This window comes from Lissotriton vulgaris, chromosome 3_1, assembly GCF_964263255.1.
Source record: "Lissotriton vulgaris chromosome 3_1, aLisVul1.2, whole genome shotgun sequence".
NCBI classification, from domain to species: domain Eukaryota; kingdom Metazoa; phylum Chordata; class Amphibia; order Caudata; family Salamandridae; genus Lissotriton; species Lissotriton vulgaris.
The window spans coordinates 1,567,168,264-1,567,456,621 of record NC_141689.1 but is presented as its reverse complement, the minus strand read 5'-3'; the positions used below and the strand labels follow the sequence as shown (position 1 = coordinate 1,567,456,621).

The 288,358-nt window shown below is 45.8% G+C and overlaps 1 protein-coding gene and 1 pseudogene across 1 annotated transcript; one reads left to right on the top strand and one right to left on the bottom strand.

Annotated features, from left to right (window-relative positions):
- Positions 1-68,450: 68,450 nt before the first annotated feature.
- HSDL2 (hydroxysteroid dehydrogenase like 2) lies at positions 68,451-275,027 on the top strand. The gene is made up of 11 exons (XM_086962057.1): positions 68,451-68,607; positions 84,912-85,075; positions 102,950-103,048; positions 109,822-109,936; positions 159,464-159,567; positions 159,904-160,002; positions 184,361-184,555; positions 200,013-200,084; positions 226,641-226,784; positions 231,026-231,148; positions 274,033-275,027. The coding sequence occupies exons 1-11, from the start codon at positions 68,591-68,593 to the stop codon at positions 274,143-274,145; spliced, it is 1,245 nt and encodes a 414-aa protein (XP_086818183.1). The 5' UTR covers positions 68,451-68,590; the 3' UTR covers positions 274,146-275,027.
- On the bottom strand, positions 107,931-108,294 carry LOC147728196 (U7 snRNA-associated Sm-like protein LSm10; annotated as a pseudogene).
- Positions 275,028-288,358: the final 13,331 nt, after the last annotated feature.

Sequence of the window (288,358 nt, the reverse complement as noted above, 5' to 3'; positions counted from 1 at the left end):
GGTTGTCCATGATTATAGTCGACTGTGGTCTTAAAGAGGTTATATGACTTCGGCAGGATCCCCCATTAGAAATGCTAAATTTGTGAAAATGTTAATTGATGCCATTCAATTACCAGACAAGATAGCTGTCGTGAAATGTGTAGCTCATAAAAAAGGAGATGATTACATCACACGCGGTAATAAATATGTAGATTTAATTGAAAAATACTGTGCCAAAAATCTTGCATCCATAAATCGGAATTGGCAAACTGAACATGTTTCAAGTCCTTTGATGCTAACCACGGTAGTTGAGACATGGCAAGAGGTAAAACAAATGCAGGAAGAAGCTAGTGAAGAAGAAAAAGATAATTGGTTAAAAGCAGGATGTAGACAAAGAGAAGAAGATTAAATTTGGGTTTACAAAGATGAAAGACCAGTAATGCCTGATAACATGATCTCAAATATGGCCCGACTGTGTCATGGTCAAGCACACATTGGAAGAGACGCTATGATCAGGATGTTTAGACAGACATGGTATAATCCTAAATTTAGGATGATTGTCGAGAGTCTCTGTCAGAGGTGTCTCGTGTACCAGCGATTGAACCCAAGAAGGAAAACTGTTGTGAGTTTGGGAACCAGAGGACGGGAGGGAGGTCCATTTACAAGAATGCAGTTGGATTTTATTGAATTACCACCATGTAACAGACTTAAGTATGTACTTGTGATCATTTGTCTATTTTCACGATGGGTTGAAGCATTCCCCACTAGGGGGAATGATGGAGTGACTGTTGCCAAACTCCTGTTATGTGAGATAATACCACGCAATGGTTTCCCAGTAACAATTGAAACAGATCGTGGAACTCATTTCCATAATGAACTAATGCAAATGATTTGTGAAGCAATGGACATTCGTCAAAAGTTACACTGTGCTTATAGACCAGAAGCATCAGGGGTGGTTAAACAAGTAAATGGAACAATAAAAAATAGAATTGCAAAAATGTGTTTGGCCACAGGACTAAAATGGCCTGATGCACTGCCACTTGTTCTAATGACCCTGAGGAGTACTCCTGACAAAAGAACAGGATTAAGTCCCCATGAGATTTTGATGGGAAGAGTAATCAGACAAGCATTTGTACCAGTTGATAAACTGTTGAGTATAAATGATGATATCACACTGGATTACTGCAAAAATCTGCCTGACGTAGTAACTTCTGTGTTCCATCAGGTGGGAACTGAGGCACAAACGAAAGAGAAACATCCAGCTCATGATCTAGTCCCTGGAGATTGGGTTCGGAAAAAGGTTCACAGGAGAAGAAATTGTCTACTGCCTCGCTGGCAAAAACCTTGACAAGTTATTCTGGTTAGTACCACTGCAGGTAATGTGTTGGAGTCAAAATGTGGGTGCACGGCAGCCACACTATTTGTGTGCCTGAGCCTGAAAATCTGCAAGAGGAAAGTGAAAGCACCTCTGACTCAGACTCTGAGGGTGAACCAGAAAAAGATTCAGATACTGAAGCTCGACCTGTTCGTCGACATCTGGAGATATCAGATAATAGCTCTGCATCAGAAGGAGAAAATTAAATTGTTGAAATACCAAATTTTGAAGATCGGCCTGTAAGTCGAGATTTGGTAGAGACTGTGTAACCTTCTAGGGTTAAAAAGGAGGGAAAGAGCCTAAGACCACGTGATGAGTTTGCCAAAAGGTTTATTTCTTCTTCAGTGGATCTCAGTTATTCAGTTCATAACCGTTACAGTCTTGTCGGGTTGGGTCTCTCCGCTCTCTTCTTAGTCTTCCTCTTCCTTGGTCCCTCGGAACAGGTTTTTGGGTCACCGTTTTCAGCCATAGAGAAACAAAGGAGAGTAGTATTCAGGTTACTGTTGTGACTTATGAGCGCTATGGGGCAGGGGGTGAGGGTAACGTTTGTGGGGACAGAAAACTATCACCAATTGACCAAACAAAAAGAAGAACACTTAATGCAGTGTTACAGACTACACCGACATGTGCAGTGACATGGTACAGGGATTGCACTTTAGTGTTCTACCCGGTGCTGGCAGACGCTCCCTCCCTCCGTTACCCGGCCCCTCCCTTTAAGAAAGAAGAAGACGGAACCGACTCCGTACCTTGTTTAGCCACGCGTCTCCGGTTGCGTGGCGGGGCGAAGCGTGTTGTCGGTGGCGTCCTGGCTTCTCCTCCGGCTGCGGACTCGGTTTCTCCTCTGGCTGCAGACTCGGCTTCTCCTCTGGCTGCAGACTCGGCTTCTCCTCCCGCTGTGGACTCGGCTTCTCCTCCCGCTGTGGACTCGGCTTCTCCTCCCGTAGTAGAACTCCTTCTGCTCCTTCTGTTCGTCTTGTCTCCGTCCGGCTTCCTCTTCTCTCCGCGACGAGGCGTCCTACTTTCCACCCCAGCTCTTCCTGGTCCGCCTTTTCTTCGGGATCAGTCGTCAGCGATAGGCCCACGAAGTCCGACGTCACAGGGGTAGGCGTCAATCTGGGGAAGCCCTCGCTTTCTTTAAAGGGCCCGGCCCAGTCCTGTAAATGAGACTGACAATCAGTCACGGGGGATAATACGGGTGATCCCGTGACCCCGTGACAGACTGATACCAGTAAGGACACTGAGCTAAGTGAAGATAAAACAGGCAATCAAGGAGATATTGAAGGACAGTCTGAAAGCTCTGAAAGCAGGAACCAAAATCTCGAAACTGGTGATAGGGAAATAACTCACGATGAGGATGAGCTTCCAAGTACCAGCTATGGAGAAATTCCTAACAGAGTGAAAGAACTGACGAAAGAGAAAATAAGCTCAGAAAAATTTGTTATAAATGAAACTATGGAAAGATCTGAAACAGAGACGGATGACAGTGATGATGACACTCAATTAAGGAGAAGTTCACGAAAAAGAACTTCGAGAGTGGAGCGAAACACTACTGAACCTGAAATTAAAAGAGTTCGAAAAGGAGATAATTGGCCTAAAGAAACTGATGGACTGAAAATTAAACTAACAAAGCAAAAGTACAAGAAGCTCAAGTGAAAGAAATAACCAGTCAAAAGGAGGTGTTGGGAAAGAAAATAGAGGTTGTGCAAAGGCCAAATAGAGTGAGAAGACCAAATCAAAAATATAAATCACCTGAGTGGACCTACAGGTTGCTGCCTCTAGTAAGTGAAGTAAACAGCAGCCAGGAAAACTTGCCGTTGTCCAGGTGTTGAAAAAGAAAGTGAGTAAATCGTGACACAAAGAAAGAAAAAGGATTCTCAAGAGGTTTGGAGTAACCGTGAAAAGAAAGGATATATATATATATTGTAAGTGAAAACAAGGTTAAAAAGAGAACTTAAAGGAGAAAAGATTGTGAAAATTGCTGTGTAAAAAAAAAAAAAATGGCTACTAATGAAGTCTTCTATTTTTAGAAAATGGTGTAGAATGTGGTTACTTTACACTGGAATATTAATGTTAGTATGGTTAATTCTTGCTATTATCATTCCTTTTAGACCTGATTTTGAAAAATTTAAAGCAAATGAGAGTTTGAAAGATAAGAATGATGATTTGAAAAATGAAAAATTACATGTATATAGGCCTGAAATTCATCAAGATAAGTCACTTAGGGCCCGATGTAGGTGGCCCAATACCGATCGGTAACGGCCGAAAATACCGATTTTCGGCCCTTACCGAGCGGTATCCAGCCATCGGGATGTAGGAGCCTGAAATCCGTCCGAATCGGTATTTATACCGAATCGGGCCATGTACCGAATCGGTAGATATACCGAATCGGTAAATAGTTTGAATCGGACCATCTACCGAATCGGTAGAGTTACCGAATCGGTAAATTACCGAATCGGACAGGCCAAAACTCTGATAGAGATGTAGGGAAGCACAGAAATACTGATTTTGCCTCAAAATCGGTATTTCAAAATCGGTATTTACCATGGATTTGAATCAGGTGGTAACCAACTGCAAACTATAAAATGAGACCCAAAATGCAATGCAACTTGCAGGATGGCGGTATTTTATGTCATTGCAAGGCGGCTACGGCTACAGCAGGAAGGAGAGAGGGAATAGCAAAGAATAGCAAAGAGAGGAACAGGTCTACAGACAGAGAATCACCCTGTTCATGCTCACAGAGGCAGAGATCCTACAGAGGTACAGGCTGGACTCAGACACCATTCTGGAGCTCATCAGGGACCTAAAACCACTGTTGGACTACCCCACCCCAAGGGCATACGCCATCCCAACGCACGTGCAGGTGCTATGCAGCCTACATCTGCTTGCGTCTGGCAGCTATCAAAGTGCAGTTGATGCGGTAGGAGGGGTGACCCAGAGCAGCCTGTCAAGGTTTTTCAACAAATTCCTTGACGCCATGATACAGAGGATGAAGCAATACATTTCTTTCCCTGCAACCTATGCGGAACTGGTACAAACAAAAGCAGACTTTTACCAGATGGCACGATTCCCCCACATCATCGGCTGCATTGATGGCACGCACATTCCGATTTGCCCCCCTGCTGACACAGAATACATATACCGCAATAGGAAGTCTACACACACCATCAATGTGCAGGTGATTTGCAATGCTAAGTGCACCATCACAGACCTGGTTGCAAAATTCCCAGGGAGTACCCACGACTCCTACATTTTCCAAAACAGCGGCATCTATGCACGGCTGACGGCTGGGGAATTTGGTGAAGGATACCTCCTAGGTGAGAGACATCATCAGACCCCCATAACAAAATGTAGCACTGTGAAGTACATGTATGCATGTGAGTAATGTTACCCCTTTTCCTTCTAGGCGACAGTGCATATGCCCTCCGCTCATTCATACTCACCCCCTACCTCAACCCCTCTACACCCAGCCAAAGGAGGTATAACCGGGCCCACAAAAGCACAAGGAATATAGTAGAACGGATCTTTGGCATCTGGAAAAGCAGGTTTAGATGCTTGCACAAGAGTGGAGGTGCAAGGCAGTATACCCCCATCACCTGCTGCAAGATCATAGCTGTCTGTGCAATGTTGCACAACCTTGCGGTGAAGAAGGGCACTGAGGTAGAGTTGTCAGACTACGAGGACCATGACGACGACGTTGCTGTGCCACAAACACAACCTGCTGGGGTGTCTACACCAAGTGATGGCAGATACAGACGTGAGGAGATAACAGAAAACTATTTCTGAGTGAGTACAGATGCACAGACAGGTTATGGATGTGAAAAAAATAAATTTTATTAATGTTGGCACAACGTTACAGCACTGATGTGCAACAAATTAAATAACTACAGAAAAGGTGGGGAATGGAAATGGGCCGGGTTGCCTCACCCACCCTGGCAGTCTCACTTCCTGCTGCGCTTTGCTGAACCATTGGGATGTGGCTCCCCCCCTTCTGCATGGCCGGCTGCCTCAGCGGAGCGCCTGGTGCTCCGGTGCAGCTCAGACACAGCGCTGGCCGGGCTGCTGCGGCTGCTGCTGTCCCCAGCCTCGGCCACGTCCAGGGCAGGATTCACCACCGTGTTGGAGATGATGAGGGCCTCCATGGCAGTGGTGATGCGGGCCGTGCCCCTGGTCACCTCTGCAGTGTTCTGAGTGAGGCAGTCTTCCATATTTGCCCCTCGGCGGCATAGCAGGGCGGTTGCTGCGGCAAGCCGGTTGATTGCCCGGTTTTGTACATGGGCATCCCTACACCTAGTGTGCTCATGCTCCTCCATCTTGGCACACAGCTGTGTTATGGCAGTTGTCATGCGACCCAGTCCTGTTGCTATTTCCCTGTTACTTGCCACGAAATTAACAAATCCCTTCGACATTTCCCCCATCTGCAGGTTGTGTTCCCGCAATTGGCGCTGGCAAGCCAGGATGGACTTGGCCTGCATCCGCTGGATCCGCACCATGCTGCCCTCAAGCCCTTGGAAGACGGTGCCCTCCCGTGCTGGTAAAGCACTGCTGGAAGTGCGTGGGCGGCGGCGATTGGTGCTGCCCTGCTGGGTGGCCTGCTGTGCCACAGGTGTCGCAGGTGTGGGTGCTGGTTCCTGACCCGCAGCTCCCTCCATGATGGTCAATGGGGCCACAATGATCCTCCTGGCAAGAGATGTGGCAGGTGCTGGCTGGGTCCGTGTGGGTGAGTTCTCTGGTGAGAACTGCAATGGGGGAGATAGTGACAGTAGGGGGGAGTGGGGAAAGAGAGGGCATGTCCTGGGTCATCCTCATTGGCCATGGCACTGCTGTCCTCCTCCTCCTCCTATGAAGGAACCATGCTGCTTGGCCCTGCCACCGCACTGTCCGCTGTTGCTGAAGCTGTCGCTTGTGGAGCTGCTGCTCCACTGCCTGATGGCGCCCCTAGGTATAAAGAAGCATTTGTGAACTGAGTGCAAATGTCTTACAGTCACTACAATAAAAGCATTGCACATGTCATTTTCATTACTCTGAATCTATTTTTAAGTGCATTGCAGTTTAATGTGCACTGACATTTGTTCCTACATTAGCTGACTACATTTACCATGATGCATTGCTCATGTATGTTGCTAGCAGTACTGGCTGGGGTTTGGCTGTACATTGAGGCTAAAGGGGAGGTGTCTGGTAGGGTGTGTCATGCTGCTCATGCTTCTTACCTTTTGATGTAGCTCTGGCTGAGCTGTCCAGGTCCCCAACTCCCACCACACTATCGGTCTCAATCGTTGTGGACACCAGTTCCTCCAGTTCAGTGAGGGGTGGCGCGGGGTTCCTGCCTCCACCGGTCAGACCTGCTTGCTTGTGCAGCTCCGCCAATTTCCTCTTGGTGAGGCTGCGTATATCATAAAACCTCTTCTTGAGGTCGTCCAGGCTCCTGGGGGTCACACCAACTGCATTGACCCTCTCACTGATGCCACTCCACAGTTTCCTCTTGGTGGACTCAGGGACTGTGAGGGACAGCCTCCCAAACAGCTGCCTGTGGACCCTCACCACCTCCTCCACCAATACTTGCAGCTCCATGCTGCTGAACTTGACCTTGCGCTTTCGCTCAGCCTACTGGCTCTCAGAGCTGCTTGCCATTTCCACTGTGATCAGGATTGTGCTACCACTCTCTCTGCTGCTCACTCTGAATGCTCAGCTCTGGCTGCCTCTCCAGAAAGTTCTAATGAGTTGCACCTGCCTGGGTAGCCACTCCCTGCTAGGGTGGGGGAGGGTGGTTCCACCTCATTGGCTGTTGTCATTAGTTTCACTTTTACTTGCTCGCCGATTCGGTATTTACCGATTCGGTATTTACCGATTCGGTAATTGTTGAATCGGTAAATACCGATTCGGTATTTACAATGCATTCCTCTGGGCCTTTTGGCCCATAGGGTTGTATTGCCATTACCGATTCGGTATTTACCGATTCTGTATTTACCGATTCGGTATCTACCGATTCAGTGAATACCGATTCGGTAAGTATCGAAACACGATACCGATTGTTTCCGAATCGGTATTTTACCGATTTTTTTTTTACTACATCTCATTTTCAGAATTCAAAATACCGATTCGGTAAAAATCGGTATTTTAAATTCGGTAAATGACTTTTACCTACATCGGGCCCTAAGTGACTTTTCTAAAAATACTTTGAGATTATTATCTGAATATGTAAGAACAAAGGGGCTGTGGCTTGCGTGGTGTAAGGGAATAGAAATAGGGCCACAGGATGGGGTTGGGGGGGGGGGGTTAAGAGGCAGCCTTTGGGGAGGCGCTGGGAGGTGGGGTGGTGGTATGGTGCACAAAAAATGAATTTGTGGATGTTTTCATTTATTAATATGTGGAATGTTAAGAATGCTGGGAATTTTGAACTGATGCATTGGAAGTTATATGTTGTTTATAAAAAAAAAAAGTTTAGTAAATTGTTCAGAGGGGGGACCCCTAAGGGCTCTGACATGTTTTGCTTGCAACCCTATGTGCTGATTGCTCTTCTAGTATGGGTCTAAACATTATCTCCTTCAATGTAAATGGATTAAATAATAGGAAAAAATGAGTGCAATAGAATTATGGGCCAAATCTGAACAACCAGACGTGATTCTGTTACAAGAGACCCATATCCAATTATCAAAAATTGAGGAGTTTTCTATGCTTAAAGCCTGGTCGTCTTATCGAGGATTTTCCTCATTTTCGGAGTCACAGAGGGGGGGTCACGCTTTTTGTTAGTAAGAAGTTAAATGTTCAGATTGCTCATACAGCGCAAGGGGGATCAGGTCGCTGGTGCTGGGCTACATGTGTTATTCCAAATAGAGTAAGCCCTGTTACTTTGGTTAGCTTTTATGCCCCAGTAGAGGATAGACCAGAGATCTATGAGGAATTGTTTCAATCTCTTTTAACGGTCAAAGGCGAGATTATTATAGGTGGGGATTTCAATATTACCATGAATGCAAAACTGGACTCAACTAGCTATTCGAAGAAACAATGCAAACCTAAATCCTTCAGATCAATTAATAATAATATGACTTTATTTGATCTCTGCGACCCCTGGCGTACTTAGAATCCATCCAAAAAAGAATACACCTGCTGGTCTGGCAGGTTTAAATCCTCTTCTCGGATCGATTTCTTTCTCATCTCACGTCAAATTAAGTTCTCTAAACAAACTATGCTCCACAATGGTTTCTCGGATCACGCGATGATAATTATTGAACTGGCATTAGTTGATAAGGTTAGAGCTCCAAAACGCTGGATATTTAATAAACAATATTTGAGTGACGATACATCGGTGGCAGGAGTTAAAACTGAGATCTCGGAGTTCATCACTCGTAATATGGGAACTGCTCCTTTTAACTGTGTATGGGACTCTCTTAAGGCCTATATTAGGGGGTTAGTGATCGGGAGAGATGCTGCAGACTCTTTAGCAGCCAAAAATAAGAATAAATCTCTGCAGCAAAAAATTCAGGCCTTGACTGTTCTTAGGCAACAAAACCCAGCTAGTATTGTTCAGGACCAATTAAATGAGGCAAAAAGAGAACCCTGTCAAAATTACTACACTCTTAGTGAAGAGATTTTTTTTAAGTGTTCGCAAAAGATTTACGAGGAGAGTAATTTCACCGGTAAACTCCTGGCGTGGCAGGCCAGAGAGCAAGCTGCTTCTAATCTTATTCACTCCTTAAAGTCTCCGGTTACCCTAACAGATACATCCGTTCCTGCAGAAATTGGAGAGATAATGGCTGCTCACTATAAGAAGATTTATAATACTCAATCCACTGTAGACCGGCAAAAGTTATTAAACTATCTAGCAAACATCTCCCTGCCTGTTCTTTCCCCTTTAGAACAATTTACAATGGTTAATTCATTTACAAGAGAAGAAGTAGAGCGGGTAGTGCAAGACCTCCCAATAGGTAAGGCTTGTGGGCCTGATGGGCTCCCAACAGAATTTTTCAAGACTTTTTTCAGTTCTTTTGCGGAACTTTTTGTGCAGTTATTAAACTTTATGTTGGACGGCGGCTCTGTCCCTGATTCATTCCGGGAAGGAACCGTAGTTAGTTTTCTAAAAAAGGGCAAGCCTTCTAATGATCCAAATTCATATAGACCTATCACATTATTGAACACGGATTACAAAATTATCACTAAATTATTATCTATTCGTTTCAATTCGTTTTCTTCAGATTTGATTCATACAGATCAAAACGGCTTTATTGCTGGCCGACAACTATTATCTAACACTCACTTTTTAATTGAGGCTTTAGATTATTTTGAATCACGACGGGTTCCTGCGCTAATCTTATTGTTTGATGCTGAAAAAGCTTTTGATTTGGTGGTTTGGGAAACACTTTTCATTATTTTAGATTACTTTGGGATCCCAGTGGCCATTATAATTCTGATTTAGAACCTTTACTCAAGGGCCCAAGCCAACATTATTATTAATGCAGAGTCTGTGGGCATAGTGTCGGTTAAACGCGGTACTAGGCAAGGATGTCCGCTCTCCCCCGTTTTATTTGCATTTTTTATTGAACCTTTAGCAACCGCAGTTAGGAAGTCTGCTTATATACTCCCCCCTATTAGTTTGATGCCAAAAATTTAATTATATGCAGATGATATAATTTTGTTAATTAAACCTGCAATGCAATGCCAAACCCATGCATTGCAAATATTTGAAGAGTCCGAGGCTCTCGGCGGATATCGGATCAACAAGAAGAAAACCGAAATTCTGGTTTGTGGTGGCCTCGATCCTGAACTCCACCCTGATTTAAGACCCTGCATTAATAATAAACCGAAAAGATATTTAGGGGTTCTTTTCTCCTCTTCTGTCTCAGACCTTTATAGACTAAATTTTGTGCCCCTTCTCCAGATAGTACGCTCAATGCTGGAAAGATGGAACCCTCTACCATTATCTATTTTAGGTCGGTAGCACTAATCAAAATGTCGATTCTCCCCTTATTTAATTTTTTGTTCTCAACCATTTCTTGTTTCTTACCTGGATCGTTTTTCACTAAAACAGAATCTTTGTTTTCATCTTTTATTTGGGCCAAAAAGACTCCACGAATAGCCTTAAACACATTATATGAGGATAAGGAGCCAGGAGGGCTTGCTCTCCCAAATCTGAAAGATTATTACAATGCGTATTTAGCTCAATTCCTAGCTAGATTTAAAGACCGTAACCAGAAACTTTTTATTAACTTTTTTTTTATTTAATTAGTCGCGAGACCCAGATTCCCTCTCCTCTTCAAATATTCAAATCACCCAAACTGGTTCGTTACAAGGTTTTAAGTTGGTTTTTAAGAGGCGTGCAGCGATGCTTAAAAGATATTCCCGGGGGGCGTGGCTACGCGAGCGGAGATGGCGGTCGCAGCTTGATAGCGCTCCCGCCGGCCCGCCATTAATCCGGCGATTTATCCTGGTCCCCGAGCCCACGAACCCGCAACCAGAACAGGGCAAATGTTACCGGAGGCGCCAGGGACCATCCGGTGTGCTCGGTGGTGATCCCGCGCTCCCGAACGGAGCTGGGCGGCGAAGTGCGAGGTGCGGCCTGGTGGACTGCGGGGCAGCCGGGGCCTCGATTTTGGCGGAGCTGTGGAGTGCGTTGTTTGGCCCGGTGACGGCCGCGGCGCCCGCTTGTCCTGAGGCCGAGAGACTGCTGGCGATTCTTCTCCCGGGGCCCGGCTGGGCTGGGAAGTGGTGCGGGCGCTGCGAACGGCCTGGAGTGGCAGAGGTGGCCTGGTGGCCCAGGCGCAGCTGGGACCTCGATTTTCACGGCCCCGTGTCTACCGGGGGCCGGCGGCCTCGGAGGGAGACGGACGTCCTGGCGATCCTGGCCAGCGGTGGATGGACCGAGGCTGCTCTGTGGACCGACTGGCAGCAACAGTGAGTAGTGGCCCTCCCCCTGCCCCCCCCCAGGCCCACAGACCAGAGGAGACACCGGCGCGGTGGCGCGGGACGCAGTGGATCCACACACCTTCTGGGAGAGCTACACTGGTCGCAAGGGGCCCTGTCCATTGGCGGCTGGGGGGGCAGCTTTTGGGGGCAGTGGCTGAAGTCCGCCCTGCTCTGTATCCGGCGCTGGGCCATCCCGGAGCGACTTTTCCGAGACTCCCCTCCCAGGGGCCGGCGACTGTCTGGTGGCCCTAATACCCTTGACAATCATGACCAGAGGAGATAGCGGTTCCACTAAGCAAGTAACGATCGACAAATTTACGGGACCCGGTGGGGGCCCTGGCCCATCGGGGGGTGGTCCATCTGGAGGGGGGCCGGACAATGCAGCCCTTATGGCGGCCATAACCCAGTCAAGAGACATGCTGGATGCCAAAATAGGGGCAGTTGGCGCAGATGTGACCCTGTTGCGCCAGGACTTAGGAAATGCCGTGGCGCGAATCACGGAAGCCGAGTCCAGGGTGTCGGTGGTGGAAGAGGACGTAAATACCCTTAAAAAGAAAATGGCGGCGATGGAAACTGCGCAGCGGACCACAGCGCTCCGTGTGGAAGATGCAGAAGGGCGGGCACGCCGCAACAACCTTCGCCTCCTTGGATTTCCGGAGCGCTGTGAAAAGGGCAGCATGGAACAATTCCTCACACAGTGGCTGGAGTCATGGATGCCCCCAGGGTCGCTATCTGCCTGCTTTATTATTGAAAGAGCACACCGCGCCTTGACGCAAAGGCCACCTGAGGGCGAGCGGCCCAGGGCGGTAATCGCTAGGCTGTTAAATTATCACGACAGGGACGCCATACTGAGGGAAGCTAGAACTAAGGAAACCCTCCTCTATGAAAACCAAAAGATCATGATCTTCCCTGACTATACCAAACTCGTACAGCAGCAGCACCATTCTTTCTTGGCCGCCAAGGCAAAGCTGAGAGGCCTCAAGCTACAATACTCCCTGTTGTACCCGGCGCGCCTGAGGGTGATCTTCCAATCACGGACACTGTTCTTTGATACGCCGGAGGACCTTTTCAGGTGGACGGATGAAACGGTGCAGGTCAGACCGAATTCTCAACCAGGGCTTAACCCGGGCACTCCCGAGAGTTCACCACAGGCACAGAGAGACCGGACGACAAAGAACAGACGCAACAAACGCTCCAGGTCACGCAAGCGCGCAGCCTCGGTCGATGGCACGCAGGACACTGGTAGAACCGAGGATTCAGATCAGTCTGGAACGGATCACTGAAGACTCCGGGGCCTAGGCCCCCTCTTCTGCTGTTAATGCTGTGAATCCTGGCTGAACACGCCTGGTCGCCTGGGACCCATTGAATCACTAGCTGTATTACAGCCTTGAGACAATACTGCTTCTGTCTCCTGATCGTCGATAGAGTTGTGGGGTGGGGGGTTCGGGGACTACATGACAGGGGCTACCACTCTCCCATTCATGAGAGAGACACTGAGGGAGGGGGAGTGAGCTCACTGTTCTTTTGTTGGGATGTTGGGATCCATTGGTATGGGTGGGCCCGGGCCCTCTGTTTTGGTCTCGAGACTACCCATGCCGCGACAGGTACTTCATAGTTCATTGAGGTATAGGGTGGGGGGAGGTAGGGGATGGGCGGCCGGGGATGTGGCGGCTGAGTTGGGGATGGGAACTGTTGGGGATTGTGAGACTGAGGGGTTGGTGGTTTTTCTTTTGGTAGATAGTAAAATGCATGTGTGTGTCGCAATAATGTTCCATGTGATGTGCGGTGGGTGGCGCTGGAATAAGGGGCTCGCATGGTGGATTCCAATGGACTATGGCTGAATCGACTCATAGACTCCCTGAAGACTCTATGCGGGTGATTACGTGGAATGTCAGGGGTTTACTAGACAAGATCAAATGCGGGCAGTGTTACGCTGGGGTAAAAAAGAAGCTGCGGATGTATTATTGCTTCAAGAAACTCACATGATGGGCACAAAGGCACTGGGCCTACAGAGGTTTGGTTATCAGCAAGTTTTTCATGCGGGGTTCTCCAGGGGATCCAGGGGAGTGGCCATATTGATACACCGCAGAGTGGCATACGTCCATGAGAAGCAATGGGTGGATCCTCAGGGTCGCTTCCTGTTTGTTAAGGGCATGGTGGGCACAGAACTGGTAGTGTTTGGGAGTGTATACGCCCCCCCCCCCTGCAGTGGGCCCTGGCCGAGAGGCTGTTCGCAGTGTGGGAAGACGTCTCCGGATCACTGGCAGTGATTGGGGGAGATTGGAATGACGTGATGGATGTATGTGTGGATCGCCGGAGGCGTCAGGAGGTGACCGAGACTCCCCCCCCTTCCCTTCCACCCACCAAATTACATGCAATGAGTGAGGGGCTGGGCTGGGTGGATGCTTGGCGACATATGTACCCTGCAACCCGTGAGTATACCTATGTGTCAGCTGTGCATGGCTCATTCTCGCGGCTGGATTGTGTGTTTGTACCTAGAGAATGCTTGTGTAGGATGAAGGGCGCTGACATATTGCCGAGAGGCCTATCCGACCACTCCCCAGTTTCAGTTAGAATGGACCTCCTTCGGAAACGGCAGCCGTTCAGATGGAGAATGTCCTCGTGGCATCTCCTGCAACCGGCATACACTAAACACTTGCGAGAATCCATTGACCACTATTGGCGGGAAAACCTGATAGAGGGTGTTGATGAAGGAGTGGTGTGGGAGGCTATGAAGCCTACCATACGGGGGATAGACATCGCATGGTGCTCGGCGGCCCGTCGGCAGCGTCGAGAACAGACTACGGAGGCGGCTGCGCGAGTGGCGACCCTGGAACGGGATCACCGCGAGGGAGGCGATGAGGTTGGGCTACGGCTGCTGCTGCAGGCACAGCAATCGTACGCGTCCCTGTTGATGGATGAAGCCAAACAGGCGTGGCTGGCCACAAGAAGTAGGGTGTACCAGTGGGGAGATAAGTCGTGCTCAATGCTCCATAGACTATGCCAACACAACTTCCAACCTCTCATGCTACCGGGTCTCACGAACGGCGATGGGGAGGTCCTGACCGACCCGAACGAATTGGCAGCGAGCTTCGCCACGTACTTTACAGCCCAGTACGCCCCATGTGACCAATTACTTGAGGGCGATCTAGACCGATATCTCGCAGAGTTGCCGCCCGTACCGGTGTCGGATGAGACCAAGATGGCCCTAGAAGCACCCCTCACAGCGGAGGAACTAGGAGACGCTCTGGGGCAACTCAATGCTGGTAAGGCCTCTGGCCCGAATGGCTACCCGTGTGAATTTAAAAAAAAATTTCATGTACAGCTGGGGCCACACTATCGCCGAGTGATTGAGGTGGCACGTGCACGGGGTATACTGCCCCCAGACTGGCGCCATGCTGAAATAGTGGTTTTTCAGAAGCCTGGTAGACCCCCAGATAGCCACGACTCGTATAGACCCATCTCCTTAATTAATATCGAGGCTAAGATATTGGCCAAGGCCCTGGCGAACCGCCTGGCTCCGCATATCACGGACTTGGTCCATTCGGACCAAGCAGGTTTTATGCCCCACAGGGCAACGCGACATAATATCCGACGCACACAGGCGGCGATCGACGCTGTTGGGGCCTTGGGGGACCAGGCGGCGTTGTTGCTGGCCGATATCAACAGAGCCTTCGACTCGGTTAGCTGGTCATACCTATTTACCTTACTGTCTCGGCTTAATCTGGGCCCTGTCTTCCTGTCATATGTCAAGCTCCTCTATACGGACATCACAGCCTCGGTGCGGGTCGCCGGGGCGGTGTCGGAGACATTCCGCATTGGCCGAGGGACCAGACAGGGATGCCCTCTTTCCCCCTATCTATTTTCACTGGCCATGGAGCCCCTGGCTGCCAGAGTGCGCAGTGATGCGCTGATACGGGGCTTTGTGTGGAATGCCACCCTGTCGGATAAGATTGCGTTATACGCAGACGATGTCCTCTTTTTCCTTACTGATTTGCAGCGCTCAGGCCCACGTGTCCTAGAATTCATGCAACTGTTTGGGGAGGCTTCAGGCTTATATCTGAACCTGCATAAATCCACCCTATGGGTACTAACCGGAGGTACGGTGACAGATCCCTGGGCTTCGAGACTGCGAGTGGCCACAGCTGGCCTGAAATATCTTGGGGTGTTTCTCTCAGACTCGGCGGACACTGCCTGGGAGCGTAACCTGCTGCCCGTCTGGGAGCGGGTCCAGACGGATGTTAAAACTTGGTCTCGTATGCCCCTGTCAATCTTTGGCCGATCTGCTATTTTCAAGATGGTTGCGCTCCCGCGCTTACTCTACCAGCTACAGAACCATCCGTATCCTATCCCACCCCAGTGGTTTAGACAGGTTAATTCAGTGCTGGGCCGCTTTCTTTGGGCCGGAGGTGCCGCCAGGGTAGCACTGCGCACGTGCTTTTTGTCCACCTACTGTGGGGGCTTGGCCACCTCGGATCTGCAGTCGTATTACCAAGCCGCTCATCTTCTCGTTCTAAGCGAATGGTGGTATGGTGACGGTGAAGATCCAGCCTATGCCCTTGAACGTACTTTGATGGGCGATAACTCGCTCCACACCATCTTATACTCACCCCGACTGCGTCGTTCGTTGCCGAGGGTTACTAAACTTGTCTTTGCTGTATGGCGAAAGGCCTTGCGTCGCATGGGCTGGTGGGGCAGACTGACCGCGGAAACGCCACTGTGGCGTAACGGTATCCTACCCGAACTGTCTAACTTATCAGGCTTCGATGGCTGGGACGCGATAGGTATCTCGCAGCTGGGTCATGTGATGTCCGGGACGACGCTCAAGTCCTTTCAGGCCCTCAGTACCGAATTCGATATGCCCCAATCTCAATTCTTTCGATACCTACAATTCCGGCATGCATTGACGCCCAGTATTACCAACCTTGACTCACTCCCTGAATTTAGCCCGATTGAGGCGAAGGTCTTCATGGGTGATCTTGGGGATAAAAAAGTATCACGTATTTACCAGACGATGGTCACCCACTGCTCCTCCACCCTTCTTCCACTAAAGACGACCTGGGAGACGGATATCGGTCCATTAGATGAGGATGATTGGCGGGAAGCCTTAGAATCCCCGAGGGGGGCGGCTATCGCAATACGGTTCCGACTCATACAATTCAAGATTCTTCATAGAGCCTACTATACCCGCGAGCGTCTGTGGAAGGCAGGCCTGATTGGGTCCCCAGAGTGTCTGCGATGTGGGGCGGAGGTGGGTACGTTGCTCCACACGGTATGGTCGTGCTCCAAACTGGTTGGCTTCTGGAGGGGTGTATGGGGCTGCCTGTCGGAGGTGCTGGGCTGGACCCTCCCCCGTACTCACCGTCTGGGTCTATTGCACATTTTGGAAGGGGTTGGTGGTAATATCTATAAGCGTCACCTGCTCCTCCTGGGGCTAGTGGTAGCCAAAAGAGACCTGGCCCGAGCATGGAAGGACGTGAGGCCCCCCCCGAGTGCATGGAAGGCTGGTATGGACTTCTGTATGGGTCTGGAGAGACCAATATTTGAAGCGCGGGGATGCCCCCGCAAACATTTTAAAGTATGGAAGAGATGGGCGGACTACAGGGGCTTGACGCTGGACCCCCCGGCGGAACAAGATGAAGACCTTTAGCCCCATATGGTCCGGCGACACCCATTCCCACGCACATGATAGCCACGTCAAGAGCTTACATCAGCGCAGTTCGTACACACATGCATGGGGTTAGGGCGGGTTCCAGGGAGGGTTCTGGGAGTTGGGTGGGTGGTTAACTGAAAAGATGAAGGTGGGGTAAATGTTTCCGTGTATCCTTGATTACATTGGTTCCTTGCTTGGACACTCAGTCCTATGTTACGATTGTACCAAAATGTCTGGTGGTAACATCCTGATTGTGGGGTGCCACTTTATTTCATATGCTCATCTTTATCAATAAAATTGTTGTGAAAAAAAAAAAAGATATTCCCTCCCCTTTCTTAATCTAGCTTCTTCTTTAAACAGCGCATTCTCTTTTTTAGGGATTGACATTAGTCTTGAAATCGTAGAAAAGTTGCATAGGACAGGGTTTACAATGTTAAACAATTTTATGAAAGATGGGGCCTGGATCACCCTTTCTGATATGGCTCCTCGGGTTCAAGGAAATTTTTTACTGTTGGGCTCGTAGAAACTGATTTACAGTGTACCGTGTCATCTGGATCCTACACTTCTTTCTCCTGCTGCCCAGCTATTTAGTGATCTGTTTATGTCTATACAGGAGAAGAAACCAGGGGAGTGGAAACGCTGTCTAACTTTGAACAGGTCCCCAGACCTATGTCTTAAAGCAATTTATAAATGGCAAGGACAAGAAAATCTAGCGTTAACTCCTACTGTATGGAAGAAAATTAACAGACTGAACTTTTCTGTATTAAGAGGCGCTAATTGGCGCAGAATGTTGTTCTTCAGTAAATGGCTCCTGTATTATACTCCGGCGATTGTATCTAAAATGTATTCCAATAGGTCATCCAACTGCTTCAGATGCCTGCAGTATAATCCTGCCAATTGGTCTCATATTATAGCTCTCTGTCCCAAAATAGCACCCTTTTGGGAGGATATCTTTGCATTCCTTCAAAACCAACAGAAAATTATGATCTCTCAGAATGTTAAGTTGATTTTGTTTGGTTTTGATTCGGAGCTGATGTTATCAGGGCAATTAGTTAAACTATTGTATATCGCTATGGCTGTGGCTAGATCGTTATTACTTCAGAACTGGCGCTCACAATATTGCCCTACTGTACAAGAATGGCGCTATAAAAAGGAAAAAGTCAGAAAATGTGAACAAAGTTATGCTCAAAGAAATGGGGCGGTTCGGAAGTTTGAGAAGATTTGGGAATCGTATTTTGATTAACGAATACTGGAAATGTATCGGGAATGCATTATTATTTTTATTTATGTATATTACTTTTTTTTTTAATTTGTCTGGTTCCGGATGTACTTTGATATGTTACAATATTTTCTTTGCTATGGTCTCTCCAAGACTTCAATAAAAAAAAAAAAAAGAACAATGGATGCCAGTGACTGTTATGTCTGTGTGAAATTACCAGCATCTGTTTCCAATGGTGTGACTTACCATCATTTACCATTAACATATGGAGTAACCTGTAGTGCAATAACAAGTTTATTTTATAGAAATGGAAAATTAGAATATTATTATTCTGATTCTGGTGGTGTATTTACAAAATGGAAAATTGTTGCTGAACTAAATCAGATTAAGCCTGCAAAATTTTTGGGAGAATATTTATTAGAAACACAAGAATTAACACATGATTATGCCTTTAAACATAATTTGACTTGTAAAATGAGAAATGAAGAGAACGTTTTTCTGAATATGGTTGAGGAAAGAAGACAGTAATATAGGCGATGGGAAAAAGTGAAACAGACTAAATCTACAAAGTGGGCATTTTCAGACGATAATATTGAGGGACATGAAGTAAATGTGGCTATAAATATAGATACACCATTATTAAGGAAATTATGTATTTGAATAGATAACATGTGTATGACAATTATTTTGTGGGTGCAAGTCAATGTGAAGATACTTATATTATCAAAGAGGGATGGGGATTTAAAAGTGGAAATGACCCAGTTTTTCCAGGAATATATTTTTTGTGTGGGAACAAGGCTTATTTTTTTTTTTTTGAAAAACTTTATTGTGCAAAAGATATCATTACAAGTATGGGCCTACAACCACAGGGGCCGGCCGCTAGAACATATGGAGCAATTGTATAGACTCACAAAGCAGCGACCGCTCTCTAGTGGTCCGGCATAGTACAGGATACCTTTTCGGCAACACAGGATGTAGGCAGGATATGGATGTTTTTAATTTTTAGAAACAAAACAGAAAGGAAAACAAGGGAACAAAACTCAAGGCGAAAGGCATGCTAGACAATGTCGAGCTCCGATGGGGGGACCTACAGTACTGGATAACGAATCAGGAGGGCAGGAAAGATGAACAGGGGGGGGCAGTGGGGAAGTCAGACCATTGGGAAAAGGAGTAAATCGTTTCAGGAACCTCAGGATCAGGGGGAAAGTGATATGTCCGGAGTGTTTTCGAAGGGGGGTGTACAGATGTTCCCTCGGTAGGCGTCCCATTGACCCCAAATTTTACTCCACGCTTTAGGCTTGCCCCTAGCCAGATATACCGTCTTCTCTCTAAACATGCACCAGTCCATATTCTCCTTCCATACCGACACGGTGGGAGGCCGTGTGGAACCCCACAACTGCGCTACATCTCTTTTTGCGATCATGTTCCCCAGTGCCGCCCACCGGGCCTGAGCAACGTTGTAATCATTCGGCTCCCACACATTCAGCAAACATCTACGAGCCTCAGGCAGCAGAGCGACCCCGGTGACACATTCCATGACCGCATGCACCCGCTGCCAATACGCCGCCACCTCCCGATAATTCCCAGAGGATGTGGAGAAAGGTGGCACTCATTCCACATCCGCGCTTACACAACCCATCCAAGGAAAACCCCATTGAAACCAAGCGAGGACCCGTAACATAAACACGATGAAGAATTTTGAGCTGGACGAGACGGAGACGGGCAGGAATGGCGACCTCTTTCGGGGAGGACAAGGCGGACTGCCAGTCCTCGTCATCCAGCTCCAACCCGTCTCTGGTCCAGACCTCTCTGAGACGCACAAGGAGATCTGCCCGATTGTTGATTAGTTTCTTATAGATCAAGGAGATCGTACTATCGGGCAGATGACCGTCAAGTATACGGTCCTCGAGTGGGGAAGATTCAGGAACCGTAACACCAGCTGTGAAGAAAGACAGTAAAGCGTGACGAACCTGCACATACCTGAAGAACTCCCGATCCCCCAACTCGTACTCACTTTGAAGCATCGCAAAGGTCTTCACCGCGCCTTTTACCCAGAGATCACCCACTCTGCTAATACCAATCATATCCCAGGGCTCAAAACATTTCGTCTTCCAGAGGCATCCCAATTGTTCAGAGGCATACAAAGGGGTCGCTCGTGTCAATCGATCATTCCATCCCATGGCCGCATTGGCATCCTTCCACACACGCACCGCAATCTTAGTGGGTCCCGTTAGGTTCCTCCCCGCCGTCCGAGAGTAGAGTGCTCTATTGAAGTTACCACCGGGCAACTGATATTTGTCCATCTCGAAGGCAGGAGTCGGACCGGCGGCATACGTTGCATGGTTGATGGCGGACAACTGGGAGGCCCAATAATACCTCCTGATGTCCAGGAGCGCAATGCCCCGTCATACCAGGGGAGAGTTAGTTTTGCAAGTTTTGCGTGCACGACCGTCCCAAACGAGCCTCCTCTACAAACCTTCCACCTCCCGAAAGTAGGCCGCCGGAATAACGTCAAAAGAATTTTGAAGTGCGTAGAGAAATCGGGGCAGAGACATCATTTTAAAAAGAGCCGCCCGATCGAGTGGCGACAGCTGCAATCTATGCCACCGAGCCACGTCCACCTTTAATCGTCGGAGAGGAGGAAGGAGATTATGCTTGTAGCGGGCAACTGAGTCTAACGATATATAGACTCCCAAGTACTTAAAGCCTGCTTGCGAGATTTGAATGGGAAACCTACTAGGCAAGGGGGGAAGGCCGCCCGAGATGACATGCAGACACGATTTGGACCAATTAATGATCAAACCGGAGTTCTTACCAAAAGAAGTGAGAACGTCGAACAGGACGTTAAGGGATTTACGAGGGGAGGTGAGGTACAGGAGCATGTCGTCGGCGTATATCGAAACACGATCTTCAAAATCGGGGGTCCACTGAATGCCCTTTATCGACGGCTCCCATCGGAGCCAGGCTGCGAGCGGTTCTAGAGCAAGAGCAAAGAGCAGGGGGGACAGCGGGCATCGCTGCCTAGTACCCCTCCCGAGAGCAAAGGGCTGGGATACTTTGCCGTTAACGACGACCTGAGCCAACGGATCCGTATATAAAAGTCGAACCCAACTGATAAATTCCACACCGAAACCAAACTTCGCCAGAGTGGCCCAAAGATATAGCAATTCAATCGTGTCAAAGGCCATTGTGGCGTCCAAGGAGGAACAAGGCTTATTACAAATTACCAGATCACTGGTACGGATCATGTTATGTTGGCTTGGTCTTTCCTACAATCTTTCATGTAGATAGAGGTACTAATGGAATTCATGAAATAGGTAAACCATTAAGTCGGAGGAGAAGAGAAAGTGTAATTGAAATAATAGGGGATGTTTTAGGAGCACTGATACCAGAAGTAGGCATATCATTTAATGCAAACTAATTAGAAAATTGTCAACAATAGTAGACCGATTGTCAATAGACACAGCAGGAGGATTTTTAATGGTTAACACGGAACGGTTTGCTATGAGAAGTATGGTAATGCAAAATCAACTTTTAAATATAATTTTGGCAAAAGAAGGAGGAGTTTGTGGAATTTTAAAGATGCAAACCTGTTGTACCTTCATTCCTGATAAAAGTCAGAACATCAAGAGATATATTACAAATATTACACAATTACATAAATAAACAGAACCACTGGAAGTTGAAGGTGTTCTTGAGAAACTTGGTAGAAGTTTATCAGCAGTTAAAAAGTGGTTTTATGAAATAAGTAGATCTATTATAGGGAAAATACTAATACCAGTGAGTGTAATAATAATAGTGATCTTAATTTTGAGATTAAGTTGTCAATATAAAAAGAGAAGAAATGTCAAAAGGTCTTTGAAGAAGGAGATTGAAGCAAAACAAGACAGGGAAAGGAAAAGGGTGATATTGAGATGGAACAGTTTAAAGAGAAATGTAATAAAGATAGAATGAAATTAGAAGAAACAGAAATATAACACGTACTAATTAAAAGATTTTGAAACATGTTGAGATAACAATTTCTAAATTTTGAGAGATATTTGGAGATAAAATCACCAAAGGGGGAAGTTGATGGAGCAAAGTGGAAACAAAAATGTTTGTATATCCCTTGTGAAGATAACTTTCCATAACAGTAATATGTACTAAACGTGTGGTTTTGAAATTAACCAACATAGAATAGAATGTACACACACACAAATACACGTGGGATATTAATTTGCATGTAATTGCCAAGCATAATTTACTAATTTGTTATGTATCACATCATAAAAGGTACGCATTTGTCGTACTCTAATCGGAAATTCCATGAATGTGCTTTTTGTCTGTTTATTTGTGGCATAAATCATGAAGATTGGTAAGTAAATTCACGCATATGTGTTGCTTAAAGCTAGGTAAATACTAACTGGGATATTATTAGAAGGGGGAGGTAAACAGAAGGGCTTTATTTAAAACATTTACATTCAATTGTGTTTGTTTCTATAATAGTTCCTAAATTGAGGCCTATGTGACCAAAAGAAAATGGAAGCTGACTGTGACTCCGTGGTGGTGGTCTAAGAACGCATGCGCCGACTGGAAGCGTGAGCTGCCTGTGCCTGTGCAATATGGGTCAAGGACAGCGTGTTCCTTCTTTCTGCCTTTCTTTTGTTTCTTTCTACTCCTCTCACTTCTTTCTGCACCCCTTTTGCCTCTTTCTTTACCTCTGGTGTTTATTTCTGCACTTCCTTTGTCTGTACTCTTCCTGCCTCTTTCACGCCCCTCTTCCCTATTTGTGCACCACATCTTGCATCTTTCTGTACCCCATTTGCCTCTTTTTGCACCCCTCTTGCCTCTTTCTGCACCTGTTCCTTCTTTCTGCACTTCTTTTGTTTCTTTCTGCAGTTCTCTTGCTTCTTTCTGCACTCCTTTCTCCACCCATCTTCTCTCTTTCTTCACCCCTGTTGCCTTTGTGCACCTCTGTTCCTTTTTTCTGCACTTCTTTTGTTTCTTGCTGCACATCTCCTGCTTCTTTCTGCACCCCTTATGCATCTTTCTGCACCCATCTTCCCTCTTTTTGCTTCCCTCTTGCCTCTTTCTGCACCTCTGTTGCTTTTATCTGCACTACTTTTGCTTCTTTCTGCATCTCTTTGCTTCTTTCTACACCACTTGTGCTTCTTTCTGTATCCCTCTTCCCTCTTTCCCCTGCCATCCCCACCCCCTTTTGTACCGCTTTTGGCCGCCATAAGTGTGGCAGGGTATGCTCAGACGTGAGTCCCTTGTTCACTTTGTCACTGGATTCAAGCAAGCCGGGCTGAAGACGGCTGGAATGCCAGAAACCGGTCCTCGGAAGCTTGTTTCCGGTCCAGGGAAGACATGGCTTGGCAGTTATGTTATGTTATGTTATGTTATATTAATTTATTATGCGCACAGCGACTCCAGCCAAGGAGCGTCCCGGCGCAGGTCGGGCTGGACTGTTCCCATGAGGCACAGGGTCAGACTGATTTGCATATAGCCATGTCTGAACTGGGGTGGCAGAGTGGGCTAAAGAACAGTGATGGATTAAACCCAGATCTTTTGAATGGGTGTGAGTGTTTGATTGATTCAGATGCTCCGTCCATCCCCACCCCCTTTTGTACCGCTTTTGGCCGCCATAAGTGTGGCAGGGTATGCTCAGACGTGAGTCCCTTGCTCACTTTGTCACTGGATTCAAGCAAGCCGGGCTGAAGACGGCTGGAATGCCAGAAACCGGTCCTCGGAAGCTTGTTTCCGGTCCAGGGAAGACATGGCTTGGCAGTTCGGGCTGGACTGTTCCCATGAGGCACAGGGTCAGACTGATTTGCATATAGCCATGTCTGAACTGGGGTGGCAGAGTGGGCTAAAGAACGGTGATGGATTAAACCCAGATCTTTTGACTGGGTGTGAGTGTTTGATTGATTCAGATGCTCCGTTCATCACCACCCCCTTTTGTACCGCTTTTGGCCGCCATAAGTGTGGCAGGGTATGCTCAGACGTGAGTCCCTTGCTCACTTTGTCACTGGATTCAAGCAAGTCGGGCTGAAGACGGCTGGAATGCCAGAAACCGGTCCTCGGAAGCTTGTTTCCGGTCCAGGGAAGACATGGCTTGGCAGTTCAGGCTAGACTGTTCCCATGAGGCACAGGGTCAGACTGATTTGCATATAGCCATGTCTGAACTGGGGTGGCAGAGTGGGCTAAAGAACGGTGATGGATTAAACCCAGATCTTTTGACTGGGTGTGAGTGTTTGATTGATTCAGATGCTCCGTCCATCACCACCCCCTTTTGTACCGCGTACGGCATGCAAGTGCCGACAGCCACCCGGCTTAGCGTCAGGAACATTCCACCATCTTGTGGTTGGATCTAGCCACACGCATCGAATTTGTATTGTGCGTATGAGGCACATGTCTCTGTTCAATTTCCAGTGTACACTGGTCTTCCTCCTCCGTGTGACAGTTTCTTTTTCAGGATGCGTGTTCCCCATTCTCACGGTTTACTGCTTTCCAGTGCTGATGGAGTGTTGTGTGAGGGATCATATTTGTGCTACTCTTTAAAGTAATACAACAGTGTCCTCTAGTGGGTATATAGCACCACTGCACCAGGACAAGGAAAGGAAAGCTGACTTGTTTTAGACACGGTGAGTATTTTCAATGCATTACTGACGCCTACAAATCAAATTATTTATATGGCAACAGTGCTGATTAAGAACTGTGGATAGCATTGCATGTTGAGTTGAATGATTGGGTTCAGTATCTTGTTTGGAATACCACACTGTCAGTTTTTTCCAAAGGGCCGCCCTGGGTACTCTATCAAATGCTGCCTTGAAATCGACAAAGCAGCAAAAGACCAACCTGCGTTTTAATAAAGCATTGTCGATGATAGTGGAAACTGCCAGTAAGTTTGTCGTGGTACCTGAATTGGCAACAAACCCTGTTTGATTCAGAGGAATCAGATCGTTATCCTTTGTCCATTGCCTTAAATCCTCCAGAATTAGCCCTGCAAAATGTTTCGCCTCTATGTCCAGTAGGGCGATTAATCTGTAGTTGTTCGGCATAGCTCGAGATCCAGCTTTGTGAATGGGGTGAATTATTGCGCCCCTCCATGAGTCCGGGATTGTCGATGTCCTCAGGGTGTAATTAAAGAGATTTAATAGGACCGTGGACCAGAAAGGGATGTCTGATTTATATAGCCTTTGTGGCAGGCCATTCGGGCCTGGTGCTCCGTCTTGTCTTCCTTTTGTCAATGCTTTGACCACTCGTTCCTCGGTTAGTACAAGTACAGGATTGGGGCATGGGGTTGTACTGAGGGCGGTGTTCAATGATACATCAGCTCCAGTCCTGCGTACCCTCGGTGGTTTGGTGCAGTCGTGATGGTATTGAGCCTGAAAGTGAGCTGTTAAGTATGTTACCCATTCTGCTTCCTGGATGTTGGCTGAGCCAGAGTTTGTTAGGTTCAGGTTGGTGTGGTTAACAAGGGACCAGAATTTCCTTGAGTTTTTTTGTTTGCTTTCCCACACCAATTTTGCCCAATATTGGTTTTTCTGAGCCTGATTCTCTTGGGAGACTGCCCTCCTAAATGCTTTTTGGGCATGATGATATGTGGCAAGGAAGGCACTGTTCCCTGGAAATTTTGAAGCCAACCTCAATGCATTGTTCCTTGATCTCTTTAGTGGTTTTAAGACAGCGGCAAATGCAACTCCTGCTGGTGGTGAACGATTTGATCTCTGCGTAGTCGCTGGATATGATTTGATCAAGTGAAGGCACAGCTGCGACCATTTCCATGTCGGGTTGGCATCTTTGTCGAGGCTGCCTATTGTGAAGTTCTTGCTTGTTTTTAAAACACTCTGGCTGTTGGATTCATTCCATTTGAGGCGCTTCAGATTTTCGGTGTGAATACCCATGTAGGTTATAGGTGCCACTTTGTGGAGATCCTGGTGTGTGGTGAGGGTGGTGACCTGCGGCCTATGATCACTTTCAGACCGTTGGTGGATGCAAAAACTGTTCAATTTAAACAGTAGTTCTGAATTACAGATGGTAAAATCTAGATAAGACTTTTTTCTTCCGTTCGACCAGGTCCAGTTTGGAGGTGAGTCACTTGTTGACCTGCCATTCACTACCAAGTAGCCTGCGTTGTAAAATCTCGTTACAGAGAACTCACCTAATATATTTGGGGTTTGCTTCAGGGGTTTAGATTGAGTCATGGCCTCGATGATATTAGTAGGGTCCGGCCCTTCCATGTCTGCAACATTCCCCTGAAAAAGATTTGTGTTGAAATCTCCCGTGATGATGCGATCCGAGTTGGGATATTCAGCGGCGATGTCATCCATGATCTCGCAGTCGGGCCAGATGGTCTTTTTTTATACAGGTGCTGGGATTGATGTACACATTGACGAGGAGGAGTGAGCGCTGCCTCCTCCATGGATTGATTTTGACCCCAAGTAGCCAATCTTCTTCAAAATGGAATTGATTGAATGCTCCTTTTAAGGTGTTTGAGATGTATATGGACAGTCCGCCTTTGGGGTGACCAAATCAGCTGTCCCTGAGTACTGGTTTTCGAAATTCAATGTATCCTTCTATGGGGTGTTCCGACGTTGCCCAGGTTTCCTGTAGAGCGATTGCTGCATGTTTACACAAGAAAGCCATGGTATCCTCATTTGAGGTTTTTTGGTGAAGTCCACTGATGTTCCATGAACACAGTGAAAATGGAAGCCGCCCTTGGTTGTTGTCTCTTTTGTGCTGTCTGTCCGCCGCTGGGAGAGGTATCTTAGAGGGATTGTGTGTTTCTGCAAGCATTTCACCGGCTGGCGGTCAGTTTGGGTGTTTTGATGACAGGATTGCTGGCAACCACCTCCAGCTATAGTTAGATTCTGCATTGTCTCCGCCTTGCTCGGGGCCTTTTGATTCAGTGTCGGACCCTGGGCCGTTTTTTAAGACCGATTAGGGTCTCATGCATCTTGTTTTGTTAGTTGTTGCCAGATAGCTGGTTGAAGTCGATCTTGTTAGCAGGAAGGTGGGATACCCAGGGGTGGAGTAGGGGTATTCTCTAATTCCCCAATTCCGCAGAATAAGTTTCTGTTCAAGAAAAGCTCCTACCCAACTGGCCGAGGAGAAAGTCGCCACCGTGACCTCGGAGGGTTGGTTTCCTCGAGGGGAGAGAAATTCGATGGATTCTATGTTGTTCGAGGTCAGGCCAGCTAGTCCCGGGATTCCTTCTGCTAGTTTTAACAAATTGGATCTGTTAAGAATGTCGTGCCGCCCTTTAGATTTATATTCGGGGGCCAGAAGAATCTGATGGCGCAGTGGGTCATTATTGATTGACTCCGGAACACTTGTGGGCTTAATGTTGGAATTTTCGGCTATCCTATCCGGTTTGGTTTCGTATAAATGTTGTGACAGTCGTTGCGAAGCCTTCTTCAAATGTAGACTGTGACTGATCTGAGCTACAGGGTCGTTGCAGATGGTTTTGGAATAATTAAGTCTTACCCTTGTGTTTTCTTTTCCCGGGGAAGTGAGAGCCATCGATGGCCTAGATTTTTCTGGTGTCATCTTGGGCCCGGTTGTACTTGTCGTCACTGGGCTCTCCCTGGTGATTTCTGTGGGGGCACTACCCTTGGTTGTTTCTGGGACCGTAGTTTGTTTGCTTTGGTCCTGTGGGCTCATCACCGATTCTTGGGTGAGTTTTTCCAAGGTAACTCCCTTGGGGATAGTCCTTTGCTCTACGGCATTGTTTTTGACGGGGGATTTTTTGTTTTCGGGTTTTTTGAAGATAGGATAGAGATCCTGATGGACCATATTGGAGTTTGCCCTAAGTTTGTTTCTGGCTTTGCGCTGACGCTTAAGCTCTCTCTTGCTGCGTGGTAGGACTGGCCCTGGGAGGGCACCCACTGTTGATTCGCTTTGAGAAACTGGACTGTTTGTTTGCACAGGCTCAAGTTGATCATGGCTAGTTGTTTGTCCGGTTGGTGACGAGGGGGGGCCGTTTTCAGCTGTCAGGTTTGATTGTGGTTGCGCACTCAGGGGGTGACCGTTCAGCTTCGTTGGGCCAGTAGTTGTTCCTGTGGTTGGCGCATCTCCTTCATTTGTCTTTATGTTCTGCTTGGCAGGGGCCTCAGTGGGTTTTAGATGTTCTTGTTGTGTAGAGGATGGCGGTTTGAAGAATACGTTTCCTCCCCTCGACAGCTTTACTTCCCTTATAACAGTGGTTAAGCATTCTGGGAGCAGAGAAAGGGAATCTATGATTGGGGAACAACAGCAGGGTGGTTGGGCAAGCTTCATAGACGCTTGCGCCCGTAAAATTAAGGAATTAAGTTTGTCTAGTTTGCTGTCGATCCCAGATGTAAATAGTGCCAGGGTATTTAATAAGTCAACCTGCACCTCCAGTTTTAACGAGTGGTAATTAAGTGCGTTAACTGTTTGTTGCAGGGTCTGTAGTAGTTGTGGCCAAGCATTGGTCCCTGGGTTTTCTTCAGTATTTTGTTTTTCGTTTGGGGTCGGGCTGGACCTTGGGGAACTTTGAGACGTCTTGAAAAAGAGGGACAGGTCCGTCATGAGCTGATCGTTCTGGGCAGGCAGTGTTGGCTGGCTTCGCAGTGTGGCCTTTGTGTGGCCAGTTGGCGAGAATAACATGTACGGGGGGCTGAAAGCAGGTGGTGCTGTTGGTAATGCTGTTGGTGGTGCTGTTGGTAATGCTGTTGTGGTGGTTATTGTTTGTGGGGTTGAAGATTGTTGACTGCTATTAGAGTGCTCGGGCTGGCTTGCCCGTGGATTTGTGCTGTCGTTGTTTGGTGAAAGGAGGCCACAGGAGGGTTGATCGAGGTCGCTACACAAGTTGCAGTGGGTTGGGGCGACATTAGTTGGACCTCTGTTGGAGATATAGTATTCTCCGGCTGGTTTTGAGGAGTTTGATAAGACCAGTGGTCCTCTGCTGGAGGCACTGGGGACTTATCCGATAAGAGGTGGACCGGTTGAGCGTTTTTATTGTTTTTATTGTTGTGATCGATGCCTGAGGATCCAAAAATATAGACCTCTGATGGCTCAATTGCCCTCGTGGTTACAGGTGCCCAATGCTGCGCCGAGGCCAGATTAAACGTGCCTAGTTGGACCAAGGGAGTGATAGTAGTTGTTGCCTCCGGAGATTGCACTTGTGGTTGTGGTGATTCCACGGGCTTTGATGACGTTTTTTTAAAGAAGTCCCGTATGCTTGGGGGTTTTTGCGTTTTTGCGCTCTGGTTGGCGTTGGCCGAGGCCTCTGCGGTGTCAGGTCGTGTAGCTGTCCTTCTTTTGGGCGCTGTATACTTCCTCACTTTTCCTGATTCATTATTTCCCGAAGGCCTGGGCACTTCTAGTTGCTCACGAGTCCAGCACCGCTGGAACTTTGTTTTGCAGCTCTTTTACAGCAGTGGGCTTTTCGGAATTTCTGAGTTCTGGAACTGTACGAACTGTACTGTACTGGACTGTGCGTAGGCTGTGCGTTGTGTGTCTGTCTTCAAGTGTGGCACCCCCTTGCTCGCCCCGTCCCTCCTGCACAAGGACCCCCTGCCCCACCACCACCCGCTGACACCACCACCTCTCCACCACCACTGGGGTCCGAGGCAGCTTGGGCAGTGAACTGGGTGAAAGCGGAGCCAGCAGGGTCCGGGCGGGACAGTCAGGGCCTGGGCTGGGTTCTGGGACGGGAGGCAAGGGGAGCAGGCCCAGAGCTGGTGGGTTCCCGTGACCGGCCAGATAGTGAGCAGCGAGTGAGGGGTGACTAGGGGGCGTGGGCGGTAGAAGGCTGGGGCGCCGGCCAGAACACCAGCGAGAACAACAGGGGCACCGCAAGCCGTGAGGCACGGAGGCTACCAGAGCAGGCAGAGTGATGAACTGGGGGAGGGACTCAGGAGCTTTAGGGCTTGAACTACAAGCACGAACGCCGAGCAAACGCCGGGCAGTCAGCGCGTCAGGGGGGGAAGGGGGGACCTGAGAGAAACAGGCTGCTCACCGGAGTGAACGGCGGTGATGGTGCGGGATGTTGCCTCTCTCTCTGTCAGACCCGTCTATCCTGCGCCCCCCCTCGCGTGCACTGGGTGTCTTACCTTGAGTCTCCTGTGGATTTTCTCCGGTCAGCCTCACTGCCTCTGCCTCACTGTGCCCCTCGCCTTTCGCCTTTCGCTGAAGCTGCAGCTCGTTCCCAGCTCCTCGCCGGCTCACAGCACGGCAACCCCCGCACACCGAGCCGCCGCCGCCGACAGCCTCTAACCTCGCTGCGTTGCCACGCCTACCCGACAAGCCTGGTAGCCACGCTAGTGGGACGCGGCCAATCTGCAATCCTTACGGCACAACACTCCACAGAATTCCTCCTAGCACGGACGTAGCTTCCGGTTAGAGGTTGTGTGTAACAGAGTCAAGAGGAGGAGTTCAAAAACCGCATATGGTGAGAAGCTGGCTGGCTGGCCACTCATTGGTTCGAGTTGTGTATGAGATGGCTGTGTTATGGTTAAGTCACTCATTATTTGATGTTGATTGATAGCATGTGAATAAGTCACTCATTGACGTAGAGCTTGAATTTTAACCACGACGGAGAGCCATGTCCCATAATTGAAATTGGGAAGGGACACAGGTCCCAGAATTTTGAAACACTTTTAATGTGGTGTATGAGGTGGTTGTTAACTGTTAAGCCACTCATCGGTTTGGGTCCTATATGAGATGGCTGTGTTCTGTTGAGTCACTCATTACTAGGTTTAGTTTATTGTATAATTGTGTGTGAATAAGACACCCATTGTCTTTGTGTTTGAATTTTGGGTGAGTGTTATTGGTCTGTGGTGGGCATGTAGTTTCCTGATATATATATATTGTTTTAAGGTTTGTTCCCTGTGTGTTGCTTGTTGTACCGGTCTGGCCAACTGGTGTGATCTGTGCATTTTGGGTTTTGGTGTATGATGTAGGATGGTGGTTTAATTCAGGAAGTGATGTGATGCTTTGTTCAGAATATAATGTGGTGTGAAATCTCTAGTACAGTTTTGTGCAAGTTGTAACATGTAGTATGGTGTGACAGGATATATCTTTTATGTTAGTTTGATGAGATGTAGTATGATGTGACTGGTTGTGATGTGAGATGTGTATTATTGTATTGCATTTTTTATTATTAGTGCATTGTATTCAATTTCTGGACTATATGTTATTTGCCATATTGTCATTATTTTAATTGATTCATCTAATCTATTTGACAATGCATTTGTTCCCCCTAAAGGAGGGAGATATTTTGTAACTTACGTTTACCTGCTGCTCAGCTACAATGTGTGTGGTGTGGAATTTTGGATGGATGGAATGTTGGATGTCAGTGAGTGTCAGTTGGGTAAGTGCTAAGTAGCAGAGCAGCTGCTCCTGGTGGGGTTTTCCTCCTAACATCTTGAAATAACTTAAATAAAGGAATCTATTTAATCTACGCCAGAGATCCGGACTTCCATTTGTTTACAACAGTTAATTTGCTGACAGCTGACTAGTACAGTGCCACTAGAGCACTGCCAGCGAGTCAGCCCAGGCTCCTCGCACTAAGAAACACCCGGTCCCCTTTCCTCACTCACCGTGTCCCCTTGCACTTGGTCAGATCATTTCCTCATCTCCTTCTCTCTCTGCCTCTGCTTGACCAAGCGGCCTACCCTCGCCAAAAACTCTTGGGCTCGCAATTGGGGCAAAGTTAACCTGTCGGACCTTACTTCCTCACTACTGGCCTCTTCTCCCACTCTATCGAACTTGGCGTCTGCCGCCCAAGCTAAGGCCATTGATTCCTGGCTTACGGATGGAAGTGACAGCATGGCTCCCCTTCGGCGTACCTCGATTAGGCGCCCTAAAGACGCAAACCGGTGGTTCAGTAAAGAACTAAAAGAGCAGAAACTCACGGTCCGACAGGCAGAACGTAGATGGAGACAGGACTACTGTCCCATCTCCAAGTCCCGCTATGTCCTCCTTTTAGGGGCTTACAAAAAAAGCATCGTAGAGACCAAGAAGGCTTATTTCTCCGCCAAAATTTTAGCAGCTGAGAACCAACCTAAGGAGATCTTTTCCATCACTCATGACCTGGCTTTCTCCGACAGGACTTCACTGAAACCTCTCCCTTCTCAAAATCTCTGTGATTCTTTGAACTCCTACTTTGTGGAAAAAATTGCTACCATTAAAACCAATATCCCTCCTCCGTCCCCCTTATTTGTTGATCCCCAGTTACCCCCTGTCTATGCTTCACTCACCTCTCTCCCTCCTCTCTCAGAGGAAATTTTCCTTTCCCTTCTCCCTAAAATCAAATCTGGTTCCCCAGCTGACATCTGCCCTGCACACATCCTACGCCAGATCTACTCAGCGTGCACCCTACCCCCTCTCATGTTTCTTAATAACTCCTTGGCCCAGGGTGTTGTGACCCCGTCACTGAAATCTGCCACCATTGTTCCCATTCTGAAAAAACCTGGAGCCGACCCCTCTGCCTTGGCTAACTACCGCCCCATCTCCTTGCTACCCTTTTTGGGTAAGGTGCTTGAGCGACACGTCACCTCTGTGCTCAGCTCCTATGTCGAGGAGAATGGGGTGCTGGCCCCCTGTCAGGCGGGGTTCCGGCCAAGGCACTCGACAGAGTCAGTGGTGGTGTCTGTGCTGGATACCCTCAGGGAGGGCATGGACAACGGTCAACCTCAGGCGCTGGTCCTCCTTGATTTATCCGCCGCTTTTGACACGGTGGATCACTCCATCCTACTCTCCCGTGTCAGGGCGGCGGGTATCGGAGGAACGGCCCTCATTTGGCTTTCATCCTTCCTGAGGGACCGGACCCAGGCGTTTCGTCTTGGGGAGTTTTCAGCTACCCCCTGCAAGGTCCAGTGCGGGGTGCCTCAGGGTTCTTCTGTCTCCCCTGTTATTCAATCTGTACATCTCTCCTCTCATCTTTGCTCTTCAGCGGCTGGAGGTCACGGTATATAACTATGCCGATGACCTCCAGCTCATCTTTAACCTTTCCTCTTCCCCTGACTCTATATCTAATTTCCAATCTACTCTGTCTTTCATCAGGGACTGGATGAACTTCAACCACCTGAAGCTCAACCCCGATAAGACGGAACTGGTGCTTACGGGTGGTTGCTCCAGTCCCTGGAACTCGTTATTTTGGCCCCCCTCTTTCGGCTCTCCCCCTACTCCTGTTTCCTCAGTTAAGACCTTAGGTATCAAACTCAATGATAAACTCACAATGAACTCCCAGATAGCCTCCGTGGTATCTTCTTGCTTTCTTACTCTCCGTACTATCCGCACTATCTCTCGTTTCTTTTCCTTTCCTGCACTCAAACTGATTATGTCCGCACTGGTCCTATCCCGCCTGGACTACGGGAATGCCCTATTCAACGGCATCCCACAGTACAGCTTGCGTAGGCTCCAACTTGTTCAGAACCAGGCGGCCCGTCTTGCATTTGGTCTCCCCAGATTCCACCATACCTCTCCTCTGTTGAAGACCCTTCACTGGCTTCCCATTCGGGAACGCGCCTTATTCAAACTAGGATGCTTGGCCTTTCAGGCCAGGTCTGGTCTGGCCCCCCTTTTCATATCTTCAGCCATTAAAACTTACGTTCCCTGCAGAGACCTCCGTTCCTCAGCTCAACATCTTCTAGTTACCCCACGATTCAGGAAAAAAAAACAGGGTGGCTCTAAATTTGCTACTCTCGCCCCTGTGTTTTGGAATTCCCTTCCTTTCCACCTCAGATCCCTTACCCAGTACTCCCTTTTCCGTAAATCTCTTAAAACCTTCCTGTTTGCCCAGGCCTTCTTGCCTTAACATCCCCCTTTTCAGTTTATGTTCTAGTGGTTAACTCTTCTCCCTCTGGTAGTTTGCTATCTTAGCGCCAAGAAACCGCTCGGTGTATGTCGCGCTCTAGAAATACTTTAAACTTAAACTTAATATGGACACTATGATACTGATGGAGTGAGGTGGCAAACACAAAATTTTGTGTACCCCTCATGAAATCAATGTCCCATAACTATAATGTTTACTAACTGCATGTGTTGTAAAAATAACCAACCATAGAATAAGATCCACACGTTATTTTTATTTTTGTTTTAAATTACACACGGGAAATACTAATTCTGCTTATATGTTGCAATAATACTAGCTAATATGTATTGTTGTTGTGTTGTGGACTAATGCATAGCTTTGATATAAACAAAATGCTATTTAAATGTGCTTTTTTATATGTTTTGTGAAAAGAGAGGGTCGATTATGTAAGTATAAAACGCATTTGTGTGGCATATTGCTAGGTAACTACTAATGAGAAACATTAGCATGGAGGGAGGTAAACAGAATGGGTTTCATTATTAAAATTAACATGGATTTCTGTTTGTTTCTACGATAGTTCCGAATGTGGCCTGTGAGGGCTAGTGAGAAAATGGCCGCTCTGAGCTACTGCGAGTGGGTATTGGTCTGCGCAGGCGCACCAAAGATTTCTGCCAGCGCAAGTGCGCTGACTGTGCTTGAGGAAGAAGTTCAAGGTTTCATTACCCGGAACCTAGGATGGGTGCCAAGCATGAATAAGAGCATATCCAAGCCATGGGAAAGAAGGGCAATGTTGCTAAAATGCAATGTGACTAGGCCACGGACTGCTTAAACAATGGACGTTTATTAAATTAGCTGAATCGTGTGAATAACAAATGCTGTAATGGTGAGGAAGTGCACATCCACCCGAATTTATCCAATCAGAACACAAGATGGTGATGTTAGTTACTTTTCTAGATAGATTAAGTTGAGAATTAGGGTATAAAACCCCTGGACTTGTAAGGTTGGGGTCGCTTTTTCCATTTCTATTGGAGATGCTGCCCGTTTGCTGACCGATTCCTGGATTTAAGAACTTTTACGATTTTCTTATTTGTTTGCTTTGCAGGACTGTTAGGATAAGATGAGGGTGATAGTCAGGGATGTTAGGAGAGATTAAATTTGGAACTATCTGCTCTTTGCTAAAACTTTACTGAATTCTATAATAAAGCGATTTTTCTGAGCTCTTAATAAAATGATCATGTTTTTTAAATAAAGTTTAAGAATTTTTGAATAAAGAATAAATAAATGCATAATGTCGGACATATTAAAAGTTTGCTTTGAATAAAAATTAGATAAATGAAGAATTAAAAGCTGGTCTTTGTTTCTTCCTACGCCTAATTTTTGTTCTAGCAGATCCATTGCCATTATGGTGGTGTGTCTGAATATGTGTTTAATATGAAACCATGGTAAACTGTTTTGAGCTTTTAGTGTAAATATTAAATAGGTTTTTAGACGCTCCACCAAATGTTACAGCATTTCTCCATTGCGATTCACCAGAAGCCTTGAAGCCAAGTGTAAGTGAACAGGGTAAATGCGCAGTGTTATGGGCCCCACTGGTGCATGTTTTGAGTGTTTAAAGGTTTCGGGGGAAATGGTGAGTAATGATTAGAAATAATTTCTGGAGCCACGCTGTAGCAGTATTAGTTTGTTAGCAGAGTAGTGGTTGCTAAGGAAATTAGCTAGGATTATGTATAAGGTGTGTTGGACAGGCCACCATGTTGGACAGGCCACATGACGGGCCGCTCTCCCCCGGCTCGACCAGGCCCGAGCCCAGTCACGCAAGCACCACACACCACCATTGCACGCCCTACGTCCCCTCAGGGACCCCTGCCCTCGAACATGATAACCTCGTGGGTCCGATCCACTGCCGGCCCATGCACCCAGCCCGGGCCGCCATCTTGGACGCCTCGCCACGAGGCCGCCTGGCCCCCGATCGACCTCAACCCTGGGCCTAGCCCAGCCTCAGACAATCCGGCACCACCCTCCACCCAGGAGGTGAGCGGGCTACTTGGCAAGTCAATGGGAGAGAGAGGTGCCGATGGCTCTCCCCCCGCCCAGTGCCGCTCGCCCATCGCCTCCCCGGGCGCTGGCTCCACCCCCCTGCTGGGTGTCTGGACTCCCTCATCCCGGACCTCCCGACCTCCAAGTGCGAGGGTCCGGACATCAAAGCACGCCAGCCCTATAACTGGGACAGCTCCAGAGCAGGAAGTCAGTTGTATCTTGGAGTCGAGAGACGTAAGAGGAACTCATCCTGGACGGACTACTGGCGCTGCCGTAGCTCTGTCCTGTGCACCATCGTCCTGCCTGTTGGCGCTGCCACAGCCGTCGTAACCTTCATTCTTCACCGTCGTCCGGATCTGCTGGCGAGGCCGCGGACCGTTGTAACCATCATCTTCATCGGGACCTGCTTGGCTTCTCCACGGCCCGTCGACCATCCTTCATCCATCTCGGGACCTGCTTGGCTCCTCCACGGCCCGATCAGCAACCACGCCGAGCTCGAGGATTGAGAGCTATTTAACTCATTGGTAACTAAGACTGTCCCGCTACCCTTTCTCCTCAACCAGAGATCAGAACCGAGGGGACCCCTGAGTCCAGACCTCCTTGTATCATAGCGACGTAACCTAAGAATTGCATATAAAGTCTCGTTAACCTTCAATCTTGTGTGGTGTCCGTCTGTGGGGGGGAAGTTACTTACCTGTACAGTCGTTGGAGACGGCTCTCCCTGGAGACCTCTCCCCGTAATCTCGGCCGACCCTCCCGGTCCGTCTAACATTGGTGGCAGCGGTGGGATCCGAATCACCGCATAACGTACAGAGAGTAGCTCACCCCACAACGAACAACAATGTCGACTAAAGAGAGCGGATCAACTGAGAAGTTCCAAATGGAAAAACTAGAGGAATACAGCCATCGTGAACTAAAGCAGTTCTGCATCGAACTAGGTATCGCTACCACCGGACTAAGTACCAAGGACGATTTTAAGCATGCCCTAGAATCTTGGGCAGAGACCGGGGATGTCGAAACCCCTGAGCAAAGCACCGCGAAAAATACCAACACGGCCCCTGAGGGGCAAAGAACCAGTCTCTCGCAAGACGAGATCCAAGAAAGAGAAAAAGCCCGACTACACGAACTCGAAATGGCCCGACTCAAGATGGACATAGAACTCAAATTGGCCGAGCAAAAAATAAACTTAGAGCACCTTCGCCTCCGAGAAGAAAGAGAGGAGAAACAGAGGCAAAGGGAGCTCGAGGAAAAAAGACTAACGTACGAGCACGAACGGAACCTAGCCGAGATCAACCTGCGCAAACAAAATAAAGAGTTAGGGGTGCCCGACAGACCGTCCACCCCAGGGACCGCGGAGAAAAAAGTGCACATCCCCAAGGATGTGGTCCGAGAATATTTTCGAGAAGACGACATCCAGCAATGGTTTAAGGCCTATGAAATCGCGATGACTGCGCACCGGATCGATAGAACCGACTGGGGAGCCGGCCTATGGGGCAAATTCCTCAATGAGGGCCGCGATACTCTGTTACAGCTCCCAGACCACCAGATGACCTCCTACGACCATATGAAAGCGGCCCTCCTCACCCGCTATGGCCTCACGCCCGAGATGTACCGTCAGAGGTTCCGAGACTGCACACGCATTCCAGGTACAACTTGGGTGGACTATGTAACGTACTTTAGCCGAGCCTTCGAAGGCTGGATCAGAGGGAACAACGTCACGACCTACGAGCAGCTGTTCAATCTGATGGTATGGGAGCATCTGTCCAACAATTGCTTCATTGAACTACGCCAACACCTCCTCGACAGCAAGTTAACCGATCCCCGGCAGCTCGCAGCCGAAGCTGACCGGTGGGAGATCACCAGAGTGGGCCGGAATGGGTCCTACGAGCAGAACAGGAACAACAATGGTCACTACCGACCCAGAGGAGGAGGAGGGGGCCAAGGACGAGGAAGAGACAATACTCCGGCCGCCCCCGCTACCAGCACCACCCCCCCGGCCAACCGGGGCAGCACCCCGGCGCGACCGGGATACAGAGCCAATGTTACATGTCACCGATGCCAACGAGTCGGCCACTATGCAAACGACCCAAGCTGCCCGCAGTATCAGAGTCCAAGACCCCGCCAGGTGGCCGCCGCGGCACTAGGGGAAGAACAGATCTCCGAGGAACAAGAAACAGGCGAGCAAGAGTATCAAGAGTGGGAGCCAGCCGCCATGACTCTCGCGTGCTTAGGGGGAAGAGACATGGTCCCGCGGGTCCCCCTACCCGCTAACACCCAGAAGTACAGCCAATGGGTGAGCATCAATGGACAACGGGCCGAAGCCCTTCGAGACACCGGGGCCAGTGTGACAGCCGTCCGCTGTCATCTGGTGACCCCAGAACAATATCTACCGAACGTTCTCTGCCCTGTGCGATCAGCCGACAACTCGGAAAGTCTGTGTCGGATGGCCTGCGTCCCCTTTGAGTGGGGAGGGGTCTCCGGCATGTTGAAGGTAACGGTCCGAGACGACGCCCCCGTGGACTGCCTCCTCGGAAATGACCTGGAAAGCTCCCCGTGGGCAGCCGTGGAGCGAAAAGAACACTTGGGGATGTTGGGCGTCCCAGACTGGGCGTGCGTCACCACCCGGTCCATGGCCGCCCGTGCCAACCATCACCCGGAAGAACCAGAATGGCCGGCGCCACCGCCTCCGGTCGCCCCCGCCGAGACCCCCGACCATGGCATCCCCCTCGAACTTGCTCAACCTTCCGACCTCGCTAATCTTGATCAGTGGGCTCAAGAAGGGGGACCCACACAAGAACAATTTCGTCAGGAACAGAAGACCTGTCCCTCCCTTGAGGGACTCCGACAACAAGCGCTCGCCCAAAGCGCCGGGGATACCTCCGGAACTCATTGGGTCTACTGGGACAATGATCTATTGTACAGCGAGCAACGAATCGCCGAGCTGGGGGCCAACCGAGTACTAGTGGTGCCCCTCCGCTTTAGAGACTTCCTGCTAAACCTGGCCCACGATGCCCCCCTGGCAGGGCACCTGGGACAGGATAAAACCTACAGCCGCCTAGTGACCCACTTCTTCTGGCCCAAAATGAGAAACGATGTGCACCAGCATTGCCGATCTTGCCCCACGTGCCAAGCCAGTGGGAAGAGCGGCCGCAAATTAAAGGCTCCCCTGCAACCCTTTCCAGTAGTCACAACCCCATTTGAGAGGGTCGGGATAGACATTGTGGGACCCCTGGACCCGCGTACAAGACAAGGCCATCGCTTCATCCTGGTACTAGTGGACCACGCCACCCGCTACCCTGAGGCTATTCCTCTCCGGACCGTGACAGCCCCAGTGGTCGGCCGGGCCCTGATGGGGATCTTCTCCCGTGTGGGGTTCCCCCGAGAAGTCGTCAGTGACAGAGGCACGAACTTTATTTCTAAATATATGAAGTCCCTCTGGCAACAGTGTGGGGTCACCTACCGCTTCACGACCCCCTATCACCCCCAAGGAAACGGACTTGTTGAGCGGTTCAATCGCACGCTAAAAGGGATGATCGGGGGATTGGAAGAGCCCCTCCGTCGCCAGTGGGACGTGCTGCTGCCGTGCCTCCTCTTCGCCTACCGGGAGGTCCCACAGAAGTCCCTAGGCTTCAGCCCCTTCGAGCTGCTCTATGGGCACCCAGTACGGGGGCCACTCAGCCTGATCAAAGAAGGCTGGGAGATGCCTCCGGCCAAGAGTCCTCCAGATGTCTTCCGGTACCTCCTCACCCTCCGCAACCAGTCCCGGCGGTTCAGAGACCTCGCAAAAGCCAACCTAGAGGCCAGTCAAGAGGACATGAAGAAATGGTATGACCAGAACGCCTCATCCATTGAATTCGAGCCGGGGCAACAGGTCTGGGTAATGTCCCCCACCGAACCGTGCGCTCTCCAAGACAAATGGACGGGACCCTTCAAGGTAATCGAGCGCAAGGGTCCTGCCACCTATCTGATCGATATGGAGTCCGCCCGGAATCCGCTCCGAGTCCTCCACACCAACAGACTGAAACCCCACTTTGCACGAACAGAACTCAGCCTCTTGATGGCCACAGACAATGGGGTTGAAGACGACTCCGAGCCTCTCCCTGACCTCTTGCGGACCCAGGAGCAAGACGGCTCCGTGGATGGGGTCCGACTCTCGGAGACCCTCACCAGAGAACAACGGCAAGAGTGCCAAGCCCTCCTATCACGGTTCGCCAGTCTGTTCTCCCTCACCCCGGGTGTCACTTCCTGGTGTGTGCACGATGTGGACACCGGAGACAGCCCTCCTATCCGCCACCGGGCCTACCGCGTACCTGATCGGGTACGGGCCTGCATCCAGGCGGAAGTAGCTAAGATGCTCACGCTCGGGGTCATCGAGCCCTCAGACAGTCCATGGGCCAGCCCGGTCGTACTGGTCCCCAAAGCAGCCGCCCCCGGGACCACACCAGAACTCCGGTTCTGTGTCGACTACCGGGGTCTGAATGAAGTCACCAGAACGGACGCACACCCCATCCCCCGAGCAGATGAACTGGTCGACCGAATGGGCGCTGCCCGCTACCTCAGCATCTTCGACCTGACGGCAGGTTATTGGCAGATCGGCCTCACACCCCGAGCACAAGAACGCTCTGCCTTCTCCACCCCCGATGGCCACTATCACTTTACGGTCATGCCCTTCGGCATGAAGAACGCCCCAGCGACGTTCCAACGGCTCGTCAATCAGGTCCTGGCGGGGCTCGAAGAGTTCAGCGCCGCCTACCTGGACGACATCGCTGTGTACAGCCACCATTGGACCGAGCACCTCCACCACCTCCAAGCAGTGCTGCAAGCCCTTCAGCGAGCTGGCCTCACGATCAAGGCCAGCAAATGCCAAATTGGACAAGGGTCGGTGACCTACCTCGGACACCAGGTGGGAAGCGGCCTAGTGGCCCCCCTACAGCTGAAAATTGCCGCCATCCAGAACTGGCAACCCCCTATCACTCAAACTGAGGTGCGAGCCTTCCTGGGCCTCACGGGCTACTACCGAAGGTTCGTGAAAGATTATGGTACCATCGTGGGGCCTCTCACCGAACTCACGTCAAAAAATCAGCCCAAGAAGGTGAACTGGACCCCAGAGTGTCAAGCGGCATTCGAACAGTTAAAGGCCGCCATGTGTTCCGCTCCTGTGCTCCAGGCCCCAGACTACAGCCGGGAGTTCGTCGTCCAGACGGACGCCTCCGACCAGGGCATTGGGGCGGTCCTGTCCCAAGTGAACACCGAAGGCCTCGATCAACCGGTGGCCTTCATCAGCCGGAGACTCCTACCCCGGGAACAACGCTGGAGCACCATAGAGAGGGAAGCCTTCGCTGTGGTATGGGCCCTCAAGAAGCTCCGGCCCTACCTTTTTGGCACCCACTTTCGGGTGCAGACTGACCACCGACCCCTGCAGTGGTTGATGCATATGCGGGGGGAAAACCCAAAATTGCTACGCTGGTCCATCTCCTTACAAGGTATGGACTTCACAGTCGAACACCGGCCTGGGTCCGACCACGCCAACGCCGATGGCCTGTCCCGGTTTTTCCGCCTCGACGAAGAGAGTCCCCAAGAGGATGGGTAACTCTCCCCGCCTTCAGCTGGGGGGGACGCATGTTGGACAGGCCACATGACGGGCCGCTCTCCCCCGGCTCGACCAGGCCCGAGCCCAGTCACGCAAGCACCACACACCACCATTGCACGCCCTACGTCCCCTCAGGGACCCCTGCCCTCGAACATGATAACCTCGTGGGTCCGATCCACTGCCGGCCCATGCACCCAGCCCGGGCCGCCATCTTGGACGCCTCGCCACGAGGCCGCCTGGCCCCCGATCGACCTCAACCCTGGGCCTAGCCCAGCCTCAGACAATCCGGCACCACCCTCCACCCAGGAGGTGAGCGGGCTACTTGGCAAGTCAATGGGAGAGAGAGGTGCCGATGGCTCTCCCCCCGCCCAGTGCCGCTCGCCCATCGCCTCCCCGGGCGCTGGCTCCACCCCCCTGCTGGGTGTCTGGACTCCCTCATCCCGGACCTCCCGACCTCCAAGTGCGAGGGTCCGGACATCAAAGCACGCCAGCCCTATAACTGGGACAGCTCCAGAGCAGGAAGTCAGTTGTATCTTGGAGTCGAGAGACGTAAGAGGAACTCATCCTGGACGGACTACTGGCGCTGCCGTAGCTCTGTCCTGTGCACCATCGTCCTGCCTGTTGGCGCTGCCACAGCCGTCGTAACCTTCATTCTTCACCGTCGTCCGGATCTGCTGGCGAGGCCGCGGACCGTTGTAACCATCATCTTCATCGGGACCTGCTTGGCTTCTCCACGGCCCGTCGACCATCCTTCATCCATCTCGGGACCTGCTTGGCTCCTCCACGGCCCGATCAGCAACCACGCCGAGCTCGAGGATTGAGAGCTATTTAACTCATTGGTAACTAAGACTGTCCCGCTACCCTTTCTCCTCAACCAGAGATCAGAACCGAGGGGACCCCTGAGTCCAGACCTCCTTGTATCATAGCGACGTAACCTAAGAATTGCATATAAAGTCTCGTTAACCTTCAATCTTGTGTGGTGTCCGTCTGTGGGGGGGAAGTTACTTACCTGTACAGTCGTTGGAGACGGCTCTCCCTGGAGACCTCTCCCCGTAATCTCGGCCGACCCTCCCGGTCCGTCTAACAAGGTGCTATACATATATAGTCTGATGTACAGAATTATGATTAATATCTGTTGAGTTTGTACTATGTTAAATGTGGTCTTGAATAGGCTTCATAGAGTAGGGTGAAGCCAGTGCCTCCGACTGCAGGTGGAGGAAGTGTGGCAAGGTTAAGTCACACAGTGCATTAGTCTGTTTTAAAAAAGTAGTATTGTCATATACTGCGGTGGTATCGGCGTATATCACAGTTTAGGGACTTTAGGTGTGAAAGGATAAATGTATAGTGAGGACAGGGTAAAGGGAGTAGCGTCTCTCTTTTGCTAACAATAGAGGAATTCTGTGGTGGGTTAGTGGACGCGCTGCCTACTGGTAACACAGAGTTCATGTATATATGAATAGGGTTTTCTGTGTGTAAATGTAATTGCAATAGGCGTTCAAGCGAAACTCTGGGACTGTTTCTAAGGAGGTGAAAAAGATCTCTGTATGTGTCGCACTGGGATTGGTCCGCGTGACCAAGTCAGAGTAGGAGCTGATAGGCTCATCACAGAAAGCAGCAGAAGCTATTGGTTAAGCACTATAGTGATGCATCGTATTCTTACTGGTGCATTAGTGTGAACCACGCTGTGATAGGTTGGTGTTACGGAGTCAGCAACAGAATAGTGCGCAATCTTTTGAGAGAAGGGAAAGTTTTCCGAAAATATCATATTATTATTATGACGATGACAAGAAGAAACCTTCATGGTTTAAAAGATTGAAAAATGTGTTTGTAAAAGAGAAGGAGGTAGTTACAAGAGAGGGAAAGATACTTCCTTCGCCGAAAACACCTGCTTCTTCCATGTTGTCGAAATATGGATATCATACGTGTGTTTGGTTGGATAATTGGATACAGTATACCAAGGATGTGGTGTATTAGCCTTTCCAGTGGGAGGATTGTTTGATGTGGCAATTTTGAGGAATTTGAGAGACAAAATGATGAAACTTGAACCGAGACCTAGACCAACTCAATTTGAAGCATTGGTTGAGTGGGAAGATGAGATGCATCAAATGGAAAGTGAGAGGTTGAGCAGGCACCTTAGACCGAGACGTAGAGGTAGAGATTTGTGGGGAGAGACTCATGAGACTAGGATGCGGAGATGGAGAGACAGTAATAAGTGCAATGGCATGTATCCGGTCAGAGTAGTAGAAGAATATGAAGGACGAAAAAGTGTAGAGAAAAGAAGGAATATTGATTCAGGGAATCACGGCTATGGTGATAGTGAATCAGAGGATGCTGTGTTAGAGGAAATATTAAATAGAAGACTGCCCCCATATTAACCAAGTTCGTTACAGACTACTCTGAATGCCCAAATGAAAGAAGAAAAAGTTAATGAAACACCAGAACAGCCATCAAATTTTAGAGATTTTCCTGAAAGAGTAGAAACGAGATATGTCCCGAGTACACCAATAGGAGAAGCTAGAATTACAGGTACACGTGCGAAGTAATGATTTACACAGGATTGTTCTGAGTCCAGAAAGACCAAATAATGAGCAGCCAAGTATGTCTGAATACGAACGATCTGCACACGAATTGGTTCAGAATTTAACTAGGAATATGGAAGCTGTAACTGTTCCAGTAACGATAGGACCTGTGATACCAGTATTTGATGATCAGAAAATAAGAGAACCGAGACTAACAATCCCATTACAACAAAGTTTGGAGAGAGCGAGAGAAAGTTATCCAGATTTATCAGAAATAAGACAGAATACAAGTGTAAATCCACCAGAATTAACTTTTAATAAAAATTTGACATGCGCATTCCCGACAGGAGCAGAATCTGACTCTGCAACTCCAGAGAGAAGTACAGACAAAATAGATTTAACACAAACGCCTAGAGATCCAACAGACAGAGAATTGAGTGAATGGATTAAAACTCTAAAATTAAAAGAGCAGGAATCAAAAGTGCTGGATGTGGCCAATCTAAAAGTAGATATGGAGGAATTAATAATTGGAACGATTGGGACAGATAGATTAAAGAATTACCAGGATGATGAGCTCATGTTTTAATGTAAAAGTATAACATGGAGAGCTAAAACAATGTATAATCAATTGGAAGAAGTGGCAAGTGAATGTGGAATAGAGTTTGCAAAAATAAAATCATTGCAGAAAACTTATAGAGTGGATTTTGCAGAAAGAGATATTGAGAACATGAATACTGCTGGAAGATTAATTCAAATAATAGATTTGATTGTGCTTTTGCGAAAATGGGGTGATGTAGGCAAATGGCGAGTCAAATGGGCAAAGAAGAAAGAGGAAAATAGTGATAAATCAACGTTAGCTTTTCCAGTTAGAGAAAAAGAAACAGAGGTAACTGAATTCCCTATGAGAGAAGTTCTTGGAGGAGGATATGTACATGTTCCTTGGAGCAGACAAGATATATTGTCATTTACATATGATTTCCCTAGATTAAGAGAAAAACCAGTAGAATGGTACCGACAAGTTGACAGATTTGTAAAAATGTCAAAGGTATTGTGGATTGATTTAGAAGGATTATTTGACATAGTGGTGCCAGCAGATTTGTGGACAGAATGTAAAATATCTGTGGAATGGCCAAGGGAAGAGTATCCTAGGGATCCAAAGACAGGAGCACCATCACCGGATGTGATGGGAAAATATGAACAAGTGATAGTGTGGTTGAAAAATAAAATACCTCCAAAAGAGACTGATTGGGTAAAGATAGATAGGACCACTCAGGAGCCGAAAGAAACTGTGCATTCTTTTTATGAAAGGTTGTTGTTGGTTTTCAAACAGTATAGTGGTTATGAGGAATTAAGCGAGAAAGATATGAGTCACTTTGTGTATAGATTTATATATGGATTGAGGCCAGAAATCTCAGATATGATTAGCCATAGCATGATGGATTGGCAATCGAGTTCTGTAGCCAAGGTATTGAGACAAGCAAAATATTGCAGTGAAGAGATTAAGGCAAAACAAAAGAAATTAAAAGAGAAAGCTATGTGGGCACAAGTGAAAGTAGCAGAACAACAAGTGGCGCAGATGGAGAACGAGAATGCAGGGGATCAGAGTGGGTTTAAAGGCAAACCTAAATTGGTGGGAAACATTGATGATATGAAAAAGAAAACACAATGTTTTAATTGCGGCAAGGTAGGGCATTGGAAACGAGAGTGTAAATGTCCGCCTAGAGTTAATGGGGAACATACATCATTGAATCCACAGGTGCAGTTTGAGGTAAATCAGCAGCAGTCACAGAAACAGCAGATAGCAAATCAGCAAAGTCAGGTGCCACAACCGCCACTGCCAAATAGTGGAAATCAGCAGAAGTACAGTGCAGAGACAGGATTCAGCGGAGGTGAGCAGGTAAAAAGACCGCAAAGAGTAAATGCGTATCCGCAATATTGGTTGCAAGAAGAGAATGGCAGTGAGCCGGATAAAAGTTTCTGACGGTGCCTGAGGTAGGAAGAATAGTGTATGCTTGGAGCCACTCTTGAGGTAGATCAGTCAGGTCCATTTGTGAGGGGAAAAGTGAATGATGTGGAAATAACTTTCCTAGTGGACACTGGTGCTACCCGTTCTACTGTTAGATCAGTGGAAGTTCAAAATCTTCCTCTCTCGGGTGAAAGGATCCAGGTTATAGGTGTAGCCAACAGACAAATAAATACTCCCTTGACAAAACCAGTTGAAATAGAGATTGGCACACACAAGGACATGCATCGGTTTGTGGTGTGCGACAGTAGTCCTGTTAATTTGCTAGGAAGAGATATATTGTGTAAGATGAACTGTGCCATATATTGTTCACCAGATGGCATAGAATTGCAGACTCCAGATGAAGATATTTTGTATAAATTGACAATGCTCATGATTGAGGCAGAACAGGATAAATTGTTTCCTGTGTTTGATTCCTCATGATGCAGAGTGGTACACAGTGATAGATCTGTGCAATGAGTTCTTTACTGTTCCATTGCATCCAGAAAGTCAGCCAATTTTGGCATTTCGATTTCAAAATCGTATTTTAGCATGGTGTAGAATTCCACAAGGGTACACTGAAAGTCCATCAATTTTTAATCAGCTGTTGAAGAAGTCATTAGAAACTTTGAGCATGCCTGGAGAGTCTGTGTTAGTGCAGTATATTGATGGCCTACTGGTCGCATCAAAAACAAAGGATGCCTGTGTAACTGATACAGTGGCATTGTTGAATCATTTGGCTGAAGAGGGACATAAAGTGTTTCCATCGAAATTACAGTTCTGTCAGAAAGAGGTACAATATTTAGGTCACAAGATTGCTAAAGGAATCAGACACGTTACCATTGAAAGAATTAAAATGATCCAAGGAATGCAACCACCAAAAACTCAAAGACAGGTAATAATGTTCCTGGGAATGTTAGGCTATTGCAGACAGTGGATAAGTGGATTTTCATTAATTCCAAAACCATTGCAGAGACTGACAAAGGCAGATATCAGAGACCCAATTGTTCTGACCAAGTCAGAGATGGAAGCATTTGAGCAAATAAAGAACAAACTGTGTGAGGCACCAGCATTAGGAATGCCTGATTATGAAAAAGAGTTTGATCTGTACTGCAGTGAGCGGGAAGGATGTGCTCTGTCAGTATTGATCCAAAGGCATGGGAGAATGAGAAAACCGATTGCGTATTTCTCAGCTGTTTTGGACCCTGTTGCAAAGGCTTTGCCAGGATGTCTGAAAGCAGTAGCAGCAACAAGTGTAAGTCTGGAACAAAGTGAAGGAATTGTGATGGGATTTCCTGTGAGGGTGTATGTACCTCATTCAGTAGAGATTCTCCTCACAAGAGCAAAAACACAGTACATGACTAACAGCAGATTGGCCGATTATGAGAAAGTAATTTTAGGAGCTGAAAATGTGACAATTGCAAGATGTGTGAATGTAAACCCATCTACATTGTTACCTGAAACCATTGAAGCAGAAGTGAAAGGTGAGCTTGATCACAAGTGTTTGGATGTTTTGGAATACTGTACCAAACCTCGCCCTGATATTAAGGATGAGCCTTTGATTGAATCAGATTTTGTAATGTTTGTGGATGGATCATGTTTAAGAACAGAGAGTGGTGTTCTAAGTGCTGCATATGCTGTTTGTACAGTAGCAGAAGTGTTGGAAGCATCTTGTCTGAAAGGAATTCATTCTGCTCAGATAGCAGAATTGATTGCTTTGATACGAGCATGTGAGTTGGGAAAAGAGGTGAGAGTACCCATAGTGACAGAGAGTCAATATGGTTATGGAGTTGTTCATGATTATGGACAGCTCTGGTCCCAAAGAGGTTATTTGACCTCTGCAGGAACACCTATACGGAATGCAGAAGTTGTGAAGACATTGATAGATGTGATTCAATTGCCTAAGAAACTGGCTGTGGTAAAATGTTCTGCTCATAAAAAAAGTGATGATTATATTTAGGGTTTTATGGTATTTATTTTTTTGCCATTTCCGTCTGTATTTATCCATATTTATTTTTTGGGCATTTTGTCAGTATTTATCCACATTTATTTTTGCGACAAGCAGAAGACAATGCTGCAGCTAGTATTTTTCCATATTTATTTAAATTGACAATGCACACATGCATTCGGTTGTTATTAATCAACACAATACATTCATTGGAAAACTTGGCCATTCGCAGAATGTCCCAAATACGCTTAAAAGTGCTATCACAAGCCATTTGTCTCAGAACCTTGCAGTTTCTGTCTTTGGCACAGAGTGTTACATCCTCTCCCCCACTGAACATCATCCTGCCCCACTGAGAGAAACTCACACTCCCTTCAGCTACAACCCAATTTTGCCCCGCTATGAACACCTAGAAGCAACTCAATTCAAACTATCCACTAATCAAGAGTAATTTTCTGCCTGAAAAAAGTAACAACATTCTAGCAAAATTAAACACTCATAGGGAATACAACTTGAAGCGTTTACACTCATTATTCAGAAAGCCAAGGACATGAAAAGAAAAATAGTGCTTGACTGGAAAACTCTGTAAGGGTGGCGCTAATGTGTTTGGGTGTGAATAAAACCATTCATTCCTGCCGCCGTCGTGAAGGCGCTGATTCCCGTCATCAACAAACTGCAGGATGTCTTTAACACAGTGGGGGCTGATGTCATCCAGCTGCCACAGATCGTGGTGGTGGGGACTCAGTTAAGCGCGCGCGACCCCATGGGCTGGGTGATGGTGGCCTGGTATGGACACACTGTTCAAAGAGACACAGTTTCCTCCACTGCCTGCTGCCCAAACACGGTGCCTCTGCAGAGCACAGGCGATGGGTGTGCAGGCTCTCTGACATTATCACGCCCAGGTGTCGAGTGGTGCGTGCGCAAAACAGAAGACCTGTGAAGTTATTTATCTGCGCTGTTGGTTTAAACCCTTTGAAGTCACCTCTCATCTTCGTGACACTGGCAAAATTAGTATCATTGAGTTGTATATTAGTAACACATTATTTTGAGTAATTGAAAGATGCACTTCTGTGTCAGCAATGGTGACATAGCACAATTAACAAAGCACCCCAAAATAATGTGTGAACAGCGTTCAGTATCAGTGGCGGCTCGTCCATTGGGGGCGTTGGGGCGTTGCCCCACTAGCCATGGACGACCGTCACTGCTGCTGTCAAGTGTCTCTGACAGACTGCAAAAAGTAAAAAAAGTAAAATTATGAGCGCACTTGATAGCCGACAGTCATCATAATTGAGGCCGGATCGGACCGGAGACACAAATCAGGACGTCATCGCGGAAGGTGTGGTGGGCGGGCCTGCGGCAGTGAGTGGCAGGCTGGCAGCGTGTGATTCACTGTTATCAGCTGGGCAGGCAGCAGTGTGTGTGCGCATTTAGGACACGTCATTTTTTTTGACTTGCCCACGCATGCGCACACACACAATAGCCCCTTCCCTCCTCCTCCTCCCCCAGCCGTGACACAGGCAGAGACCCGGGGAGCCGGGTCTCATTATGGGCAGTATTAGCCCTGCTCGGTAGCCAATCCTGGCGCAGTGGCGATGTTATGCTGCGCCAGGATTGGCTGAGTTAACGAGCAAGAGGATGGTTTTGCTGCCGTGCGTGCGTGCGTGGGTGGCTGACTGGGAGGCTGTCTGCCTGCCGCCTATCTGATGACGATTACAGCACTGAGGAATTCAAAACAGAGGACGGCGGGAGTCCGGAGTCCAAAAGCGGTACGGTAAAACTTTTATTTTTATATATTATATATTTTTCCCTTAAACCCCTCCCGCCTCCCCCCCTCCCCTCCGCCGTGCGACGAGTATTTACACCCCCTCCCCCCACCCGCCCGTAATGCCGGCCACGAGTACTGCAAATGAGAGCCCCTAATATATCCTGGCTTATAGAAATTAAATTACTCATTCATCACCAGTCACAAAAGAAGAAAGGGTACGGGCAACTTAATATACAAGGGAAGGGAGCGTTTAGTGCCGTAGGATTGCGCTGACCTCTCACAAAAATGCCTGTCCTCCCTCCTGCTCCCCCAAACCACAGACTTCCAATCCCCCTGAGGCATATTTCTTGGGGTCTACTCTGCACTCTGCAGGGGCATGATTGCGGAATAATTAAAGCTTCTGGTAGGGGCCTGGATTCCTGAGAAGGCGGGAAACTCTCTCTTGGTAGAAAACTGCGTTTGCATCGACAGAGTGGGGAGACGCACAAGTCAGGTCACAAAGGTTTGGCTTTCCTTCAGTGGGAGATAAGATGATTGTTTCCTTTATTATTGCTTTGATTCTGCGGGCCTTAGCCATCCCCCTCCTCCCTCGCAATGTCATAATTTCCATTTTTATTAACTGTGTACGGATACCCATTTATCAACCTCAGAAGGATGAGAGGCTCAGCTGTACTTGCTGGTAAAGTTGTGTCCTTTACACAGATACAGGAAGAAGGCAAAATACTGGCAGATACACCCCTGGATGCACATATGAATGCAGAGTTTTGTATAGCGCTTTAGTGGCATTATTACGGCCTTCACAGAGCTGTCTGTTTTGGGCACCCTGTGAAGTAATTTGCATAGTTGACAGAACCTAACGCCAACAGTACATTCAGTTCCTGTTTAAATAGTGTCTCGTGGTGTTGGTTTCAAACAAGGCATAACAAACCACGGTTCTATTTTGTTTTACTTTCATACACTTTTTTCTTACTTTTATTAGGACACATCGCTCCATTCCCTCGATCTGTAAGTAAGCACTGTGGACTGTGGAGAATTCTGCTGCAGGGCAGTGCGAGCCCGCAAAAACAGATACACAACATTCCCAGTGGTATGGGTGCCAGCGCCTGGCGCAGACTTCCAGGCACGCTAATTTAAATGTTTGTGAATTGTAAAAATGGGAGTAAAGCGCATCCAGAGAGAGATGAAATTCTCTGCTCGGACTTTAACACTTTGTGTGGTAATAGGACCCTGTGTCTTGACCCCACTGCATGGTCCCGTGTCTAAGGAAAACTGCCCGGTCTCCCACGCTGTCTCATTTTCCCTTAATGTACTTACCCACCTTACCCTCTATCTAATCCGGTCTCTCACTGGCGACATTAAATAAATATTGGCCTTCTGACTGTAGCTTGGAGCTGAAATAATGAAAAGCCAGAAACTAGAAGCAGATGGAGCGCCTGGCTGTCTGCGAGTCCTTCCCCAGAAATGTAATTTTACATCATGAAGCCGGTTTAAAAAAGAAAAAATGCTTGGAATTTTTATGTGTGTGTAGGTAGCAATTTGTATATGGCTTATCGGTTTTTCTAGCGCTACGATATTCCTCTATGTATGATTGTGCTTACTTGAGATGGGTTTATTTTAAGTGGAATGATGCCTTTGCCTTGACAAGGACCGATGCAGTGTTTCAGCTGCTCAGTTGTTTAGTGTGGAAGTGGTGTAACACCCTGAGCATCATATCATAAGGAGAATGCAGCCTGCAGGACATATGCCAACGGTAGCAAATGTAACACAACTTTAAAATGCAGGGGCAGGGCTTAGGTGACTGGAGCTTGAAGTGGCCTGTGGTGTAACCGAGGTGAACTTTAAAAGGGATCTGTTCATTGGTTACATTTTCTCCTTTAACCTTAGGGCTCTTGGGGTGCAGTGCTCACGGGGTGAGAGTTGTCGGTCTAGTTAACAACTGGACCCAGAGCCGTAGGTGCATCAACCCACTGATCTGTCTCCTTGTATTTGGAACCTCTGACCCATATGTTGTACACAACACAAATCTCTGCAGCAGGTGCATTTACCCACTAAGATGTCGACTGAGATTAGAACATGGGGCCTGCAGGCTACACACAGATCTGTGTAGGAGTATTTAGTATTTAAAGTCACTAAACTCTAAAGACTCGGAACAACAGAGCTGTTAATGAACTGTAGAGCTCCGCAATAGGCACATTAACCCAACCAGTCAACGAGTTACCTGATTCAATTTCTAACCTGCAGCCTACAAAGCCTATTCATTCACGTTTCAGCTACATGCCCTAACATTCTCGATATCTCCTTCTTTGACCCTCTTCTCAGGTTTGAGTTAATTTGTGTCTGCTGATTAGTAATGGGGTAGATCACTCTTGTCAAAAAAAACTGGGACAGGAGCACAGTTAAAGCACTTTCACTCTAAAACTGGCTGATAGTATTCTAGGCATTTCAAACATGGTAACAGTTTTTAATTTTTAAAGGTGTAGCCCTCAAACCTTTCAATCGCTTGCTGCCTTGGATAATTGGTAAGGTAGTTCAGTGGGCCTACTGCTGAGACTCATGGCTGATAAAAATTTCAGGGGGGGAGCGAAGTCTTCTACCATAGGCAGAGGCCTCCTTAACACATACATGGTCTTTTAAAGACCTGTGAAGTGTTAAGGTGCGGCTGGCAGTGGCAGCTCAAAAACTGTCTGCTCGGGAAGATGTCTCAGCCTGGGCTGACACACACAGGGGGGGGGCGTTGAGCACAATGGCCGTTGCACGCCTGGTGGGCACAGAGGAAGAACATGTGGGTAATGTGTGAAACTTGAGTGAATGAAACAGTAGAAGGTGACACCGAGCTTCTCACATTTAGCTAAAAATCAGAAGTGCGGACATTACACTAGCAGAAGGGGCCATCATGTTATCACCGAGTGCAACTGGGAAACAAAATGCTGCACGGCGCAGTGGGGGGGGGGGGCGGGGGTCGGGTTCGGGGGTTTGATGACTGGAGATTAAATTCATGCTCTGTACGTTCCTATTTAGTGAGATAAGGAATGCTGTCCTGGTTTTTCTGGCATAGGGTGCAGAATTTAGAAACAAAAAGTAAATATGTTGAATGGTGATAGTTTGTGACCTGTTTAGTTGGTTCTTTTGTTGTTTGCAGTTTAAATAAAAACAATCTGTGAGGTTCTCAGCATTGTATCTTGAAGTCTGTTATGAAGCTCTGTGGTTATACTGATAGGGTGACCAACCGTCCGTAAATTTCACGGACAGTCCGTAATTTGGACCTCACGTTCGTTGTCCGTGAGGAATACTTTTACGGACGCCTTTTGTCCGTAATTTTGGCCATCACAGGGAGCAGCACTGCTCCCCTGTGAGAGGCCTCACCTTCCTGATGGGGCGCCTCGCGCTCCTCCTTGAGCAAAAGAGCAGCCCCTCCCCGCCCATTGTCATTCTGTATGGGGCTGATTGCCACATACAGAATGTCAATGGGGCAGTCTGGGCTGGTAAATCATGTGGTGGCCTCCTCATGCCTCGGTGTACAGCAGGGTGTTCTGTAAAATAAAAGGCAAAACGCTAATGCTGCAACTTTAGCAACGTGAGAAAACAGTGTATATAAAGAAGCCTGTAAAATAAGTTAAAAAGAACGGGTTATCGTTCTTTCTCTTTCTCATCATTTTTTAACTGAAATATTTTCAATATTATATCCAACAAAGCCATGGTTGCTCCTTTTTTTATTTTAAGCAACTAAAAACCATTGACAAAGCCAATAGTCCTGGTTTTTGTTGGTGTAATGATACTTGCTGTACTATATATCTGGATGCAATGACAGAAACAACATAATATCAGTCGGTCGGAACACTACGCTAGCGCTGATTTTTAGCCTAGGTGTTTTAAACTACGCGCTTAATTACATCGAACACCCCCTTTGAAGAGACCCCCCCCCAGTTTTTTACACCACTTCAAGCCCTGGAAACAACACCATGTCACAGTCCCCTCACATCCTGGCACTGTGCATCATGTGTGACTCATGACTTCTGCGTTTTCAGACTGCCTATGTGCAGGGGCATAGTGAACTTTCCCCCACCCCACCCCACCCCTTGCTTTAGGAACTACAGTGAGGGTGAAGTTCTTCATGGGCCTCTTCTGTTTGCAACTCTGTAGACAAAGGCTCAGCTCATAATGTGAAAAGGTGGGTGAGTAAATAAGTGAAGGAATGTGTGAATGGCTGGATGGATGACTGAAAGGATGAATGGATGAATGAAAGGGTGAATGGATAGGTAAAAGAAAGGATGGATGAGTGAAAGTATGGATGAGGGAAAAGGTAAATAGATGGATGTATGGGTGGAAGGGTAGATGGATGGGTAAAAGGGTGGATGGGTGTAAGAAAGCATGGATGGATGAGTGAAAGCTTAGATAATGGGCGAGTGAATGGGTGGATAGATGAGTGAAAGGAAGGATTGACTGACTTGCTAAGTGAAATGGTGAATGTATGGATGGATGAGTGAAAGGGGTAGATGGACAAAAGGATGAATAGATGAGTGAAGAAGTGAAAGGGTGGATGGATGAGAGAATGGATGGATGAGTGAAAGGATGGATGAGTAATAGGATCAATGGATAGAATAAATTAATGGATGAGTAGATGGATGGGTGGATGATGGATGGATTGATGAGTGAAAGGGGGATGGAGAGAGAAAGGGGTAGATGAACAAAAGGATGAATAGATGAGTGAAGTGAAAGGGTGGATGGATGAGAGAACGGATGGATGGATGAGTGAAAGGATGGATGAGTAATAGGATCAATGGATGGAATAAATGAATAGATGAGTAGATGGGTGGGTGGATGATGGATGGATGGATAAGTGAAAGGGGGATGGAGAGATAAAGGGAGGATGAATGACTGAAAGGGTGAATGGGTGGAAGGATAAGTGACTGGGTGGATGGATGAGTAAGTGAATGAATGGCTGGATGGGTGAAAGGGTAAATGGCTGTATGAATGAGTGAATAGATGGATGGCTGAAAGAGTGGATGGATGACTGTACGGATGGATGACTGAAAGGGTGGATGGAGGGATGGATGAGTGTAATGATGGATGGAAGGATATATGGTGGATAGGTTTGCAAATGGTTGAATATGTTTGGATATAAATGGGCACATAGATGAAAGGACAGAATGAATGGTGAAAGACTGAATAATAGATAAAAGAATGATTACACCTTGTAGCACCCATTATCTTAAGTAGCATTTCCTATACATTGACTTTCACGTTAATATGATTCATTGTCTATATATAACGTGTGTGATGTAACGCACTCTGACACCCTGCCCTACATAATTGGGATGAGTAACACTATAAGAGAAATTAAATACACATGAGAGACGGTCTAAGTGAAGAGGAGGGGCACCATTGAAGGGTGATAGCAAGGCAGGACTGGCCGGACCGGGCATCTGGTGTTTCCCTGGGAGGCTGGAAAGGAGGGGGAGCGGTTTTGTTACTGGGGGCTGGCACTGCAAAGTTCTTTATATATCCAGTAGTTTTCAATCAACAATAAAAGCGGCTTCACTTATATTCAGGTGTGGTTCACCATTGCCTGGTGATTAATGTACCTGCTGGAGCGAGATGCGAATTTTGAATTGTCTAAGGCAGCAAGCTGTAGCCATACTGAAAAACCGTGAAGTGCACGATTGTAATATAAACCTATTTTGACTTGTACTTAGATGGTTGTCTATTTACTTACATATATACTATTGCAAGACCACCTCTGACGTATCTGTAAACGTACCTTTTGTCCTGAAGTTTTGTCCTGAATTTTGACCTTTTGTTCTGAATTTTTGTCCTGAATTTTTACACTCACCGTCCTGAATTTGCACCTATGCCAGTTGGTCACCCTATATACTGAATAAGCAGCTACCTATGTTATATGACAGCTCTTTAATAATGTAATACCTGCACTTTCACAATTGCTTTATTAACCTTCCTGCTTTCTCAAATTTGCTTGAAAATGCACCATTTTTCCACTATTTTTACAAAATTTTCTCGGGGGGAATTCCCCCCGAACCCTCCTTAGGGGGTTCGGGCTCGCTCGCTACGCTCGCTCGCTACGGTGCTGTATGATTATCAGTTTCCGCCCGACCACTTTAAAATGTCACCAGCCGCCACTGTTCAGTATTTTAGGTCTGTGCAACTAAGCCACAAAACTGCATTAAACCAAGAATGAATTCCTAAATTCTCCTACACTTTTATTTGTCCAAATCGCTGGTATGTTAGTGTTCATCCATTGTCAGACTTAATCCCACAAATTAATGTATCATTATCATGAATGAAAACCTAGCCTACTTAGTAAATGCCAGCCTACTCTTAATCCTTCTTTCTGAGACATGTATTTTCGTACTAAAGAAATGCGTAATCAAACATTAAGCTGCCCCTTCCATGACTCAAAGCTATTGTGATAGATTATTGTCTAAATAACCACAGGATGGTCTTTGAAACATTTGGAATAACGTGTTATTAAAATAGCCACGTTGTTCAGTTTTCTGTAGATGTAGTATATTCACTTATTGGGCTTTGTTGTTTAAATGTCTCTGTTTGCTTTCTTAAATGTCAATGTAGCGGTCTGTTAAGTTTAAACACATGTTCAGCACTCCAACCCATCGTTCCTTTGCTTGCCATGCTACATTAGTTTGCCAGTGCTTGTTTTTTTTGGATCCATTTCACTGGGGAATGAATGACAGAACGGAAAGAACAGTCACCGTTTTCTGCAAGTAAGGAGGAGCGCGACAAAGAAAGGGAGTAAGAGGAAAAAAGAGGGGGCAGCAGAATTGGGTTTCTTCTCTCCGCTGCCCACTCCCCCTGTCCACCCGAGGCATGTCTGTGAGAGTGAGATCCCAGCCCGAGGCAAGGGAAGGGAGGGGGGCTGAATGCGTTGTGTGTGAGCATGATTCACCTCGAGGTGGGGCGCTGGGAACAATGCAGGCCTCCTGGCGCTGGCAGCCGCAGATCATCTGGGAGCTCAAGGCACCTTGCCTCCTGCCACGACCCCCCATTGTGCAGGCACAATGAACAGGAGTAGCAGGCATTGCGATAGTGAAACGAGGGGGGCTGCACTCAACACAATCCGACGAGCTTCGGGACAAACAGCAGGGCCAGAGTGAATTATTTAGAAGTGGCTGAGATTACACTTGAATCTATGTGCCCCCAAACTGCATACGTCACTGACTCAAGCCCAAATCACCCGTACTTAACTTTCTTTTGAAATGGCTGGCCAGGCTAACTCGAGGGGCGGAGCGGAGCCCCAGACATGGCTGGGGCAGCGAACAAAAGGCAGACAGGAGCGCAAAAAGACCATGAATTGAAAGAAATCTCCAGCAAAACTAAAGCTGGTGTTTTGCTTTACTGGAGGCAGCCACATCCCTAGAATCGGCAAAAGGGTGTGGTGAGGCAACTCTGCTGGAGCGCAGTAGCGCTCAAAATGTGCTAGTATTTTCCCGTTTTTACATATAAATACAGACAAAGGAAAACATGTTTTCCGTCTGTATTTATATGTAAAAATCCGTTTAAACGGAAAACCGGGAGCCCTAATTATATTACCCGAGGAAACAACTATGCAGATGAAATTGCCAAGCACTGTGCTAGAAACCAAATTTCAATAAATCGGGGAAAAGCTGAAGAACATGTTCCAAGTCCTTTGATGCTAACCACTGTAGTTGAGACCTGGCAGAAAGTGAAACAGATGCAGGAAGAGGCAGGAACAGAGGAGAAAGATGTCTGGATAAAATCAGGATGTAGACAGAGGGAAGAAGATGAAATTTGGGTTTACAAAGATGAAAGACCAGTAATGCCCGATAGCATGATTTCAGATATGGCCCGAATGTACCATGGTCAGGCCCATATTGGAAGATGCCATGACCCGTCTTTTTAGACAGACTTGGTATAATCCCAAATTTAGAATGATTGCTGAAAGTTTGTGCCAAAGGTGTTTAGTATGCCAACAATTTAACCCAAACAGAAAAACTGTTGTAAGTGTGGGAACCATAGGACAGGAGGGTGGCCCATTCACAAGAGTTCAGATGGATTTTATTGAGCTACCTCCATGTAACAGACTCAGATATGTTCTTGTGATAATCTGTTTGTTTTCACAATGGATTGAAGCTTTCCCTACACGGAGAAATGATGGAATTACTGTTGCAAAACTGTTCTTACGTGAGATAATACCACGGTTCGGGTTTCCGGTCACAATTGAATCGGACAGAGGCCCGCATTTCCAGAATGAACTTCTGCAGATGATCTGCGAAGCTCTGGATATTCGCCAGAAGCTGCATTGTGCATATAGACCTGAGGCTTCAGGGGTAGTTGAGCAAGTGAATAGAACAGTTAAGAATAGAATTGCAAAAATGTGTTTAGCAACAGGAATGAAATGGCCAGATGGATTGCCGCTTGTTTTGATGACATTGAGGAGCATACCTGACAGGAAAACTGGATTAAGCCCTCATGAAATATTGATGGGGAGGGTGATGAGACAGGCTTATGTACCAGTTAATAAGCTGTTAGCATTAATGATGACATCATAATGGATTACTGCAAGAATCTATCTGATGTGGTAACTTCTGTGCTCCACCAGGTGGGAACTGAAGCGAATTCCAAAGAGAAAAATCCAGCTCATGACTTAGTCCCTGGGGACTGGGTAAGAGTGAAAGTTCACCGTAGGAGGAATTATTTGGTACCAAGGTGGCAAAGACCACGTCAAGTTATCTTGGTCAGTACTACTGCAGTCAAGTGTGCTGGACTGAAGATGTGGGTTCATGCGAGTCACACAATCCGTGTGCCAGAACCTGAATACCCATACAACGGTTAAAGTATAACTGACTCTGATTCTGAAGGTGAACCAGATAAGGATCCAGATACTGAAGATCGACAAGAACGTCGATATCTGGAAGTATCAGAAGCCAGTTCTGCGTCTGAAGGTGAAGGTGACAGGGAGATTGTTGAAATACCAGATTCAGAAGATCAACTTGAAGATCGAGAATCGGTAGAAGCAAGCACCAGTAAAGACGCAACAGAAAGTGAAAAGAAAGTTGCTAAAGAGAAGAAAACTGAACCGCAGACTGAAGACTCTGGAAGCAGGAACGGAAATCCTGAAACAGGGGAAGAGGAAGTAACTCATGATGAAAATGAGATTCCAAGTACCAGTTATGAAGGTGTTCACAACAGAGTAACAGTAGAGGAAACTAAATTTAATGAAGATCAAGACATTGTGAAAATCATAATTAATGATATAGTAGAAGACACTGAAAGTGAAACTGATGACAGTGCAGACGAGTCTCCATTAAGAAAAAGCACAAGAAAAAGAGCTTGGAGAGTGGAGCATAATATAACAGAGCCGAAGACTAAGAAAGTCTGCAAAGGAGACAACTGGCCTAAAGGAGTTGGAGGATTGAAATTCAAAATAGTGAATACAGCAAAAGAGCAAGAAGATCAAGTGAATGAGATTACCAGTCAAAATGAAACAATGGGAAAGAAAATAGAGACTATTCAAAGGCCAAAAAAGAGTGAGACGTCCAAATCAGAAGTACAAATCACCTGAATGGACATATATTGTCCTGCCACCAATTGTTGAAGTAAATAGTAGTCAAGAAAATCTGTACGACCCAAAGCCAATTGGGAAAAGTGAGTAAAAAGGTTGATTAAGAAATTAAATTTTAGGTGCTCAAAGTATATGATATTAAAGTAAAAAGCCTGAAGTCCTGTGAGACGGATTTGTAAATATAGAAAGGGTCAGAGTTGACACAAGGTCGAAGAAAACTTATTAGAAAACTTAAATATAACTTAGTTTAGAATAGAACTGACACAAGGTCGAAGAAAACTTGTTAGAGTGCTGAGTAGTGTGAAACTTATAGGTGACAAAAGGTCGAAGAAACGTTGTTAGGGAAAATGGCAATGAATAACCATCGTACGAAATGTTCTATTTTTAGAAAATGGTGTAGGTGTTTTACTATTTATATGAGTTTGTTAGTAGTAATATGGACAATATTAGCTATTGTGATTCCTTTTCAAACTAATTTGACAAAATTAAAACCGAATTCAAGCTCAAGTAAGCAAGTTGAGAAAGGAAAGGTACCTGAGACTCATGTATACAATCCAGAATTGCATCAAGATAGATCTATTAGTGATTATTGCAATTGCAATTACACCAATCGGTCAGCTCCCATACCCACGCTCAAGGCCACCTGTTGGATCCAGTTTTCAGCAACTGTCCTAACCTGAAAACTGGTTTACCACTCCCTCTCCCATGGACTGACCATCTACTGGTCCCCCTCTCTTGGTCTACTCCCAGACCCTTAGCCGTCATACCCACTGTAAGAATAGGCAGACCTTCGTCTCACCTGTCAACCGAGAAATGGACCACTAAATTGGCCAGCAACTTACCACCTCATAATGAGGACCCATGCCGCGCAAACCTGACATACGAAGAATGGATCACCCATTCACTTGACCACTCTCTACCTAAAAGGAAAACCACTACAAAACGTTCCCACAAATCTGCCCCCTGGTATTCAGAATCCCTTAGGACAAAGAAACGCCAGTGCAGGCAAGCTGAAAGGAAATGGAGTCTGGATCCCTCACCAGAATACAAAACTCAATACCGTAAGCTACTTAAGGAGTACAAAGAACAAATCAAGGCCAGCCAAACAGCATATTTCTCTAAAGAAATCATCTCAGCCAAATCTAAACCTAGAGAAATCTTTCACATTGTGAAAAGCCTCACCAAACTACCATCTAGCCTGTGTGAGACCAAGTCCACAGAACACTGCAATAAGATGGCAGAGTTCTTCCTTCAAAAAATAACTAACATCTATGAATCCTTCCCTTCCGTGCCCAGCACCTCCCCCCTCCCCCCCCCCACCCTGAGCAACTCTAACCCGACACCCCCTTCCTCTCAGCCTCTTCCCACACTGGACCACTTCACCCCCCTCAACCTTATGACTCCGGAGTCCATGGCACAGAAAGTCAAATCAGGGTCTCCTGACGACCCAGCCCCGCCAGACATCATTATGTCAGCTTCCGAAATCACCCTGCCCATCATAATGGACCTCCTTAATTCTTCCATCACTACCGGCATAGTCCCACCGGAATGGAAACAAGCCATGGTTGGAGCTTTATTAAAGAAACCGAGCCTAGATCCCTCAGACCTCAGTAACTATCGGCCAATCTCTCTACTACCCTGGCTGAGCAAAATCCTGGAGAGACATATCAACAGCCAGCTGGTCAACTACCTAGAAAACCATCACTTACTGGATCCCACTCAAACAGGCTTCAGACCAAAACATGGCACCGAAACCGCGCTCCTCATGGTCACCGAGGAATCTAGAACCATCCTGGATCAAGGAGGATCAGTGGCAGTGATCCTCCTTGATTTAAGCGCGGCTTTCGACACGGTCAGCCATGACATACTGCTGAACCGCATGTCGAACATCGGCATAAAAGACAAAGCATGGTCTTGGTTTGAATCCTTTCTGAAGGACAGATCCTTCCGGGTATTTGACGGAGAATCATCATCTACCAGCAGACCATTAAAATGTGGAGTACCACAGGGCTCCTCATTAAGCCCAGCACTCTTTAACATCTATATGAGGCCTCTGGCTGAGGTTGTTCGTCAGTTTGGAGTTAAAATCATCTCCTACGCTGACGACACTCAGCTGGTGGTCTCATTGGCGCAGGTAGCTAACCTGACTACTAGGGGAGGGCTCAAGAAATGCCTAGAGGAGGTTAAGAGCTGGATGTCCTCCTCCTCACTCAAAATGAACGGGGATAAAACAGAGCTAATGCTCCTGGGCCCTGCCAACCCTAACTCCTTCAGTACTCTATGGCCATCCTGCTTGGGTATTCCCCCAGCCCCCAAGGACAACATCAAGAGCCTTGGGGTATGGCTGGACAGATCTCTGTCTTTTGGCACCCAAGCCACCAAACTTGCAGCTACCTGTTTCGGCCTCCTTAGGATGTTAAGGTTCTCCATCTTCTACCTATGGAGGCAAAACAGGTAGCCATCCAGGGCCTTATCCAGTCCCGACTGGATTTTAACAACGCCCTTTACCTCGCTGCCCTAGAATATACGCTGCGGAGACTACAAACGGTGCAGAACTGCGCCGCCCGCACACTACTTCAGATCCCTCGGCGTCAATCTGTCAAAACCGGGCTGATTAAATTACATTGGCTACCTATCCGCCAAAGAATACAATTCAAAGCCTTATGCATCGCACACCAGGCCTTCTGGAAAACGGCCCCCCTCATCACCCTCAACCTAGTCTCGCACTACCAACCTACTAGGAATCTCCGATCAAACCAGACGTATATGGCCACAATACCCAGAATAAAGAAATCCAGAACCGGCGGTAGGACCTTCGCTCACAACGCTTCCAAGCTATGGAACACCCTGCCCCTTCATCTGAGAGCCAACCCCAATCTCTCCTCATTCAGGAAACAGCTTAAAACATTCCTCTTCAACTGCCCTCAGTAAATCCCCCGGTCACCCCTCTCGATCTGATGGTTCTTAGCGCTTGGACGACCCCGGGCAGCAATCGCGCTCTACAAATCAACATACAATACAATACAATACAATACAATTATAGTAAAAACAGTTTTTCGAAATTACTGCTTGAATATATTAAAACTGTGAATGTAGATGACTGCTATGTGTGCGTAAAATTACCAGCGTCAGTGTCAGAAGGGGTGACCTATCACCACCTTCCTCTTATATATGGAGTAACTTGTAGTGTAATTGCAAGTTTGTTTTATAAAACTGGAAAGCTGGAATATCAACATTCCAATGTGGATGAAATATTTGCAAAATTAAAGATTGACAATAAATTGAATAAGGGAATGCATGCAGAGGTGATGGGAGAATATTTCTTAGAAGTAGATGAATTAACACATGAACATGCTTTTGCTCATATTTTGACATGTAAAATGAGAGTTGAAGAGAAAACTTTTTTAGGCATGGTTGAGGAAAGAAGAATTGCTTATAAACGAAAAGAGAAAATGGAACATGAAAAATCAAAATATTATATGTTTGATGATGAGAATATTGAGGATAAAAATGTGAATGTAGCAATAAATATAGATGCGCCAATGAAAGGAAAATTTTGTATCAGAAGAGATAACACCATGTATGACAATTACTTTGTGGGTGCAAGTCAATGTGAAGATACCTATAGAATTTTAGGGGGTTGGGGATTTAAAGGAGGAAATGATCCTGTTTTTCCTGGAATTTATTTTATTTGTGGGAACAGAGCCTATTATAGGTTACCTAACCACTGGTATGGGACATGTTATGTGGGTTTGGTCTTTCTTTCCTAAAAATGTTCATGTAGATAGAGGTACTAATGGAAAGCATGAGATAGGTAAAGTTATAAGTCAGAAATGAAGAGAAACTGTATTAGAAATAATAGGTGATGTGTTTGGAGCACTGATACCAGCAGTGGGAATTTTGTTCAATGCAAATAGAATTAGAAAATTGTCCACAATTGTTGATCGATTATCAACAGACACTGTAGGAGGATTCCTGATGGTGAATACTGAAATGATTGCTATGAGAACTATGGTTTTGCAAAATAGACTTGCTCTTGATATAATTTTAGCAAAAGAGGGAGGAGTCTGTGGGATTTTGAAAGTGCAACATTGTTGTACTTATATCCCAGATAAAAGTCAGAATATTGAAAAATATATTATAAACATTACAGATTTGCATGGAGAAATTGAACCACTGGAGGATGAGGGTGTCCTCGAAAAGCTGGGTAAATGTTTAACAGCAATTAAAAATTGGTTTCAAGAGATAGGTAGTTCAATTATAGGTAAAATACTAATTTCAATAACAGTCATAGTAATAGTGATTTTTATGATAAGATTATGCTGTATATATAAAGGTAGACAAGATTTTAGAAGGTCACTAAAGGAAAGAAATGAAGCACAGCAGGCAAGAATGAGAGAAAAGAATGAAATAGAAATGGAAGAAATAAAGGAAAAGTTTTTCAAAGATTCAAAAGAGAAAGAGACAAAAGTATAGATGATATTAACAAGAAAGGGAACTGAAACGTGTTCAAGTAAATTTTACAAAATTTTGGGAGGTATTTGGTGATAAAATCACCAGATGAGGGAATTGATGGAGCAAGGTGGCAAACACAAAATTTTGTGTACCCCTCATGAAATCAATGTCCCATAACTATACTGTTTACTAACTGCATGTGTTGTAAAAGTAACCAACCATAGAATAAGATGCACACGTTAATTTTTATTTTTGTTTTAAATTACACACGGGAAATACTAATTCTGCTTATATGTTGCAATAATACTAGCTAATATGTATTGTTGTTGTGTTGTGGACTACTGCATAGCTTTGATATAAACAAAATGCTATTTAAATGTGCTTTTGTATATGTTTTGTGAAAAGAGAGGGTCGATTATGTAAGTATAAAACGCGTTTGTGTGGCATATTGCTAGGTAACGACTAATGGGAAACATTAGCATGGGGGGAGGTAAACAGAATGGGTTTCATTATTAAAATTAACATGGATTTCTGTTTGTTTCTACGATAGTTCCGAATGTGGCCTGTGAGGCCTAGTGAGAAAATGGCCGCTCTGAGCTACTGCAAGTGGGTATTGGTCTGCGCAGGCGCGTCAAAGATTTCTGCCAGCGCAAGTGAGCTGACTGTGCTTGAGGAAGAAGTTTAAGGTTTCATTACCTGGAACCTAGGATGGGTGCCAAGCATGAATAAGAGCATATCTAGGCTATGGGGAAAAAGGGCAATGTTGCTAAAATGCAATGTGACTAGGCCACGGACTGCTTAAACAATGGACGTTTATTAAATTAGCTGAATCATGTGAATAACAAAAGCTGTAATGGTGAGGAAGTGCACATCCACCCGAATTTATCCAATCAGAACACAAGATGGTGATGTTAGTTACTTTTCTAGATAGATTTAATAGAGCGCGCAGGTCACCCGACTCTTATTTTACCAAATATGCACACCTGGGCCCATAACATATTACCACTATATTTCATTGGTCAGGTAACCTACACACCGCTATCAGTAATCGTTGTTCCTTTCTATTTATTTCCGTGTACCTGACTTACCAATCCTCGGACAACAAGTACCTAAGATCACAATGGATCAGGAGCTAGCTGTAGAATTAAGTAGAAAACACAAATACCATATACATTGAAAACTGTTTGTACTTTTGTAATAACCACAAACGCAAGAGATTTTCAAAACCTTTATCTAATCATCATTTTCTTCATATGCCATGAGAATGAAATTTACACAGATCAAAACATCTATAACTAAAATCAAGAATATAGTGTAACTATGAATGAAAGTAAGAATCATCTATAACTCGGAAATAAAGGAAATGGGAAAATAAGGAACACGCTAATTTTGTCTAACAGATTTTCACGACGTTACTAAAGGTGGGTAAGGAAATGGGAACATACTAAGCAATGCTAATTTTCGAATATACTAATCGATTTAGAAGAAAACGATACTTTCCAAGATGTACTTATTTTCTATAGGGAGGGTAAGAGTGGAACATACTAGGTATGTAAACAGTTCAGTGTTTGACTAAAGGTAGGGAAAAAATATGGAACATGCTAGAAGAATACTTTACATGAGAGTCAAATGTCAGAGAAAATATACATAGGCAAGTTTGCTTTATTTAACCCTTTTGATGCTAATGACAGAACGGTTCCGTCATGAGCATCGGTCGAGTTGTGCTCATGACAGAACCGTTCCGTCATGACCACGGCCGTTTTCATCAGGGCCCAGCACCGGCGGTAAATCTGCACCGCACGGATGTGGTTAAGACGGGAGAGAGAAAGGATTTAGATAGACAAACACCCACACAGAGATTATATTTACCTAGGACAGTATGGAGACTAACCCTGGCCACGGGTCAGTTGGGAAAGGCGGGAAGGGACCCTCAAGGACTTAGGATGCCAGTAGGCGAGCAGGTACAGCTCATGGACAGTCAGGACAGGATCACCCCAGGATTTGGATCAGGACTGGGCTCACCAAAGGGTACGACCAACACCTGCAGCTTCGGATGCAATGCCTGCGCTACTCCCTCTCTGCAAGGAATCTGCCAATAACCCCGATTGGGTTCTCGAATCTCCCAGCAAAGTGCTTCGCCAGCACTTAAGGTTTCTCCACCCCAGACTGAGTTTGTGGAAATTACGGACAGAGTGCTCCGCAGCTCTCTGTATCAATCACCTATAGAGTTCGTAGGGTCTGTGACAGGTCAGCTATTCGGACAAGTCGGACAATTTCTCTAGCTAAACCTAGGCTAGTTATACTGTTTTCGGGTCAGTGTACCACCCACCAATGTTGCAAGTGAAAGGATCCCCAACTTCGGATTGGACAAGAGAGGTGATTAGGTCATGACACCACCTATAATTTTAACTTTCCCATACTAAATATTCAATTTTCTAACCCACCCCTTACATTCCAGTTCCCATGGCATAGAAATTCAGAATACAATAGAGCATACAGAAATTATCGCAAAAATGTATCGAGTGCAGGTACGAGTTGATGTCTTTTCGCTGAGCATGGGTCACTTTCCCAGGAGCATCTTAGCTTCAGCAGCCAGCTGGCTGATTTCCACTGCTGCATGACTCTCTTTTCCCTCATCACGTGATTAGTACCGCACGGGCTTCAAAGATGGAGTGGCACACCTCACCCAGGCCCACAAAGGTCGATACATGAAAAGTAAGCGAAAACAATTTAGAAACACAGAAAAAAATTAATACGCTGTATACCATGATTGGCTATACTACATCCCTTACTTTATAATAACTATAGCATTAGGAGTTAAGCAGAACGAAACGGCTTGAGCAAAAGCAGCAGTGCAAGCGAAGAGCATGTGAGAAACAAAGCGGCCATTTTAGTTGTACTGCGCATGAGCGACAAGTTCCCTCCAGAACTGCGAGTGCGTCACATCACATGGGTATGACCGACGCATGCGCAGACTAGAATCCCACATAGCAGCGACCATTTTAGGTGCAAGCGTAGTTAGGATTAGTAGACACATAGGCAAGCGTCACTGGGACACCCCCGTGTAGTGTAAAAGTGCAATATTAATAAGACAAAACGTGTTGGTTATGACGTTAACGTTATTTGAGGTTCATGAATACGAGCAAGTCGCGTAACGTGCGAATCCTTGCTCCATCAGATTAAGTTGAGAATTAGGGTATAAAAACCCCTGGACTTGTAAAGTTGGGGTCGCTTTTTCCATTTCTATCGGAGATGCCCGTTTGCGGACCGATTCCTGGATGTAAGAACTTTTACGATTTTCTTATTTGTTTGCTTTGCAGGACTGTTAGGATAAGATGAGGGTGATAGTCAGGGATGTTAGGAGAGATTGAATTTGGAACTATCTGTTCTTTGCTAAAACTTCACTGAATTCTATAATAAAGCGATTTTTCTGAGCTCCTAATAAAATGATCATGTTTTTGAAATAAAGTTTAAGAATTTTTGAATAAAGAATAAATAAATGCATAATGTCGGACATACTAAAAGTTTGCTTTGAATAAAAATTAGATAAATGAAGAATTAAAAGCTGGTCTTTGTTTCTTCCTACTCCTAATTTTCGTTCTAGCAGATCCATTGCCATTATGGTGGTGTGTCTGAATATAAGTGTTTAATATGAAACCATGGTAAACTGTTTTGAACTTTTAGTGTAAATATTAAATTGGTTTTTAGACGCTCCACCAAATGTTACAGCATTTCTCCATTGCGATTCACCAGAAGCCTTGAAGCCAAGTGTAAGTGAACAGGGTAAATGCGCAGTGTTATGGGCCCCACTAGTGCATGTTTTGAGTGTTTAAAGGTTTCGGGGGAAATGGCGAGTAATGATTAGAAATAATTTCTGGAGCCACGCTGTAGCAATACCAGGGGCAATTGCCCAATTTGCCCATCTCTTAAATCGGCTTATCTGCTGTACCTCTTCTCTGCGCTTGGAAAACTGTTGCATGTCAGTGTGGTACATCTTCTGTTTGCGAAGTTGGCACTGCTGGTGTCTGAAAATGTAACTGTTGTGTATGGAAACATTGAACCCTCACAGGCTGTGCCTCATGGTGTGAGGTTGCGCTGATCTACAACCTGTGTTGTGGAAGAGGGAATTAGCACTGCTGCTTTCCGAGCTGTACCAGTGTTGGGTGCCTTAACTGAACTTGAAACTCTGCACATCGATTGTCATTTCCAATTTGTAATAATACGGAGTGCAACATTCTGGTAAATTATTCGAGCACTCGAGCGATGTCCATGCTCATTGTCCTTCCTTCCGTTCTTTCTGTCCTTCCACAAAAATTCCACCACAATTTGCAGTGCCGTGTGAAATTTTCTAAATTGCAAAATTAAATTTTGCTAAAAAAAAGCACGCCTCCCTTGGGCTCTGCTGTGAACACATCAACTGCCGCCATGCTGGATCCTGCGTCGGAAATGAGCTCAGGAGAAGGGACGGACCGAAGAACACGTCGAGCTAAATCTACCGGCCATTTTGGATGTGTGGATTTCTGTTCTATTATGGAAATATTTGGCAACCATGCAGGTTGTCTATGCGCGTGAAGTAGTCTTTCCTCTATTACCTTGCTCTTGATCAAGACCTGAGCGGTAACTCGTGTGCGGTCTAGTTCACTACAGGATTGCTGTGTGGGCGGGACTTGCGCAGCATTTCTGTCACGCTTTGGCCCCATGTGACCTTCCTCCTCTTCTAGGCTGAGCCTTTTTTGCGCACAGAGGGCAGTAGAGCAAAGTGCAACTCTGACAGGTCAGCCACTTAGGTCAGACCGTTCCTTGCTGCTAGTACTGGACCTGTCTCTGCTGACATGATACCTAACACGGGGTGAGTGAGGTGTCACAGACCACTTACATTTAAAAAGTTAACGAGGACTCTTTCAGAGTTTGACTAACTGCCTTTTCGGTTGCATTGAACACAATTGCATGTTTTATCGGGCGACTCCCAAAAACATACAGTCTGGTGCATTTATATGGGATCGTCGAGGCATTCCCCGAGTTGTACATTTGCAATTTATTTCTGTTTATATCTCTGATGTAGCTCTTGTAATCCAAAGTTCTTATGTAACATAACTGTTTCTTTTGTAAAGTGCTCTGACACCTTCGGGTAATGTTCGCGCTATATAAACTCGCATAAAATAAAAGTGGGCATACAAAAAATGCCACTAGAGCTATTCGGATAACTGAGCCACTGGGTCCAAATCGGAACTGGAATGATTTGATCAGAAAATGTTTGTTGTAATCCTGGCTGAAACGTTCGTTCACTTCATACATTGATTCTGACGTATACAATTGCGTACTTATTCTGTGCTTTTAAAAGTACACACGAATAGGTTTGTCTATTTATCCTCGCAGTTCTGTTTTCAAAAAGTAAACAATCCGATTAACCACCGAGATCTTGCACTACCTGCATGCTTCCAGAGTCTCTCGTTAGCCGCGAGCCTCATGCTTTTCAAATAAGCCTCGCTTTTAACAAGTGGCAGTGACCCTTGGACATTGCTGAAGGCTTACGGTTGCCATGCTGTTTTATGTAACATGGTATAAAGCATTAGGGGACTAGACATTTAGTGCATTCTATCTTGATACTGTCAGCTGCTCTCTCAACAATCCTGAATTGAGGCGGGCAAGCTTCTGCTAATTCCACAAAGCGCTTACCACATAAACCTGTTGGGGACGTACACGTCTAGGTTAGTGGCCCTGCTATTGCTCAGACCCTGCGAAAACCTAACTTTGAAACGAGTCTCCGCCGAGCCCTATAGAAATATACTTTATAGGTAAAACATCTAATTGAATTAGCAACAATGATTCTAAAAACCCTTAAGGTAATCCATGCCAGCCAATCTGTCTCTGTGTAAGTTTCACGTGTACGTATTTTTTCCTTTCTTGAGTGTCTGCCTTTTTTGCCAGATCATGCGTTTATGTACCTTTTTTTTAAAAGTTTTGTATTCATGTGACTTTTGTATGTAGCATACTGTGTGCCCTCTAGACATCTGGTTCGATGTGCATGACTGGACACAGTTGAGAGAGAGAGAGAGGTTTGGATTTGATGATGAAGGCATTGCAAGTGTCTTAGTCCCTGTGAGTGGGCCATGAAGGTGTTTATACTACATGCTTATTATCCACATGCCATGGTAACTAACGTGCTGGTTGTATTTACCGTTGTATGTTAAAGTAAATGAAGGAGGCATACTACACAGCTGTTGAAATACTTACAGCACCAAAGAAAAAGAAAATACTGTGTTTGCAGGTGGGAAGAGAGCGAGCATGGTGAAGGGGAGGCAATGCAAGGAAGCAGTTGCTGAAGGACAGAGTGTACAGCACAATGAAGAAGAAGGAGTTTATTTGTGCGATGCAGATGGGGATTTCAGAAAGATATGGAAAGAAAAGAGTATAGGCACTTAGCAGAGTAAGAGATTGCAGAGGACCTTTGGGTGAAGGGAGAACAGCAATGATTGAGACCCGGTAGACCACTACCTGTTCCACAGACCATTGTAATACTTAATTGAAATTCTCATATTTTCAGAAATTAAACTTTTTCAATTTAAATTATTCACAACATTATTATTATTCTCTATCTGAGATAGTATTTTTTTTAGCAAAAACAGTAGTTTTTTTTTTGGGGGGGGAGTATGTGTTCGTTGTTGTGTGGTATGTATATAAAGTAACAGAAAACTCTCGAGAGGCTTCCAAAGTACAGGCAGGTGGCACACTGTGTGAAGCATGGAATTCTAATTCAAATTGTTTAAGCTCTACTGTTAATTATATGGGGTTTTCCCCTTGGAAAGAATTCCTAGAAATGCCATTTAGGCCAGCTGCTTTTAGAACTCCTGCTTCTCTTCTTTCATCTCATTTAAAGTTGCCAGGGCTTGTCCAGAGTAATCACCTCAGTAGTATAGGTTCAGAAAACTGAAATCCCATGCCAGCAGCGCAGGTTGTAGAGTGTCAGGGTCTGTAACTGAGCATTCTGAAGAAGGTTCGTTCCTCACATCTTGATGTTGCTTTCCTACCTCAAGCCTGAAGTGTCTCTGGTGATAATTTTGTGTAGACACAACAATCTAGGCTCTTCCAGAAAACATAGGGAATGGCCTTCCCCTGTAACCTTTTTAGGCAGATTGCTGTTAACATACAAAAATTAGGGGTAGGCACATGTAGCCATGAAATCTGATGCTGTGTGATACCAGATTAGGAAATGGGAGACAAAGGACGCACACTGTACTCCATAGAAAACAAGAGAAGTTGGCAGAGAAGACCAATCTGTCACTGTTACAAGGAGCCTAAAAACAAGCCTTCAGTGTTATTGAGGCTCTGTTAGAACCAAACACAGGGATTAAAGCTCCAGCCAAGAAGAGGCACCAACATCAGACTGAGAGTAACTTTACCGATATAGTTGTGGTGGTGGGCTGCAAGACCCAAACTCTGCTGCTAAGCACACTGCAAGGATGACAATGAAGCCCTTAGAGCAAATTCTCATCCTGCAAACCTATTAAATCCCCCCGTACATGGGCCATTAAAGAGAGTTTGAATCCTTCTGACCACTCATATGCACGATTTCAAGCAACTTTACGTTGTGGCCCGTAAAAGCTCTGACCGATGGTCGGAGCCTTCAGGGCCCCATTGTACGGGGCCCCTCAGTTACTTTCCAACTGCCTAATTCTGATCTAGACCTAACTGTGATCTAGGCGGCTGGAAAGAAAACCAGCCGGTCATTCCAGCTGGCTTCCGACAGGCTTTAAGAGCCCGACTCGGACGCTCCCTACGCTGCTCCCTGACTCACCTGCTTCCCTGCTGGGTATCGTTAAGCAGCTCCGCTGCTCGCTTTGGCTGCCATTACATTGCTGCCTGAATAATTTGCATCGCGCTAACTCCGCATACCTTCGCCGATTTAAAATCACCAATTTGCATTTTCTTTATTAATTTGCGCCGCTCCGCTGCTTGCCCTTGCCGCTGCTGCCTGCCTGGCACCACATCTCCCACTGCCGCTCTGCGCTGCGTGTTACTGTGTTCAAAGTGCAGCTGATCGACCCTACGAGGCCACCGGCCATTTTGTTGTTGTTGTTGTTGTTGGTCGCCCTGCCCTAGTCTCCACCCCGCTCCCGCCTTCCCAGCTGACCCGCCCTCCCACTAAGCTCTACCTACGCACTCTGACCCTAACGCGCTGTGACCGTTCTGCTTCCAGCGGACTCGGACGCTCCCTACGCTGCTCCCTGACTCACCTGCTTCCCTGCTGGGTATCGTTAAGCAGCTCCGCTGCTCGCTTTGGCTGCCATTACATTGCTGCCTGAATAATTTGCATCGCGCTAACTCCGCATACCTTCGCCGATTTAAAATCACCAATTTGCATTTTCTTTATTAATTTGCGCCGCTCCGCTGCTTGCCCTTGCCGCTGCTGCCTGCCTGGCACCACATCTCCCACTGCCGCTCTGCGCTGCGTGTTACTGTGTTCAAAGTGCAGCTGATCGACCCTACGAGGCCACCGGCCATTTTGTTGTTGTTGTTGTTGGTCGCCCTGCCCTAGTCTCCACCCCGCTCCCGCCTTCCCAGCTGACCCGCCCTCGCCCCTCCCCCCTCGCCACCATATATGACAGTAGTTCCCGCGCGCAGCGTTTACGCGCAGCGTTCGCGCCCAATCCGCGCCGAAGGTGCGCCAAAGGTAAGCCCGTCTACGCCCGTCCGCGCCTGGACCGCGCCTAGCGCTAGACCCCCTGGCCCTCGCGCAGCCCCGCTCCCCCGCGTTACCTACGATACCGCCACCCTTTCAGCCCTTAACCCCGGCCGCTCCCTCAACTGCTTCCAAGCCGCTCCTGGACACACCCATGGACCATTTTCCTGCTACTCCTGCAAATTCAGCTGCACCGACATCATCTCCGCTACGACCACACCACAGATTCCTGACCCCAACCACCTACAATGCATCCTGCTCAACACCCGCTCGATCCACAGACACGCCATCGACCTATGGAATCTATTAGACACCATCGCTCCAGACGTCGCCTTCCTAATGGAAACATGGATGAACGCTTCCTCCGCCCCAGACATAACCATCGCTATCCCTGATGACTATAAGATCACACGCAAGGACCGCACCGACCACACAGGAGGAGGAATCGCTATCGTCCATAAGAAATCCATCCGCATCTCTACCAGCTCTGACGCCAACCTCGCTAACTCAGAACACCTTCACTTCCAGATCCACATCGACCCCAAGACTACTCTCAGAGGCACCCTCCTCTACAGACCACCAGGACCCCGCGCAAAATTCAGTGAAGACATCACAGAATTCATCACCCCACACGCGCTCCCCTCCAAAGACTACATCCTTCTGGGAGACCTCAATTTTCACCTCGAAAAGATCAACGACCGCAACTCCGCAACCCTCTTAGACAACCTCGCCAACCTCGGACTTAAACAACTTGTCACTACCCCCACCCACATCGCAGGTCACACACTCGACCCCATCTTCACCTCCAGCAACCATGTCTCCTTCAGCCACACTACGGATCTCCTCTGGACTGACCACAGCTGCGTTCACTTCACCTACAACAAGCCGAAACCCATCATCCACCTCCAACCAACCCTACAGAGAAACTGGAACAAAATCACCACGGATCAGATCTCCGCATCACTCCTTCGAACCTCCCCAGCCCTCTCTTCTAACGCCAACGAAGCCGCCTCCAACCTCACCCTTTGGTTATCTAACACCGCCGACTCCTTAGCACCGCTTAAAAAACGTCAACACAAACTTGGAAACAAGAAGGCCTCATGGTTCAACGATGATCTCAAGAAGTCCAAGAAACTATGCCGCTCCCTTGAAAAGGCCTGGAAAAAAGACCCATCCACCAGCTACAAGGACGCCTTCAAAAGCGCCACCCGCACTCACCACCAACTGATCCGAAAAGCCAAGAAATCAGCATTCAAGGATCGACTTGACGACAACGCCCACAACAGCAAGGAACTTTTCAACATCGTCAAGGAATTCTCCAACCCATCGGCCAACTCCAACGACATCACCCCCTCTCAAACCCTCTGCGACTCCCTAGCTTCTTTTTTCCACAACAAGATTGCTGACATCCACAACAGCTTTGACAACCAACCCGGAAGTCATCCCACCCTACCATCTGCAGACCATCCTCCCCCCGTGAACACCCTTAACGCCTGGAACCCAGTCTCCACTGAGGACACCATCCGCCTGATGAATTCCATCCACTCTGGATCCCCCACAGACCCATGCCCCCACCACATCTTCAACAAAGCTGACTCCATCATAGCACCGCACCTCCGAGACGTCATCAACGGCTCCCTCAACTCCGCCACCTTCCCTGAAGACTGGAAACATGCTGAACTCACCGCCCTTCTGAAAAAACCAACAGCAGACCCCACCGAACTCAAAAACTACCGCCCCATCTCGCTTCTTCCATTCCCGGCCAAAGTCATCGAGAAAGCCGTCAACAACCAGCTCGCCGCCTTCCTCGAAACCAACAAATCCCTTGACCCATCACAATCTGGCTTCCGAGCCAAACACAGCACTGAGACCGCCCTCATCGCAGCAACAGACGACATTCGAACTCTACTGGACAATGGAGACACAGTCGCCCTCATCCTCCTTGACCTCTCTGCAGCATTCGACACAGTCTGCCACAACACCCTTCTACAACGCCTCAATAACATCGGAATCCAAGGAAAAGCACTTGAATGGATCACCTCGTTCCTCACCGGAAGAACCCAAAGAGTCCGCCTCCCACCATTCAAATCCGAGGCCTCTGAAGTCATCTGCGGCGTACCTCAAGGATCCTCACTCAGTCCCACCCTCTTCAACGTATACATGAGCCCCCTCGCAGCCATCGCCCGCCAACACAACCTCAACATCATCTCCTACGCGGACGACACTCAACTGATCCTTTCTCTCACCAAGGACCCCAGCACCGCCAAAACTAACCTACACGAAGGAATGAAAGAAGTCGCCGAATGGATGAAACAAAGCCGTCTGAAACTGAACTCAGACAAAACAGAAGTCCTCATCTTAGGTAAATCCCCCTCTGCATGGGACGACTCCTGGTGGCCGGAAGCCCTCGGAAAAGCACCCATCCCAACAGACCACGCACGGAACCTTGGCGTCATCCTAGATTCCTCACTCTCAATGAACAGACAAGTCAGCGCCGTATCCTCTTCCTGCTTTAACATTCTTCGCATGCTCAGAAAAACATTTCGCTGGATCCCCCCCGAAACAAGGAAAACAGTCACCCACGCTCTAGTCACGAGCCGACTGGACTACGGAAACACCCTCTACGCAGGTACCACCGCTAAACTCCAGAAGAAACTACAACGAATCCAAAATGCCTCAGCCAGGTTGATATTAGACATCCCACGCAACGAACACATCTCTGGTCACCTTAAAGACCTCCACTGGCTTCCCGTCAATAAGAGGATCACTTTCCGACTGCTTACCCACGCACACAAATCACTCTACGACATCGGACCAGATTGCCTCAACTCTCGACTGTCCTTCTACACCCCCCCCCGCCAACTTCGCTCTTCCAGCCTAGCCTTCGCCACTGTTCCTCGCATCAACAAGACCACCATGGGAGGCAGATCCTTTTCATACCTGGCTGCTAAAACATGGAACTCACTCCCCGCCTACCTTCGCCTCACCCAGAACCACCTAGCGTTCAGAAAGCAGCTTAAAACATGGATATTCGACAAATAATCCCCCTCCCCTTCCTAAGCGCCTTGAAACCCTCTGGGTATGTAGTGCGCTATACAAATTTTATGACTTGACTTGACTTGACTTGATGGCCAGTCGGAAGGCGGCCAATAATCTGAAGGGTCGCCTTTCCGCCCTTGAGATTACAGTGCACTGTCCAGCCTGTCCGACATGGAAATCATGTTGGAAAGCGTGTTTTGGGGCCCTAAGCAGGGCCCCCTTGAGTGCGCAGGCTCCGGTTGGGGGCATATGTGGTGCTCACCCTGTTGATTTGGGTGCAGGGATGAACCACATCTCCCATTGTGAAATGTAGGAATACGACTGAACAGTGTTCGCTTCCATCCTATTAGGCGGGCGGGATTGCCGACCGGTTGTCGGTCGGTTCCAGGACCAAGTCGGTGTTGGGTAGAAGGAATTCCGCCCGACTTCGAAATCGGCCCCAAGGTGTCAGTCTCTGTGTCAACACAGTGATTTATAAAATCAAAGCAGAGGACTTAAAATCTTGAGTTACTGCTTTGGGTTCTTCTTTCCTGAATTCATAGTAGTCAGTTGATAGAATAACTCTCAGAATGAACATACAGGTTAGTGCTGTTGCAGTGATATGCATGCTCTGCTTGATTTAATTTATACTAGGAAGCATGACCCCCCTGCACCACATGCTTAGCAAATCAGGCTAGGCTTTTTTAAAGGGGGTTCCACTAGTGTTTGGTCATCAAATTGTCCTTGTGATAACCTCCATCCACACATTAGAATAATGCCCTATAGACTCAAAGAAGTGTGCTTGCACACAGTCTGTGGAGTCACCACTACCCAGAAAGAAACTGAATCAACGATGTAGGCTTCAGACGTTTTGTCATACTACCCACCATTTACAAACTAGAGAGCAAAAGGCGACTCCCACTTCTTTCTGCATGGAAAACATCCTTGTCTGCCAGCCCATTGCCTTTTTGAAAATAAAAACTAGAATGTGTCCCAGCTTCTCTTTCGTCTCACAGCTTAGAAGTGTATTTAATCCTACTCCTTTGATGATAAATGTTTTGTCTGCCTTGATGATGAGGAATGACAGTGTTGATCTGAAAGGGTCCATTAGTGGGAGCACAACATTCCCCAACAAAGTCACTGATCTTTGCTGTGGTGAATATGAATATCGGGGGCCAGATGTACGACCACCCAATTTGATGAGACTACTGCCTGCCCTTAAAAAAAAAAATTCTGAGCCAGTCGCAAAGGGGAAGGGGTCCCCTGGGAATCCCTTCCCATTTGCGACTCCATTACCACCCTCTTGAAGAGGGTAGTAATTTGCGAGTATTTTGCAATTGCGGTTGCAAAACATTGGTACATGGGTTTCTGGTCGCTATTAGGAAGGGACCGCCCCTTCCTAATAGCGAGTCGCAAATAAATTGCGACTTGCTAAATAGGCTTTGTACATGGCCAATAAGTTTTTTGTTGCGCAAACGGGTTGCAAACCAGTTTGCGCCTGCAAAAAACGGGTCCTACATCTGGCCCCAGATTAATTATTTTCAGGTTCACAAAGTATGCTCTGGCCATGACCTTCAGTGATATACTATGTTGATGAGAGTGCACACTTTTGTACCCCTGTACCTCTGTACCACAACACTTGCTCATTATACAGGGCTTCTTCTGGACTAGCATGTGGTCCTTCTTAGCAGAACTCTGGCGGGCAAATCAGTGACAAAAGGTTCATTAGTCCTTCACATGCCAGAAAACTGGTTTAGCTTACCACACCTTAGATAAATAAGACCTATGCAGGGGCAGCTACATCACCTTGGGAGTACTAGAATTTTAAAAGTAGACACAGCCAATTTCTTAAGTGTTGCCATGCTGGTGAATTGTCTTTGGGCAAGTGGCACACACTTGCAGTATAGGCCCGTTTGCATCTCCGACTGATGTTCAGACATGGTGTCTGAGTAATTCCATCCCAATGCTGACTGCAGCGTTCAATCACAGCCACTTACGATGATTCCAGCCCACTGCCAACTGCCATGTCAATTGCCTAAGTCAACAAAAACCCCAATTTACGGTTGACCTTCTAGTCAAGTTTTGTGACAAACACTCTTGAATAATCATATATGTCACACAGTTCAGTACTCGTGCCAGGTGGATGTTGGCTAGATGGGACAAGACCATGGAAAGCATCCATTGCTCCCTCAATTCATCAAATCTGCGTGGCACACCTCTGTAAATATTTGAAAAAAATAATGTTAACTTCCATCTTGAAATATGTTATGAACATGTTCTTGGTAGCACTGCACTGACTCGCACTCTTAATTGGGATGTATTGACTTTGTCACATACCTGTCATCATGCTCCTTGTTGGAAGCTGAAGCTCACGCTTTGGAACCTGACTATTTGCTGCATCCTAATCCTTTTGTCACTTAGCACCAACCAGGAATCGAGATCACCCACTTGCCAAATGGTTTGTCCTGAAATTATTAGACAAAGGAATGATAACACGGCCATCGCCCTCTGAAGTTTCACTTTTCTGCTTGCACTCATTTCTCATCCTGTTTAATTGTTTGCAAAGCAACCTCCCACTCTGGGCGCATTGGCTTTTCATTGAGAACGGATGCCTTTGGTTATACACCTACAATGCACTTCCCCATCAGTGGAGGGTTTCATACTACCAAATGCAGGGAAACTTAGTTCCTTCAAATTATCCAACATTCCTAACCATAAGCTCTCACCCAGTTAAGTAGCTTGGCTCATAATAAACCAATTTCTCAGCATTTATAGATGACAGTAGTCTACGGGACACTGATCTTTATCCTTTAACTATGTTTAAACAATATAAATATTTGCAATTTGAAGAGGGGTAATTAAATCCAAAACTGCTGCCTAATGCATTACTGTAGTTGGTATGATAGCATATCATGCAAATAAATATATTTTTGAAACTATAATTCCCAGTGTTTTCAAACTCACAGATGAAACAGAACAAACCTTATCTTTCTTTTGTCAAGAACTGGAATGCTACTTACACCGGTAATTTTGCAATGTACAAGTGAATTTATTTTGGTAAAATAGATGGGCCAAAATGGATGGGAAACAACCTTTACAACGCACTACCATTAAAACGAAACTTTTACAACGCAACCATTACAACGCATGACGCTACATCGCATACCGCTACAACGCATACCGCTACAACACATGTCATTACAACGCATACCATTACAACGCATAGCATTACAACACATAGTACCCTTACACTATCCAACATTTACCCTACTAATGCACCCCCTGAAGTTAGAATAGTAATTTTTACCCCTACACTATCCAACTCTTACCCTACTGTTGCACCCCCCTGCAGTTAGAATAGTAATTTTTACACCTACACTACTTACCTTACATGCAATGTTATGCGTTGTAATGGTATGCGTTGTAAAGGTAGTATGCGATGTATTGGAATGCGTTGTAAAGCTTGTTTTTAAAAATTCGTTGTAATGGATGTTGCGTTGTAAAAAATGTGTTGTAAAGGTATGCGTTGTAACGTCATACATCCAAATGGATACTTGTGCTCTGTTGATCAGAAATACTTTTCGCGAAGGAATTCTTGACTATATAGCAAGGGACCAGAGGCTTGCTTAAGATTATGGCAGTGTTGCTAAGAACTTTGGATGTATAGCCAATTTTCTGATTTAACTTATTTGAGCAGGGATCAATTGTATACACAAATGTCACTCTTCCTTGAAATGTCACATGATGCGTCTTTTATTGAGGATTGCATTAGGAGTGTGTGATTGACATTGAGTATATGAGCCAGGAGAAGCAGCCTGCCGGAGTGTTGCATCTGGCAGCACCACACTTCTGCTCCTGTCTCCCATGGTGCAGTATACCAGCTGTTGAGGTCTAATCTACCTGATCCTGAAGAGGTGGGGTGATTCTGTGTGCCTTGGGGGAAGCCAATTTTCGTTACATTTTCCAATGTGAGTCTAGCCTTAAGGTAAGACTTTTTGTACCTGATGATTCCATATGAAATTGCATCAACCAAGAGGTTACCTTGAGCACAGTAGTAGTAGTACGAAATGCACCACTTCAAATCCTATGGTGAGTAATCCAGAGTGACGCACAATCGTTAATAACAATCCATGTCCATAAAAGGATACGCTCTTTATCATTGTTCACTCGCTTGCTGATAACAGACGGACTTCGATCTTGTTAATGAACTTTGCCAAAACCTCACAAAGTCACACATGGCAAAATACTTATGTCATCAGAGTGTGGATGTCTAGTTTCCTTTGTAAACTAGAAACCGGAATGAATCTCGCAGAGGAGGTGTTGCCGAGTGCACCTCTTGACCTCTGAGTATGCTGTTTGACTCCATTGTGGTCCTATTAATACTGGTACACTAAGGTCAAATACTTTCTTGTTATGAGGAGCAGTTGGTGGATTAAATAAGGTGCCTTGAAGTCCTCCTATAACTTTATCCTTTGTTTCCCAGCAGTTCCAAAAATGTCCTTGCTTTTTCTCTCCGATGTCATCACAAAATATTCCTCATCTAGTACACTAAATTCTTTCTCCCTCCATTTTTTTTTTTTTTTAGCAGAATGGCTTTTTTTGTTTTAACAGCCAACCCCCCCCCCCCCCCCCTTCAAAGATGTGCAATTCTGTCTCACCTAAAATTAGCTTTCTGTTCTCTGCTACACTGAATTTCATTTCTTTCTTTGGTCTTTCTGTATAGAGCTCAAAACTCCTTTGGCCATCACAATTGTTTTGTGTATTTCTATGCCGATTATATATATTTTTTAATATTCAAATTTTATTGATTTTGAACCCGTGAAACAAATTAGCAGGTACACAGAAATCATTAAATCAAATACAATCCTGTAGGCAATGCATCCCCCAATCATGAACCCTAAAGGACATACACAGACAAGATATGGAGTCAGGTTACTCGAAACCCTCAACATTACCCAACCACTTCCCCCACACTCTATGATACTTTTTGTCACACGCTTGGCCATGTACAGGGCTTTCTACTGGGTCGTGCACCAGTCCACCCCTGTATGCCATCTCCCCAGATCAAGTGGATAGCTATGTCCTGTTTGGCCACGATCATAGCTGTATTAAAAAATAACTTTTCATTTTTGGACCCATCCAGCCCGTCCGTGATCCCCAGTAGTGAGTGATATGGGTCATGGGGACCCTCCTAACCCAGTACTTCTGTAAGTTCTGCCTCCAGAGACCCCCAGAATTGCTCCAACCGGGGGCATGACCAAACAATGTGGAAAAAGTCAGCCGGGGTGGAAGCACATCTCGCACATGATGCGTCCGTGCATAAGCCTGCTTGGAAAAGGCGCAGGGGGTGAGATATGCAGCGTGCAGGTAGTAGAGCTGAATCAGCTTAAGTTTGGCGGAGACAGTGACTGTCCTGGGGGTCATGAGAGCATCGCGCCAGTCTGCTTCATCGAGGGGTCCCACCGCCAATCTTTAAACATCTCTGTAAAGTATGCAGTGTTTAATTAGAACTCAGCCTGTTTGAGTGATGCAATACCATCCTGTATTTATTGTTCCCAGGTATGTCACAAAATAGTTGCAAAGGACCACATATTTTGAAATGTATCCTGTCCTCGTTTGAGACCATTAGTTTACAGGTAGAAAGTAAGAACTGGGCTTACAAACATTCTGTCCTTTTGAAGTTCTGAAAGTGTTGCTGTGAAAGATTTATACATGTCTTACTGTTTTCCATCTTTATTTAATACACACTTCCAATCTAAAACGTTATAAAACCTGACCTCAATATGATTTTAGTATGTTCTGGTATACCAAAACTACATGATGTTTGTTGCATTTGAGTAATTCTCATATAAAGCGAAAAGCAAATTTGGACTGTAGGACCCTATATTGAGGCCAGTCATATCAACCTACAATTATTTGCATCCAGTACAACACATATCACTACATTATCCTGGGAAGGGTATCACTAATATTGGTCTGTACCTTTACATTGTTTAACTATCCTTATTAACTATAGTATTCAGCTAGTCTGCTTAACTATTCTTCAGTTTCGGTATAACGATGTAGCGGATGCGGTGGGATTGTCTTGGGGTAGAGTGTGAGCATTCCACAAATATGTACCTCCTTTAATTCTAGAAGAAAAATATTTTATCATTTAATTGCTGAAAAAGGAACCTTCCCTGTATAGTTAGGCTTGTGGGCTACAGTTCGGAACTAGAGACTGTGTATAATATGGTCTTTCCAAAGGCAGCAAAATTACCCAATGGGTTATTCACAGCAATTCCAAATTCAGTGTCCATATGTATGGTTCTGTCATGTTTGAAGAGAGCAATGTCCTCTGTCTCAGCATCTGTGAGAAGCTAGTTTGCTGGTAGCATATATTGCACCAGGAGTGCAAACTCAGTGGAAAGACAGGTGATTGTCTTGCAAACGTGGAAGCCCTTACACCTTTTTGGGGGAGTGTAGAGGGGCTGTTTTTAGAAGGACTTGTTTCCTACAGAGAAGGTCAGAGTTCTCATTCTTTCTGAGTCTCCTTAGAGTTTAACATTGCATTAGCTACTTATTGCCGATCCTACCAAACAAACCAATTAATAATGTACTTCTCTACTCTGACCTGTCTAAAAAAAAAAAGGATGCCAAAACTAATTATCTGCTGTCCCATGTCAAGAAGGAAGAGGCCCATAAGGTTGAGCAGTCTTTTGATCTACTGTTTTGCTGGGATTAGTTTGGAAGGAAACACCCTTGAATGGTTTAAATTTCTTTAACCAGAAGGGGTTAAAGCGGTATCTCTAATCAGCCTCTTCTCTGCAGTTCATTTGTGGATTCTTACAGTGATATCCCATCTCACCAGTTTTGTATAGTATCTATTTGGAACCATTAGGAACTTACACTCAAATGCTTTGGTTTTAAGAGCCTCTTCTTGCCAAGAAAATCCTGTAGACTGTCACTATGGTGACCAGTAACTTGTTAAAGTTAATCTTGAAAAGGCCGAAATGCTGGTTATTTGGGAAGACCACTGTGATGACCACTAGATCTCTTCTCCCATTTAATTGGCCCATTTAATGGGAAACACCCAAAGTCTGGTCCCCAAAGGTGTGAAATCTAGGATTTCTATTTGATCACAAAAAATACGCAACAAAATATATTTTTTAAACGAACAAAGCTATTTGAAGTACTAGGGAAGTAGGAGTAAATAGGGGGTTCTCGCCTGGACTTCATTAATGTTCTTCTACAATCTGAAATACACAGTGTGTGTCTTGAAACAGAAGGTAGCCTCAAAAACGTCTGTTTTTGTGGTAATTGGAATTTGAAACATTAATCTCAACGATCAGAACCTCTTCTCCATGTACTATGTCTTCTTTCAAAATCATCTTGTGGACTGTTGCAGCCATAGAGAAAACGACTCCACAATAAGGTGACTTTTAGATATCCTATCCTCTTGCAACATAATTTGCCTAATTGAAAACTGTGTTTAAAGAAGAAACTCTCACCTTGGATTCCTGACACTAGATGAATTTGAGGTGGACCTATGGTATAAAGGCCAACTATCACAGGCTCTCAGTATTTTTATTAAAGCAAAATAGAATTTAATATTGGAACCAATTGCATTTAAATCCGATTATATCCAAAGGAAAAACCCTCCATATGAAGGGAAGATGCATCCTGAAGTGGGTTCGCTTTAACTTTTGTATACCCCCCAGGGCATTTAGTTCAACAAACATTGTACAGAATTTAAACGTTAACTGAAGCAGATAATGGGATAAACTTAATAGTGACTGGACATTTCACTGAAAAAGTGGTAGGCTCTCAAACCAACTGTAAGGAAAATGTCCAGGTGGATTGCCTGTGGAACATAAAGGACATGAGGTCCTATTTTAACAGCATGCCCCACAATAATCAATAATAATACTTAAAATAATAATAATAATTTCTTCAGAAAAGTCTTGCCACACCCTGCTTATGATGTTTAAATGGAAGCTCCCCCCCCCCCCCCTCCACCCAGATGTACCGACCATTCCCACGTACCACAGGAGTACACATCGTTTGGTGATTTGTGGTTAACGTCTCTGAAACAAAAAATAGGTTTTGGTTCCAAATTTTTTTTTTTTGTATTTGAAGATTAGGGGCAGCTAAATTAGAACAGGCATATATGTATAGTTATCTGGGTGTGTATTTAAACAAGGGGTAGACTGTAATGCCCACTTGCAAGTGACAAAATGTAAGACCTGCTATTTACAGCTCACACTCAAAAATCTAAATATGAATGTATATAGCCCTACTGTGCACACCATCCTCTTCATAATAAAGGCCACATTGAATTGTATAGAAAGCGCTCTCCCTCTCCTAAATGCATTAAAAATAATAGTCAAGGGGAAAGTTAGTTAGCTTTCCTTGATGATTGACTTTAAAACATTTTGCGCGTTAAAACAGACAAACGTTTTGATGGCTACTAACATCTTGCCAACAAAGCAATCAAATGTTTTAGATAACTTGTAAAACCTGCATTAAGTTTTTAAGACTTAAACTTTATTTATTTCCCATTTTAGATTTTAGGGCATATTTAAGAAAAGCAACTTTGAGAAACTGCAGATGTTGCTACAAGTGCGGCACCCATTTGAAATCACCTTTACACCCTACGTGTACCTTCCCTGGTATAAAGGAACAGCATATAAAAATACTGAGACCATTCTTTCATTATAATTGTGCAAATAACACAATAGATGGAGTAAGCTTTTGTTTGAAGGGATTATGGGGAGATTTATCAAATTTATGTAAGTGACCTATCATGAATTTAAACAATAATCAAACTTCAACTCATAAGATGCTATGGAAACTTTGAGGCAGAACATTAGTTTTAGGAATATGAATGGATTGTAAGTTTTCCACTATGTTTGTAGTATCCTGTGTTGACGTTTAAAAGAAAATAATCTTTTTTTAAGAACCCACACAGTCTATTTATATTTTGAGCGGTGAAACTCACAAAGATTAGTTTTAAAACCTCATTATGGCTTTTACTCGTGTCATTTTTATGGTGATTTATTAAGCCATAAATAAGTACAATAATGCAGAACCCTTAGGTGTTTAAATAAAAAACAAGAAATATTTTAATCATTCCCACAAGTGCTGTGCCAAGAAATATATATATATATATATGGGATACATTTTCAAGGAGTGAGTGTCTTCATTGGTCTATTCGCTGTTCTTTTTTGCCTGTTATTTTGGGATTATAAATACCTAGCAGGTTCTTGGTACTTAATGTCTGTTAGGTAGTAAAAACCTTAGAGCTATAGTGTCTTTTTAATAAGAAACTGCCCTAAAAAAAAGTGGAGTGAGAGAAATAAAAAATAAAAAAATTGATGGTTTGGCTTGGGGCCACACTAGATCCCTATCTTATGGTAGAAACCACTAAGAAGCTGTTTCAGTTGGTGGGTAAATGTTTTTTTCTTCCTCTTAAGGAAACTTGCTGGTTGCACCCTCTTCATCACCGGGGCAAGCAGAGGGATCGGAAAAGCAATTGCACTGAAGGCAGCCAAGGATGGTGCCAACATTGTCATCGCTGCCAAGACGGCAGAGGCTCATCCCAAGCTTCCAGGCACAATCTACACTGCAGCTGAGGAAAGTAAGTCATCCGCATTGGAAAGCCGATAGGTGTGCTGGTTTGCTTCAGGGTGAGCAGAGCACCACAGTGATGTTTTTACACTAACTAGCGACGTTGGTGTAAACAAGTCCTTTATAAATGTGGAAAGCCGTATGCAGGATAAAACCATACAGTGCAATATAGAGTGAGGCAGTATGTCTGCTTACTTTGCGTGCTGTTGCTGTGCACTATTATATGTTCAAACCCTCTTTATGGTCAGTGAGTAGTTCAAGAGTTTTCAGAAACATTGAGTTACTTTAACAAGGAGGCAGGATCAGGTTCTTATCTTTTGTTAGGACTACTGGTTTATATAAAATAGAACCCTTATTGTTTTATAACATCTCTTTCGCGTTCAGTTTGAAAAATATAAGTCGGGTCCTTGTCCTAGCATCTTCTGCTTTGATTGCTGGTGAGGCCCAAAAGCACTAACCTCTTGCCTTTTCTCTGTCTGCATAATAAGTAAAGCTCTTACCTGGTTTCCATCTTTGCTATGATTTTGTTTCCCCATCTCTTGTATTAACATTAACTCTTCCTTGTAATACAGACTTTGTGGTATGACCTTATTTGGAACCTAATGGCCCCCTCTCACTGCTCTGCCAGCCCTACACTGAGATTCTCCACAATCTAATATCTTGCTGCCAGGATCCTCCTCAAACCTTCAGTTTCAATATTTGTTTTTAACGAAGCATCTAATTATGTACCATGAATAGTAATGGGATTTGGATAGGCGACACTAATATGGTAGCAATACAAATGTGTTGGCTTGACATTTTGTACCCTTTTGACTTAAGCTGTTCTTTCCCTTTGCTAGCAGCGGACACTGTTTAGTGCCCATATGTTCGTTTCTGTGAAAGTTCCTAATGGTTAAGTTTTTATGTTAAACATTTCTTTCAGATTATGATGATAGACCACACCCTCTGTTTTTCTGAATGCTCTTTTTGTATTGCTTCCAAAATCCACACATACTTTAAACAGCAACATTTCATCTGCTTCTGTTTTTGGCATATACGAGGGGTTGAAAGGTGTGATCACCAAAGTTGACATATGCCACCATTACCTTAACATTGAAAAGGTTGTTTCCATGAATTCGAACTAAGGGGGTAATTAGGATAGCGGACGGACCTGCGCCTGTTCGCCACCCCCGAGGTAGAGGGACCGTCCGCATGAGCAGCGGCGGTCCCTCCATGCAAATTAGGATGTGACCGCCACCCTGGCGGTCACATCCCATATCTTTAATCTTGCGGCGGGTGCTGCTTGAAGCAGCACCCGCCGCAAGGTTAAAAATGCATGTATTGCATTTACATGCACAAAGCGGCAGGCACTGCGCGGTGTCTGCCGCTTTGTTCATGTAAATGGAGGGGGGTACCATAGGTACCCCCATGTGCACCCCCCACCCCCTGACACCCTTGGGGCCCGCAACGGGCCCCCAAACTGAAAAGACCACATGCTTTTCCATGGCGGAAAAGCCACTGTGCAAAAGCATGTTTCCTGCCCCATACTAATATGGCTGGCTGTGTCTGATAGACACCGCCACCATATTAGATCTTCTCCGCCACGGTCGGAAGGCGACCGTGGCGGAAAAGCGGCGGACGGTTTTCCCGTCCTCCGATGACCCCCCCCCCCCCAGCCATCCTAATCTGGTGGGGGGGTCTTTGGAGGCACTGCTGTGGTGATTCCGCATCCTCCGGGCCGGCGGTGGCTTCCGCCGGCCCAGAGGATGCGGGATCACCACAATCCTAATCGGCCCCTATGTTGTGTTATTAGTGGTATGGGATAATTGTGCTGTCAGTCAGTAGAAGAATCTATTTTAAAGGCGTTTTATAGCCTGGGCTTGCTGTAGTTGCCCATATTGGCTTGACAAGGATATACAAACTTTAATTTTCAAACAAGTTTAAAATATGTCTGCTTGAAGGGCAAGAGCTGTTAACTAGAAGAAAGGGCTCTTGGTGTGCAAAAAGTTTGTTTGCAATCTCCTTTTTCTTCACCATTATTTTCAAAGAAACAGCACTGCAAATTTCCATATGGCAGATCATAGGGTACATATCGCCAAATAAAGTTTTCATATGGCAGCATTTACAAAGCTGTAAATGTGAGGTGTGTGTGTGTGTGTGTATATGTATATGTGTATGTATATATCTGTGTATTAGCATGAGTTCGTATTTGAAAGACACAGGGATTTGCTCAGAATTCTAACTGGAATAACCTGAATACCTTTTAGTCTCAATAGATGTCTCTTTATACACGTCAATTAGGCATGATATTAGACCAACAGCTTGTAAGTACTTTCTATACCCGCGAAACATCTCAGAACTTGGTCACACGGAAATGCTCATCAAAATGATGGAAATTTGTCTTACAAATAATATTTTTCTTTTCAACAAAGAGCTCCTCAAACGAGTGTGGAACAGCTATGGGCATTTAATTTTTCCCAAATTACGCGAACATCACTATGGGGTGGTGGGAAAGGATCATAGCATGGAGCACAGACAATCAGGATGATCTCTAGTGGATCATCTTATGGGTCCGCTATATAGATCTATTTCTCATTTGGAACAGAACAAGATTTTCAAAAGTACTATTCAAAACTCAGCTTAAATCAAATTGGTTTATCATTTACATGTACCACAAATAAAAGAGAAATTGACTTTCTAGACACCAAGATCTGTATAGAAAACGGACAAATACATTCAACACTTTTTAGGAAAAAGACTGCTACTAAAAGCATCCTACACGGGACAAGCTTCCACCCCAGACAATTAATAAACAGCATCCCCCATGGGGAATTTACGCATATGAAGAGAAATTGCTCAAAAGAAGAAGATGCAGAAAAGAGATTCAGGAGACTATAAATAGACTCAAATTGAGGGGATTAATGAAAGGACCCTAAGAAAATGTAAAAGACGAATTGAGAAAAAAACAAGAGAATAAACTTTGATTGAAAAACCAAAAGCTATTAAAAACAAAGAAAAAGGAGCTCCACGTTTTGTGACCACATGCAGTAAAGAGAGTGGTAGAATCGTGAACAAAAAGAGAACATTTTGGCATCTAATCTCGGCAGATCCAGACATAGGAAAATTGCTAGGCACAAAGCCGGTGGTTACTTACAGAAAAGCTCCATCTCTAAAGGACCTAATTGTGAAAAGCCATTTCCAGCACAGGCAGCAAACTAACTGGCTAACAGATCAACAACAATGGTTTCAGAAAATTTAACTCATGTAAAGCCTGCAAAATAGGAAAAAATGTGGCTACGATTTTGGAACCCAATGGCAACACAATCACCATTGATCAAAACATCACCTGCACTTCTAAGTTTGTAATCTACATTATAGAATGCAAATATGGGATGAAATATATCAGTAGTACAACGTGTACGCTCAAGAAACTTATCCTAGAGCACATCCTGCAGTGAAAAATTGTGATATGGCATATGCAACAGCGAAGCACATGAGTAAATGCCAGATAGGTGACTGGAGAGCTATGGCTTATTATGGCATCAAAATGATATTCCAAAGAGAACGAGGTGGAGACAAAGTCAAAATGCTACACCAAATGGAATCCTGCTTCATTATAAGACTCAGAACCAAGTGCCTCATAGGCATCAACAATGATGAAGAACTTTTTGTACATCTTGAGTAATAAGACTACTTATATTTAATCACTAACTGTCTTTCCCAAATGAACTGTATGATTTTAGATGCATTTCGTAAAGTGGGTACTATACCTGGTATACTAGATGAAAATGAGATGCTCATAGCTCTGTCACTCGAAGCAATAGAAAGCACTGATGCTATAACCATGCTGTGTCATGGAGGTTAAATTGTATAAAATCTAGAATGCATCTGTAGCAATGATTTAGGTACCATACCTAGTAATTGTGTCCAGAAGTGGAGAATGGCTAAAACGCACTAAGTGAATGTAATCAGCTTGAACATGCTTGCAAGGCGAGAAACATAAAATATGTGAAATCAATTAATTACTCATAACAATAGTAAATTTCTGACATGATGCGCAATGTAGTTCTTGTACTTGTGTATATAGTTTTTTATTATGTTAAAAACACTACAACTCCCATAATGCCCCTTTAAGGCAGCGATGGGCAGTATATAAGTGTAAATGAGGAAAAACTCACTAACCGTGAGGAAAGCGGAGTCAGGCTGAAACGTGTTGGTGGAGTGTAATACGGAAAAAAATTAAGCAAAATCCTGCTCAAGAGTGGCGCATCTTCGATCCAAGGATTCCACAGGGAAGGAATTCAGGCAAGCCCACAAAAGTTGCAGCAAGTAAGTTTTATTTTTGACAGAAAATACGACTCGTTTCGACAACGTCCGTGGTCTTGGTCACATGACCCACGTCTTCAAAGTGCAGGTATATATAGGTGCATTTACACACAGTCATGTTCATGGAAATAGAAAACATAGGCTTTCAGATCTGTTTGTCACAAGATGAAAGAGGTGCTTATTAAAGGTGTAGTACACATATTGTTTAACATTTGTGACTTTCTTTGTAAATATGTTACATCACATATTCATTAGATTGCATGACAGTTGGTGTGCATTTAAAACAAGGGGTACTGTTCTTGACATTTGTGTGTTTACAGGTTTTTAAAAATGTATAGTACATTGATAGTAGGTAGTTCAGAGTACAGGTTGGTACACGTGTAGTTCGGGAATAGCATGTCACAATACAGATTCTCCTGGAAAATATTACGTCATTGTGTCTTACAGCACATATGTCAGCGGAAGAGTGCCATCATATTCTTGAGGTTAATCCTCATAGTGCCGGTATAGTACCCGGGTGCGCTTAATTCTTGTAGGTGACTTAGAGTTTGGACTGGTGTCCATGACTCCGGTGCTCTTATCTTTGCCGTAGTGGTGACATAACGCAGCCTGTTGTGTGGTACTCTCCTGTAGGATATAAAATCAGAACGTTAGTGCTCAGAACACATTGTATCGAGTTATGCTGACCTACTGATTTTTTTTAATTATTATTTTTGGAGCTATACAGCCAGGAAAAACATATAACAAGCATGTCAGTATCGAGCAATATCCACCCATCCTCCCCCTCCCCATCTTTCCACCTCCCTCGTAGTTCAGGATCCACACCTCCTCATCCCATTGTTCAGCCATTACAGTCCTCTGATTCCATTTGGGTAGACTTTCTTGATCCTGCAGGCCCATCCCCTCCATGGCTATCTTACAGTCCAGTGTTCGCATCCTTTTAGAGCCCCCCATCCAGTCCATGGTACTGTTGCCATTTGCCCCACACCCTGCGAAACTTCTTAGGGCATCCTCTTGCTTTATAGGTGACCCTTTCGGCTGCCATGTATAGGTCCATCCCCCTCCTCCATTCCTCTAGTTGTGGTATGTCTGCCGCCCCCCATTTCCTGGCTACATCCCGTTTGGCCACTACCAGGGCCAGCCCTAGGAAAATAAGCAATGGGTGCGCCAAATCCACATCGTTGGTCATCCCCAAGAGTATTCGCTTCGGGTCCGAGAGGATGTCCGTCTGCAGGACCTCTCCCAGTTCAGCAAGGACTGCCCCCCAGTACTTTTGAATGTTAGGACAGGACCAAATTGTGTGGAAGAAATTCCCCCTATCGTGGCTGCAGCGTAAGCAGCTAGGGTCAGGTACCCGCCCCATTTTATGCAACCTCACTCTATCAAAGTAAGACCTATGTAAGATGTTGAATTGGATCAATCTGAGGCGTGATTTAATCGCAACCTCCCTATGGTGCATCAGTACCACCCCCCAGTCCACCTAATTCATCTCCCCAACTTCCTGTTCCCAAGCGGCTCTGAGGCCCTCTAATTTGTTCGGTCTATTATTCATGATGGTTTTATGTTAGGGAGACCGTCTTCCTGGGGATCTGTTCCTGTAGCAGACGGCCTTCCAGAGGAGCGTATTCAGGGAGTGCCACCATCTGCGCCCCTTCTGCCCTCCATGCATGTCTGAGCTGCATATATTGAAAGAATTGGGAGCGGTGGAGTCCGAATTCTCTTTGTAGTGACGGAAAGGATTGCAGCGCCCCTTTTTTTAATTAAGTCTCCTAATGTGGAGATGCCTATGGCATCCCATCCCTGAAACCCTTTCAGCTTACTAAGTTCCTTCAGCCAAGTGCAGTTCCATATCTGAGTTTGCTTTGTTGGTTTGTGTTCCCACTGAATTGCCTTTGTTGCCCTATTCCATGCTCCCAGTGTGATCTTAGTAGCCGGCAGTAATCTGGCGTGCCCCTTTCCTCCATAGATGTAGTATATGCATGTGTGAGTACCCATATTATGTCTTTCTAATGCATAGGTGGGGTGTGTGGCAGGTGCATGTATCCATTTGTTAATGGGTGCCAAGTGTTTCGCCCAGTAGTAGGCCTCCAGATCGGGTAATGAAATGCCCCCATCCTATTGGTGTCGCTGTAGGGTCGATAACGCTATTCTAGGTGGTTTACCCAGCCATAGGTAGGACCGCAATTCCTCATGAATATCCCGGAAGACCTTACATTTCAGTGGGAAGTATTCATTCTGAAATGCATATAAGAATCTTGGAAGTGAGACCATTTTAAACATGGCTGCCTGCCCAAGGATCGTCAGAGGAAGCGATTGCCATCTGCTTGTGTCTTCAGTAAAACTGGGTATGACGCGATGAATGTTGCGTTCGTATGAGAGATTGCCATCTGTTGGGACAAATATCCCTAGATACATAAATCCCTGTCGAGTTGTCCGAAGTCTCTCCGGCAGATTAGGCCACTCATCCCTTCCTTGGGGGTCATAGAGCGTTGATTTGTGCCAATTGATCTGGTATCCAGACTTGGCTCCGTATCTATCTAGTGTGGCAAACAGTGCCGGTATAGTACTGTTCGGCTGTGTAATATAAAGCAGGACATCATCCGCGTCTAGGGACAATTTTTCGTCGCTTTCATCCGCCTGCCCTATCCGAAATCCCGGAATCCCTACGTTCTGTCTAACCGCTCAAGCCATCGCCTCAATAGAGAGGGGGCAAACAAGAGGGGAGACAGGGGACAGCCCTGCCTGGTGCCCCGTTGTATAGGGAAGGCCTCCGATAGTGTTCCGTTAACCCTGACTCTAGCACTAGGGTCGGTGTACAGTAGACCAATTTTACGCCTGTATTTGGGCCCAAATCCCATGTGCTCCAACACTCCTTCCAGAAAAGACCAGTGGACAGCGTTGAACGCCTTTTCTGCGTCCAAAGATAAAAACCAATGCGGCTCCGTCCTGTGCTCCACCTCTTTGAGCCAGTTATGAGTCCGCCTCAGGTTGTATCTCGTTGCTCTTTCCGGGATGAACCCCGTTTGGTCCAAATGGACCAGCCCTGGTATGACCCGTCTCATGCGAAGAGCCAGTATTGCTGCGTATAATTTCGCCTCCACATTTAGCAGGGAGATGGGGCGGTAAAACGAACAGTCATCAGCCGGTTTCCCCTGCTTGTGGATTGGAATAATTGCGGCCTGTCTAAGGTCTAGTGGGAAATGTCCCTCCACTTTAGCGTCTAGGAAGAGGCCCAGCAAGTGACTGGTCAGGAGATCCGCCGTTTTCTTGAAAAATTCTGCCGGGAAGCCATTGGGACCTGGGGCCTTTCCCGGGAGGAGCCTGGCCAGAGCCATCCTAATTTCCTATTCTGTAATATCGGTTTCTAAGTCTGACCTACTGATTGTTGAATGGGCATGTCTAATTGTGAAAGAAAGCAGTACCCTAGAGTTAAAAGGTGGAATGTGCGGTGAGGGAGAGGTGAGGGGTGTGTAAGTTAAAAAAGGAGGAATCGGCATGTTTCAGCGATATTGCATCTAAGCACGAAGGGGAGCGGTGGGAGCCTGAAGTTGGTGTTCTCTGAACTTTGCCTCTGAAAGTGCGAGAATGCACTGAAACGCGTAAGGCACACTAAGTGGACAAAATAAACGGAGCTGTAACCCTGTTCCTTTGGAAAAATAAAGGTGATCCCTTCCAACTGGAGTGCGTCTTGAATGCAGGGGCATTTTTGTGTGATATATATATCTGTGGGATGGACGATGCCCTAGATACCAGTTTTATCTGGGTTTTTCAGGCACAGTTTTATATTGTTTCCTGGGGATTCATACGTTTTTACTCCATGAAAAGTTAGATGAATTTCAAGCTGCCTTAGAATTTTCTTTTCCGGCTTTGCAGTTACATGCCAAAAGAAGACTAAATAAAGCATCGAATTCAGGAGAAAGATTTATTGGCAAATGGTTGTCCAAGGATGTGGAATTTTTTTATTAATCTACTGGTCCAAAGGACAAAATGTAACACAAATATACATGTTCAGTAAATAGATCTTCCCTTGTCCCACCTAGTCCACACGTCAATTATATCGGCTGACAGAGAAAAATAATAGATTTCTGTCTTTAAAAAAAACTGACCAACTACAGCAATGCTTCGTAAAAAGGCTTTAAGCAAAATGAGATTTTTATTACTGAGAAAAGTGATATTAAACTTATTCACTCAGAATGTACTGAATGGCGGCAGTAAATGCCCCTGAATAACTGACTTCTGTTACTGCCATTTGGACATCATTGTCTACAAAGCAGGTCGCATCCCTTTAGCATTTCCATTCATTTTGCAGATCAGAAATCCAGTGCAGTTTGAGAGGTTCTGTCTGTCGTCAGATGCCTGCAGTATTGCTCAAATAGTGGTGGATACATACTGATATCAAGATGTTGCACATTATTCAAGGCTCAGTGTTTCATCCTATCAGACACTGCTTAAAAATCGCAACAGGAGCACTACCCAGATATTTCAAAGTACTATGCCAGCCTTCGTTTCCAATGATCATCTTGTAGTGCTATTGCTTCATGTTTGCCCATTTTCAAAAATACACCGCAATGCCAAATTCGCATATGCTGCAATTAATACATTGTCCAAAATGATGCAGAGAGGGGTTCCCAGCAGTGAAATACAGTGGTGCGCATGCATGTATTGAGATCAGTTACTTTGGTGCATTCAAATAATTTCCATAGCAATGAAGCTTTGAACAGGACCAAATATGAAACCAGTACTACAGGATGCGTACTGGGTGCATTGAAAACAAATTGATCTACAATTCAGCTACTTCCCTTACCTGATGGATGTTTTTCATAAATCATAATGCACACTGCTTTGATTTTGAGTCTGCAATTGGGCCCTTTGTGTCTACACTGATTTATTTTGTTTCCTGCACTGACAGTTTCCTCCTTCACCAGTAGTCTGTCCAACTGTATGCAGAAATTGTTCATTCTGATGTCTTCCTAACTCAGATCTCAAATTTCGCCATTCCTTCTTCCTTCCTAACTGTTTCTTCCGTTATTGTCTTATGGTCTGCACAAAAACTCAACTCACTGCACAGGCACACATCCCAGCACAGAAAAAAACTATTTCCCTGCTCAGTCATAGGAGCACGCCCTGCATAAATCCTAAGAACAGACAAACACACCCCTTATACAGACACACCCAATATAGTTCCTGCTCAGATGCACATCTCCTCTTGCACAGATATACACACACTGCACACTAACTTTGATCACACACCCTGCATATACACACTCCATGCACACATACATGTAGCCATGTCTGAACTGGGGTGGCAGAGTGAGCTAAAGAACGGTGATGGATTAAACCCAGATCTTTTGACTGGGTGTGAGTCTTTGATTGATTCAGATGCTCCGTCCATCACCACCCCCTTTTGTACCTTGCTCACTTTGCCACTGGATTCAAGCAAGCCGGGCTGAAGACGGCTGGAATGCCAAAAACCGGTCCTCTGAAGCTTGTTTCCGGTCCAGGGAAGACATGGGTTGGCAGTTCGAGCTGGACTGTTCCCATGAGGCACAGGGTCAGACTGATTTGCATATAGCCATGTCTGAACTGGGGTGGCAGAGGGGGCTAAAGAACGGTGATGGATTAAACCCAGATCTTTTGACTGGGTGTGAGTGTTTGATTGATTCAGATGCTCCGTCCATCACCACCCCCTTTTGTACCACATACATACAACTGCCTGCATAAACACACACACAGTTATTCAGTAGACAAACCTAGGGAGAGTACAGCAAAGAGACACCCACTTCCCTTTACAAAGTCATACTGTGTTGTCACACACACACACACACACACACACACCATTCACATACGATGACTCTCTCCTCCAATATACAGTATAGATTAACACAGTTGCCTCATAGATACCTATATACATCTCTTTTTTTAAGGTGGTTAGTGTTGTGGGGGACGTCACCCTGTCCACTCAACGCATTACAGTCTGCTGTTACATTGTCAGTTCCTGAAGAGATTTTAAACCGAAACAGTCGGCGATTGTTCGGATTGAGAAATGGCAAGATTTACTGTCTGGTTGGGACTCACAAGCTGTAACAATGGCAAAGTCCATTTCCATTCTTCTACTTTATTTCACATTATTTTTCAATGCATAAAAAGTAGAAATGCAAATACAAGTTAAAACCTTGTATCCAATAAAAAGATCTAAAACCATACATCATATAAAATCATTTCCGTAATTTCTTAATTCCCAAATAATGGCAACGTCATTCATGTGCCACGCAGACCCTAAGATGCACTGACTGTCTGACCCTGAAAGCTCTGCATAACATGTTGCTAACTTGGGAATAACTGGAGTAGAAGCAAAAGACTGTCAAGAAATCAAGAGATTGCCAAAAAGGCATGAAAGAAGCCACACATTGTGACTGTCCAGGAGAATCTGATTAGGAATGACTTTCACGTGTCTCTAGGGGAAATATATTTATCAGGTTACCTACATGATTAACCTTATCAACCATATGCTAAAAGCATTTGCTAGGAAATTATGATGGAGTTGTTTTAGTAAGCATAAGTGTCACGCTTGATGTTAATCCTAGGCTCTTGGCCCGTATTTGGATAGATATGTAGGACTTCTTACTTTGCTCTGGGTAACGTTTTGCTAAATTTTTTGATAAGCCATTGGCAGTAAGTTATTTTGATACGTGGGTGAATGATGCTCACAGAATACAATCCTAGGACAAGGACATCTTGGATTGAAATGTGAGAAGACCTATCTTTCTAGCTTGTTCCTCCACCCCCCCCCCCCCCCCGTTTTATTTCTTCTCAGTACTTGGTTTTTAGACTCCTGCTGTAACTCCAACCTGCTAACTAATCCCTTCCTCCTATGATCTGACAAAGGAATTGCGTTTTTCCAAATTGCCGTAGCTAACCCTCTTATAAGACAGCTGTCTTTGTACTGTTTACCAGTGACAACAATGGAGTTATGAATAGGTTTTACGAAGGATAGCTCTCCTGATACACTGGGAAATGTAACTGCAGGTTGGGAGCTCCATCTGTTCGACTGCTTTGCAACAGAAGAGGTATTCCCTAGAATTTACTTTTCATGTACTAGTGCTATTGCAACCAAATTTGCCAAGTGCATAAATCTTTGGCTGGAAAGACCAGCAGCGAAATCTGCTTTCGGTTACCACGTACGCAAGTTGCAGTTTTAAGAGTCATTATTATTTGTGTAAACCAATCCGTAGTTCATTCATCTAGGATGCACATTTCTTGCTATATACCCATGACTTCACACTTATTAAACCACAGAAGGCGAGGGAGGATTGAACTGGACCCAACAGAGAAACATTTGGTGCTGAATAGAAATACCACCAAATTATTTTCATAAGGCAGACCAAGAAAAACGTTTGATTACTCTTTTCTGTCAGAGACCAATGCAAACTGGTGCAAGCATTGGTCTTTGGAAACTTGGGTCCAGCTACTGATATCCCAAACAAACAGGTGCCATGGTGCTTAGGGAGGCCAAAGACTACAAATAAAAGTACTAGACATAAAGAAGAGCTGTAGACCAAAAGTTATTATGAATGTTGTAGGGATCATCTAGGTGTTTTTCCCCTTCGAAAGAGCACCTACCTTTTCCAGTCAAGAAGGACTGTGGCAGAAGAAAGAGCGATATTGAAGAGAAGATTGATATTAGGGCTAAACATGTCATGGACAAGTGAGAAGTTTGTCAGGGCAGGGCCCCAAGGCGGTCCCGATTTCATTAGGTGCCCTAAAGAAACAATGACTTCCTGTGTGACTGGATGGAAACTCTCCGTTCAACTTGAGAATCTATTCAGGAGACGATCATAGATTCCAACAAAGCAGGAGATGGAATCTTAGTTGAAGATGGTATTAATGTTATCAGTAAAGGTGATGGTAAGTGATTCACAAAGTGACTGAAAGAAACTGTAGTAGTCTCTGTGGCAGGCTCAGAGTTCTTTCACAGTTTGAAAACTCTTGCAGCAAGAGTCATTTTCCAAGTCCGTTTGAGAGGCTAGGTGACTTGATCAACAGTCATTTTTTTTCGTTTATATCTTTTTTTTGATAATTTCGATTTATGCATCAACCAGTAAGCCATGTAGAACGGGCATAAACAGCAGGGCACATAACAAAAACCCCAACACCCGCACCCCTCCCCCGGGTCCCACCCTAGATCCTCCCAACCCTTCTCTTATTTAAATCCCCTCCGGGCCGAGATGATGTAGTGTCAGTGGGTCAAGGCTGTGCCTTCAGGGCTCCAGAGGAAGTGTTTGAATGAATAAATGAATGAAGTGGAATTTATTCATGCGCAACTTAGCCCAATGGGCGTCAAGGCGGTTTGAAAGGTGTATATATCATTTTGGGTAGCACGGTTATTTTAAGCCTTATCCCTAGGTATAGTATTGATTTTGTCTCCCATTGAATTGGAGATGATTGTGTAAGGACCTCCCTAGTGGAAGACAGAAGGGAGACCCCAAGGGCCTGTGATTTGGAGACACTGACCTGGAAGCCTAAGGCCTCAGCGAAGTACTCCAGCTCAGTGAAAAATGCTGGGATGGAGGTCTGAAGTTTCTCCAGTGTGGCGACAACATAAGTCGTTTTTTTCCCATTACTTCAAACACTTAATCAAAACTGCCTCAAAGTGGAAAGCAATGAACACTGTGTAGGTTTTTTTTTTTATCAGTGTTCTGAAATCGGATTGTTTGCTGCCCCAGTCTGTCTCTGTAACTATCTTACAGTAATCTTAGCACAAGGTCTTTAAAACAGGCTTTGGTACCAAGGCTCTTGTTTAGCCCACGTAGATATGAATTATCAGCTTTTAACAGGTCCTTTGATTTCTAAAGTAATTCGAGAGAAGATGTAAAGATGTGTGTGGTCACCAGCGATCCTTTTCTGTCTCGAAAGTAACTTATAAATACTGCAAGATACCCGATTTCATGGCGTGCTACCTCTATCCTAAATAGCACTGTCTGGGCCTTAGTAATGGATGGAGTTGACAAGGTTTTACCCAAGATAGCCCCCAAGTCTTGCAAAACTTCAGGTCTCATAAGGCTGTGACTAAACAGCAAGATTTTGGTAAGGTTTGGAGCCTTTTCAAACAAACACTAATACTAGGCATATTTTAACCTTATGGCCACAACAGAGCCTTTGGTAAAAAGAAGACCCCACAGCCTGAAGGAGGCGGGGGGGGGGGGAGTAAATCTCTATGGGGTAAATGGTGCAGTCCTAGCTTTGCTGTGGTGGGGCACTTTGAAGGACGCTGTCTTGCCCTCATTAAATTGTCTTCGAGGGATCCTGACACCTTTTCCTGAAAAGTCTGCATGTGGGAGGAAAATACTCAGTGAAGTTTGTGTGCTGGGCACCAGTTATCATTTCCAGATTACTCTACACTGCAAAAGAGTTCTGATCAGTTCACTGCGTGATTCCATAAGTTTGGCTGCTCTTCGAAAATTATATTTTTTTAATTTGCTGCATGCAATGTATCTGTTGCTTTGGTGTTTTTAGGTCGAGCATTCGAGACCTCTTGTATATACTTTAGTATATAATTATATGTGTATGTACTTTGTGGGCTCTGAAAATCAGCCCTAGGACTTGTCTGCTTCTGCTTAGGGACTTTTTTTGTTTTCTTTTCAACTGCCTCTATTTAACTGTCTGAATAGAAAACGACCAGTAGAAGTCAGTAAAATAACAGAACTGCTTTCTGCTTGTTCAACTGCCTCTATTTAACTGTCTTGATAGAAAACGACCAGCAGGGGTCACTAAAATAACAGAATCACTTTAGCATTCTCTATAATGCAGTCCATAGAAATTGTCTTCCACGAGCACCCGAGGACAATATTTTTTTCAGATCTTGTTTTTTCGGTGATATGACCACCGAAGGATCTGATTTTATATTAAAACAGAGCTTTGGACTATATAATTTCCAGCTGAAAGGAAATATTTCTCTCCATGTGTTCCCATACCTGTCGAGTCACGCAGTTTGGTGCTTACTTTCCCTTCATGTTAATGAACAGTAGATGTTTCAGCACCCAGGCTAATGTGCTGCATAGCTAAATACACATAAGGTCCCAAAGGCGAGAACGATTGCATTACAAATGCTTGTTCTATCTAAGAACAGGGCTGCAAAGCAAGATTTTCTTCATTCCACTTCTATGTCATGTTCCAGTTGTTATATCGAAGTCCTTATAATCAGTCAACACATTTTTAATCAAGAGCATTTTCTGTATTCTATGCTTCTTTTAAAAACTTGCTTACTCTATATTGTGTTTATGAAATAACTTTGCCTGTTACTACAGGAATGTCTCCTGCATTGTAAATAGGTGTGTTCTATTGACACTAGTATCCCAACTAGATGTGAAATTGGTTTTCTTACTTTTTGTTTGGCCCTGGCACGCTGATCTAGCATGTTCACAGAGGCTTAGGCTTGCCTCTGGTGATGCAAGGTCCAGACTCCTGTCTGTGACCTGGAGGGAAGCACAAAGTGTGTCCTTACAGCTGGCATAGTACCACTGTCCATGCCCTGGGTAAGTCTGCTAAAGTGGTATTGGGAGGTACTGAGGGCCTGATTACGAGCTGGGAAGTCCTACAGCGGACAATGCAACGCACCGTCCACTGTAGGACCACCAAACCCATGGTGTGACCGCCCTCCAGATCAGGAGTTTATTGCTGGTTTGGCAGGCGGTCCTGCAGTCCTCTGACAACAGCAGTTTGGTAGGCTCATACAGGAGCCTACCATGCAGACGGCTGCTCTCAGAGCTCCCCCTACACCACCCTGCACACTGTGGCATACATGCCAGACTGTGCAGCTACTGGGGGATTCAAATCGAGGGGGGAATTACATGTGCCCCCCCACTTTCACCCCTAGGCCATGAGGCAGCAGGTCCCTTTATTTTCCTTGCCACCATCCTTTTCATCACTGTGAGACCACCACCCATTTAATGGCGTGCTCACCGCCATGAAAAGGGTGTTGGTGAGGCAATTCGAAATATGCTTGGCAATGCTGCTGCTGCTGCACCACCAACAAATTTCTACCTCTAACAGCTGTGCAAATGCATTGTGATCCTGGATCCCTGGCAGTCGCAGCAGTCCTGTGGTGGTCCAACCGCCGCATTCTCAATACTGCAGGTGGTCCCGCAGTGTGGTGGTGGTCGGACTGCTACCATGGGTTCGGCAGTCTTATTTACCACCAAACCCGTGATCCTTCGTTTTTGTGGATCATTATTGTGACGAGATCTTTTCTCTGCAAGAGTGCAGTCTATTGAGCCGTATCTTGTGTACAGTATACTTTTATGTGAGTCCCAAATCCTTGCACTGACATTTTCTTTGCATGTTAAGTGCATGTATGTACAGTGTATGTATTGTATTGGTAATAGGACTCTGTTGTGAGAATCTGAGTCAGAGGCATGGGCAGAGCAGCGAAGCTGCTGCCACGCCTCTCAGAGATATTGTTTCTAAAAAGTGTACTGTCAGCTCCACCCCCTTTTCCATTGGGTAGCGTCAGCATTCATGGTAAATGCTGGCTTCCCATTGGAAAAGAGGGGTTTTGGGTGCCACCCTGTCCGCTTTTCGCGCTGCCCCTCCGGACAATGTAGCCTGTTTTGTGGCAGACGTAAAAGAGTATTTTTATCTGCTTGTTTATTTAACAAGCAGATAAGCACATTCTTTCAGGCACGGAGAGCGGAGGCGCAGGGGGCACGGGGAGTGCAGCTCTACCCCCACCCACCCCGGCCGGGCTTTTCCTGTGCCAGTGATGTGTAAACAGCCTTGCCAGCTCGACCTCCCAAGTCGGATTCAGTTTCCTTTGTATGTGTCTAAATTTCATCCAGCTCCCCTAAAAGTTTCTACTTGAAGCATTAAACCCCAGGCTGCCCTGAAGTCGCATGCTACCTTCACTAAGTGTAGTACTGAAGTAAACGTGTGCTGTATGTAGTGATCTGAAGCGGACTCTGGCGAAGCTGTGAGTACTCCACCGTCCTCTGCCAGCATCTGCAGCCCGTGCCCTCTTGCGGCTGGCACAGCAGGGAATGTTCCTTTCAGTGATCTAAATCCGGGCACAGATGAGTTCAGAGCTGCTTATTCGAGATTGCAGTTCATCCTTGGCGCGTCTGCCCGGATTTAGCTCCCTTGTGGCACGCGTTTAGTATTTGCCGTGAGTTGGAATAAATAGTACATTTGGGCCACAGCAGCTATAGTTGTACTAAGATCGGTCAGAAGTTATGTCTGGGAAATGGCTCTTTGGATGCGAAGCTTTAGAAAACTGTTCAAACCCTTCTGCCCGGAACGAAGAAACTGTGCACAGAGCTGTGACTACAGTCAAACGCTTTTTTAATATCCTGTCTTTAGCACAGCTCGTCTGTACCACATGGACACTAGTAGGACCAGGGTCCAGCATGGTCAAGTGCATGGTGGCAGGCCCCCGCCAGGGGCCTTCACATGCCTATCCGACATATACTGGCGTGTTGATTCTTTCTAGGTCTCCAAACTCCTGCCAATTGCCCGGCTGCTGTGGCCTCTACAAAGGCTTGATGGCATTTCATTGGTGCGATCGACTCCCTTTGTGTCGGCCTGGTCCGCCTGCCGCACAGGCTGGCCTCGTGGTCTGTGCTTCAGCAGAGCCACGTGTGCATTCATATGGCACGTTTTTTCAGCGTTTACAGTTTAAACTAAACCCCCACTGCTCCAGTGTAATGAACGGATGGGCGTCCCTACAGCAGGGAGCCCCCCAAGGACCGGACTACAATAGCCAAGGGTCGCCTAAGGGAGTCTGGCAACTGTGGGTGCAAAGAAAGCCCCCCCCCCCCCTCCAAAAGAACACGATTGGCTCTTTGAGGCTCAGATTGCAATTTGGCATTCTAGAAGTAGAGTATAGGGTTGAGTGGTGATGTAGGCGTTGCGGGTTGAGTGGTGCTGTACGCGGTGGGGATTGAGTGGTGCTGTAGGCGTTGCGGGTTGAGTGGTGATGTAGGCATTGCGGGTTGAGTGGTGATGTAGGCGCTGCGTGATTAAAGTACTTTCTTTTAACTAAAATATGAGCATTGTGCAGGGCAATCTGTTACTGTCTTTTGATTGACTGTTGGAGTCTGAACTCTTGCCCCATACTATGCCTGAGACGCCTTTTCACTGCTTGCCTTTCCTTCTTTGACTCCGCAATTGAGGGACTGGAACATTCTGTTATTTACCTACCAGTCTTTAACTGCATGTTTGGTGGGAACTCAAAGTGGTAACAGACATGTGCATGGTTGGTGACTAGTTTGTAAATGGAATAATATATTAACAAGTACTTTCTTTGTTAATGAATTGTGAATTTGTTTTTCTTAACGACAGCCCTGTTTCACCTGGTCTACCATTGGAACTCTAGTTTGTTTGATACATATTGTTGTCCCTGGCTGAAATATCAATTGATTGTGTTGGAGAGGGCCTAGTATTAATTTTATTAGCCAGTCTCTCAAGTTGATCTTGCTGAATGATATTCTTTATCTTTTAGTATGTTTGCCTTTTCTTCTTAAAATCTTTTTAACAAACTTTGAATAATGTTATTTTTGTTTCCCTTGATTTTATTCGCAATGTTAAGTTATAGCAGCGGGAGGAAAAGCCTTAGCTTGCATTGTCGACGTGAGAGATGAGCAACAAGTCACAGATGCTGTTGACCAAGCTGTGAAGACTTTTGGAGGTAAAGTTGTTTATTTATTCCATGGGTATGTCTTTCAATCGAGAGCCTTTTATGTTTAATATTCCTTATTCTGCATACATTTTATTCATAGCAAGCAAGAGGAATCGTACCTTTTAATTATTTAATTGCTGTTTTTAAGTGCTTTATATTTTGGTTGTAGGCCTTTTATGCGAAGATGAATTATCATATTTTTCTGTCATGTTTAATCACCACCACTTAATAGACCGTTCCAGAACAACAGGTGTTCATTGCTGCAACTAGTAAGGATAAAAATTTATGAGCAGCCTTCTCATGTTTATCTTCCCTCGTGTTTCCTTTACGTGTCTGATCCCACAGTTCTTTTCTTCCTAGAACCAAAAATAGACCTGAGCCATGACATCAATCTGATATGCGTAGAATTATCATCCGTGCTTTTTGCCACAGATCTAAGAGTATGGTGCTGTATGCTGTAGAACCAGGTCGACAACTGCCCAGGTCTTCATCCATTTCCCAGTCTTGTAGTGAGCTGCTCTCTTAAGTTCACATGTTTCAAAAATCCAATGGGAGCAGAAAAATGTCTTACCACCCCCTCCACCTTTAGTTTGAGGTCTTCATTTTGGGGAAGAGTCAACAATAATGTGTGTTACATCCTACTTCGCTGTGGAAATCGTGTTGCTAGATGCAGCCTAAAAATAGAACCACATGCAATCTAACAGTATCCTAGACTAAAACAGTCTAAATTCAGAACTCAACACTGGCCCCTAACATTACTGGGACAACCTACAAAATGTAGCAGACAAAGGAACTTTCAATGTGACATTTCTCCTTGATCTCTTTTTCACCTTTGACATAGATCAGAACCTATTGCTACTTGTACACTCCCTACCGTCTGTTGCAAACGTAATCGATCAAGCATTTGGGTGGGTGAGAACAGTGCTGGAGCAGTGCAGCCAAAAATTCCACTTAGGCTACCTGCTGTTCCCCACGCAAGGCTTGTAAAGACATGCATGAATTCTGTACCCCCCTCCAACCGACAGGCCTGTTCAGTAGAAGTCCCTCTTGAATCTTCTCTGAGGCCACTGGATCTTCTTCAGGTTGTTTGTGGACTACACCCAATTATGGTCTAACGGCTAGAGCAGTTGACCTCGAAGCTGGGGAACCTGGTTCGAGTCTCTGCAGGGCCGCTCAACATCCTGTGATTCTGGGGAAATCACTTAATCTCCTCGTGCCTAACAAACTGAATGTGTCCGTCTGTAACGCAACTGGTGCTCAAGGAAAGCTCTCTGATACCTTCGGGTCGAGTTCGGGCTATATAGAACTCTGGACATTTTTTCTTTCTACGTCAGCAGAAAAGGAGGAAAAAAGACCAATTCCGTGTAGTCACAGAAGGCTTCATAGTTGTTGAAAACTGCATGAAGCAAAATTGCCTCAAGGCTAACAGATAAACAGATAGAAAACAAAAAAACATGGCCTGTGACCACCCCCACCTTCTGCATTAATCGGACTGACTGTCTACCCTTTTTAGCTAATGATAAGGTAGCCTTCAAATCCAAGGTCAGGAACTTCAGAGTCTTATGGTATCTTAACCTGAGCTTAAATGTTGAAATGAAGTTGGTAGTCAAGTATACCTTCTACCAGTTTAAACTTCTCTAAAATACTCATTCCAGCTGGGCAACACCTAATAGCAACAATTACTTTAGCCAACTCCCGCCTACACTATGAAAAACACTTTCTATCTATACATGCCTACCCACAGGCAAAACTTAAAGGTACCAGTAAGCGCAGTATCCATTGGCGCACACACATTTTCCGGCTGCCAAGGCAACAGTCAGTTATGCCATACCTCTGAACTATGCACTGGTTCCCAATTAGTGAAGTCTAAACTTAAAAACCTATTCTCACCTGTAAAAGCCTGGAAGACCTACTAGACAACCGCATGCTGTCATCCCAAAAACACCCACTTCTCTGACTTCCTAGCGGTCCTCTGGACCAAGAGCAAAATAAGAGGAGAGACGTGCTTCTCTGCCATGATTATGGAATGATCACCCCACCCTTCAGCGTCTGCAGTGACCTCAACCTCCTAGATTTCTTTACAACTGTTAAAAAACTTAACTCCTCTTAACAGTATCCTCCCTGGTCTCTTGAGGTGACCGGTGCATCAATGTTAAGAGTACCAGACAACATGGATTGAGTTCACATGACCCTCTTTGTAACCCCTGGCCTCCAAACACTATTATGCTGTAACATATTACAACATAGTGATTGCCATACCTCACAGATATTTAAAGAAGTATATATGAAACTAATGGGTGAAGATGTCCTCCATGTATTTTTGCACTTCTATTGGTTTAACTTTGGTGGAACAGATAACACGAGGCTTATGTGTAGGCTTTCCTGTTTTCAGTTTCTATTTTTGGTAAATTCTGGTGGTGTTTTTTCAGTGTTTTCCAGTGATTTCCATACCTCAAAAAAACAGTGCTTTTCAGTGTTTACTCATTTTCGCGCCATAAAAAACAACTGAAACAGTGTTTTGCCAGTGTTTATGGAACGCTTTGCCTTTATAATTGTTTTTTAAATTTTTCTTTAGAAATTGTATACTGCTCTACATTTCAGAAGCTTAATAAAGTCATGAAATACTTTCCATTGTCCTTTGATTCTGCAGCTCAGATTTAACAAGCATCTGCAATGCAATAGATCTCGCATTTATGCGAGTTTAAGCTATTGGCATTGTAAATGACAAAGCCTTTTATTTATGTTTTAAAAACGAAAACAAAAATAAAAGGCATCAGTATGATGGGGAGGAAGAGGCAGTGTATTACCATATTAGTTTACAGTTTATGCAGAGATGCATGCAGAACATGTAGATGTTTGTAGGATTTTGAACTGTGTGTAATTTCTCATAAATTGTTAATTCTACAGCAATACAATGAAAGCGGCTGGATTTTCAAAATTCTCGTGGAAATAGCTTTGGCACCTGCTGCCCATTTGTACACCCTCACCAATTTTGTGTATCTCCGCACACCTCTTTGCCCTAAGACTCGAAAGACCCGTTTTAGAGGGTGAGCACACTGAAATCATGGAGGATGGACTAATTTATGTAATGTGCGGAAGATTACCAGGTCAGGTGAGGTCAATGAAATTGATGAGCGTCATTTTGCTCGTTTTGGATGGCGAAGATGAATCCAAGAAGGGGGATTCCCTCCAAAAGAGGGTGGGAGTTGCTTAGTATTTTCTACAGTTCAGCATAGAAGTGTAATTCCCACAGAAATGCTGCGTCGCAGACTCTGAAAAGCTGCACAGCCACTACACAAATAAAAAACAGTTATCCAAGACCATAAACCCTAAAAACGGTCAAAGGTAAAACCAATTTTCTCCAAAGAAGCTTCTTTTCACATGCATTCTCCTAAAACAATATTAACCAAAAAGGACTATATGTGTGTGCACAAAACACACTGAATTGTCTTCTTGCCCTTTATAAATAACATTACTCGACGCAATAGTTAGGTTGGCCCTGCAGCAATACATACCTCTTTGTCACCACGTTTCTCTGGAAGCGGCGCTCAACCTGCTGAGGTGCTCAAGAATGCACCCGTTGTTCCTGTGAATTGGTATCAATAGTAAAGCTCTGAACTCTGACCCCGCGAGGTATCTCCCCATTAGTTTTAAAGGAAAGACGCTACAACCTAGTCCTCTATAACTGGCCTAAGGCTGTGCTCGCCTCGCCTTGTACTTTCTGTCCACAGTACAAGCCACACTCCCCTGCCCACAGGTCACTGTTTACACAGGGTTAGAGTGTGGCTCGTGAGACATTTGTATTTTTTCAGGGGGTTTGTGTAAATGTGTATGCCCGGAATGTACAGTGCAGGATGATGTCAGATAGCGGTTTATAGTAACCAAGCTGAACAGCCCAGGTATTGTTTCAACCACCAAGCTAGGAATGTGACTATTTATAGTGTACTGTTCACATAATTTAAACAAGCAAACGGTTTTATGACTCGGACAGCCTGTCAATGGGAGAAGAGAAATCAATTGCACTGAGGAAAAAAACGCTGTGATTACATAACTGCGGGGAATGTGTTGCATACATAGAGTGCCTCAAACAAATATATGCATATCAAAATCTCTTAAAAAGACCAAGGGAAATAGATTTTAAGAAAAGTTTACAAATAAGGCCGTTTTAATGATAGCGAAAAAAAATAACTTGCCATGACGTTTTAGATTTCAGCAACATATATACTACCCGTTTACTACTGCATAGCAGCAGCAGGCGCGCAACACCCATTGGGCTGACGGGCCCCCCCCCCCCCCCCCGACGTGTGTGTCAGCGGGGGGGGGGAGCTGACACAGCTTCGCGGGCTGGCAAGCATCAAATTGCAACCACACCCGAGCACTTAACAGGACTTTCAAAGACCATTTACTTGTAAATAAGGTTTCTTACAGCCACTCTGTCCGTGGTGTAAGAATCAGCCCCCCCCCCCCCCCGAAATATTTTCAAGCCCCCCCCCCCCCCCCCCCCCCCCCGAAATTTGGCTCTAGTTGCCAGCCTGAGCAGCAGTGCCGGTAGCAGGTAGAATTAAGAAGGAAGGGTCAGTAAACAAAGTTCATTGTTTCCTCGCACAAATCAGGCAATCGTTGTCAGTGCTTGCAGAACCCTAGAGTTTGGTCTTCATTTCTCCTAAGCACCTACGCATGTGCATCAGTTAACTGGCTGCTCAGATGCACCTTTGGTTGTGGTCTGAGCTGTAGCCTGTAAACCATTAAAAACGGAGCACAACTTATTGAAATGTGTAGAAATTGCTTTTGGAGGAGGTTCTCTCATTGTGGTGTACAAGAATAACTTAGATCCCTAAAAAAACAAAAAAAGGAAAAACACATTTCGATTCAATAGGAATTCACAACACCATTAATTCTTATTTCTAAGGAATTCCTTCTGCCCCCTTCTCGCCAAATCTGCGAACCCTGTAAATGGTCTCCAGCTGTTTCTCAATTGTTTTAATAATGTCCACCTCATCGGAAATGTGAACATAGCGGACGTTCTGGCCTCTCACAAACAGGTCATCCAGCTCGGAAACACGTTCCTTCGGGTCTGTGTAGGTCACCTCCGCGAGGTGGATGTTCATGAAGGCGTCCACATTGATGACGCTTCCCTTTGCGGTGCTCTCGTCCCATAGCTCCACAGTGGTAACAAGCCTGTGAATGCCTTGCAGCAGTATTATCAGGCTGTTCTCTGCAATAGTCCGTTCCTTGATGGAGTGAGTGACTTCCATTGTAGGGCAGCAAAGCTCACTCGCCCTGAGCTGGCGGTATCAGCCCTGGTGGGGTTTCAAGATCGCTCACCCGTCAGTCTCTCTTCTTCCTCCAAGGAATGAGCTTGCAGCATGGTCGTAAAAATATGCCGATCTGACTAACACTGCCAGATCCCAACTACTCAGAAAGAACAAATCCGTATCCCGCGCCACTATTATTTATAGGCAGAGTATGTCATTGAACCTCGAATTTGGAGATAATAGCAAACACACAGCACGTTTAAACAAGAAACATGGGTGCCACCTCTTTCTCCAGTGCCCACTCCTTTATTAACATCTTGTGACCTGTGAAGTACTCGGGTGCGGTCCTATAAAACAGACGGCAGACCACAACAGCCCCCCCCCCCCCCCCACGTGAGCCAAGCAGGGGGCCTGGTGTAGCACGATATATATGCATGTCATTATTTATTCCCAATCTGGGCAACACAGGATTACATTCTGAGACTGTCTGATTATTCTGTCATGTGCACTGGTCACATTAACTGACTGAGCAGAAATTCCAGATGTCATTTTTTTAAATTGCATGTACTTTTCATTTTCAGTATTTGTTTTAAATGTTTTACCTAGAAGTGAAAGGGTAACAAAATAGCTGTGGAATATTTTGTTGTCCTTTTCCGCTTGGATGCTGACGCTGACTTTGCACAGAAAATGTGTCATTTAACAGGTGCTGAGTTTTGTGTCTGATAATGTTTATGAAGCGCTGACTCGACCTAAAGGTATTGGAGTGCCAGCAGTTACATTGCACAAGGCCACACACATTTTTGTGGTTTTTAGGCACGGCGAAGTTAATTCATTTGCCAGGAATCACAGTATGTTGAGGTGGCGCCGAGATTCAAACCTGATTTCCTGCTACAAAGAATGAAGCTCTGGCAATTACACCACACATCCTCTCTCATTCCTGCTGTGGAACGCCGGTTGCTTTCTTCTAGTGAGGCTGCTCGTCCTCAGAGGGAATATCCGAATTTCAAAGTGGAATCTCTGCAATTTAGATAGACCTGCTCCTGCTTTGCCTTCATCGGATCGCTTTCTAAAGTGTCTCTGCTTACCACCTGGTGCTGCTCTCGCCTTTGGGCCATTCACACCTCGGCTCCCCGGGTGCAGAAGCAGTGAAGCAGTGTTTTCACCTGACACCTCCGTGCCAGGCGACCACAGGCAGGCCAATACTTGTAATGCTTTGGCGCCATCAAGTGGCCAACAACTAGGAAAATCAGTGACACTCGGTTTCAAACGAGTCAGCTGATTTTCCTCCGGTAGTGTACTGTCAGTTACAGTCGGTTTAAACCGAATTCCGGACAGCCTACTTATGTGCCATAGTTTGAGTAAGGCACTTTTTTACTCTTTGTGGGCAATATTTCTTCTGGTCTATGTAACTTGCTTGTGAAGTTTAATTTATAAGATGTGAACATGTTGTGCAGTTATGATGCGATTTCTTTGCTGCCATATGCATGAGAGATTGTTTAACGCAGAATGGTGTTGTCTTTCATTCAGGAATAGATGTTTTGGTGAATAATGCCAGTGCCATCAGCTTGACCAACACTTTGGAGACACCCATGAAGAAAGTGGACCTCATGATGGGCATCAACACGAGGGGAACCTATTTAGCGTAAGCACGATGAGCGCATGCTGATAATCCAAACTGTGTAACTCGATAAGAGGAGCAACGCTTTGTCTCTAATGGGAAGATATCTTTCTCATCCTTGCTTCTGATGATAATACATTTTAATGCCCTAAGAAGCAAAAATATCTTTGAAGCTGAATTCTTACTTTAATGATTTTGTTATATTTTTACGTGTATATTTTTGTTTTACCAATTGAACCATATTAAAAATCACTGGGCATCAAAATCTTTCCACACAACTTTAAAATCGGAACATAACTTTGGAATTCAGAGAGGATTTAAAATATATATGCATAGCCTCTCACTAGGATATACCTAACTAAGTGCTGTTGCTGCTTTATTTTGTATGTGTTATAAGTAGTTCGAGTATTTGAGTAGGTCCCTGTAGACTGCATTTCCATAGCCCAGTTTGGCCTTGTTTAATGATCTAGTGAGCTACAAACTTTTCTCTGTTTTGAGCTGTGGCTGAATGGTGCAATAACAATAGGAAATTGCATCTCTTCTTAATAACGTTTGTCAGCATGTGTCCCAGATATGAGTCAAAGATTACTCTGAGGTCCATCACAGATTGGGCTGAGGTCAGAGGTGTCAGCAAGGCTGGAGTTTGTCAGTGGGGTCATTTTTAGGTAGAGCCTAGTGCAGCACGGAAGCGCTGCTCTAGGAGATTACCTTTTGGAATCGGCTGCACTTTTCAGAAACTTGTACATGCCACAGCATCCACCGTACGGGAGCGAACAGCGGCGCATAGGGGCCATCTGTTTGTAATTAGTGGCCGCGCTTGTTGTTTCATTCTTACCGGTCCACTGTGTTTCTCTCTTGAGTGCGTGCTGCTTTTCCCCTATGCTCCATTCCCATGTTGCCCCCATCCCACCCGCTCCTCAGCAAACTACTTGCAGGCTTGTAGACATCTTTTATTATAATATTTACTTTTTTGTAGGGCCCTGCAGCCACTAATTGCAGCTAGGCTGTTATGCTGTGTAAAACATGCTTTTGCTCCACTAACGTGATATGTTTTAAATTTCCCAATCCAAATGATGTTTGCCACCTTAGTTATGTATATATAACAACAAAAATGCTACCCACTCCATTCCATCTGCCCACACAAGCAAGATCGCACATCATTGTGGCCTGTACTTATCTTTTCGCTTTAGAGATGTGAAGGTGTGATGCATGGAAGTTCTGGTGCAGGTTTCTTTGAGTTACATCTCTGCACATTCACCTCGTCTGACTTGCTCTGTTTTAATCTCTTTTCACTATTTACGTGAGGGACGCATGTGCCAGGCTGAGATCACTGTAGTGCAGTAACAATATGTGACATACTTTCCCCACCATTTTAAACCAGGAAGCACTTGGAAGCAGAGCATGTGCACCGGGGGAAACATTAGCAGTATGAAATGTCATATTCTTCGGGCTTTGCTCTTGAAAGCTCGGATTTCTCTCTTTGATATGCCAACAAACAACACACAATAAATAGCAGGACTTTTAGTAATAATCTGGAAGGCTTCAGAGCTGGATTTGGCACAGGTCCTTTTTTTCTGTTGCGTTCTGAGTAAACTCCTTCACGTAAAAAGGAGAACATGCGCAAGCAGAACAAGGCCTTGTCTCCTGATGGATGGTGTCCTTTGCGAGGTATAATTCTACTGACCAGTTCTAACCGATATGATGGGCATGTGAACGATCTGACTAATGCTCTTCACAGACACCTCCTAGCTGCTGACAAATGTCTTTAACTGCTGTGATGCATTGCTCATTCTCCCGCAGCTTTAGACTTAAAATGCTTTGCATTTTTGTGCAACCAGGTCTTTTAATTCTTTAGAAAAAAAACATTTTTGTTTTTTGTGTGCTGAATCGCAGGATCCATTGAAGCTTTAGACATCAATGATTTAAGCCAAAGTTTTTTAACTTGTTTTTTCTGGTTTTCTCTGTCTCACCAGCTGTTTAATAAACGTGTTACCTCGCTCTCTCTCTCTCTCTCTCTCTCTCGTTGTTTGGAAACCTCCACTTCAATGTAGGGAGGACGTAATACTCTGGGGTACAGCAGAGAGTTTTGCCTTGTGTTGGGAGGAATATCGCAGTCTGTGAAAGCGACCCTAAGTTATGATATGGAATTATATACTTGGATCTTTAAATCCCAAGAGGAGAACACTAAGTAGACTCCTCTCTATACCGCTGTATGCACCACTTCCTTTGGTTCGTGTGCATGTCACCCTGGGTCTACCCTCGTCACACTGTAATGATTCCCCCACTCTTTTGTCACCTCATGGAGCCCATGAATGCCTATTGCATTACTTCGTAACACACTACTGTCTTTGTGCGCTGTACGCAACCACTGTGCCAAGATTAATAACATCACTATGGAATGCCCTATAGGTTACACTTCCACACAAACCTCTATGTTAAGTTACACACAGATCCAGGAGGAGTAGTGCTGAGATGTTTTGGGGAAGGATGGGGATTATGGTTCAATTTGCCTTGTTTTGTGTCGTCCATGCGTTAAGAAAGTTAAATCCTCCACCTTTGTGGACATATCTACCAACAACTGATAAGAACACCATTGTTCCCACTACTGTGGTAAGCAATTTGTGAGGTTCCCCATGCACTGTTTAATGTACACTGTTCCTGCTGTGTTGATCGCTTACTAGGTAGGATATGTGACAATTTCAATATGTTGTGTATGTATTGATACAACAAAATGCAATAACGTTTGTTAAAAGAAAAATGTGAGTGTTAGTAGTAGTGTGACTGAGCATATGCTTGAGTTTGGGTATGTACCTGGGTTTCTGCAGACCTGAGGTTGTGTTTTCTTTGTAGTGTGCCCGGCTGCAAAAGGGGCGTTTGCAAATGAACTCCTTAGTATGGCACCCCACCATCTTGTCTGTGCTTATGTAAGAAGAAGTACTATTGGGGGTTGCTGGTTTCACAAACCAGAAGGTAGGCACATGGATTAATACAGATTAAATCCCTGTAGTATGCATACAACCAGGTCCACATAGTGTACTCTTCCAGTACAGGCAGTGCAAAAGCCAAAACTAGTCCCTACAAGGTGGAGTGACAACTAAGAAGTATACTGTGCTCTTAAAACAGAGATCTTCCAGTTTTGTACTACTAAGACTACCCCACCTCCTCCTTTTAAGAAAAACATGTTTTCTCGTCAGATCCCCACTCAACCCTGACAAGTGGGAGGGATAGGATAAAATAATGGGGGGGACACAGTTGGTATTGAGGGAGAGTAACTTTATTTCTTGCACAGTTGGAATTGTACTGCGGCGTGTTGAGCACAGGACTGCATCCTTCCTCCTGCCTCAATTTTGACTTTCCATAAAAGCGCCTCTTTTCATTGCTCCTTCTCTCTCCCTTGAAAGCCCCTCATTGACCCCTTCTCCCACCCAAACCTTCGTGTCATTGTATCATCTGACGTCATGGCGCATCTCTTCCGTTACTGCCCATGTCATTACCCAAATCTTGCAAACTACGCTCTATTAACATCTCCTGTAACTGACCACCTCCTCCTGTCAACGCTTTTCTCTCTCCCTTTTAGGTCCATCTCTCCTCTGCAAATACAGTTCCCGTTTCTTGTCACAGACTACCTCTACTGTCATTGCTTCCTTTGCCCATTACATTTCACCTATCTATATTCTCTGTCAACCCCTTCCAGTGTTTTAGTTATACTTTCCTTTCACTCACCGCATATCATACCTATCCTTCTGTTTTTTCCCTGTCACTGCTGGCTTCTTCTTCTTTCAAATCCCTTCAGCAATTACACTCCATCTCTCCAGTCACTATCTAATGTTATCTCATCCCTCTCATTGCCCACCTGTTGATAGTAATGTAGCCGATGTCAGTCTGATTTTTGTCCCGTTAGCCTTTCAGTATTCACATCCTTTCAGAGGCCCGATGATGGGCAATTATTCCTCAGGAAGCCCCTCTCTCCTTTGCTGTCTTTGCACTTACCCTACACTTTTTCGAGGTGCCATCCTGCTATATTCAGTTCCCACTTTCCTTTACTCAGTCCCTGACACAGGAATCTGCGTTGAAAACAGACTTTTTTCACTGCACAAGCACAATTGCCTATGAAAAGAAGCCTAAAACAAGTACAACCCAACAGTGATAGTGATATAGATATCGTCGTTAATATGTAGGTAATGCTTGTGTTGGGCTGTTTTTTCATACACTTATACTTTTGGAACAAACTGTGAAAGCTGGAAAAACGAGGCCAAAGTTTCTTAGTTGTCATACTCGGGACCCCTTGGAAAAAAAGCAAAAACCTGATTACAAATGCCCCAATCGGGAAAGTGATAGTAATCGCACCTAATACAATCCAATACCCCAGGTCACAGTATTTATCAGATGTGATAAGTTATTGCATATTACCTTATAGCCTTCAGAACTGGGCACAGCGTGTGGATTTTAATACTCCCCACAACAGAATCCATGTGGCATGTAATTTTCCCCTGGTAAATATAGGCAGATTTGACCTGCAAGGTCTCCTTGGGGTAAAGTGCAGAGGTGTGAACTTCATTGCATAATTACCAAGTGCAGTAAACTCTGCACAATATAAAGTTATATTCCCCTACAGGTGTTTGTGCAGGAGTCGAAATTTTACAGCCCAGTTGTAATTTAGGCATTAGTGGTCAGTTTGCTACTATATAAACACTTTTAGATGATCAAACTGCTCTTTATATAGACTGTCAAAGTGTGCATTCATAATGGAAGACCTCCTCTAACTCTTAGTCACAGTTATACTTTTATTTGTTTCAATACAAATTTTCTGTTGCTTATGTTCGGAGGGGGTGCTTTTTCCTCCATGTATGGTTGGCATTTTTTTTTTTTAGGGCTCGCCTGGCATTGGCAGCGAGCATGCGCTGCTCTCGCCATGTAAGTGTCTTTTGGAATCGAAACGGTTTGAGAAGGGGACTTTAAGCCACGCCCTTCTTTTTAATTGGCTTGCGTCAGTGTTTGTTAAGCGCTGGCACATGATTGGCAATCAGGCTTTCGGGTTGTCCACTTTTAGGACCGCCCATTTGGACAGCCCAATGCCATCTTGGTTTCCTTTAATGAGCGCCTGCGCTCTCGCTTCTGATAACGCAGCTTTTATTTCAGTGAGCCATGAGGTGCTTTGTGTACAACAGTCCCTTAAAGTACTGAGCAAACACATTCCACAAGACCGAGGAAAGATTCGGCCGCCACAAAACCGGCAGTCTTGCACCTGGTATTATAAGTTTATACTATAGAACGTTTAACAAACCAGACGCCAAATCGAAGAAAATGAGACTAAACAGACTCGCGTTGTCAGAAGGGAGCGCTGCGCAGAATATTTGTAACTTTTGTAAAAGGGCAGAAACCTCAGTAACACATCACCAACAAAAACCTTTGATAAGAGGACTTCAACACGTAAATGAAAGGGCAGGGCCAAGGGCAGTTGCTTTGTGTGTGCTGCCATGCACGTCCCTCCTCACTGCTGCTCTACCCAGCCAGGCCAATAAAGCACGCTGTAAGCATTGTATTGAAGGCAGTGTGTTCCCGATAAGGGACGAGAGCGGCAGTCAAGAGAACTCATCATCGCCTCCTGCGGAGGGGTCCGTGGGGCGGCCCCACCCATGGAGTCAGTCAGTCAAAATACTTTATTGCGATAACTTAATATCATATAAAGACAATGGCAAAGTGCAAATTATTTAAAATACATATACAATAAATACATACATTAAAACGGTTGAGATACAAAAAGGATAAAAATCATACAGCATATCACATATCATATCATATATAAAGTGCAAAGTGCGAGATACTAAAAGCCCCAGAATAAGACATATCTGTAACCAGATATGTCCCTGTTACAAGTCCTATTATAATTACAAAGTGCCTTTTATAATGCTCGGTTTATGCTACTAAAGGGGGTTACCATGTTTTTTTAATCTAATATTCCTGCTCCTAATAGCGCTCACTAGGAAACTAGCCACATGGAACATAATCCTAGGAGTCTGCAGAAGCTGTAAATAAATAAGAGCAGGTTTAACTTGAGTAAATCCAACCTCCTTAAGAATGGGCACAAGGAACTTCCTCCTTGCCTCTACGTAATGGCTACAGAACATCACTAGGTGCATAGTATTTTGTTCGGAGAAATGATCACAGGAACATGGTAACGCCTTTTCTGGAGTGAGTCACAAGCATCACCCTCAGCAGGGCAGCCAGCCTGCGGGGCATGCCAGAGGCCGCATCGCCGGCCCACAGCTGCCAGCCCTTGCCCCACGCAGCTGTCACTGGCACCTTCACAGAGGCTGCCCTGTCATTGGGACAGGAGGTAGCGACAGCTATGAAGCTAACGAGGTGCCCACGTTGTCAGTCTCACAAGCCCACTTGTGTCCCAATGGATGGACAGCTGGAAGCATGCCCCTCGCCGCCACCCCCGCTACGGTGCAGCGTGTCTTAGCACTTGAAAACTGATGCTAGTTGTGCCCGAGTTCTTTTCAACATTCAAAGAAGGGGAGAATAAACATAGGAGAGGAAGCATTTGAAAAGCTAAAGCCTACACAGACTTAAAAGCGATGCACAGTATTTAGCTTTAGGCACTACTGCTTCCTACTTTATGAAATAATGCTATCCACTTTGCGCACTATTTTTATCACATTTGCGAATTCTTTCAGATCGGAATGTTGAAAGGCAAAGACTTTTTTGTTGATGTTATTGCCAAGTTGTTTTATCAAAAGGAAGATAAGTACAGATGAGGAACACTTTAAAGAGAAAACACCCGCTCTAAGTTGTCTTTGGCAGCATGGAAATATTATGAATTCACACAGCAGCTCCCCCTGCGTTTACATTTGGAGAGTTTGCACACATTTACTTTTTTAGCGTTAAGTAGTGTTGCTGTTACCGCTAAATATAGAGAAGAGTAAGTACTATTCTGCTTGTTACAGTTTTTTTTTATAAAAAAAGACAGAAGAGCAGCTTTACAAAGGAGAATCTTCCCATACCGGTGCAAACACCCCGCAAAATGGGTATTTTTAATTTCAAATCCTCTTTTGCTTACACTCCCTTTAGCTGCAATATAAACGAGCACTGGCATAGCCAATAGGTCTCGCCTTTGGGACATTATAAGTATTTAGTTATGCAGTACAATATCCTTGGTGCAACAACAAACTGTTGTATGGCGAAACACTTCTAAGGTCCCAAAGGCGAGACCTATTGGCTATGCCAATGCTTGTTTTGCTGTGGCTTGTGTAATTCAGTTTTGGTGCGTTGCGACTATTGCCCACTACAACTCCCAGCAGAAGCCAATCACCTCCTTTTTTAAGTACAAACATGAAACAGCAAAGAGTCCTCCTCCTTCTAAAAGCTGATGGTTAATTGTATTGAACGCGGCTGAAAGATCCAAGAGGGTTAGGGCAGCAGGCACATCCGCACAGCAACGGAGCTCATCTAGTACAACTTTGAAATAAGTCCAGGTACTGTACCCTGAGTGAAAGCAAGCATGCACCTGGTGTAGTAAATTCTAATAGTTGATAAATGGAAAGAGCTGGTTGAATACTGCTCATTCAAGCATATTTGCCAAGGACTCTGTTTGTGATTGGTCTGTAATTGTCCACATTTTAAAGTCTGGGTTTTGACAGTGCAGCTGTAAAATGGGCCTACGGCTAACAATATACACAGTGAATTTTGTGTTTACCTCTTTCACTCATTGTTTTTTTTTTAATCAGCCTCTATCAGACAGTGGCTTAAAACGTTTGGTTTATCACTGGTACTGTAGGCAAACGACACTCAGATAATTTTGAAGACTGGCAGATCCTAGGAAGGGGGCAACTACCTTGCATGATTGTTTCCCAAGCGTGGAATATTGGTTGCCTAGAAAAACTGTTGAATCAAATTCAATGCAGGTCTAACTATGCATAATCAAATATATTCCATAGTTGCTTCATGCCTGTAGCAACTACACAAGCTAAACCGTATTCTACATTAATTTACATTCCCGCATACAGTCCAAATTATGAATGCTCTCTTAGCAGTCAGATGGGACTCTTGCAATGTTATCTATTTGGACTCATAGGACCCATTGTATATTTGTTCAACAGCCATTTTAAGTATTCTTGTATGCAGCATAACATCAGTGAGGCATTAAATGATATCCTATAAAGGATTATGAGCTCGTTGTAGTAGGTTATTTTGGAGTTTAGATGGGGGAAAGTGTTCACAAGACCTAGTAGGATCACTGTTCTGGAGCCACTTGACAGGAATTGGCAACAGTGGCAGATTGTTGCTCAATTCTGAACCTTCCAGAGTTTTATAAGAATTGAAGACTGACTTTGTGTTAACTGTAGCGTTCAAATGTTCTGCAAACTGATTGCTATTGATATGGGTGTACGGATATTGGTGACGGGCTGGAGTTCTCTCAACACTATATTTGTCACAAAGATAGCTTTGGTGTTCTTAGGAGGGGAAGAAATACAAGCTAATATAGGCTTAAAAAATGTTAATAGCCTTTTTATGATTATTGCAATTATCCAATAGCTGTTAGTTAAATGAGGATAATCAAGTCATTAGTCCTGTTTAAGCTGCCTAAGTTTGTTACATCTTTTGCAATCATCCATAAAGCATGTATTACGAGACTTGGTGTTATTAAATCGCGAGGCTTTAAAGGGAACTAAGTTTTCTAGAAGAGCTGCTATTTATTACAAGCATCCAGCAGAAGAGTAAAATCTATGACTGTAATCTATGTCATTGTTTTTGTTCAGGGGTTCTTAGCTTTGAGACGGAGGTTACTAAATCTAGTTTCAGGGTGCATAGAAAGTTTACATTTCACTTGCCTTAAGTCCGAGATAGCAGGATGATCCAAGCAGGGAGTAGCCACAAGCCTGCAAATTTTCCAATGAATATATCAAGTTGTCACTTACCCATTGATTTACTGCGTAGTATGATATACTAAGGTTAAAAACAGATAAAGGATCTTGAAAACAAACTGGATCTGGTAATGCCCAAATGACCATTACAATCCTCCATAATTGCCAGGTTGACTTTATCCTATGCAAGGTTTGTAAGAGAGGTGGATGGAAACTAGGCAGACTCTAAAATGGGCAATGATATAAAGGATTAATCCAATTTTTAGTGGGCGTTTGTCGGTGATAGGGAGTTAAAGCACCTCTCATAAGTGTATTCACAAAGGAACATTCAGTCAGTCAGTCAGTCAAATAGGCTTTATTTCGACATAAAAAAATATCTTAAAAAGCGTACATACATGATAAATTCATTTAAAACATTACTAGGTAAAAGACATAAAAAGCCCTTGATATACTAAGACTCAACATTTTTTCTGCAATATCTAAAGGGAAAATTATTTAAATTAGCTAAAAAAATAGGCCAGAAACAGACCATATATTAAAATCATAATTAAACAATTTGCCTAAGTCTTTTTGACCGTATTCGCCATGCCCAACCTAAGTACTTCGAGGTGGCGCATGCGAAGAATGAACGAGTGTCTGTGAGTAAAATTCGTAGTGCCACATTGCAATGTCTAGTGCCCAAGGTGAGGCACATTGGTTTTATCCATTTCATGCGGGGAACCTTATAGGCAGGGCACTCGAATAACAGATGGGGGACAGATTCACGACGCTGAGGGCAAAATGGGCACCATGGTGCAGTCTGGTATGGAATTTTCCAGTGGCATGTGAGCTCCATAACCGGGAGAAGACCTATTCTAAATTTAAAATACAGGGATCTATCCCATGGGGCAGTAACAATGTCCAGGTACAATTCTCTGATGGGGGCATCTTTAAACTCCACAAAATTTCTGGTGGATTTACAAATCGTTGAGGAAGAATTTCTTTTGCTTGCCACCCATGACCAATAGAGTTGTTTTAGCATGGATTTGGGCGGGGCTGACTGTTGGTGCCATGCTTCTTCCAGCCCCAGATTGGTAAGTAGAGCCTTAACGTCCCTTAGCCATTTTATTTTTGCCCAACCAGGGCAATTAATTATCTCCCGTAGGCCATCCGCATAGCTTGAGAGCTCTGGCACTCTCCAGATGCGGGCCCACAGTAGCAGGGGGCGTAATTTTGCTTGATCTTCAATCGCCCGGCAACCCATGTCCAGTTGCAAGGGTAGAATAGGGACAGAGGGACCAAGAGACATTAGGCTTCTCAGGAAGGCATTTTCAGCTCTGGTTAGCTCTTTCATGTTTGACATCCCCCAGAGCTCCGTCCCGTAAAGGGCTGCACTCACTCCTCTGGCGGAGTAAATGTCCATTACTGCCGCTATTGGTCTTGTAGATGCTGCTCTCTGCTCTTTCAACAGGGCCCCAGTCACTCTTTTTAAGCTCAGCAACATTTTGGTCAAATGGCAGTCCCATTTCATAGAATCCACCAAGCGAATGCCCAGATAGTCAAACATCTTAGTTCTTTCTAGTGCAACAGGCCCCAATGTTGGAGGGGGGCCGGACTTGTGTGGGGGGTTCAAAATGAGATACTTGGTTTTGTCTGTGTTAATACAAAGACCTCTCTGCTTGCAGAAGTTGTCAAATCCAGAAAGAAGCTGCTGGAGGCCCATTGGAGATTTTGACAAAAGTAAAGTATCGTCAGCAAAGAGCAAGGTAGGGATTAGGCGACCTGCCAGACGGGGCGCATCTGCTGGAATCTGGGTCAAGAAGTCCACCACCCCATTTACATATAAGGAGAACAGGGTTGGGGCAAGTACGCAACCTTGCCGTACACCTCTATTCACCTCTATTCTTGGGGTCTTTTGTCCATTTATCCCCCAACGTATTTGGGCGTAGTTATTTTCGTGGAACCTCATGATCAGATGGAGCAAGTAGGGTGGCATACCGAGGTCACACAACACCTTCCACAAATTGTTTCTAGGCACCAAATCGAAGGCCGTCCGGAGGTCGATGAAGGCCAGATATAAGGTACCCTTCCCAATCGTGACGACCTTCCAGTAAATCATGAGTAGCCTTAGCGATTGTTCTATTGTCCCTGTCCCGGATCTAAACCCAGCCTGAAAGTCCGAGAGTATCTTATTCTCGTCTGCCCACTGCTGGACCCTAGATAAGAGGACCTTGCCCGCCACTTTTTGGGAACAGTCTATTAAGCTAATCGGTCTATAATTAGCTGGGTCATCTCTTGAGCCTTTCTTGTGCAGGGGGACCACCTCAGCTGCCATCCAGGAAGCAGGGAGGGGGGCGCCTGCCATAGCTGCGTTCAGTAGCGAGGCAATCAGCGTACCCCATTCGCTTATGTCCATGCGGAGAAGGTCGCCAGGTAGGCCATCAGGTCCAGCTGCTTTGCGGGGTACCAGAGATTTTATGGCAGTTTCAGCCTCTTTCCTGGAAAATAAGCTCTCCTCATAGCTGTCAACACCTTGATGAATCTGAGGTAGTGGGAAGTCCATCACTTCTACAGCAGGTGCAGTATACAGCTTTGAGAAGTGTGAGTGCCACTGATCTTCGGTTATATTGCATGTAATGACGGTGTCCAAGGGTCTGTGTTTCTTTCTTAACAAGTCCCAAAAGCCTTTTGCATTTTTTTCTGCGCTTGCTGCACGGAGCTCCTGCCAGAAGGCATCTTCCCAGTCTCTCCTGGCTGTATTAATTACAGATTTGTAGGACTTGCGTTTAGCAGCTATTGCTAATGCATCACTGCTCTTTACTGCCATGATTAGAGCTCTTTTTCCAGCACGGCACGCCGATGAATACCAGCCTGATTTGCCCTGTCGCTTATCATGGTTTTTGTTTCCCTTGGAGTTTGGTTTAACCATGAACAAGTCCCCTATCGCTGTCGAAACCTCGCTAAACATAGCTGATGTCTTGTGCGGGCTAGGAGGGTGACTTTCCAGAATTTCAGAAGCTGCGGCGATAACGGCTCTGATGCAGGATAGTTTTTCTTCATCTATAGCCACTTTGTCCCATTTTAAACGTCTGAGGCAGTTAGAAGGGACCACACCCCCCCCAATGACCTCTGCTCAGATGCGGCAGGGGCTCTAAGTAATGAGCCACTGGCCCTCCACCAATGTATTAGAGATAATGAAAGTGCATTGTGATCACTTTCCAAGGAAGGCAAAACTATCATATCCTCCATGTGGGCCCACAAAGAAAAATTTAAAAGGATATAATCTATCCTAGATGAGTGACCCACCCTGTTATACGTGTGTGCCCCCTCTAGGTCTGACCGTGTTCTCCCGTTGGCTGCTCTCAAGCCAAACTCTAGTGTGAGGGAATTCAATTGGACGATTCTGGGTGTCCACCTTTTGACAATTGGAAGATCGAGGGACGGGACGCCTCTCCTCGAATCTTCGTCAAACAGGTCCAAGGATTCATCGGCCATCAAAGGCTCGAAATGTGCAGTTAAAGTCCCCCATCACCAAAATTAGTGAGTCGCCACGACACTCCCCCAAGACTGCTTCTAGAGCCAGGAGGGTTGGTGACGAGGCCCTCCCAGAAGCCCCTCGTGTGTAAATATTAAAAATCTCCAGCTGCTCAGCTTTATTTGGGCATTTTACAGTGAGCCACATCAAATCTGGTGATTTTTGGGGATGATGGTGCACTCGCCATCCTAATGATATGTCGACCCAGACTAAAAGACCACCAAATGGACGCCCTCTTCCTGATACTGGGATACCTGCCGGGACAAAGAAGGTAGCATATCCTACTCTGTGCCTTGGTTCCACACACCACGTTTCTTGGAAGGCACAGACGGCGTGGGGCTCTGTAAGCGCCACCCAATCCGGGGCGTCCAACTTGTTATTCAAGCCTGCCACATTCCAACTGATAGCCTTCAGGGTAGGACGAATCGGTGACCCAGCACATCCAGCAACCCTACTCGGGGCCCCCGAGTTTTCTACTCCTTCCATGGACTCAGTGAACTCAGTCCGACAGCCTGAGGGAGAGGAGGTGGGGGGGATGGGCGTGGGCTGGGACGCAGGGGGGGTAACTAATATCGAGGGAACCCTCTCAGCTGTGCACGACACATTAACCTTAGGTAGATGGGCATTTAATACAACTTGATCACCAAGTCACCAACCCCATCCCTGGGGTGGAGCCGCTTGGGTCGGCGTCCATGCCCTTACTCTAGCATCCAGGGTTGGATAGTGGGGATACCATGCACCTCTACCCCCATCCGGCAAAAACTTCTTAAACCCAGGTAATGGAAGAGTACGATAGAAGTACCCCAAGTCCCTAGTTTGTATGTCGCAGAAGTTGTGTGGCGACTGCTGACTGCAGATCATACCTGCTGCTCTGGGATCGCTGAAATTAATCAGCACGCAGTCCCCGGTTAAATCCTTGCGTCTATTGCCAATCCACCCCACACGACGGACATGGGCTATTCTGCCATCGATATGCCCTGGGAGAGGTCTATTTGATCTAAGCCAGGAAGAGGGTCTTGTGTTTAAGGTCAGAGTACAACTCACAAGAACCCTCTTCAAGCTCCGGGACCCCCGTGAGGATTACCACATACGGTTGACACCCAGGGGGGAGGCTAGCATTAGGTGTGCTTGTTTTTGCCCTGCCCAATGGTAATTTAGCTGGAGGTTTAGCTAGAGATTTAAGCGCAACCTGACTGCCGGAGATGGGAATAGGTGGAATTACATTTCCATTCGGCGTGGTTGGCGTATTTTCAGCTACTTTTGAGGTTGACGCTGTAGGCTCTGGATTGGGAGCAAAGTTAACCTTGGGGGCCTTCGGTGCTTGAGTGTTGGATTTTTTCCTTGGGGGGCCCAAACTGGGTCTAAGATTAGAGGTTTGTGGAGCGGGACTGATTCCTATATTAGGTTGTATTGTCTGTGGGGCCTTCCCAAGAACAGGCACTATATGACGAGACATTGGCTCCGAGGGTACTAGTGTTACTGCACCACTCCTTGACCCTCCATTGTCTTCTCCCTGCATCTTAGAGTAAAATTTAACCAATGACTTCACAGCATAGAAATTATCCAACATTGATTGCTCAAGGGTGGCTAATTTCCGTGTGAGACAATCGATCTTGTCTGCAAGGGGCATCACCACAGACCTAATTGGCCCTCCACGTCTAGGGGTGGAGGGACAGTATCAGTGTGCACAGCCTGAGGAACTGGGGTGGTGCTTGGAGACGCTGGCGGGCCTGATGTGCCTAGCGGGCAAACAGGGCCCTTGGGTAGTGTGACTCTAGTGTGAGTGTTAGTAGTTTTTGGGTGTAGAATGTGGTTTGAAGAGATACCCCCTTTGGTCACATTGTGCCTACTTAATTTGCTGTATGGTTTTAGAGAACCCCCCCTGCGAGGGCTAACAGGGCGCTTTCTTTTCCTGGGTGCAGCAAATCCTGATGCTGGTTTCCCAGATGGAGCAGTTACTAGAGCCGCTACTAGGAGGTGCTAGCTTCAATAGGTGCGGCTGTGGGGGGAAGGTGTAAAGCCTCGTTGGATGTAACAGAAGGACTTTGGACGTTGTTGATCTCAAGATCATGATTTTGGACCCCCAGCAAGGGATTAAGTGAATCAGGTGGGTTAGGGTGTATTGAATCATGAGCAATGTCCAGTGGAATGGTCGATACCCTTTCTAAGCTTGCCCTAATCCGACTCACCCTCTCGTCAATGTCCGGTGAGTCAACTACCACAAATGGTGTAGATGGTACATTTACTGGACTAGGGGCTAGAGCAAGGGCGCCCAGAGATGAGAGCTTATGTGACAGGCCCTTGGAGTCCCGGGATAGTCTTCGTTCAGCTAGGACTATCTCCTTTTCTACAATGGAGACAGCCCGAGTTATGAATTGATCCATTGTACCTGTGACTGTGTCTCCCGCAGCTTTCCTAGATTTACTAGCTCTAGTGCCTGTGGCCATGCTCCCGTTTTTCCCGTGCCCACTTAGCAGAGCCAAGAGATGTGGCCCGGCCCGGCCTCTTCTGGCCCCTGATGGCCAAAGATGGTCCCGCCCTTGTCCCGGGCTTCTCCCGCACAGCGGGGAAGGGGCGTCCCTTTATGGGGGCGTGAAGCGAGGGGTGGGAGGGGCAACAGGTCAGCAGGTGTGCCGGAAAGCAGGGACTCCTGGTTAGGTGAGTCCCTGCAGCGGCGCTGATGGTGCGAGCGTGATCCCTGCTCCCTCGAGTCCTTCCTGAAGGCTGTGAGCAAACGTGCTCCCAACAGCCACACAAGCCCAAAACTGCGACGCGGAACCCGCGGAGCGGGTGCGGCTAGTTGTAGGCGAAAGTAGCAACAGCAACCACAAGGAAACGCCGGTAAGCCCTCGGCGTGTGTGTATCCCAAAGGAACATTCAGCCTCTTTTGTCTTAAAAGCGAGCATGCATCCTAATGAATCCATTGCTGACACTTTACAAGACTTGTCAAACTGGAGGACTTGGTTGTATCTTGAAATTAAGGCTGCACCTGTATAGTACTTTTCAGTGCTGTCATGGCATCCGGCATATCCATATGTGTGCAAATAATACACCTTCATGTGCAAAGTTTGCATTTCGTTTTTTGTGGACATGTGACAAAAAATAAACACCATGTGAATTGCCCGAGAGTTAAAAGGAGGAGACTGTGCTTAGTCAGGGATAATATCCTGTATGCCTTAATTAGAAATGTCGGGGTCAAAGCAAAATCTAGAAAAGCATGTCTGAGAAAGTTGATGCTTTTGCCTCTCATGCTCCCTGGCTCTCCCAAAACATCACAAGTAGAAAGATTTACCTTTTTAGGATTGTGCTGTATTTCGAAAATAAATAAGAAACCTCTGTAAAATGCCTATAGCTGTGTAACCTCTGAGTTTCCTATAAGTTAAAAAGGTATGTTGACGCATGGATGCACTGCTGCCTGACCTCGGTTCACTAGAAGGGGACTTTAACTGGCTTTCTCTCTTAACCTGGTTTCCATACCAGGAGCTCATTACCATGTAACATATATACCATGTTTTTTGGTCTGAGTTTTGACAGTGCAGCTGTTGGAAGGATCTGATGCTAAAATACATAAAATAGACTTTGGGTCCGCCCCTTTCACGATTGGGTGTTTTTCGATCAGCCTCTATCAAACATTGGCTTGAGACTTTGTCAAACAAGTCTTGACTCAGTCTAGAGGGAGGTGTCTGGACTAAGGCCAATGGTACAGACGGCTATTCGCAGGGCTCTTGGCGAGGCTCTACCCTCCGGCACCATCCTGGCCCTATGGCATGTCCCTGCCCTCCTATGAATCAACAAGGGTTGAACTGGGTACAAGTCGCCAGCGTACCGTAACCACCATCCTCCGATGCCTCCTGCAGCTGGTAAACCGCATTTCTGCGCCACTGAGTGGATCATCCAAGATGGTGGCTTGCAGGCCCTAAAAAGAGCGTAGCACCGCGGCAGATCCCGACATCCAAGTGGGACCTTCATACTGCAACCTAACCTGCCTGAGGGTGGAGTAGCAGCCCCCCCCTTGCCGAGATATCCACCCTCCCTGTAAGGAAACCGGACCAGAGCTACGGGGGGCGGGTGTCTCAATCCACCAGAGGATCTCTCAGTGCACCCTAACCCGGCTATTCTGCTGCATACTGCTAGAGACCCTTGGGGCCATAAGACTGTCCCCTGACTTGGTGGTGTCTGGGGGTGGGGAAAGACTTGGCACATGGACCCTGAGAGTGGTGTCCCTGGGAGGTGCAAAATGATACCAGTGGTGCTTCTTCCCTGGCAGACCCAATAGCGTATCACTGAAAACGGTGCCTGCTGGCGCAGGACTAAACAACACAGGTGCTGAGCCTTGAGGGCAGAGGCGGCTGGAGGAGGTGGAGATCTCGGTGCATACTCCCTCCTGTGATTGGTACGAGACCTAGACGCTCACTGGACTTGGGGCTCTTAACTCCCTGCCCCCCGCCCCCGAAGAGTCCATGTTGGGGTTGCAACAACTCCCTTGACTATGGGGGGCATTGAGCCCTGGGCATATCAGTCTGAGCAACAACCCCTGGCTTGCACTACTGGCAAATTGACCACCTGTGGTGGCTGTGTTCCCTTCCCCATCATTGGGTGCCACTTAGGCTAGAAAGACACTGCAGCTGGAGCCCAGAGGGGTGCGGGGTGAGAAGATTCATCAGACAAAGACTCTGGGCTTCAGGGAGAACCTCCCTCTACTCAAACCGATTAAATATGATTCTGTACTACTGGCCAATGAAGACGTAAGGGATCCATTCAAACTTAAGTTGGACACCATAGTGGCAGACATAAGCTTACTCCGCAACGACAAGCACAAGTTAACTGATCTAATAACTAAAAATGAGCAGACGCTGAACAACTTTGTTTCAGCGACCGGGGAACTGAAAGGGGTGGATGGCGGCGATCATGTTGTTTACTTGGAGACCTGGCTCAGAGAGACTGTGACTCTGGAGGGCTTGTTCCTCTTCTTTGCCCTGGAGTGGGTTCATAGGGTTCCGGTGCACGCGCCCCACCTGAGACACCCCCCCCTCCTCCAGTTATGGCACAACTTCTCCATTTCAGGGACTGAGATTGCATATTGCGACGAGCCCGAGAACTAGGCAAATTTCATATTGAGCGAAATTCAGAGCAGAAGGGACCTGCCGAAGGGATAATATGGGTGACCTAAAGTAGGTCCAAAAATTGCATATCACTCTGAGCCCAGGGGGATATTTCACAGACACATAGTAAAGAGTTATATCAAAATATATTTTATTATACATTGACAATTCATTCTTTTTTTCTCATTTTCTTTAGACAGTTTAGAGTTATAAATACACAATAAAAGGATTTTTTAAATGGAATAGCATAAATACTAGACCAGGCCCATATTCTCGAGGTTACTCTCACCAACACTCACGCAAACATTCATAAACAATCATACTTCACTTCACGCAGTTGCCACCGATGTGTAAGATGGGCAAGAGACAAGATGGTATACAGTCACAAGGAGGTTTTTTTGTAGGTTCCAAGGATGGAACAAGCGCCGACGCGCGTTTCGGTGTGTCAGCAGGTCCTTTCTGCTCTGAATTTCGTTCTGTTCCCCGTCTACCTGCCGTGTATTGATGTGGGGTCCCCCCCTTCTTTTGAAATTTCATATTGAGAACTGCAGGATAATGATATTTCTGGATTTTACACTGGCAGTACAGGAACTGAGAATGTCATTCCTGGAGGCCAAGAAACGGAATCGCACATTGGGCATCAAATACGCAATGCTGCATCCTGCAAAGCTGCATGTAATTACCAGCCAAGGCACAGAGTTCTTTTATTCTCCATGGGACATAAAGGACTGGATTAAGGGGCAGTCTCAAACTGAGAACCCATGATGCATCCGACCACAAACTTGCCCCCGTCTCAAGTGCACCTCTGGAGGCTTCCAGTCAGCAGCCCAGGCACATCACGATCGACCGAGCCAGTGGAGAAACCACAGTGAAACTGACTACTTCTGATTGCAAAAAGACCCCAACCTTGACTGGGTGAACACCGGAGGACACCGAATCTGGCGCTGATATAGATTCCACTCTAGAATCAGGACCAAGCACCCCACATCACTCCACGGATGACAGACGACCTTTGCTGATACCTCTATTTCTCTTCATTGGTTGGAGGGGGGCAGGAGGGTGTGAGGATGTCTCCTACTCCATGCATATGAAGAGAATCCTCAATGGTCCTGATAGGGTCACGAGCAAGTGACAGACACACGAAATACACTTTTATGTCTGGAATGTAAGTAGCACAGCTGGGGCATTTCTGCCTTTCTACCTATCTCCGCCTCCTAAGTAAGTGGATACTGTTGCCTGCTGGACTTGTTCTTTTATTATGTTTGAATGGGGTGGGTGTTGCCTTTCTGTCCTGGGGATAGGGAGTTGGGATTTATTATGGTTGTCACTGCTCAATATATTGTGTAGAATTAGCAGGGAACAGGTGCCTGGGATGGCCGATATCCAGAATCCTGGACACACTGAGATAAACCCTTACCTAGATGGCGGTCTGGCTCACAACATATACAATATTATCCTGGAATGTCAGAAGACTAAATAACATGAATAAACAATAGAAGGTCCAGGCCTATGTTAAGCGGAAGGTGATTTACATAGCCGTACTGAAAGAAACTCACCTGAACAGACAAGATTGGGTAGCCCAGCAGAGGCACTGTTTGGAGTTGCACAACATTTACATAGTATTCTTCCTTTGCCAGAGGGATGCTGAACTGGGTGGAACCTAGAGTACACCTCCAGATCCTTGATGAAAAAGCTGATACAGAGAGGTGATGTACTATCCTTGGTGGCCGCTTGGCTAGCAGGGATATTATGATTGCAATATCTATGCCCCTAAAGCCACACAGGGTCTCTTCCTAAAACAAATTCACACCGTAAGCCCTTATATGCCCGATCTGTCCTCACTGGGGGAGATTTCATCTCCATAGCTAACACTGTCCTGGACTGCTCCCACCCCAGCCTGAAAGATTCTACTGCTACTTGTTTACCTAGGAGATCCCACGATTGGCTTGGCCACTGGGGGCTCACAGACGCTTGGAGGATGTCCCACCCAACACCGAGACTACTCATACTTCTCCTCCCAACATGAACCTCATGTCCAACTGACACATTCTTATGCTCCTTTGATATACTACAATCCGTACTAGGCACTGAATACCTGTCCATGATTATTTCGGACCCATCCCACTACTTATGACCCTGTCCTGGTACAAAGTGCTGACCTTCTTCCCGAGATGAAAATAGACACCCTAAATGACCCTACCTTTCGAGAGACCATAGGGTAAGGGGTCTGAAATAATTTCACTGACAGCTATGGCACTGCCTCTTTGGTGTCTCCGAGTGAAAGACATTCTAAGTGGTAATAACGGGGACAATGTATATCGGAATTGATAGGTGTCCGCCAATTGCTACTGGCAGAGATTGCCGCCCATGAGACGAAACTTAGAAATTTGGAACATGACCGGCCAGGGAACCCGGGGTGGAAACAAGAGTTGCTCGATGCCAAAGAGAAAGTGCGTAATGCATTTAATGCCTCTGCTGTTTCAACAGTAAGGAGTATATGACCCGAGCACATGTTGAAGAGGACAAGGTGGGAACTCTGTTGGCCCCTCCTGGGGTATAGGACAGCAACCAGGGCTCTCCCGCCATCTCTGTCCTGCATTTGTTTTTCAATCTGACTCAAGATGTAACCCATCTCCTTGCAGTCAGCCTCAAGGACTCAACGCCAGGTGTTTCTTGGATTTCCGATTTTCCTTTTTCCTTGACGATTTGAGGCGAGGGCTTTTCTGCTGGTGTTTTGATGCTGGCTTACGAAGGGTGTGACCTATCCAGCCCCAGCGTCTTTTCATGATTTCTTCATGAGCAAGGAGTTGGAAAGTCTGCTGCCAGAGGTGATAGTGGTTGTTGATGATGGTGTTTGGACAGCAGATTTGGAGGATTTTCTTCAGAAGGGTCTGGATTTTGCTGGTGGTGGACACTTGGTCTCCAAGTTTATGCTCCATACAAAAGGAGTAATTTTATGTTGGTGTTTAAAATGTCTCATTTTGGTTTGCAGTGTTATGTCCTTGGAGCTCCAGATCTTCTTTAGTGGAATGAAGGCAGACTTTGCTTTGCTGATTCTTGCCTTGATGCCAGTGTCTGTGCAGCCTTGTTTGTCAATGACACTGCCCAGGTAGGTCAAGGCCTCAAGCTCTTTAGTGCCTCACCTGCAAGAGTGATTGCTGTTGTGCTGGATGTTTTAGACTGTAGGATAGTGGTTTGTTTTTCTCCTGTCGATGTTGAGGCCAATTTGTGTTGATGTGGCTGCTGCTTTGTCGGTCTTCTCTAGCATCTGCAGATTGGTATCTGAGTGTAGGGCCAGGTTGTCTGCAAAACTTCTACCAAGAGCGGTTTGCAAATTTTAGAAATCGAAAGTGACCGAGTGTTGGGGTTTATAAACAGGAAGAGCTAAACCAGGCTTGGTCATATGTAATGCTGTGCTGTACTCCAGCAGTAGTAGAGATATGGTGGATCACACACATTTTCAGGGGATATGCCCCTCCACTGCCTCACACCTAAAGACGTAGATGAGCTGGAGGTGGTTATAATGGTGGGAGAGATCCGTGAAAAACTGAATAGGCTGGCCTGTAGAAAAGTGCTGGAACGGATGGCCTCCCGGTTGAGTTCTATGCGGCATACATTGAGACACTTGCCCCTGGCTGTCCGTTCTATTCTGGGAGACATGGAACATCCACTCCCTACTAAGTTTGATGGAACAAGCACTGATAACCCCCCCCTACTTAAACCAAGAACTTCGTCCCCCAGACGTGGCAGTGAATAGACCATGATCAATGTTAAACCATGTTATAAGATCCTTAGCAGTATCTTGGCCAGAAGACTTCATCCCTTCTATGCAGAGGCCCATTCATTCTTATCAATCAGAGTTTTTTCCGGGTCGTAATACGGCGTTGAATATACAGAGACTGTTGGCTATCCTAATGGATGACCCAGACATTACTTTAGAGGCTTTTTCAGGTTTGTGGATATTGAAAAGCTTTTGACAGCCTAGAGTCTGAATTTCTTTATGCAGTGAAGGCCCGAATGGGACTAGGTCACAGGTTCATTGGGTGGACTCAACTACTGTACTCCACTCCCACTGCAAGAGTTCGGACCGGCGGTTGATCTCTGGGCAGTACGCACTTGAAAGGGCCACCAGGAAGGGTTATCCCCTGTTCCCGTTGTTTGCTATAGCAGTTGAACCCCAGGCGTGTAGAGCTCGACTGAGCTCCCATTTCTCAGGGATACATACCAGAGTCATAGCACACTATAGCTCGCTGTACGCCAGTGATATATGAATAGACACAGAAGAGGCAGTTCAACTCCTCAATGTTTTTGAGAGATGCCTTTGGGTTGGGCATAAACTGGCTTAAAACAAGCATGTTGTCAGTCAGGGCCTCCCCCAGCGATGTCCTGGACACACACTGACGCTTCTTGTTCCCAGAAGCAGGTTTTAAGAACTGGCCACTATTCTTTTAGATTTGATATTGTGAGGTGGCAGTGCCGTGTCTGTCCACTCAAGCACAAACTCGAGAGGTGCAGGGCCTAAGCCCATGCTCTTCACCCACAATACATTTCATGATGACAACGAGCCTGGCTTACACCACCACATTCTCTCGGAGGCATGCAAGCAGGCTCAGAATCTCTGAAGCTTCGCTGACCACTGCAGTGATTGAGTGAACTTTTACATGACGAGCGACAATGGATAGTGAACATGTTTGTTTTTGCCTGTGGGCAAAATCTCTTGTCAATAAAAAAAAAAAAGTGAAGTAAAACAAAATCCCCAAAAATGCTATGATGCGACCAGCATTGACAGTGTCATTGAACTTTCTTTTTTTTCAGCCATGTTGCACCGCAGCCCGCATTGCTGTGTAGTGCCACATGTTTAAAAATAATTGACAAAGCCAATAGAATTAAATAGATGAAACTGTTGGCCGTGCCAATGCTTGTTAGTCCTGCGTTAGCCAATATAACTGGGTGTTACAGTGTGTCTTCTACTCCGCCACAGTGTATTTTGTGACCTGTGGGCGTAAATTACCTCACTCTGCCTCCCTTGCTCAGCATTGTCACTTTATCCTGATGTCTCAGGCAGAAATTGTCCGTCAGGCATTCCACAGTTCACTCAAACCTTTCTTTACCTCATGCCAAGGCAGAGTGGGAATCTGTAATGTAATACAACAAACTGTACTTTTTTAACATGTCTAATCCTTGCAGTTTTACCCAAACATGCAACCATAAATGCCACACCAGTCCTAAAAAATGTTAACTTGTGATCTTCATGAACTACACTAGGGCAACCAGTAAACCCCCAGGAAATTGGGTGTGAATATATGTATAGAAAATGAATCCCCTGAAGGAAGCAGTTCTTTACAAATAGCAGTAGCAACCTATATCTGCTGAACTTAAATACACACAATTTCTTAAACAATTAAGGTCTTTACAAATGCAAAGCACACTTCTATGTATATCACTGTTGCATACTGTTTACTATATCAAATGTAAATCAAAAACATACCGGGTCAGATGTATTACATTCAATTGCACATTGCTGGCGCGATACTTAAATATTAACTTTTCATAACCATGGGAATCCAATGTGCCGTGGAAAATACCCAACAATCTAGTCCTTTTTTTTTTTTTTTAATAGAAATACATTGTTTGAAGAAAAATAATTTTTTAAGAACTTATAATAATTGTGCTTAATCATTTCTGAAACCCGGGGAACCCCACTGAATTATTATCGGAATCCAGGAGGACCCTCACCAAGTCACTGGTAGAAGCTGAGACCCCAGCATAAAATAATAAAACCAGCATTCATTAAACAAATAATCAAATCATTACTTATTTAATTCACAAACAAATATAAAAAAAATCTACATTTTAAAGGGAATGATGGAACATTATAATTTCAATTCAGGTCAGCCATCATCCATACTTTATTCTTTCTGATGCATTTGCACTGCTCCCACATATTAATTTTAGGGTAATAACTACATTTTTAGTCTCGATTTCAAATTTCTTCACATTTACAGACTTTTCAAAATTTTCAGTTTTACGTTTTGCATGCTTATACTTTATTAGTCTGTTAATATTGTTATTTAATTTTCTGAACAGGCATAGCCCTCCTGAGTTGGCTTGGCGGGCTCCAGGGTTCCCCATATCACAGGTTAATCACTGGCGTATGTCAGATGTGCATTTTATTGCATAGGTAATTAAAACATATGCAAAAAACCGAAGCACACTATTTAAAACAAATTGCTCAATTCAGCTTTAAAATCTGCTACAATTGTGGGGTTCTAGAAGTCAGTATTTCACTAGTGAACAGAATTAGCTTAAAGCATGAAATTTTTCTTGCAGTGCCAACACTGTTAAGATCTAGAAGTGTACTTAAAGTGACAGAACTGTTTACAATGGAATGAATATGATCCTACCTTTTCGTTGGTAACTACTCGTGTAGTGGTGGGATTCTTCTTAACACTGTCTAGAGCTGAATCACTTGAGAGTTAAGCCTCATGCTAATCCCGTTGTAGCACTCTGACAGCTTGTCTACAACTGCGCACTCTTAGGGACTTGAAACGAGAACGCAACAAGTTTGCCTTCTGAAAGGCGTGCTGGACAAATGCAGATGACGTAAAGTACTGATTCTTATGCTTGGCCTCCTGGGCTGATAATCCTGAGTTGGAAGAGCACCCAGTCGCTGGATCATGAACTGAGTTATAATTTTTGAGTAGCAACTGTCCAGGTAGGACTTCCTGCTGAACTGTCTGTAGCTATTTATCGTGACCCATGCATGACACCACTTGGAGAAACTGTTTTTGTGGTCTGAGAAACATAACTGGTGTGTGCAGTTGTAGATTTGGTTTTTTGAACACTGCGAAACTGTTGTGCTTGAAGTGCTTTCAAACTACTTGTGAGGCAGTCTCTGAAAGTTGATTTACTATCTGGGTAGTTTATTTCTTGCTAGAGCTGGTGGTCCAGTGAGGTGGGGCTGGAGTGTTTTAGTTTAAAGCACACTTTTACAAATGCTCCTTGCCTAACGTGCTTTTGGTTTACCACACTGAACTCAAGTCAAATTTGGGCGGGAGAGGCGTTGGGAGGCAAACGGAAGACCTGTCTATAGTTCCTGAAATTGAGTGTCTCCAACATATTCGCCTCACTGTCACTCATCGGTTCGCACCCATAAGAAAGATAGGGCAAATGTTTGTTGTTTCAACATTCACCGCAGTGGAATATTTGACTTGCCTCCAATCCCCTTTGAATTCTAAAGGAAGCTGCCAATAAATAAGCCACATTAGTTTAAATTTCTGCTTTTAGGCAACGAAGGAGCATCTGGAATCAATAATTATGCTGAGGTACTTGTACGCACTAACATGAGAGAGCGTGACGCTCTAATGCCAAAGGCCAGCCTTTGTCGTGTTACTTGTGAAAATAACCACCTTTGTATTTTTAGGTCGGCTTCTTGGAGATTTTTTACTGTGTATTCGCCAAGGGTGTTCAGCTGCCTTTGTAGGCCAACGTTGGTCCTGCTCAGCAATACAATGTCTTCTGCGTGTTTGTATGACATTACAACGCATGCTTTTACTACGCATGCCTTTACATCGTAAGTTTTACAACGCATGCTGTTACAACGCATAGTGTTGAGGGGTGCTGGATAGTGAATAGTTTAATTTACTATTCCAACTCCAGTCCCCGTGGATAGTAGGGAAGGTGTTGGATAGTAAATGAAATCTATTCCCTATCCTAGAGCGCCCCCCAGTGCAATGCGTTGTAATGACATGCGTTGTAAAACTTGCGATGTAAAGGCATGCGTCGTAAAATTTGCGTTGAAAAGGATGTACCCCCTTCTGCGTAGAGCATGCTGGCTAGGAACTCCCCTCCCAGTGTCCACATTTACCTTATCTAATTCAGCGGGGAGATCAAACATGAATATATTAAACAAATTTAGGGGGGACACCCAGCCCTGTTTCAGACAAAAGTGCATGGTCACCTTCCTGGATAGGCTGCTACCATTTTTGAATTTGATCCTAATCCATGTGTTGGTATAAAGCAATTGAATTGCTGTCAGAAGCTTACTAACTTCCACAAGATCAGCGAACTTTCCACCCAGTTGAAAGCTGCCTTCAGGTGATGTAAGTATTAAACTTACACAGCGCGAACTAAGCCCAATGCATCAATGCGCTAAATGCAGCTAACTGAGGCAACAGAGTAGACAGCACGCTCATACTGAATTATGTGAGAAGAGCCAGGTTTTAAAGCTCCTGCGAAAGATGGAGTGTGAGGATTGACCAGAGAGCTTTTTCCCGGAGGGAGTTACACAGTCTTGCCGCAGTCAGCGAGAAGGCTCTGCCTCCCCACCTGGATTTTTTAAATTTAGGGAGCACTAACAGATTTTTATTAAGTTTAAGTTTATAAATTTGTATAGCGCACTACTCACCCAGAGGATCTCAAGGCGCTTGAGGGAGGGGGGGGGGGGTACTTTACTTATCGAATATCCAAGTTTTTAGTTGTTTTCTGAAGGAGAGGTGGTTCTGTGTAAGGCGGAGGTAGGTGGGGAGAGAATTCCTGGTCTTGGCCGCTAAGTAGGAGAAGGATCTTACCCCCATAGTGGATCTTTGGATTCGTGGGATTGCGGCGAGGGCTTGATTGGACGATCGTAGTTGGCAGGTGGGGATGTAAAAGGACCGGCGCGTATTGAGGTATTCGGGTCCTAGGTCGTAGAGGGCTTTGTGTGCGTGGGTGAGGAGACGGAACGTTATTCTCTTGTTGACGGGGAGCCAGTGGAGGTCTTTCAGGTGACCGGAAATGTGAGCTTGGCGGGGGATGTCTAGGATGAGTCTGGCTGAGGCGTTTTGGATGCGTTGGAGTTTTTTCTGTAGTTTGGCTGTGGTTCTGGCATAAAGGGTGTTTCCGTAGTCCAGTCGGCTTGTGACCAGTGCTTGGGTGAACGTCTTTCTTGTTTCAGTGAGTATCCAACGGAAGATTTTTTTGAGCATACGTAGGGTGTTGAAGCATGATGATGAGACAGCGGGTGTTGAAGCATGATGATGAGACGGCGTTGACTTGTCTGGTCATCGAGAGGGAGGAGTCCAGGATGCAGCCCAGGTTGCGTGCGTGGTCCGTTGGTATGAGTGCGTTTCCCAGGGCCGGTGGCCACCACGAGCCGTCCCAGGCGGAGGGGGTGATCCTAAGATGAGGACTTCCGTTTTGTCCGAGTTCAGTTTTAAACGGCTGTTCTTCATCCACTCGGCTACTTCTTTCATCCCTTCGTGTAGGTTGGTTTTGGCGGTGTTTGGGTCTTTGGTGAGGGAGAGGATCAGCTGGGTGTCGTCTGCGTAGGAGATGATGTTAAGGTTGTGTTGGCGTGCGATGGATGCGAGGGGACTCATGTATACGTTGAAGAGGGTGGGACTGAGTGATGATCCTTGTGGTACGCCGCAGATGACTTCGGTGGCCTCTGATCTAAAAGGGGGGAGGCGGACTCTCTGGGTTCTTCTGGCGAGGAACGAAATGATCCAGTCCAATGCTTTTCCTTGTATTCCGCCGTTGCTGAGGCGCTGTATAAGGGTGCTATGACAGACTGTGTCGAAGACTGCAGAGAGGTCAAGTAGGATGAGGGCGGCTGTTTCTTTGTTGTCCAGTAGAGTACGAATGTCGTCTGTTGCTGCGATGAGCGCGGTCTCTGTGCTGTGTTTGGCTCGGAAGCCGGACTGTGAAGGGTCGAGGGATTTGTTGGATTCGAGGAAGGTGACGAGCTGACTGTTGACGGCTTTCTCAATGACTTTGGCAGGGAATGGGAGGAGCGAGATGGGGCGGTAGTTCTTAAGTTCAGTGGGGTCTGCAGTGGGTTTCTTCAGGAGGGCGCTGAGTTTGGCATGTTTCCAGCTTTCCGGAAAGGTCGCGGAGTTGAGGGAGCAGTTGATGACGTCTCGGAGATGGTGTGCGATAATGGAGTCTGCTTTGTTGAAAATGTGGTGGGGACATGGGTCGGTTGGCGATCCTGAGTGGATGGAGTTCATCAGGCGGATGGTGTCTTCAGTGGGGATTGGGTTCCTGGCGCGGAGGTTGTTGGAGGGGAGTTTAAGTTCGGAGGTGGGTGGGGTGGACTGGTCTCCAAAGCTGTTGTGTATGTCAGCGATTTTGTTGTGGAAGAATGAGGCTAGAGAGTCGCAGAGGTCTTGGGAGGGAGTGATGTTGTTGGTGCCGGCGGTGGGGTTGGTAAACTCTTTGACGATGTTGAATAGTTCCTTGCTGTTGTGGGCGTTGTTGTCAAGTCGATCCTTGAATGCTGATTTCTTGGTGGATCGGATCAGTTGGTGGTGTTTGCGGGTGGCGTTCTTGAAGGTGGTCAGGTTGTCGGTGGTTGGGATTTTTCGCCAGGCTTTCTCGAGGGTGCAACAGATCTTCTTGGATTTCTTAAGGTCATCATTGAACCAGGGGGCTTTTTTGCTACCTTGCTTGATTTGATGGTTTTTCAAGGGTGCTAATTCGTCAGCGCTGTGGGTGATCCATTGTGTGAGGTTGGTGGCTGCTTGGTTTGGGTCCGATGAATTGGCAGGAGGGTTTTGGTGAAGCGATGTGAAGAGCTGGTCGGTGGTAATTTTGTTCCAGTTTCTGCGGGGGATTGGTTGTGGGTGGTTGTGGGTCCTAGTCTTTTTGTAGTTGAAGTGAACGCAGCTGTGGTCCGTCCAATGGAGAGCTGTGGTGTGATTGAAGGAGATGTGCTTGCTGGAGGTGAAGATTGGGTCGAGCGTGTGCCCGGCATAGTGGGTGGGGGTGTCAACAAGTTGTTTGAGTCCGAGATTGGCGAGGTTGTCCAGAAGGGTGGTGGTGTTGCTGTCGTTGTTCTTTTCCAGGTGGAAGTTGAGGTCTCCCAGTAGAATGTAGTCCTCGGAGGGGAGGGCGTGTGGGCTGATAAAGTCGGTGATGTCTTCGCTGAATTGTGTGGGGGGTCCTGGTGGCCTGTAGATGAGGGTTTCTCTGAGTGTGGTCTTGGGGTCGGTGTGGATCTGGAAGTGAAGGTGTCCGGTGGCTGCGAGGTTATCGTCGGAACTGGTCGTGATGCGGATGGTGTTCTTATGGACGATGGCTATGCCTCCTCCTGTTTGGTTGATGCGGTCCTTTCGGATGATCTTGTAGCCGTCCGTTATGGCTATGGCGATGTCGGGTGTTGAGGAGGCGTTCATCCATGTTTCTGTAAGAAAGGCGAAGTCCGGCGATGTGGTGTTGAGTAGTTTCCAAAGTTCAATGGCGTGTCTGTGGACCGAGCGGGTGTTGAGCAGGATGCACTTCAGGTGGTTAGTGTCGGAGCTCTGTTTGGAGTTTGTGGATTTGGTGTGGGTCCTGATGCAGTCGAACTTGCAGGAGTGGCAGGTGAAGGGTCCAAGGGTGTGTCCTGGGGCGGCTTGGTAGCAGTTTGGAAGTCGGCCGGGGTTAAGAGCTGAGAGGGTTGTGGCGTCGTACGTTATGCGGGTGGAGTGGATTTTACGGGGGGCAGGGGATCTGGCGCTGGGCGAGGTCCAGGCGTAGACGGGCTTACTTTTGGCGCACCTTCGGCGCGCATAGGGCGCGCCCGCAGCGCGTGACCGCTGCGCGCAATGCATCTGTCATAAATGGATCGTGGAGGGGGCGGAGCTAGGGAGGAGCAGCTGGGAGGCGGGAGCGGGGTGGAGAGCCGGGCTGGGAGGCACAACAACAAACAACAAAATGGCAGCAAGCCCAAAAGCGAAACAGGACGAGATTGGGGCACAACCTGAAATCGCTATTAAATGGGCAGTGGCACCGGCACAATCAGGCACAAATAATTAAAGCGAGCAGTGCACAGTTGAAAAATAAATGAAGAGCAGTCTAGCAGTATAGCGCTACGATGTCGATATAATCAGGCACAATTAATTACAGTAAGCAGTGCGAGCAGTGCGCAATTCAATTCAATGGCAATGAGCAGTCTGGCAGTAAGCGCTACAATACCAATTATTTCAGCAGGGAGCAGCGTGAGTAGCGACCGCTTCTGAGCTAGTCAGGACGGAGAGACCTACTAGGAACATATCGCTGAAACATCGACTTAATGCCATCAGGACCTAAGCCATAATAGGCCTTATGAGTCAGACAGAGGGACTTGAAAAGGATCATTTGATCTAAAGGCAACCAGTGCAGTGACCTAATTGCAGCTGTGACTGGATGAAATTTTGAAAAATTCATCACCAGTCTGGCTGCAGCCTTCTGCACCAAATACAGACGTTGCACAAGACCCTTGTTAATGTCCAAGTATAGGGCATTAAAGTAGTCCAAAATGGACGTTACCAGTGCAACCACAGCCTGTTTGCGTGCTTCAAAGGAAAGAAAGGGAGAGATTTTCCGAAGGACCCTAATAGTGCTAAAGCAGGTGGAGATGGTCTTACTAACCTGGCGCGCCATGGAAAGAGAATGACAACAATGACACCTACGTTTTATCCATGAGAGGCAGGACAAGGGCAGGCACCTCGACTAACAGGCCACCAGTCCGTAGACCGGATGTCCAGATTGCTACCAAAGACGAGTACTTCTGTCTTGTCTCCGTTTAGCTTCATGTAATTTTCCACCATCCAGGAGGAAACGGCCTGCATGCAAAGTTTGAAATTAAGGGCATAGTCCCTGATGTTATGGGACATAGAAACCAGGATTTGGGTGTCGTCCGCATAGGACAACACCTCAAGACCAAATGATCTTACGACCTTTGCCAGGGGTGCCACATAAATGTTAAAAAGAGTTGGGCTCAAGGAAGAGCCCTAAGGCACACCACAAGGGATTTAGAGGCAGAGTAGAAAGGGCCAAATTTCACAGTCTGAGCCCTCTCACTGAGAAAGGAAGAGAGCAACCTCAGAGCCAAATCTCCGATCCCAATCTCCATGAGGTGTTGAACCATCCTCTGGGGAGACCGGGTATCGAAGGCCGCGGTGAGGTCAAGAAGAACGAGCAAGGTAGTATGCCCTTCATCCACTTCAGTACGGATAGTATTAAAGACAGTAGTAAGTGCAGTTTCGGTACTGTGATGGCTTCTAAATCCGTGCTGAGAAACATCCAGCAAAGAGTGATCCTTCAGAAAGGTACTAAGATGGGCATTTAAATGAGTCTCCAACATCTTGGCAGGGACTGGCAGGAGAGAAATCGGTCGAAGGTTTCAGTTCTCCCACGTCTAAGGAGGACTTTTTTTCAGCAAAGGCTTTACTAACGCCGTCTTCCATATGGTGGGATACAGCCCTTCGGAAATGGCCAAATTAGGAACAGCCGTAAGGTGTGAAAGAATGACTCTGCGGGCAATATTTAGCACTTTAAGGGGGCAAGGATCTAATGGGGAGCCTGATTTAACTAAATCTAGGAGGCGATCCGCCTCCTTCGGCAGCAAACTAGGAAAAGTAAGGATCCTAGGAGAATCTTCTGACCGACAGACATTACAAGAATGAAGATCAGTCTGACCAGAAGGGCCAACCCCAGGGTTAGAGGCTTCCTGCAACGAATAAATGTCTGTGATCTTAGATAGGAAAAAGTCCGATAATTTATTGCAGAACTCTTGAGAGAATTCAGAGGGATCTGCCATATGAGGAGAGATACGAGAATTAATTATTTGAAACAGATCCCTGGACGAATTAAGTGACCCTGTGATCTTTGAGTAGAAGTTTCCTTTTTCCTCCACAATAGCAGCCTTCTATTCCTTAAGGCATTGTTTATGAAGCTTCCTGCCTGATGGCTCGAGGTTAGCATGCCAATGCCAAGTGTGCAAAGTTGATTTTCTTTTGTGGGCCTTGTTGGGCATCATGACTCGGGCTGCTTGTTAAGGTGCCCATGCCAGAACGGAAGCAGGTCTGATTGAATGGAATGATTTTCTGTTCAGTAGTGCAGGGGCACATATCTTGCAATAGGAGGCCTGCGTAATATTTTACCCTCCTTGTCCAGTAGCGCAATGAGCTAGTAGTTTGACAGATCGGATTAGAAGCCGCCTTTGAAGATAGGGTTCAGGATCGCCCCTCTCCACGACTTTGGTATTGTGTTTTGATCAATGATGATGTTGAACATTGGGATGAGGACAGCCATCCAGAAAGGTTGGTCCATCTTGAAGAGAAATTGCGGCAGCCCGTAAGGGCCCGGTGCTCCTTCGGGCTTGCTCTTTTAGATACATTTTTTTGAGTTGCAGATCAGTAAGTAAGGTTGTTTCCCCACTTGTTTGCCCTGGTGAGGGCCAGGTTGGGGAGGTTAGTGTTGATTTATTGTTCAGTCCACTGTTCCTGGAAGGTGGGTTCATGCACACCTCTGTCCCCCGAGCACGCATTGGCGTGTGTGAAGCGCGCACACAGCGGGGCTGTGGGGCAATTGTGTGCCTATGTTAAAGTTTGCATTTTAATTGCAACTCATGACGGGCGCTGAGATTAACTTGAAAACTAACAAATGAACACAATCACTACGCAGCTGCTCTCTATTAAGAAAACAAATGCAAGAAGTCTACAAACACAGCATGGTCTTTCAGGTGATTCTGAAAGCACACACCGTGTTTGTAGACTTGCTGCATTTCCTTTCTTAATAGAGTTGGGCTGCGGGGTGATTGTGTGCATTTGTTAATTTTCATGTTCATTGCAGTTCATGACGGATGTTGCGATTAACATGAACATTTTAACAAATGCAAACAATCACACCGCAGCCCAGCTCTATTAACCCCTTGCATGCTTATGACGACCCTCATGAATCACGGTGGCGTGTGCTCACTACGGCCCACTATGTAAATGACCCGCACAGCGCGAAAATTTGCTGTGCATGCACGGGGTTAAGAAAGGAAATGCATCAACATAGCTGCCAAGGTTTCAAATTGCTATGTGGGACGTTTTCCTAATTTCAGTGCAAGTATGAGCAGGGCTTTAAGTGGGATGACAAAACAGGGGGGGTATGTCTCTAACAGGGACGTGGCCAACAAAATTAGGGCGTAGCCTAAATTCTGCCTATCAAGGCATTTTTTTAGAGTGAAAAAATGCATGAAGTAATACATCGGCTTACCCTTTTAGAGCTCCCCTGCTGTACACCACTGGGGAGAGGACAAAACTAGTGAGTACTCTCTGGGTGGGTGCTGTTGGGGGCTCGGGGAGATGGGACAGTGTTCGATCTGACCTTGCAATTAATGCCTAAACGTCAGTATAATCGCAGATGGCATAAACAGCTCCCACGTGGTGCTACTAGCACCCTCTCAAAAGTAGGCCCGATGTTTCTCTGCATGGACAGTATGTTCCTGTGCCCCTGCACCTAGGCTTTGAGGTGACATTAAAAACGAAAACAGATGATTTTGCTTAAAGTGCTAATTCAGTATCAAAGTTTCAAAAGACCTTTATTCGAATTTCATAAAATTCATAAAAGTACCAGACAAAACATTTCATTTCATTTACATTACACATTATTACAGAATTGTTTAAAAATCTATATAATACAGTATAGTACAGTTCTGGTGGGGCAAATTTCAAGGATTTTCCATCATTTTGCGCACTCTTGTTAACAGTCTCAGTAAAGTGTTAGTGCGAAAAATTAGTTTGTCTGAGTCCAACGAAACCAACATTAAGTAAGACTTTTCCAGTGAAAGGGGTCGATGTTTCCTAAAATATGGGGTTAAAAGCCAATTAATATATTTTAAATAAAATTTACAGAAGAATAGGAAGTGTAAATCATTCTGTGTACTGATACCATCACACGGACATGGGTTAAAATCAGTGCTATGTCGATATCCCAGGGGAAAGGACAGCAAAAATTTCACTGAGCCCGCTCTTAAACGAAACAGAAGAGATCTCTCCCAATTGGTCATGGGTAGAGTAAGATAGAGCGGGAGTGGATATCTACACAGTTCATTTCCCATATATTTTGCGACAGTTGATTTTATTGATTCTCTTCCCATCCTTTCCGATTTAAAAAGTGCATACAGTGCATGTTTAACCTCTGCTTTATCCTTAAGCTCAATCTTGCAGGGGTCAGAGAAGAGATCACCTTTACCCACGGCACTTAGTGTTTTAAAAACTCCTAATAGCCATGGAATTTTCATGCCCCGATCACAATTTAAGCATTCTTTTATAATGTTTTGTGTGAGGGTGGCTGAGTTGTTCCTCCAGACCTTAACCCAGAATAATGCAGGTCTAGCTCTGATAAAATCACAAACATATGGGAGGTTTCATTCGTTATGGCAAATAAAATCAGATGATGAGATTGGGGCGCCTAATACTTTTCTACAGAAGCGACTTTCTTCCCGCTGAATGGGTGTGCTATCTCCCAAACCTCTGCTCCATAAGAGGCTACTGGTGAGCACTGTAATTTGAATATTTTTAAAATGGCTCTAGTAGCACCTATTTTATTCAGGCGGGGCAAGCTCAAAATAGAATTGGTGGCTTTCAAGAACTTGCTCGTGGCATGGGCCAAATGCCCACTCCACGAGCTGTTCGCAGCGAAAACCAACCCTAAATAAGGAAACATGGGGACAGATTCGAGTTTATCTGTCCCTATGTGTATGGTATTGAGCTTCCGCTTCCCGGGGCCACATGACATGATAAAAGACTTTTTTTAAAATTTACACGCAGATCCAATCCCTCCATATGTTTAACAAAACTTTGAACAAGCAGACGGAGGGCAATTTGGTGTGCGGGTCATAAGCACCGCGTCATCCGCGTATAATAAAACTGATAGAGGGTTCCCCAGAATTATTGGTACATCGCTGGTGACTTGTTTGAGGGTTCCAGATAAACCGTTAATATAGATAATAAATAACAGGGGTGCTAAAACGCACCCCTGTCTCACCCCCCCTACCTCACCCCCCCTACCTCACCCCCCTACCTCACCCCCCTACCTCACCCCCCTACCTATGTCAATGGCTCCAGAGACCTCTCCGCCCATCCCAATCCGGACCTGTGCTTTTAAATCAGTATGTAGATAGGCCAGGAAATTAACAAGGGTCTCATCTAGTCCATGATTCAATAAGATCATCCAGAGTTTTGATCTATTTACTAGATCAAACGCAGAGGAGAGATCCATAAAAGCAATGTAAATGGGGGAAGATTGGGCAATATTATACTTATCAATTATCAGTTTTAAATTCAAACATTGCTCAACTGTCCCCACCCCGCTCCTGAATCCCATCTGGCACAGGTCTAGTAACTCTGTATTTTCGGTCCATTCGAGCACCCTATTATAAATTACTCGTTCCAGGATTTTTAGAGTGTTGTCCAGAAGGGAGATCGGACGATAATTTACTGGGTCCGACCTATCTCCCTTTTTAAAAATCGGGACGATAGTGCTAGTTGCCCAGGTGGAGGGCATGGGTACTGTTGGGAGACTGTTAAAAACTTTGACTAGAATTGGTGCCCATAAGTCTGGACTGTACTTAATAATATCGATGGGCAGGCCATCAGAAGTGTGGCTCACGGTGTAGAGCAGGCAGACCCAGAAGCTGAGGTCAGACCCGGGACCAGGGTTCAATTCCCGACGCGGCAGGGTCTTGAGCTCAAATGTCCACGGACTCGATAATTCTCGCTTCGGTGCCTGCTCTAATCATGGGTTCTCACTCTGCAACTCTGGGCATTAAGCTTGCTTAATCTCCACAACGGCCCCCTGCGGCGGGATGCCTGGCTTTCACCTTGGGGATGCCCTGTAGGGGCTATCTCACAGGGAAAAGCCAGGACGGGTTCCCAAGGCAAGCGCCGGGAAACCTCCGGGTAGCTGTGCGCTCAATAAATGCAATAATAATAATAATAATAATCAGGGCCCGGGGCCTTATTTCCGAGACTTTCTTTTATGGCTGTTTCAACTTCATGAACGTTGATCAGTAGGCCATTTAGCTGTCCTGGGCTATGAGTCATTGCCTCCTTAGGTTGGGCAGCATACATTTTTGAAAAATGGGCCTCCCAGACACTGCTGGTTATATTACAACTAATTGGTGTTAACTTTTTACCCATTTCTCTAGTTTTCCTAACTGCGGACCAAAATGGCCCACTGCTCCCCAGATTAGCTCTAGTGACAAGTGAGTCCCACTGTTCTGAGAGCAGTGCGGCCTTTTTGCCCGTTATTGTGAGTTTATAATGTTTCCTAGCTAATTGGACAGCCGTAAGGCACCTAGGGTTAGTAGAAAGTGCCCTTCTTAGGTCCCTATTCGCCAGGGAACAGGCCGAGTCGAACCATCTAGGTTCTTTCTCTGCCTTGGGTAGTGGGACCGATAGAAGGGTTTTTATCACTGAACATAATTTGTCAAAGTCCGCAATCGTCCTATGGTGATTGCCGTCCATGGATAGACAGGAGTCGATCAGGTGCGGGTAGTTAACTTGTACAGTATTCAAAATTGCCCTGCTGTCATCCCCTCTCCATTTTAGTCTCAGGCCATCAGCCGAAGGTGTAATGTCTCTTGCACCATTTATATTTGAATAGACAGAACTAGGGGCTACATCTAGGGTAACTATTAATGGATTATGGTCCCCGGACGATATCTCCAGCACTGCAGATTTAACTACACAATCTAATAGATGGGGTGTCATAAAGATATAGTCAATGGTGGAGCTACAGTCCCTACCTCTGAACGTGGGAGCATGCGGGGCACCAGGGTTATAGCCCATTTCCATGACATCACCAAGATTAAACTCGGATAGAATATTCCCTAATTCAGTGCCCCTTCGTTCTGCTTGGTCTAGGTAAATCCTGTCCTTCATTCCAGAATTTATGGGTAGCTTTGCATTGAAGTCACCCCCAATCAGGATCCCTGTCCCATCAGCTAGTTGTAAACTAGATTCTAGATTATGTAAGATTTTTGAAAGAGCCTCAAAGTTTTTGTTTGGTACATAGTTAAAATCATTATTATAAAAATTAATTAAATAAATCCTGGTCTTTGTTTTATATTCCAAAATTTGGATATTCAAATTCCCTCCTGACAAATCTCTAATAGTGCCGCCCGCCAGTGTCTTAATTCCTATAAACAAACCGCCCACTGCTCGGCCGAAGCTGGGTTTAGGCGCTGTTACACTAAAGCAGTGGTATCCCTCGATATGAAGGTTTTCAACAGCCCAAGTCTCCTGAAACATAACCATGTCAATATCATCAATTGTCTTAATCCATTCCGGGTCTGAAAGCCTTGCTTCTAACCCAGTTACATTCCAGCTAAGAACCTTCAGACCACTGTGACCACAGTGTCTGGTGGGCTTAGACCCACGATTCCTCAATATATTCACATCCAGAACAGGGGATGGTGATATTCCCGAATCAGCAATGCTTGGTGATACAGATGAGCATTCCTCCTTGCTATTACCAACTGCTGTGTGGCCACTGTTAGCTTCCATAACACCAAGTAATTTACTCTGGGTTATAATAACTTCCTCTGTTAGGTCGCACCCTTTATGACCATTGCTTGTAGCTGTACTTCCAGTATTATCACCTGCCCCAGTAGCCAGTCAATCCAGGTCATCTAAATTTGAGAAGGCCTGTTCAAACCTGTTAAAGGTTGGAATATTAAATAGTGGCCTTACTTCATTTTGATATATGAATTGGATAGGGATGTTTGTGGGATAGAATCTATCCCTGTGGTTCTGCTGGGGCATTGTGGGAAGATGGGTGTGAAACGGTTGTTGTACTAACATTGGAACCTGGAGATGCAGTACAGGGCCCTGGTTCTGGCGAAAGGATGGAAGCCTATTCCCATCAAAATTTATGTTTGAGTCCCTGGGGGGCACAACAAAGTTATTTGCCATATTTAGCTTGGGGGGGAATCAAATGTCTGTAAAAATAGCCCAATGGGAGCAGAGTGGTATTAAATTCCCATGGTGAAGGTGGTGGTGCGCTAGCTAAGGTTTTTTCCGCCCATTGGGGATTTTTAAAATTTACAACAATACAATCCCCCCCCAAACTTTTTCCTCAGCGGGCCTACCCATCCCACTCTCTGAGTGTGAATGATCTCCCGTGCCCCTTCCACTGAGAAACTGCAATTTGCAATTCAGTATCATGTTTGACCATTGCACCAAATTACAATTTTTAACAAGTGGCCGTTATTTGTCTCTTGAAAAGATGTGATAATTTTGGGATAATTAATAGGTTTGTTGCAATCTGTGTAAAGCGCTTTAAGACTAAGGAGGGCATAGTCTGTGTTTTGTCATGGCAGCGACAGAAACAAATGACAATTAGGTTTGGTGCACAGAATTATTCCATCCATGACTGACTATATATTAATTAGGAATCCTTTCTTGGGGGTATTGTGTTACCACTTCATATCACTCATCCCACAAGCCTGGCCCACGGACAGGTCCTGAATTGTGAAGTAAACAGAACTAACATATAAGGAGTTTTACAAACCAGCTGCAGGCTTCAAGCAATTGAATGTGTATCTTTACCGAACCACAGCGCAGCAAAGGCACCGGCAATTCATGTCATGAAGTGTGTTTCTAAATTGCAAACCTGCCTTAGGGCCCTTAACGTGGCGTTGTATGTGTGGAAATGCACCGCCTTTTCACTTTTTTAAGCAAAAGTTCGGAGTGATATTTGGCGCTGCACCCACACAGGTGGTCTAGTTACTGGCACACATAGCCCGGCTTCAGGGCACATAGACCTTACACTGCCGCACACAGAGGAAAAAAATGAAAGGGAACATTGCTGTTCATCCGCTCCCAGTCACCCTGAAGTTCCCCTCAAAATGTGCCGTCCATACTTAAGCTCTGATGCTGGTGTAAAGGTCGATTCCCGGCGCGGCAGGTTTCTGGACCAGGGTCAGCGGACTCGATAATTCTCTCGCCTCGGTGCCCACTCTGATCAGCGATCACACTCGGCAACTCTGGGCATTAGCTTGCCTCACCTTCACTAACGGCCCCACCAGACCGCCGGGGATGCCTGGTCTCACCCTGGAGATACCCATTAAGGGACCATCTCTCAGGGAAGCCAGGAAGGGTTTTGCAGCGGTCGAAGCAGCTTGGAACCCTCCGGGTAAGTAGTGCGCTATATAAATGCCTATACATTTACATTTACAGTAAAAGCGCCCCTTTCCAAGCTGTTGACTATCTTCCAGAAGTCCTTGGAATTTTTTGCCCTGCTAGCATGGATCAACTTGACCCAGTGGTCATTATAAGCGTCACTCTTAGCGGTTCATATCTGCATCATATAATCATTCCTGATGGACAAACATTTTTAAAAATGTTTCTTCATGTAGCCAGTTTGTAGGATTTTTCCTCAAAGGTCTTTGGTGGCGTTTTTCTCTTTTTAGGGCACACACCTCGTGCTGGTCCCATCTCAGTAGGTGCCTGATTTTTGTTTTGTTTATTCATTTCTTTTTCATATGTATACCTTTTTTAGCACACAGAGTTGGGCTAGAGGTTTAATAGATTGCCAGCAAAGCACTCCCAAGCGGACACTGGATTAGTTGATACGTTTATGGCCTGCTCAAGTAGACGTTTGCGCTGATATTTTATCTCTGGTGTCAGGTGGCCTTTCAATTTTATTTCTTCACGTTTTTGGTGGGACCTGTTGTCAGCAGGGAACTTGCTTTCTGGTCAAGCTGTGTTTGAGTGCAAGGGCAGTGGTCACTTTTGGGGCCTAACTCTATTTTGAAGGAGTTTAATAACTTTGATAGTCCTAGATTGGTGAGGATGAATTCAGTAGTTGAGCTAGTGTTAGCTGTGATGTGGGTGTTTGTCGGCGGGCGTTCAGTGGCAAAGCAACCATTTAAGATCCTTAGACCGATGGCCACACACGGCATCAAATCCTGTTGCCTAGTTTGTTGGGGTTAGACGCTTTGGGGCCTCTTAAAGGAGACCTGCCATGTTGGGTATTGTGAGTCAAATTGATCACTATTCGCAGAAAGCCACGAGGTTTGTGTTGAAGTCCATAGAAAGAATGAATTTGGCGTGTTTATAACTGGCCTTGATGTTGTACAAGAGTGGTTGCAGCTCTTTTTCCCCCTATTTGCTGGGTTAATGTAGATGTTAAATAATAAGTGATTGATATTTAGCTGACCACTTATAAAGTTTCAGGCCCAGTATCCAAGGAAGCTTGGTTTGATGGCCTTAATATCAGTAGCAATGTAAAACGACAGACCACCCTTTGACCTATGTCATTAAGGGTGTTCTCTAAAACATGTAGAGTAAAATCATGTGATTTCTATATTGTGCTTCTGTGTGAGATTTCCATTATTGCATCTAGACATGTGACACCAAAACAGACATGTGCATTAAAAGAGACAAACCTTTTGCCTTTGCCAGTGGCTATTAGCTGTATATGATAAATGAGTAACAGTGAGTTTGTTGTGAATAATTAGAATTGAAAAGGTTTCTGTTTTGAAAATGAGACTGTGAATGAAATATTACTAAGATCTGTGAAGGGTGGTGGTCGTCAGAGTCTCAATTTCAGCCATAGAGAGGGTACCAACGCGAGAAGTAGTTTGTGGTTGTTATTCTCGCTACTTTTTGGTGCCCGAGAAGGAAGGAGGCCTTTGTCCTATCCTTGACCTGCACCCTCTCAATTCCTTCCTCAAGAAGGAGAAGCACAAAATACAACCTTGTAGCTCACCAGCTGTGCACACTCATACCATCTAGTGTTGATTGCAGACTTTGCAAGTTGTTTTTCTTTGACGTTTTAGTTTTGAGGTGACTCATGATCTTCCTTAAACCCACAATGTACTAGGGCACAGACTCTTCCTTAGATTGTTTTTTTTTTCAGCTATCTGTTTTTAATGTATGTTAGAGTGCCTAGGTACTGTCTCGATACAGAAGGTAAAAACTTTGATTCCAAGATACTTTAATGCCAACTTTCACCACTCTGGGACCGCATCCAGCCGTTGACTGTTCTGGAGCAGAGAAGACAGGGGCTAGTTTGGATGAGAACGGCTCCTGTGGACGTAGGGTGTGGTGACACATCCTTTAAATTCTCCCATATTGTAATTGGAAGTTCCTGTGGTCAGACAAGCAATAGGTTTGTAACCTCTGCCTCACAAGGAGCACGACGAGGCTGCCTGTTTGATATGTAAAGCCTTTTGGTGCAAAAAGACTACTTGGTACCGAGTATAGACAGTGGGCACATTACAGGATGAAGCACCAAGGCTCTGTCGAAACACTGTCCGAAGACTCTTAATAACCTTACTCAGACAGCAAAAGTGTGTGACACTCCAGTAGATCGGTGACCCACGAGGAGCGGAATTCAGAATGTGGCCTCCAATGACTATTTGGAGACAATGCTTCTTGGGGCCCTCAATAAAACCTACACCAATGTAAAAGACCATACCTAAGGTTTCACAAACACCTCACACTGAGGGTCTTCCCTTTTGGGTTCCCCCTTGAATGGAACCGCTGCTCAAGGGCAAGGAACAACTTCAAGAGTGTCATTCCTTGACTCCTAAACTGCCATTAAAAAGTGCTTGACTTTGTTCCTCAAGTCACTTTAAGCCGAAAAACGCCTTCAGCACCACTTTCCTAGAGCTCCAGTGGTCCAGCTATGACATCGACACCAAGAGCCTGCTATGCCCATCTCAGACCCAAGATTAACTCTCAAGTTCATCCCAAAGAGCAAGGTGAATAGCATGAGGTACAGCAGAGGAGAGCTTTCATTGACAGTCTCCAGTTGCATCCTCGCATGGCCTCCACCACCGTTCAACACCACAGCAAGAAATGGCACCTCACCTTTTGAAGAGGCAATTTCTGAGGAGCTTAGGGCTTACACTATATCACACAACGAAGACCAGAACTCGCAGCACCACCCGAGCCTTCACCCTCATGATCACTTACCCCTGCTGAGTCCATTCACAACCTACTCCCACCAGGACCCCTCTGAAGACCAAACAAAACCATATTACTATCCACTGCCTACCGATGACTGAGGTAACCCTTGGTGCAATTACAGTGTCAACTCTCCAGACGATTCCTCCTTGGAAGCATATCCTGTCGGAACCTCCCCTCTGAAAAATACAACCACCTACAACGCAGTCATACAAGGTGCAGCAGACCACCACAAAACTATACTGCATGTTTTAATAAAAACTTCCTGATTGAGATCCTCTGTAAAAAAAAAGGATTGGTGCAATTCCTACAGATCCTTGAAAGAGTACTCAAATGCTCTACTGACCTCTTCAAAGAACAAGTCAAATTACAAGCCTACTCTACAAGACCCCATCTTCATTTGGGGACGTATGCTACCCAATTCCCTTGTAATTCATGTGGCAAGTAATAGGGCATAGATGCAGAGAACCGGGGATACCCCTTCACCGGATGAAGAGAGTAAATAGATTGATGCTGTGGGCAAACTGATACCTGTAGGGGCTGCCGTGCCATGGCGAATAGACAACTCAGTTACTGTGCTTTCCAGGTCTACCCTGAAGTAGAACAGTGCCTCATTGAATTGCCCTTTAATGGTAAACCACTCTTCTGGCCACAAGTCTACTTTGTGTTGGAAATAATAACAAATGGGAGTGCTTCAAAACCAGCAACAGAATTCTAGGTTTTACTGCCAGTGGATGTGCACTGCCCCAAAATCAGCAGGTATCCCACAACGTCCATAGTGCCAGACGCAGCAGCCCTTTCTCAAAAGTCACTCCAATCAGTACACTGAAGGTCATTCCTATGGCAGCAGTTATGTTAAGGGCGGAAGCACCAAAACAGGATTACCTTTGTCCTCACATTCCTCCTGACCACTCAACCCCTATTGGAAGTCCCATCAGGATAAACAGTGCCTTTCGTACAGAAAGATAATAGTCTCAAGACAAGTGGGTGCTCTCCATCACTGTCCACAGATTATGCTTAGACTTCCATATCATGCTACCCTATGTACCACCCAGCTAGCTCATCATCCAAGACAACCTCTGGCTGCTGCTAGAAGTGCAGGTGTGTAACGACTGGATTCTCAGAACAGGCAGCTCACCAACCGTGGCTAACCCAGTCGTCACATAACGACACTCTTCTCAGGTCACTATTTACAAGATATCTAGAATGCTCACATGAGAAAGTGAAAAGAAGCTATTTACAAGCCTGTATAATCCAAGATACCACTAACATCTAATGGATTCCATATTTTATCCTAGAATTACCTCATCTTATATTCTTTAACGTCACCCGACGATGTCTTTAACGTCACCCGACGATATACACTGATGGGGATACTAATGGGGATTCACCTTTAAGAGTTATTTCCCAAATTAAGTTCACACTCCCCTCATCATCAGTTACCTTTGCAGATTGGCATATCCCATCCTTCTGTATGTCAGCACCTGGTTAAAAGGAAAGGTTAATCTCATTCATGAAAACAACATTCAAAGATATTTATCATTAAATCTTTATTCTACAATTAAGCATGCCAGAATGAGCAAAAGAAACATGAAATAAGTTAGTCGCTACCTATAACCTAAAAAGGGAATAAAAATGAATGGTTAGATATATTCTACACTAAGCTCAGAACGCCTCACCTTAGATGTGTGTCTTTCCATTTCAGCAGCGGAGCTGATCCCTCTCTCTCGCTTTGTCTTTACTCGGGACTCTGCTCTCCCTCTATGGCTCACGAATACACGTCTGCACCGCTACGCCCCCATCTATGCTGCCATGGTTCCGGAATACTCGAACCCTCTTCTGGACTTAGTCTCTGCCACTCCTGTATGATGTCCCTACAGGATTCTCAATCACTTTCCTTCTTCGTTTCAGGATTTCATTTAGCTGATGGTATCAGTCACTATGCACCAGCCTTTGGACCAACTTCTTCCGTCTACTCCACACGCTGCTCTCTCTCCTCGCTCCTTGATAATATAGAGCTCACTTTCTCTATGGAAAATTCCGGTATTAGGCCGACTCCCACCAAATTCCTGTACCAGTCCCCGGCTCCCTTCGCCTTCCACAGTGGCCACCTGCGTATTGCGTCTAGAGCCGGGGAGACAAACACATTCCTTTGATAAGGGCCAGTCTTGACCGGTTCCTCACTAGCGCATAACAGGATGAATTCTAAACACTACCTTTACCCTGCAAGCGCCTCGGACAGTTGAGGCAGAAATACAAAATGGCTTCCCTCTAGCTTTTGGGCCTGTAGGCCCAAGAAAACGGAAAAAGGCACTAAACTCTGTCAAAGCGCATAGTTAAGCCCTACAAATGAACACAAATGCAACTAGGACTGAGATGGTAGTGGATTATAGTCACCACCAGTCTGAAAATAGACTAAAATTACCCTGTCGCTACAAGGTGTTACTCCAAAAATGAGCAATGGTACCTCCCACCATGTAAGCAAGGATGAGGAGTATATTTCCTTTACTTTCTTATCCGCAAAAATGACTGGACTTTGGGGCTGATATTCGGCATCCAACTGCTCAATCCGTACATCACGTCAGAGCACTTCAAGGTGACCAGTCCCTGCTTTTACCTTATTTCGTTTGGGGGGCTCATTGGGGCATACCACTAGGTTACCAAGCACATTCTGTTTACCTATAATTCCACGATCTGTTGCTTTCTGTCAGGAACTTAGTAGTAGATTAGTCTGAAATAGTCTCCATCCTTAATGCCTTCGCCAGAGCGTCCAGCCTTCAAGTCAACTGGCAGAAATCATGTTGGTGACCCCGAACATTCAGGTACCTGGGTGTGGGAGCGCCGATCTAATATGCAGGCGAGGAGGCTGAATAAATTTTCGAACAGGTATCGGTTTATTTTGTACAAGGGTAGGATCAGGTGAAACAGATGTTCGGGCGTCACAGTAATCTTCCTCTTGAGAGTCCTCTTCGGATCCTGGCAATGGTCCTGGCTCGTCGTCTTCGGAATCGAAGGGTGTCCCCCGGAGGCTCATAAAAAGAGGAAAGATAGGGAGTCGTCAGAACACTAGTTTACCCTATAATGGGGAATCTAACCCGTCACCGCACCACAGTTGTGTTTAGGAAAATGGGTTGTGGTTTTAAACTAAGAAAGGGTGAGGCATAGGGTCTCATGAATAAAGAAAGCAAAAGTATAGTGAGGTTCCCTCACTTAAGAACAATAGTGTCCCTTCTTATGGAGTGATTAGTTTCTAAGACAGTTGTCTACGCAAATGCAATTCATACGACAATGTTTCAATAGGCAGGATTTTTCCTATGAGATTAACTTCAAATTACTTAAGCATATGAAATCACCTCTTCTCATTTAGCAGCAACAAGATTCACAAAACACCGTCTTTAACAGGTATGACGAACGGTTCAAGGATGAAAGCGGTTCTCTGTGCAGAATAGTACAAACGTTTACACTAACTGCCACCCGCCACTCTTACAGAAACCACCCGTTAACCTCACGTGTAATAAGTGAAAACCCTTAACTCACCGACTCCTGCCGCAAACTCTCCTGAGTCTGCGGCCGCTCTTCAGCATCCTCCGGTGGAATCCACCACTCCTCAGTCCAGGGCTCGTCTGCTTCCTCGTCCTGGGTTTCTCTCTCCTCGGTCTTCTCTTCGTAGTCCTCTCGGCTCCGGTATGGAGTTTCTCCTCGCGTCCTCTCGCCCGGCGTCCTCTTCCGGTCTTCTTCTTCTCCTCTAAACCCTCCTCTGTGTTCAGTTTTCATTGGTTCCCGTAGACCATTTCCGGGGTTACTGTCATCCACTTCCGGGCTAAGCTTTCCGTCTCTCTGTAATGAGAGGAAAAGACGGCATGGATCCGGATTGGGTGTTATCGATTGTGGAGTCCGTTGTATGTTATCGACCCACGGGATTACATCGGTGAGCATTTCCTCACACTGGGATTCGAATTTATCATGATGCCATAGACCTTCGACAGTAACAACACCTGAACGGTGGCGGCGATCTGAAACCAAGTTGCTTTCTTAAGAACTCCTCTGCTGTTGATAATGAGCAGAATCTCTCTTTTCAAAGGATCATACTCCCAAGACTATTATGCCACTTTTCCAATCTTCTAAATCCTGTACTGGTAACGTTTTTTTGCTCACTGAGGGCCCGATGTAGGTAAATCTATATTTACCACTTCATAAATACCGAATCATACCGATTCGGTATTTATGAAGTGGTAAATTAGAGGGGGGGAGATGTAGGTATTTCAGATTCTGTAAATACCGATTCGGTATCCCCCATTGATTCCTATGGGCCTTGAAGCCCATAGGAATCAATGGGCATTACCGATTCGGTATTTTACAGATTCTGTAAATTTACCGATTCGGTAAATATACCGAATAGGTAAATACTGGCCCCCTACATCTCAAAGTGCCAAATACCGGTCGGAAACGGCCGATTTCGGCCGTTTCCGACCGGAATTTGCCACCTACATCGGGCCCTGAATGTCTTGCTGGGAAATCTCATACTGAAAATGGATGTCAAAGAGTTGTGTTGCAGAAGCTTAGGTTGCCAGCTGTCAGAGGCGGTCTTGGGGCTCTCATCAGTGAACATTATTATCTGGTGGCTCAGTTACAATGGGTGAGTTGCTGGCTGGAAGAACACCATTTCGACAACCGTGGCTCTAGGTACTCCCTTGGTGACTGGAACATATTTTACAACTATCTCACTCTGCCCATTCCAGATCTCCTCCTTCTCCACGCCTGATGCGGGTGGCACATTTTTGCTTTCAAAGAAACCTGCACATTACAATCCTAACTATTACCCACGTCTGACTGTTTCTCAAGGCTGTCTGCATACTAAGGGCTCTGACACCCAATGACCTGCAAAGTTGGCACTCTGAGGCACTAACAGCTGTGGGGGACCTCTTTCAGGAAAGTAATGTGTTACCCATTGATGAACTAGCAGGGCACTTTAAAGTTAACAGGGTCAGTTCTAAACTTTTCACACACTGGCCCACACACTGAAAATCGGTTGGAACATTGTGATGACTGAGCCAGCTAACCATATTGTTGTGCACTATCGCCATACCATGGTCAGTAGTTGCAGGCTGATTAGCTTGTTGGCCAAGGTTATTGGTCCTGAGAGGGGTTTTCCTCTTTCTATGTGTGCTGTAGCACACATAGAAAGAGGAAAAACAAGGAGAAATGAAAACATTTCACCTTGTTACTCCTGCTGTGGGGAGGCGCAAGGTTTTTGCGCTGTCCCAAGTTTACATTGTTTTACAAATCTGGGGCAGCGTCAAAATCCATGGGTGTTGCGTGAGAACAACCACTGTAATGCCTATCTAACGCCTACTTGCCATAGTGTAAAGCAAAGCAGCGACTTGCGCTGCTTTGTCTTACTACATATCTATGAGTCCATGCAAAGTCACGCAGGGTGACTTTGCGTTGTCTCCTAGATATGATCGAGATGCTTGTGCCGCCAAAGCTTAAAAAAAAGTGGCCCTTCATAAATCCGCCCCAAAATATTTTGTTAGGTTTTTTTTTAGGTCTTTCGCCATCAGGTATCTTTATATAAAAATAATGGTTAGCTTTAATGAAAAATAAATGTTCTCAATGGGAAATGCACTGTAGTACATTATGAAACCTCTATTATTTAATGCACTGCAGAGGTCTATGTGTAACCAGATAGACACAGAATAAAATTTGGTTGGCGTAGTGGAGAATATTGCCTTCTGTGACAGAAAGCACAGTTAATGTGGAAGTTTTTTATAAAGACTACTACAAACTGTGCAAATAGTTTTAAAATAAAACGAAGCTTCCAAAATGTAGATTTGAGTAATATAAGACCATAATTAATGTGTTTTTGTTATACCTATCCCTTCAACACCTCCCCAGGGGTACTAAGTACTGTGTAAATGCAGTTATGGTTAAAAGCATGCATTTTCCCAGCCCAGTTGTTAACCCTTTGCACCACCATGCAAAAAAACAAAGACACATCTTTGGCATCACAATGCTTAGAGTTATTCAAGCAATTAAAGCCAGAACTACTCCCACGCATCCTTTACATTGGTAGATTAACTCCTAGCGCACTATTGCATATCATTCAGGCAAGGAGGCACCCTGGCATGAGCACTTACTTGAAGGATTGTTTTACCAGGCCTTTTCGTTTTACAGCACATGAGAGTCAATTAACTTCAGCTTAAGCATTTTAACGATCGGAATGAAAGGTCCTGGCCTTTGTACAAAAGGAAAAGCAAATTTTGCATTCCAGGCAGAAGTTAGTCCTGGAAATGCATGACCCCCTTCCCAGGACTCCACAGCCTCCCTGGGGGTCGCACCCCACAGATTGAAGACTGCGGGCATGGGTTCTTATAGGGGTTTTCAGCCGGGCTTCATCCATTAGTCTGTGATTTGTGATTCATATTTGTCTTCCACCCAATCCAGCATGCATCAAGTGGCAATGTTAGCCCACTTCAGCCATTGACTGACTTCACTGTGACATACTGTATCCTGCCCTTTCACAAGGAGCACATCCACACACAAGATAGTATCCTTCAGTGCTGGGTGCAGTGGTGTAATCTGTACATTTTTGAGACCAGAAAACACTTTTGCCTTTAGTGAATGTTAAAAATAAAAAAAAATGTAATGTCAGCTTCCCAAACGAAGTTTTACAAAAACCATGACAAAACACAAATTGCCAAAAGGACACGAATTGCCAAAAGGCTTGCGGCGAGTCCCCGACCTAATAGCTTTACCAGTTCTTGTCTAGGGTTTAGAATAATGTGTGAGTTATCTTTTAGTGTGGCTTATGCCAGAGGTCCACTTTGAGCCATGTTGGAAAAGCGAGCTGAGAAGCTGTTGCTTCTTCATCCATTGTGTGCACTATCCCATCATTCCCTATGCCCCCTGAGCAGATGATGGTCTGGCTAGAGACACTCTGTTTGCTTTTCCACAATCGAAAAGCTAAAAGCCCAAGCACTTCCCAGCTCCTACATGCTAGAAGGTGTGGGGAATGATGTGCTGATGCACGAGAGGGATGCAATGGAGATGGAAAGCAAATAATTAAACACCTGGGTAGATAGAGGATGCTGGCTGGAGGCATTCCTATTGAACCAGGGAGCACGGAGCAGGGTGGAGAAATAGAATGAGAGGAGGAGGAGTAAGATACAGGGTAAGAGAAGTAGCGGAGCACGGGGAGCGAGAGCAAAAGAAAGTTGAAAAAGGGTAGAAGAGCTAGAGAGCTAAAAGGAGAGATAAAGCAGTAGAAAGGGTGGGGGTGAAGGGAAAGTGGAGTTAGAAAGAGACGAGAGTGCGAGATAAGTAGGCAGAAGGCAAAACGGTGTGAGAGACGGCGGGAGTAGGATGAGGAAGATAGCAAGGTGGAGTAAGAATGAGAGAAACGGAGAGGGTATTCATGATTTTTTTTTTTGGTTTGATTTAGATTTAGATTTTAGAGCCGAGTCAGAATCCTGGCTGGGCTCAGACTTGATCCTACCCATAAATTCTCTGGCTTGGGTGCTTCCAAATAAGTGTGTTCCATGCCTGGGAGTGCTCTACTTTTGACAGTTGGATGGTCTAAGTGCTGGGGCTGGGGTTGATTAGATATGTAACTTTCTTTTGTTGTGTTAGAGTATATATATTTATATATATATTTGTTATACAAGCATGGTCGATTTGTCATCCTAAGAGTTGTCACTCCTAAAACTTGTCGCTGAAATCCATTGTACTCGAACATTAGTTTACTGATTTACCTATGACATCCCTTGGATTAGTCTCTAGAAAAGCATCCCCTCGGACTCTGATGCCTATTCTTCTGTGGGTAGATCTTTATTTAGTTGTCTCACTGCATGCGTTCCCACCAGAAATATCGATACATATGCTTGTAGGAAAAGCCTTTGAGATCAGGCTGTGTTAAAATGTTTTTAGGTTATTTAGCATTTGGATTTATGTAGTTTCTTTTGAGCACTTTGATTCTTAAGCATTTTTTTAAGTGCCACAGATCTTCCACTACTCAAATGTTGTGTTTGCATGGAGTTCCCTCATGTCATAGGGGCTTTGTGTGTTCCTCTTGTAAGCCATTTATCACATGAAAATTATGTTTCTCCCCACTTTGGTTTACATATTATCCATTTGTGTTTTTATGTTTTTTTTAATGCAAACGTGTCCTGTTGTTTTGACAAGTGCCACTTGGACAACAAACTTAATACTAAAACACAAGTCAGACTGTTAGATTGAATATCAATGAGAGGTGAACAACCTTATCTGTGACTTTCCACACACATTAAACAGAATCACTTGCACTGCCTTGTTTATTATTTGCTGGTAGGGTCAACCTGCATGTGATAGAGATCCTAAATTGCCTTTTCTATTGCCAGGTCGAAAGTATGCATCCCTTACTTAAAGAAAAGCAAGTTTGCTCACATCTTGAACCTCAGTCCACCACTGAATATGAACCCGATCTGGTTCAAGAATCACTGTGGTAAGTGTGTAACGAACACAATGTTGTGCGTACATTAATATTTTTATGCAAAATATTCTTCCATATTCTAGAGCAACATGGAACCTGTCTGGCAACAACATGTTTTACCCCTTCCTGTTTAGTATAAATTCTCCTTGTGCTACCCTCCCTTCTTAGTACTTGTCAAGGGTCTACCTTGAGTTAATTTTACCTGATTGTATGTAGCTGGAACAATTTTATCTCTCTTTCTCGTTCCATGTACTCCTTTGATGTTTTTTTGATTCGTTTAACTAAGTCAAGCTTAAAGGGGCAACACGACTAGTGGTTGTTGAATATTTTTTCTGATCTTTGTTTCAGCCTATACCATAGCTAAATATGGAATGTCGATGTGTGTTCTGGGTATGTCTGAAGAATACAGAGGGGAAATTGCAGTCAATGCATTGTGGCCAAGAACAGGTAAATATGTAATTCCACTTATACAGTACTTTCCCTTTCTTCCAAAGACGTCTTTATAAGGTTGTTTACTGTTGCCATTTTATTCTGGTTCCCAGAACTGTTATCCCCTTTCACTCACCCATTACTCTTCAAAATAATTCTTGCTGTAGGTTTCTGTGCAAGAAAGGGATTAAGATCCTTCTTTACCTTGCTAGTCCTCGCAAGTCACTCTTTAAAATGATGGCACTGCCGAGATTTCTATATGCCCTACAGAACTACCCTGACTTGGTGCCACAGTCATATTTTGCATCTCTTGAAGCTACGCTTAGGGAGCTACTGTGGGCCAGAGTGCCTCGTATCTCCCTCCAGAAGCTTACATTAGGCTGGTTCGATGGCGGTATAGCGCTCCCGGACATTCGTAAATCCTATTAGGCTGCACACCTTTCAGCTATCAATCAAGGCACGTACTGCGATGGTAATGACCCGGGTATGGAATGGACAGGTGGCTTCTACCGGGGGGGGGGGGGGGGGGGGGGACATTTCGAGGTGGCATTGTACTCTAGGCCTGGCAGGTACCCGCTCACCGGGCCCACCAAACACTCAGTACAAATCTGGCACATAGTGCAACGAAAATTTGGCTGGGCTGATACTCTGACTATAGCTACCCCGTTATGGGCTTCGAAAAGACTGGGTACCCTGAGCCACACCAAGGGGTTCCTAAACTAGGACTTGATCGGGATCTCCCACGTCAAAGACTTATGGGGTTCAAGGGGTGTAGTGTCCTTCGCCTCACTCCAACAGATATACGAGCTTGCACAAACAGAACACTACCGTTACCTGCAGGTACGGCACTCCCTCAAATTCAACATTCCCGCAGGGACACTTCCCCCAGCCTCTTCCCCCCTGGAGGACAGATTACTGGACGGCCACCTCCCCGAACATGCCATCTTCCTCACATATAAAAAGATCATTAACAACTCCCCAGATCTTTTGCAATCCCTGAAAACTAAGTGGGAGTCCGATGGGTTGGAAATAGAAGAGGAGGAGTGGAAAAGTGCACTAGCGTCCCTTAAGGAAGTGGCCATCTCAGCTAGACTTCGCTTGATTCAGCTCAAAATTCTCCACCGGGTCTATATTTCAGGGACTAGACTGCAATTGATGGGCCAAAGTGTGGATGGGCTTTGCCGGAGGGGATGTGGAGAGGTAGGGACATTCTTCCACATTATATGGGAGTGCCCAGTGCTCCAGGTTTATTGGCAACGGATACACCAGTGCATGCGGGAGGTATGGGAGGTGGAGCTGCGGGTTGAGGCAAAGAGGTGTCTATTAAATATATGGGAGCCCACTGATCTGTCGCCCCGTGGGAGGATCTGGGCCTCACTGGGCTTTGCAATCGCAAAAAGGAACATTGCTTGGCTGTGGGGGGCTGCAGGGCCTCCTAAACTTGGTCCCCAGGAAAACGGACATGGATTGGTGCATGCTCCTGGAGAAGACGGTTTATGTAGCCAGGGGATGCCCACAGAAATGGGTCGGTATCTGGTCCAACTGGAATGAGTACAGGGGTCACATTTGCGAACCCCCCCCAGATCACCCGGGTTGACGAACCTTTCGCACTGCTGAATGTATAATGATGAACTGTAAAGCGTAATGTCAAAGGTGCCCAACCCCTTTCTCTTGCTTGATTTCCTAAGGTACAATTGTATGTCTTGCACTGTATTATTGTGATGAACACCACTGTTCCTTGAAAAGTTAATAAAAACATTTATAAAAAAAGAATTAAAAAAAAATAAGGGATTAAGCCTGATCTGTCTAGATCTACAACACAAACAACTTCTAACTGGACCAGGTCTTTCGCTTTTTTGTTATCTATTGGAAAGCAGTTACCATCAAAAAAGTCAGTTTATATATGGCCTTCATAGATCTCAAAACAGCTTTTGACCTGGTCCCCCGGGCTAAATTGTTGGAGATCCTAGGAGGGATGGGATTCCCCAGTAGACTCCTGAGTTTAATCGTAAAGCTCCATGAAGGGAATTATGCGAGGGTCAGATGGGGTACCCAGGGCCAACTAACTGATAGGGTCCCTGTGAGGAGGGGAGTACGCCAGGGCTGTGTTATGGCCCGACTCTTTTTTCCCTATTTGTGAATGGAGTGGTGGACCATCTGAAAGGGGAAGAGTCGGATGCCCCATCCCTGGCGGGGGAAAGAATCCCCACTTTACTCTTCGCCGACGACACCTTATTAATCTCCAAATCCCCAGTGGGTCTCCAAAAACTCTTGAATCGATTTAGTTCCTTCTGCACTAATAGAGGCTTAATCATCAACACCTCGAAAACCAAACTGATGGCATTCTCCCCCTCTAAAAGATTTAAAAATAACTTTTTGCTAAATGGGGCTCCCCTGGAGATGGTCGACTCATTTGACTATCTTGGAGTTCGGATAAATAGTCGAATGACCTGGAAGGATCATCTGGCCAAAATGTTACTTAGCCACCAAAGAGTATCTGGGGTGACTCTGAGGGAGCTTCGTGAGTCAAGTAGCAAACCTCTCTCCCCGGCCATGGCGATTTATGGGGGCCAGATACTACCGGCGGCATTATATGGCTCAGAGGTCTGGGGTTCGAAAATGTTTCAGACCTCTCCATAGCGGAAAATAACTTTTTGAGGAAGGTGGTGGCCCTTCCCGCTTCCACCCCGTTGATCCCCCTGAGATTAGATTTGGGCAGAAGAGCCCTTAAGGACTTGGTGAGGCTACGCCCATTGCTTTTCTGGACCCGCTTAAGAAGGACTGAGGAGCATGCTAAATATGCTGAAGGGCTGGATGACCTTTTACTGCTCGACACCGGGAAAAAAATTGGATGGTTGAATAATGTGAGAGACCTAGTCCTCAAACTAGGTCGAAGAGATGTATGGGAGTCTCAAATGCAGCTGCCCAAGGAAGTGATTAAAAAGCTATACTGGGACTGGGTACAGAGCGTGGCACTGAGTGGTTTGGATGGGGTTTCACTCACGGATCGGTTCTTGGAATTTAAATGGGTGAAAAAACTGGAACCCTTCCTTGACCTGATAACCAAACCCTTAGATAGAGCGCTATATCTAAAACTGAGGTATGGGACGCTACCAGTGCATGATTTCACGATGAGGTGGTCCAAATCTGGTGCCCCCTTGCGTTTGTGCCCAGGTTGTGCAGCACCAAAGGAGACTGTGGCCCACCTATTCTTTGCCTGCCCTGCCTTCAAAGCGGCCCGGAAAATCTGTCTGAAACCTGTATGTAGGGAGCTGGGGCTGAGGCGTCATAGCCTGGCACTACGTGTACTTACCACCGATTCATCATCCACCGCCATGATATGCGGGGTGGCAAAATTTTTGAGTAGTGTTTGGCTGACGCGCTCCTGGCTACTGAAAATGCATTCTAGGCTACCAACGGACTGATGCATGTAACCGAAGCTATCCTTACTCCATTAATGACTGTGGAGCATTCCTTAGCCCAGGATACTTTTATGCTGTATTATATTTTATTGTTTTAGTGAGGGAATTGAATATTTATTATGTATATGTACTCTTTTATGGTGAACAAAATTGCCGAATAAAGATTATTACTACTACAACTTCTAACTGGGTGGGAGAAAAGATTAATGATTTCTGATTTGAGCCAGGTGCCCAACATCAATTAAACCATGACTTGATTCCATGGACTGGGAGAATGATGTTTACTAACATGCCAATTCCTTAATTTCTTAACAAAAATTGAAGTTGTAGAGATGAGGGGGCTTGTGATATGATTTGCCACTAGAGATTTTAATAGTTAAATATTTATACACTATGTCTATACTGTTAGAAGTGACCTAAGTAGTTGTGTTTACATGTACATATATATATTATATATATATATATATATATATATATATATATATATATATATATATATCTCTAGACGTGAAGTGGAAGGGAAATGCAACATGATAACTGTAGTGCTTCGCTCAGTATTGTAAAAAAGGTATCAAAAATGTAAATAAATATGTTTGAGATTTAGTTACTGATAAAGAAGGAAGGTTAAAGGTTGAGTAGCCGGATTTTTACATGTTACAGCAAATCTTCTACAGCTACTTACCAGGTGGACCTATCTGAGGCAAACGGAAGAATTCCTCTTGTTGTTCCGTTGCCTGGCCAAGCTTAAGACTTAAATGTAGTGATGTGCTGATGAAGTGAGGGGGAAGGATGCAACGGCTGAAAACAAAATATTCATTTTTTTTTTTTAATGCTGTTTTTATTGCAGACTTGTAATAATACTTATAAAAAACAAAATATTCATAAAGGGAAACGTGCCCTAACTACAAAAATAATTTGAAAGTATCTATAAAGGTAACATTTAACAGTTTAGTTGTCAATTGTGCCCACCTCTCACATGAACATCAGTGTAGACTGGAGTGGGAATGAGGCTAATCCCTGTCATAGCTGAGAGCTTCAGGGTTCAACAGGGTACACCAAAACCCACATCCGCAGTAATGAGGCGAGAGCATTACAGGGTACGGACCACATACGTGTGCATAGAAGAGTGGATAGAGGTTATCTCTATGATGACAGGTCTCAAGTGGTGATCCTGAAGATTTCAGATTGCGGAAGGGCAAGATTGGTGCTTTCACTTACTTGGGCATAATATTCGGCACAAGTTAAAACTGGAAGTGTAAAAGTGATTGACAATCTTAAATTAGCAAGGAAAATGTTCATTTGTAGCTATCACATCGAGTTATAGTATGCTATTCTTTGACAAAATATACAGTATCCAGAATATCCTGTCCATCTAATCAGTGGATTTACAATTCCTCTTTTAACTTTTTTACTATTTATATTGTTGTAGGTAGCGACACACATGCCATCGTCTGCAACCACCTGGCTTCAGAGGAAGCCGGTACAGCGTCCCCCAGTGCAAACCCACCCTCTTCCATCCTCTCTAGCACATTAGGAAGAAAAGAAGACCTGTAAGAAAAGGTCATACAGTTCTTCAGAGCAGTTACATTTAGGGCTTAGTTAGGCAAAGGGAACATCAGTTCGCAGGTCCAAGGGTATAGACAGCTGAGAGATTCCAGTAGGAATCCTACGTAGTCCCTTAAGATATCAGGGGTATGACTGTTCCCTCAGCTCTTTCTATAGGAAATTCAGAATAGGAGATCAATCTATGTCAAAATGTCTAAAGCTCAAGAGAGTAAGTTAGTTTCTATGCCCAGGGCGTCCCATGGGTTGAGTGTCCAGTCCCTCTTGTCCGAGCCTGACCGCTTCCTCCTTAAGCCAGTATAGACTGAATTGCTGTGAGAATGCCCAGGGACACTTGTTTGCCCTGCTTGGGCAGTATTCGCTGGCAAAAGAAAAGCCTGCAAAGTTCACCTTTGGGCCTCATGACATCTGGAGGTTGAACTTGGTGTTATCATCTTGAAGAATTTAATTCCAGCTTCTACCTATTTTCGGACAGTTCCACAGAATGGTGTTCCTAGAACTTGGGGGCCCGCGTATTCTCCAGCATGTTGCAGTTCTCTTTGAAATCCATGAGTGAATATTTTTGCATCTTGAAGTCTCATCTAGTTTCATATTAAAAGGGTAATTCTGCCTTCTAGTAGTTGGGTCTGCATATTTTGTAGTGTAAAAACGTTTTCTGTTTGGCTGCTGGCAGCTTAGGGTGGAATCAGAGGATTAAGTTCAGCGTGAGCCCTCAATGCCTCAGTACCTTACCACCATTTTGCATTCTATTTTTCTGCTGTTTGGATTGAAGTTGCACCACGGGAGCTCCCCCGAAGAAAATGCTGAAAGACTGTTGATGGATAGCAAGAATCTATTAAACTTTGAAATTCAGGATATTTATCGGAATTTCCAGGGGATACTTTGACTTAACTGGTATTGCAGTATGTGGCGTCCTTTACACCAATTTGGAGCTTTAGCTCAATTTTCAATTTCTGCTCAAACTGCCATAAACTGTTTTCCGAAAAGGATGAATATCAGTATGCATGCTCTGTCTGCCAAGATATCATAAGTCTCACAATTGCTACTCTTTTTTTTCTCTTTAAAGCCAAATACTCTGATTTATAGAGATAAGGTACTTCTTGCTCACTGAGGAGCAGCAGACATGGCTGGGCTACCAGAGCTTGAGGAGCAGAGGAAAAACATGCCGTTGATGAAGAAGATGGGTTTCTCTGAAGAAGTTGAGGGTGAGGAGGCACCAGGACACCTCCAGGTTATCTAGTAGGCGGTCAAAAAGTTCTCACCATAGAAAGGACCATAAGTCTACAGTACCATACTTCCCTAAAAAAAAAAAAACAACAAAGTTCAGGGTTGTCAAAAGACGAGGTGTCCAAATTGCCTGTGAAACCACCAACTCCTTAGTAATAGAGTATATAGAGCTGCAAAAAAAAACTCCATCTCTTGACACTGAAAAAACATGCAGTCGAAAGAACTTGTATCTTCCCTTCCTATGGGGTCTGAAGAGAGCCACTGATAGGGAGTTGACAAAAGGCATCAGCTTGACTTCTGAGAACAATCAAGCTCAAGGAGAAACGGGGATTCTTTAAGGACAAGTCCCATATGGATATGAAATACAGCTGCTGGTCAAAAAGAAGATGGACTTGGAGGAATCTATGCTGCAACCTAAGATCTTTGTGCCCATAGGCATATAAAACCAGAGACAGGAGACACACACTTAAAATTACAGAAATAATGTGGGAGGTAGAATCAGGTCCATAACTGGGGGACTGGGAATTAATGTCTGCAAACCATTAGTTAGAAGGAGCAGAACTTGAAGCCTATGGTGAGGAAGAGTCTGAGTCTCTATTCTGAGAGAAAGTAGACCCCTATACCTTGGGCCCTCTCTCCTCAGATGACCTTTCAGTTCCTGGGGTCATTAAGAGTTGTATGGGGACAAATAAAGGTGGAAATGATAGACCTTTTAAACGTGAGCCTTTTATATAGGAAGAATCAATTTCTACCTATGCTACCTAGCATCTAACAGCAAGAGACGAAGGTAAACCAGCATCTGTTGATTGTTTGTAGATTTATATAGAGCGACTTATCACCTGTGAGGGCATCCAGACGCTGTCAATGGGCATGGGTAGATTAAGTGCCCAGAATCATATGATGTTGCGCCAACGCTGAGACTCGAATCTGGATACCCAGCTCCTGGGTCTGCCTCTCCGGCCGCTGCGCCACTTCCTCTCCTATCTGTTAAAGTAATACCCCTAGGATAAAACCGGAAATTCAGGAGACACACTCAAGATCCTAAATACATACAGTTCCATGTCAGCCAGACTCCGATATGGTCTAATGCAAGAAAAAGAGCAACGCCCCAAAACCCATGGCCCCGCCACCAGACAAAGATAGCAAAAGACTAGAAGCTGTGGACAGCAAGACAGAGAGGGTAGCATCTACACAGTGGCAGATCGCCTTCTTGAATACACTCCTTTAGACCTATATAGTCACCAACAATGAAAAGACTTAATGACCTAGTGTTGCACCTATCTGAGGAATACTAAAAGAAGGCTAAGGCAGTGTTAGAGGAGGGAAAGAACAACACCAACTCCTGTCTGAAGTCTACACCTGACACTGAAAGTAGATAACTGACTACTGGGACTGTGATGAGATCTGCTTTGCTACACATTTCAGTATTGGAGCCTGAAGTTCAGGCAAACATAATCAGTAGCGGCTGCTACCCAACAGGGGTGGTGAGACGAGGGGGAATACAAAACGAAATAAACGTAATTCTGCCAGTTGCCGCCACCTACTCCATCCTCTCTGCAGCAGGAAGCGAAGCACACAGCCTCCCAGAATCCCCAGACCAATCACAACGCTGCCATACAGCAGCTTAGAGATTCTTCTGAGCACCGTGGTTTGGTGCTCAGACAGGAGCTGGCAGGCTGTGCATGTTCGCCAGTCAGCCTGTAATGCAGCCTGGGTGGAGAATATGCAAAGTGCGGATGATGGTTGGGCCGTCCCTAGACAGCTGGCCAAACCGTCATGCGCACTTTAGGTGCAGCCTCCACTCGTCCTTCCTGTGATGCATGAGCCCCGTCCGCTGCTTCAACTATAAGCTGAATACAAAACACAAAATGATAATAGAACAGAATTATCATTTTATTTTTTGTATTCAGCTTGCAGTTGGAGCAGTGTGGCGACGGTCCTCCGCCTGAACATAATTGACATGTCTCTCACAAAAAATCACCTCTTTTGATCAAAGTTAGTTAACAGCCTAAATTGCTAAGGCCATGGGGACCCTGCAAACGTTTAGTTATTTTCCTAGAAGAGGATCCTTTGCAGATAGAAAAGTAGAAGGAAGAGCTGCTTTCATCCATACATCACAAAACAAACTTTGACATGGACATACTTTTGTCGGACACAACAGTAGCAGCAACTGCGCAATTAAGGCATTTTTTGTGTGCCAGATGCATGTCCAGAGGCAGCAACTTTAGAGAAGCAGCTTCACAACCCACCAAATGACCTAGAGAGAGAGAGACTCTATCTCTCTCTTTCGCTCCCTCGCTCACTCCTATCCTCTTGAAGTCAATTACCACAGACAAATGGATGCAAATTTAATAAAACATGATTATTGAATGGAGTTCATACAGACACCTTCCACAATACCCCAAAACTGCTAAAGACATACAAAAAGAGCAAGACCAGGTAATGCAAAGAGAGGTGTAAGAACTATTGGAAAAGCAAGCAATGGAAGTTGTCCTCCAAGAGGAACAAAGCACTGGGTTGTGTTCAGTCTAGTTTCTTGTTTCAAAGCAAGATTGCGGCCAATAGTGGCCTGAGGTTTGTCACCAGATTTGTCAAAACAAACAACATTGCAGGAGGTGATCTCCTTGTTGGAAGAAAAGGACTATCTGGCAACTGTAGACCTAAAAGATGCCTACTTTTATGTTCTCATTCATGCCTCACACACAAAACACACCAGGTTTGTGTTATAAGAGCTGTTTTATAATATATTATATTTAAGAGACAAAAGATAAGAGTAAGTCCTCAGTTTTTCTTAGCACACAAAGTGGATAGTACAAATAATTGAGTTCTGCGATGCCTTGAGAAATAAGAAATTGCAGGCAAAGCCAAGAGCCTGTTCTAAGTAGAAGGAAGGAGCTAGCTTTGCATTCATAGCCAATTTATCTTTGTAAGATATCTACAAAGCGGCTACAAGGTTTTCAAACCTACTCAAACCACTGTGTTAATACCAACAATCGCTAAGAAAGTGTGGTCATGCAATGCACATCTCAAGATTTATTCTCATCTACCCCCTCTTGAAAAACCCACATCCACAGGGGGAATCTATGCACATCATGTGAATCTAGAAGAGACTTCACACTGCAAGAGAAACCAGTTTGTTATCTGTTATTATAGGGGTTTCTCAGCCTGAAGACCTTCTAGATTCGTATGCTACCCTCCTACCTCTCCCTTGAAGCGGGACAATTGAGAACAAGCAAAACAAAAACTATTTAAAATGAGGGTCACGTACTGGCACATTGTGGGCTTATGGTTGATGTCCTTCTCGAACTTCGCCATGGTGAACACCCACCAATATGAAGTAAGTTTTACACTGTAACACTTTTGGACTAACCTCTAGATGGTGAAATTCTATACAGCATGTAAATCTGGAAGATCTTATAGTTACAAAACCAGAATTACTGGTAAGTAACTGATTTCTTTTACAGGTTCGGGTACCAATATAATATTTTCTGTATGTTTCCCTCCCCGTAATATTTCCTGGCTTTTCGATAAGCTCTTTCCCTTCCTCATCTGTGACTTCTGTCAAGCTGCATCTCCCACCTTTTCTGTCCTGGTGTTTCAGGTAGTTGGACTCCTGTAGTGATGTATAAAGATGATCTATTTATCCTTGCTTCTTTCTTAGATTCATCATTCTAATTTAATGAGCTTTCTAGATTCCTTATTGGGCTGTTTCAGTACCTGGTGTCGTACTTAAAAATAGCAGTAACTTCGCATTACCTTTTCTATTCATAGTGCTAGAAAGGATTGGAGTGGGAAGAGCCTTTCCACTATGGATCCAATTAATATAGAACTTCCCCAAGGCCAGGGTAAAGGTCAGCGACCTGCTAACTCAGCCATTTGAGACCTGCAGGGGTATGAGGTAAGGGTGCCCTTTATCCCCACTCCTGTTTGTCATGGAGTCCTTGGCTTGATTCCTAAGAGAGTGACCCCATCATTTGGGGATTCGAATTGCCAAACATGATGTCCTGCTATTAATGTATGCGGATAACATTCACCTTCTGAGTTAAAAAAAAAAAAAAACGAGAAGAAAAAAAAACCTCACAACTTGCACTATATTATACAGGATGTGAAAGCCTTTTGGACGGTGGTCGGGTTTACTAATAAACTGGAACAAGTCCTTATTAGTTTCACTCACTGACTCCACAACATGACCGGAGCTTGAATACCCACTGTGCCGAAAATTTACGGGAACTGCATATCTTCGATCACTGACTCAGTGCAGAAGTGGATCAAGCTTCCCCTAACAGTAGGATCACCCTGATGAAATGGTGGTACTGCCTAAATTATTATATCTATTCCAAAACCTCTTGATTCCCCTTCCCAGAGCGTTCATCTCACAATTGAGATCCCTTATCATTAACCTGGCCTGAATCTGGAAATAACCACAAATCAGCTGATCTAAGTTACAGTAACCCTATGACAGTGGTGGATTTGGTGCTTCAAGCTGTTCGATCTAGTAATGCAGGCCCAATTTGCACACCATTGGATACATAACCTAAGATGAGCCCCTCACGTATATCTGGAGTGTGGCCTGGCTGGAGCTTGCACCCATTCAGATCAAACTATATTGTTGACCGTCTCGTTCGGACTGAGCAATACACATGGTATCATGCTTGAATTGTACACTAGAGCGATTGGAAGAGTTATGGGGTTATCAACTTAGATAAGCTGCAGAGCTAAAATTACCCTGAGTGCAGATTTCCTACACCTGGCATTGACTTGCCCAGAAGTAGCCACATTTTGATCACATGTAATAAAAGCATTGGACATAACGACAGATGCAGCGGTATTTATATACCCTGTTGTGACTATGCTGGGGTACTATTGGATGCCCCAAAATACTGCAAGAAACTTCTCACAGTGGTGGTTGCTGGGCCAGTGTTGTTGGCTCTGCCATGGGGAGGCAAAAGAACTCCCCAATTTAAAAGTTGGCTGAAAGACGTGTTGACGCTTAGTAAACTAGCAGAACTGTATGCAAACACTTTGCCCCTATACACTTTGACCTATAGATTTCTGGGGGCCTCTCTGCCACTATGTGGCTGGCTTGGACACAAACAAACAATCTGCATGAGTACAGACGCACTGGCCCATGCAGGGGGCAATATGTGGGGCCTCAGGCACAGTAAGGCCGCCTGCCTGATGGTGATTCAGTAACAACTGAAATGACCAACTTGTTTGTGTGATGGGTGGGTTGACTGATTATTGTACGAGGTGTAAAACAATCAAAATGTAATCTAGATGTGCTGTTGCATGCTGTTACCCAGTTTGACGAATGTCCGCAAGTGTTGTAAACGTGCAAAATCTAATGATAAAAAAAAGAACATAGCAGTACCTTTAAATGTCAGGGAGGTCACATTCTAGCTTGATGACTTCTAAACATTTAATTCTTTCACCATAGAACAAAGAACCCACCGTGAAGCATCCCCAGTCTCTTCATACATTGAAGATGTGCCTGCCACTACCCAGGGTGAAGTCAGGATGCCGCATATGAACTGAAGGGGAAATGAAGTGAACTCTTTCTTGATGCACAGTTAATTCGAAATATTTTGTGTTCTCCTCGTAACCGGAGAAGAGTATAGTCCTACCTTCTGTGACGTTTGACGACCATTGCACTGCCCCTGGCGATAATCCTACTATCAAGTGACGGATGAAGACCCCTGCTTTGTTGTTTTGTTGACTAGTATTGGTTCAACTCTGACACCAGGCCTGGGAAATAAGACCAATAGTTCAGATAGTTTTATTATGATATCATCTGCAAACATGCACAGTTTCAATGTGTCCTCTCCAGTTGGCACTCTCTTAATTTAATCTCTAGTCCAAATACAATTGGCTAAGGGCTCAAGAGTGAGGACAAATGAGACAAGGAAGGACAATCTTGTCCACCTCCTAGTAGCAATCTTCAAGGACATCAGACCATCGACACTGTGCGCAGCAGGGTTTCGGCAGGTTACAAATGCCATTCACAAAGGCGATGACCGAATCCTAGGAGTCAGACCAGCCGAGACATATAGTCAAAGCTTATCCTTTCAAACGTCTTGTCTGCATTCAGTGACAGATGAAACCATTTTTGTGGTTCATTGGATATTTTTTGTTGTGTATTATCTTTTTGGTAAAGTCTCCACATTGGTGACCTACTGAGCCGTGGTCCATCACTCTGGCATCACTGATCACATCAATGCCACCAGTAAGCCCTCAATGCCTGGCATTTAAGATCAACGGGGAGGTAAAACTGTAGGACCACATGGGGTTGGGTTGGGCTTTACTGTAAGCTCTGTGTCTAGCATAGAGTCTCTCGGTAATCCAGATTTCTCAAAGTAGTTGAACTGTGAAGTCGGTAGTGGGGCTACAATCTTCAGACTACCATGTAGAAAGAGGTTGTGAAGCCATCTGGGCCATGAGCCATGCCTAACTGTACCAAGTGTATGGCACCAATCCATTCCTCTACCGCGATTGGGCACTCCAACAACTCTGCCTGTTCTATATTAAGTTTTGTATCTAGATTTGTGTCCAATTAATCTTCAATTAGTTTTCCAGCCATTGGTTCATTGTTTTAAAAGATTTCAATACAATACTCAGTAGGAATTCTCTGTATAGATATAATTGTGTATACAGTGACCTTGATCGCTATCCTAAAATCGGCTGGCCGTGGAATTGCACTGTTGCAGAATACCTTTCCAGTGATCTAACTTCCCCTGATGAAGGGTTCGCCCAAAATGCATTGGATCAGGACAACATGACTCATCCACTTCCATGACGATGTGAAATCTCGCAGTAATTTAAATTCAATCACAAATATGATGTTGAATAAAATACATATGCAACTTTAAATCCTCATTCTCCCATCGATTAACTTTGGTTGAACCTCCCTTGGGAGCCGAACAGTGCGATTGTGGGATGTTTCCCATGGGGATAACGCATCTCACTCATATTTGAGTATTGTGCAAGTTATTGCACCAAAACTTCAATACAAAGAGATTTGAGGGAAAAAAAATCTACTCTAGTGTTTTAAAAAATGTGAACATTTAACTTACGGATCTGGTGTGCATATACCACTACCCTAAAGGATGTGTTGGTGACAGGCTGTTCTGTGCAACCAGCGCCTGAAATTCTATATCTCTTGCCACTCTTGGCTCTCTCTAGCCATGGGTACTGCCTCTGCAGCGTGGTGGCAGTATATCTCATTTTTAAAGGTCGTTGAATCCAGAGGGTGTGTCCTGCACAGTAGGTTTGTTACACAACACACATCAAATACTGTACTGTGACATAGTTGATAGATTAGATTTTGGTAGCCCCCAGTCAGAGCAGAAGATTCATAGGTGCAGCTGTGTTGGCTGTAGTGCACAAGACTGAAAGTCTGGCAGCTAAGGACCTTTGGCAACCTTCAAAGGCCCTCGTGGACAGGCATCAAACAAAATTGTAGACCTGGTCTAGATCACCACCTGTCTACCATTTTTTGGGGTACCCTTCTTCTGAGATGCTCCCGATGTAATTTCTCTGGACAGGAAGTTATTTTTTGAAGGTCATGCTTCCGGTTCCTTTGTATCATGCTAGACGGCCGCACTCACATGCTCCAACTTATTCACAGAATGCATACCCCTGTTGCAGCAGCTTGCTGGAGTCTGACTCACTGAGATGCTCCTCTGTCCAATTGAGGCAGGCATTATGCCACCTTCAGTAACCGCATAGCCCTGCAGACAATTCCTCACCTTGGGCCACATGTCCCAGCATCTTCCAAAAGCTGTATTCGAAGCCAGTGTCACCCTGTCAGCTGCTCCTCTTTTCATTACTGCATTTGAGAGGCTGTGCTGCCAAAGCTGGTATGTACTAACTTCTCTGTTGTTCCAGTGATCCCTAAAGGTTTACCTTTGGGTGTCTCCGGACTTGGGGAGTTTCAGATTGGTTTTGTCAGAAGAGTTAATACCACCTATTGCTTGTTTGCTTTGTACAGGAGCATGTTCTCCCATACCTTCTTTCTATATTTTTTTGTTGTCAAAGATATGTTTATTTTTGAAACCGAAACATGCGACAATCCCGCACATCTTCCCACGCAGGGGATATCAATTAAACCCAGGCCCAAATGCAACAGGTTGGAGCAAGACAGCACCCCAAGTAGGCAGAACCCCTATCTCACAAGAGAGCTCTCTGAAAGATACAGTTTCTGACAGAAACTGGGCACACCATGCAACCTGCCTAATGAAGAGGAGAAGTTGCGAAGGCTCTAGGTAGTCGTAGTCCGGGCGGCTCGTAGAGTGGCCTACAGTCCCAAGGCAAGAAACCAAGGCCGCCCGAGTTCGACATGTCCGTCTGGGCGCTTCCCCAAATAGTTCCCTTGTGGGCATTGTCTTAAAAGAAACGATAAGAAAAAACAAACACAGAAACAACAACGAAATACGGAACCCCAGTCCCTCCCAACTCCCTCCCCCCTCCCCAGTGGTGGTGGCTAACTTGAAAAAAACGGAGGTCAACTACGCATACTGTCAGGGATTCAAAGCTGGAAGAGGTGGAGGGCTCTAATACTAGCAGGACACACTGCGGACGGAAGACCCCTGGAAAGGAAAGCGACCAGGGGGCCCCAGCGGAATTCAAAGTTCTTGAAATCGTCCCTAAAGAGGTCAGCCATCCGCTCCAGACTCAGTAGCTTCCATAGGCGCGAATGCCAGAGGGAGGTGGCCGGCGCCTATCTCTTCTTCCACGCCGCCGCCAGGGTGAGCTAGGCCGCCCCTATGCACAACCACACAATCTTTTTATCTGCCTTAGTCTGATGTTCTAGACTTGGATCTCGGAGACCTAGTAGAGTAGTAGCCATTGATGTAGGGATAAGGTAACCCAACATTTCCTTAATATGGGCAAGAATTTCCTCCCAGAACGGACGGATACTGGGGCAATCCCACCAGATATGCTGAAAGTCCCCTAGTAACCCACATCCCCTCCAACACCTATCTGACGTACCAGGGAATATCTGCCTCAGTTTGGCTGGGTGTAAGTACCAATCCATCATGGTTTTCATGTGCGCTTCCCTAAGTTCCAAGGAGTGGTTAACCTTGCAATATCCGACCATAAATGCGTCCACTCCTCGTTGGTGATGTCTTGTCGAAGGACTCCCTCCCAAATAGACCTGTATCTAGATCTAGGAGAAATCACAGTGGAAAGTAAGAACCCGTATATGAAGGAGACTACACCCTTCATGGAGAAGGTCTTGGTGAGAAAGGCCTCAAATTTTGTGAGGGGCCGTGTAGCTGCGTCTAGCACTTGAGCGGATAGTGCCCAGTGTAGTAGTTGAGCGTGATGGTACCATTCAATGTCCCCAACCCCATAATTCCTCTTGCAATTGTCAAAGGTGAGTGGTTCGAAGTTATGGAAAAGATGTGTTAATGCAAGACAGCCCCTCCTTCCATGCCTCAAAGGGACCCTCTTCTAACGTTGGGGGGGGAAGCAGGGTTGAGGTGTAATGGTGTAAACTGGGAGGGAAAGGTAGTCCACCTATCGTCCTTGGAGACCGAATCCCACACCCTTTAGGCCTGTCGCACTTGGGCTTCCATACCCAATCCCAGATTGTCCTCCCTGCAACGCTCCGATCCATATGCAACCAGTGTTTTTCTGATTCCTGTTGTGTCCATTCAACCAACACCCAAAGTTGCGCCGCTTTGTAATACAATTGAATGTCAGGAAGCCCCACACCCACCTCCTTCCTCGGTCTGCGCAGAATGGAAAAGGAAAGGGCGCGCTTGGCCCCCCTGCCAAATGAAGCGTAATATCATGGATTTCACACGTCTGAAAAAGTCCCCGTCGAGCTCGATGGGAAGGGCTTGAAACAAATATAACAGTTTGGGAAGAAGGGACATTTTGACAGCATGAATCCTCCCTAGCCAAGATATAAACAATGGCTTCCAACAAGCGAGGTCGGCTTGGATCTTGGCCAGTATCGGGGGGAAATTGGCTGAATACAGTTTCCCTAGCGTGGAAGTCAGATGGACCCCCAGATATTGAATAGAGGAGCTGGCCCATGGGAGAGGTGTATGTGCCTTGAGACGAAGGACTTCAGATTGGGGGAGAGTGAGGTTAAGGACATAAGATTTGTCAAGATTGATTTTGAATCCCGCTACCGCTTCAAAACGCTCCAACTCCGCCTGCACAGAGGGAAGGGAGTGGGCCGGTTCGGAGAGGGAGAGAAGGATATCGTCCGCGAAGAGTGATCTTGTGTGTCTCCCCAGTGAAAGGCAGTCCCCGGATGTCAGAGTTGGCTCTCACGGCTAGCGCCAAGGGTTCAATGCTTAAGGCGAAAAGCAGAAGCGAGAGGGGACACCCCTGCCTGGTGCCCCGTGAGTGTTCAAAAAAGGAGGAGTGGCGCCCATTCACCGCTACTCTGGACCTGGGAGAAAGGTAGTTCGCCCGAATCATGGATAGAAATTTAGAGGAGAAGCCAAAGGCTGTCAGCGTCTGAAATAAAAAAACCCAGACCACCCTATCAAACGCCTTTTCGGCATCAAGCCCCACCAGGACCGCCGGTATTTTGAACTTATTGGCCTTTTCGATCAGATGTACTACCCGCCTAGTGTTGTCATGGGTCTGGCGTCCTTTAATGAAACCAGATTGGTCTGGATGAATGAGCGCTGGCATCAGGTCATTAAGCCGTTGCGCAATTTTGGAGGAGTATAGTTTTGCATCCAGATTCAGGAGGGCAATTGGTCTATAGGAGGCACACCTACTAGGGTCCTTCCCGGGTTTGGGTATGATGGATATCAGGGCTTCCGCCATTGTTCCCGAGGTCTCGCCATCTTCTGCCATACCATTAAATAAGCACACTAGGTACGGACTGAGTTCAGAGATGAAGGTCTTATAGAAAATGGCCGTGTACCCATCAGTCCCCGGTGCCTTATGGGGTTTCAAAGCTTTAATGGGAGCCACCACTTATTCTCTAGTGAAAGGAGCAGAAAACGTCTCATTCCACTCAGCCGATACCTGGGGCAGCGGTAAGTTCTGCAGATACTCTCGTTGCGCAGATGAATCAAGAGCGTCTCCAGAATACAGATTCTTGTAGAAGGCGCCGAAAAGCTCGGCCTTAAGCTCGTCCTTGTGTGTAATCTCCCCCTGAGGGTCCTGGATACCCCCAATATTTTCCCGCTCCCTCTTGTCCCGTAGTTGCCTGGCAAGATGTTTCCCTACCTTGTTACCCTGAGAGTAAGAAAGATGTCGTAATTTCAACAAGGTGTATTCCGCCTTGTTGTTGTAGAGCGCCCGAAGTTTACCTCTGACTGCCGTTAGGTTACGTTGCACTTGTTTGGTGGGGTTCGCCTTATGTGCTTTCTCTAGGGTGGATAGTTCCTCCTCTAAAAGCTCCCTCTCCCGACTACGCTTTTTGTTGAGAGCAGCAATCAGAGATAAACATTGCCCTCGAAAGAACGCTTTAAATGCGTCCCATGTGGTGAATACTGACGTGTCTCCCGGGTCATTAAGGGTGAAAAACTCATTGATAACCCTCCTCAGGGTGTCGCAGGAGGTTTTATCACGGACCAGGGATGCCGGGAAGTACCATCTAGGAGTAGCCTGACTCTTCACACCCCAATTGAGGCAGACCGAGAGCAGGCTATGGTCAGATACGAACAGCGGGAAAATCTTGGCCTCGCGAAGATCACCCCTGGGGGACTGACTAAGAAAGATGTAGTCAAGCAGGGAATAGGAGCAGTGGACGTGGGAGAAAAATGTGTAATCTCTGGATTGAGGGTACAGGGACTGCCAAGCATCAAAAAAGCCCAGATCTTGAATCTTCTGCTGCATGTCAAGGGAAAACGAGCCCATGTCCGATCGCTGTGTGTGAGTGCTATCCATATCTTTCTGCCACACCAAATTAAAGTCCCCCATGAGGATCAACGGCCCCTCAGCAAAGTCTGTAGTTTTCCCCAAGAGGACTTGGAGGAACCCACTCTGGCCAGTATTAGGAGCATACACTACGTTAAAGGTACAGAGTCTGCCCCGCAGTAGGCCCTTCACCATAACCCAGCGCCCCTCATTATCGCTCTGAACTCCCATAGGCTGAAAGTGCAAGGCCGATCGGAACATAAGGGCCACCCCTCTTTGCTTCGTGGAGGCAGAGGACCTATAAATGAGTGGGAACTGTTTGGGCTTGAAGTGCGTGTCTTCTGATTTAATTAGATGGGTCTCTTGGAGGCCAACTACATCTAATTGGTGGCCGATGACATATTTCCAAATCTTTTGGCGCTTCTGGGTAGAATTCAGCCCCTTAACATTCCACGTCCCTATAGTAAGCGGCATTGTGGAAATAAACAAGGATGATGCTCTTCATGGGATGCCCCCTTCTCGAGCTATGCACCCAGGATGAAGCGGCAGTCGCACCTTTCGCCGGGTCCCCAGACGCCTCCGGAGACTTATCCCCCCTCTCTTCTGAGGAGAGGCCCAAAAGATGCAAACCGTCCTGTAGGTCGGTGATGTGATGCCTTTTGTTGCGGTACTCGAAACTGAAACCAAAGAGATATGTCCACCTGTATGGATACCATCCTCCTGGAGCTTGGCAGTGATAGGCCTCATCGCCTGCTTACGCACCAACGTGGCCAGGGCGACGTCTTGAAAGATGGCGCAGGAGAAGTTCTAGAATGAGATAGTCTTTCGCCCTGGCCGCCTGCAGAACTGCCTCCTTGGTTTTATAAGAGTGGAACTTCGCCAGAACATCTCGGGGTCTCTTCCTATCACCCTTCTGCAGGTGGCCCACTCTATGTACTCTATCCAGCTTGATCTTGAGAACTTGGGGGCTCAAGATTTCGGCAAAGAGACCCTCCATAAAGGCTTCTAAGTCCGGCCCTTCTGCGGATTCCTCCAGTTCCCGGACGCGAATGTTCTTCCGACGTGCGCGGTTTTCAAGGTCCTCGGCCTTAAGCTGCGTTTGCTGGAGTTGGTCTTTGAGGGACTGGATGTTGTACCAGCAATCTCCTACCTTTTGCTTGAGATCCTGTTTCTGAGACTCCAGGTCTAGAACTCTGGTCCCCACAGAGTCGACATCCTGCTGAAGAGACGTCGGGCGCTCTGTTAGGTCTGTGCGTAATTGATTGATCGAGGATTTAATGTCCTGACCTAGCTCAGAGCGGAGTTCGGACTTTAAGTCCTTGAACGTGGACAGCAGGTCCGCTTTCGAGAGGGCCATAGTCGACTTGTCCGTGCCCCCCTTTGGCGCTGGCCGATTATCAGTAGTAGCGAAGAAGTCCGACACCTTGCTGGTCCCCTTGTTCGTGCCCTTCTTTGGCGGCATAGGGAGGTCCACTCCAAAGGGACTCAAGGGAGGCCCATGAGAGCGCCGATATTCAATGTCCTGTGCCTCTGTTGGAAGAAGCAATGTTCAAGCCGCTAACGTCTCTGGGACCCCCCCCCCCCCCCCCCCCCCCCTCGTTTAAGTGTTGTCCGGACCGGGGCCCCCCACCCCCCTCTGGCGCTGGAAAGTAGGGGGGGGAAGTAGAGAGCACCAGCCGTCCTGAACGTCGAGATCCAGCAGATCGTGAGGGGTCAGCAGGCAATCACTCAGGCTCCCTCCGTCCCCGCATCTATCTCATGTGGCCAAAATCGTTATTGGGGGCCCCTCTCACCCTCGCCCCGTTACCGGCCTCAGGGTGTATCATCGGACAGGGGCGAGCTTCTAGAGAACTCCAATGCCGCCGGGGACCTCCATGGCCGCCATCTTAGGGTCAGGCGAGGCGCTCCTCCGCCAGTGTAGCACAGGGATCCAAATCGCTGCATAAGGTCCGGGACTCACCCCCAGCTCCTCCGATGCCGCGGAGTCTCCGGCATGCCTCCTTCGCCGTCTCCGATCCATTGGGCGACACTGCTTCGTAGTCCGTCAAGACGGACTAACTGCCACCATGTTGTCCTCGGGGCTCCTGCCGCCCAGACAATCGTCGCGTAGAAAGCAACCAGGCCCCGGGATGCGCCGAAAAAGGCTGTCTGGTACATCGGCCGTCTGGGGCTGCGCCCTGCTGATAACTCCGATCAGGAATACCCGTAAAAAGCAATCGCCGTGTAGCGTGCGGACCGGGAGCCGAAGCAGTTCACGTTTGCTCGGCCATCTTGCCCGACCACACCCTTCTTTCTATATTTAGGTTGGTGTGTATCGATTCTGGTGGTGTTTGGGGCTAACAGTGCTTATGTCCTCCACATTTCCTGGTAGTTAACACCTATGGCAATAAAAAGAGAGGAAATCTGTGTAAGTTACTGAAAACATGCAAATAAAGAGAATGCTGAGCGTTACAAACTCAGTTTCAAACTAGGTAATCCATCATTAGCTGGTTGAGACATTTATGGTTGAGAAAATAAGGTGTGAACCTTTAGTTATGTGGCTCTCTGTATGCCTAATGCACATGGAACTTCTAACTAGGTTTGTACTTGGATCTTTTAGCTTTATCAGAAGTAAGTCTGTTCCATACTTTGCAAATATTATTTTGTCTATTGAACATTTTAGGGTATGCAGGCAAGGTAGAATCACTTTCAACTCTCGAAAAAAGTGCATAGAAACACCTAGTTGATAATTTGTGTCTGAAACTCTGAGAGAAGCAATTGAATCAGTGACACTCTCATTGAGGGCTTACAACCTTACTATAAATTCTTTGGAAGTGGAATCGGTGTTGGGATGGGTGTATTCTTCATGCAAGACTTAGGTTATGTTTGTTAATGAAAACTGTGAGTTTCCAAAAAAGTCGAGCTCAAGAGGTATATGCACCATGTTGCAAATAACCATGCATATTTGTTTGTCTTTTAATTTATGTCCTGGAACTCGTGTTTCCTTAAAGCAGTTCGTAAACAGTATGAAATGCTTGTATTAGTTTGATGAAATGAAACAACTTAATTGACGCTTAGTTTCTATACAAAGTGGTTATCTAGTTTCAAACATTTAATATTTTAATTAATTTAAACTAGATATATGCTTTACATTTGTTCATCGCAGTTAAATAGGAGATATATATATATATATATATATATATATATATATGTTCTATATTGCTGATAAGAGCAAATGTAAAGCTGCTCACATGATACCACTTTTGTATAATTAGAAACTAGAAATCGAGCTTATCTATTACTAAGGTGTAGAATATATTTGCACACGAAGGTAATATCAGATTGAGACTATTAGTTGTAGATCCCTTTACCTTAGAATTTCCCCCCAGGTGTCCGTCTGGATCCGGTTGAATTTTTCTTTCAGCAGTACCCGCTCCATCCCCCCGCATGGCATTAGGTGGAACCGGTCAGCTCCGCGGCCGGGATGACGTTGCGAAACCTACATAGATGCCGCCCATGCCCGCTGATGTCAGTTCTTTCTTTTTTCTGCGCCAGCCTAGCACAGATCCAGAGAGGTACCACTAGCTGCTTTTTGGCTAACTTTTTTCGACTTTTTGTTGTCTTTTTGGAGTCGTAGACTCCTGGTGCGCCGACGAGTCCCCTGCGAAGGACCGGCTTCAAGCCCTGCAGTTCCTGCCATCGAATGATGTCTGTGACAGATCCGCACCTGATGTGCGTCTGGTGTCTGGAGCGCGACCACGACCCAAAGTCGTGCTCTGAGTCCCCGGCCATGAACCCAAAGGCTTTGCAGGAGCTTTCCCGAAAGCTGCTGGAGGCTCAGCGCTCTGCACCGCGTCGCTCCCGTTCTCGTTAGAAGGGAAGGCCTCTAAGCACAAAAAGAGGTCTAAGAAGCACAGGCTTCTCCTTGTCAGACGGCTGACGCAACATGAGATCCTGAGCGTTAGGTGTTTTGCATCTAGCCCACCTGTAGGAACAAATAAATCCATATAATTGAATCCAAATGTATCCATGAGCCACTGTTGCAGGTTCTGCAGTCATAAGTCCACAAAAATCAATATTACAATAACAATGAAAAAGACAGTAGTGCAGTGTACAAAATAGTATCAGTGTGGATTCAATAACAACGAAAAACCAAAGGGGGTGATGGACGGAGCATTGACAATACAAACACTCACCCCCAGTCAACTGATCCGGGTTTAATCCTTCACCGTTCTTTAGCTCACTCCGCCACCCCAGTTCAGACATGGCCATATGCAAATCAGTCTGACCCTGTGCCTCATGGGAACAGTCCAGCCCAAACTGCCAAGCCATGTCTTCCCTGGACAGGAATCAAGCTTCCCAGGACCGGTTTCTGGCATTGCAGCCTTCTTCGGCCGGGCTTGCTTGAATCCAGTGGCAAAGTGAGCAAGGGACTCACGTCTGAGCATACCCTGCCAACTTAGGGCGAACAAAGAAAAACCAAAGGGGGTGATGGACGGAGCGTTGACAATACAAACACTCACCCCCAGTCAACTGATCTGGGTTTAATCCATCACCGTTCTTTAACACCTTCGATGCTGATGACGGCCCCCAGCCGTCATGCATCACGGTGGGCGGGTGCTGATAACGGCTGGGGGCCGTCATGAACCCGCCCACTTTGAAAAACGCCACACAGGCGCAGAATCGTGGCCGCGCACAAGGGGTTAATAACAACTACATGAAAAGGCCCCAGGTTGTGTCCGATCTGCAGGTCTCATCAGGACATATGCCAACTGTCTATAAGCCTGTAGAACAAGTAAACAAGCAGGTTTGTCTTTGAGTCCACTTAAAGTACTTTTGTATTCAAGATAAACTTGCATACTTGACAGTGTACTGTCTTATCATGGGGGTAGTCTTCAATATGCAGTGAGGCTCTGGGATTTAAAATTCTTCCTGTGAGCACGAAACTTCAAAATTCACCATACTTTTATTGCGTTTGATGGCTGACACATGGGAATGTTAATTGGATCTTTCAACAGGTACCAATGCCTTTTCACAATCTTTTGAATGGAATTGTTCAAGGGATTAAAGGTGCTTAAAGGTGCTAATCATAACTTTATGCCTATTTTGGTTGTCTCATTCTGTAATAGTCAGTAGGGATTCTCTTGGGGAATAAAAAAGTTTGCCTCAATGGCCTACATATCTTCTTGGGATAACCTCTCTCTGTCAGTCTCTTGGAAAGACCTTCCACCTCTCTAAAGTAACCATGTCTGTCACTGCAGCAGTGTTGGATCCGTAACAATTGAACTTATGGCATGTTGTCTCTAGCTGCCTGTGTGAAGTCGCTACATCACAGGAGTAGTGAGTTTTTATCAGTGGGTTTGCGGTATAGTGTGGTTCACCTCTCTCATGTGTAATCAGGACCATGATAATTGATCTATTCCTCAATCCAATTAGTTGTGTATTTCAGATCCTCAATCTGGTCATTGAGCCAGATAATTAACTCCTGTGGACCACCTGTGCCACCCTGCCATATCATGAAATTTTCATTTGTGTATCTGTGCCACTAATAGATATTACCTCTATGGTGATTATCAGGACATAGCATTATGTTGGACTCAAAATCAGGTACAAAGTGATTCGCTATGTCCAGTGCAAAACATGCAACCATAGCGATGTCTTTCATTTGCAAATTATACTTTTTTTTTCTAATGCAAAAAAAATGTTTCTTGTCAGCACTATTTCAAATAATTACTCAATAAATTCCACAAGAATATCATTATCATTCCTGTGCAACTCCAACATCCTTCATATAGTTTCCATTGCAGCATCCTGAGGATTGACAGTGTAAAGGCACTCCACTCAGGAATCGAGCAAATACATCTATCCTCACCAGTGAAATGCCTGATTAGGGTAAAGGTGGATAGTCTTACACCAGTAAAGAATTAGAGATAGGAAATGCAATGGGAGAGTGTGTGAGTAAAGCAAAGGCAAGGCTTGGAAGCTGGAAGTCGGACTTAACATGACTTCTTACACAAGCCCTCTTCATGAGTATGTCAGGCTTGAATATGCTCTAAACTAAATAAGATGTTTCTTTGGGCTTTCGCAGATAGTAATTCCATTCTTTTTAAATAGTGATACTAACACATGGGAGATACAATCAGGAGAGAAGATTTGAGGTTCTTTTTTTGCAACAGATGTATTTTTTACAGGTGACAGCTTGTTGTAGATTAGGACCACTCGCCTACAATTTATGTTTTTGTTGTTTCCTGAAACTGTTTGCAGGGAAAGCCTTTTTGATTTCTGTTATCATCTGAAAAGTCTAGCAGGTATATGAATGTAATGGGAATTTGCCTGTTTGTGTCTTGTAGCAATACACACAGCTGCAATGGCAATGCTTGGAGGATCTGGTATAGAGAAGCAGTGCAGAACACCAGACATCATTGCTGATGCAGCCTATTCCATTCTAACCAAGCCAAAGAGCTTCACTGGCAACTTCGTCATTGATGAGCAGCTTCTGAAGGAAGAAGGCGTACGCGATTTTGATGTTTATGCTGTGACACCGGGTAAGAAGAGTCATTCTGTTAAATGCTTGTCTTTCTTTGCTTTGGTAGCATCTGCGGTTGATTAGTCATTGAATCAGATTTCATTTGATTGGTCATACAGATCCTGCAATACCTGAGATCATGCTCAAGGCCTAATGTATTGTTGTAAGTATATCAATTAAGTTACAGACTAAATAAAATGCCATGTCCGTCCATGCGGAGGTTAGTGGGTTTATTCAGCACATAAGGAAGTCGCTTCTTCTCTGGAGAGGATGCTTGAGCTAACTGACATTTGTTAAATGCAAAACATACAAGATTCCACAGTACATCCGCAGGTTCCTACCAGAATGCCACACATTTTCCTTTGTAAAAACACAACATGGAAACAGTACACAAATAAAATATGCAAAGAAAAATATTGATACAACTGAACAAACTTAAACATGGGAAATGGACGGATGAGACGGTGAGGGTCCGGCCGCATGCCCAACCGGGCCTGGACCCGGGTCCGTCGAGGGGCTCATCGCAGGAGCGGGGTGACCAGAGTGTCCGGGGCAAGAGGAACAGGAGATCTAGATCGCGGAAGCGCTCCTCTTCTCGCAGTGGAAAACAGGACGGGGCGCCTACTGACTCTGACCACTCCGGAAAGGATAATTGAGGGACTTCAGGGGGGCGTCTTTGTCTGCGTATGTCACGGGCTCCCGCTGGGAAGAGTTGAATGGCTGTGCCTTGCTGATCGGACAATTGAAGACTAAGTATATAGCCACTGCTGCTTTACATACTTGTGATTGTGTGGGGCTGCGGGTGGGATTCGGGGAGCTTTTATGCAGGGGCTACTTGCCTCCTACACGAGTGGGAATTGGCGGGGGGGGGGGGGGGGGGAGTTCTTTTTGGTTGAGTGGGTAGTTGGGATCCATTGGTATGGTTGGCCTTGGGCGCTCTGTTTTGGGCGCTCTGTTTTGGGTCCGAGGTTGCCCATGCCGTGACAGATACTTCAGAGTTCTATGAGGTATAGGGGTGAGTGGCAGGGGAAAGGGGACAGGGAGTTGAGGGGAATGTTCTGGGGGGGTGTGGGTGGGGGGGTCTGGGGGGGTTGGTGGGGGCTGCACGTGACTTCTAATGCCTTGCTACTGACTGTGCTGTGCGCCTGGGCCTGGTGCTGGGTGCCTTTGTGTTGTGTCCCATTTGGTCATGGCTGATGCATCAACTCCGGGGCCCTCCAGGGCGTCCATGCACATATTGAGTTGGAATGTTAGGGGGATGCTGGATAAAATTAAGAGGGGGGCGATTTTGCGGTGGGGGAAGAGGATAGCAGCAGATGTCTTACTGCTACAAGAGACGCACATGATGGGGACTAAGGTGCTTAGCCTTCAGTGATTTGGTTACCAACAGGTTTTTCATGCTGGGTTTTCCAGGGGCTCCAGGGGAGTCGCCATCTTGGTCCATCGCAGGTTGGCTTACGTTCATGAGCGACAGTGGATAGACCCGCAGGGCCGGTACGTCTTTGTGAAGGGAATGGTGGGTACGGAATCTGTTGTGTTTGGGAGTATTTATGCCCCTCCCCCGTTGCAGTGGTCCCTGGCTGAGAGGTTGTTTGCGGTGTGGGCGGAAATCCTGGAGTCCCTAGCAGTGCTGGGAGGAGATTGGAACGATGTGATGGATGTGCATGTGGACCGTCGGAGACCGCGAGAGACGCTGACTGCTGCTGCCGCCCCTACCTGGCTGAGTGCGATGGTGGAAGGGATGGGCTGGGTGGATGTTTGGCGACACATGCATGCTAAGGCCCGAGAGTATACCTATGTTTCTGCTGTGCATGGTTCCTTCTCGCGACTAGACTATGTTTTTGTGCCCTGTGCATTTCTGAGTAGGGTGCGGGAGGCAGGTATCTTGCCTAGGGGGTTGTCTGACCACTCCCCTGTGGCCGTGGATATTGAACTGCATAGGAAGAGACAACCGTTTCGGTGGAGGATGTCTTTGTGGCACCTTCAGCAAGCTGAATATGTACAGCACATGCGGGTGCGATTGCCCAATACCTGCAGGCAAACCTTGTAGCGGACATAGATGTGACGGTGGTCTGGGAAGCCATGAAGCCCAGATTGAGGGGAATCGACATAGCGTGGTGCGCGGCAGCCCGTCGCCGACGTCGGGAGGCTATAGTTGCAGCTGCGGCGCGTGTGGAAGCTCTGGAGTGGCGGTGTCAGAGAGAGGGGGATGATGTGGCGGTGCGGCTGCTCCTACAGGCGCAACAGTCCTATGCGTCAGTGTTGATAGATGAGGCCCAACAGGCATGGCTGGCCACGCGGAGTAGGATATATCAGTGGGGAGACAAGTCCTGTACTATGCTCCATAGGTTATGTCAAGGTACCCTGCAGCCACTTACGTTGCCAGGACTCACGGATGGGGACGGTGTCACGATAACAGACCCGGTTGAACTGGCAGCTAGTTTTGCCCTATATTATGCGGGGCAATATGCGCCGCAGGATTGCCTTCCGGCTGATGCAGTCGATAAATTTATTGCCGACCTGCCCCCGAAGGCAGTATCCGATGAGACGCGAGCAGCATTGGACCTCCCTCTTACGGCGGAGGAGCTGGGTGATGCGCTGGGGCAGCTCAACACAGGGAAGGCACCCGGGCTGAGCGGCTTCCCGTGTGAATTCTACAAGAAATTCCAACTCCAATTGGGGTCCCACTACAGGACTGCGCTGGAGGCAGCGCGGGAGCTGGGTCGGCTGCCAGCTGACTGGCGCCACGCTGAAGTGGTGGTTTTTCAGAAGCCGGGTAGGCCGCCTGACCGACATGACTCGTATCGCCCTATATCTTTGCTCAACATTGAAGCTAAACTGCTGGCAAAGGCGTTGGCGAATCGTCTTCTCCCCTACGTAGCCGATCTGGTCCGGATCAGGCTGGCTTTATGCCACGCAGGGCAACGCGGCACAACATTAGACGGGCGCAGACGGCTGTGGACGCGATGGGGGCCACTGGGGTGCGGGCAGCCCTACTGTTGGCGGATATCGATAGGGCATTTGATTCTGTGAGTTGGACCTACCTATTTGCGCTCCCGCCCCATCTTAATCTAGGCCCTGTGTTTATTTCGTATCTCAAACTGCCATATACTGACATTACGGCGTCCGTGCGTGTCTCCGGAGCGGTTTCAGAGAGGTTTCCAATCGGTCGGGGGACCCGTCAGGGGTGCCCGCTGTCCCCGTACTTTTTGCGCTGGCCATGGAGCCCCTGGCCTCTTGGGTACGCATCGACGCGCAGCTACGGGGCTTCGTGTGGGATGGGGGACTCACTGACAGGATCGCACTCTATGCGGATGACGTCCTCTTCGTCCTCACGGACTTAAATAGATCGGGCCCCCGAGTATTGGAAACCATGCGCATATTTGGCGAGGTATCGGGCCTCTATCTTAACCCGCGCAAGTCCACCCTATGGGTGCTGGGTGACGGGGCAGGTGCGGGCTCTTGGGCGTCAGCCTTGCAGGTGGCGGCCGTGGGCATGATGTATCTTGGCGTGTTCCTGTCCGAGTCCGCGGCGATCTCATGGGAGCGCAACGTGATCCCGGTATGGGAGAAGGTCCAGACGGACATTAAAAACGTGGTCCCGGATGCCTCCTACTATATATGGTAGGTCTGTGATCTTTAAAATGGTCGCACTTCCGTGCCTCTTATATCGGCTGCAGAATCATCCGCACCGGATCGCACCTCAGTGGTTCCAGCAGGTCAATTCTGTCCTAGGCCGCTTCTTGTGGGCTGGGGGTGCCGCCAGGGTGGCGCTGCGTACATGCTTCCTATCCACATATTGTGGTGGTCTTGCTACGTCGGACGTACTGTCGTATTATCAGGCCTCCCATTTGTTAGTGCTGAATTATTGGTGGTACGGAGATGGAGGAGACCCGGCCTATGCCCTAGAGCGCTCGCTGATGGGGGACAACACGCTGCACACGATCTTATACTCGGCCAGACTACGGAGGCGACTGCCATGTGCCACACAAGTGGTTTTTGCGATTTGGCGACAAGCACTGCGTCGCATGCGCTGGTGGGGTAGATTGACGGCAGAGACCCCGTTGTGGAATAACGGGCAACTCCCCGCACTGGCCTCGCTAGCGGGGTTTGGCGGATGGGATTCTATTGGGATCTCTTCGCTGGGAAATGTTATGACCGGTGTAGCCCTCAAGTCATTCCAGGAGCTTAGGGACGAATTCCATATGCCCAAAACCCAATTTTTCAGATACCTGCAGTTTCGTCACGCGCTCGCGCCTAGTTTAGTAGGTTTGGAGACGCTGCCGGAGTTCAGCCCCATGGAAGCACTTTTTTCATGGGAGACCTCGGGGATAAGAAGGTGTCCCGTATTTACCAAACACTAGTCACTCACTGTTCCTCTTCCCTACTTCCATTAAAGGAAACCTGGGAAAGGGACGTCGGACCCCTGGATGAGGATGATTGGAGGGAGGCCTTGGAGTCCCCGCGAGGGACTGCTATTGCGATACGGCTCAGGTTAGTCCAATTTAAATATTTGCATAGGGCTTACTATACACGGGAGCGGTTGTGGAAAGCGAGCCTGATTGCGTCCCCGGAGTGCCTGCGATGTGGAGCTGAGATGGGTACTCTGCTGCATACTGTATGGTCTTGTGCTGGCCTGACCAGATTCTGGAATGGTGTATGGAGCTGTCTGATGGAGGTACTGGGATGGGATCTTCCCCGTACCCATCGTTTGGGCCTTCTCGATGTGCGGGAGGGCGTGGGAGGGAATGTCTACAAACGTCACTTCTGGTTACTGGGTCTAGTGGTGGCCAAACGGGACTTGGCACGAGCATGGAAGAATGAGCGAGCCCCCCCACTGAACGTATCGAAGGCAGGGCTGGACTATTTTATGGGGTTGGAGCGCCCAGTGTTTGAGGCCAGAGGATGCCCCCGAAAACATTACAAAATTTGGAAAAGGTGGGCCGACTATAGGGGTTTAACTCTGGAGCCTCCAGCAGAACCTGAAGATAGTCCGGATTTGGACGATGGACTTCAGGCCTAAGGAGGCGCATGGTGCCTGGCATGATACAGTTATTGGAGGATCACTGTGATCACGTGCACTGGGTTAGGGAGGGATAAGGGGTGGATAGAGGGGTTGTTGGGTGGCTGTGGGAGGTGGGGGGGGGAATAGGGGGGTAGTTCCTTTTTTATTGATTGGGTTTGTAAGATATTAATACATGTGTTGATATTTGGCAGCGATCTCCTGACTGTGGAGAGCTGTGGATATGCCTTTACCTGATCAATCAATAAAAATTTGTTGTGAAAAAAAAAAAACTTAAACATGGGATGATAAATTGCTCAGCTACAAATACTCTAAAAATGTGAAAACAAAATACGTAATGTATTACATATTGGAGCATAAAATACTTATCCTAACATAGAATAGCTACTTTCCTCCAGAGAAAGGTATATTCAGCAATACAAAATAAGACTGCACATAAACTGGTCCAGAGCAAAGAAATGCATTCACAATTAACACGGTCACTCACTTGTATTTAATACATATGATAATCTTTGCTACAAGTGGGTGCCTGTCTCATGCGTTTAGTTGAAACTTGTTTTTCATCCATATCTTTGAGTGACAATCGATCAGTATCTTTTTGCTCTTTTGACCACAAACAGGTTGGTAACCTAACCACCTTACTCTTACTACACACGTTGCAATCCGATAACTCAACCACCTGTTCACCATTCTAATTATCTTCAAAGGATCTGAAAACTTACATTTCCCAAACTTAACATATTTCCCTTTCTTCACAGACACCCAATGACCCACTTGTAAAGCTGGTAATGACTCGCTACATTCTTCATTGGGACCCAAGATAGATCTTCCCGGGAACCTTCTGTTAACTTCACTATTAACACTACCATCATACACCTTGCTTTTTACATCCAACATCAACATTTGTTTTAGCTAACACGTTGCTTCCTACCTCTCATCTTTTCAAAATAGGGGTATATCCCCAACATTCTTTGGTGTGTAGCGGTAGCTCCATTGTAATTCCTTAATCTTTTTATAGCTATCTTTACTATTAGCAATGGCAAGTTGAAATCCTTCTTTTAACGTGTATCCATTGCTCCACAGTATCATTGCTCTGTGGATAACATACAGATATGCGTATATGTTCAATCCTGTTACTAGATCAAAACAATTTCATTTCTCCTGATGTGGAAACACGTAATATTTTATATTAGCATAAGCAACAGTCATTTTGGCTGTGGCTTCCATTTCATTTCCTTCGTCCTCTGCAGTTTGTCTTTTTACCTTGCTTGTGTCATCTATTTTAGTTGACCTATTTTGACATAGCTCGGCAATGTACATGCTGGGGGGTTTGTAGCTGCCGGTGCACCTGGTCTTAGAGGCTATCTATTGATTGTTTACTGCTGCCATAAGCATTCCTGCTCCCCCTCCCTATTTGCTGACCAAGTGGTCATCCATCTGCCCTTGTTTGCTGATAGATATTCCTGTGTTTAAACTTGCTCTTTCCATTTCTGTCCATATGCTTATATTGCAACAAAACTGTATATAAGGACAATGGTTTGTGAGTTCAAGGTATCTCCTCCCACAATACTTGAGTGTTGTGTGGACATGGTCCCACTTATGAGTGATTAATAAACTTGTTGTTTTACTTCAGCTCCTGTGTCAATCTCTCTTTTGTTAGTCTTTGGACCCGTGGACAAGAGGTTGGCCGTGCACCATTGTGCTCACTTTTGGGAACATTCCCACGCTGATGTTAATTGTACACCATTCTCTGTCACCACTCTTTTAGTAAAACCTCTTTGAAATGCTTCCTTCATAAAATGAATCACATTATCTGACGTTACTTTTTTAACAATTTCACCTCTGGCCGTTGTGACACTTGATCAGTTAACACAATACACAACACTTGGCTATTAGATACACACCTTGGACAAGCTATATCTAGCGATTTCCTCTCCCACACTCTACTCTACTTCTCCCACCCTGTATTTAGTCATTGAATGCTTGTGCTAGACAGTAGTTTTTAGGTCTCGCCTAGGCAGCGCATGCGCTGTCTCTTCGAGACATGCTGAATCTTCTCTGTGGGCTTCGACCACGCCCACCTTTTTTCAATCGTTCTTTTGTGTGCCGTTTGGAAAACCTAGCTTTTAAGTGGTGATTTGGTTACATTTGTCCTGCCATTTGTTGTTTTTTTTCCCTCCCATGGGCACTGGCCCTATTCATGTGGTGGTACTCTTCTGGGCATTTAATTTTATTTCTGCACACTATTTTTTTCGTTTGAATCTTCTTGGGCTAAGCTGATGTCGTATGTTTACAAACACACACAGTCTTTCATTGTTTCCTGCGATATCGAATGTCTGACACGTTCAGAGTGTGCCTTTTCTTTGCACCATACCCCTCCAGGCTTGTTTAACCTGTTTGGGCTGGTTTTGGATTGCCGTTGTTTTAATTGTTTCCTGGTGTTCGTCGCCTTTGCTGCTCCCAGCTGCTCTTCTGTTCGGTGAGTGTTCAGCTTCCAGTTCACTTAATCTCCCTGTGCCGCCACCGCCGCTGCCGCCGTCTCCATGATAAAAGACAGCATGGGTTCTACAGCCCCAAGTGCACGCTCTGTGATCTACAACATGCAAGATACAAAATGCAAAGCCTCAGAATCACAGGCTCAGATGCACAATACAAAGCAAGCTTCACCAATTGTACAGGACATCAGGTACTGTGTGAGCATGTTACCTGAACCAAATATGTCCAAAATATTTTTTTATTGGAAATAATTTCCACACATACTTCTGAAATGGGGAAACACATCTGGTTTTGCTAGTGCGTGTTTCTATAGCAAACACATCCCCATTCTTCCCGGTTTATATTTCTGGGAGGGTTTGATATCAAATTCAATGTGTTACTTTTTCACAAAACGTACATATTTTTTACAATGGTAAACATTGATTTTCCAGGATCTAGCACATGCGATGTACTTATCTTATTAGTAACAGTGTTTTCATTCAATCATTCAACCTTTGTGTAGACAGTGTGTAAATTCCGAGCTTTAATACGACAGAAGGAATGGTTTTGGTCATAGAATTCGCCTGCACACCGTTTGTCCCTACTATTCTTCAGAACAATGCTCACTCTTATGGGGTAACCGCAAAACCCAAATCTTTACATCCAAGTTCACAATTTCGAGGAGCACTATATATATATATATATATATATATATATATATAGATATATAGATATATAGATATATAGATATATAGATATATAGATATATAGATATATAGATATATTTATATATATATTGCAACACGTTCAACTATAGAGTCGAAAAAATGGCAAGCACACTGAAATCCGATTTAAGTAAATTTAATGCAAACCCCCCCTTCACCCCTGACAGACGCGTTTCACTATTCCAGCTTCGTCATATATATATATACTTTGCTCATTTCACCAGTAGTTCATAGTTAATCAAAAGTACATCACACATTTTGCTTGTATAGTATTAATATTCAAGCACAGTGACAGCAAGTGTCTTACTCTTCACCTAGTTAAATGACAGCAGGAAAAACAAGTACTAGTTACATAATACTCCAAATGTCGGATTGTTTATCATCTTTATTTTTTTCAAAACTTATTCTATTACAAAAAAGACAAGTGCACATTGGGAACAGCCTACGCGCTTCGTCCCTGTTCTCGTAGGACTTCTTAAGGGCTGTTTAAACATAAAAACATACAGCACAAACACTACATTAGAAAAACAATCAGACAAAGGAACAAATAGACCAAGAACAAAAAAATCTTTTACAAAAACAGTCATTTTGTACTTAAGATACTCTATATACAAACATACAAAAGACGCACATTTAAGAACACTAAAACATTTTTTTGCCAATACTTCATAGGTCCACATGTTAAATTCTACATCTAATTTTTCAGTAAGTCAAAAACAACACCATACTATGCAAAAGAGCAATTTTCATATTTACACTAGTTTGTACACTCTTCAAAACTCTTTACATAAAAGGAGCAAAAGATTAAACACTATCCTTAGTCTCATTACTGTTTGGTCTATTTCCAGTTTGTCTGCATCATAGCACTTCAATTTTGATCCAATATTATTACCCAAGTATAACTCTTATCCACGTGCTGTCAACTAATCTCCTCTCTATTATACTGCCCTTTGATTCGAACTTTAATGTTTTGACAGTTTAAATATCGACTTCCAAGCAGAGTTGGTGGAATCACGTTATTTCCAAAATTGTCAACAGTAGTGCTAGTTTCTACTCTTTAAATTTCCATTAATTAATGTGATTATTCGTCATCATTGTCAACATTGTCTAGTTTGATTAACAGTAGTACCACCTGTTATCCACTCACAAAAATTCACTCCAGTTAAATGCAATCCACAAAACCTCCATAGATTGTATTTCTACAGCCACCTGAAAGTAATCTACATTGGCTTACCACTAATCCAATTTGCAGAAAGTCTTGTGAACATTCAATTCATGTGAATCCAAGATTGGACATTTAGTATAGTATTACGAACTAAATGGTAAAGATTGTAGAGAAAAGGGTAACATTCTAAATGCCCTACCGGGTAAGAGTATTTGAACAACCCAATCCCAAACCGAAAAGGGGCACCTACAAATTGCCAAGTCTTACCTTGAAGGAGTCTCCTGTCACCTCAACAGTTGGTGAGTTCCTCTACACCACTAAATATAGAGCAGGTCTCCCTGTTGTTAGTTCTATCAGTAGATGAGAAAACAAACCAATTTTAATCTTCTTTCATTAATAGTTCTTGTGAAGCTGAATTGCGAGCTTTAGCTGCAGTAGAGCCATACAGTATGTTACTCTAACAGAGGCTTGATGAGGACACACTTCATCACTACCAAATGTAGTTTTGGAATTTCATGCTAACCAAAGTATTACTTTGCCTACTTTCTTTCCCAATCCTTCATCTGCTACAGAACAAGCTCTGCATTATCTAAATATTAGGAGTTATTATTTGCTGCTATCTAGATTAAACAAAAAAACGAATCAACTGTTAACAAATTTCAAATCAGACCAGTTCTAGCCACAGCCCAGCCACAGTCTATTGCTAGATTGATAGTATCCGTTATCACATTATGCTATTAGCTATCGAACAAATCCCTGCCAGGGAAGCCTACAGCTCATTCTACCAGAGGAAAAGTAGACACTACAACCTGGATCAGGAAGACTCTCAAGAAGACTGGGATTGACCAGGAAACCCTGAGAAATCAACGCAGAAGGGTCTATCAGATTGTGAAGTCAATCTTGTTGTTTAGAAATACATGAAGTGCATTTAGGGGGTTGGAGGGTGTACTTTGACAGCTTCCATTGTCTTTCGGAGAAGGAGCTGACAGGTATGCGCCCCTCTACCAGTCTTTCTTTTACTTAACCTTAAGCATATACTTTACGTACTATGTGTACGAGACCATGACATCTAAACAGATAGTTGCAATAATAGGAAATGGCAGAGAAATGTCTGATATGAAATAGAGGCAACAAACACAGTTACGTCATATACAGACAGGTTGATACTTACTTCCCCTCTCGATAAATGTGCTGAGATGTGTGTCCATCCACACACCAGTTTTCAATTTATACATCCACCTGTTCAGCTGTTTATTCACAATCCATTCATCCATCCATCATATGAGCATGAATTGTATCGGGATGGGTTGGTAAGTGGGGCGACCTGGGTGCAGCCCCTGTCTTTATAAGATCACACCACCCAGAGATGGAGCATACAGACAGATATGTGCCCCTCTGCCAGCCTTGTGGTTACTTAACAAGTTGGATGCGCTCTGTATATGCCTCGCTCCTCTCTTCACACTCCCATACCTTTATTTATGCAGAGCACTTTGCCCAGTCATCACCCTCTGCAATCCTTCTGTTATTCAAAATATCAGCACTCTCTCTCTCTCTGTGATAGCCTCCAAGGGCCATATTACATTAAGGGGTCGATTCCGATTTAGGAAAAAAAACGTCCGTACGATTTGTATCCGAAGCCCTCTCCGTACGAATCGTACCCGTCCGTCCGTCCGAATCGTCGCGATCCGTACGTATTGCAAGGCTGAAACCGTGAACGGTACGACTCGTACACATACCGTACGACTCGTACACATGCCGTATGACCCGACGAGTACGATCTGGACCGGGGTATGAGGACGCAATTCGTACGGTTCACGTCAGGTAAGGGCGAGTCGTACGGAGAAGCACACAAACACATACACACCGTACGGTCCGTACACCCCTTGATCGCAGGGGTACGCACCGTACCCCTGCGATCATGGGGTGTACGAGCCGTACCGCCATTGTACGATTGGTGTACGATCGGTGTACAAGCCGTACCCCATGTACGATAGGTGTACGAGCTGTACCCCCATTGTACGATTGGTGTACGATCGGTGTACGAGCCGTACCCCATGTACGATCGGTGTACGAGCCGTACCCCCATTGTACGATCGGTGTACCGTACCCCCATTGTACGATCAGTGTACGAGCCGTACCCCATGTACGATCGGTGTACGAGCTGTACCCCCATCGTACATGGGGTACGGCTGTACCCCCATCGTACATGGGGTACGGCTTGTACACCGATCGTACAATGGGGGTAGGGCTCGTACACCGATTGTACATGGGGTACGGCTCGTACACCGATCGTACAATGGGGGTATGGCTTGTACACCGATCGTACATGGGGTACGGCTCGTACACCGATCGTACACCAATCGTACAATGGGGGTACGGCTCGTACACCCCATGATCGCAGGGGTACTGTGCGTACACCAGCGATCATGGGGGGTACGCACCGTACCCGGGGGGCCGTTCCATACCTGTTTCGGCACGAACTCTGCTTTTACGGCTGTTTTCAGCTCCTGTAGAAAAAGGTCGTACGGTGCGTACCCGACACGTATCGTACTTGCTGGGTCGTAAAAACCAGCCGCGAACCGTACAGATGTCGCGTACAGCGGGTTCCGAGAGAGAATCGTACGGAGATTAGAGTCGTACAGTGTCTTGTACGACTCGTACGGAGTACGGCTCCTGGTACGAATCGTACTTCGTCGTACGTACGGGGGACGTTGCAGGGTACAATTCGTACGGGAAAAATGCTCTGAACTGCTATACGGAGCGGTTTTTCCCGAATCGGAATCGACCCCTAAGTGCCACATGGGTGCAACTGGCGTCTGCGCCTGCTTTGCACGCCCCCGGGGCACTTCAGTATTAGAGACGGGGCCACATATACTTGTGCGACCTCTTCTGTGATACCAATAGCGTGGGCGCACATAAAGCGCCAGCACGTCTTCAAGGGGATGTTCTCTCATTTGCATGGGAGCTAACCCCATGCAAATTAGGGAATCCCTTTTCCTCTGCGCAAAGAAGCCCTAAGGAGGTGCACTGACAGTGCACCACCTAAAAAGTGGCGCACTGTCAGTGTGCCTCTCGAGAGCAGCTCTTCGCCGGGGGTAAAGGCGGTCCTATGGATCCCCAGACATCCCCTTGCAGGCGGGTGCAGTCAATGATTGCACTCGCCTGCAAGGGTATCTCTGTTCCCCTTTAAAAGTGCAGGTAAGTTGCTGCCTGCACAGTGAAACACAGCTCGGCTGTAAAGCAGCCACTCCGTATTTGACGTGAATGCGCTGCCCCAAGGCAGCACGAGTTTGTGGCTGCCCTGGGGCAGCGCATTCCTCATAATGCAGCGCATTTTCCTTCATTAGGCCGGGCGCACCGTTTTAAAGGTGCGCTTGGCGTAATAAAGGAAAATGCACCGCATGTGTCATGCAGCCCCTGATGTCCCTTCCAACTACTTCTCAGACCATAGCATTTTTATCACTTTAACATTCTCCATACTACTGTGTTTCATACATGCACAGTGCTGTTTTTATGGGCGATCATGTGAAAATATCAATAGAAAACAGTCCATAAAATTCTGCCATTTCGTTTATCTAAATTGTAGGCCACTCAGTGGCACAGATGTGACCTACAGCATAATGTCTGCAAATTATTTCATTACCTCATAGGGTACAATGTCCGTCTTAACATTTATAGCGAACGTTAAGTGCCTACTACCTTTTAAAGACCACACTTCTATATTTTACATACGAAAGTGATTTTAAACCATTGCAACTTTTTCTATTGAATGTGCTACTTTCCCAAAAGTAATTGCCAGTATTCTATGTTGTCTAATTGCAAAGCTTTGCAGTACTGTACTTCATCCACTTTAAGCCAGACCTATCGGCATTGCCAGTACTTGTTATTTTGGAAAATTGGATTGGTAACGGTCCTCAGCCATGAAATGGTACAGATCCAGGTTGTCATACCTGCTCTCAGACCATCCTCCATTAAACACTCACACGAGTTAGATCTGTGCTTAATGGGCCCTATCAGATTGCAATGATCCCAGTATATCAAAGCGTAAAGCATCTGAACGGAACTAATTGATGAAATAGTTTTATTACATCATTCAAGTGCATTTGTGTTCTTGGACTCTGGACGAACATGCTTCTTGCGAGTGGGACAGACTACTAAAATTCCTCATACGTTGTTGCAGAAACATGTTTCTATCCTTGAAATTGGAGTGTGAATTGACAACTTTTTTGGTTTCGTCTGCACTTGCACTGTGCTTGACAAATCTATTTGTTTTAATATAAACTTAAAAGGGATTTAGATCCTGCCTCCTCTCTTTACTGGCTGCTCATTGGTTCCTGTGTGTGCCACTTACCTTTCCTCCATTTTTATTGGCTGTAGCTTATTTTCCTGCATTAACCAATGCTTGTTTCTCAACTGCTTCTCTTACCAGTTTCCCACAGCGGAAATACTGTTAATATCCGCTTTGGTGGAATTATATTTTCATAATGGTTTGCCTTTTACTCTTGCAGCCAGGGCCGGACTGGGAACCACAACCGGCCCTGGCAAAGTGCTCGGCCAGCACCTCCTCCTCACTCGGGGGGGGGGGGGGGGGGGTTGGAGGTGCCGCCGAGCTCTTAGCAGGGGCCGGTTTTCGGACGATTTTGGTACAGGGCCGATTGTGCAGCTATGTTGCAAAAACGGCCCTGTAACAAAACCGGCCCTTCACCCGTGCGGCCCACCGGGGAATTGCCTGATGCCCGCTATTGCCAGACCGGCCCTGCTTGCAGCATATTTACATAACATAACAATTAATCACTCTGAGAGATTAAGTGATTTGCATAGAATCACAAGATGTTGCACGGCGCCGCTGAGACTTGATTCGGGATGCCCTGCTCTCGACCAATGCTGTTTTGATTGCTTCTGCTCGGTCACCTAGAACCCGTGGACAGCTTGTCCAAAATGTTCCAAAGTTTCTTCTTTCTGTTGCTTTATTTCGATCAGTGTTCATTATAATTTATTTCATTTGAAGGACAAACCAGAAGTAGGAATCCTTTTTTAAAGTGTTTTAGGAAATGAAGTGTGCTTGTATTTAAATTATTGTCTTAGCGGTCAGCCTGCAGTATTATCGACCCAATTACACGAGTTTCTCTACCGTGGTATGGTATACTCTTCGCATCTCTAAGAATCTGTAGCAAATGTGTATTTACTTACAAATCATTGTAATAAGATGTGTTATTACAGGGGGAGGCATATGGTGAACATAGTTTGAGTGCAGTATACAATCATGAGTGAAGAAGCATAAAGTGTAACAATTTGACAATTGCTGTACAAACTGATGCAATAACATCAATAGGCAAAGCAGTAAAATAAAACAATTTGAAGGTTAACTTTGGCATATCTGGTGTAATCACTGTTCAAGGCAAAGCTGCACATAGGCTCGAGCGCTATTTAAGTCAAGGTTGCCATCAAACAAAGTGATGCATAAAAAAAGTCTTCTTAACCCCTTCGCTGCTCATGACGAGCTCAGCTCGTCATGAGGCACGGTTGAGCTGTGCTTATGACGAGCTGAGCTAGTCATGAACAATGGGGAAACATCAAAGCTCAGCATTGGAGGGGAAAACTCAAAGCAGCCAAGGTGTTAAAGGGCGGTTGTTGACAGACTTGAAAAGTCCAGTCCCGAAGGATGCCATAGAATAGCCCAGTGCAACTGAGGGTTAAACAAGGGGAGTGTCTAACAGGAGAAAATTAGGGTAGGAATGTGAGAGTAGCATAGTTGTATTATGCAGCCCAGCATCTTTTTGAAAGTGAGGCCAGCTCTTATTGAGTTTTATTTACAATGTATAGATTTTTTTTGGGTGCAGTTTAATTTAAATAATTTTAAAAAATGTGTTTAATACATAAAATAAAAACGTCTATAACGCGTGGACCAGGTGCTGCTCAATTGCTTTCTTTCGTAGGCCAAGCTCTCCAAGCACTTCACAACAAAGAGGGTGCTAATGCGGAGCAGCTTCATGTGTTTGAGACAACGCTTATTTACAAAATGGTCCATTGCAGAGTTGCATTCACTGTGTTATGAGCCATAAACATTTCCTATGTTTTTTTCTCTCAGGTCATCCACTTCTTCCAGATTTCTTCTTAGATGAAGATCCAGATGCATTGACCGATACAATAGAAAAACATGGTAAGAAAGCTATGCTTGGGTTTCTCTGCATGTATGTATAAAGATAAATCCCCAGACTTGTTCGTGTATGCTACTAAATATACAGTGACTACATTTTATTTTAGAAGTTTGAATCAGGTAAAGTCTGTACTATTTATGAGTGTGTAAGTCCAACTCCCCTTAGAATGACAAAACAAAGTTCTGAATTCCAGCAAAAAAAGTCACAAAAATGTGAAAAAAGCAAGAGACTGGTTGTTTTTAACTCCAGATTCTGTGATGGCATGAAAAAAATCAAAGAACTCAAATCTAATATTGCCATGCCCGAATTCTTCAAAATCCAGGTAAAGGAAGGAGTAAACCACACAAACGCTTGTTAAAACAGTCAAACACCGCATGAATCCCATCTCTCAAGTGAAAACCCAACATTCATTATCAACCGTGTAAACCATTACCAACCTTTTCTGGAACAATGATGGAAGTATATAATACGGTAAAAAGAAATAACTTGCTTCACCCTCTCCTATTATACTGGAAGGATGTGTGTACCTGAAAGGTCAACATTTAATGAACCAAACGTTATCCTTCCTAAAGATTATAGCGACAATGAAACAGACAAATTCCAGCCTAACTTCTAAAATACTATACCAGAGATATTGTATTGTGATTGCATTCATATGTGGTTTCTTTTATTAATTTTCTAACTATGAAACAAACAACCAATTACATTTATATAGCTATTACTACTCTTGACGAGGCATTGATGTTCTTTACGCTGGGCATCACGCTCCTCCAGATCCCAAGGTTAATGATTAATCCAGTAGTCATTGGGATTGTTCTTGTGCTCTCAAGAAAACCAGCCAATACATTTACTCCGGTTTCTTTGTGCTGATTAAAATTAAGGTTATGCTGATGGTTGGTGGGGTTAATAGATAAAATATAGGAAGTTTGGTATTGTTTAGGTTGTAGGTATGACTTTCAAAGAAAGAGGTTGTGATTTGGTTTTTTTCTTAAATGAGGGCTGTTGGCAGAAATACAATAATAGAAATCCAGGCTGACATGTATGTGACTTAAAGTAGGCTTGCTCAGAAAGAAGAGACATGCAGTCTGCATCTGACGCTTTCCAACGCCTCGGTTAAAGTACTTGGTGGAATACTATATACAGTAGATTATAAAGAGCACAATGTGCTAGTAGACTGGTCGCAAAAAGCAGTTTGAAATTTCTCACAACCTATTTGTGCCTAATCTTTAGTTTTGTGTTACAACCTATCTAACAATTGGATGTATCCTAATATCTCTAGTCAGAGGGATCGTAGAAAGACAGCTGAATGAATATTAATTAGACAGATGTCTATAACACAGCATAACGTGTATTTGTAAAGCGCATATAATGGCTATAAAAAAAGAACGGCTTGCGAAGAACAGCAGAGCAACATCCCTGTCTTGCATTCTCACAGACGATATTGCATTAAAAAAAGGTTTCTTGTTCGGGAAAACCCTGGGAGGGCCAGGTAGTTATTCCCAGACCACTTCCTGCTCCTCCTTAGTCTGCCCACACCACTCACATAGGAATAAGTGTCTCAAAGGAACACCTTCCCTTTTGCAAACGTTACCACCTCCTTTGTGGTGTCAGTAACTGATCAATGGTTTGCACCTACAATTGCAGTTGCAGACCATTGATACAAATCATACTGAATCGTAAATAGGAGGGAATACCTTTAATAACCCTCCATAGATGTTATTTGGTATGGGTTAGTAAACTTAGTTTAGAAGCCCAAACTGCTTTTTCAATTAACAAGATGGGTTTAATATCTACCAAAAAGCCATTTTGCAGCTGCACACCCTGTGATTTTACGAATCACAGCAATATTATTTGGAGAATGGCTTTGCATAGCTGGCCCAAGAATTCATCAATTTGACACAGAACTGTACGTGAGAATATCTATACATTGTAAAGTATTTCTGGAACACCTCTTGATTTGAATAAACTTTTTTTCTCAAACTTAGCCATAGTAATACCTAATTTCTCCAGTATTAGGGGTGTCTTTCATAGATTCACATGCTTGAATATTACCCGTCGTCGAAGTGGGAGTCCCACGGTACATAAAATAGCAGTAACATATGCATGTATACATGAAAAATATCATAAATAAAAATATACATACATATAAAGTAATAGAAATGTAAATTTTAAAAGTACCATAGAACATAATAGGCCCATTGAAAAGCCTAAGGGAGAACTCACTTTAGTAGCATATTAGAATCATTATGTGTTGGTTCACATTCCAGCCAATCAGGCTGTAGCCTCTTTTAGAACCTTCTCCTCAGAAGCCCAAGTCCTCAGATTTTCTACCGCACGTCGTGTGAAGGGAGTCTCCCTGAGCTCTGCTCAGTTTTTTCTTCAACTCTAGCTGTTTTTTCTTCAGAAAATGTCTTCAAATAGGAAATCCTTATTTAAAGCCTGCCCTTCTTGTGGTAAACTGCACCTTTTCCTTGAGGATCCACACAGTAAATGCATTTACTGTCTCTACCCAGACCACAAAGTAAAAAACTGTAAGTACTGTCACACTTTTCCTCCCAAGACTCTGAGGGATAGAGAGGCCCGTCTCCTTCTGTGGCTACAGAAGTTGAAGACTTCAGAGTCTGTGGTTTCTGAGGTAGAAAGTTTGTCATCTGTTTCAAAATCCTCTCCGAAGCGTGGGTCTGAAACTGAGGTTCCATCTCCTTTTCTGAAGAAAAGTAGACTGTTGGAGTCCTAAAGGATTGTTTCCCCACAGGATTCGCTTCAGGGCACGTCTATGGGACCTGGTTCTCGGACGTCTGCGCCCAAAGCCTTGCCTTCCACTGTTAAATCTGGCATTGGCTCGTCGACGGGCTCGTCGACGCGTCTGTCGACGTCTTCAGCGATGACGAAGTCAGTGACTGTAGTCTCTACGTCGACGACGACATGTACTATGTCAACCAGTGCTACGTCGACGACGATCACCTCGTCGACGACAGCCCAGGAGGTGAGACCCATTTCTTCTATTGTGAAGATCTCGTCGACGAGTGACAAATCAAAACCGTCGACGAAGAAGTCATCGTCGACGCTTCCCTCGTTGACGCGAACCCCGTTGACGAAGATCAAGTCATCTAAAAGCAGGTCGTCGACGGGCCCATCATCGTCGACGGCTGTCTCGTCGACGGCGCATCCGTCGACGACCATCATATCTTCGTCGACGGCTGTCATTCCGTCGACGTCTACATCATCGTCGACGAGCAAGGCTCCAATCTCGTCGACGGCTCCATCGACGGAAAAGAAATCTTCGTCGACGAAGAAAAAGCCTTCAATTTCAGCGTCGATTTACATCTATGGCGATGACGCAGACGCCTCAGGTTGATTCTAAGACTGCTGCATTTACGTCAACTGGTTCGTTGACGTCTCATCGAACTTTGGCCACAGCTACCACTTTTACAGTGGTTACTGCTTCTTCTTTGAGGACAGTACCCCTCATTCAACTGAGTCCAGTGAGAAGTGGAACTCGTCTTCCAGACCAATTGTTTCAGTCTGGTGAGGAAGAATCCGGAAATGAGTCAGAGGTGGAACAACAATTCGGACAGGCATCTAGTCCATCTGATTTGCACATTAAGTGCCAGGAGTATAGTGATGAGGGTGATGAAGAGGAAAACGTCGAAGATGGGAACTAATTTTTTCCTGTTCAGGAATCAGAACCAGTTACTTTGGAGCCGGTTACGCAAATATCATTATCTTTGGTCATGAACTTGCAGCACATGCTATAGGACTATAACTGCAGGTTCCCTCCATCTACACCTACCTCTCCAGCTCCACAACTTCCTCCCACAGCCTCAACCTCAACTTCCTCAAGCTCCTGCACCTGTTCCACCCGCGTCACCGGGGGGTACTCGTCCTGACACCGACAACGAGGATCCTGATCCTCGCAACACTGATGACGACGACAATGACGTCGATATGAATGAGTGTGATAATTACAGGGCTCAAACACCTTCCACTCTGCCTACCTCACCTCTACCATCGCCTCCAGTGGACATTGCAAATTTCCATAATTTGATGGTCCGTGCTGCAAAGCGTTTTCATCTCACTATCGAAAAACAGCAACATGAAAGTGAATGCTTCTTGTATGATTTTAAGGACCTATCACAAAGGCAATCCCACACCATACCAATCATTGATTATATTTGGCAGGAGGGCCTTAAATTAATGGAACATCCAAATTCGGTACCTGCGGTCTTGCCCAGATAGGACAAGAAATATAAGGCTCCGACGTCTGCCCCGACCTGTTTGGTGTCACAACCGAAAGCAGATTCGGTTATAACTCAGGCAGCACAGAAAAGATCCTGCAATCCTGCTACACCACTCGCGTCTCCTCCTGATCAGGAAGGCCGCAAGTTGGACTCTATAGGCAAAAAATTTACAACAATGGTGGCTACTACTGTGAGGACGGCTAATACCTTGGCTATTTTGGGCCGTTACGACCTCCAGATGTGGTCCGAGATTGCCGCACTGATTCCTCAAATACCCGATGCCATCCGTGCAGAAGCGCAGGCCATTATTCAGGAGGGAGAGATAATTTCATCCGAAATTATTGAATGCGCGCTCGACATTTCCTCCACGGGCTTTCGTCAATTGGCTGGAGCTGCAGTCTTGAGGCGTCAAGGCTGGTTGAAGTCTACCACCTTCCGTCCAGAGGTACAAGTAAAAGTCCTGGACTTGCCGTACGACGGGGAATCGTTGTTTGGCAAGCATGTAGATGATGCCCTTCAGGCGATAAAAAAGGACACCGACACTGCAAAGTCCTTAGCTACCCTACAGTACAAGAAACTGCCCTTTCGGGGGGCACAAGGTATTGGCGGAGGTTCCTCTACTTTTCGAGGATCAGGTCAATATCGTTCGTACAACACCTACAACGATAATCGGGAGAGGGGTTCCTACCAATCCCAGAATCGTCAGTCCACCACCAGACCATACCAACGAAAAACAGCATATAGAGGTGGCTCAAAGAATAAAAAGCAGTGACTGTCTCAGTTCCTTTCTTCTGCCGACTGTAAATCTTGGAGGTCTTATCTCAAAGTACTTTTGCAAATGGTCCGAAATCAACTCCGACCATGGGTCCTGGACGTTATCTCCAAAGGACATACCCTGGAGTTTACAAAATTCCCTCCCACTCGTCCACCTTCGGGGCCACCCTCTCCCCATCTCAAAGAACTTTTGGCCAAGGTAAAATTGATGATCAAAAAAGGAGCCATCGAGGTAGTACCCCAAGGTCAACGCGGCAAGGGGTTTTATTCCCGATTCTTCTTAGTCAAGAAAAAGTCGGGGGAATGGCGTCCAATTTTGGATTTACAGGCCCTGAACAAATTTATCATTTCGAAAACTTTTCAGATGTTAACTCTGCTTCAAATTCTGAATTATCTCAATCCAGGGGATTTCTTTTCAACAATCGACCTCCAAGATGCATATTTCCATGTGCCAATTCACACCAGACACAGGAAGTATCTACGCTTCAGTCGGACAGCTGCACTTCCAATTCAAAGTCCTACCATTCGGCCTTCGATCAGCACCGAGGGTCTTTACCAAGATCTTGGCCCCGGTAGCTGCCTTCCTGCGTCTGTCAGGCGTCCAATTTTATCCATACCTGTACGACTGCCTCATCAAGGCCAAGACTTTTCAACTGACGAAGCAGCACACTCAGGTCTGCGTCTCCCTTTTCCAAACCTTGGGGCTTTCAATCAATTGCCAGAAGTCACACTTTCATCCGTCGCAAAGGCGAGATTTTCTCGGAGCCTCACTAGATTCTCGGCGGGGGAAAGTGTTTGTTTCCCAAGAAAGACAGGACCGCATGGTAAAGATGGTGCAATTCCTACAGTCAAAACTGTACTTTTCTGTTCGAATGTTCAAATCATTCCTTGGCATGGCTTCCTCGTGCATCCAACTCATCCCCAATTGCAGATTGCACAAGAGGGCTCTACAGGAGGAATTAGACAAACAGTGGAAACAGGTGTCAGGGTTATTCGAGGACAAAGTCCTTCTAACATCTCGCATCCAGAAAGCACTGGAGTGGTGGGCTCACCCTCCAAACATATCTACGGGCCGTTCATTCCAAGACAAACCTCCGACTCTGACACTTACAACAGACGCGTCTCTCGAGGGATGGGGCGCACATCTCGACGGCATGTCTGTAAAAGGAAAATGAACGGCGACCCAACGTACTTGGCATATCAATCGCCTGGAACTCTTGCTGATCTTCTTGGCCCTAAAGTCCTTCCAGAGGTTGGTGCAGGGACACACTCTGCTGGTGAGGACAGACAACCCCACCAGCATGCACTACCTCAACAAGCAGGGCGGCACGAGGTCTCTCCTACTTTCACAACTGGCACAAGAAATATGGGATTGGGCGATTCAACATCAAATTGATCTCACAGCCATCCATGTGCTGGGTGTGGCCAATGTTCTGGCGGACTCACTCAGCCGGGCGTCGTCAGACAATCACGAGTGGGAACTCAACCAACCAACCGTCGATTTCATCTTCCGGCGGTGGGGTCAGCCGCAGATGGATCTTTTCGCGACTGCTACCAACAGGAAATGCCAACGCTTTGCAAGTCGGCATCCCCACAGAGAGTCGAGCGGAAATGCTTTTTCGATCAATTGGTCGAACGACTTCATCTACGCTTTCCCTCCACTTCCTCTAATTCCTCACCTGTTACACAGGATGAGGTTTCAACCTTGCCACATCATCCTGATTCCACCCAAATGGCCGAGACGTCCATGGTTCACGGACCTGCTCCTTTTTTCACAGTCCGACCCGATACCGCTTCATCCTCTACCTCACCTCCTCACGATGAAGCAGGGACAAATCTGTCACCCGGATCCGGCATACCTCCAACTCCATGTCTGGAACCTGAATACAATGAATTTGCATGTCTGAATATCGACGAGGACTGCAGAGAGGTGTTGGCGCGCTCTCGCTCTCCATCCACCGTTAAAACCTATCAATTAAAGTGGAAGCGTTTCTGTGTCTGGTGCCACACTAAAGATTTGGACCCCATGACTGCAAAACCTGAACAGATCTTGCCTTTCTTTTTATCCCTGGCGAGATCAGGACTTTCACACTCGGCTCTTAAAGTGTTTCTGGCGGCGATTTCCCGCTTCCGTCATGATGGTTCTACATCTCTATGTTCTTCAAGAATCATTAAGCAATTTTACTAGGGCCTTTTTAGGATGTTTCCACCTATCCGTCGCCCTCCACCTGCTTGGCGCTTAAATTGGGTCTTGTCTCAACTGCTTCTACCTCCTTTTGAGCCTATCCATTCTGCAAGTCTAAAATTTCTCACATGGAAAGTTGCTCTCTTGCTCGCCTTTACATCCTCTAGGCGTGTCAGTGACCTACAGGCATTTACCATACAGCCTCCTTTTCTACAATTCTCCAATGAGGCTGTGACATTGTGAACTAATCCTGAATTCATCCCGAAGGTTCCCAGTGACTTTCATCTCAACGAACCTGTAATCCTGAAGACCTTCTTTCCAGCTCCGCAAACTCCAGCTGAGCGGTCATTGCACTCCTTGGATGTGAAACGTTGTCTCAAATTTTACATTCAGCGAACTTCAACTGTCAAAGTCAGATCAATTGTTTGTGGCGTATGGCCCAACTTGCAAAGGACAACCTGTTACCAAACATACCATAACCAGGTGGATATCCTCTACCATATCTTTTTGCCACCTACGGGCTGGGAAGCCGCTTCCTGCTCCAGTTCGTGCCCACTCAACTAGAGCGGTGTCTACTTCTGCTGCCCTTTTTGCGGGGGTACCCCTGAGACAAATGTGCAGAGCTGCTACTTGGTCGAGCAGCCATACTTTTACAAAACACTACTGCCTGCAATCAACAGACGCCGCGGATGCGGCAGTAGGTCAAGCGTTGCTGCAGAATCTTTTCCAATAAAGGTGAGCCTCTGTTGCTACCCGCCTCCAGTCATAAAGGTTTTTTTTTTTTTTTTTATAAATACTTTATTGACAGTAGGGCAGAGAAGTTATTCACAGTAACAATTACGATCAATAGGTCTATATCTGTACATAGTCGTATCGAAGCCACGCATAGAAAAAACCCATAGTCCAGTGTTTGCGATTAAGGCCACATTATGGAGATGCAGTAAATAAGAGCAACTATTTTGCACAGAGTTTCAATCATAAGTACACCACATCCTGTACCCATTCCCAATTTGCCCATTCACGATATTGCATTCAGTTTTTACCAATTTTTAACTAACAGTAAGAACAGAAATTCTGTAACTTGAAAACGTAACTAACGTCATCGTCGTAGTATAGCGTCGCACCCCTACACAGTTAACTGTTGCACATTGCATAGTGTCCGTACAGTTTATGGCATTAGCAAGTTCCCACTCCACCCCAACATCAAACCTGGGGCAATATACATGTCCGCCCCCTTTTAGTCCTCATCTTCCTCTGACTCTAAGTCGTCACTCTCCGGCAGGGGTGTGCACGGTTCCCCTCTGTATTTATTCCAAGGCATCCACACTTTATTCCATTTTCGGGGGCTGGCCCGCAGTACGTATACCGCCCTCTCCTTCACCATCAGAAGGTCCATATTCCTAATCCACCCATTCACTGTAGGTAATTCCGGAGCACCCCATTTTTGTGCAATGTCTCTCTTGGCCACTGTCATAGCCAACGTGGCCCACAGTTGTTCGTACCTGTTCAGGTCAGTAGGGTCCCAAACGTTTAGCAAACATTTACGGGGTTCAGGTGTAAGTGAGACCTCAAGGGTCTGGGAGACTGTGCGCATGACTTGTCTCCAAACATTTTGGATTAGTGGGCAGTCCCACAGTGTGTGGAGTAGAGTTCCCTCCTCCCCGCACCCTCTCAGGCAGAAGGGGTGTGGCGCCCGTTGAATCTTGTGTAGGAGTGTCCTGGTGTAGTACGTGCGGTGCAGAATTTTAAGCTGTACCAGCCTGAACCTCGCCGATATACCCACTTCTTTTGGTGATGCAAGCGCCTCATTCCATTCTGCGTCGTCCATGTCACCCAGTTCTCCAACCCATCTCTCCCTAAGTTTCTGTGTGGGGTCTGGGAGGTTATTGACTAGCTTTTTGTATGTAAGAGAGGTTGCTTTCTGGTCCATGAAGTCTGTCAGTAACCTGTCTTCTAGTGGGGACGAGTCCGGGAGTGTTGTGCCAGGTGGAATTGCGTGTAGCAGTGCGTGTCGGATTTGTACATATCTATACGTCTCAGTGGGCCCTAGACCATACTGCTGTTGTAATTGGGGGAGCTCTACCACTGATCCCTTGTCCCAAAGGTCGCCCACCACAGAAATACCGATTTGGTCCCAACGTGAGAAACCCCTACTGGATCTCAAGTTCCCTAGCGATTTAGAGTCCCATAACGGCGTCATCAATGTGATTTTTCCCTTCCAACCCAGTCGAGCCTGTGCCGTGTGCCAGAGGGTCGCTGTGTGTAATGTCGGGCCAATCAATTTCCGAACCTGGGGGTGAGTATACAACACCGAGAGCATGCCGTCCGTTCCTAACTGTGACCAGTCTGCCTTGTAAGCGGGGTCTTCCCGCGGGATGTGGATCCAATGATTGATTATTTTAAGTTGTGACGCCCAGTAGTACAACTGAAGATTGGGTAATGCAATTCCCCCTTCATACCAGCTTTTTACTAGTTTGTCCTGTGCTATACGGGCTGGGCCGTTATTCCACAGCAGAGCAGACACCAGTGCAGCGACTCGCTGGAAGTAGCGTGGGGCTACCACATAGGGGGTGTTCTCCAGCACGTAAAGAAATCTAGGGAGCGCCATCATTTTATATAGCGCCGCCCGTCCCAGGAGGGTGAGCGGCAGGGTAGCCCAGTATTTAATGTCGGCACGGAGACGCGCCAAAGGCGGCAGCAAGTTTTCGGTGTAGAAGTCCGCCGCGTTAGTGGTGACGAAAATACCCAGGTATTTAAATGAGCCGGCCGTTAATTGCAGGGGGCAGTCGTCCCGCAGTGATGGCTCCGGGCCCCTGAGGACGAAGATTATAGATTTGGACCAGTTCAAGGTGTATCCTGATGCCTTCCCGTGTTCGTCGCACAGGGCCAATAGTGCAGGAATACCCTCATTGGGATTAGTCATGTAGATTAACATATCGTCCGCATACAGGGAGACTTTGTCCTCCCAACCCTCCTCCCAGACAATGCCCCGAAACAGTGGTGTTGCTCTAAGCAGGATAGCCAGTGGCTCCAGTACTAGTGCAAAGAGTAGGGGTGACAGCGGGCACCCTTGTCTTGTCCCGCGGCCCAGGGGGAAGGCTGGCGAAATGCGGCCGTTTGCCACCACTTGCGCCATCGGCGAGCTGTATAGTAGCCTCACCCACGCGATGTATTTCGGGCCAAAGCCCATACGCGCCAGGACAGCAAACAGGTACTCCCATTCCACCAGGTCAAATGCCATTTTGGCATCTAGAGACAGAATGACTGTCTGTTCGGAGAGTAGATGTGTACGTGCCATAACTCCATGTACCCTACGTAGATTGAGTGCCGTGCTTCTATGTGGCATGAATCCCGACTGGTCAGGGTGTATTAGTGTATGGAGGTGTTTGGTCAGGCGACTCGCCAGGAGTTTCGCCAGGATTTTCGCGTCCACGTTGAGCAGAGAGATGGGTCGGTAGGAGGCGCATAGCGTCGGCGGCTTCGCCGGCTTAGGAATGGCGACTATAGTGGCCGTGCGTTGATCCAAAGGGAGCTCCGCCCTGCTCATACTCTCAACATACATATCCAGCAGGGGTTTGCTCAACAATGGAGCCGATGCCTTGTACCACTCCACGGGTATCCCATTGGGTCCCAGCGCTTTGCCAGACTGCAATGACTGTATTGCCAACTGTATTTCGGTTTCTGACAAGTCCGTGTCTAGCTCTTGTTGCGCCTCTTGTGAGAGTGTGGGGATTGCGATGTTGTTGAGTGACGCCGACGCCTCCTGCTCAGAGACTGCCCTAACCGGTGTGTATATGTCCTGATAATGGCGCGCCAGGGTGCGCACTATTTGCTCAGGGTGTGTCAGTAGCTGGCCCTCCTGTGTATAGAGTCTCTGAATACCTCTGTTGCTGCCACCCCGCTTGTCCAACCAGGCCAGCATCTTTCCGGCCTTGTCACCCACATCATATATCCTGTGTGCTGTGCTTGCCAAGTGACCTTTCGTGATCGACGTGAGATGGGCCAGGTGCTGCTGTTGTCTGAGCTGCAACGTATGTGTAGTGTCAGGGGTAGGGTTTGACATGTGTGCGGTATTCGCAGTGTCAAGTGCCAGTTCTAACTGGGCCAGTTCCTGTCTCGAGTCCCGCTTGTGCCCTGTAATAGCCGCTATAGCTGCGCCGCGCAGGACTGTCTTGTATGCCTCCCAGAGTATTGCTGGTGAGGAAACCGTCCCTGCATTTTCTACAAAATAGTGCGCTGTGGCCGTTTTAAGCTTCTTCCGGATAGCGGGGACGGTGAGGTAATTGGGATAAATTGGATAGAGCCTGGTGCGCTTCCTGTCTTTAGACGTAATATGGAGGGACACAGGGGAGTGGTCAGATATACCCCTGGGCAGGATGTCTAGTTTATCTACTGATCCCAGTCCTACCCCCAAAAAGAAAAAGTAGTCTATGCGTGAGAGAGTGTCGTGCGTAGACGAGTAGTGTGTGTATTGAGTCGCTGTGGGGTTCAGGTGACGCCATACATCTGTGAGGCCTAGCGCGGTCAAAAAACCAGGAAGTGCGGAAGTTCCCCTCCGGCGGTCCCGTAAGGGAAAGGTGTCTAACAAGGGGTCTGTTATGGCATTAAAGTCCCCCCCCAATGATCATGTCACCTTCAGGGAGGTCAAGAAGGAACTGGCCCAGCGCCGGCAGCGCCGTAGAGTGTAGCGCCGGGGGGATGTACACAGACACCACGTTGAGGGGTTTCCCTTCCCATTGGCCGGACAGCGCCGCAAAGCGACCCTGGTCGTCCGTCTTACAACTTTGAACCATGAAGGAGGAGTTCCTTTTGAGGAGTATCCCAGTGCCCCTGGACCCTGTAGTGAATTCGGCATGCGCCGCCATGGTATACCCCCGCCTGTCGAGCGCCTTGCACGTTGACCCGGCCAGGTGTGTTTCTTGCAGCATCACCAAGTCAGGCCCGTGGCGTTTGATGGATTGTATGACCAGGCCTCTTTTAATTTTATCCCCCAGGCCTCTAACGTTCCAAGTGAGCAGTTTTATAGGGGGCACCCCTGTCATTGGCTGGCCGCCCTCAGCGGGTACATTTCGATCTCGTCGGGCCATCCAGGTAGATATCTAGGGGTATTGGTGTGTGGAGGTGGATTATGACATATGTGCAATGACTTGTGTTAGGGCACCATAACTGTATGGCTCGGTGCGATTCTGCTGCCCATATTAAAGTGACGATGACTAAGAACGTTAACCATAACATTACAACTCCCCCCCCCCCCCCCCCTGCCCCCTCCCTGCTCCCCTGCACCACGGACGAACTCCCGCCCGCTTCCCCAACTTTGCAGAGTGCTTTGTCCCATCCCCGTTCATCTTACTTGCTCGTGGGGTTGGTGAGACCCCTACAGGCACCGGCCAATGCCCGCCCTACTCAGCTCCATCGACATCAAGTCCCCAAGGGCTATAATTTGTTGTCCCACCTGCAGTCTAATCAAATCAGCCCCGCACAGGTTGTCCGGAGTCAAGCGGGTCCCTTTCGAGATCTGATTCAAGTTCCGTTGTCTCCCCCCCATTCGCGGGGCTGTTGGACGGATGATCTGTCGGCCCTCCGTTGCGCTGGTGCTGCCTTTCCCTGTGTGGACGTTGGGGCTGCCCCACTTGTCTCCATCCATCAAGCCATTCTCTAGCTACCTCCGGAGTATCGAAAAACCAAGTTTTTCCTTCAGCCACTATGCGCAATTTGGCGGGGAACAGCATAGAGTATGGTAGGCCCTTGTCTCGCAGCGCCTTCTTCACTTCCGTGAACGATTTCCGTCGTCTAGCCACCTCCGCCGTGTAGTCCGGGAAAAAGGCCAAAGTTGAGTTTTGAATCTTTACCGGTGGGGAGACCCTTGCCGCCTGCAGAATTGCGTCCCTGTCTCGAAAGTTGAACAGTCTAGCCAGCACCGGGCGCGGGGCAGCGCCCGACTTAGCCGCTCCACCCGGGACCCGGTGTGCCCGTTCCACAGAGAAGAATTGTGACAGGGCCTTGGGTTTTAGCTGAGTTTTGATTAGGTTCTCAATGTATAGATCCATTGCGGCCTTACCTTCCGACTCCGGCAGGCCCAGGATTCGGACGTTGTTTCTTCGGGAACGCCCTTCCTGATCGTCGAGTTTCTCTTGTAACTGTTTTGTGACTCTTTCCATGCGTTCCATGGCGACTTGCAGGTCCGAGGTGTCTTCAATGAGCGACTTCGTGACTACCTCCACCTGGGACACTCTTTCCGCCATTTTCTTGAAGTCTGCTCGGAGGAGAGTCACCTCGGAGGAAATGGAGCCCACTGTCGTCTGGACGTCGGTAAGGGTTTTCATGACGTCCTCTAAGGTCACCTTCGGGGTCCCGCCCGTCTCCGGGGCTGTGCCAGCAGAGTGGCGGCCGCCACCCTGGGAGTGCCCAGACTGGTTGTACGCAAATTTATCCAGTTTTGCTTGGGTCGATGTACTCCTCGTGCCTTTGCCCGCCATATTGTTGCGCTGGCGGAGGGAGCAGAAGGTCTCGTTGTAGGAGGTGTGTGATGTCTCCGGTCTCCAGGCGGTCAAGTGCGTGCCCCACTGTGATCGAGGGGTACCGTGTAGTCGTCACAGGGTCCAGGCGAGCTGTTGCTGGTGGCTGTGCTGATCGGCGCACCGGCCTGCAAGGCGGTCCTGTGCAATTCAGTGCTCTGTCTAGTCCTTCCCTGCACGCTCCCTGTAGCGCCTAAATGGTATTTTGCACAGGAGGCACCCTGCGGGGCGCTCCTATATCCTCCCGTGTGACGGTGCAAGTTCGTTAGGATAGGGTTGCCTTAGTAATAGCGCGCCACAGGGGGCGGGTGCCACTGTAAGTCCCACACGGTGCTTTCCTACCGTAAACTGGCCCCCCGCTAAATCAGAGTGTCATTCAGGTCAATATGTGGCATAGGGGGGGCAGCAAATTCCCCGGCGTAGAGTGTGCAGCCCCGCCGCCTGTATGGTTCGCCTGGCCGCCTGACCTTATCAAAATGGCGCCTCCCGGGGATCCAATATTTTTTCGCCGTCACTGGCGACCGTGCTGTCTCCGGACGATACCTGCAGTTATGCTGGGCCCCCACCGCCCTTCCAGTTCACACAGAGGCGGGCGCTGGTCAGGTGGCGTGCGCCGGTACCTCCAGCGATAGGGACGCTTGTGGCCGGGTGCGCCCACTGCACCCCCGCCGATGAGGACGAGCTTCCGCCCGGGCTTACTGGCCACTCCAGGCCGGTGCGTCCAGGCAAGTGCGGGCCGCTGTTTGTCGCCGCAGGATAAAGCAGTTCCCGGCGGCCGATTACCACCGGGGCTGGATCTGGCTGTGCCGCTCGGTTTCCCGAGTCGATGTCGCTCCTTCGAGCGGGCGTAGGAACGGATTATTGTACGGATTTGTGATGCGGGCCGGTTAGCCTTGAGGAGCTCCCGTCTCAAGCTGCCGCCATGCTCGGCAGTTGGCCACGCCCCCCCAGTCATAAAGGTTTTTTCTAATATTTTGGTATTTATTGCATATTAACTGATATGTTTACCTTACTTGCTTTGGTATATCACCTTTATGACTTATGTGATGATTTACTGCTTTCTACTCTTATTCAAGCATGTGAATCTATGAAAGACACCCCTAATACTGGAGAAGAACAAAAGTTACTTAACTGTAAACTGGTTCTCCAGTATTCGTGTCTTTCATAGATTCACATGCGATCCTCCCCTCAGAGGCTCTCTTCTCCTCAGGCACTTTTACTTACTTTGTGCTACGAAAATCTGAGGACTTGGGCTTCTGAGGAGAAGGTTCTAGAGGAGGCTACAGCCTGATTGGCTGGAATGTGAACCAACACATAATGACTCTAATATGGAAACCTCTTTGGAATCGGCGCTTGGAGCATCCTGTGTCCTGCTGCTGCCCTGCTACGCCTTGCCGGACCCGCTGCGCGGGTCCCGCTGCGTCTCGTGAATATCTCTGTGTGGAAGGAGAGGGGAGCCTGCTCTCCTCACCAAGTCTTGGACCTCGGCGGGGCTGCGAGCTGCCTAGCAGGGACTCCAGTGACCAGGAGTCCCTGCGTGCATCACCTGTGGCTGCTCTCCCTGCCGGCACCGCCCCTGACAAGCGGAATTAAAGGGCCAGTGTTTCCCTTGCCTTGTGGGAAACCTCTTTGGAATCGGCGCTTGGAGCATCGTGTGTCCTGCTGCTGCCCTGCTACGCCTTGCCGGACCCGCTGCGTGGGTCCCGCTGCGTCGCGTGACTCTCTCTGTGTGGAAGGAGAGGGGAGCCTGCTCTCATCACCAAGTCTTGGACCTCGGCGGGGCTGCGAGCTGCCTAGCAGGGACTCCAGTGACCAGGAGTCCCTGCGTGCATCACCTGTGGCTGCTCTCCCTGCCGGCACCGCCCCTGACAAGCGGAATTAAAGGGCCAGTTTTTCCCTTGCCTTGTGGGAAACCTCTTTGGAATCGGCGCTTGGAGCATCGTGTGTCCTGCTGCTGCCCTGCTACGCCTTGCCGGACCCGCTGCGCGGGTCCCGCTGCGTCGCGTGACTCTCTCTCTGTGTGGAAGGAGAGGGGAGCCTGCTCTCATCACCAAGTCTTGGACCTCGGCGGGGCTGCGAGCTGCCTAGCAGGGACTCCAGTGACCAGGAGTCCCTGCGTGCATCACCTGTGGCTGCTCTCCCTGCCGGCACCGCCCCCTGCCCTCCCCCTATTTACATAGGGTGGAGCACCCGCTGCGGGGGCGACGACCGGGGCGACAACCGGGCCGTTTGAGGCCGGCAGAGTCCGGCCTAGGCCCACCCCCCCTTTCCGATCGGAAGGTCTCAAGGTAGGCGGCGGCCTTTGCACTTATATCTCCTGCTTTTTGGTGCTGCTAAGATAGTCTAAAACTCTTGTAAGACTCTCCCATCCGCGCCCCTCGCAATGCCGCTACGGTCAGGCAAAGAACGATCTGTGCAAATCCACACCACCAAGGGAGTCGTATCTGGCCCCCTTGATGCATTCATCTCAAGGGCTACTGGAATTCTAGAGAAGGAAATTGCCATGGTGGAGAAAAGACTTTCAATAGATCTTATCAGTGGCAAGCGATCATCATTGGGGGCTTTAGCTACTTCTACCTCCCCTGCACCCTCCGCTCCACATGCTGCCTTTAACTGTGTCCACACTTCCTCCACGGACGCTATCGTCCATCTAGAAAGTGTAGGGCTGAGTCCAACAGCCTGCATCTCGAAGGAAGAAAGGCACAGTATAGATGTCTCTCAATGTAGTCAGGGGGATGATTCACGGAATAGTGGGGGGCCCGATCTCAGTCAGCTCTCCGGATACCTTCCCCTTAATCACTCTAACAACTCTAATCTTGCCGAAATTACAAACCACCCCGCACCCAATCCTGGTCCTAACGTTAAAAAGAGAAAGTTGGATCCTAGAGTGTCGGGGGAGAGAGACCGGAAAATCCCTAAAACAAATGATGCCCAAGACGAAGGGAGTCAGGGGTCTGAGGTTCCTCCAGACCCTCTAAACCCTTCTGTATTCGCCAATATGCTATGCCCTTCCCTCTCGGCCTTGGGTTCCTCTAGCACTTGCCCCATGTGCCTTAATAGCGACGAAGTTTTGTTAGTAAAAATGGAGGCCATGTTTAAAACTTTATTATTACCTGTTTTGGAGCGGACAAGGCTCATTTTTTTTTTTTTTTTTTTTAAACTCTTTATTCGTGACTGTTTCAGGATGCCTTACATTTCTGTACATTTTCTTATCGTAACATACATCAGTCTTTTCCGTTTTCAAACCCAGAAACTTGTGGGAACAGTGCATTTCAGTTTCAAATTGCTTATCAGAGCATCCCCAGGATGATTCCCATATGTACTCCGTACCCTCCAGAATTGTGTCCGTCATAAGTAGCATACCCCAACTGTCCCTTCCTCCCCAACCGCCCGCCCACCCCCTGTCTCCTGGTCGTCCTCACTCGTACACTCCACATCCCGGGTCAAGGTGGCACTATGTATGTCTGAAGTGGTAAAAGCCGTAGGTCTGGTCTAGCCCCTGTGAGTCACATTGGTGCCCTGTAAGCCTCGTCCCCCTCCCGCCACCTTTGCGAGTTCATCCCACCGGGCCTCCCGAGCAGTCCAGGTCTATCTCCTCCAGGTCTATCATCATTAAGTCCCATTCCTGAGCTATAGGATATTTGCGCAGGCCCTTGCTCTCCTCGTCTCGCAGCGCCGCGATTCTGCCTTGCCCCACTTCAGCAAGTCGCTGCACCACGTTTCTATCTGCGGGGCCCTGGGTGACTTCCATCTCATGGTGAGCACCCTGATCGCCAGCACCAGTGCCAGGTCCGTAAACCTCAGCTGTGCCTTGCATGTCTTGGGCCGCTTTCTATTCCCCAACAGGCATGGTAACGCTCCCTCAGGGATTCAGAGTGTTGTTATGGAGTGTAGTGTATGTTTGATCGTTCCCCAGTAAGAGTGTAACTTCGGGCATGTCCACAGCATGTGGAGAATATGTGCCTCATCCTGGTAACATCTCGGGCAGCAATGTGCGGTGGCAGGGAACATCCGATGCAGCCTCTGGGGTGTAAGGTAAGCTCTGTGGAGAACCATGGCCTGTATGAACTGAAACTTAACATTCCTAGACACCCGTCTATGATGGCCTAAAATAATTTTCCACTCCCCGTCTGTAATGTTTTCCCCTGAGTCTGCAGTCCAGGACTCCCTGAGTGTAGCAATCGGTGAAGGTACATGTTCCCTGATGCCAGTGTATAGCCATTTCACTAGGTGTCTCCCCGCTCCCATGTAGTGTAAGAGATGCACTAATTCATGCTGTTCCGGTTTCGTCCTTTGCGGGGCCCAAGCCCGTCTGACATAGTGCGTCACCGAGGCGTGTAGTAGGTAGAAGCGTGAAGGTGCTCCCGTGGCCTGCACAAATGAGTCATGGTCCAGCAAGGTGTCATCGCCGAACAGGTCTCCCACCCTGTCCACTCCTGTCTCCGCCCAGGGTCGCAATCTGCGCCGTGTTAAGGTCCCCTGCGGTGTCGGGAGTCCCAGTAGTGGTATATTGTCTGCATATGGGGGGGTCCCATTCGAGTACGACAGCGCTTTCTTCCAGCAGGTCAAGGCCACGTGCAGGAGGGGGTGGCAGTCCCCAGGAATTCTAGCATTGGGCAAGAGGAGGGAGTGCAGGTCTCCCCGCGCCAGTTTGTCCTCCGTGTAAGCGATCTCATGCAAGTCCCTGCCCCCCACCCATCGGGTCAGCCATTGGAGTTGGCTGGCATAGTAGTAACTGCGCAGGTCCGGCACTCCCAGTCCGCCCTGCCTAGTATTTAGTTGCAGTTTTTTAAGGCTGATCCGTCTCCTCCCCGAGCCCCAGATGAGGGTGATCAATAATGTATTCAGTGAGGTAAATATCTGACGCGGCAGCAGAACCGGTAGGTTCACAAAATAATACAGAATGCGGGGAAGTAGGACCATCTTCGAGACCGCCACTCGTCCCATTACCGATAGGGGCAAGGATGTCCAGAAGCCCACGCTACCTCGTATGCCAGTAATGGCCTTACGGATATTACCGTCAATCTGGGCCTCCGGGTCCCGGTAGACCTGTATTCCGAGATACTTGAACGTGGTCGGTGCCACTTGTATGTCGTAGGTCCCGAACTGTATGAGGGGAGGTCGTTGGCCATCTCGAAAGAAGAAGCCCAGGGATTTCCCTGGATTTATAGCCAGCCCAGATATGTCCTCAAATCGCCTGAAGATATCCGCCAGAGACGAGTGGTCTCCTCGCAGGTTTCGGAGGAACACCAGGATGTCGTCGGCATATATTGAAGTCATGTGGTCGGTGCCCCCCACCGGTATGCCGTCCTCCGCAGCTCTGTTGCGAAGCGCAATAGCCAGGGGCTCCAGCGTCAACACAAACAGTAGTGGCGACAATGGGCAGCCCTGACGGGTGCCCCTGTGGACTCCATAACTGTCCGAAGTGTGCCTTCCTGTGCGCGCCCTGGCCGTCGGACCCGTATATAATAAACGGATCCATTTGATCAGGGCTTCCGGGAAACCAAAGCGGTGTAAGACTTCGAACATGAAATTCCACGTCAAAGAGTCAAACGCCTGACGGAGGTCTAGGGCTATGCAGCCCGCGTGTGGCAGATTGTGGGGTGTAGTTGTCATGAGGGCGTGGAGTCGCCTCGAGTTTTGGGAGGTACTCCTCTCTGGGAGGAAGCCGCATTGATCGGTATGGATCAGGCCAGGGAGGTGATGTTGGATCCTCAAGGCAATAGCTTTACTGAGAATCTTATACTCCGTGGAGAGCATAGAGAGGGGCCTGTAGTTACCTACATCCTGAGGGTCCCTACCGGGTTTCGGGATCGAAATCACCAAGGCCTGCATGGTGGTAGCCGGGAGATGGCCAGCCTCGTACGCAGTGAGGTATATTTTCTCCAGAACAGGGGCCAACACATCAGTATATGATTGATAAAACTCCCCTGGTAGGCCATCCATACCCGGGGTTTTACCCCGGTTAAGTGAGTGGATCGCTACCTTTATTTCCTGCTGTGTTATAGGCCCGGCTAGAGCCGCCTGGACTCCCGGGGCCAGCACTGGGAGCGTCAAGTCATCCAGGAATTCCGTCATTTCGTCCCTGTCCTCTACAGAGGGGGGAGCATAGAGGGTCTCCAGGTGTGTCTTAAACACAGTATTAATACCCATTTGAGTGTGTATCAGATCACCTGCCGCGTTCCGGATAGACGTTATTGTAGGGCTCTCAGGGGCATCCCGGACCAGCCGGGCGAGCAGAGCACCGGACCTATCTGCCTCTGACTGTTGCCGTTTCAAATAGGCTCCGTAGTCCATCACCCTCAGGGTCTCCAGTAGTTCAGCATGTTCGATATTACACTGCTGCAGATCCGGTCGGCGGTCAGGGTTCTGCCCCACCGCATTTTCCAGGTCACTTAACCGCGTCTCTACCTCGCACAGTTTACTATGGATCTCCTGTCTGGCTCCCACCAGGCGGCCTATAGCAGCCCCCCGAATTACGGTTTTCATTGCGTCCCACACCACTAAGTTCGAGGACGCAGAGTCCCAGTTTGTATCGAAGTAGCCAGTTAAGGCCTCAGCTATATATGAGTGAAACGGGCCATCCGCAAGCAACGCAGGGTTAAGCCTCCAGGTAAGGACAGGCGAGGGTATTCTACCCCAGTGTAAGTCGAGTGTCAACGGCCGGTGGTCCGAGAACGTTTTAGCCAGATAATCTGCTGCGTCGCATCTGGCCGCGAGAGAGCTGGAGCATACAAATCTGTCCAGTCTGGTGTGCAGGTTGTGTACAGGGGAGTAGTATGAATATTCTTTATGTGTCGGGTGCAATGTGCGCCAGGTGTCAACCAATCCCCAGCCCCGAAGCCATGTTCCAAACAATTCAGATAGTTTATGTGTTCCCGCTGCCTGAAGGGGGGGGTGTGACCTATCAAGGGTCACATCTAAGACCATGTTCCAGTCACCTCCCAGGATCCAGGGGACGTCCGCCCAGTCCGCCAGAGCCCGGCCCATCTTAGCTAAAAACTTATCTTGGTCGAAATTCGGGGCGTAGATGCTGCCCAGCACTACCACTTCCCCGTCTAGGGTACCTCTCACTAGTACGTAGCGTCCTTGGTCGTCAGTCCGCCTCTCCAGTTCCACAAAAGGAGTACCATGACGTACCCATATCGTGGCCCCTCTGGAGAATGCAGAGTACGTGGTAGAGAATACAGTGCCTCTCCATTTCTTCCGCAGCAGGAGTGCTTCGGAGTGTGTCAAGTGTGACTCCTGTAAGAACACTATATGTGCCTTTTGTCGCAGCAGGAAAGCATGCACCCTGTGTCTCTTCTGCACTGCCCCCAGCCCTCTCACATTCCAGGTGACCAGCCTATACCTACCCTGTACGTCAGCCATAACCCCGTGTAGGTGTCGCAATGAGTGTTCCCATATGTCCCAGTGAGTGACTCGCCCGTGTCAACCAGGAGACAGTACCCACCCTATCCCAAACCCCAACTGTGGAGGCGCAGCCTCTGAACTCCGCTGTGCCGAACAATAAACTGTGTAACATAATAAAACAGATAACGTTGCATACGCTAGTGGGGGGTCGGCCAAGCTCTGGCCGTGTCCTTAGTGCCATGCCCGATCAAGCCGCCGGCTCAACGGCGCCGCTGGGAGAGTTCCATCAGAATTATTCGACATGTGTAGCCACATCTCGTGGAAGGGGGGGGAAAGAGGAAGGGGGCAGGGGGGGGGGGGGGGAAATACAGGGGTGGCCCCATACTGGTGCAGCCAGTGAACAGCTGCCAAGCGCCACAGGATCATAGGAGATACAGGGTTCATATCTCGCAGTCTTCACACCCGAGGCTCCCACCCCACCCAAGGGTGGGGCACGTAGTGTCCGCCATCAGAGAAGGGCCACACATATTGCCAGAGCAAACACAGTCCACCTCTCTCCCCCTCCCCCCACCGCCCCCCCCAATCTACACATAAAAGGATATTGTGGTGTACTCAAGCTTTAGGTCTAGTCCACAGGAGGTATTACTCTTGGGCATTGTCCATGAGGTCGTCCGCGGTTCTAGGTGTCACCGTCGGGAACAGGACCATACTATTGTCCGAGTCCGAGTGGACTGTGCTATCTTCGGTATCCGTATGAATTGCCTCCCGGTCCTCCCTGAAGGTGCCCACCGCTGCCACTGCCTCCATCTGTCCCTGCTTTTGCTGATGGGCAGTCGGTTTACGCTGTCTTGGGTGAGTGCGTCGGGCGCCGTCCCCGTTGTCTTCCTGATTCTGGCCATCTTTGGACCCAGCATCCGTAGAATCCTGTGTCGGGTCCAGCCGTTCCTCAATGTCCATCACCTCCATCCACTCTTCCACATCTGTGGGACTTTCGAAAAAGTGAGTTTTCTTGTCATGGATCACCTTCAGGCGCGCAGGGAACAGTAAGGCATACCGTAACTTCGCCTTTTGGAGTTTCTGTTTCACCTCATAGTATGATGACCGTTGTTTTTGCACTTGAGTGGTGTAGTCTGGGTATAATGATATTCTTTTATTCTCCCACGGTATGACCGATTTTATTCTGGCCTGGTTCAACAGCATGTCTCTGTCCCGGTAATTCAGGATCCGGACAATGAGCGGTCTTGGCGGTTGGCCCGGTTTAGGTTGTCCTGTTGGGATCCTATGGGCTCTCTCGACACAAAAGAACGGTGAAAGGCCTTCAGGGGCGACGTTATCTTGGAACCATTGTTCCATGAACTCCGCCGGACGGGATCCCTCGCTTCGTTCCGGCAGGCCAATAACGCGGATGTTATTGCGTCGATTACGCCCTTCCGCATCCTCCACGCGTTCCATCAGGGTCTTGACTTGACGCTGAATCAGCTGGATGGAGTCCGTGTGCTCCGCCACCGCCGGGGCAATTTCAGCCAGCGATAGACCATGATCCTCAACTTTGTCCGCTAATTTCTCATGGTCCGCCTTAAGCAAGGAGAGATTAGTGGTGAGGGTACCCATCTGCGTCTCCATCACAGCTCTGGAGTCTCTGATCTCTTTAAGTATAAGGTCCAGCTTATCACCTTGCTGACTCTCTGAAAGGGTGGAAGCCAGCGTCAGCGGCGCAGAGCCCCCGGGGTTCACATCTGGAGCAGGGCCCACGCCTGGCCCCTCCTTGCCCTCCGCGTTCTTCAAGCCTTTGCGCCCCATGTTAAGCGCCCGGTGTCCAGACGGCGGTAGGGTCGCGTCCGCAGGCGATCACCAGCCGTCCGAGGTTTGTCTGTTGCCCCCCTGCAGGTCGCCCCCAGCATCCACTACCTGGGGTAGCCGGCGAAGGCCGCCTTGGCCCTGCTAAGGAGGGGGGGGGGGGGCGCTCAGCTAATAGGGGCGTCGGGGCCCACCGTAGCGCCGCTCACCCTGAGGCGCTATCTCTTTCTCTCTCCTGCCAGCTCACAGCAAGGGCCCAAGAACAGCAGCAGGATCTAGTGGGTGCCACCCCGTCCGAATCAGCCACACCGGTCCGGTGCCTCGTGACTAGGGCCCAGCCGGCAATGGAGTAGTTATGTCGCTCCGGGGGTAGGATCAGCTCCCCTCCAGGCGTCCCGGTCTCCAGCTCGCCCCGGGGGGAGGCCCAGACACCACCTCGCTGCAGCCGGGCTATCAGGGCGTTCCGGCCGGACCCGTTCCTCAGTCCAGGGGTCCCTGCCGAATGTAGTCCGCCCTCAGCTGGATGTGGGGCAGCAGCGCCACACCAGGCCCCTCCGCACTTCCTCGGACCTCTCACCTTCGGCCCTCGCGGGCAGGGGGTAGCTCAGCCGGCAGGAACACACGGATCACAGCGCTCCGGCGCCTCAGTCCGCCGCTCAAGGCCGTCCGCAGTCTCCGTCTTTTCCCCCGGCACCCGGGGTCGTAGGGTGTCGCCTGCCCTTCTCGGCTGTCGCGGGGTCGGGGTTCCCGATCCAGGGGTGCACTACCGGTCACGGGGCCCCCGGCGCGCCGCCACCTTCCAGCCCTCGTCCTCCGGGCACCGCTGCTACTCGAGTCCCCGGTCCGCAGCGTGACACCAGGCCTCACCCCCGACCACGGCGTAACTCCGAGGCACCAGCCGCCAGAGCCCCAGGATTTTCAGCGAGGCAGGCGGGGTGCAGGATCTGTAGGACACAGCTGCATTCGGACGGAATCGGCCCCTCGGCGTGGGCGACAGGATCGTTCCTCCCCCAGCGGCATCGGAGCACTAGCAAACTCCGTCCGCCGTGTTGGCCAGCTAGCCACGCCCCCCCCAGCGGACAAGGCTCATGACCTCTAAAATTGATAGCATGGAGGCTATGACTAATTTAAACCATGCTATGTTACAAACCTTACTTGGCACCAACCATACGGGTGCCAGTAAAACACAAATAGCCACTAAGGCCCCTGTTAGTAATAACATGGCAAGGGGCAAACCACCATCTAACAAAACTTCAGGGCCAAACACCATTACACCTAAAGGGGGAGAAAAACTAAATATCACATCTTCCAAACTAGGCACTAGCACCCTTACTCAGGCACCCAAGCCAAAGTCAAAATCTATGGATAAGCAAAATACTGGTGGGCATCAAAGCGCGGGACCTCCCCCACAATCTATTACAAACCCTGCCCCCCCCAGCACACAAAGAGACCAACGCACTACCCACAATAATCACAGGGAGGGGGAACGTAAAAGAATAACTACCCCTCGTGTTGATTTACCACCTGAAGCAGCTCAACACACTATTGTCCTGACAGGTGTAGCCCCGTTAAAACCAGGCAGTAGGGAGTCATATGGGGACCTTCGTAACAAAGTCATTTTCTGGCTAAACAAAAACCGTCCTTTACCACCCTCCTCTCCTACGGAGATTCTATTTGTGAGAAGAGTAGATTGGGTGGGTCATGGGACCAAAGACTTGGAGGGAGATTGCATTTTAATCTCGTTCAAAGATATATGGGTGGTAGATGCCATCCGAAGAGAACCTAGGTTTGCAAGACAGGGGGATGTACAAACCTTAGCCCTATCATACTTCTACCCACATAGGCAAATACCCCCCCAACCCTACCCTTTATTTCGCCAGGTTCCAGCCGTAAGACACCCCTTGTCACTAACCCCTCTCGATCGCCAGCGCCCTTTCCTTTTTAATCACTTTGGCCCCCTTTCTGACCTTGAGGCCATCGATTGACTCCACGACCCACCCCGTGAGCCCTCCCCTGATAAAGCAATGGCCCAAGAGCTTATTGGGCACAGTATGGCAAGCCCATACCCACTCTGTAACTCAGTAGTTGTGGGCGGAGGCCCAGAGTCTAGGCTACCCAATCTACTGCTCCATAGAGATGCTCAAGAGACCTTGACTAAGGATGACCCTATAGATCCAATAGAACACGTCAGGCACATTGAGGTTAAAAATGATAGAGGGTACCCACAGGCAGTTATGCCGTCTTCACCTTTGCAACCTCCCCCTTTGGTCCAATCGAATGACAACTTGAAAATCTTGTCTTGGAACATAGCAGGAATTAAGGCCCGCTTCGCCTCTATCGACTGGTTGAACTTTGTGGACAACTATGACATCATCCTGTTGCAAGAAACCTGGGCAACTGAGCCAGTCTACAAGTTGGGCTTCATTAACTTTTTTAAACCTGCGATTAAAGGGGGCAAAGGGCGCGCCTCAGGTGGTCTGACGATTTGGGTGAAACAGTCTCTGGGTCTCTACCCAACTGATCTCTTTGTTCAGCATCCGGATCTCCTCCAAATCAAACTAAGCAAAGACTCTAATATGCTACTAAAGTGAGTTCTCCCTTAGGCTTTTCAATGGGCCTATTATGTTCTATGGTACTTTTAAAATTTACATTTCTATTACATTATATGTATGTATATTTTTATTTATGATATTTTTCATGTATACATGCATATGTTACTGCTATTTTATGTACCGTGGGACTCCCACTTCGACGACAGGGAATATTCAAGCATGTGAATCTATGAAAGACACGAATACTGGAGAACCACAGTTTACAGGTAAGTAACTTTTGTTCTTATCCTTCATTTACTCACCTGTCTTCCTCCTGCCCAAGCCTTGCTTTCAATCCTTAATGACTGGGTTCTCCTCACCCTGGATGTCTTTAGTAAACTCGGTTTTAAAATATTGCCATTGTGGCACATATCTCTAACATTGCCAAAACTGCCCAATTCCTGCTCCATTTGCTAATAAAGCTAAAGCCGTATTCCTCCCGAAGATTTCAGATGCCCCATTCAAACACTGGTTCTCTCACACTTTGGTTGAGGCAATGCCTTACTTGGAGATCTACCTCAAAATGTTCTAGCCTTTCAATCACCTTGCATGCAGCCGCCCATCTTGTCAGAGGCGTTAAGAAGTCTGACCAGATCACCCCAATACCTAACTACGTTGATACCTCCTGAAGGCCAGAAACCAGCTCAAGATTGCATGCTTGATATTTTAGCAGATCCTCCTACCTAAATAATAAACTGCTGCACCAAAGAAAAATCTCGAGTACATTTGGAGTTTACAATAGTAAAGAAATATAAATTCTACATTTTCTCCTCCAGTTTAGCCCTTTCAACCTTGGACCCTCCCTTAAGATCAGATTAAATTTGAAGACCCACATATTTAAAAACCATATGTGAAGCTGTAATGATCTTACATTTTCTCTTCACTGAGATTTTTACTCTGTCGCCCTCTCAAAACACGACCACTGTTCCTACTACTGCTGACTATTCTCAAATGGAGTAAGTTTATTCGCTTTTTTTTATTGTAGTCCAAATTCATTGTAAAGTTCTCGATCGTCCACGTAGGTACTTCCACGCAATATAAATATGGTAACAAAATAAATATACTAAACACATAAAATGATAAACTCTTCTATCTTTAACAGGTGGTTCTGCAGCATTCAAGGGAGGCAAGGCCCAGGCTTCCAAAGATTCGTCAGCCATTGCAGAAACTTTTAAGTTAATTCAGACCACCCTCAACGATGAAGTAGTGAAGACAACACAAGGCATTTACCAGTTCGAGATCACTGGTAAGAACCACTGTTGTCTTGGTTGAACAAGCATTCTTGATTACCACAGTACTTTTCTGAATAGTGATAATTGTGATTAGGGTGGTTGAAGATTAACAATCTTTGTTTACTCATTGCTGGTGCTCACTGCTGTTATGAAGAAACAACAATTTAAAATTCCTGATCATGTGGTACGCTCGAATCTCAAGGCAAAGTTTTTGAACCATAGATATATATTTAGCATGCCGTGCTTTACTTTTCAATTTTATTATGCATACTTTTCTCTGAAAATCTTCCACTTCTACCCAAGATTGGGTTTCTGTAATTCCGTGTCAATACATTCTAAAAGTTTTTTTCTGAGTTCAGACTTTTGCCATTGCAATAAATATGTACACAACTGCACACTGCACACTGCACACTAGTACATTAATGTGCCGTTTTAACAAGGGTATGTCGAGGCCCACAGGCCTTCAAGAGCAAAGACCACAGGAAGCATGATTATATTTTCAGGTAAAAGCAGATGCAAATAATGTCTGATTGAATACTGATAATTGTGTCAAAGTAAACATTTCTTCTCATTTATGTATAAGTAAGTGTAAAAAAACATACTTGCCAATTTGGTGTGCTGTCATTTGCTCTTTACTCTGGTTTGTCTGACTTTAGTATGCAGACAGTGAAACAGAATATCGAATTTCTGCCAAATCGTAAATGCACTGCACACTTAAATATTGACTGACTACAAATCAAAGTTTACAATACTCTAATTTGTATTCATCTGGTGCATTTATTATGTTGATTAAAGTATATTGTTTTTATTGAAGCCTCACACTTCAGCAATATTATTCAATTAACGAGCCATTTCGCTCCCTAATAATTTGATTTGCATTTTGCTCATAGTTCTATGTTTCTTTAGTTCCCCCTGTCTGACTCTTCCCGGCACTGCTCTCCCCTTATTCTATCAAGATTCTTGCCAAAAATGTATACCAGTGTGGGCTTCCTTCAGCTTTTTCTGCTTAGTCTTTCTTCTTCACATATGCTCCATTGCTGCAGTCTGGCACTCCCTGATGATGACCTGTATTAAAAACATTCAGTCTTATCAGCATTTTGAATATATGCAAACGTTAATATGTATTGTTCATTGCATTTATATAGTTCACTATACAACTGACTCACTAAAGTGTTCTGATTTACATTGAGATCCTGGGACGGCATTATCGGAGTGCAGTTGTGATCTGTAGTGTACGTAAAAAGAAATTACTAACTTCTCACTCAACACAACTTTAAAATAAATTGATTCTTCCTGCATTTCAGGTCACTATTCATATACATTATTCCCTCTGCGAAGGTTTCTGCTACTTTTAGAAAACTAAACCAGCCATCACTTTGTAGAACATTTGAAATGTAATCTCTCATCCTATCCACCTTCTGTAGAGGTTGTGTTAGAGGTTATGCCTAGTTAGCTGGTCTCCTAACAACCTCTTTTGCTCATTCTGGTCAGTCCTCCATGCCGCAGCCCATTTGGGGCCCGATGTAGGTAAATCTACGTTTACCACTTCATAAATACCAAATCATACCGAATCGGTATTTATGAAGTGGTAAATTAGAGGGGGGGAGATGTAGGTATTTCAGATTCAGTAAATACCGAATCTGTAAGATTCGGTATTTACCGATTCTGTAAATACCGATTCGGTATCCCCCATTGCTTCCTATGGGCCTTGAAGCCCATAGAAATCAATGGGCATTACCGAATCGGTAATTACCGATTCGGTAATTACCGATTTGTGCAAGGGTGCAGGGGGTGTCACTTTGACACCCTCCAGCACCCCAAAAAAAGGCATGTGAGCCATGTGGCACACAGACATGCCCTAAGGGCATGTCTGTCTGTCACATGGCATAGGTGTGCATGCATACATGTGCATGCACACCTGGATTCGGTATTTTAACACCCAATTGGATTGGGTGTTAAAATACCGAATCTGAAGGGCCTGTGGGACTGAAAGTAGTCCCACCTACATCCCAAATTTAAAAAATCGGTAAAATTACCGATTCGGTATTTTTGCGATTCTGTAATTTTACCGAATCGGTAAAATACCGAATCGGACAAAAAAAGGTCCCCTACATCTCAGTAGGCCAAATACCGGTCGGAAACGGCCGAAATCGGCCGTTTCCGACCGGTGTTTGGTACCTACATCGGGCCCTTGGTATCTTGGGCAAAAAAACATTATCACCTTGCATCTCTCCTTGTCAGCTCTTTTGAGTTCTGTACTGAGGATTACGTTTGCAATTGGGTACATCACTTTAAAAACATTGGACTGCCTCTGGACTTTGCACTAACGAAGAAGGAAATTACTCTAAAATAAAAAAACAAGTTTGTCTCGACTCGACTCACCAGCTCAGCGCCTGGATACCCTCCCGGGTGAAAGCGTGCTCTACAAATTTACATAACATAACATAGTTCTAATACTTTGTGAGAGGCCTGCCTATTGTTTTCACTTCGAAATTAGGTATGACTTTGTTTTCCAGGATATCTGTGGGTGGAGTGAGTGAATAGTTGATGCTTGGGAGAGAGATCTTTCCCGAGGGGTAAAACCAAAGAAATGTAGTTTGAGTGCCAGCTGCTCTTCCTGCCCACTTTCATTAGCAAGTTAATCATTAAAAAAAAAGTTCAACAACATCATGCAAAACTTTCAAACGCCCATCATCATCGCCTCAATCACACACACACACACCTTTTATTCTATTTGAGTTAAAATGTTGTTCTATTTGAGATGTTGGCACCATATACGTATCCTTCCCTTGCGCTTCTCGGTTAATATCTTACAGTTCTTGAATGTCCTTCAGCATTCCTATCACTTCCTCTTTTCTCCCTCTTTCGGCCATATTACTTGGTGAAGACTTAAAATTATAAGAAAAATAATGCTGGCATAAAGCTGCTGCAACAAAACCTAATCATCGGAGAGATTAGACCCTAGTCTTAAAAAAAAAAAAACTTCTAAAATGATCACAATAAGGTAGTATTGTACATATCTGGAAAATGTGTAGTGTTATCACAAGAAGGTATAACACTGATGTATTGCAAAGATGTGAGATGTGACTATGAAAATCAATATAAACGCGATATGAAAATATACTTATGACTGAAAATAATCAGTCTCTCTTGCCATGAGGCAAAAGAAAATGGACAAAATGTGCCCGCTATGATGGTAAACATACAGTATTCTGTATTGACATAAAATAATGTCTTTCAGAGATGCATCACTGTAAATGGAACTAAAATGATTCCAAGTCATGATGAGGCAAACTTCAAAGTTTGCAGCATTTGTGTGTAATCCTTAGGAAGTGTGTACTAAAAAAAACTATTTATTATACCTTTGTTTTGTTTTAGCAAGTTAATCCTACATTCAAGATGATATGTCGTCTTGTTCTTGATTTTGAGTTAAGTCTATTGGGTGTAGTTTGAGCAGTGTTCTAGACCCGTATTAACTAGTTTTTATTAGCGTTTAGATCCAGATTTATGCTCATTTGAAGTTCATCTGTTTCTCCTTCATGTTCATCAGTAGTCCATGAAATGCAATGGTGCTCATAATCCAGGACATCCCAGCAGAGCTTCAGTTAGGTTTGCTCTAGTGCCCGAATGACCTCTGTGTTTTAATATTTCAAATCTCTTTTATTTGTCTTTATGTTTATTCTTTCTAGGCAGGTAGTCATTGCTTTGTCATCATGCACAGTTTCCAACTCAACCATACCTTAAAAGGTGAAGAATAATTATTATGCAATGCTTGGTTGAGTTAAGAAGGCCTACATTAACTTCATATTTTTTTGGGTCTGATGATGAACACTACTTAATTGCACATCAGATAAACTGATTATTGTCTTCACAAGCTTTCATTTCCTTTTTTATAAAGACAGGACCTTCTTGATATCATAGTATTCTGTTTTGCTCTAGCTATGGTTACAAATGTGACTTACTGTTATTTGCCAATGCGTAGTATGATTACACAAGGTAAGTCTGCTTCTCAAGACTTATGTGTATCTGTCTTTTTGTTTTTTTTGTTAGTGTTGTTTGTTTTGCCTAGTTCATTTTGTTTTTCACTGATAACGGTGCATTGTGCACTGGTTCACTCTACCCTTCTCACCAAATGGCCTATTTCAGTTGATACCTCCGCATGGATATGTGATGGCCGGGAACTAACATGTTTTGTGCCCGGTAATGCTCAAAAATAACTTGCGCGTTCCTGGGATAATGTATTTTCTTTTTGTAGATGAAGGGACTTGGTACATTGACCTTAAGAGCAAGAGTGGCAGTGCTGGAAAGGGAGAGCCTTCTGTTAAAGCAGATGTCATCATGAGCCTGAACGGAGATGATTTTGTGAAGATGTTTTCAGGTGGGAATAACAGTGTTTTAGTTCTTAAGTTTTAATCCTCAAAATGTCTCTAGTGAGAACTTGAACTGTATCGGTACTGATTACTTATGCTTTATCTTGACATGATTTACATCACAAGGTTTAATTTGTTCATGTGTGTAATGTGCTAGATTTATTAAAAACCAACCAAAGCACAGTCAGATACACTTTGAGATTTTCACTGGTTAGAGGTTTGTTGAACATGCCCGTATCACCTCATTCCATGTTCATTTGCTAACCAAGAAAACTGCCTCTAGAGACACCTAGCTGTGTGGTGTTCAAGATTGGCATATCCTGCAGATGACATGCATCAGACTGTTCTTTCTTCTCCGAAATCCTCTTCTCTGAGATTCCAAGGTAATTTAGAAGTTTCATTTCAGCAGCTTCACAGATCTTGTTCTTGAGGTGCTTCAATGCCTCACAGTTCGAAAACAGTTTTTAATTAAAAACGTGTCTTGGACTGTTATGCATTTTTTACCTTTGCTTAATTTTTAATAACAAAAGCATCAAATTATTTACACGGATAATCAGTGCTCTGAATGTAGGTTGACATATGGCACTGAAGCACCCACAAGGCGGCCCACCCTCTATCACTTACTAGCCCTACAACCACAGCTATTAAGTGTTCCATACAAAGTCCTATGACTGAGTTCTACCCTGCAGCCAACAACAGTTCCATTGTCCTCCACGTATGCACAGCCTTCAACAGTAGATGTACCATAACTATCTCACAGAAGCTACTCAGTTCAATGCCTTATGATATATTATCACAGTTGTGCAGTAGGTAGTATCTGTAGAAAACCAAATGTTTTTCAGCTGGGTCACCGCCCACACCATGCAAGTGGAAATCTCGGCTATAGAGGCAGATCTATTTCCCCTTGCCACCCTCAGTAGATGAGGAACGTAGTGTGATACAGGTGGTACTAAGAAGACCCTGCAGGCTTAAGCAATTATAAGACTACCTTCCCTAAAAAGTGGATGGTTAACTGTCCTCTCCAGGTACATGAGGACATGGGAAGGCTCCAGAATTGAATAATGTTTGGAGTCTTCCATGGTTTAATGAAGTCGTTCTGGAAACCCTCCAGACCCCAGGTGTAAATAAACCTTAAACTTTAAAACAATTTCTCAGACTGCGTTGGCCTGAGCTAGAGGATCATTGTTGGCCACTAAATATTTGTTTGTATGAAAGGAAAGAACATTCCGTAATCCGAAACTTTTTAGGACCTGCAAGTGGAGTCGAGGCCCCTCACCAGTGACAAATATGGCTAGTTCTGGATATTAAAAAATCAGAAGAAACTACTGAGATGCTCAGGGGAATGAGTCCCAAAAGAAGATGAAAAATGACACTCCATTGATTGATGGGTCGTTATACACCACTTCAGTAGGGGAAGACCCTGAGGTCACTAAAACTTTATGGTTCAACTATTCCCGGGACTTAAAAGAGGAACTGTAGGCAGAAAGAATATATTGAAGCAAACTTTTTCAAGATATCAAGAGAGGTGTCAATGACATGGGCAAAAGGGTCTTTCACGTAGAGGAATCCAGCAACAATAGATCCGTGGAGTAAGAGTCCATTCAGAAATAGGTGATTGTTCTCTGAGTACAAAACGCCAGTCTCCAAGAAATGCTTGTACATCTTGAAAATCTAGTTGTAGTATTGTGAAAATCAGAGAGGTCTCTCAAGGCGCTATGGACAAGAACATAGACTGTTCAGAACGTGCTTGCTCTCACCTTGAAGCCGAGGACAACATGCTGATTGAACTGGACAGAACTATTAATACAGCACACTTCGTCCTGATATCCTGACCAGAGTATGCCTTTACCAACTAAAAGAATACATTATGGCAGTAACAAAAAAGTAAGACTCCTTCCAATTCGAAGGCCCCTTGCTTACCCTTTACTGAAATATGTGAGTCACATCACCCCAACGGCGAAGAGCATTTCAGGCTGTTACAGATCTCCTTTATGCTCATCACTGAACTCCTAGATTGGGTCAACCTTGTTTTGTATTAGATTTACTTAGCAGGAATAATTAAGTGAATAAAATTAGATCTATAGCAAGATGAAACACAGAACGATAGAGCAAGGGGGCAACTTCGAGGTAAACCCAAACCTTGCAGTCTCTAAAGGAAAAATTGAAACTCATGGACAAGAAGACTTTCAGATATAGGTAATAATTATAAAAGCACAAAGTGGCAATCCGTATGGCAATGAGTTGAGACACCCCAAAGACCTCCACTGGGTTACTCACAAACCCATGTATTTTATAGATCTTATTATCACCCCTGAATATATAGTAACTATGTCTGAGATTTTATATTGTGACTGGTCAAATCATCAAATGATTTAATTTGTTCTGCCTCTTTCAGTGACCATACTGACCCAATCCTCCACAGGCTGAAGGGAAATCATTCTATAGAATGTTAAAACACCTACAAGTAATTTTTGATAATAAGCCCCTCACTAGGAAAAACCATGGAGCAAATTAAGATATTTGGTGTAATACTGTATCACCTGCCCTATCGACTTGCGACTTGGTGGATGAAACCAAAAAAATGACATGCTCCATGATTAAACTCAATCATCTATCTGCGAAACGGGAGGATAAATAATCTGAACATATCGGGAGATGTAAATACAGCCCATCTAAATAAAAAAAGTTGAACGCCAAGACAACACAAATATAAAAGGACTATCCAAGATTTCACCAGTGCTGTTACACAACCAGGTTGCCACTTGCAGAAAATAAACATAGATACATTTTTAAGATACTTAATGAAACATTTAATTAAAAGGAACATTCAATTCCAGTCTGAATTCCAAACATTTCTGCAATGAACTGGACCATTTTTTATCTCTAGGATCAATATTATCAGGGAGACCATATTCAAATATTTTTTGCCTTATTTTCGCGGTAGGTCCCCCATTCCTCGCGCTCAGCTTTTGGTCTAATTTTGAGCTTCTCAATGAGCCTTCTCTTCCCCTCCTAATAAAATGCAAATCCAGATATCGACTAGATCCAGTCCTAGTTCACCTCCTTTCTTGTCTTAACAATTTACGTGCTTCCCTGCTACAGGAAATGATTAAATCCTCAAATTAGTCATTGTCCATTATTCATTTAAAATAGGCACAATAGTTTCTTCATTGAAGTCTGGCTTGGACCCTACATTAACTTTGAATTTGTGCACTATCCCCTTGCTATGCGCAACAACATAACTTCTTGAAACCCATGTGACTACACCGCTTTACTTTTTTATTGTACACCACCAAATTAAGGATAATACCAAGGTATCTGTGGTGTCCTAGATATGGCGTTGCTGTGACAGCTGATGCTGGCTGTGTCAGTGCATTTGACACTGTATTGTATTGTATTTGGTATTTATTATGCGCATGTATCACCCATAGGTCTCAAAGCGCCAGCGGGTGTAGAAAGGTTACAATGGAAGACTCACTCATGCCGGAAGAGCCACGTATTCAGGAGTTTGCGAAAGCTTTTGTGATTACTTTCATCACGTAGCTGGATAGGGAGAGAGTTCCACGTTTCTGGACCAAGTTTGGAGAATGCTCTGTCCCCCATTCTGATAGTTCGCACTTTGGGTACGGCTAGAAGTTGCTTGCTGGATGAGCGGAGAGATCGGACTGGTGCGTAGCTTATTTGCTAGATACCTGGGGCCATTGCTGTTGAGAGTTTTATGAATTATGCAGCAAGTTTTAAAAATAATCCTTTTTTTTCACGGGCAGCCAGTGAAGGGCCCTCAAAGAGGGGGGTGAGTGAGAGCGAGGAGGGAGATTGAGAACCACTCTGGCTGCCGTGTTCTGCAACACCTGAAGTTTGGCCAGGTGTTCCTCGTTGCTGCCTGCGAGTAGTGCGTTGCCATAATCTAAACGGCTGATGATGAGGCCTTGGACAAGAGGCATCCGAGAGAAAAGCGGAATCCACTTGAAGATTTTTTTTTAAGGGTTCTCAGAATGCCAAAGGTGGTGCGGACAGTGGTATTAATGTGCTCGGCCATGGAGAGCTTGTCATCGATGATAAAGCCTAAGTTACGTGCTGATTTTTTAGGGGGAGGACATGGGCCTAGGACCGGTGGCCACCAGTCGTCTGTCCAGACACTCTGCGCATTACCGAAGAGCAAGATCTCCGTTTTACTGGCATTCAGTAACAGGTAGTTGTTAGTCATCCAATCATTAACTGAAGTCACACAGTTGGAAATCTGATTTTGGTGTCACCAGGGTCTGTCCCGATCGTGATTATAAGTTGTGTGTCATCAGCGTATGACACTGTCAAACCCATGGTTTCGGATGATTTCTGCTAATGGGGACACATAAAGATTGAAGAGCGTCGGGCTCAATATGAACCCCTGGGGGACACCTTTGTCAATGCTCTGTTTTTTTGGAAACGTTAGGGCCAATTCGGACCTTGGAGGACCTGTCAGACAGGTAGCTCCTGATCCATCCTAGGACCGGGCCTCCGACACCAATCTCCGACAGACGAAGCAGCAAGGTGTTATGGGAGATGGTGTCGAAGGCTGCAGAGAGATCAACCAGGATCAGGACTGCTGATTGCCTGGCATCAAGGGAGAGCCTGATGTTATCTACGATTTCAAGGAGGGCGGTCTCTGTGCTATGGCATGCCCTGAAACCAGATTGGGATGGATCAAGCAGTTTATTTTGTTCCAAGTGGTGATAGAGCTGGTGGTTAATCAGTGATTCAATTTTCTCACTAATAGAGGTCAAAGAGAAACCTTGGGTCCTTTCTCCTCTCCTACCATTGATTTTACCATCAGAGTTCCTAGTGAATCTGCTCTATCACTGTACTTTAATACCCTTTCCATCCTTTGGCCACACTCATGGTCTGTAGTTGTACACATGAGGAGATGATACGTAAATCTTGTTGAGATTGAGTAATCCTACTTCACAGGACTCTTCCCTTCAGTGTTGTCTCCTTGTTGTTCGAGAATCAGTGGAATGCCTGCGGCTGAACTCAACACAAATCAGATAGAAATTTTGATCACCTGGTGCTACAAGACTAATCTGGCAACCTTCTCGATGTCACTTTTTGGATTCAGACTTGATTACTGGAATGGTCTCCAATCTAGTCAAAACTAAGCTTCACACTTTGTAGCTCCCGTTTCCCATTATGTCACACCACACATATTTTGAAAGCTTTACAATCGCTCCCTGTTAAACCTTGTATTGACAGCAAGGCGACCTGTCTTGTTAATAGTTCTATCTATGACTTGGTTCTATATTCATTGCCAAACTCTAATCACAGTATCAGCGGAGTAGACTTCGTCAGATCCTTCCCCACATTTCCAGAATTTGGAAAGCGTATATTGGAGTAAGGAAGGGGAGGCCAGGAGAGGCTTATTGATTTTAGCTCCTCGTATGTGGAATAAGGAAATTGCAGAGTTCAGGAATGTTCCTTCCTCTTTACATTGTAATCAGTTAGAAATGTTCTTGTTCCTTTGTCACTTCACTTAGCCATCACTCTGGTTTATCTTGTTACTGGGGCATTAGTCCATAGGTATAGTGCGCACTATAAGCTTTCATAACATAACCAGAATACAGTTAGTGACTCTACAGCCATCTAAGAGGCACAGCATACCGGTTTGGGTAGGGCCAACTGGCTAAGACATTGGAATTGGGGTGGGGTGGTGCTAAGGGCTTGTTTGTGCTATAAAGGCCATGACACAGCCCCAAAAGAGTAGACAGAGGTGGTATTTAAGTAAGGCAAAGGATGGTTGGGACAAGAGGAAGTTTAAAATGGTGGTTTCTTAAAATGAACCTCAATCTAAAAATGGGGAGAAGCTAGTTACGGTGGGGGATGGGGAGTTGCGGTGGGAGTCGCCCATACATTCTACACTCCTGACAAATATTAAGGTTCAAACATGCATGAAATGGAAGACTTTGGCCACTCCTGGTATGCTCTTTATGCCTATGGAGCTTAGTATTGCCACCTTTAACGTTTCTGAAAAGAACACCGTAGCCAAGTGTGTGAGAACGCTTTTCTCCTGGAAAGGAATGACTAGTCAATGTTTTTTTATTAGAAACCCACTTGCTTACTAGAGATACTTTGTGTCTTAGATCAAAGTATTTCTCCTACCAACACTTTGCCTTGTCCAGAAATAGGAAAGGGGTTGCTGGCATACTCCTAGCACAGTACCTGTGATTAGGTTTTCCTGTTTTCAGTTTCTTCTGTATTGAATGCCAATGTTTTTTTCAGTGTTTCCCAATGCACATTTGCAGTTTTTAAAAGTCTGTAGCTATTCGTGTTCATTCTGATTTTTTTGCTCCATACACATTCACGGTGAGGGTGTATTTCCAGTATGAATAAATGTGCTTGCATTTCCTTCCTTCATTCATCCTTATTCTCAAGTAATCCCTACATTCTTTCCTGCCCCAGCTCACTTTGTTGTACCCTTATATTAAATTTGCATTTCCTAATAAATTGTCATCATTATTCTCAACTCCATGCCTGCCTAATTTACCAGTAATCAAATCTGTCTTTCTTTCCATTAGTCCAGTCCCACACCATGTCGAGGATGTGCATTAATGTAAACATGTTTTCACCCCTTTAGATTATATTGTAGCAGCTAAAAAGCTTAATGCTGGGTAGTTAACACACCTTCCAACTCCTCTCTTCAGGCAAATGGCAACTATTTGCTGAATTAAGAATTTCTCCTTAGGACACCATAGACCCCATAACGCAAAATTTAGTTCATAACGCCTTGATTTGTACCTTCTTAAGTACAGCGTGTTCAAAGCAACATTTGCTTAGCAACAAAATAAATACTTTGCTCTAAACATCACAGGGGTGATGTCCTTTGAATGTTACATGGAATGCACTGAAAGCATTGCTTACAAACCCCCTAATTACAGAGACATTGCATGATTTATTGAAATCAGGGAAGGGGTATGAGTGAAATTAAAAGAGGATTTGCAGAAGTTGCTACACAAACATTCACTATCATGGAAAGTTTGGCAAAGGGTCTTCATGCTTAAGGGCTAGTGTAGACACTGGCACCTTAATAAGGCCGAATGCACTGTCATTAGATTAGATCCACATTTCTATGAGTCGAAGAACAAAGCTGGGGGATTTCCAGCTTCTCCACTAAAACAAACCAGGTCATATATTCCAGTCCTTTAAGCCCTTTTGAAGGACATGGCAGTGGCATGTGAATAATGACAAAGTAAGCGCCTTTTGTGGTTGGCAAGAGTTCTGTAAATGTGACTAGTTTTTGGACCCTGCCAATCTCTGTATGCCAGGAGACTTTGAAAAAGATACAGAATCTGTGTGCCAGTTCTGTAGGAAGTGGCAAGAAGATGGGGATAGTTTCTAGTCCCGGCATTCTCCATCCAACAGAAGGCAGGTTTGGCATATCTGATATCACATCCTACTGTAGGGCATCTCAACTCAGATGGAAATTTGTTGGCATGGTCGCAGAGGGAAACAGTGTGCCATTGATGTTTCATGGAGCAAACTATTGTAGGGGGTCGGGAGCTCTATGAAAGATCCCTTGGCTGAGAAGATAATACAGCATTCTTCTTAACTTGAAGACTGAAAATGTTGGTTGTCACACTGAACATTTGGGTTGTAGGAGTGTCCACGTTAGGAAACTGACAACACACCCATCCCTTTTCATTCCCCCTTTTGGGAATTCATACTATCACTGTCTGTACTGAGACACATTTAAACAGTGGGCTCAGCACAGATGTCTTAAGTAATGTAAACAGATTAAAATGGATTTCGACCTTGAGAGATTTTACTGTGCTTAGTTGCATCTCTGAGTGTTGCACCCTTTTTTTAACCCACTTCGGAAAATATATACATAAAGCAGAAATTGGTGGGCCTATAACCTCTCCCAGACAACTTATGAGAAGGCTCAAGGGATATTTTAAGCCTAAGAAGACGTGGTAAGCAGATTACGCTCAATAACTAGGGGCGTCACTTGTGTACAAAGTACTGAAACAAGCCTGAAACTATTTATACAATGGCGTTACACTATAGAAAAGTTCCACACCATGTAAACTGAGCGGAGGGATTAGATGAAGGGATGTGAGGAATGAGGGTCTCTCTCATTTTTTACAGCACTGTGCCAACGTTGGAAGGTTTTTGGGGAAATTCTCTATAGATGGCTCACTCCTAACCTACATCAGGGTTCCTGTCTCTGCTCCTTGAAGATTGCTAGAAAGACTTCCAGAAGGGAAGCGGAGACTAGGACAAAAGTAGCAAAAAATTGAAAGTTGGCTGCTAAACTTCATTTTATGTTAGTGGGGATCCCCTATCGCATCTAGCAGGTCTGCCTGGCGCTGTAATGGGTTTTAGGTTTTGAAAAGGTTTCTTATAACAATGGATACAGAACAGACTTTTAGACAAATGTGGGGGCCCTTGGTAGCTTTCTTCTCAAACATGACCCAACTCTCATGCACTCTGAATGGTCTATATATTTCTACCTGGGATACAGTGGCTAGATGCTGCCATCACTTTACCTTTGGGTCTGTTACAGAAGGCCCATATATATGTTATACGTGCTGGTCGAAGGGAACGGAATATGGTGGAGGGGATTAGGGAGGAGTTATGTTTATTATTCTATTGCTTTTTTGGTCAATAATCAACATAAATTACAATTTAAAAAAATGATTGAAATGTAATCTGTGCCAGAGACCTAAATTTCCGATTAAGAATAAGTTTACCAGGGAAGCCAAGCATAACCTAACAAATTGTGAAAAAACTGCTGGTTTGTTTAAGAGCAGGAGAATTGCGTTATTGAACCATGGGATAACAGACAGAGAGAGGATATCCGTATCTAGCATATGCCATAGCTCATAAACGATTAGTGTTAATGTGAATAATAGTCTTAGAGAGCAGGACCTCCAGCTCAATACGAAGTGAGCTAGGATCTGTCTCTTCAAATTCCCAAGATGCCCTAATTGGCAGCAGATGATACCAGAAGGCTGCAAAATGGACTTGTGCAGTAAAGGAGAGTAACTCCAAGTCTGAAACCAACAGACACACTTTATTCTGTGTGTAAATATAAACGTGCAACATGAGGGCTGTTGCCCACCTTACACCAGTTTCATAATTATTGACTTTGAGTTCTCGAAGAAGGCTTTGAAAATTAACTCGATGTACAAAAAGAGGAGAAAAAAGAACCTGAAGAGAATAGACCATCTTTATCAGATCATTCCGATCAGTCATAAACAGGGGGACAGCAACTCATTGGTCCACCAAAAGGGCAGAGCTGTAGCTATCCTCAGCCACCACATAGATGTCCCTGTGAATCCGTACATCTAGGTACGAGACCAGAGACCGGTCACTCTAGGAGAATTTCCCGATATCTGATGGAAAAACTCAGATTTTTTCAATTCATTTGGAGGCCTGACCATATCTTCAAATGATTGAGGTCGATTTAATGCTTTATTAAGCAGTCTATCCTTTGCATAAAGTTATAACAAAATTCTGCCCTCCTGAAAGTAAGCATTCCTATGTAAATTGATCTCCAGTATAATATACAAACCGATGGTCTAGCGTCACTTCAAATAATGATGTTGAGAAATGAGATTCCCTCTGCATCAACTGGGGCCCATTACAAACCACTTAACCGCACCATAGTCACCACGCTAGAGTACCGCTGTGACGCCAGAAGCAGCAAATGTTCTCATTACCTCACCCAATCCAGTCGACTCTCTGTAGCGTCTCTAGCATGAAATTCCACTCCAAAGTGGAATACTTTCTCTGCGTCAATAAAAAAAATGTACCACCTAAAAATCTGGAAACCATTGGTAGAGTAAGGCAAATAAGGAATTATGTTTTGTATATTGATCAGCTAAATATAAACCCCTCTCGGTCCTGTAAAACCACTCCAGGCAAGAGGCAAAGCAGCATCTTAGCCACAATCTTAGCTGTAATCCTATTTATAAACAAAAGTAGTTGGTACCAGCAACAGGAAGGTGCATCCTTTCCAGGCTTCTGAAGAATGCATATAATAGCCTATATAAGTGAAGGAGCCCAAACCCCACAGGTTATGGCTTCTTCAACATAGCCAGTAGGTCAGGGGACAGTTTGCCTGCCTGCATATTCCTTAGAACGGTCCACTGTGTAAGCTGTACTTTACTGTCCGCTAAGGGCCTAGTTGATAGACTGACTGCAGTGGTGGGAGCAGACATGGCAACTCTTTCAGCCATCAGCTACGTAAGCTGGTGGTTACACTGTGGCTGGAGAGTTAATGCGCTTGTAGAGCCTGGCTGCTTGCTGATGAGAGGAATCCCCAGACGAAGCAGATTTGCTGCAATGGCACTTTTCAAGATTCCCTACCTCAGTGCCTGGCCAGACGGTAGCATGGGTGCAGCAACAGACCCACAGACTCTCCTGTGGTGTTTCTCACTGCCTGGCCTTTGTGAGTCAGGCAACAACACGCATGATGTTGGCTGTTCTTCCGTACAGGACAGCATGCTAAGCAGACCAGCACTGCACATCCCGAAAACACTTGTGCATTATGTATGGGATAATTTGAGACACTTAAGAGAGGATAGTGCAGGGTAGTTTGCCAAGGTTGACCAACATCCTCAAGATGTGGCTAACTCGCTGGTGTTGCCATTCATATGTCCAAGATGCAGGTAACGGCTCATACATAGGCTGAAGGAAAATGACTGATACCACCTATGGGCTTTAACGGTAGCACACAGTGCTTTTGTGTAGGAAAAGGTTTTGCAAAGCTTCAGTTAGGTATGCAGAACAGGTGTAAAATGGGAAGCAGAGCTGTATCCTTATCTCGCTGTATATTTCCCTGGTTGCACAGTATTAATGTCCCAAAACCTTCAGGATAGTTTTGGAGCCGCCAGGACGTTAGCACTACGCTGGACCCGAGTAATTTAGACACACACTTGTCTCAACGGGATAGGCGCAGATTTAAGCGCAAACACTATTATATTGGAACACATTTGGAATATGGGAGCATTGTGTCCCATTTTATAATCGTACTGGCGACTTTTGGCTTCTGTCTATAATCCCTTGAAGATCGCTTGCACTTGCCGTTTACATAATTTTGTAACTTACAAAGTGGATGCCGGTTTGGAATTATCACCGTCAACACGTCTACGCCATCTGAGGCTTCACCTTACAGCTACTTTTATTCATCATTGACAGAACTCACCAATCTAATTTTGACTTGCACCCTACCGGATTGGAACTATCACTGGTTTAGAGACTACACTGAACCTGGAATTAGCCATAGAGCCCTGAAGAGTTGGAGGCCACAGTTTCTCAGACGAAACACTTGTCGGCTGGCGGCGTTGTGCAATAACCAATTAAAGAAAGAAAGACATCTACGTTGATATTGTGTACCATTTGCTTCCGAGTCACATTCACATTGTTTGGTTTAATACTGAATGTGTGCATGGGACTGATGTTACCAAAACCTCAAGATGTTTACCTAAATAGAACCACAACTCTCCGTTATAGAGACCATTTGTTTCTGACCGTTTTGTGGACCTTTTTTTGTGTGGAAGCATATTAAAACCGATGTGAAACAAAAATCAGGGCAGGTGTTCTACAAAAAAGGGTTAAACTATTAATGAAGAAAACAATAACCTTTCTCTACAGAAAGAGTAATAGAAGTAAAATGTGGGCACCATTTGTGGGGGAAAAGAAAAGAGGCTGAAAAAAAAAAATAAGAAAAGGGACAAGAAAAAGGGAATGGAAACTACATGAACATATCCTACTAAGCAACATCTATCATATGCTGGATTAGTGTCTTTTTTATGTATATATATATATATATATGTCTGCTCCAACAATCCCTCCCCGCAATCCTCGGGAAACAGGAGGCAGCACTCCAAAGATCGGTTACACAAAGTTCTTTTAATCTCTCACAAAGCGCTTTCGGCACTCGGCCTTCGTCAGTAATGAGATGCTGGCAACAAACATCAGCTTGCATTTAAACACCCGCGTTGCACGGGTAGTAAACATAAAGATAGGACTACCATCACAAATCAAAATTGAAAAAGTGGCGGTCGCCATCTTAGAGTGGTTGTAGTCGCAATGTGTTAATCGCTTATGCTACCAATAATACTCAAGTGTATGTCCAATTATTGAAAAAGCACACTAAGGCCATTATCAACACACAATGCGACTGTATAACTACGGTCATAGAATCGCGCCCTGGATGGGCAAGTACAATACAGACGGCGTCTACCAATTCAAAGTGGGTGCAATATGCAATTATATCATAAAAATATAACAGTGTTAGAATAATATGGAGATCGAAATTGATCCCAAACGCCATATGGCCACAATATTAACACAAAACTCATAGTCCCACTTTCCTCTTCATGTTATAAAGCCCTGGATGGGCATAAATCAATCAATATATATGCAACGTATCACAACCCTCATGGAAAAAATTCATTAGAAATTCATTCATCATTCTAGTTGAAAACCATTAGAGAACATGAAACAATGTTACTGTCAATTCAAGTCAAATCATCCCAGGTGTACAGCTAGATCCTCATGCATGTTCAGTCCAGTTGGCATTTTACTTAACAAGTCTATAATATATCTTGATTCCAACCGCCTTAACTTTAAGAGTCTGTCACCACCCCTAACACTCACAGGGACAGAGTCTAAGCAGAAGAAAGTAAGCAATTCTCTGTTGCGTGCATGCACTTTATCAAAATGTCTCGCAACAGGATAACTGACATCTGCATTCTGGATCGCTCTCTGGTGTTCTAATATCCTTAGTTTCACCGGATTGGTTGTACTGCCCACATACCTTCTGCCACAAGGACATGTTAGACAGTACACCACGTAAGGCGTGGTACATGTGAGGAATTTTAGAATTCTCTTAGGCTCCTTTACACCTGGAATGCTGTACTGAGTTACACGTTTACTTCCCTTGCACGCCTTACATCGTCCGCAGGGAAAGAAACCTTTCATAGGCTCAATTTTAGGTTTGGGTTTCAGTTCATCATGGTGACTATGGACCAAATAGTCCTTTAGTGCTCTTGCTTTTCTGAATGTGATCAAAGGATAGGAGGGCAGATCTTGCTTGATAACATTATCCGTCATCAGGATATTCCAATGTTTACGCAAAATGCGTTTGATGTCTCCAGAATTCCTTGAATACGTGGTTATTAGTCAGAATTGCCCAGTCTCGGAGTTCTTATCCTTTTCATGAGTTTTATCTTCCAGCAACTTGCTCCTATCAAGGTTCTCAACTTTGCTCAGTGCTTGTTTCAATGTAGTGGCATTGTATCCTCTCGCTTTGAACCTGTGTATACACTTGCCGGCTGCTTTTTTGAACTCATTGTCCTTAGTGTTGTTCCTCCTTATCCTTAAAAGCTCACCATAGGGTATACTATTGACCAAACTCTTAGGATGCCCGCTGGTTGCATATAGTGTTGAATTACCTGCGGTGGCCTTGCGAAAGAGCTTGGTATGCAGATTGCCTCCTTCAATAAAAACAGTCAGATCTAAATAATTCACTTCCTTTTGGCTGATTTCTCCAGTAAATTTCAAGTTATTCTCGTTGTTATTGAGTACCTCCAGATATTCTTCAGCTAATTCAACTGATCCTTCATGATGATAAACCGGTCATCTATATAACGGTACCAACATCTCACCAGTTCATTCCATTTGCTGTTGGTATTGGACCAAGCCACCCGCTCCTCCCAGTGCCCCACGAACAAATTCTCGAAGCTAGGGGCCGAGCAAGTGCCCATCGCCACGCCTGTTAGCTGTTTGTAGAGGTTCTTTCCAAAAAGGAAGATGTTATTCTTGAGGCAAAATCTTAGAAATTCCATCAGCATTTTATTGTGTTCATAATATTTCACTGGCCTACTCTCCAGGAACCAGGAAATAGCTTGTAACCCTTCTTCATGCTCAATGCACGTATACAAGCTAGCAATGTCGATGACCATCATAGTGTACCCCTCCAACGAAACCATCTTCTCAATACAGTTCAAAAAATGTTTCGTATCCTTAAGATAGGATTTCAAATTGACAACATGGGGAGAAAGAAAAGAGTCCACATATATAGACATGTTTTCAGTTAAGCTGCCCTGAGAGGCTACAATAGGCCTCCCGGGAGGATTCACCGGATCCTTATGTATCTTGGGTAGATAGTAAAAGGTCGGGGTTACTGGATTTAGACATCTCAGAAACAGATGTTCATCACCATTCAGCATGTTATTGTTATACCACTTTAATATCATATCGTGGTAGTCTTTGATGCTCTTATTATATGTAGATTCGTTCACCCTTACATACGTGTTAAGATCATTCAATTGCCGCAGTGCTTCTTGTTCATACTGCAATTTGGTTAGCAGCACGATATTCCCTCCTTTATCCGAGGGTTTGCACACCAGGGACGAATCATCACAGAGCTTCTTTAAAGCTATTCGTTGCTTGTAGGTGAAGTTAGATCTACCATGATCAGTTCTATGTTTGCATCTGAGAGTTTTTAAATCCTGAATAACAGCTTCAGAAAAAGTGTCTATCGCATCTGCTCCCATCATTGGCATAAAAGTGGAACTCGGTTTAAAGTTCGTTGCACCCCCTCTTTGCTGTACTTCCATATGTGTCACCATCTGTGTGTCTCTAAGGTTGACAGTGTCATCTTCCTCTATCTCCCTTCTCAATTCTTCCAGAGATCGAATACCCACAAGATCTTTACATAGCAACATACTTTCTTCTGTGTCGCCAGCAGCCGCTGGTTTAGGTAAGGGAGGTTTCAGCTTGAAGTATTTATACAGCTTTAATTTGCGGGTGTACTTGAACAGATCTATACGTGTCTGTGTAAACTCAAAGTTCTTTTCAGGGCAAAAAGTGAGTCCCAATTTCAAGATATTTTATTCCTCAGTAGTCAGGATTTTGGGTGTCAAGTTCACGATAGTGAGATTATCCTCAGTGTCTATGTTTTCTTCTTGTAGGCACTCTTCATGCTCCTTGTTACGGGTGGCGAGCATACGGTTTTTGTGGCTCCAGCCCCCCCTCCTCGTCTTCCTCTTTGTGTTCTTCTTTCCGGGGGTTTGCCCCTGCCCCCTGGATACTGTTTTGTTCGCATAACTTGATACTCCTCCTGAAAACCCGAGGGCTCGGTTGCATCTTCCTGACCGTCCTCGCTTGATGCCTCTTCTCCTGTTAGAGATGATTCCGAGGTTTCAGGCACGGGGATACTTGCCCCGGATTGCTTTTTCTTTTTCATTTTCAATTCTTTGCGTGGTTGGTCATACTTCTTTGAGAAGGTGAGTACTCTTCCCATCCGATAGTCTTTTTCATCCCTCTCAAATTTCTCCTCCTTTCTCAATTTAATTTTCTCTTCATACTTCAATCTTTTCTTCATTGCTTCACGTTTTTCTTCCAATTTGGGTTGATCTTGCTCTTTGGAAAGGTCATGCTCAATATCTTTGATCTCAGCCAAGGCTTTCTCTCTATCAGACCAGGCAAAACGTACCAATATCATCAAGCTGCCCTTGCATGACTGGGCAGTATGCTCCGCCCATGCGTCCAATAACTGTGGGTCAGGGTTTTCGTATGCAGGGATGGTGTAGATCCTTAACCCCCTAGGCACACGATTGACATCAATGTAATTTTGAAGCGACGTAGCTTCCCACCATTTTCTGCATTCCCTTTCGTAGAGGCGTTCTAACGCAATCAACTTTGCATTCAGATCAGTTGCGTTTTTATCTGTAGTCTCCGGTGCATCTCCCTGTGCCCCGGCAGCCTTTGTCTTGTTCTTAAACATGCCTTCCTCAGCCTTGCGTCTCTCAGTTTCACAAAACATTTTTGCCACACGTGGTTACAGCCGTGACCACGCAATGTGTACCTCTCTCGCCAGCGGTATTCCAACTGTACATAAGTGGGTTACAAGCGGTTTGATCTTACCCGGTATAATCCAGGGACGCTACTCAGTTGTTGCCCTCGGGAAACGGCGTCCTTTAGGTGGGAAAACCGCTAGTATATCCCAAAAACGTTGGGTCCGCGGTGCAACTGGAATATAAATATCCGCTCCACTCGCACCAGCCTGTCGCACTCAAAGGCGGGTGCCTACCAGTCGGGGGTGCACCCGACGTCAATGTCTGCTCCAACAATCCCTCCCCGCAATCCTCGGGAAACAGGAGGCAGCACTCCAAAGATCGGTTACACAAAGTTCTTTTAATCTCTCACAAAGCGCTTTCGGCACTCGGCCTTCGTCAGTAATGAGACGCTGGCAACAAACATCAGCTTGCATTTAAACACCCGCGTTGCACGGGTAGTAAACATAAAGATAGGACTACCATCACAAATCAAAATTGAAAAAGTGGCGGTCGCCATCTTAGAGTGGTTGTAGTCGCAATGTGTTAATCGCTTATGCTACCAATAATACTCAAGTGTATGTCCAATTATTGAAAAAGCACACTAAGGCCATTATCAACACACAATGCGACTGTATAACTACGGTCATAGAATCGCGCCCTGGATGGGCAAGTACAATACAGACGGCGTCTGCCATTCAAAGTGGGTGCAATATGCAATTATATCATAAAAATATAACAGTGTTAGAATAATATGGAGATCGAAATTGATCCCAAACGCCATATGGCCACAATATTAACACAAAACTCATAGTCCCACTTTCCTCTTCATGTTATAAAGCCCTGGATGGGCATAAATCAATCAATATATATGCAACGTATCACAACCCTCATGGAAAAAATTCATTAGAAATTCATTCATCATTCTAGTTGAAAACCATTAGAGAACATGAAACCATGTTACTGTCAATTCAAGTCAAATCATCCCAGGTGTACAGCTAGATCCTCATGCATGTTCAGTCCAGTTGGCATTTTACTTAACAAGTCTATAATATATCTTGATTCCAACCGCCTTAAGTTTAAGAGTCTGTCACCACCCCTAACACTCACAGGGACAGAGTCTAAGCAGAAGAAGTGTTCGTGGGGCACTGGGAGGAGCGGGTGGCTTGGTCCAATACCAACAGCAAATGGAATGAACTGGTGAGATGTTGGTACCGTTATATAGATGACCGGTTTATCATCATTGAAGGATCAGTTGAATTAGCTGAAGAATATCTGGAGGTACTCAATAACAACGAGAATAACTTGAAATTTACTGGAGAAATCAGCCAAAAGGAAGTGAATTATTTAGATCTGTCTGTTTTTATTGAAGGAGGCAATCTGCATACCAAGCTCTTTCGCAAGGCACCGCAGGTAATTCAACACTATATGCAACCAGCGGGCATCCTAAGAGTTTGGTCAATAGTATACCCTATGGTGAGCTTTTAAGGATAAGGAGGAACAACACTAAGGACAATGAGTTCAAAAAAGCAGCCGGCAAGTGTATACACAGGTTCAAAGTGAGAGGATACAAAGCCACTACATTGAAACAAGCACTGAGCAAAGTTGAGAACCTTGATAGGAGCAAGTTGCTGGAAGATAAAACTCATGAAAAGGATAAGAACTCCGAGACTGTGCAATTCCGACTAATAACCGCGTATTCAAGGAATTCTGGAGACATCAAACGCATTTTGCGTAAACATTGGAATATCCTGATGACGGATAATGTTATCAAGCAAGATCTGCCCTCCTATCCTTTGATCACATTCAGCAAAGCAAGAGCACTAAAGGACTATTTGGTCCATAGTCACCATGATGAACTGAAACCCAAACCTAAAATTGAGCCTATGAAAGGTTTCTTTCCCTGCGGACGATGTAAGGCGTGCAAGGGAAGTAAACGTGTAACTCAGTACAGCATTCCAGGTGTAAAGGAGTCTAAGAGAATTCTAAAATTCCTCACATGTACCACGCCTTACGTGGTGTACTGTCTAACATGTCCTTGTGGCAGAAGGTATGTGGGCAGTACAACCAATCCGGTGAAACTAAGGATATTAGAACACCAGAGAGCGATCCAGAATGCAGATGTCAGTTATCCTGTTGCGAGACATTTTGATAAAGAGCATGCACGCAACAGAGAATTGCTTACTTTCTTCTGCTTAGACTCTGTCCCTGTGAGTGTTAGGGGTGGTGACAGACTCTTAAAGTTAAGGCGGTTGGAATCAAGATATATTATAGACTTGTTAAGTAAAATGCCAACTGGACTGAACATGCATGAGGATCTAGCTGTACACCTGGGATGATTTGACTTGAATTGACAGTAACATTGTTTCATGTTCTCTAATGGTTTTCAACTAGAATGATGAATGAATTTCTAATGAATTTTTTCCATGAGGGTTGTGCTACGTTGCATATATATTGATTGATTTATGCCCATCCAGGGCTTTATAACATGAAGAGGAAAGTGGGACTATGAGTTTTGTGTTAATATTGTGGCCATATGGCGTTTGGGATCAATTTCGATCTCCATATTATTCTAACACTGTTATATTTTTATGATATAATTGCTTATTGCACCCACTTTGAATTGGCAGACGCCGTCTGTATTGGACTTGCCCATCCAGGGCGCGATTCTATGACCGTAGTTATACAGTCGCATTGTGTGTTGATAATGGCCTTAATGTGCTTTTTCAATAATTGGACATACACTTGAGTATTATTGGTAGCATAAGCGATTAACACATTGCGACTACAACCACTCTAAGATGGCAACCGCCACTTTTTCAATTTTGATTTGTGGTGGTAGTCCTATCTTTATGTTTACTACCCGTGCAACGCGGGTGTTTAAATGCAAGCTGATGTTTGTTGCCAGCGTCTTATTACTGACGAAGGCCGAGTGCCGAAAGCGCTTTGTGAGAGATTAAAAGAACTTTGTGTAACCGATCTTTGGAGTGCTGCCTCCTGTTTCCCGAGGATTGCGGGGAGGGATTGTTGGAGCAGACATTGACGTTGGGTGCACCCCCGACTGGTAGGCACCCGCCTTTGAGTGCGACAGGCTGGTGCGAGTGGAGCGGATATATATATATATATATATATATATATATATATATATATATATATATATATATATATATATATATATATATATATATATATATATATATATAAAGTTATAGTACTGTCCAGTTTTTGTGAGTATTCTGAAGGAAATGGAATGAGGGCAAAAAATGAGGGCAAAAACCTAAATATTAGGAATGGGAGAGATTAGGGTAGGATTTTTATTTCGAGATTCTTGTTTTCAGCTTCTTGCTGTACCACAGTGTCTGAAAACAAACATTGATGAAGTCCATTTCTTGGCTACTACTTCTCAGTAGTCATACACCTAAGCCTTTTCACATCACTCCGGCAGATTTTGCCCGCATGAAAGCTGTTGACACAGTGGCATTTAGAGTTCTAAATATGCCTTTTGCTTTTAACAGAGACAGAAAAAAGGCTTTAATCCTCTGGGATATTTGTCAGAATGCTGCAGTTTTACCCTTCATAGGCAGCAGTCATTGAACATATACATGCCTTCAGCAGAACAGAACCAAATAAATTATTTGGAGCCCACCCCAGGAACCCACCATTACCCTTACAGTGAGGAGCGGGCCCAAAGATTAAACTTACCACTATGTGTGAATGAGGGCCCGCATCCTTTAAAAGAAAAGCTTTCTACACACAAGACTTGATAAGAGGCTCTCTCACCACTCAGTAGTGACTGTAGAACAGCTAATGTTGGTCTCTTGACCTTGCTATATTTGGTTCCTGTGTTGGAGGATAAACCACGGTCCAGCATGGTTTCCAAATTATTTTGATATCTCCTTCTCAGTATACCTACTTATAGACCTGTACCAGACTTCTGAGGGTTTGTCTTAAGCATGAGTTTAAAGAGATCTTGGGTAAGTTCTTAAAAATTGGTAATACATACACTATCGAAGTTTAATACCTCTCATGTTTAAGACACCCAAGTGGAAGTCCAAGATTTATTACCTTTTTGACTGATGTACTTGCATTATTTATCATCTGTCTATGGCTGACAAATGCTTATTTGCTATCGTTGCAGCTCACTTCTTTGCAGTTATAGGCTTCTACATTGTTTTGCCTGCGTTAGTCATTTTTATTGCACTGGACTGTCTCATGCCCACAGTATTGTTTTTTATCCACTCTTTTTGTTAGGTCTCGCCTACGCAGCGCGCATGTCTGCATAGGAGACCTTTAGCCGTTGTGCAGCTCTTTTTCAAAGCACATACTCGTGCTTGTGGCGGCATACGCCTTGCGGGAGTGCACAGCGGTGTGCCACAAGTTTGTGCTTTGAAAAAGAGCAGACTGCTCTCCCCAGCATGCACGCACCACTCGAGGGTGAACCCCTCCGCCTCTCTCTCTCCCACTGCAGCCTGCACGCCTTTTTTATTTTTTTAACTTTCAGCGCGAGGCGCATGCTTGTTTTTAAAACAGTCATGCAAATATAAACTTGTGTTTCATTCACAAAGGCGATTGCAAAACTTACCAGAGTGTTTTGTTCTGTGCATACCCTGCTTCACAAGTCTTTAATTTTTGCAGGGTTCAACTTATGCGTATGGTATAGTATTTTTCCTTCCAGCAAGAAATCACAGATAAAGCACTATGATCCAATGTAAAATTCCCAGCAAGTTGTCAAATTACACTTTCAACTTTGGAAAATTCAACTTTGTAAAGAGTAGCCAACAAGCTTCTATGACAAAATAGGAAAGAAACATATTTGGGCTCTTACAGCCGAGATCGACCCGATCTCATTAAGACCAATAATTCTTCAGTGCTGTGCCCAGTCCGGTCTCCTCTCCGTACCAAAGTGAGCATGTGAAGATCATCCAGAATCTCACTCTGCCTCGGTTTCATCAGCATAGTGGGCGTGTGCAGTAGGGCGGGGCTCCTTACATACAGACCGACAGTACCCAAGATGGCCTCCACCCACTGCCTTCTGGGAATTGAAGTCCAAAATCAAATAATGATATTTGCACATTAGAGCCGTACTGTGGTGATGTGGGCCATTTCCCTAGCAACGCCCTCTGCCACCAACATCAATGAACACCAACACCCAAGCCACTGTTCCCAGATTCCCAAATGCATCTTGCTACATACGTGCCTTGATGTAGTTTTCAATGTGGCCTTAAAGGTGCGAAAGGGGTGATGAACCACAGGGATCCTGACAATTCGCATGTTAGACCGTATAATGGAAGGAACTTGATCAACGCTGATTGAGGTGAAGGGTGTACCGTATCACTGGCTTCACATACATCATTGTTTTTACACATGACTGCCAGAACAGCATTCTCATATTCAGCAATTGTACCAAAAAATACTTTTGGTTTGCCATCCAATGTGAATGGTACACAGCTGCACCAGCCCCTTGGTAATGGCCCCTGGACAAGCGCTGATTCAACAATTCAGTAGTTTCTGTAGCATTATCAGTAATAGAATAATGGTAAACACAACTTTAACTGCTCCATCTAATCACCAGGAGTTTCCCCTTGCTTGTCTTTTTAATTAGAAATCTTGATCCAATCAGTTTTCCCAAAACATTCAATAATAACTCCATTCTCTAGTTGTAATAACAGCGGCTTTTTCAGTGGGTTTTTGTTGTGGCCAATTGACCTTCCTTGCTTAACAATACATTTTTCACTTGGCATAATAATGTATAATAATTAACATTAGCCCAGTTGTGTCTGTAACATTGGAATACAATTTATAATTCTTCACAGAACTTTTGAGGTATATCACATAAGCTATGGTACTGTTGCTTGATATTCACCATGACAGAGGGGCATAAGGAGACATGTATGATGACTCGACCTCCTACTCCAGGGCCTGGGTACTCTTGCATGGGTACAGGGTCATCTGGTTTGATGCAGGCTATATCACTGGTGTAATCCCTGTCAACTTGCCAGCCACAGTAATATATCTCTACCTCTCTCGCTCTACCTCTCGTTTTACCTCTCGCTCTACCTCTCCCTCTCCACCTCTCTCTTTCTCCACCTCTCTCTTTCTCCACCTCTCTCTCTCTACCTCTCTCTCTCTCTCTCTACCTCTCTCTCTCTCTCTACCTCTCTCTCTCTACCTCTCTCTCTCACTACCTCTCTCTCTACCTCTTTCTACCTCTACCTCTCTACCGCTCTCTCTACCTCTACCTCTACCTCTCTACCTCTACCTCTCACTCTCTCTAGCTCTCTCTAGCTCTTTCTCTCTAGCTCTTTCTCTCTCTCTGCCTATCTCTCTCTCTCTCTCTCTCTAACTCTCTCTCTCTCTCTCTAAACCTCTACACCTCTCAACCAGTTGAATTCCGGGAAGCCCAAACCATCAGTATTTCAAATCTGCGTGTGAAACGTGGGTAGTATAAGCCGTGCAGCTCAGAAAGGGATGTTCTTTTTACATAATTTGTATTTAATAGAATTGGGAAGCAAGAGAATAGTTAGATCAGAAAGGGAGTTTTTTAACATAATTTGTATTTAATAGAATTGGGAAGCAGGAGAATAGTCTCACAGTTGAGATAGGGATTCACATACACTGGGGATCGCTTTTGAATTGGCTTTAAAACCATTCAAAGATGGCTGCAGCGTCTACGTGGGATGCGGTGGACTAAGTGCCAGCTGGAGCCCTATAGCACTGCTTGTCCTTTAAAAAGAAACTAGCACTGGCATAGCCAATAGGTCTCCCCTTTGGGACCTTATAAGTGTTTAGTTGTCCAGTACAATATCCTTGGTTCAACAACATCAAGTGTTTCATGGTTAAACACTTATAAGGTCCCAAAGGCGAGACCTATTGGGTATGCCAATGCTTGTTTCTGTATTATTCGATGCAATCCTTTTAATCAAATTGCGTTTTTTAAATAAATTAAAAAATAGAAGTCCAGAAGGTGTCAACTTTAGTCTTGCTACTGACTATTCAAAGTATTGTAGAAGAGGACTCACCTCAGTTGTTATGGAATACTAGGTTCAGAATTTTTAAACAGAGCATTGTTTAAAGCCGAAGAAAATGTTCGTGGATCAGTAGATTCAGTGACATGGCAATTTTAAGGATTAAGAGTATCATATGAAAAACACAAGGGAAACCCTACTCACAAAGAACCAGTGTAAGTACTGCATGTCAAGAATCGAGGGTTCTTGTGGGAACAATCGTGTACTATATTGGTACTACAGTGCGCAGTGGCAATAACAATGGGTCACATGGATTTCAGGCAGAAAGGAGGCCGAGTACAATGCCATTGAGTATTTGCAGTTTATATCAAATATTCAAACAAATTTTGCAAATATATACAACAGTTAGTGTCCCCAGTGATTTGTGACATTTACAACTTGGTTTCCATCATTCAGAAAACGACCCTTTCTAGTTCTAACAATGTTTTCAGACACTGTATTCAGTATTCAGTACTGATGCAATGATTTAGTGTTTCATTTATGTCGACGGCGTTTCGACCCTTCCAAGGATAAAGGGTCTCTTCAGGACCTACTAATATAGGGACATCTGAAAGGATAACCATCAATATGCGCAGCCACGTGTGGGAAGTGAAGAACACCGGTCAAGTGAGAAGAAAGTGGGAGTATACTCACACTGGACCCAGCCTTGTACTCCGTGTGAAGGAAGAGGGAGAGGCTGGCGGTTAGGGATGGGGCAAGGTGGATACCAATGCCTGTGGTACAGAACTTCTTGGGGAGTATTATCCGTGTTTTGCCTCCGGTTGGTGCGGGCCGAACCATGAAGCTGAAACGATGACGAGGGTGCGGGAGCAAGATGTGTCCCATCAGTGGATTTCTCCTGAGTTGATCAGTAACAGATGCGTGCAGCCGCTACGCGTCTCCTCCCAAGCGTCTGTCTTGGTGCGTTGGTCATCTCAAATTGTCATGCCAAAATTTACATGAAGCCACAACCCCAGAAAATGAATGCCTTTTTTAGCCACATATACTTTACCTTTGCTTTTGCTGTCACAAAAAACAATATCTGCCCAAAACTAACCCATAACATCAATTCTGCCATAGTTATGACATCAGGTAACATAAGTCCTGTAACTGATCATTTCTCTTTAAACCTATTAATGTTGATGGTAATTCTACTACCAGAATCAAGTAAAAGGGAAATATAATTTGTGTCAATGGATATGTCCACATGGGGATCTCTATAACACTTATTATTAAGATTCCCAATTTCTAGTATGACTTTAGACAGTACCAATTCATTTATTTTACTCTATTTAACAACATTTTCCCCTCTTATGGGTTGGTCCTGTTTAGTTCTGAAAGTGGTACTCCTCCCTCCTCTACACACTTTCCCAAAAGTACCTACCTTACAAAATTTCCAACATTATTGGCTTGTTGCTGGACAATTTTTTAATTCTAGACATGCATGAATGAACCACCCCTAAATAACGAGGGACTACATTTAATCCATCCGTCGCTGCTGACCGCTACCTGCTAAAGCAAGACTCTTGCTGTCTACAATCCTCAGTAATCCTCAGTAATTTTAGCAATATGAACTGCCTCATCAAGCCTCGTACTTTTAAAGGCGAACAACCTGTATCTTTTTTAGAATGACACCTTGAAACAATTTGAGTACATATTTACTGAGAAGTAATATTTTTAGATTCACAATATGATGCAAGCTCCTTCAGTGCAGTAACAGAAGTGCCAATAGTCTCTGATAAAGAATTTGTCTGCGTACTGCCAAGTTAACTTTACCCTCAAATTGAGTCTCCATTTGTTTTAACGCCTAGATACTTTCATTTTTTGCCCGTGTATATTCTTGCAAATGATCAAAAAAATGTTGACCTTCATCCCCCCCTCCCCCTCCCCCCCCCCCCCCCCCCCCCCCCCCAATAATAGCAGAGCAAATTTCTCTTGCGATGTGGTTTGAACTTAACTCCATCGATGGCTCTTAGGTAAATATGAAAAGACCCACGCCACAATCAGCATTTCATTGGAGGATCCTGTAGAAAAGGAGACCGAGGCGTCACAGGCAGCATCATGGTGATAATCCGTGCACCAAAACATTTGATAAACAGTGCACCATACACTGACGATGAAGGAGAAACAAAATGAACAATAACAAAATAATGCAAAACAAAATATAAGTAATAATTAAGGCTCCCTGTTTTCCGTTTTTACGGATTTTTACAGATAAATACAGACACAAAACAATGTGTTTTTCCTCTTTTTTTTTTTTTAAGTGGATAAATACAGGAAATTGTGCTTCTTTTAAGTGACTCTCCCTGATGTCCTTCATGAATTATATAGCAGCTGAGCAGATTGACTGCATGGGAAATTACAAAACAGGATGAAAGGGCATATGTCAACATACATTTATGGTATAATGCTAGTATTTACCAGTGGATGTACTGTTAAGTACAATTTGACAGCTTAAATAGCTTAAACACAACAGATCTCAAAGTATGAGTGCGTGTCTATCAGTTAAATATGGAAAGGAACCGGTTTTTAACTTCATTTATGCACAAAACACAAAACAAATATGGATAAATACAGAGAAAATGGCCCAAAAATGAATAAATACAGACGGAAATGTTAAAAAAAAATGCCATACAACCTGGAGCCCTAATAATAATAATAATAATAAACACAGCAAGTTTTTAAATAACAGGAGGAAATAAGCTTCGAATGTCTGCACAAGTTGGCATTGTCTTTTATTAAGTGTGGCAATCGCTGTTGACACATGGAGAAAATTCTCAAAAGATGAAAATATATTTAAAATACCTGCACAAGCATACAGAACACGGACTGTGGAATAACCAAATTGCTTTTTATTGGGCATGCCAATGGTTGTTGACAATGACTATTACAAATCCCAGTGGTCAGTCGGTGGTGTTGTATAACCAGTCATACATAAATGTAAGCCTTTCTGTCTAACGGTAATAGCATAGAACAACACCTATGAACAAGCCCAGCCTTCCATAATCCAAGATGCTCTGAAGTGCACCACTTGAAATATCAACAAACAAGTCACTAAAGAACATGCATAGACTTTACTTTTGCTCTTACATGTATATTTTCGTGATTTATTCAGTTAGCATTCAAATGTCAACCACTATGCCTCGAATGAAACATTGCTTTAAATGCGTACAGCACCTATGCTTATTTTTGTGTACAACCAGTATCAATGCATTTTATGTTTGGGTGGGTTTTAACACTTCATGTTTAAGATATGTTTAATGTGTTTAGAACTTAGTATTGTCGTACATAAGAAAGTGGAGAGGGTGTTGTGTTCGATTTTAGATTCTCAATGAATTTTTCCGATTCATGCCCTTATAAAGGTACAATTCACATTGCCCATATATAGGCGTAGAAATCCAGTCCTTATTTAGGCATAGCCCATGCTGCCCAAAAACAGGCATGGCTACTTCCATCTGTTCATCTACGTCACAATGATTTCTTGGAAAACCAGACTCTTAAGCCGTTAGGGACTTCCCCTTGCTTTCTCCAAGAACTCATTATTATGCATGAACATCTATTCATTAGGAGTTCATTCATTTTTTTTTTTGTTAAACAATTTTTATTGCATAGTCAATTACAGTGTATACAGTGTACTTTGTTGGATTCAGGATCTCTGAATGCAGAGTCGTTCTCCTATCTCATCCCAGATACCACGTACACAGCCATTCAGCCTACATCCGGAGCTCCGGCTCTACTCATTAACAGTTTACACTCTTGACTGGGTTGTCTGCTGTAGTCGACATATGAGGCCCTCCGCCCTCTGCTTTTGCATTTTCGCCCCGTTCCCGTTAGCACTCGTCAACAGTCGTACGTGTTCTGCTACAGGATCCCGGGATGCTTCCCCCGCCCCCCCTCCCTCCCCGGTGTCTACATCTAAGCCTGGCGCTAGGATACGTGCTTATACTGTGGGCCTTCGGAGCTTTATGTTTTTACTGTGCGTGTGTGTCCGGTGTTGGTGCCGGGGCCATAATCATCCCTACTGGAGCCACCCGCCCCTCCGCCTCTTCTCCCACTCGTCCACTGTACTATCCCTCAACGCCTGTACTAGTATTTCCCATGCCATTGCTGCGTCCTGTGCTTTCTCGTCGGAGGTACGGCGGGCCAGTTGATATCTGATTGTACTCTCCGCCGTTGCCCACTTCAAGAATTCATTCAGCCACCTCCGGTGTGTTGGCCCTGCCTTCGACTTCCAGCCTTTGGTCAGCTCTCTCTTTGCAATAATTAGACCCATGTCGATGAATTTGCTAGACAGTTTGTTCTTACGTGTGTGTGGGAACCAGTGTAAGACAGTGACAGCGCGATCGTACTGCAGTTCCCTGTCTGCTACGTCATTCAGGGTGTCACCTATTTCCCTCAAATACTCCTGTATTCGGGGGCAGCCCCTCAGCATATGCACTAGGTCTGCTCCTAACTGGTTACATCTGGGGCATGCTGCATCCTCTGCGCCAAAGTACGCCGCTATTTTACTCGGGGTAAGGTAGGCCCTGTGGAGGATATAGAGATGTATTAGTTGGAAACGCGCGTTTCTGGTGCTCTTCCTAGCCCTTCGCACTAGTTGGGACCACGCCGTGTCTGGGATTTCTAACTGTAGGTCTGTTTCCCATTTATGCTTCAGCGGTGTAAGTGGTTGTAAGGTGTCTGTGTGCATTCTGGAATAGAGGCATGTAACTGCCTTAAACGTTCCTGCCACCATCATTGTGTAGTGGCACGCCAGTGTCGTTGCGGGCTCCATCAGTCCCTCCCCCCCCCCCAGTGCGCCTGTATGGCTCTCACCACCGCCGCATGCATTAAGTAGTCTCCCCTTGGAAGGTCGTATATTTCTTGCAATGTCTGGTACGGGCCAGTACCCCCATCATCATAAAGATCCCCCACCATCTGTAACCCTGCATCTTCCCACAGCCTTAGTCTCGACCAGTCTCCGCCATGTGGGAGAGCTGTCACCATGCCCAGCGGGATCTCAGGTGCATACGGGTGCCCGGGTCCAATTCGCTTTTGCATGCGATTCCAACACAATCGCAGTGTCCGTTCTTCTTGGGACAGCCCTCCGAGCATCAGTTTTTGCTGCATGGTAATGTATGCCAGTATGTGACGGGGGTGCCATTTTCCCTCTCCTGCTCCGGGCCGCGGTAAACCCTCGCAACCTCCTGTGTAAAGAACTGTAATTGGGCCGCCAAGTAGTAGAGCTCGAAATCCGGGACCGCTAGGCCGCCCTCATCCTTCGGGCGGGTCAGCGTCGACAGTACAATTCTACGTCTGCCCGTTCCCCACAAAAAGGACACAACCATCGATCTCAGCCGCCTGAAGATTGCTCCAGGTATCCACACGGGGAGGGTCCGGAAGAAATATAATAATCGCGGTAGGGCTATCATTTTTAGGAGTGAAACCCGGCCCGCCAGTGAGAGGGGCAGGGTGGCCCAGAAGGTCATACTGCCCTGCAGTGCGCGGATACAGCAACCTATGTTACTGTCTAGCAGGTCCGCGGGCTCGTGATATAAGTATACTCCCAGGTAGCTCAGACAGCTAGGCTCCCATCTAAGCTCTGGGTGGGTTAGGGGGCGCTCCTCCCCCTTCCTCTGCGGGAAGAGACAGGTTTTTGTCCAGCTAACCCGCAGTCCTGATATTCCGCCGAAGCGCTCTAACAGTCTCTTCGCGCCGTCCATAGCTCCCTCAGCATCTTCTAAGAAGAGAAGGTCGTCTGCGTTCAGGGAGATGAAGTAGTGGGCCCCTCTGACTTCCAACCCGTTGCAATGTATCCCCCGTTGAGCCATCACTGCCAGAGGCTCCACTACGAGCGCAAACAGCAGGGGCGAAAGTGCACATCCCTGTCTTGTTCCCCGATGCACCTCATATTGATCCGAAACTAAGGGTCCGACCCTCACCCTAGCTTTCGCCGACGCGTAAAGCACCTTTGTTCACCTTGTATATCCCTCACCCAGGCCAAAGCCCTGCATCACTCTGTATAGGTATTCCCATTCCAGGGTGTCGAAGGCCTTTTCTATGGACAACTGCCAATACCAGGGGGGCTCTCGCTCCCGGCGGCGGGTCATCCACTAGTCTGAGCATCCTACGGGTATTGTGCGTCGTATTCCTAGTGGGTATAAAACCTGATTGATCTTTATGGATCAGGTCTTGCATATGGGGTAGCAGCCTGGCGGCCAGCACTGTGCTCAAAATTTTGTAGTCTGTTGTCAGCATTGACAACGGCCTATAGGATGCAGGGTCTGTGCTTTCCCTTCGCGGTTTTAATAAAGGAATCATAATGGCTTCGCGCATTGACTGGGGGAGTCTGCCCCTTTCCTTGGCTTCGTTATATATCACTTGTAGCCTCGGGGTCAGTTGATCTAGGTATTTCCCGTAAAATTCAACGGGTAACCCATCTATCCCCGGTGTTTTGTTACGCGCCATACTCTTTTTATCGCCCCTCGTATTTCGGCCGAGTCTATTGGGCCGCCTAGTAAATTAGCCTGTTCATGCTCCAGCTGTGGTATCTGCAAGTCGCTCAGGAAAGCCTCTATTGCCTCACTCTGGTTCCCCAATTCGCTCCTATATAACCTCTCATAATATGATCAAAAGCAATCCAAAATTTCTGGCTGTGTTTCAAGTATGTCGCCTCCTCTTCCCTTCAGGGTCAGAATCGGTTGAGTGCTCCTATTGGGGTTCGCTAGCCAGGCCAAGAGTGTTCCAGTTTTGTCCCCCTCAGCAAGAGTTTTCCTCAAGTATGTTTTGTAATCGAAGCTACAAAGGCGCTCTACCTCCACAGCCACCGCTTCACGCGCCTCACTGACTCTCCCCTGTAACTCAGGGCGGCCAGGACGTTCCTGCTCCGCCTCCCTCAATTTACGCTCGGCCTGATCTAAGTCCTCCACCAATTACCTGCGCACCCCTGCAAATTTCCCTATGCAGTGCCCCCTTACTACTATTTTAAATGCATCCCACTCCACGGCCCTGGATGAAGCGGTACCCTCGTTCTCTGTGAAGTAATTATCGATCCGATTCTCTAGTTCTTCGCGGAAGGGTGGGTCATCCAGCGTGTCCGGTTGTAGCCGCCACGTCGGGATCTTTGACATTGTATTCATCCAATCTAGTGTCAGGAGGATAGGATTGTGGTCAGATATTGTGCGTGTCAAGTATTCAGTCCGGACCACTGCTGGGAGTATTGTGTGGGAGCAGAGGAAGGTATCAAGGCGGACATGGAGGTCATGTATGCTAGAGTAGAACGAGTAGTCTCGCTCTGTCGCATGTTGTGTGCGCCAGCTGTCAGTCAGATCCCATTTCCCCTGCCATTCCGTTCTGCACCTCGTCAACCTGTGACATTAGGAGTTCATTCATGACGTTCATATGCCCGACTTTACATCAAAGCTGGCATTCCTAAACACCTTCAAGGTATAAATATACCTTCACTTGCTATGGCAAAGCACGGTGTGGTTCGGTGTAGTTCGACTACCTACTTGCACGACGCAGCTCGCTACAGCAAGTGCCGAAAGGAAGCCAACTCTCCAGCGGACACACTGATCACAGGCTGTCATCCTCCTGCAGAGAATCCAGCTCCAGTGTTTCTGACTCCCCTTGCGGGGTGTTGGGAAATCAAGTCTATAAAAGAGATACCAACCTCTCATTCTAAGGTATGGAGCTAATTAGAACCTAGAGAAACCATTGGCAATTCTTGGCAGAACTAAACCTATGCTAAAGACAAACACCTACTTCTTCCCTCGTACTAGACCTAGGTTAGGTACACTGGGGAAGGCGTATGTTAGAAGCACCATTTGAGTATTTTAGCTTGTGTTATTTATGTATGTATTTTTACATGTCATAGCAACAGACAATGCTATTACAGTATTATTTTATATTACTGTTTACGTTGTACGCATTATACTTTGCACGATTGTAGCAGTTCAACTCTCTTGCATGAGAAAGAAGACTGAGGTTAAGGAAATACCTCTGTTCAGACCTATATTGCTTTTTTCAGTGACATACTTCACAATAAATTTAAGAGAGGATGCTAAATGCAAGAGCAAGACGTGTGATTTATTCAAACATTATTTTTATTATTTTTCATTATACCTTACGGTTTATATATTTTTGTGACATAAATACAAAATAATTTGTTTACTTACAAAAAGAAAATATTTTTTAAGTAACACATTTTTTTAAATACAGCTATACAAAACATGATTTAATTTGAACAAAAGAACCCCAAACACTCCAACTTGACCTATTGTCATTCATTCCCTCATGCATACCTCTACATTCACTACCTAATCTAAAAGAACAAATTAGACACAATACACAGAAATACACTGATCTGACACAAGTTGTTCTGAGAAAACCCCTATAAGTTATTCTAAGGGAGACCTCAACGCCAATTCACATTTTTAGTCTACACATTATTTACAGGAGGTTGATTATATCTCTGTACCTATGTCAAATTAATTGTACATATAGGGGTCTTCAATGCGTACGGCCAAGAAGACTGTTCAATAAACCCTTTTATTGAAACGCCCATCTCTCTATTTCTGTGCAAACTCTGCAGAAACGAAGCATGCACGATTGACTGAGTGAAATAGTTATCTATTGTTTCCACGACGCTGAAGATATGTTTTGATTGTACGGGAAACAAAGTTGTCATGTTTATGCGGTTGTCAGAAACTAATCCCTTCTTGTTTACTCGAGAAAGTTTCTAGTGACCTCCGAGTTAGCTGGCACACACAATTAAGTTTAGTATACTCGATAGTCATACTGACCTCAGTCCTATGTCAAATCTGTAGTGTATATTAGTCCAATGGGCAGAGCCTATTGGGAATATAGGAACTACACTACAACATTTGTGAGTAAAATACTCTGAAATGGCGGTCACATAAACACAGATATGTGAAGTGCGTGAGAGGCAGCTCCCGCGCTAGTCAGTATTTCATGTAGTGTGTGTGAGGAAGAAGGACACGTTGAAATGCCTCATAGTCTCCAAGCCACTGTAGAACTGAAGCGTAAAATCTAAAGCGCTTACCGTGACTCACTGTATTAACAATGATGCCCGTAGCATTAAATAAAAGCTTTGAAAAAGGAGCACAGTTTTCCTCTAACATGAAGTATTTTTCTGGTCCTGTACAAACAAGATAAGTGAAACGTTGTCAAAAACAGTAGCTTAAATCTAGTTAATGGATTCTTTTTTTTCTTTTTTTGAAAACCTTTATTTTAGCATTCAGTAGAAATACAAGCATGGGCCTACAACCGCGGGGGCCGGCCGCTAGACAAATCAAAATTCGTTAATATCACAATACGACACAGCTCATCAGCCGACAACCCAAAGGTCCGGCAGCGATTCAGAGTAAAGCTTGTATTGGAATGCATAGTCGGAGTTCAGGATAGGACAGAGGTTTCATTTTATATTATATAAGAGAGGATCAGGTGCCATACAATCAAACAGAAGAAGCGGGGGGCAGGGTAAAAAACAGGATATACATGTAATGACCACTATAAGGGAACTTTGGCGCCAGAGCATCTAGGTCGATACAAAAGAACACACAATGTACATTTCCATGTTGCGCCAATACTCAAGGCCTGCCCACCCACAAAGCAAGATATCATGAAAGCGAAAGCACGAAGTACAAGCATACAATAAGAATCCAAATGATTCGTAGTCATACTGACCCTACAAAAAGAAAGAAAAAGAAGGAAGGCCATAGAAAATAAGAAAGGCAAAATAATCCCCCCCCACCCTGCACCCTTGCAAATGGCTACAGCCTAACCCCACTAGTAGTGTGCCTGTCGCCCCTAACAACTAAAACCCCAAAGGTAGGAAAGAAGAGCGGAGGAGGGACTATCCATGTGGGCTCCCAGCCCCTTTAGACCCCCCGCCTGAAACAGCCACCCCCTATCAATAAAAGATAACCTTATGACAGCAATGTAGAGAAATTAGGGGGTACCGTGAGTCACCGCCTAGCCTCTTAGAGCAGACAGTTGCAGGTCCAACACTTGTAAAAGCCATGCCAACCCATCCCGATCCAGCCGATCTTAACCTTGGCCTTTCCGAACAAAAACACGAACCCCTTCCAGCGAGACCCAGAGGCACACAAAGAAGCAATAGAGAAGAGGAGTCAGCAAAAATCAGCCCATGGCTACCAGCAGGCAGTGAGTCCTCAAGAACCGTAGATGCAGACGAACTCTCCCCCCGAGATGAACAGTCCCAATGTGTCTTGAACAGGAGTTGTAGCGTCGTCAGGAAAGGAGAAGATGACCACAAAAGAGATGGAAAGTCACAGACAAAAGTCTCCGGGAGGGGAACGCCTGACGATATCTCCGAAGCCGGCAATAGTGAAAAGTTCAGCAATAACATGCCATCCTCGGGAACACCGTCTACCAGGGCACCATCCGATGATTCCATTACTCGTTTCTTCACGGGGTCCTCGCACGGAGTCAAAATGTCCGCGTTTTGAATGGCTGCAGAATCCTGTTCCAACAATAAGGCCGGGCCCGGTTCCACCAGGAGAATTTCAGATAGGCGCGAGTCCAACCTGCTCAGCAAAGTATCCACATGTAAGCGGAATGCCCAAAGTTCTGCCAGTATTAACCGCAGCGATGGTTCATGCACCGTTCAATCCATAATCTCGTGTTCGGTATCAATCACTATCACCTCCCCGGGTGATTCCGGCACCCACGGGGGGATAGACAGGATCTCGAGCGTGCAAGTGTGAAGGGTGACCAGTCTTTGCTCGCAACCACGGTCAACCCAGTTAAGGCTGCAGGCCAGTGACACCGAACTCCGGCGGGAGCAAACCGGGGCAGGGGCCAGCAGCACGCAGACTCACTTCTCCGTCGATACTGAGCAATGAAGACGATCGCCACCAAATCCGGGCTGAAACAAAGCGTTCACTCCGGTCCAGCCTGAGTCTCCTGGCCGATGTTGTTGCACTACAGCCCGGCTGTGAAAGTACTCCAGGCCCCGGCTTCACCGCTGGAGCAGGCCGCAAACTTACACTCGATGTAACTCCGTCAAACAAGCTGATAAAAGTTTCCGGATTTCACCATCGGAATGCGGGACAGTTCATGCACACAGAGACTAGGCGTTAAGTCAGGATAACATGCAGGATATCGCGGCGGGTTACGAGGGTCGACGGAGCCGGGAGCCTAAGCAGCCATCTTGCTTGCTGACGTAGCTCCTCCCCCAGTTAATGGATTCTTCACGCTCGTCACCATGTGTGAAGTTCCTTGAATGATATTCAGAAGCTTGTAGAATTGATCCAAAGGAGTTTTATTGAAGGTAAAAGAGCACTAACTGTGTCAGACATGACATGACCTGCTCTGTTCTGGGAGACTGGAGTAGGAAGAGATATGACCTCATGATAATCTATATTGGTTTCTTGGTTATCAAATCACAGAGGATCTGACTCTAGACAGTGAGGGCTTTCATACCTGAATAATGTGTTTCATTTAGGATGCACAATATTTCAAAACATATAAAACTCAAAGATCATGCTCCCAGTTTTTTTATCTTCTGCAGAGAAGTGTGAATCCTGATTGTTGATATAGGTTGTATTTCACAAGAGCATGTTCATGCCAAATCTACTGCAAAACAACTCTGTGTATGCTGTACAATCAGGAGCATAGAAAGTGTTGTGGAATTCTTGCCTTCCTTGTTATTTGTGGTTATTTGGTAACATGTTGTAAAGCTGGGTTGTTGTTCCTTCCATCAACTTTGAACCTAATGAAGAGAAGCTCACCTACTTGGCTCTACCATGCTCTCCTCCCAAATTCTGTGTGCCTGAAGGCAGCCTTTGTAGAAATGGTTTGTGTGGCTCAAACCCCAAAGATAAAGGGGTCCAATATGTTCAATATCTGGACTTATCATAGTGGCGTATTGCCTTATGGAATGTAGGTCTACAACCCAGAACACACCATAGGCAGACGATCAGCAAACAATGTTAAGAGGGTCCGGTGACTATGACCTAACCAGAATTTTTTATTTAAATACTTTAAACTAGGTCAATATTTTGTATGGTTACAGCAGGAAACTAGTTGTGCTTTTGAAAAAATGTTTTAGCTTGAAATGAAGATATAAAAGGTCATGCCATTGTCATTCAGTACTCTTGCAAGCTATACTCTACATTTTAATGAGAAAGATTGCTGCATTGCGATTTCAAACCTCCAGACAAAGGACTGATGAACAATTTGCGATCAAAAATCCTGGGCTTTCAAAATTACTCGGTAGCTGAAAAGGAGTGCTTTGAAATTGTCAAACCCCCCTTATGAATGGAAAATGGCTTTCCGACCCATTACGAATCGTAAATAGGGGAAGCGAAAGTTACATACATCTCTTCTTTGGAAGTCGCAATACAATACATCAGTCCTTGTCGCTAACGGCTGATTAGATACCAGTACTTTTGGAGGAAGTGTCAAGTAGACTTGGAAGTAGTCTAATAGCCCACTGCCAGCTTCTGCACCTCCAAACAGGTAATAGTTTTTAAAGCAGTATCTGTTCCTTTAATGCACAGTTTAAAAAAAACGTTTGGGAAAGGAAATGCAAAGATGATGGCCTGCTTCCCTTGCAAGCCATGATTCCTGCAAACACAGGCGTTCTCATTGTGTCACACATTGTACCTTATTAATGAATATTCAATAAGGAGGATGTTTTGTGACCCTTGCAATTGTACATTTTACTGTGGAACCTATTAGTACAGGGATCACATCACAAATTGCATACCCATTGATAAAGCAGTCAGTGTGGACATTTCATATCCTAGCCTTTGCCTGGCTCTATTTACCTCCAGCCTGGGTTTACTAGTAAAACATGATTTTAAAATTGTATGTTCCAGGCATATGAGCTGCAGATTACACACTGTGCATAGATCGCCACCTAGTGTTTGGCCCGGATGTTTGCAGTTTGTTTTTGTACTGAAAAGTTCTTTGGAAGTCACAAGATAGGTGATTCCTCCTTTGGACCACATTGCGCATGGGTATCGGCTCCAGCCTCAGATTAAATTTTTCCGCCATCGGGCTCGGATGTGTTTCATGCGCTCCGGTTTGGAACCGAAATTCCTTCAGCGCGCAATCCTCACCCAGTTCGACTGTATTGTTTCGATCGTGCTCCCCATCGACGCGATTCTTCACCACTTCGAAGTCTTCGATTCCGGTCGTCGATGAAGGCCTTCGGGCCTACCTGGGCCTTACTTTCTGGCTCATGGAAAGGACGCTATTCAAGAGGTGTCCTCAATGTGGGTCGAGGTTTCCCCACACCGATCTAAATGAGGTGTGCAGCCTTTTCCTCTCACCGGAGCACGAGGCCAAGGACTGTTCTGCTTGTGCCTCAGTCCGCTCGAAGAAGACGATTCGGGACCGACGAGCTCGAAGAACCATGGCTCACTCGTCAGCTTTGATCCCCGACAACATTTTTCAAGAGGGCGTCGACGTGCCACGTCTAGGACATCACTCAAGCTCAACGGGTCGTAAGTAAGACAGACGACCCCAACCCTTCCTCGACACCCTCAAAAAAGGCTTCAGTCACACCCTCACCTTCGGCCCCGGGTGCACACCGAAAGATTGCTTCCCACGCCCTGCCTTCGGGCCCGGCAAAGAAACCTATTAAGCCTTCAGGCGGCTCGGGCTCGAGTCAGCCTATTTCCGGTGTCCATCCCATACCAACGCCGAAGAAGAAGCCATCTTCCTCAGCCACGCCGACCGCTGCTCCAACACCCAAGCACTCGGCGCCAAAGACTGCCACCGGCTCATCGACACCAAAACCGCACTCGGAGCAGAGTAAAAAACTGCGTAAAGGTCCCGACTCACATGCTTCGGTTGCCGAAAAAACACATTCCGGTTAAAGACATTTCGAAAGGTCATAGTTCTAAGCCAAGAGACCTGTCGGGATTGTAAGCAGCGCAATAACAGACGCGCGCCACTAACCTTATGTATATGGCCAGCAGGAACGATGGGATGAAAGTCCCCTCGACTTGTCTAAACACAACACCCAGTAGCGATGTATTAGTCACTGTCTGAGCGTGTATTGCGAGAAGCCGGGAGGTGAGAAGGTGTAGAAGAGTCGGGGTTAGCGGTGCTGCCTTCTGGTCTGAGTTCTCCACGAGATCTCGGTTGAGGGACGTACTGCAGCGTGGAGACAGAGTAGGATTGAGTACCTTGTCCGAATAATGTCAATCCCCCCTGACCCCGAGTTACTACACTTACCAGATGTAACACTATATTGTCGTACAGCGTAATCTTGCAGTTCCGAAATCCGAGATAACCAGACACTTTTGAAAGGAAAGTTATTGTCACTTTCCTCAATAGAGTACATATATATTCCAGAGAGACTCTTCTACCCTCCGGTACAACAAAGTGCTTTTTGTTTGCGGGCGCTTTGCTCTCAATAATTCTTGGGAACAAACAAGATGTCGAATGATTCAAAGAAAAGTATTTTCGTGAACCTCAGGTGTGCTAAAGAAACAAAGAACGCGTAACACGCGGGATAATATCAAAGAAAGTAAAACAGGGGTAGAAAGAAGAACGAGCCCGTTCTTCTTTTGTATACTTGCGACTGCAGCAGGAAAACTTCTTCTCCTCTGACCTCGCAGGCTTTTCATCGGCGCTGGGCTGGACTCCTCTGACCTCGCAGGCTCTTCGTCTGCGCTGGCTTGAATCCTCTGACCTCGCAGGCTCTTCGTCTGCGCTGGGTTTCTAGGTTATACATCCGGCGGGGACAACACCTTCCGCCATAACCAAAACTGCAAAAACAATTGTCAAGCAACTACCTGCTGCAGGGGAGGAGCTTATATAGGCTCAGCCTTTTTTCCTGCCTTCCATAGCCGCTTTGCCTTCTGGGACATGTAGTCCATTTGGAGAGAGCGCGCTATTCTACATCTTTCTTCTCGCCGTGGCGGCGAGAGCGATCGCGACAAGACCCTAGACCAGCTACCGAGTCTGTGCTGAAAAAACCTCTGGAACCGAAAACTTTGATGTCCAAGGATCTGCCCTATACAGAAGAGCTTTTTACACCAGATCCTGCTCAAAATACTCTTGTAAAGGATCCTAAGACTGGCCAACTAGCTCTTAGCTCCAGAAAGAGACCACCAGAGGCGCCTACAACTCCTCCTCCTCCTCCAAAGAAGAAGAGAGACATTGCAACCTCTCCCTTAAAGGTCCCTTCTCCACCACCTCCCCATACTATTCCTCCTCCACCACATCATTCGCCTACACCATTCACTAATCCAGATGATGATGTAGATACAGACTCTGATGACACATTTGAGAGTGCAAATAACCCAGTAGGGATCTATAGTCCCCCTCGGTCACCTAATCCATGGGATGATTATAACACCCCTGATGTGCCTTACGTCCCTCAAGACGATGTATATCCTTCCAGGCCTTCCCCACCAGAGGACACTATAGGGTTTAACCGATTAGTCCATAGAGCTGCCCAGTACCATGGGGTTGACTTGCACACAGGTACTGTGGAGGAAGACTTCTTATTGGACACTTTTGACACTACACAAAGGTCCACTGCCATTTTGCTAATGCTTAAAGGGGTCATTAAGCTTTCAACAGAGGTATTTAAAGATCCTGTCAGGGCTTGTATCCTTAATCCTCGCATTGAGAAGAAATACAAAGCTGCCCCTACAGATCCAGTTTACATTAGACGTTCAGCACCACTAGATTCCTTAGTAGTATCTAATGCACGTAAACGTGCTAATTCACAAACATCAGGTGAGGCCTCACCACCAGATAAGGAATCTAACTCCTTGATGCCTCCGGTAACCGCACCGCGTCACAGGCATCTAACATATGGCGCATTACCAATACTCAAGCACTGTTGGCAAGATATGACCAGGCACATTTTGACGAATTAGAATCCATAATGCAGCATCTCCCAGATAAATATAAAAGCAGGGCCAATAAACTCATACAGGAAGGTAAAAATATCACCAATACTTCCATTTGTTGCACCCTAGATGCCGCAGATACTGCCTCAAGGGCAATTAATACTAGTGTCCTTCTGTGTAGGCATGCCTGGTTACGTATTTCAGGTTTCAAACCTGAAGTGCAAAATTCCATCCTCAATCAGCCATTTGATGAGAAGCACCTATTTGGCCCTAATGTTGATGTATCTTTAGAGAAAATGAAAAAAGACACCGACACAGCTAAATCTATGGGAGCCTTGCAATTGCAAGCTCCCAGACGTTCTTTTCTTCGCTCATCACATAGAGGCAATACAAGAGGCTACGCCTCCGATAGCCCCTCCACTTCCTATAAGACCCCTAGCCAATCCACATTCACTAAGGGCTACCAAAGAGGGGGTTATAGGGGTAACAACAACAAGGGCAGAGGCAACATCAACTCCTGCTCTACCTAGACCCCTACCCAATGACTTTCCTCCACTCCCCCCCCCCCCCCCCCCCCCCCCCCCATTACACCCTCCACTTCCTATAAGAACCCTAGCCAATCCACATTCACTAAGGGCTACCAAAGAGGGGGTTATAGGGGTAACAACAACAAGGGCAGAGGCAAAATCAACTCCTGCTCTACCTAGACCCCTACCCAATGACTTTCCTCCACTCCCCCCCCCCCCCCCCCCCCATTACACTCCTGTTGGGGGAGGACTACAACAATTCCTTCCTGCCTGGACCAACATCACATCAGACAGGTGGGTGCAACAAAATATTCAAGCAGGTTACTGTCTAGAACTAACATCTACCCCCAAAGCATACCACCCAAACGGCGTCAAATGTCACAAGAGCATCTATCACTGCTAGAGCAAGAAGTAATATCTCTGCTAGAAAAAAGTGCAATAGAACCAGTTCCTCTGCACCAACAAAACAAGGGGGTCTACTCCCTATACTTTCTTATCCCAAAGAAGGACGGCTCTCTAAGGCCTATTCTAGGCCTCAGACCGCTAAACCTATACATACAGTCAGACCATTTTCACATGGTCACACTCCAACAAGTCCTTCCTCTCCTGTTACAAAACGACTTCCTTGCTACTCTAGATCTCAAGGACGCATACTTCCACATTCCCATTCACAAAGCTCACAGGAAGTATCTCAGATTAGTAATAGACAGGCAGCACTATCAATTCAAAGTACTCCCATTCGGAGTGACAGCAGCACCAAGAGTATTCACCAAGTGCCTAGCAGTAGTGGCAGCACATTTACGAAGACAATACATCCACGTCTTCCCGTACCTAGACGACTGGCTCAAAAGAGCCAGCTCATACAACCGGTGTGTGGAACACACTCATGCCACGATCCAACTGCTCCACAACTTGGGGTTCACAGAAAACCACACCAAGTCTCCTCTGCAACCATCCAAACTACAACAGTACCTCGGTGCCACAATAAACACCTCAACAGCGCTAGCTTATCCCACTCCAGTAAGGATAGCCAGCATGCAAGCTCTCCTCACAAAATTTCAGCCACAACACTCCCTTCCAGCACAAGTGTTCATGCAGCTCATAGGGATAATGGCCTCTTGCATTTTCATAGTGCCCCATGCAAGACTTCAAATGCATCCTCTCCAAGAGTGCTTATCACATCAATGGAACCAGGCTCAAGGTCAATTAACAGACCTAGTGTTGGTAGACGGGCGGACGCATCGCTCTCTGCAGTGGTGGAACACCAAAAACCTTTCCAAAGGGCGACTGTTCCTAGAGCCAGTTCCTCAAATAGTCTTGACAGCGGACGCATCGCTCTCCGGCTGGGGACCCCACCTACTGCAACACACCATGCAAGGCAGGTAGACACCACAACAAAAGTTACTCCATATCAATCACCTGGAGTTAATAGCTATATTCCTAGCACTGAAAGCTTTCCAGAAGCAAGTATCAAACAAAGCTGTGTTAGTCTGCACAAACAACATGACAGCCATGTATTACATACAGAAACAGGGTGGAACACACTCCCTGCAACTCGCTCAACTAGCACAAAACATGGCGGTGGGCTATACCTCAAAACCTATTCCTCTTGGCCCAGTATGTTCTAGGAGTACAAAATACCATAGCAGATCTCTTAAGTCATCAGACACAACAGACCCACGAGTGGGAACTTCATCCGCAAGTTCTTCAACCATTCTTTCAGATGTGGGGACACCCTCAGATAGACCTATTTGCCACCCACGAAAACGCCAAATGCCCAAGCTTCGCCGCCAGATATCCACACCCACTGTCCAAAGGCAATGCGATATGGATGAACTGGTCAAACAAATTTGCGCACGCTTTTTCACCTCTACCACTCACGCCACTAGTAGTACGCAAACTACAGCAGCATTCTCTGACCCTCATCCTAGTTGCTCCAACGTGGGCCAGACAACCGTGGTACACCACTCTGCTACAACTGTCTGTAGTACCGCACCAAAAACTGCACCTGTCTCCACACCTCTTAACACAGAACCGTGGAGAGATCAGACACCCCGACCCAGCTCAGCTCAACCTTGCGATCTGGCTCCTGAAGTCCTAGAATATGGATATCTGAACCTTTCTCCAGACTGCATGAATGCCATTAAAGAAGCTAGACGTCCAACCACTAGGGCATGTTACGCAGCCTAGTAGAAACGATTTGTGATATATTGTCACAACAACAATATTGATCCCCTAGATGTGTCTATTCAACGCATCATAGGATACTTACTGCATCTCCAAAGATGTAACTTAGCCTATACGTCTATAAGACTACATCTTGCTACAATAGTAGCATATTTGTAAAGCAGACATCTATCTCTGTTCAGAGTGCCTGCCATTAAACCCTTTATGGAAGGCCTTAAGAGAATAATTCCTCCCAAAGTACCACCTTCACCTGTGTGGAATTTAAACGTTGTTCTCACACGGTTAATGGGACCTCCCTTCGAACCCTTACACAGATGTGAATTACAATTTTTAACATGGAAAGTTGCTTTCCTAGTAGCTATTACTTCTCTTCTGAGAGTTAGTGAACTACAAGCACTAACCATTCAAGAACCCTTCTTACAAATGTATCAAAATAAGGTAGTTCTACGTACTAATCCAAAATTCCTGCCCAAAGTCATTTCTCCATTCCATCTCAATCTGTGGAACTGCCCGTTTTCTTTTCGCAACCACAGTCAGTGGCAGAAAGAGCTCTTCACACACATGTCAAAAGAGCATTGCTATACTACATAGAAAGGACACAACCTTTTTGTAAGACAAAACAACTTTTTGTGTCTTTCTCCCACCACACAATAGCTAGATGGATTGTCAAATGCAGACAGATTTGTTACCACAAAGCTAAACGTACGTTATCTGTTCCTCCTAAAGCCCACTCAACAAGAAAAATAGGGGCTTCAGTGGCATTTTTAGGGAACATTCCCCTAGATGACATCTGCAGAGCAGCTACATGGTCTACACCGCACACATTCACAAAACACTATTGTGTAGATGTGCAAACAAAACAACAAGATAATGTGGGCCAGGCTGTTCTCAAAACATTATTCCAAACTACTGCAACAGATAGAGGTGGTCTCCGCTAAGAGTGGGTACTGCTATACAATCTACGCACCGTGTGCAATCTGCAGCTCATATGCCTCGAACGAAAAATGCTACTTATCAGTATGCATCTGTTCTTGGCATGTAGAGCTGCAGAGTTGCACACGCCCACCCGCCTCCCCGGCTACCCTTGTCTGTTCCAGTATTATCTTAATTAGATACAAATTACATGGGCATCCTTCCTTTTCTTGCAAAGCTCCATCATTTCCCTAATGGCGAAAAACAATCTGGGGATGGAGCCGATGCCCATGCGCAATGTGGTCCTAAGGAGGAGTCACCTATCTCATGACTTTCTAAGAACTTTTCAGGACAAAAACAAACTGCAAAGATGCGGGCCCAACACTAGGTGGCGATCTATGCACAGTGTGTAACTCTGCAGCTCTACATGCCAAGAACAGATGCATACTGGTAAGTAGCATTTTCCTTATGGTCTCAAATAATGTTGTCTTGCTTTTAAAAGAATAATGACGTGATGTTGTTTTTCTCCTCTCCTCTCCTCTGCTCAGTCAGTTGTTCTTGGATCCAGCTTATGTTTTTTTGTCTTTTTTATGCAGGAAAGCTGAAGCCAACGATGGCCTTTATGTCTGGGAAGCTTAAGATCAAGGGAGACATGAGCCTAGCAATAAAGTTGGAAAAACTGATGGGGCAGCTGAGCTCCAAACTGTAACGAAAGAAACATCATCCATATATGCTACATTTGTAATAAAACTGCTATTCAGAATAACATATCAAAGAAAACATGATTATTCTATTGTGGTTCTCAACATACTAATTAAATTGAAGCAGTCTGTGCAGTACATATTTTGGAAGAGAAGATACTTAATCCAATCTATCATTCTTAGTATTGTACCATTTACAGGTTGATGTATAGTACCATATAAGTTTTACTGTTGGTACCATTAACAAATGATCAGCTCTTGAAAATTCCACTATATGAACTAGCGCTCCTAGGCCTCACAGAGACATAGCTGTCGTGGTAGCCAAATTCACACACTTATTCCCAGTCCAACTAGATGATGCTGTGGCCACATTCCATCGGGCATCTTTGCACATTATGCATGCAGGTTTTTCATTGAGCTATTCAATTACCCTCCGTCACTGTACTTGAATAGATATCAGAAAATTGTGCTGATATCAGACTCCAATTTTCTTAAATAAGCACATAGACCGTCCATTGAAAAGGTTACTGTGATTGCTGGCTTTTGTCGGCTAATGCAAACTTGACATCTACCAGGTGTCCACTGTACCTTCAGATTGCTTTAATGATCTGTACCCATCAGATATTCTTTGAGGGTTGGAACCAATGCAGTGCCTTACGTGTCACTTAAGTAGGTGCAGCTTTTTTCATGGCTTTGATACAGTATGAACATATGAAATCCTGCTGCGCACTGTGTACATCAGTTGAATGTGTACAGACGTGGTGTTTCTGTTCGGATGGCAATATAATAAAAATTGAAACCGGGATAGAGGTGTGCATTAACCAGAGATTTTCATGTATTTTCTTGAAAGCATCCACAATTTGTACTTAATAAAGTTGAGCTTGTAATTATGAGGCTTTCCAGTTTTCGTACCTTTGCAATCACATAGCTTTACTATTTTCAGCAGTACTCAGCGTTGACTTTTAACAACAGTAATTGTCCCATTTAATATGCTGATAGAGACAGAATGGTGCTACGCAAACAAATGATGGACGCACATCGCTCCCAGTCGAGAGATCTGGGTTAAATCCATTGTTCTTTTGCTCACAATTCCACCCCAGTTTAGGCCCAGTCATGTGCAGATCAGTCTTGACCCTGTGCCTCATTGGAACAGTCCAGACCGAACTGCCAAGCCAGGTCCTCACTGGACCAGAAACTAGCATCCTGGGACCGTTTGCTGTTTTTAGACCAGCTTGAATCCAGTGGCAAGGGACCCACATCTGGGCATACCCATCCCACTTGGGGTCAGAGACAGAATAGCACAGGAATGTAGTGACGTTTTCAGCTATAACTTGCAAAGAGGATGGTTTACATGAGCTTTGAAGTAGAACAATGATGGTTGCCAATATGTTTTCAGAAATTAAGGAACAACACGCATATTACAGGTCTATGCTGCCTTCGTATATCTTGCCTAGAGGTAGTTTTTTATTTTCTTATGTGATCAAAAAATCTATTTAAAAAGATGCATTTATATATGTACATACTTACATAGACGTCTGTAGCAATGAGCTACAAATCCACTTAAGTAAACTGTTAGGTTTATTGTAGAAGTAACAGATACTGCACAGCTCTGTTGATCTGTGAAGGGTTCACCAGCAACTGACCAGTGGTACAGTTAAAACATTCCAATAAAGAATAGAGAATGTAAAGACATACCAAAGTTCCACAAACAATGATGGGTGACAGAAACATCAACCCAGTACTCATCACTACATTACCTCGTCCCTCTTGTTGATTTTTTTTTTTATTACCACTAACTAACAAGACTAAATATACAAAACAAAAGATAAAAGAACGGCTAAACAAGAAAAACAAACGTGCCTTCGTAAACAAACAAACAAAAAATATGAACAGAAGAATATCATTTAACCAAGCTTGAAAAGCTGAACAAAAATACACAAGTTCACTGTGTCCGAAACCACATAAATAAGCTCAGTGAACTCTTATTGCAACAGCACGTTGCTTGCTCCTTCGTGGTCCAAATGAGTACATCTTCAGTGCCTCCATTTGTTACCGCACCCGAACAGTTATTCCTATTATTACACTCCTCATAGTTTCCCATGCTGGCATCTTCTTCATGCCCTGATTTTTCAACTTTATCACCCTGGCAATGTTCCACCAATTCTTGTTATTTACTTTTACAGCATTACTTAACACCATGTCTACAATCAAAGGTTCAGTAAATGTCATACGTCTCCTTGTTGTGTGAAGAGGAGCTTTTTTTCAGTTTAAGAAATTTTTATTTGTTTAAAGAAAGTACAGTACAAAGATAATATAATAGTACAGTAGAACCAAGTGATACACATGTGATGCAAAGAAAAAGCTACAAAATAACGGTTCATTTGTAAAAGAAAAAATGAAAGGATAGAGAGATAGAAGAGATAGAAGGAGAGTAAGAAAAGAGAGGGGAAAGAGAGAAGAGGAAAGAAGAAAGGTGTATATATATATATATATATATATATATATAGAGGTAGAGGAGCTTTAATCACACCACATCTCCAACCATGACTTTCTGAGAGACACCCCTTTTCTTAGCATCAAAATAATCTTTTTGCTTTTCCTGGACGGTACCCACATTCAGTCTGACAAACTTATCTACATCTTCCATGACATTCATCTTTATCTATATTGACATCCAACCTGGACATATTTTAGACAAAGATTTCCTGCCTTTCAAAAGACAAAACTTTGGTTGAAGAATGTGGAGTTGTGGTAAAAGCAGAGCATAAAACGTACTGCATTCTGTACCACACACTTGCTTGCAATATTCCACTTGACACAGTTGTTCAAAACTCTATTCATCTGATCAGTCAGTCCAATAGTTTGGGGATGATATAATGAACTCTTGCAATGATCAATTCCCCTCTGTTTCAAGAATCTTTGAAAATATGCACTCACAAATTGCACACCATTCTCGGAAACAATGGAAGATGGAAACCCTTCTCTTAAGAAAATATCCTTATAGAAGTCAATCTCATTTTTAGAATTAGGTTCTCCCAGAAACTGAACTTCAGGCCACTTCGAATAGTAGTCTATGACCACCACAGCAAATCTGGATGAAACTGGTTGAAAGGACTAGCCAGATCGATACCTGCTTTTAACCATGGTCTACTAGGGTAATCTATGGGTTGCATGGGAAAAACTCAACTTTGAACCCCTTATCAGCACTCCCACAAACCACACACTGACCAATAAATTAATCAACGCCTTTGTCTATCTTTGACCACCATTACACCTCTCAGTCTGCATTTGGTTAGTGTTTTCCCCAAATGTCCTTCATGTGCAGCACACATAAATCTTGATCTAGTGGAGAAGTGTGGCTCAATGATTAGAGCGGCAGACCCTGATGCAGAGGTCTAGCCCGGGACCAGGGTTCAATTCCCCGGCTCAGCGGGGCTTGGGCTAAAAATTCCACGGACCTGATAATTCTCGCCTCAGTGCCTATTCCAATCATGGAGTCCAACTCTAGGCAATAGCTTGTTTAATCTCCACAACGGCCCCCACAATGCTAAGGATGCCTGGCCTCCACCTTGGGGGTGCCCAGGAGTGGACGCCTCACAGGGAAAGCCAGGATGGGTTCCACAGCGGTATTCGTACAAGCGCCTTGAGACCCTTGCGGGTGCGTAGTGCGCTATACAAGTATCAATTTACATTTGTTGTCAAACTTTCGGGGGGTATCAACCGCTCTCTCCATACATCAAAATACCATCTTCCACCAAGAGTTCTTGTGAAACATTTACTTAAGTCTGGAACTGATAGGTGATGTTTTTCTCTTTTGGCCACCTCTTCTTGACATACTTGATGACCTGTCCAAGTACCCCATCTCTAGTCAATTCTCTCCTCCACTCTGATTCATTCACCATCAATGAACAGTAAAACCATCATCTTGATCTTCATCTTCCATCAAATCCGTGTCAGATTCAACCATGGGGAATCTTGAAAGAAAATCTACTTGCCCGTTCATATTACCTGGCAAATACACCACCTCAGAATCATATTCCAACACTTTAGTTGACAATCTTGCAATTCTAGAATATGCTCCTTGATTTTTCCACCAGAAAGAATAGAAATCAAAGGACTGTGGTCTGTGCGCAGAACAAAATGACTACTCCAGATGTAAGGGTGAAACTTTCTTTTAGTCCACCTACAGGCTAAAAGCTCTTTCTCAATCACATAAAAATAGAGTTCTGCTCCTCTAGGTACCCTAGAGACATAACCTAGTTTCTTTCTGAATCTGTTGTCTTGAGTGAGGATTGCTCCCAAACCAAATCCGCTGGCATCAACAGTAATAGTAAATTTTTTTGGGGGATCAAACTGTTTCAGAATCCTATCACCTCCCAACAGAGACGTAATCTATTCAAACACCTCCTGACAGCTCGTGTCCCACTGGAAAGGAACATTTTCTTTTAATATGTTGGTGAGTGGCTTAACTTTGGATGTATAATCAGGTACAAATCTTGAGTAACATTCACAAAGTCCAATCACCTTGGTTCAACACCTGACCTTGGTTCAACACCTTGTTGCGACACCTCATGCCCTAGATATTCACCTCTTTGAAAAACAGACATTTCTCACTTTTCGGAACAACTCCTTTGTCCTACATGATGTCAAAGACCTGCTTAAGAGAACTGTCATGGCTCTCTTCTCTCACCAAAAGTGAACACGTCATCCTGGAAAACGGTGACTCCTCTCAACATATTACTCATGATTCTTTGACAAACTGCGGCCGCCGCTAACCCAAACAGCATCCTACAATACTGGTATGAGTCAATTGGTGACACGAATGCTGTAAGATGTCTCGAAGATTGGTCTAGCACCATATGATGGTATGCAGATGCTAGATCTAACTTCGTGAACCATTTTGATCTATTTATCATCAACAATTCAGTCATTTTTGGCAAGGGATGTGAATCAACCCTGATGTTCTCATTTAAACCATCCCAGGATTGACGACCCTTTGATAGCCACATAGACTTTACAAAGAACTATCTTTCCCTTACATACTAAAATGTCTTAAAAAAAAAAACAACCAACTCAATTCTAGCCCCTCATAAAAAACAAGACCTCTGTCGAGGTGTTCCAAAGGTCATTCACACCACGTTACCTCAAATAACTCTTAAGTTATCATGGTTCTCCTTGCGCCAGAATGCACTAACAAGTTCAATCTCTTATCTCCAACACCAATCTCAAGATACTGATCTACACATGTAGATGTGACCCCAACAATGACTTGTCCGTTCACAACCATAACCATTTCTCTCAAAGCATTCTGAATTTGTTCTGATTCTTTGTGAAAATTCCATCACATTCGCAACTCCAAACATATTGCCCTGACCTATGTTCACTAGTGCACTTCCCCTAACACGCTTCCCACTTTGACATATTGTTGCAAAATGCCCAAATTTGTCACAATTTCTACACATTTAATTTTTTTGCTGGGCGAAACTTATTTCATTTTGGATGAGTAGAATTTCCAGACCTAAAACACATCACTTTGCTTGAAAAATGTTTTTTTCCTGGATGTGGCACAACAGAAGGATTGAGAACCTTAATCCTGACAACAGTCTCCTCAATCTTGTTCACCAACTCTTTTACCAATGCCTTAGACAATTCAATGCTTTTTGCCATATGGATTGTTTCCTCTAACAATGGATTCCCGATGGATAGCAACTTTTGTTGTATGGTCTTGCCAGAAAGCTTGCAGATGTACTGATTCCGGATTAGCTGCTCCGTAAATCTTTCAAACTGACAATCTGCGCTTAATTGCCCGAGCTCAGAGACAAATATGTCCACATCCCCTCCAGACAGCTGTCCTCTTTTAAAGAATTTGTGTTGCATTGCTATAAGACTGGGCTGAACACCAAAATGCAATTCCAGTTTTCCTACTGTTTCTACATATTTATTAATACCTTCCTCTCCTTGGTCTCTCACCATTGGTGGCAAATGTTTGAAGACTGATCTGCCCTCAAACCCCAACAATATAACAAGTATTTTTTCCTTTCAGTGCGATACCTGAATTCCCCAATTGCCCCAAGGTACGTCACAAATGCATCATACCATTTCTTGCAGACGATTGGTGGGTTTCCTGGTGCCTCCAGAAAAGACGGTGGTGCTGTAACAGATTGCATGTTAATATAAGAATTTTCTTTTTAACTATGTTGTAAATACCTTCTCAATACCCTTTTTAACCTACACTGCTACTAAATTACAATGACTCAAAAACAATTGAAGCAAAGAAAAAGAATAGAAAAGAAATGGATAAGAACAAAAACAATTATATGTTTGTCCCTTATTTGATATCAAAAGAAATTGCCACGTGCCCTTGTCGCTGTGCAAATGGACATGCACGATGGATCAAATTACAACAAAGGTGTGCACATCACGGCATTTAAAATTCCAAATGTATTAAAAACGCACAAAAGGGTGTGTGTGTCACTGAGCTGAGAGATTCACCAGAACACTGCTGTAAACCAAGATGTCTAATTGTATTTGAACCTTGTGGTGTGCATATCTGAAAGACACAGATTAGTATTAGATTCCTTACATTAGATACTTTACCTTAGAATATCTCCAGTCGTCAGACTGGATCCGGAAACTTTTGCGTAGCAGTACCCTTGCGCGTTGGTAGGCGTCGTCTGCGGCTCCGCGTCCGTCGTCTGCGCCGAGATGCGTCGCCAGAGTACTTAGACACTGCCCTCGCGCGCTGACGTCGGTTCTTCTTTTTTTCTGCGCCAGCAAGCGCCAATCCGGAAAAAGTTGTACCCTAGTCAATTTTTGACTAATTTTTTCGATCCTTTTTGATCAACTTTCGAAGTCTCATCGACTCCGACGCTGCCGGTAGGGATGCCCGGGTTCAAACCCTGCATCGACTGCAACCGACTGATGTCGGTTACCGACCCCCATCGCCGGTGCCTTCACTGTCTGGGCCCGACGACAAGTCCTGCTCTGTCGGGTCCGGGTGTCATCAGGATCGTACGATGCTCAAGGGGTTCCACCTCTTGACAGCCCCTTGGTCTGAATGAACACAGACACGCAGGAGTGGTCAAGCGAGGGATATCGGGTAGGGTAGGATGGGGACAGCGGGGAGAGGAAGCTGTAACGAGAACAAGGCACTATGAGTCAAGCACATACATTCCAGACAAGTACCCAAAAGCATAAAACAACACTTCACAAGAGATAAATGCACTCATAAGCTTAGTACCTGTAGGAAGGAAAAAGGTTGGCTTTGCCTGGCAATCGGAATGTAGAACGTATATCACAAATCTAGAATGCAAAGATCTACAGGTTATCTTTCCAATCACAAGTACTTTACATACCAACACATAGTACTGAACACACGTACCAACTGTAATCACTGAAAAGGCTTCAACAGAGGGCAATGGAAAACAGCCTGCCAGGCGAAACTCATTAAACCCCTGTTGCAAGAAAATCCAAAAGATAACGCTATAGTTAGTCACAGATCCCTCAATAGTTATGTTCTCCTGGTTAGCTTCACCTGGAGGGTTGTACCACGAATATTCGCAACCAGACACTCCCATAAAGTAATGCCTCTGAATATCAATTTCGGGACCAGGTCAAATGATTGCTGAATGCTTCTTCAGCAACACAGAAGATAATCATCAGTATGGTTTGATGTCCAACAATGTGTAGTTCCACTGTACCCCAGGAAAAATTCCCACTAGTAGTGAATTAATATTTCTTCTCTCTGAAAGCAATTGTCCCAGTCACTGTATTACTGGCCCCGGGGGTGAGGAACAAATGTCACTTATTCTCAGGAAAAGAACATAAATCAAAGTAACTAGATCCGATGTCCAGATCCGGGCGCTAATACTAGCAAAGACAAGTTTACTCTCGACAACGGAGAGTCAAGGAAAGGTCCGATACCAGCCAGCAAAACGAAGGCTCCACCTCAGATACTATGAACAGGAGCCACAGCCGACTGATCAAACCACACACTAAGTCTCTTCCCACTCGAGCAAAGCCTCAAAAACGGGATACTTGAGAAAACGAGAAACTGACGAGCCAAGCGGCTCACGAAAAGGATACTCGGGAACTTGGTAAATAACACCCCTACCGTGTCTTCAAAGAAGGTAGAATAAACGGCGAGGTGCTGTTTTCCATGACTCCGTCTTGAATGCTTCCGCGTGTGACGTCATCAGCATGAGGCGTCGCGCGCTGCGCCGAGGATCATGGGAACTGTAGTTTCCACCTGCAAAACACTTCACAATGCAGTGTTCGAGACTGCACACCTCCATGGGACATAACAGTACATCCCTCCCCCGAAGAACACTGACAGAGACATGGCTTGGATGGGAATCGTTTGTGGAATTGTCTTACGTACCTAGGAGCATGAACACCCGATGCGGGTTCCCATGAATTTTCCTCATTGCCATACCCCTTCCAAGCCACCAAATACCACAATCGGTTGCAGTATATTTTTGAATCCACAATCCCTCTCACCTCATGTTCTTCTTCCCCATCTACTGCAACTGTTGCAGGGCTGATTCTCTTCACAGCGCGTGTTGGTTTGACCTGAGACACATGAAAGGCAGGATGTATCCTCAAAGAAGACGGGAGTGCCAACTTGACCACCACAGGATTGATAAGTTTGACCACCCTGTAAGGACCTATGTATTTAGGATTGAAGATACTGTAACGTTTAAAGCGTATGTTCTTAGTTGATAACCATACGTAATCCCCCTTTTTATACACCGGACCAGATTGTCTGTGCTTGTCCACATAGGCCTTGTAACTCGTTTTGGCTTGTTTCAAATGACCCTTGACTTTCTGCCACGTCTCCTGAATAGCCTGTACTCTTTCCTGTACTTCTGGAACTGGTGTAGCCGATGCAGGATGTAGGAAAGGTGTGAAATTGGGATGAAAACCATATGTACTGAAAAATGGGGCATATTTAGTGGAACTGTGTACCGCACTATTGTACGCTATTTCAGCTAACCATAATCTGTCTACCCAGTCCTCCTTTGTGACATCCACATAGCATCGTAAATACTGCTTTAGAGTTTGATTAACCCTTCAGTTTGCCCGTCGGTTTGGGGATGGAAGCTAGTGGATGTGTTAGATGTTATTCCCAGGGCCTTACACCAGGTCTTCCAGAATCTAGCTGTGAATTGACTGCCCCGGTCTGATACTATCACCCTGGGTAGTCCATGTAGCCTTACTATGTGTGATAGGATTAAACGAGCTAACAAACTAGCAGAAGGAACCTGTTTACATGCGATAAAATAAGCCATCTTCGTCAAATAGTCCACCACTACCAGGATGGCTGTACAACCTTGGTCAACAGGCATGCCCACCACGAAATCCATAGAAATGTTCTCCATGGGTACTTCAGGAGTAGGAAGAGGCTGTAATAGTCCAGATTGTTTGGTATGTAGCGCCTTCATTTGAGTACAAACAGGACACCCTGTTACCCAAGCAGCAACATCCTTTCTCATATTCGGCCACCAAAACTGTCTCTGTAATCTTTCGAGTGTCTTACCGGATCCGTTATGTCCGGCACAAGGTGCACTGTGACACCACTGGAACGCTTGCTTCCTTAATGCCTGGATGGGTAACAATAGTTGTTTCTGTCGCATAGGGAGTCCCTGAACCACCTTCCACTCTGTTTTCTTTTAACCATTTCTTCCACCCATCCTGCGATATGTTTCTAGCGACACTACGTAGAAACGCCTGGGTACAAGTTTCACCAATAACCTTCTCCGGGCTGATAATGGATTCTTCACGTACTTCATCGGGTTCTGTCTTAGCGGACTGCCTAGATAAAGCATCCGCCTTTCTGTTATCCTTCCCTGGCCTGTAGGTAACGATGAAATCTAATTCAGCGAAGAACATCATCCAGCGCATCTGCCTTGGTGTTAAGTGGCGGGCCGCTGCCATGTATTGCAAGTTACGGTGATCAGTATATACTGTTACTGTATGCCGAGCCCCCATGAGATGATGTCTCCATTCCAAAAAAGCGGTTCTTATTGCCAGTAACTCCTTTTCTGAGATAACGTAATTCTGTTCAGCCTGATTCAGTTTACGTGAGAGGTACGCCACAGAATGCAATTGGCCAGTTTCAGTGTGGCGTTGAGATAAGACGGCTCCTACCGCGGAGTCCGAAGCATCGGCTTCTACTATGTAAGGCTTGTCGGAATCTGCATGTACAAGAACGGGAGCTGAAACAAAGGCCTTCTTTAGATTCTCAAAACTTCTTTGTGCTTCCTCTGTCCAAGCAAATGGCACCTTCTTTTTCAAGAGTTTTGTCATAGGTGTGGCCATTGCGGAAAAGTTCTCAATAAACCTGCGATAAAAATTCGCAAACCCAATAAAACACTGGATATCCCTTACTGTTTTGGGTATCAGCCAATTCTTCACTGCCAAAATCTTTCTTTCTGACATTTCTTGTCCTCTCGGCGTGAGCATCACCCCTAGAAATTCCACAGAGGTAGTATTAAACTCACACTTGCTGAGCTTGCAGTAAAGTCTATGTTCCAGGAGAGTACGCAGGACAGCTTTCACATGTTCTGCATGTTGTTCCTTGGTAGACGAATAAACCAGAATGTCGTCTATATATACCACAACAAAACGCTCCAAGTAGTCCTTGAGTACATCATCCAGGAAGAACTGGAAAGCGGCAGGCGCATTGTATAACCCAAAGGGCATTACTAGATACTCTTAGAGCCCGAAGCGGGTCTTGATGGCAGTTTTCCACTCGTCCCCCGGTCGCATTCTGACTAAGTGGTATGCCCCCTTAAGATCCAGTCGTGTGAAAATCACCGCCTTTTTCACCTGCTCCAGCAGCACATTGATGAGAGGGAGAGGATATCTATTCTTTATCGTAATGGCGTTCAAAGCTCTATAATCCGCACAAGCACGAAGTTCCCCATTAGCTTTGGGAATAAAGAACAACTGGGAGGCAGCAGGGGACTTTGACTCTCTGATAAATCCGAGTTCCAACAGCTTATCTAGATACGACCGAAGATGTAACGTTTCTGGTTCTGTAAGTGCATACACACGTCCTGCAGGTATCTTGGCACCTGGAATCAGGTCGATCTGGCAATCATAAGGTCTGTGAGGTGGTAACACCTCTGCTTTAGCCTCACTAAAGACTTCCGCCATCTCCTGATATTCAAAAGGGAGTTCCACGTCTTGTTCTATTGCAGTGGCTATATGATATATACAAGCTAGACCAGAAGCGGGACTATGTCTTGATGGGTAGCAGTTCTGCTGACAATACTCCGATGTGAATTGAAGGGTCTGTCCTTCCCAATCCACTGTGGGGTCGTGTTTTCGCAGCCATGGAAGTCCCAGGATTACTCCATATTGTGGCGCATGAATGATGTTAAAGAATAACCTTTCCTGATGATCCATTCCCATGGACATACTGAGATCCTCGGTTTGTAACCTGATAGGTCCCGAATTTAGCTTTCTGCCATCCACTGCAAAAACTGCTTCGGGTGTCTCCTTTTCCTGCAGTACAAGCCCTAAGCCTGTAGCCTTGGTTTTGTCCATGAAGCAACCCGTTGCTCCTGAATCCAACATCGCTCGGATCATCAACCACTCATTGTGTATCTCCAACCTGATATCAACATAGAAATGTAGACCCTCCTTTATCCCATCTCCGTCCAACGAAGGGATGAACAAAGTACTTGAAGGGATCCCTTCGTCCACCTTCAAGCTTTCTCGTTTCCCGACCCCTGGTCTGAAGCAACCACAGATACCTTCTTGTATTCGGATTTGGGTCTTGTTCTCGAGGGGCATTCTCTGATGAAATGCCCTTTCCGGCCGATATATAGACATGATGAAATGCCCTTACCGGCCTGGTCGCCCCACGATCCCCGCTCCTGTGCCCTCCTGCTGCCTGTGACGCCCGACCTCCATCGACGCCTGCTCCCGGCGCCCCAGCCGCCGCAGGGCCGCCAGAGAAGCCCGCACCCGGTTTTCCCGCCGCTGCCTGCCTGCAGACCCGCCAGCCGATTGGCTAAGACGCTCCCGCCCCCAGCTGACCCTCCCTCACGGCTCCCTTCTTATGACGCCCCCAGAGCGACCGCGCAGCGGACGCGCGCAGCGGGAGCACCGATTGAGCGCCGAAGGTGCACCAAAGGTAAGCCCGTCTGCGCCTGGACCGCGCCCAGTGCCAGGACCCCTGGCCCCCGCAGACACCAGCCCACCCGCCGGACCTACGACGCCGCCACCCTCAACGCACTCAACACCGGCCAAATCCCGGGATGCTACCGAGCCACCCCGAGACGAACCCACGGACCCTTCAGCTGCCACTCCTGCAAGTTCACCTGCATCCGGACCTGTCCCGCACCAACACCCGCCAAGCCGAACACCAGCAGCAACCACCTGAAGTGCATCCTCCTCAACACCCGCTCCGTCCAGACACGCCATCAAACTCTGGAACCTTCTCGACACCACAGCCCCTGACGTCGCCTTCCTCACGGAAACCTGGATGAGCGACTCCTCAGCGCCCGACATCGCCATCGCCATCCCGGAGGGCTACAAGATCACCCGAAGGGACCGCATCAACAACACAGGAGGAGGCATCGCCATCATCTACAGGGACACCATCCGCATCACGACCAACACCGACGACACCCTGACAACCGCCAAACACCTGCACTTCCAGATCCACACGGACCCCAAAACCACCCTCAGAGGCACCCTGATATACTGACCCCCGGGACCACGCACTCAATTCAGCTAGGACATCGCCGACTTCATCAGCCCGCATGCCCTCCCCTCCGCTGACTACATCCTCCTGGGAGACATCAACTTCCACCTGGAGAACAACAAAGACCGCAACACCATCACCCTGCTCGACAACCTCGCCAACCTCGGTCTCAAGCAGCTGGTGTACACCTCCACCCACCTCGCCGGACACACACTCGACGCCGTCTTCTCATCCAGCAAAGACATCGCCTTCAGCCACGCCACTGGACGGACCACAGCTGCGTCCACTTCACCTTCAAAAGAACGACGATCCACCACCACCAGCAACAGGTTGCTCGAAGAAGCTGGAACAAGATCACAGCCGACCAGCTCGCCGCTTCCCTGAGCCAGCACCCTCCCGCCAGCTCAGCGAACCCCTGCCAGGCCGCTGACAACCTCACGAAGTGGATCAGCAACTGCGCGGACGAACTCGCCCCACTGAGGACCCCGCCCAGCAGACCCGGCAGCAAGAAGGCCCCATGGTTCACCGACGAACTCAAGAGCTCCAAGAAGAACTGCCGAGCCCTCGAGAAAGCCTGGAGAAGGGAACCAACCCCGGACAACATGACCACCCTCAAGCTTGCCACCCGGAAGCACCACCAACTGATCCGCGCCACCAAGAAAACCGCATTCAAGGACCGGCTGGACAACAACGCACACAACTGCAAGGAACTCTTCAACATCGTGAAAGAGCTCTCCAACCACAACGCCGGAAACAACGACATCACCCCATCGCAAGACCTCTGCAACTCCCTCGCCTCCTACTTCCACAACAAGATCGCGGACATACACAACAGCTTCAGCACTCAACCGACGCACGCCACGACCGAATCACCGCCCCCCACCACCACCCTCCGCGCCTGGACTCCGATCAGCACCGAAGACACTGTCCGCATGATGAACTCCATCCACTCCGGATCTCCAACCGACCCCTGCCCTCACCACGTCTTCAACAAAGCCGACGCTGTCATCGCACCCTACCTGCGGGACATCTTCAACACATCCTTCGACACCGCCACCTTCCCGGAGAGCTGGAAACACGCCGAACTCAGCGCCCTACTCAAGAAACCTACAGCGGACCCCACCGAACTCCAGAATTACCGCCCCATCTCGCTCCTCCCGTTTCCAGCCAAAGTCATCGAGAAGACCGTCAACAAACAGCTGGCCGCCTTCCTCGAGACGAATGGATCCCTCGACCCCTCACAGTCTGGCTTCCGAGCCAACCACAGCACCGAGACCGCCCTCATCGCTGCCACCGATGAGATCCGAGCCCTGATGGACAACGGAGAAACAGCGGCCCTCATCCTCCTAGACCTCTCCGCGGCATTCGACACTGTCTGCCACCGCACCCTAGTGCAGCGCCTCAGCAACGTCGGAATCCAGGAGAAGGCACTGGAATGGATCATCTCCTTCCTCGACGGAAGAACACCGAGAGTCCGTCTACCACCGTACAAGTCAGAGGCCA

Excerpts from the sequence above, each read along its gene's own strand:
- HSDL2 (XM_086962057.1), top strand. Across the intron at positions 103,049-109,821 it reads AGCTGTGAAGACTTTTGGAG|GAATAGATGTTTTGGTGAAT; the intron begins GTAAAGTTGTTT and ends TCTTTCATTCAG. Across the intron at positions 109,937-159,463 it reads ACGAGGGGAACCTATTTAGC|GTCGAAAGTATGCATCCCTT; the intron begins GTAAGCACGATG and ends TTCTATTGCCAG.